Consider the following 288,358-nt stretch of genomic DNA (forward strand, 5'->3'; position numbering starts at 1 on the left):
CATACCATATGGTCTTTTTTATGCCAGCAAACACACTCTTCTTCCAGGGCTATTTATATCGGTCACACAAGTGCAAGCAATTACTGTACAATTAAACATGTGTATACAAGGCAAATATTTAAAACTTGATAATGTATATGAATATACATAATAATGTGCACATCATTATTGTATAATAAACTCAAGTTGAGCCAAAAATAAGTGATAAAATACAAGCCATATATAAACTCCAAGCAGACTAAAACAGTGCTCACCAAAGTCTGGACCTGGGTTATGATATGAAGTCCATGGCCAGCAAATAAGAAAAAAACATGATTCATATGGTACGCAAGCTCGGTTGAAACGCAAACCAGTGTGTGTATGTACGAGCTGTGCATGCATGAGATACAGTCTCTTCTCACAATGTTTGTCACAGGTACATTATTGTTAAAAAAATACATGGAGGCTCCATGCTGCTTGAGACATAAGTAAAAATCGATTGCCAAACAATCCTAGAGGTTAACGGAGCTCGGCAAAGCAGTGATACCTTAATGCATGATCTGCCCATGACCGTATCAATAGTGCAGCTCACCTATTAACACAGATAAGAACCATGCAGAATTCTCCACATCGGCTCAAAAAACTTGGTCCTCGATTCCGTCAAACCTTGAAGTTAAGCAGGAAAATAAAGCAGTGCTCGTCTGTAGAGGTTGTATTTGGTCAAATCATTCATTCTCACTCCGAGATGGTTCAGATAGATGATAATGCCTCTGCTTGAATCAGGCGATTCATATGTCCCGTACCTCATTGACAAGTTCATATAGCAAATCTGGCACGTGGTAAAGGTAATGAAAGTTGTCCGTATCTTGGTGATACACTGTTCTTCTGTCTCCACAGAAAGCTTGAATGCTCTCTGGTTCATCTAGAATATTTTTTTAGGTAAATATATACATTAAGGCTATGTTTTCACATCGTATAGCACTGTCCGTTGTATAGCAACAGATGGTGTTATACAGCCAGCCACCGGGCGGCTTTCGGCACATTCCTGCAGCTGATACTACTGCATCGGCTGCAGGAACATTATTTTTACAATTGACTTGTGTGCCCGCAAATCAATTAACCATTGACTACAATGTAAAGTACGACTACTAGCCATACCTAACATTGTTTGAACAGCTATTGTTTCCAGACGCTGTTCGGCAAACAGCGTTCAGAAATAATAGGCATGTTCATTATTTTAACGCCTGTTCTAAAGAACAGGCATTAAAATAACAATGTCTGCACACAGCGAGTGGCATTGCATTGATTTCAATGCAATGTCACCCCTGCAGAAAAAAACGGACACTGATTTCATTACAATCATTTTCTGTGTGTTCTAAATAAAGAAAATACAAACAAAGTACAAAGTACATAGATTATAGGTATGTTCTATATCAGCATACGTGGCATTCAAAGCTTCTGGCTTCAGGATAGCCCTCAAGGTGACTCATTTACAGTATTTGAGTAATATTTTATATTCCACATTTAAACCTTTTGTTTGAGTGTTTAGTTGGAATATCCATTCTAGTACTCTCCTTTTGAGGAGCATGTTTGTCTCTCCACCGCTAGGTAGTGATATCAATCGGTTAACTAACATAAATGTCAATTCTCTTTTGCTATGTCCTGCTTCAGTAAAATGTTTCCATGCGGGAAGATCTGATCAATTCTTCTGTATCATGTACATCACAATGTGGATTAAGGCGTGTTTTTGAGTCATGTGTAGTTTTACCCAATCCAATGTGCAAGTCAAATGTTTCCCAATGTCATATGTCTTGGGTAAATTGACTTCCGTTGTCCATATGTCTGACAGGATCCCTGCTCTGGGATCACGAGACATATAACAGCAAATAACAGCAAATATTTGACATTAAATGGCGGCCATCCACTCAATTACAACATTATGTGAACAGAGCCTTTCTGTGTTTTTAATCCACTCCTGGTTTTGGTTGCAATATGAGGACCACAATACTGACTGAAATATACGTAGTGTGAACCCAGCCTTAAAGTGGACGATCAGGCGACAAGCAAGCAATGTTTTGTAGATCTGCACTATTTTAAAACAGTTTTTGAAGAGGAATTGTGAGCTAAGCAATTGTCTGCATGCACTTAAAAAGTTTGACATCTGAAGGCTAAAGAAAATAAAACAGATAGACAAAGGAGGTTTTATTGTAATCACATTATGTTGTTCAAAACCTCACACCAATATTCTGTGCTCCTTCTCCTTGACCTATCTTCTGCCTTCGACACAGTTGACCATTCTCTCCTCTTACAAATTCTTTCATCCCTTGGCATCACTTGCTCAGCCCTCTGCTGGATCTCCTCTTACCTCTCCAACCACACTTTTAGTGTTTCGCACTCCCACACCACCTCCTCTCCTCGTCCCCAGGGCCGTTTCTGCCATGAGGCGGAATGAGTATTCCGCCTCAGGCGGCAGATTCTGCGCCCCTGCAGGGGGCGGCAGACAGCAGCCCTGCAGCTGCTCACCTGTCCTGCCGCAGCCGTCCCGTCCCGCCACCAACGCTTACTGCTGTCCCGCGCCGTCAGTCAGCAGCTGTCATCGCCCTCCAGCGAGTCGTGAGTGCCCGGGGTCAGCGGGGGCCGCGATGCCCCCGCTGACCCCAGGCACTCACGACTCGCTGGAGGGCGATGACAGCTGCTGACTGACGGCAGTGGAGCGCAGAAAGGAACATCGGTGAGCGGTGGGACGGGACGGGACGGCTGCGGCAGGAGAGGTGAGCGGCTGCAGGGTCGGAAGACAGCGGTAAGCGGGACGGGACGGCTGCTGCAGGACAGGTGAGGGGCTGCAGGGCCGGCCCGGGGGGGGGGGAGGGGTGCAGGGTTTGCAGGCGCGGGTGATTCGGTTGCGGTGGCGGCGGGGGGGGGGCTTAGTGAGGGGGCGGCCGCCTGAGGTTTGCCTCAGGCGGCAGAAACCCCAGAATCGTCCCTGCTCGTCCCCTTACTGTTGGTGTTCCCCGAGGCTCTGTACTTGGGCCTCTTGACTTCTACATCTATACTTCTGGCCTGGGACATATCATAGAATCCTATGGCTTCAGGTACCACCTCTACGCTGATGACAGTCAGATCTACCTCTCTGGTCCGGATGTCACCTCTTTGCTATCTAGGATTCCAGAGTGTCTATCGGCCATATCTTCCTCCTTCTGCTCCTGCTTTCTAAAACTCAACATGGAAAAAACAGAACTTATCATCTTTCCTCCATCTCGCTCCACCCCGCCCATCTAATCTGTCAATCACTATCAATGGCTGCTCTCTGTCCCCTGTTCCTCAAGTCCGCTGCCTCGGGTCACCTTTGACTCTGGCCTGTCCTTTATACCTCAAATTCAATCCCTGACCACCTCCTGCCGCATTCACCTAAAAAACCTTTCCAGAATCCGCTCTTTTCTCACCCCTGACTCTACCAAACTGCTGGTAAATGCTCTCATTATCTCCCGCTTGGACTACTGTAATATCCTCCTCTCTGGCCTTCCATCTAACTCCCTTAATCCCCTCCAGTCTATGCTAAACTCTGCTGCCCGACTAATCAACCTTTCCCCTCGCTTTGCCTCTGCCTCTCGACTCTGCCAATCCCTCCACTGGCTCCCCATTGCCCAACGTATTTACTTTAAACTGTTGACCATGACGTACAAGCAGGGCCGGGACAAGGAGTTTTGGTGCCCTAGGCAGAGAAGACAAATGCCCCCCCCCCAGAATAGACTGTACGCTATGCGGGGACAGCCAGGAGGCTATACTGTATGTGGGGGTCATGTATACTGTACCCCCTGACTGTAACAGGACCATGTACACTGTACCCCCTGACTGTAACAGGAGCATGTATACTGTACCCCTTACTGTAACAGGACCGTGTATACTGTACCCCCTGACTGTAACAGGACCATGTATACTGTACCCCCTGACTGTAACACACCATGCCACCTGAATGTAGTAGTGTCACACATGGCATCCTGAGAATTTAGGTGTCACACACCAGGCCCCTCGGGTATAATGATGGTGCACATTGTGCTATAGGTATAACAGGAATATACAGCGTTACAGACTTCAGGAACAGAGAAAATGATGCAGGACAGGAGCCTCCCCTATACCATACCATGACCGCACAGTCACAGCGCCATATACACATCATATACTGATCCTCCCACATACACCTCCCCTATACCATAACAGCACAGTCAAAGCGCCATATACACATCATATACTGATCCTGCCACATACACCTCCCCTATACCATGACAGCACAGTCACAGCGCCATATACACATCATATACTGATCCTGCCACATACACCTCCCCTATACCATGACAGCACAGTCACAGCGCCATATACACATCATATACTGATCCTGCCACATACACCTCCCCTATACCATGACCGCACAGTCACAGCTCCATATACACATCATATACTGATCCTGCCACATACACCTCCCCTATACCATGACAGCACAGTCACAGCGCCATATACACATCATATACTGATCCTGCCACATACACCTCCCCTATACCATGACAGCACAGTTACAGCGCCATATACACATCATATACTGATCCTGCCACATACACCTCCCCTATACCATGACAGCACAGCGCCATATACACATCATATACTGATCCCGCCACATACACCTCCCCTATACCATGACAGCACAGTTACAGCGCCATATACACATCATATACTGATCCCGCCACATACACCTCCCCTATACCATGACAGCACAGTCACAGCGCCATATACACATCATATACTGATCCCGCCACATACACCTCCCCTATACCATGATAGCACAGTCACAGCGCCATATACACATCATATACTGATCCTGCCACATACACCTCCCCTATACCATGACAGCACAGCGCCATATACACATCATATACTGATCCTGCCACATACACCTCCCCTATACCATGACAGCACAGCGCCATATACACATCATATACTGATCCTACCACATACACCTCCCCTATACCATGACAGCACAGTCACAGCGCCATATACACATCATATACTGATCCTGCCACATACACCTCCCCTATACCATGACAGCACAGTCACAGCGCCATATACACATCATATACTGATCCTGCCACATACACCTCCCCTATACCATGACAGCACAGTCACAGCGCCATATACACATCATATACTGATCCTACCACATACACCTCCCCTATACCATGACAGCACAGTCACAGCACCATATACACATCATATACTGATCCTGCCACATACACCTCCCCTATACCATGACAGCACAGTCACAGCGCCATATACACATCATATACTGATCCTACCACATACACCTCCCCTATACCATGACAGCACAGTCACAGCGCCATATACACATCATATACTGATCCTGCCACATACACCTCCCCTATACCATGACAGCACAGCGCCATATACACATCATATACTGATCCTGCCACATACACCTCCCCTATACCATGACAGCACAGTCACAGCGCCATATACACATCATATACTGATCCTACCACATACACCTCCCCTATACCATGACAGCACAGTCACAGCACCATATACACATCATATACTGATCCTGCCACATACACCTCCCCTATACCATGACAGCACAGTCACAGCGCCATATACACATCATATACTGATCCTACCACATACACCTCCCCTATACCATGACAGCACAGTCACAGCGCCATATACACATCATATACTGATCCTGCCACATACACCTCCCCTATACCATGACAGCACAGTCACAGCGCCATATACACATCATATACTGATCCTGCCACATACACCTCCCCTATACCATGACAGTACAGCGCCATATACACATCATATACTGATCCTGCCACATACACCTCCCCTATACCATGACCGCACAGTCACAGCGCCATATACACATCATATACTGATCCTACCACATACACCTCCCCTATACCATGACCGCACAGTCACAGCGCCATATACACATCATATACTGATCCTACCACATACACCTCCCCTATACCATGACAGCACAGCGCCATATACACATCATATACTGATCCTGCCACATACACCTCCCCTATACCATGACAGCACAGCGCCATATACACATCATATACTGATCCTGCCACATACACCTCCCCTATACCATGACAGCACAGTCACAGCGCCATATACACATCATATACTGATCCTGCCACATACACCTCCCCTATACCATGACAGCACAGTCACAGCGCCATATACACATCATATACTGATCCTACCACATACACCTCCCCTATACCATGACAGCACAGTCACAGCGCCATATACACATCATATACTGATCCTGCCTGACCCAGTACAAGGACCCAATACAATAAGGATATAAAGCACCAGTGTCAGGAGAATTAGCCTGTACATAATAAACACATGTGTTCACCAACCTGTGGGTCCCAAGCTATGGCAGGACTACAACTCATATCATGCTGTGACTGTTGTAGTTTTGGAGCAGCTGGTTACCCTCAGGTTGGGGAACAATATGGGAAGTGCTGTGTATAGAGGAGCAGTGCAGGGATATGGGGCAGTGTTATATGGGGCAGCCCTGTGACCTAGGTGACCTCCCTCTCCCAGCACTCCCAGCCTCCCTACACCTACAGGATGATGAGAGTCAGTCAGTGAACTCCCCAGACAGCAGCCCCAGCAGTCGGCACGGCCTCCAGCAGTCAGATAGTGAGGAGGTCACATGGTGAGGAGGGGGCGGAGCCTCTAGTCCGAGTGAAAGGTCCTAGCAGGTCCTTGCAGGCCATCTTCAGGGCAGAGCAATGATCCTGCTCGGGGTGAGGGGATATTCACACTGCCTGCCCAGGAGGGGAGAGAGTGGGAGGACATGAGGATGCTGAAGGTGAGCAGGGAGGGGTAGCACTCTGAGGCCACCAGGAGTACAGGAGCCTGTAGTAATTTTTTTTTTTTTGGAGATTGAAATTGCGGCCCCTGTAACTCACCACTAGATGGCGCCCTAGGCCATCGCCTACCCTGGCCTACCCTTTGTCCCGGCCCTGCGTACAAGGCCATTCACAACCTCCCCCATACTCTGGAACTCGCTACCCCGACACATCCGGCTCTCATGCACCATCAAGTCCTTCAAAAGTAACCTGAAAACCCATCTCTTCAAACTAGGCTACAACCTATAATTCTGCATTACACTTGACTGGCTGCACTTTTCCTCCTGTTTCTCTCCCCGTAACTTATAGATTGTAAGCCCTCGCGGGCAGGTTCCTCTTCCCCATATACCAGTCTGCCATTTGCCTTCATGTAATGTATTTTAATCTTGTGTTGTTTCTGCACGTTACCCCTATCTATTGTATAGCGCTCTGGAATTAAGGGCGCTCTATAAATAAATAATAATAATAATAATCAATGAGCAATTGATCAAATGGGAAATACAGAACTAAGACCCCCCAAAACAAATAGATTTTTTTTTGTTTTCAGAACTGGGGCAGACAGACAGGTAAGCAATGGTTTATGCTTTATTTATCTGCAGGTTGTGTATTTCACATTTTTAGCTTTGCTCTTTTATTTCATGATTTTTATGATCCTGCAAAACTGCTGTGCTTTTCATAAAGTGGTTAGATTTTGCTGCAAAGAAGGATATGCCGTAAATGATAGGTGCAGGTGGCGCCTCTGGGACCCACACATATCTTGAGACCAAGGCTCCATTGGCCCCCTGTGGACTAGTTGTGACAACCTAATGTAGCCCTCTGCCAGAACACCCCTACATAGCACAGTATAGGCTTAAAGGGGCATATGTCACCCATCGACATATGATTTTTATTATTATTATTATGATTATTATTATTATTATTATTATTATTATATTATGTAAAAAAGAAATTATCCATTTTTTTTATGTATTTTTGCCATATATAGCAATTTAGTGGGATGCCTCTTTGTTTCATCATGCAGACACTTACCCTTTCTATACATACCAAAACCACTCTTATGGCATATCCAGGAGCAGCGGAGCCTTAACAGTGAAGCAAATGGTCAGTTGGGAGATGAGGACACTTCTCTGAGACAAGTTTAAGCTATAAGATCCAAGTTGTGTTATTTCATTCCATGCTATCTATATTTATAAAGACCGGTGTGAAGGAGGAAACCAGAGACAGGGGGCTAAATTTAGGTGCTGTAAGTTCACCAGGACCAGGAGGTTGTGACGGTAAGAGGGGGGTGGGGTGGTGGGGGGGAAGTTGATGCTAATACATATCTTAGGGATGTTTTTTGAATATCTTGGTGCTTTACAGTAGGTAGCAGTAATTCACGAAACCCATTTCTTTATAGTGGGAAAAACAGGAATTTATTCATGTATAAAAACTGGCTCAACAAATGATAGGAGCAAAGGAGGTGAAATATAATTTGGCAGTACATTCTGTCTGCCTGTGTCAGGAACATCTGAAAACACATGGGTATGTATGAGCAGTTAACTGCCTAATTACTGAAGGAGTCATGGACGCACTACACATCAGGCCAGGTTTAGGGGGAGTCATACACTCCATATGGTGGCTGAAACATCACAGTCATCATTTATCTTGTTGAGGCTGATAGCGTTGGGGGAGGCTAGACGTTTGGCCCTAGGGTCATTTTGGGGGGATTTGCATTGAGATAAATGTTCCTCAGCAACTTGTTACAGAACACAAGATTCATCTTGTTTGTTACTTTTTTTATTACATTGGAATTTCTCCAAGATCTGTTACATGTAGCTAGTGTGTTCCCTTGCACAGTAATCCCCAAACTCCCACATTTGTTTTAGTACAATAAATAGAATTTATTATAAGGTACCACAGCTGTTTAAGATTAAAGACCTGCTTGGTGCTTAGAACATATCTATACAGCTTCATAAGTACTCTCCGCCGCTTGGAGATCAGCTATAACCTATTTGAAACCTCTGGATGCTGATTTATTTATGGCTGTAGAGGATGTCTATGAATTATTATTCAATTATGATCTACGTCTTAAATATTCAGGCTCCTGCCACTGTGCATATTATACAAATTATATCAATGTACTCTGCAAAATGACTTATTTCTATGCATTAGCAGGGAGTACGAGCTATGGAGCTTTAAATAAGCTATTTCAAGCCGTGTCTCCCCTGCGTCCTACCTGGAAGGATGTGTATATTTATAAGGTTAGGAAAGACCGTATAACATATGGCATGTTGTGTGTGTGTGGTAGGAGACGGAGCTTCCCAGTTACTATGACAGGTGTGCAGCATTTAATGCAAAACGTGGCATCTTATTATGGAATTAGCCCTGTAATCACTTTAAAAGCATAAGAGGCTCACAACAGTAGTATCTGTGATTTTTATGCATTTTTCATTCTATGCCGTGTTATGTAATACAACTCTACACTTCTATGACATAACCAATTAACAAATGGATCCTTCTCTAGAATAAAAAAGCAGATGAGGCTGGTATGCAAAAGCATACTGGGTCCCTGCATAATAGTAGCGTTTTTGGGGGAGGAAAAACCGCAGATGCCCCCCAATTCTTTTTTTTTTTTTTTTTTTTTTATTTATAGCAAGAAATTGTAAATTTAAAAAAAATACATAATCTTCCTGCTTGATCTGTTGTTGTTTTTATTTATTTATTTTTAATGGCACTTGTTTTCCAGAGAAGACAAGCTAATTTTCTTTGGTATGATTTTGGGATATTTACAACTTTTTTTTTTTATTTTTTATTTTGTTTTGGTAGGTAGGATGAGCAAAAAATATGGGGTTCAGTGTGGGATTTAGTTTTATAGTAGAAGTTGTTATGGTGGTGGTGATACCAATTATTAATTTTTATTTGCTTTTATACTTTTTGGCATTTTGTAGTGGGGAAAGGTGTTTTCAGTTTGTTTTTTAAAAATTTTTTTATATACTTTAATGGATAACTAAACTTTTTATTTTTTACCCACTAGGGACTTGACCATGTGGATACTTGATTGTTTATATACTGTGATACACTATGATAATTCTGCCTCTGGCTTATGCAGGATGTGCATATATATATTGCAATTCTCTGCCTTTTTACCTGTCTCATCTACTTCCAAACACACAGAGAGAAACACTCCCATTACTTATATCCTCGTCATCCTCTTCTGCCTCTGATTCAGATAATGACAATCTGGAAGCCTCATTTAATAGACTAAGAGGACTCATCTGACTCAGAATATAAAAAAAACAAAACAATTCTGTTTTCTTCCAATGATATTAATTAACCGTTACAAACCATGCAAGCGACTATGAATACTGAGGATGTTAAAGTACAAAGAAGTTTTCACGATGAACTGTTTAGTGGTTTTTAACAGAGGAAAAGGCACAAAAACACAAAAACATTCTTAAATTAAAAGTAGATGGGAAACGCCAAAAAGTGTTTTTGTTTCCAAAACTCTCAGACAAAGGCTATCATAAGAGAAAGAGTATGAACAGATCTGGGTAACTTGTCCCAAAGTAGATGAACCCTTGGTAGGCCATACCTGCATTATTAAAGCTTTACTTGTCGTTAGCAAGATCTTTTAAAGTGAAGCTGCCAGCAGCAGGCAGTGTGATGTAGGTAATTCCCATTTCCCATTCCCATTTTATACATGTTTGTGATATATGTGTCTAAGTAATATGCCTCTATATGTGAAACTTTGCTTGCTGTCAGTGCAGTAGGAAAATTATGTATTAGGAGTCATTGGGGCGTTACCCAGCAGCTGCCTGATGATGGATGGCCCTCCCTGCTGTGACATCACCGTGCTTGCCTCCTATTAAAAAGGGAGGGCTGTCAATCGTGCTTGTAGTATGAGAGAGATGACTGCAAAGAGATGACTCTGTGACCCTGGCCAGCTGCTGGGTAATGCCCCAATGACTATAAGTACATCTGTGGCGACCTCCTGTGGTGGAGTGGCGGAGGTATGGCCGCTCACTTGCCAGATGGTAGAGTGTGACGCCAGTTCTATGGTGGTTGGCCGAGATATAGCCGGGCCCAATGATGCTGTGTCGTGACGCCAGTGCTGGTTGGGCACACAGGTATGATGGCACACCTGCTTTTAGTTTAGAGGGCCGGTTATACCTTGTTCCTCTGTAGTCAGTGACCTGCCGGGCTCTTGCGGGGTCCCTTTGGTTGTAGTCATGGTGGTTTTGAGTTGGTCTTTGCCTGGACTTTTTACCCATTTCCTTTGTTCTGCCATTGTCTGACTTATTTAATACATGAGCTTTGATCTTTCCATTAACTGTTACTATACTAATACATTTTGAGTAAAATTTTTGCTGCCAACTTTACAGATCATTGGAGTGCTAGTTCAGGTAGAGACTTGAGTGTAAAACAAAGGCTGAGAACATGTCAGGATGGTATAGGGCAGTACGCAACAAAGCAACGTGTGTGGGGCCAAACAGAGGATTTCTTGGAGGATAATCTGTGTGTTCGCTTGTGTACAGTGAAGCTTACAAAAGATGCTTCATATTCTGCCTATACATATAGGATGTGAAATAGCGAGAGTCAGACCCCCACTAATTGTATAGATATATTTTAAAACCTGAATAATCTTTTGTATTGCTGATAAAAATTGAAAGCTGTACCAGCAACAAATGCTGTACTAACAATGGACATTCCGCGTGAACGGCTGTAGTTTATCGCTACTTATATCTGGAATTAATGATCATGAAGCAACAGCCATTCACGTGGAACATCCATTGTTTGTACAGCATGTAAACATAGCCTTAAAGGGAACAAAGCAGCACAATTGTGCTGATATGGTTACCTGCAGCACAGTATAGACCTGCTGTGCAGCTCATGGAGCATACCAACAGAGGCTGCAGCAGTAACTTTATAAAGGGGGAAAAGAAGTTTTGTTATGCCGCATGAGACAGGGAGATGGGCAGTAACTAGTCATCTGGGTGGGGAACCCACCCATGACTAGTCACGGCTCTCTGCCTGTCAACGCACAGTGAGGGGATGATTGGCAGGTAAAGAGGCAAAAACTATATTTGAGAAATACGTAAGATCACTTAACATAATCTTAGGTGGATCCAAATTGGAAGTTCACTAATGTGTCTCTCAGGGCAGTTTCTAGGTCATTTTGGCAACAGGGCGAATATTGATAAAAGCACCCCCCCCCCATCAATTCAGCCCTGGGGAGAGAAGGGGGATTACTGGGGTTACTAGGAGGAAGCATTGTAAGTATTACGGTATAGAGGTGGTGTAGCACCCCTACCACATTATCCCACCTGACCCCCCTACACACACTATCCCACCTAATCCCCCTACACACACTATCCCACCTGACGCCCCCTTCAAACACCATGCCACCTGAACCCCCCCCCCCCGCCCTTCAAACACTATCCCACCTGGCCCCTCTACACACAGTATCCCACCTAACCCCTCACACACTATCCCACCTGACCCCCCTACACACACTATCCTGCAGTCCTATGTAACACCACAGATAACACTGTGATATCTCTGAGTACAGAAAATGTAGTAGATGTCACCTGCAGTCCTATGTAACACCACAGATAACACAGTAATATCTCTGAGTACAGATAATGTAGTAGTCACCTGCAGTCCTATGTAACACCACATATAACACAGTGATATTTCTGAGTACAGATAATGTAGTAGATGTCACCTGCAGTCCTATGTACCACCACAGTTAACACAGTGATATCTAGATAATGTAGTAAATGTTATAGAGACAGTATATAGATACAGGGGCACAGTATATAAGCAAAGGGACACAGTATATGAGCACAGGGGCACAGTATACAGAGACAGGAGCACAGTATAGGGGACACCCTACATTACCCACATAGTAAGACTCATACCTCCCAACTGCCCCGGATTCCGCGGGACAGTCCCGTTTTCGGGGTGCTGTCCCGTGGTCCCGGAACGCCCCCCCTTGTCCCGCATTATATGTGGCCCCAGCGGAAAAAACAATAAACCAGTAACTCACCTTTCCGCCGGTCCCAGCAGCTCCTCTTCCGGCAGAGCGCGCACTCCCGTCATCCTCCGGGGCGGGCAGCTGCGTATACAGACACTGACTGTACCGGAAGTGACCTGCAGCCTCTGTCATGACTCACTTCCGGCACAGTCAGTATCTGTATACCCCGCTGCCCGCCCCGGAGGATGACGGGAGTGCGCGCTCTGCCGGGAGAGGAGCTGCTGGGACCGGCGGACAGGTGAGTTACTGGTTTATTGTTTTTTTAGCTGGGGCCACACTATATGCGGGCATTGGCTTCTCTGTGGGGCATATATGGGGGAATGGCTACTCTGTGGGGCATATATGGGGCATTGGCTACTATGTGGGGCATATATGGGGCATTGGCTACTATGAGGGGCATTGGCTACTATGTGGGGCACTATATGGGGGATTGGCTACTATGAGGGGCATTGGCTACTATGTGGGGCACTATATGGGGCATTGGCTACTATGTGGGGCACTATATGGGGGATTGGCTACTATGAGGGGCATTGGCTACTATGTAGGGCATATTTGGGGGCATTGGCTACTATGTGGGTCACTATATGGGGGCATTGGCTACTATGTGGGGCACTCTATGTGGGCATTGGCTACTATGTGGGCCACTATATGGGGGGATTGGCTGCTATGTGGGGCACTATATGGGGATTGACTACTATGTGGGGCACTATATGGGGATTGGCTACTATGTGGGGCACTATATGGGGGGATTGGCTACTATGTGGGGTACTATATGGGGATTGGCTACTATGTGGGGCACTATATGGGGATTGGCTACTATGTGGGGCACTATATGGGGATTGGCTACTATGTGGGGCACTATATGGGGGATTGGCTACTATGTGGGGTACTATATGGGGATTGGCTACTATGTGGGGCACTATATGGGGGGATTGGCTACTATGTGGGGCACTGTATGGGGGGATTGGCTACTATGTGGGGTACTATATGGGGATTGGCTACTATGTGGGGCACTATATGGGGGGGATTGGCTACTATGTGGGGTACTATATGGGGATTGGCTACTATGTGGGGCACTATATGGGGATTGGCTACTATGTGGGGCACTATATGGGGGGATTGGCTACTATGTGGGGTACTATATGGGGATTGGCTACTATGTGGGGCACTATATGGGGATTGGCTACTATGTGGGGCACTATATGGGGATTGGCTACTATGTGGGGCACTATATGGGGGGATTGGCTACTATGTGGGGTACTATATGGGGATTGGCTACTATGTGGGGCACTATATGGGGATTGGCTACTATGTGGGGCACTATATGGGGGGATTGGCTACTATGTGGGGTACTATATGGGGATTGGCTACTATGTGGGGCACTATATGGGGATTGGCTACTATGTGGGGCACTGTATGGGGGGATTGGCTACTATGTGGGGTACTATATGGGGATTGGCTACTATGTGGGGCACAGTGGCGTAGCCACCGTGGTCGCGGGGGTCGCCGCCGCGACCGGGCCCGCCACAAGGGGGGCCCGCGGGGCCCCCCGATCAATCACTCTTGTGACCGCAAGCATTGTTTTGCTTGCGGTCACAAGAGTCTGCCTCCGTCTTTCCCACGGCTGCTCCGCGGCTGCCGGGGGTGTCGCGTCTTACCCCCGGCAGCGCGCGCATCCCAGAACTCCCTGCGCGCCTTGGGCCCTGACTTCCGGTTTCCGGCGCGCAGGGAGTTCTGGGATGCGCGCGCTGCCGGGGATAAGACGCGACACCCCCGGCAGCCGCGCAGTAGCCGGGGACAGATCGAAGGAGTGAGGATCAACGTGGGAGCGCGATGTCAGGTGAGTTAAGTTTTGTTTTTTTATCAGTCTGTACGGGTGGGGGGAAAGGAGGGGGGCATCTATGAGGGTGGGGGGGAAAGGAGGGGGGCATCTATGAGGGTGGGGGGGAAAGGAGGGGGGCATCTATGAGGGTGGGGGGAAAGAGGGGGCCATCTATGAGGGTGGGGGGAAAGAGGGGGCCATCTATGAGGGTGGGGGGAAAGGAGGGGGACATCTATGAGGGTGGGGGGGAAGGAGGGGGGCATCTATGAGGGTGGGGGGGGAGGCCGGGGGCATCTATGAGGGTGGGGGGGGGAGGAGGGGGGCATCTATGAGGGTGGGGGGGAGGAGGGGGCCATCTATAAGGGAGGGGGGGGAAGGGGACCATCTATAAGGGAGGGGGGGGAAGGGGACCATCTATAAGGGAGGGGGGGGGAAGGGGACCATCTATAAGGGAGGGGGGGGGAGGGGACCATCTATAAGGGAGGGGGGGGGAGGGGACCATCTATAAGGGAGGGGGGGGAAGGGGGCCATCTATAAGGGAGGGTGGGGGGAGAGGGGACCATCAATAAGGGAGGGTGGGGGGAGAGGGGACCATCCATAAGGGAGGGTGGGGGGAGAGGGGACCATCCATAAGGGAGGGTGGGGGGAGAGGGGACCATCTATAAGGGAGGGTGAGGAGAGAGGGGGCCATCTATAAGGGAGGGGGTAGAGGGGGCCATCTATAAGGGAGGGGGTAGAGGGGGCCATCTATTTGGGGGGGGGCAACATAGGGGGAGAGGGAATACACAGAGGGGGGCATATATTAGGAGATCACATAGAGTCAGGCTACCCACTAAATGAGGGTGTAAAGGGGACAGTACGGATGTGCAGTGTGTAGAGAGATGGAGATGGTGTCAGAGTGTGGAGCCTAATATGTCTGTCTGGCAGATTCTGTGGATTCGTGGCTCGGAGAAGTTCTCATAACGACCCAGGACGGATGGAGAAGAAGATGAAAAGGAAAGAACTCCGATCAGAAAAGACGTCCCCCTGTGAGTCACCTGATATTTCTGCACTGTAATGTATATGGTGTATAGAGCCTGTTTAGAGCTGGGGCCACCTCTATATGACTGGATGAGGTGATTTAGTGTACTGGATTTGGTCAGTAACAATATGGTGGTGATGGTAGTGGTTGTGGTGTGGCGGTAATGTTTCCTCCCTATATACTGGTATTACTGGTAATATTGGTCTCAGTATACAGGATTTGGTCGGTAACAGTATGGCGGTAATAGGTAATATCTGTCTTGGTGTGTGTGTGTGTGTGTATATATATATATATATATATATATATATATATATATATATATACAGTGGTACCTTGGTTTAAGAGTAACTTCGTTTAAGAGCGTTTTGGTTTAAGAGCTCACAGTTTTTCAAAATTGTGACTTGGTTTAAGAGCATTGCTTTGGTTTAAGAACTTCCTGTATTGGGTGGGAGCGCGAGTGGAGAAGGGGCATGGCCTGCATAGCGGGGTCTACAGCACTGTACTCTAAACACCTTCCAAATCATAGCAGATCCCCTTCAGGCTGGGGCTTACATCAGTGGACAGGACTGTGGGGGGGGGGGGGGTAATCTCTCCATAGCTGTAACCCCTCTCTCCCCGGACAGAGAGTGCTGCATGTATGTGCCCACATCTGCCCTGCTCATTCCTTCATGCTCCCTGCAGTCTCTGTCAGCCCTTGTGTTTCCCATCCTCTCCATTACTGTACAGTACAGAATAATAAATATATTTGGGGTGTGGAACCAATTGTCTGCATTTACATGATTTCTTATAGGAAAATTTGCTTTGGTTTAAGAGTGGATTTGGATTACAAGCACGGTCCTGGAACGAATTATGCTCATAATCCAAGGCACCACTGTGTATATATATATATATATATATATATATATATATATATATATATATATATATATATACACACACACACACAACAATAGCATCACTTGGTCGTGAAAGGAGGGGGGGGGGCCCAAGTTGGCCTCTCGCACCAGGGCCCAGGAGACATTAGCTACGCCCCTGGTGGGGCACTATATCGGGGGATTGGCTACTATGTGGGGTACTATATGGGGATTGGCTACTATGTGGGGCACTATATGGGGATTGGCTACTATGTGGGGCACTATATGGGGGGATTGGCTACTATGTGGGGTACTATATGGGGATTGGCTACTATGTGGGGCACTATATGGGGGCATTGGCTACTATGTGGGGCACTCTATGTGGGCATTGGCTACTATGTGGGCCACTATATGGGGGGATTGGCTACTATGTGGGGTACTATATGGGGATTGGCTACTATGTGGGGCACTATATGGGGGCATAGGCTACTATGTGGGGCATATATGGGGGGATTGGCTACTACGTGGGGCACTATATGGGGGCATTGGCTACTATGTGGGGCACTATATGGGAATTGGCTACTATGTGGGGCATTATATGGGGGCATAGGCTACTATGTGGGGCACTATAATGGGGGATTGGATACTATATAGGGCATTTTTGGGAGGATTGGATACTGTATAGGTCACTATTCAGTCAGCAGCATGTGTTGACTGTAGGGGAGTGGCTATGGAGGGTTGCTATGGGGGCGTGGCTATGGGGAAAGCGGCGCACATGTCCCTCTTTGCTTTTTGCAAAAGTTGGGAGGTATGGTACGAGTCCCCCTGCATTGCCTCAACACAAAACAAACCAATATACTCCACCTAATCCTGGCACCAGTCTTCCTCTCTTCTCTCCTCTCCAGCCTGTCAGCTGCCGCACGGATCCTCCAGCAGGCCCGATGACGTCATCACTGGCCTTCTGCAGGATCTGTCTGAGAGAGAGATGCTAGTGAGATCCGCGCAGGGGGAGAGGGGGCTGGCGCTGGCAGCTTGCAGGAGTTTAGTGAAGTCTGTAGGGGAGGGGAGGCGGAGGGGGCGCCATTACATCGTCAGGGCAGGAGCTGGGCGGTGTCGGGTGCCGCCGAGTGCCCCCTTAGCTGTCGGCGCCCCATGCGGTGGCCCGGCCCGCCCGGTCCTTTAATTTTTAAAATGTTGCAATTTGCCTGTAATGTTTTCCACAGATTTGCTGGAAACCCTTTGAACGTCCGAACATCTCCTAGTCTTAGAACATTTATATTTATCATACCACCAGTGTATAGGCACTCACCAGGGATGACAAGCGCTAAACCATAGTAGGACATATTCTTTTAATAGGTTCTATTGAGCTGAGGGTAGGATTCTGTTTTTTCTTTTTTTTTCTTCCAGCATTAAGCAGGAGTGGGGCATCACATAGGATGGGACCACTTTCATTCTAAAATGGAAAACTGTCTTCCTTGCATAAAATATAAAATGTTATATTTTGAAGTATCAGGTTTCCCTTCATTCATAAGGATGGCTACAGGAACAGCCCTAGCCCAATGCATCATGTTTTTGAGCATCAACAAAATGTAGGTTTTTCTTTTAGGCTGGCATCTTTGAAGCATTTATCTTTACTTCAGAATATACATTTACTTAACCCTTGAGTCCCTTTGGTGGCATGTTTTACATTGTTCCAACCTACATATGAGGCTTGTGTATGTTTGCTCAGCCTTGGATACTCGTAAGGCTCCCAGAAACTGTTCATATCTTCTCCTGTTCCTTCCAGAGAGGTTTGGAAGTCAGTAGTAAAAGCTGCCACCAAGGACAGATGATTTTTACACACTATGCTCTCCAGTACACAGCTGCACAGTACAGCTGCAGTGAAGATCACATTCCTCACACCTGCTAAACAGGAGTTATTGCGGAATACAGGTTTTATTCATGGCAGATAGCCTATTTCTCAGTACAGTGCAGTCACAGGACGTCTGCATGCTGTTGATGGATTCTGCAGGAGGAGCTTGGGGAGTGCCTCCAAAAATATATTCAAGAAATGCGGAAATTGCGATCACTTGACATAATCTTTAGAGTATATCCGAATTGGAAGTTCTATGAAACTAAAGAAATACAATACTGTAATTGTAGACAATGAAAAACAGGGTTACTATAATTGTACAATTTTCTTTTTGGTATGTCACAGGGATATGTCAAAAGTTTTGATCAGCCAGGGTCTCAGTGCTGAGACCCTCACCAATGTATAGATATAGGTGAGAAAAATGCACAACAGCAGAGCAGTTCACTCCCTGTCTCAGCACTCATTACAGGAGACAGGCATTCTAAGGGTCCTATTCCACGGGCCGATGGGGGCCCAATCAACGATCTAAACGAGCGCTCGTTTACTTGGCCTATTCCACGGCCCGACAATCATTAGCGAGGGCTGCAGGGACATTGTTACCAATGTCCTTGCAGCCCTTGTTTCATACACTACCTGTCCAGGCACAGATCTTCTCCTTCTCCTGGTCCCACGCGGCAGCATCAGCTTCGGAGCGGCCTGACTGAATGGACAGAACACTCAGCCAATCACTGGCCACGGCGGTCCTGGCCAGTGATTGGCTGAGTGCTCTGTCAGCTCAGACAGGCCGCTCTGAAGCTGCGGCGTGGGACCGGGAGAAGGAGAAGATCTGCACCTGGAAGATCTGCAATCGTCGGTTGCCCGCCGCACCTGCTATTCCACGCAGCGAGTGGTGACTGATGATTTTAGGTTTGAACCTAAATGAACGATCAGCCGATGACACGATCATCGGCTGATTGTTCTCTCTATTCCATGGAGCGATAATTGGCCGAATCGGGCTGATTCGGCAGATTATCGCTCAATGGAATAGGCCCCTAAGTCAGGTGTTCTAAGTCAGGGAGTAAAATGCTCTGTCGCTGTGCCCTTATGGTAATTTTTTACAAATCGGTGGGGTCTCAGCGCTGAGGCTGTGACCAATCAAACTTTTGATCTATGACATAGTAACACTTGAATAAATGTGGATGCATAGTACTGTATATTATATAGTTACATTGTCCCAGAACCCATGTACCACTGCTGGTTCTGTGTATGTGTAAGTTGGCACTGAAGGTAGACATGTTATTGAGTATTCTGGTAGTTATTTATCCTCCGTTATTTTCTCCTATTGTGAAACACAACTGAAGAGAACTGTAACTAGAGGTTTATGGTGTACATGCACATGTCTTTCCTGCCTGCCACCAGCTGAGAGCGGCCTTGCTGTCCAATCCCTGTAAAGGTCTCGCCACCAATCACAAACCTCTAGAAAATCTAGAAAAAAGAGTTGGAAAAAGTAGAGGTGGAGTGGGTCATGTGCTTACATTAGGATTATTTCTTGCCTAGACCATTATAGTGTGTGGAGGAGATTGGTGTATCCTGTTCCTGTTAGTCCTTTAAGTGTTCCTGCCTGCTAGCCATGTCAACCTAGCATACCACCGGTGAGGCTACAAAAGGGACTGCCTCCTGTTCATGCTGAGGGGCTATCCTGATCTCTCCAAGCCCTGCAACTTGACCAGGAGTTTCATCTAATGGCCCTATTACACCAACAGATCTGACAACAGATTATCTGCCAAAGATTTAAAGCCAAACCCAGGAACAGACTATAATCAGAGAACAGGTCATAAAGGAAAGACTGGATTTCTCCTCTTTTAAAATCCACTCCTGGGTTTGGCTTCAAATCATTGGCAGATAATCTGTCATCAGATCTGTTGGTGTAATAGGGCCTTAAGTCAGTGGATTGGGAAAGAGCAGTTACGCCGATTTACCTGCTGCAACTTGCAAAGACCTAATGGGGAACCCAAACAGCTGACTCACCCTTAACTGGGGCCTGTACTACTGTACTGTCACTCTGTGCCCTCAATTAGCAAGAGATGGATCTTCATACCTATGCCAGAATCCGCAGCAGGTCATAGGTACGGATTCTGTAGTGTGCATGCAAGGTGAGGATGTGGAAATTTCATGTCACAAGTCTGAGCACAGCAATAAGACACAAGATAATTATACTCCATCAGCAAGGTCTCTTCCAGGCAAAGATTTCAAAGCAGACAGGCGTTTCAAGAGAGGCTGTTCAAGATTTTTTTGAAGAAGTACAGAAAACTGCAACACTGAGGATTGTAGAAGCAGTGGTTGTCTAAGGAGACACATCAAAGACACATCTGCTTATTTCCCTTCAAAAGTGGAAGATGTTTAGCAGTGCCATCTGCTCAGAACTGGCAGAAGCCAGTGGGACCCAGGAACACCCATTTAGTGTTCATACAAAAGCCATACCTTTGACATGGAAGGCCAAGTGACTGAATTATGCACAGAAATATAGCAGGTGGGTTGCAGAAAACTGTCAATAGGTTCTCTGGACTGATATGTGAAAATGTCTGCAGGCAACAATAAAGTATGGTTGAAGTAAAATGCAAGTTTGGGGCTGAATTTTAAGCAAATTGAGTTGGGGATTAAAGTTTCACTGTTGTTTGTAAAAACTTTTCACATGTCATAGAAACATGTCCGGATCTGAGTGTTCAGACCCGTACCGATTGGGAGAACGGGCAATAAGTGTGGTCCTCTCTCAGGATAACTGATATCACATGACAGGGAGCCAGGAGAGGTCCACGCTTAGCGATCATTCTCCTGATCGGTATGGGTTTGAACACTCAGACGCAGACCAATCAAAACTTTTGGCATGTCTCTGTGACATGTCAAAATATTTTACAAGCGACAATGACACATTTGGGCCATATTACATGCCACGATTAAGAAGAGGAAGCAAGCGCCAACCTTTCAGATGAGCACTCACTTCCTCCTCTCTATTACATGCACAGACAGTGAGCCGGAGGATTAAAGGCGCAAGGAAGTTGCAGGAGGGCCTGCCTTGACTATCTAGATCATCTGGGCTGCCCATTGTAGTCAGCAGCGGTCATTATTGTGATTTGTCAGCCTGTTGAAAGACCACTATCAGCCGACATCATGCATGGCGTAAATTTTATCCTGCAGCAGGACAACAGCTTCTGAAACACAGTTATTGTCATTAAAGTGTCACATTTAAAACACCTCCTAAACTAAAGTGATCAGTAAATAGATTAAAATATGTTCACTCTGAGGCTATGTTCACACAACGTAAATTTGCTATTTATCCCAGCCATTGTTGCCAATTTACAACAACGGCCATGATTAATAGAACATTTACGTTGCTCTGCAGTCAATGGAATCCTGGTATAGTATACACTCCGGCCGGGATTCCTAGCGAACCGCAGGGAAAACTGACATGTCAGTTTTTTGTGGCCAGTATTCATTGAACAGCGGCCGCACAGCACTGACAGTTCACACAATGGAAAGCGCGGCTCCGGCGGCACTTTACACTGTGTGCTATGGTGAGTTGGGATGCGGGTGCACCCAAATGCGCCCACATCCCGATTCAACAGAAATTAAGTTCATCCAGCCGGTACTGCAGTACCGTCCAGGATGATCTTCACAGACACTGGCCGTTCTGAGACATCACATAACGGACAGTGCTTTACAGCGTGTGAACCCGGCCTGAATCTGCAAATTTTTTTTATCTACGTCCTTGCATTTCCTTGCTATAAGCCCTTTAGATGTAGAAGTCCAAGTAGTCCTCTCCATTATATTTAGGTGCGAAGAAGCCCTCTAAGGACATTAAATGACACTGTGTGGGAAACACCAATGTATGGTGACTAACTACATGGGATGTCTCCCAGGACTGATCAAACACACGTCAGGCTTCCTGGGGAGCCTGCGATTGCCGTAAGAACCTTGTTTATTTTCCGGTTTCATAAATGAATACTTTCTCTTGAATTGTCTTGGTGCTATTGAAGGATATAATGTATTTCACAGGGGATTTTCTTGAAACAGCCATTAAGTAACCTGGTTTCCTTCGTAATATCACTGTAGATTTCATATTAGGCCAGCCTTGTCCAGCCGAGCAGCCTCTTCCTGTGTTTTGATGTGGTCTGTTGTTTCACTCCAGAGGCTCATTGCATGATTTCCTTTGCTTCCCAAATAAACAACATAAACACAATGGATTATTTAACGTTACCTTAAAGAATAAAGCCTTGTCCTGTATTACATGATTATTTTCTCACGTCTATCCTAGAGAAGAAGAATAATCTTACACAACATTACTCAGTATAATTTACGGGGGGTACCTGACTTATATTTAAAGGGGTATTCTAACCCAAAGCATTTATCAAATATCCATTGGATTGCTGAACAATGCTGGATCACTGGTCAGCGATTGTTGCAACGGTAAAAATTCTATGGGTTTTACCATTTTGAATGATCATTTTGATGATACACAACTGCTGTGTTTTCTAGTCCTGTAGACTCTTAAAGGGAATCTGTCAGCTGCAATTCACATTCCAAACTGTTGACACTGTTAGCTGATTGGTCATAGAGACACCTGGTACTTTTCATACGTCTGTCTGTGATTCCAGAACTTATAAAAATACTTATATAGCAAAGAGCTGAAGAGACTTTCCTGAGCTCTTGAAGTGCAGCAAGCTGTAACAACTCCCTACTCCCCACTCCTGTATCGGGGCTCAGCTTCCAGGTGTCATTCAAATGTTTGTGTGTGGGGGGCGGGGGAGTCGAGACATTCCAGCTTGCAGCTATTCACAAGCTTGTAAAAGCCTTTTTGACTCCAGAGAATAAAAACATTTTTACATCCTGGAAGCACAGACTGATATATGAAAGGTATCTCCTTGACCTAACAGATATCTAACAGTGTCAGCAGTTTGAAATGCAAGTTACAACTGACAGATTCCCTTTAACCCTTTGAGGACCAGGCCCAAAGTGACCCAGTAGACCGCTCAGATTTTGATCTTAGTATTTTCGTTTTTTCCTCCTCCCCTTCTAAGAGCTCCAGCACTTTCAGTTTTCTGAAAGGCTTATTTGTTACAGGAATAGTTGTACTTTGTAATGACGCCTTTCATTTTACCATAACATTATATGACGGAATTCCAAAATTATTATTTATGAAAATATAAATAGGTGAAATTGTAAAAAAGAATGCAATATGGAAACGTTTGGTCGGTTCCTGTGTCTACGTAATGCACTATACGGTAAAAGCAACATGATACTATTATTCTATAGGTCAGTCCAACACAACCATATGCAGGTTACACAGATTCTCTAATGTTATATATATTTTTTTTTTTATGAAATCCTCTTTTTTTGGCAATTAGCTATTAATAAAATGGGCCTATTGTGACGCTTATAACAGTTTTATTTTTTCACCTATGGGGCTGTATTGGGTGTCATTTTTTCTGCCATGATCTCTAGTTTTTATTAATACCATATGTGTAAAGATCAGACGTTTTGATCACTTTTTATTATTTTTTTTTATATATAATGTAACATCAAATCGGTAATCCGCGCACTTTTTTCCTCTTTTCGTGTACGCCGTTCTCAATTCGCAATGACACTTGTTATATTTTAATTGATCGGACAATTACGCACGCTACGGTATATTATATGTTTATTTTTATATGTTTTATTTATATAATGGGAAAGGGGGGTGATTTAAACTTTTATTGGGGGAGCGGTTTTGGGGTAGTGTATTTGTGTTTTTAACTTTTTTTTTTTTACACACATTTGAAGTCCCTTTGGGGGACTTGTACATACACTAGTGTGATTATTCACACTGATCACTGCTATGCCATCTTTATTGTAGTAGTCCAAGGCTGCAATCACCTAAAAAAATGCTTTCTAAGGGTATGTGCACACTGAGGAAAAGGCGAGGAATTCAGCTTGAAATTCAGCTTGAAATTCAGCTTGAAATTCCTCCCGTAAAATATGTACAGAGCAAAGTCCCATTGTGTTCAATGGGTTTTCTTCTCTGTTGTTCACACTGCAGAATTTCCGAGCAGAATATTCTGTTGTAGATCTGCTAGAGGAATCCTATAGAAGTCAATGGGGGGCTTAAATTCTGCTTGAATTCTGCCTGAAAACTTTCTGCTTCAATTCCTCGAGAATTGCTCAGTGTGCACATACCCTAATGCTGCTTTGAAGTTTCATAGAGACATGGCTTGGAATTTCAGTGTACTTTAGTGTTCTGGTCACGCCTCTATGACACTTCAAAAACACTTAAAAAATTGTAATAATTTACATCAGTTTGTAGCCTCTGTAGATGGGGAAAAAAAAGTTTTAGGGGTCAGAATCTGGTTTTTTTATGATGAATGTAAAGTGAAACCAAATACTGAGCTTGTTTAGACCTTACAATGGTCTCATCTGCAAATAAACCCACATAGAACCCCTGACAAGATTTGTATTGGTACAGTGGTACCTTGGTTTAAGAGTAACTTGGATTTCCAAAATTGTGACTTGGTTTAAGAGCATTGCTTTGGTTTAAGAGCTCCCTATGTGGAGGTAGTCGGGGGAGGGAGCATGGTCTGCATAACAGGGTCTACAGCACTGTACTCTGACCCAGAAAGTCTCCTTCAGCTTACAAATCATAACAGATCCAATTCAGGCTGGGACTTGCATCAGGGGACAGGACTGTGGAGGTTATCGCTTCATAGCTGTAACCACTCTCTCCTTGGACAGAGAGTTCTGCTATACTGTGCTCACCCTATACGCTGCTCATTCCTTCCTACAGTCTCTGTCAGTCCTTGTGTTTCCCATCCTCTCCATTCCTGCTGTAATGTGCCTGCAGTCACACTAAGCTATACACACTGCTGCTATAATGTGCCTGCACTTACACTCAGCCATTCACATTGCTGTATAGAAAAGTTTCTGTCACTGTCCTCCTGCACAACTCTGTGATTCTCCCTTTGTGATTGGCCCATGCTGAACACACACCCTTCCCCCATGCTGTCATGTGACTACACAGACCTCTGACAGCAGCCCTGCTTCTCTATTCTAGCCTGCTGTACTACCCTACTGCATTATGGGTATCTGCAGCTCTATCCTGTATCTACAAAATGCTGCTGTGTTATCAGGGTTATGCACTTACTATACATTATACTCCACATTCTGACTGCTGTACTGTACAGTAACTTATAATATCACATATTCAGCTGGTTTTGAATGTTTGTTTCATTTGTTATTCAGAATAAAAGAAATACTTTTTTTTATGTGTCTGCATTTTAATGATTTCTTATGGGAAAATTTGCTTTGGTTTAAAAGTGATTTGGAATGAATTATGCTCATTATTCAAGGCACCACTGTACCTTATATAAACTGAAGGCCATGTTCAAGTTATGATGTCATAAATTACAAAAGAATAAAAGAGTAAAAACTATTGTCTTATCATCCTTCTGCTAATAAGTGTAAAACTTTTGTAGTATGTAGTCACAACTACAAAGGTTGCTAAATTTCCAAACCATGAGTTATGTAGAAGCTACTGGTCCATAACAGTGAAGGAATCCCAAGTACCCTACCTATACACAGCACATATTAAAACTAGACACCCTGCTGCATTCAAAACCTGGGTCCTATATTTTCTTTAACATTTCATTTTTCTGCAATTTGGGTCCAAAAACCACAAGATTGATAGTTCTGTAACATATACTTGTCGGCAATAGAAATGCCTTCATTGCCTTCATTTATGGCACTTACTCAGCAATGGAAAATTCAGTATTTGTTTCAATGCAGAAATTGTAGCAAGGCACAGATATGTTGGTAGCCTGTTAAAATCTGGTGCTGACATATTTGTACACGGACACCATTTACTTCTAAGGACCACGTCAGAGTTAAAACTTGCATAAGTGCGAGAAATGATCACAAGCTGACTACATTTGGGTCATAGAAGTAAATGGGGCTTGTGCTGGTCCGTGCATAGATAAATCACAGAGCTTGACAGGGTGCCAACCTATCGGAGAGTACAAACATTAGCAGACAGAGATTTTCTGTCAAGGGGGCTTGCCTGAAGCTTATCTCTGCATTTAAGCCCCTCCTCTGAGTGATGTCACTCAGGGGCACTTAAACTTAGGCACAGGTCATATGTAGGAAGCAGATCAAGAACATACACCTTTGCTATGGCAAAACCACATTATTGCTCAGGCACAGGTGAGCTAATGGAGCAGCCTTAAATAGGTAGTTCCAGGCAGGGAAAGGTACAGGACACATTAGAGATGTGAGAACTGGCCCTTTAAAGGGGAACTAACAGCAGGTTACAGCAGGATGAAGATTACGCCAACTAACAGTGCGGGACCATCACCGAGGAGAAAGGTAAGACACATACCTTCCTCCTCAGCATCCCGAGTGCTATAGGGGGCTACCAGCAGGTTAGATTGCCTAACCTGCTGATAGTTTCCCTTTAAGTTGAAGCCAGAGCCCATTTGTAGCCTCCCTGGGGAAGACCAGGAGCTACAGTTGCAGATACAGTAAAGGAGCAGCAGTTAGACTGAAGGAGGGATCATGGATCAGACATTAGGGAGGTGGAGCAGACACTGTGACAAGCTATGTGCTAACCACTGGTCTTCCACCTTGGGACAACTGATTTTTGGAACCCTGTTTGTTCATGATAAAGTTGAATTGGTTGCACTCTCTATTTTTCCCTTCCTCTGTTGTAATTTTTATTTTACCTTTTAAGAAGCAATAGCACTACAAACACTACATATATGTATGTCTGTTGCCTGTAACAACTCTGCTTGTAGACAATATAGACTACACTTTTCTTTCAGTGCATCTGTTTTATCACATAGAACTTTTTTTTTATTTGGAACATTGGAACTGTTTGTCCGGACTTGGCTGTTATATTATTCCTTAGTATACAGGAATGGGGCCTGGTTCAATGCACAATTTATTTCTTTTACATTTGTTTTCCCTTTAGTACTCTCCATTATTTGGCTAGGCAAAATCTATTCAAAACGGCACCAAAGCTGAGGTCACATATAGCACGGAAAATACATTGTGGAATAAAGCTGGAAATTCACAGTGCATTTGAAATAATATTCATAGAATCTGTAATGGAAAAAAATCAGTTCTGCCTCCAGATTGCGGCATTTACCACTTTTTTAACTTATATTATTTTGGGTTGAAATATTCGGACACATTTGTTGTGGTGAAAGTTGCACATGTTCATAGTTAGTATGGATGGCAATGCCCTGTGATGTGATCAATGTGTCTATTGCAATCAGCTGTGAGATGATGGGGGTGCGGGTGGTTGGTTGGGGGGTTGATGGTTCCTAATACTGGAAATTATAAATGTTTTTTGATTGTATGGTATTTTATTATGGTAGGCATACAACTGTATATTATAGCAATGCGAGTTGTGCTCATGTTATCACTATGACAAATGTATGTCACCATAAAATCTACTGCCCATAGTGTTCTCTTCTGTGTTATAGTGTGTCAACTGATTAATGTTCTACCAGTCTGTTCACTTAAAAAACAAATTCTACAAGAAATGTCTTTGGTTGAAATAATACAAAGCGGTGGATATAACATGCTGGGAATTACATAAGATGTGGGAGATATAAAAGACACAATAGGGGGCATAGTGAATATAACAAAGCCAATGTAAATGGCATAAGACACCGCAGGGGAGAGCTGACTTCTAAAACAATACACAGTATGGATATGTTACTAGACAACACATAATGTACAAGGGAAGAAGACATGTAGTGCTCACACGAACAAAATAAAATTCGGATGAAGTGACCTTGAATGACAACCTTTAGACTAAAACAAGCGGGCAGTACTCTGCTTGACTATTCAGTCTAAGGCTATACACCTAGGGAGGCTTCCACAAGGTTGGACGGACTTGGCTTCCAGAGACCCAGGTTGCAGTGTAGGCCACAAACTATCACAGGGGCCCCAGGGGGTATTAGAGTGACCATCTAGTTGGGTCAGTATCAGGAGGGCTTGTCAGGGCAAAAACAACAGGGAAGAGAAAAACCAGTAACAGTCCACAGATGAAGTTATGAGGAGGTCTTGTAATTGCAAAATCGGCACAAAGGTGGTTAATAGGTATAAAGTCCAATAAAGACAGGAGGTCACATTAATACAGAATCAGCAGACAAAAAGGGTTATTGGGTACACAGTGTAACAAGATCAGGAGCCAGATGATCCCAATCAAAAAAGAATGTAGTCAGTAGGTGACAACCCGAAGATATCAAAATCACAGACCTCTGCCAAAGGCAAAAGCCTGGTTTAAACAGCTTGCACTATACCAGCATTGGACACTGAGACCGAGCTCCAATTGGCTTATTGTCCTAATTTGTGGACCAACCAACCAGTGAAAACGCTTGGATGCTGTCCCCCAGCACCATATGGTGGATCAGAATGGTGGGTGGTGTGAAGGAGCAGGAGGATCAATGCTGACGCCACGATGGGTAAATATATTACAAAATTATTTTATCCCTGTTGTGTGCATCTTTGCTTCTGTCATTAAAATACAATCTTCATGCCCATTGCCGAGCTATTCACAGAGCTGCAGCTACGTGGTACACAGGCACCCTGTGTATTGTCATTAAGAAAATATTGTACTATATACTAGTTACCTATTCTTTCCATTAACAGAAGAAAAAATTCAAGAGGGCACTCACGGTTGTCACACTAACACCACCAGAGTAAAGACAGAACGGTGAATGCCCTCTTGAATTTTTCTTTGGCTATTGGATTGTCATTTTTTGTCTCTTTTTTTTTCTAGCCTTTATATAACTAGAAGTGACTTTATTGGTGTCTAAATGATCTATGTGAAACAAAAAGACCAAGGACACCTTTGCACTCATGGTGCCGAGGACTGAAGTGCAGTCACACATTCAGGTTTTTATTTACAATTATTGAATACAAAGCCAGGGACAGATCATAAATGAATATCATAAACAGATCATAATGAAATTTCTTTTTTTATATCTGTTCCTAGATTTATATTTAATAATTGCAATTAAAGTCCGGCCATTATTAAAATCGGGCAGCAGGCAGGGGGAATGTAATAATCATATGAACTTACCTCTTCCGATGCCCGTGGTGAGCAGCAGGACCAGCCTCGGGACCCCCACTGGAAGGAATCACGACTCAGGGGGAAAATGCCTGTCCCAGCTGATGGTTTGGCCACTCAGCCAATCAGTGACTGGAGCTCCGTCCAGCCCCAGTCACTGACTGGCTGAGCGGCCAGTCATCAGCTGAGTCATGACGTGTGCAGCACTGGAGATCCTGGAACCCAACAGGGGGCCTGGAGCTGGGAGTTAATACTTTTTGTATGTATTGAGACCGTCTTTTTCAGTGCTGGTCTTAAAAATGTCCTGGCAGCCCAGATGCTCGCTGGATGAGCAACGCCTCTTCATGAATCCTGTGGACATCGGAACCCCTCTGTGCGCATAAAGTGAAATCTACGCCAACTCAGAGAAATATTGGCAAAACAAGTGTTTGCAAATATATGTATTTGCATCTGGGCTCTCTGTGCCATAAAATGGCATCTGCATCACTTCTTAACCCCTTCACGACTAAGGACGTAACTGCACGTCCTCGATCTGGTAGGGGAGCTCTGAACCACCGTGATCCCGGGTGCTATTAATAGCCCAGGACAGCACAGTGGGCGCAGTTCGATCACCGTGCCTGCTAATAAACCATTTAGATGCGAATGACAGCTGCATCTAAATGGTTATTTCTCCCCCATCCCTGGTGTCTAGTGGGCAGATCGCAACCCCCCCCCCCCGCAATGCGATCATAGAGGGGCAATCCATTTAACTTACCCGGCTGGGCCTCAGCATCGGAATGATGCTAATCCCGGCTTGGTATTCTGCTGATATGGTCTGCAGCAGACCAGATCAATAGAGCACCGATCTAATGGATCATTGCTCTATTATATACACAGCATTGATCTCAATGGGAGACTTCAAATTACTGTGTAAAAAACGAAAAAACGAAAAAAAACGAAAGCATAGAAATGAAAATTTGCACACTCCTGAAGGGTTTAAATGCCCCCTAAGTGTTCAAACTGTGACTGATCAGGAGAATGAGCAGAGAGACAACAGCACTACCGTTCTTCCCTCTCCACACTCTGTCTCTGTGTGAATGAGATTGCCATGTCGGTCATGTGACACTTCTCTCGACTCTGAGTGCAGACTAGTGCTCGTAATCCTTGTTAATATGTAAGGACCTGCTGATGGAGAACACTTGGAGTCCTCCAAGGCTGGGTCTATAAATAAAAGGGTATAAAAGGGTTTTCCCCACCAGTTCTGAAAATGGGGGTCAACTGTCCCACAAATTAATAGAATGCATTCTGCCAAACACTGTTAAACTCTCTGCCCTACCCTTCCCTCCTTTCACAATGTCACAGATCTAAGAAGGAGAAGTAAGTCACAGTATTATGTTAGTTAAAGCGCTCAATGCAGTGAAATCTTAGGTGCATTGCCCCCTGGGAAACATAAATGTGCAAAAAAAGAGCCTCATTTAAAAGTGTCGAAACATAGGACTAGCCAGATATCCCTCCGGGAAGGACCCAGCCAAGGGGTGGCTCCTGTAGGGAAACCACCAAAGCCAACATATTACGTGGCCCTATAAGTCAATGTAATGACAAGGGAAAACCAAGGCCAGGTAACCATCCACAGACAGCTGTTTCGGGTGTTGCTGCATTGAGGGCTTTAACTATCAGCCAGCACTGTTATCTTTGGCTAGCTCCCTGAGATCAGTGATCTGTTTCTTTTATGGCTTTACTAGGCATTGCTCCCACCTAGCCAGAATCCTGCTCCACACTGATGAAGGGCAACATGGTTTAATTTTTGATATATTTGATCACCACAAAACCTGATTCTAAATGATTTATTTGATAGATTATTATCTGTAACAGTTGTCACAGTCTTATGTAAAATTGGCCTTTGATATCTTTCCCACTTCTCTTATGGTTATGACATATAGCAATATTTCCTGGTCTGATTTTGGAATGTGTCTGCACAGGCGACTAAACAAACTATATAACTTATGTCACAGTCTTTACACACCCTCATGCTGGCATGGAGATCAGCATAAACACACAATATATCAAACATCCATAAATGAAATCCATGTGAAAAACAAACAAACAGAAAACAATAGAAAAGCTTTGTTTACAGTTAAAAGAAGACATTGCTCGCAATAAAAGCCAAAAGTATTTTTTCTGTGTATAATGTAATGTGACACCAATCTAAATAGGTTACATCAAGCAAATGTTTTTATACAGCACTTTTTAGTTGCCATATTTAAAGATATTTATGAGAATTTACAAAAATTAGGTAAGAGAAGCCAATTTATGGACATATTGGCCGAGATTTATCAAATTGTATAAAATATCCACTGGCATAAACTGCCCACAGCAACCAATCACAGCTCCTCTTTCATGTTACCAGAGCTGAAAGCTGAGCTGTGATTGGTTGCTATGGGCAGTTTACAACAGTGGATATTTTACACTTTTTGATAAATCTTCTGCACTGACTATCTGGTTACTGAAATTTATCAAACCTTGCCTTTTCCCAACAGGCTGCCTGGAAAACATCGATACAGCCTGAGGCTATGTTCACACTGCGTATGATTCCGGCCGTAGTGCGAACCGCGAATATACGCACGTAGTTTTGAGGTTGATGCGTTCGCTTGAAAGTATACGATATGCGGCCGTACAATGCACACTACGTATGAGCTTACGGCCAGATCGTATGCGGCGCCGTGAAACACGACCATTGTTTGAGGACGTAAATGTTGAAACTCACGGCCGTGGATTTCCATGCGCTCCCGTACAAAGTACTTATTTCTGCCAAATTGAACTTGATTTTTCGATCCAAAAGGTTCTGTGTGGTTTACGGAGCTAGGCGAAGATTTCCAAGTAAATGACCTGCCTCAGAACGCTTCGAAACAAGCTAGGGAAGCATAACTGTACTACGGGCGTATGTTCGCGGTTCGTACGCATCAGGCCGCATGTCTATTTTTCCCACACCCGTAGTTTAAGCCGCACATGTACGGCGGCGTACGAAATGCGTCCGGACTCGTACGCAGTGTGAACATAGCCATAGGCTGTATCCATGATTTTTAGGACTCCTTAAGGATATATACAACTTCTTTAGCCACCGATAATCAAATAGTGAGCATTCGGGCTTGGATGATCTGAGTTTAAATCACACTCATCTCTAGTATGGTTACATATTGCCTAGGTTAACATTTGAGACCAGGAATGAATGTACCATAGGGAGACCATGTACCTGCTATAGTGCTGTTAGAGAGAGGAAACATGGTAAATGGAAAAAATTCAAATGTGCTATGAACAATATATACCTTATGGAAATAAAAATGTTAGAAATGGGAGAAAACCTTAATGTGGTTAAGAAAAACTGTTTAAACTACTGAAACTTAAGGTGGTGGAGAGAAATTAAAATTTAAAAGGCAAAAAATAAATTGTGTAAAAGACCAATTAAGACCATGTTCACACACTGCCTTTTTTTTTTAAATAAAAGTAACAGCCGTTGTTTTCAGTCTTAAATGGCTGTTGCATTGAATAAAGGCCGTTGTTCGCAGGAGCTGGCCAATTCATTAATTTGCGACTGCTAGTTAGCAAACAGCGGCCTTTATTTGACATTGTTCATACGTAAATTTTTATTTTCACTGTCCCTTCAGCATCTTTTAAATTTAATTTAAGGGACCTTTTAAAATTAGCCACACCCAAAAGGGCCATCATCAACCTGAACTAGAATAATGGACTAATGGCCGACATTGTAATGACAGCCGCCAAAGTAAGTTAAATGGCTGTTATTTGATACTCAAAACAATGGGCATTATTTTGAGTATTAACCCCCTGGCATGAAGTATCTGGTACATCGTGGCGCGCTAGGGGGTCAGAGGGGGTCACACCAGGACCCTGCTGAGAACCTCACCGCTATCAGCTGCTTTCAGCAGCCAGGGAGCGCCTCTCTTAGCCAGTGCAGTCCGATTTCTGCTTCAGCTAATTAAGCATTTAATTACAGCTGTTAAACTTGACAGCTGCATTTAAATGCATTAAAGAGCATGTCCCTGTTGTCAAGTGGGGGGGGGGATCTCCCTCCCACGATGTGATTGCAGAGGGGAGATCCCTTCATCTTACCTGGGCCTCAGCGTCGCACTGAAGGTGATCCCGCCTCTGCAATGCATAGCTATGGGCTGCAGCAGCACAGAACAATACAGCACTGATCTCATTGATCAGTTCTATATAAATATATAGATATAACATTGATTCCTTTGATCAATGCTGTGTTTATAGTTCTCCAGGCAGACTTCAAGTTACTGTAAAAAATATATATATTTTTAATTAATAAAAAAAATCCCTTCCTCTAATAAATATTCAAATCACCCCACTTTTCCTATTTTATAATGGAACAGGAGGGAAAGACCAATCTACTAAATGTCTTCTTCTCTACTATATTTAGAAAATCCAATGACATATGACGTGAGTAGGGATACTCAGTGGGGATAAATTCTCCATTAAATGTTACTTGCTTAAAGGGAACCAATCAGCACCTGTGCTTACTGGGCTGCCAGAATGGTTGCACAGACCTCTCAGCCGGGTCTTCTATGGTTTCGGGGGTTCCGGGCTCTGTAGACTTCATGCCAGGTAAAATGCTTTTTAATCCTGCACAGAAGCAGGGGGAATGCCATGAATTAGTCATCTGGGCAGTGACTGATCACGGCTCTCTGTCCTGTTAGTGCGCTCTGCAGAGTGATTGACAGGCAAGGACAGACTAGGTCACGGCTCTCCCCCCACTATGAGTGAAGGATTACAGCCCACATAAAGCCTATGGAGACCGGAACACCCGACACCATAGGAGACCCACTTGAGAGGTCTGTGCAGCTGTGCTGCTGCACTCTGGGTGCCTGGAAAGGCTGGATTCAGTCCTGGGAAACGTCTCCCAGTTTCCCAGAACTGGATCTAGCTTTTTCAGGCAACTGGAGAGGAGTGGCACATAATTCAAAGCCAGCAGGCTGACAAGCCGACAGTCGAGCCTCGTGCTTTGCTAGAGGCTCATGCACACTGAGCAATAGACAAGGAATTGAAGAGGAAAGAAATGACATGTCATTTCTTGGAGCAGAGAGCGGTGGCAACAGAGGAGCGAGCGCCCACTCATTCACTCAAAGCAGGACACTGATCACTGCGGGATTCGTGGAGGAGAGCTCCGCCGTGGAATCTACCGTTCCTGCTCAGTGTGAACCGGGCCATAGTGTGGACTAATTGACAGAAGTCATGGTCAGTCATCTGAATTGAAACAATGTATGCAATTATAAAAATCCTTCAAGGTGGAAAAAAATGTTGGTCCAGAGCGCATGGCAGGAAACCTACGCCAGCTAAGAGCTGGATTAGGTTTCCCACGTATCTTTAATACAAAACAATAATGAATCTTGAGTCCACGCCCACCGTTCCGCCCCCTCCCCGCCCCCCTGGCGTACCGGGCGGAAAGTACCCATTTGCGAATATTTTATTTGCAAAATGCCCATTTGCTAGTAAAAATAGTCGCAAATGGGCACTTTCCGCAAAAAAAAAAAGAAATTTGCCACTTGATACATTTCCCCCTATGTGTATACACTCCAGGTGGGATTCCATTTATTTACATAGAACGTATCTATTGCATTAATCACGGCCGTTGTTGCTAATTGCATCAACGGCCATGATTTATGTAAAAGATACGTTGTGTGAATATGGCTTTAGACCGTACCCCTTTTTTGGTGAAGCCACACCCATGTTGTGCTAAGCCATGTGCCCTTGTTGAGCTTTGCATACATCTTCATTTATCTATATTTTTTGCTTTATTAAGAAATCTGACTAATAACATTGTCAAAATGTTGGTGCACATTCTTTTATGTATCCCACCCCACCCCCAATTATTCTGTCCAGATTTCTGCACATGCCTCTGTCCTGAGCTTTTGGCTAAATATCACATTAACTTAGCAGAAGGATCTGGTTACTTGGTTGCCATATAAGTCTATAAAGAGGAAAGGGGAAAAGCAGTTAGGGAAGAGCTCATAATGATATGACTGCTGCCTGTGAGACAGACCCTGCACCTCTAATAATATAACTGCAGCCTGTGAGACAGACCATGTAGCACTAATAATGTGACTGCAGCCTGTGAGACAGACTCTGCACCTCTATTAATATGACTGCAGCCAGTGTCGGACTGGGGTACCTGGGGCCCACCAGAGGAAATGATCCTTGGGGCCCACCAATATACAACTAGCGAGACATGACATGCTGACCTGCTCCTTTCCTGGATTCATCTGTATCTGTGACAAATCCCTTGCAAATAACATTTTCAGTCGAACTAAAACTCTCAGAACCCCCTACATTTATACAGCTCTCAGGGTATGCTGGGAGTTGTAGTTGGACAACACTTTAATAAACCACTGTGTGCAGAGTTCTCTGGTGGCTGCAATCTGTGGGTGACAACCATCAGCCCTGAAGGTCCAGCAATACATCTGTCTACAGCGCCAGCTGTTATCAGAGGATTGTACTACTGTACTACAACTCCCAGCATATCCTGAGGGCTGCAGACTCTCAACTTGGGCCTTGCCCGAGCAGTGTATGTGTGTGTATATAATATATATATATATATATATATATATATATATACATACAGTGGTGCCTTGGATTACGAGCATAATTCGTTCCGGCACCGCACTTGTAATCCAAATCCGCTCTTAAACCAAAGCAAATTTTCCCATAAGAAATCATAGAAATGCAGACAATTGGTTCCACACCACAAAAATAATGATTTATTATTCTGAATAACATGTAAAACAGATAAAACAAACATTTAGAAACAGCAGAATATGTGATATTATAAGTTACTGTACAGTAATGGAGAGGATGGGAAACACAAGGGCTGTCAGAGACTGCAGGGAGCATGAAGGAATGAGCAGGGAAGATGTGGGCACATACATGCAGGTCTCTCTGTCCGGGGAGAGAGGGGTTACAGCTATGAGGAGATTATCTCCTTAGTCCTGTCCCCTGATGCAAGCCCCAGCATGAAGTGGATCTGCTATGATTTGTAAGGTGAGGGAGACTTCCTGAGTCAGAGTACAGTGCTGTAGACCCCGCTATACAGACCCTGCCCCCCCCCTCTGCTCGTGCTCCCACCCAGTACAGGGAGCTCTTAAACCAAAGCAATGCTCTTAAACCAAGTCACAATTTTGAAAAACTTCTTAAACCAAAACACTCTTAAACCAAGGTACCACTGTATATATATATATATATATAATATACATACACCAAGACCGACCTTACTGACCAAATCCTGTATACTGACCAATATTGCCAATTATACCAGAATACAAGGGGGAAATATTACCGCCACAACCACTGCCATCACCACCATATTGTTACTGACCAAATCCAGTATACTAAGACCAATAAAACACAGTAACGGATCAGAAGTAATAAGTATAACCACCACATACTGACTAAAGTCACTGCTGCTACTGAAGAAAATCCACTGTACACATATCACTATCCCATACAGTCATATAGAGGCTGACCCAGCTCTACACAGGATCTGTACTCCATATACATTACAGTGCAGTTATATCAGGTGACTCACAGGGGACGTCTTCTCTGATCAGTTGTTTCCGAGCTTCTCCGAGCCACAAATCCACAGAATCTGCCAGAGAAACATATTAGGCTCCTCACTCTGGCACCATCCTCATCTCTCTACAAACTTCACATCTGTATTGGCCCCTTTACACCCTCATTTAGTAGGTAGGCTGACTCTATTTAATCCCCCTTATAGTATATGCCCCCCCCCCTTATATCCTCTTTATAGATACCCCCCTGGATTAATCCCCCACAGATGGCCCCCCGTATTATGCCCCTTATAGATGTCCCCCTGTATTTTTCCTTATAGATTCTCCCCCCCCCCGTGTTATCCCCCTTATGGATGGGTTTCCCCCGGTGTTATCCCCCTTAAAGATGGTCCCGCCCGTGTTATCCCCTTTATAGATTGTACCCCCCCCCCATGTTATCCCCCTTATGGATGGTTTCCCCCTGTGTTATCCCCCTTATAGATGGTTTCCCCCTAAGTTATCCCCCTTATAGATGTTCCCCCCCACCTGTGTTATCCTCCTTATAGATGGTACACCCCCCCGTGTTATCCTCCTTATAGATGGTTCCCCCCCTTTATCCCCCTCATACATGGTCCCTGCCCCTTATAGATGCCCCCCTGTGTTATCCCCCTCATAGATGGTCCTTGCCCCTTATAGATGCCCCCCTGTGTTATCCCCCTCATAGATGGCCCCTGCCCCTCAAAGATGCCCCCCTCTGTATTACCCCCCTCATAGATGGTCCCTGCCCCTTATAGATGCCCCCCCCCATGTTATCCCCCTCATAGATGGTCCTTGTCCCTTATAGATGCCCCCCCCCCCATATTATCCCCCTCATGGATGGCCCCTGCCCCTTATTGATGCCCCCCCCGTGCTATCCCCCTCATAGATGGTCCCTGCCCCTTATAGATGTCCTCCCCCTGTGTTATCCCCCTTATAGATGGTACACCCCCCCCCCCCCCCATGCAAAACAGATAAAAAAAAAAAAAAAAAAACACCACACAACTCACCTTACAACACACTCCCCCGTCGGCTGTCTTCTCCCCCGGGCCCAGTGTGCGCCAGGGCTGGTACTTCCGGTACTTACATGCTCCCTGTGCCGGAAGTCTCCGGCATCGGCGCACACTGAGCTCAGTGATGCGTGCGCCGGCCGGGACACAGAAAGCCGAGGAGCGGCCAGGGGCCAGGGTACCTCTTGTGACCGCAAGCAAAATACTGCTTGCGGTCACAAGAGGATGGGAGCAGTGTGGCGGAGGCTCAGTTTCGCCACGGGGGGCGGGGGAAAGGGAGGTTTGCTGTCACCTGACTGGAAAAGTGAGGGCCCAGTCAGGTGACAGCATTTCTAGAGGGGCAGCACTGTCACTGTCGGGGGCCCTGCCGCCCGACAGTGACAGTGTGTTAACTGTGTGGGGAGCTGGGAGCTCAGTCAGTATATGTATATTTCAGTCAGTATTGCAACCAAAACCAGGAGTGGATTAAAAACACAGAAAGGATCTGTTCACACAATGTTGAAATTGAGTGGATGGCCGCCATATAACAGTAAATAACGGCCATTATTTCAATATAACAGCCGTTGTTCTAAAATAACAGCAAATATTTGCCATTAAATGGCGGCCATCCACTCAATTACAACATTGTGTGAACAGAGCCTTCCTGTGTTTTTAATCCACTCCTGGTTTTGGTTGCAATATGAGGACCACAATAATGACTGAAATATACATATACTGACTGAAATATACGTAGTGTGAACGCAGCCTGAGGCTATGTTCACACTGCGCATATGTCCGGCCGCATATTTTTGTGGCCGGACATATACGCGTTAAACTCCGGCCGGAGATTTACGCTACTTGCGGCCGGCTACGTACGGACCGCAAACTTACGCCCGTAGTCTTACGCTTCCCGAGCGCCCTACGTAGCGATCTGACAGCGGTCTTTTACTTGGAAAGCTTCGCCTAGCCCCGGACACCCCACAGAACCTTTTGGATCAGCACAAAAAGCTGCAAAAATGAAGAAATCACCACTACGTACGGGACCGCATGTAACGCTACGGGCGTAAGTTACGGCATTTTCGTCCGCAAACAATGGTCTGGTTCATTTTTTACGGCGCCGCGTACGATCCGGGCGTAAGTTCGTATGTAGTGTGAACTGTGCAGCCATACATCGTATACTTTCCATTGTACGCAAACTACGTAAGTCTCCGGCCGCTTATTCACGGAACCCGCTACGGCCGGAAACTTACGTAGTGTGAACATAGGCTTACAGTGTATGGCACCAGGGGGCCTATAGGACCACCACTGGCCTCAAAAGAAAGGGCTGCTGGAAAGGAAGTGATTTGGGAAACTTGCATAATGTGTTCACGCCTTATAATGTAGTCTTTTTTTTTTATTACTTAGATTTATATTTGTAGGGACAACTATTTTTAGTCAAAGCAAATAAAGTTATCCCCAAGACAAGTTCTTTTTTTATTCTTCATTATTGGTTATATTATAAATATATCTATTTTTATAGCACTAACAGATTCCGCAGCGCAGTGATATAAGTAGAAAGAATCACTATGTGGCCAGCTTTGTCAAAATACTTCAGAATACAGTGCCTTCTCATTATCACATCTAGGCTATGTTCCCACTATGGGATTTTATTAGTAAAATGCGGACGTCAATTGATAAAAACGGCCACAAATAATGTTCCTGATTAGGGATGGTCCAAACCTGCTGAGGCTGTATGCCAGTTTTCCAGGCGGTCTTCCCGCTTTATCCACCCTCTCCACGGAGGTTTAAGACAGCGGGAATCATCGCCGAGAGTCCGGGTTCGTACGAACCCGAACCTCGGGAGGTTCAGACCATCCCTATTCCTGATCATTATTTAAACATAGTTATCAATTCGTCCTTATCAATAGACGTCCACATTTTGTCATTACATGACAACCCCTTCCCATAGTGGGAACATATTCTAAATATTTTTCTGTGTTATTCGATCCTTATGGCTTTGTACAGGCCTGTGTTCACGTAATAGGATTGAGGCAATTTCCGTTGGCTCACGGGCATACACAGAAGTCAAGTGAAGTCAAGTGAAACCTGGACTGCGCCCCACTGAGAGCTCTAACAAATGTAACATTTTTTAATTAAGTTAATGTTCTCTATAATTTCATAATATAACTTTATAAGGTTGAATCTCCAGTTTTTAGACATAAGAGAGCTCTTTCAATACAGATGCTCAGTGCAGGCGTTGTGCCAGAATCTCTCCGCTGTAAAGTGTGCAACAGATTCAGCAACAGAGTGTACACCTTGTTAAGAAATTTTGCATAGACAACATATCCTAGGACACACCTACAATTTTTATCCAACACTATCTATAATAGAAAGTCTATAAACCTGTTGCTCTTATCACAATACCTATTATACAGGCCGATGAGGAGGAGGAAGCAAGCGCCAACCTGTCAGATCAGCGTTCGCTTCCTCCTCGTTCCCTGTTTACTGTTGCTGCTATTACATGCACAAATGCAGGGCCGTATTTACCACTAGGCACCCGTGGTCCAGTGCCTAGGGCAGAACCTTGCAGGGGGAACTTTTTTTTTTGTTTTTATTTTTTTTTGTCTCCCAGTCAGACTTGCCAATAAATCTGGTGACTTTTTGAGGGGGGTCAGTGGGGAGGTATGATCAGGTCTAGTATGGCTTTGACGCGGCTATTACCTACCAATCCTGTGGTGAGAATTCCTTCAAACAATATGCAGACAGCTCTAATCATTCATGCAATGTGAAAATTTATGTTTTAAGAGGTTAAAGACCAAGGCAGTCATGTGATTGATGGACACATTGAGCCGTGACTCTCTGTACTGGCTTGAGTTCCTGTTTAGTCTCTTTTTTTCAGCCAGTACAAGACAAAAAATCTGCCTTCAGGAGACTGGACCTGGATTTCTGGTAAGTTCAGCTTTGTTTTACAGCATGCTAACAACAACAAAATAATGAATGTATATTGCAACCTTGCTTTATTTCCCATCTACTGTTGATTTTGAAATTTATAACCACTGTGACAGTTTAAGGTACCCTGCAGGAGGGGGTATTATGCATATATATACAGAACTGTACATTTGTCAAAGGAAAAATCTTGTGGAGATTCAATGATATCTAAATTTGATACCTACCATTCTAAATATAAAAAAGGATTGTGCTGATAATTTCCTAAATTATAATTATTAATTACAGGTAGGGCACTGTTATTTTACTACAGAGCTTCATACCAACAGTCAGACTATTAATGGTAATAGTCTGACTGTCTAAACCACAAGAGGGAGCTTACTGCATACTATTAGAGATGAGCGAACCTGGAGCATGCTCGAGTCGATCTGAACCCGAACTTTCGGCATTTGATTAGCGGTGGCTGCTGAACTTGGATAAAGCCCTAAGGTTATGTGAAAAATATGGATATAGTCATAGGCTGTATCCATGTTTTCCAGACAACCTTAGAGCTTTATCCAAGTTCAGCAACCTCCACTAATCAAATGTCGATCGTTCGGGTTCGGATGGACTCGAACCCGAACCTGGTTCGCTCATCTCTACATACTATTCATACTGAGTGATAGAGATGAGCGAACGATCGGCATTTGATTAGTGGGGGCTGCTGAACTTGGATAAAGCTCTAAGGTTGTCTGGAAAACATGGATACAGCCAATGACTTTATCCATGTTTTCCACATAGCCCTAGGGCTTTATCCAAGTTCAGCAGCCACCTCTAATCAAATGCCAAAAGTTCAGGTTCGGATCGACTCGAGCATGCTCGAGGTTCGCTCATCTCTACTCAGTGATAAGATAGTATGCAGTTAGCTCCAAAGCTCCCTCTAGTGGCAGCCGATTATAGTTCTATATAAAACAAACAAAAAACACAAACACAAAACTCAGAAGATTGTGAGACTTTATAAAGAAATTGTTCAGTGCAGAATGTTTGATCTAAAAGTCTTGGGAAAAGGCAGATAAAGTTCTTTAAAAACGTATTCCTGAGACTCAAAATTTTACATTTCTAAGTTTTCCAAAATGCTAAATCCCCATAAAATCTCAATCTTCCTGCCACCCCCTCCCCTGCATTTCTGTATGTTCAATATAGTGTTGTGATGTAACAAATATGCAGGGACTTAAATTCTTTTCATGCAAATATGTTGCCTAGCAACAGCAGAGTACAGTGAAACAGTAAACTCGATAAATTGCTCACGTGTATTAGTTTTATGGACATATTAGTTGTAAAATTTTATGAGGTCTCTCGTTATTTTTAACAAATTGCCGTTCTCATATTTCACTGCCTTGGGCAGGAATTTATCCCATGTCTTTATAAAGGGGAGTGGTGCAGTGTTCTCCTTGAGCACATTTTCAGTACAAGAATTCGACACTAATCAAATTACAGAGATATACATTACCTGTCAGTGATTTAATCTTCACATGGAGCACGTCAAAGTAACTTCTACAGATTAATGTGAAAGTAATAATGATGTATAAAAAAGGCATTTCCATGAGGGAGAGACGGAAAAAAGTATATCCACCTACTATAGGAATGTGGTAGATTAGGCAGAATACTAAGAAGAGGGCCAGTGCAATAGCATAACATGACACAATGTCCCATACTACTGGGACGGTAGGATTAATGAACACCCATCTATATTATAATGGTGATCACATATGGGCATTATGTGTAAAGTTTAAGTTCAGCAGGTATTCACACCTAGGCAGATGCCAGTCCCCAGGGTCGGTGGAAGCAATGGTGATGGTGATGCTTGTTAAATTATTGCTATCACTGCGTCATGCAATAGTCTAAAATCCATAAACCTTTATTAGATATACGTTAAAAATCCAGAAAAAAAAATTCACAAAATATGTAGATAAGGAGTGTGTGATCACTCAATCACCTATCAGATGTAATCAGACCAATCTTACATTAAAGTTTAGGCAAAAAATCTAAACAATTCACCCCCCAGTGGAAGTAAAGCCCCTATTCCACGGGTCATCATAGAGGAGCAAACGAGCGTTGTCAGCGCTCGTTTGCTCCCCGTTCCCCGCTCGCTGCCGCCGCTATTCAGTGCGGCTGCAGCGAGCGGGTGAGTGCGGGAGGGGGCGGCGGGGAGCTGCGGGGGGGCTGCCCGGGTGATCGCTGATCGTCCGGGCAGCCCATAGGATTTAGCAGCGTCTGCTGCCGACGCTCCTATTCAACGGAGCGACGGCAGCAGATCGCTGCTATATCAGTCGCTTGTTTTTCAACATGTTGAAAAACATGCGACTGCAACGATCAGCCGACATGAACGATGTCGGATGATCGTTGCACTCTATTCCACGGGACGATTATCGTCCGTAGTGGCCGATATCCGCCGAATACGGACGATAATCGTTCCGTGGAATAGGGCCTTTACTCGAGCTGCTAGTTACAATGAACGAATATTCGTCCAGCAATAATAGCTCATTAGATGACAGTTAGTATTACAGTCACCAGAGTTCCAACGCGTTTCACCCCAACTGGGCTCATCTGGAGACCAACAATGCAAATACCCAACATAGCAACTAAATAGTAACAGCAAAATATATTAATTGCCAAAAAGCTTGCTTATTGCCCAATCATTGGTATGTCATAGCAAGTATCAGCGGTACGATTACCAACATGGCAAAGGTAAGGGATGCCTGGGCTCATGCGAGCCACTCACGTGATCCCGTGTCCATAACAAGGAGTTGCCAAGGTTACCATTATTCAATTTTTCAGTGATAGCCTTGTTAAATTATTGGCATGATTTGCACCTTAAGATTTAGAAACTTTTCTGCCAGACCTGACAAATAAGGTGTGGTAAAAGAGACATGGCTGAAATGCACCAAAATGTTAGCACATAATTTTGGTTTGAAGTAAGCCATCTAATATGGTAGATGATCTAAACTTAGACTACACAGTCTTCAGACATGCCAGACTTTTCAATCAGCCTGAAACATTTGAAGACTGTGCTTCATGGTTAGTGACTAAAAATAAGATAGTTTTAGTGAATCTGGGTCACTGTTTAAGTAAAACATAAGGACAACCGAGACTTGGTCTCTTAAGGGCCACAATGTACTTGGGGCTTAAAGTGTAGATCTTTTATTAGTTTTGTCGTTTTTTTTTTAGCAACTGTTTACCAGCTGGGGACATGACACAGATGTGCCGGGACCTCCCCAGAAGACCACCTGCCTTTGAGAAGATGTTTTTTCTGATGGGGTTTCCTCCCCATTACAGAGAGGAAGGGAACCCCTTTGAAAAGACTATGTATTGTAGCTACACACACTATAAATTACTTGGTGCAGATCCACAGTGTGTTGCATTACTAGATCAGAGCATGCCAAAAGAGACTTGCAAAGAAGCTGCTAGCTTTGTGCTAAAGCATTAGAGCAGAGAAAGCACCAACAAGAAATGGAGGAAGGAAGGAGGTAGGAAACTAAGATGAGATGGAACCAATGGAGAGCTATGATGTGGGACTAAGAATTAAAGGGGAGCAATGCAGAGAACTAGGAATAAGAGATTCAATGTTGGGGGACTAAGAAAGAGAAGGGGAGCTATGCTAGAGACTAGGAATAAAAGGGGCCCTATGCAAGAGACCAGGAATAAAATGGGAAATCATGCTGGGGACTAGGCATGAGAGCCATGCAAGGGACCAAGAATGTAACACATTAAAAGACAAAATTATGATTACTTTAATAATTTTTCAGGAATGATGATAGGCAGCCATGCTGGGTCCAGGTAGGTGAGGAGATACGGCACTATGTGGTCGACCACTCGTTTCTGTGATTACAAAAAATTAAATTTTTCAGCAATACCACTCAGTAGAATGTGGAAGATATTGGAGGGAAGACCAACAGTCTAAAGAGTCACTGTCATGAAAAATTACTTAAACTCACTAAGATTAGGATATAGGATATAGCCAGGGAGAGGGTTATTTTCCATGACAGGTACCCTTTAAGAGACCATTTTCTGTGGAAACTTATGATATACAGGGTATATAACTATATGTATATTTCACTGCTTTCCTACTGTAAGTAACAAAGACATGGAAGGAGAGCACATAAATATCCATTTCCTGAATATTATAACCAGTATTACAGCTTTAACAATACATGTCCAGGTAATAACCCTATTACAAATGACACAGTTCACCGGAGCCACCTACTTTATTGAGAACTCCCCAGAGGGCAAATATGTCATGTGACGTATCATCTGTTAGCAACTCATTTAAAGTACATTATAATTATTGTAGGGCTATCTGTTGCAGTTGTCTTTACCTATGTAACTTTAATTGCATGTGGAAATGTCTTTTCACCAAGTTTAATGTCTATTTTAAGTAATTATGTGTCTGAGAAGATGTCTACAAATTACATTTATGCCTTTACCTGTCAGGCTATATTGTGATGTACACACATACTAGTGTTGTATGTTTGCGTTTCCAGCTACTTAAAGGGAACCTGTCACCCCCCGTGCCAGGGTGACAGGCTCCTGACCCTCCGTTAGAGCCCCCTATACTCACCTAATCCCACCGGGTCCCGCTTCTGGAGATGGTCGGGTCACGGAGATCTCAGCCGCTGCAGCCAGGCACATGCTCCTCAGATGAGTCCAACGCTCATAGAGAATGACGGAGCGCTGGACTCTCCTGTCAGGTGGCTCTAATGGGGGGTCAGGAGCCTGTCACCCTGTCACCAGGGGTGACAGGTCCTCTTTAATGTCTTATATCAGGGGTTTCAAACTCAAATACACAGTGGGCCAAAATAAAAAAATTGGACAAAGTCGCCGGCCAACCTTGATAATTATTGAAGCGTGCGTTGTTCCTGGCACTGTCAGTGGTGTGCATCTCCTAGTGCTGTGCACTATGATAAAAGACATGACATGATAAATTGCTATGACATGTTTAAACCCCCAACCATATCATAGCCAATACCCCAAAAATTGGCCCACATATTAGCCAGCCCTCCCCAATAGTCTCATATAGTAGCCAGACTTTCCCAATAGTCTCATATAGTAGCCAGCCCTCCCCAATAGTCTCATAGAGTAGCCAGCCCTTCCCTATAGTCTCATATAGTAGCCAGCCCTCCCCATAGTCTATTATATAATGGCCAGCCCTCCCCCATAGTCTTATATAGTAGCCAGCTCTCCCCATAGTCTCTTATATAGTAGCCATGGTGGACCAGATGTAATTAAAACTCTAAATAGCCTGGCGGGCCAAAAATAATGGCTCCATGGGCCAGATTTGGCCCACGGGCCAGAGTTTGACATAACTGTCTTATATCATTATTTGCTGAATATCAAACATCCTACCTTTGTTATGGATTTACATACTATGAGCATTTCTAATAAGGTGTAAGGTTGCTCTTGTACTGTGCAGATTTGTTGCAGTTTTTGCAGCAGCTTTGAAGTTAACCCAGGTATGCAGTTGAAATCAGCAGGTTCACCTGGGGAGGAGGGACAGAGGGGTGGTGCAAAGTTAGGGCACATATACTTTAATTTGGCATGGGCTGCAAGTTTAAAAGTTGTTTTTAGGACAATAACTGCATTACCTGCCAAACAGACCCCAGGACAGATCTTGGATTAAAAGCGGCAATCTGAAGGTACAAGTGGTTTGGGGGGTCAGATTGTGACCACAACTCTTCTTTGACTCTTGACTGCAGTAGGAGACCCCAGATTGTGCATAATCCACACCACAGAGAAATTACCAAAATGCAACAAGCTCACTAGGGGACTGCCAACTACAGCACACTGTCAACACTTCGGGTAGGGCCCAGGTGCTTACATGCAAAAATTATTTCTGCTACAAAAAGTGTGCTATCCTCTTAAAATAAGAGATACACTATATTAGGTCTAGTGCCTGAGGGGACAGTGTATAAAAGGATTAACTATGGTGTTCTTTAAAGTCAATACTTGAACTATTATTTTTTTACAGATAAGAACATGCTATTTAATTTGTCACAGACATCTTGCCTGAGCAGTTAGAGATATAGTTTAGTACAAGATCCATAGACAGACCCAAAACAGTTGAATTGTAATGTTTTCTTGGCATGCTCTATGACCTGTGCAGCAGTTATTCTACATGGACAGGTAGATGGAGCTGTGAGCTACAGCTATTGTAAACGGTGACTTATCTACACATTTCAACAGATAACCCCTTAAATGATATGTAAATTATAAAAATGGAATCAGAATGTCTGAAATACCCAGATTCATTCAGCAGGTTATTTATGGTTGTCTGAGGAATGTCCTGCCACACTGAATGCCCTTTGCAATTATGTCCCACATGTGCTCATACAAAGAGAAGTCCGGAGATACCTGCAGTCATAGTAGCACATTTAGTCCATGAAGGCTGCTCACAGTAGCACAAGCAACATCCTATGGCCTAGCATTGTGTTCAAGAATGGCTCTTGGGACACTAAAGAGAAATTATAGTACCACTGGTCTGGGGTCTGGCTACTGTACATGCCACCTCACACAAAAAGTCTGGGAGTAAGACCTATGTGACACTTACTTGTTAAGGTCTCTCTGTGGCATTGCCCACGTGGTCTCTAAAGTAATCTCTGGCTATTATTTTGTGTAAAAAAAACTCAGGACTCATTTCTAAAAAGGATAAACCTCCATTGAAGTCTTGCTCTGCATCATGCTTCTGAGAGCAGTGGGATTAGGTTAATGGACACCTGTAGTTAGACGCCTGGCTTGCAGCCCAGTTTTGTGCAGGCACCCTCTAATGGCTTGTTTAGACAATCTATGATACCCTAGCCTTGGTATGTGATGACCAATTTCACTTGCACAGAATGGAAATGGGGCTTTATTTAATGGGGTTATCCAGCTTTAGAAAAACATGCACACCTTTTTCCAGAGACAAGACGACTAAGTTTGGGTGTTATTTGACAACTCAGTTCTATGGAAGTGAATGGAGCTTAAAGTGTCACTGTCGCTATAACTTTCAAAATCAACAGTAGATGTGATATAAAGCAAGTTTGCAATTTACATTCATTATTATATTTTATTTTTTGTTGTTATCATGGAAAACACAGCACTTTCTGCTTTCTGACTCTTTTACTAAAAAAACACAGGAAACGGTCAGAAAACAGGAAGTCCTGTGTATACCGGGCGATCTGAGCGCTCACAGAGAGAAGGCAGTCATGTGATTGATGGACACATTGAGCCGTGATTATCTGTACTGGCCGGAATTCTGTGTTTAGTCTGTTTTTTTTCAATCAGAAAATCTGCCTTCAGGAGACTGGACCTGGATTTCTGGTAAGTTTAGCTTTGTTTTACAGTATGATTATTATGTTGAGTATTTTGTTGAGTAACAACAAAAAAAATAATGAATGTATATTGAAAACTTGCTTTATTTCACATCTACTGTTGATTTAGATTTTGAAAGTTATAACCACAGTGACACTTTAATTACAAACCACCCCTGAACTAGAAACAAAAGTCATATTGTCTCTGAAAGAAAATGACCATGTTTTTTTAATACTCGATAACTCCTTTAAGATTGTTAATCTTGTCCCTTGTCCCCATGTCCCTAAAAGTGTCTTCCACTTACATATCACTTTCTCACCTTGCCATTTTGCCACTGTTGGGAGTCCCTCAAGGCTCTCTCCTTTGGCCCCTACTCTTGGTAATATTCTGATGGTGCATTCCCTTTAAATCTTTGGGATGTACTGCTCTCGCAAACCTCATTAACCTGATGGAGGCCAAAAAAGTGCCATTTTACAGACCTCTGTACTATTGCACAGAGCAGAATTTAATATAAAAGTTAGAGATGAGCACAACTCGAATCCGATCGTTCGCATTTGAATACCAGTGGCTGAAAAAGTTAGATGCAGCCCTACAGAGTCCTGAAAAAACAACATGGATACAGACCAGGGATGCATCAAATGTCTTCAGCCACTGGTAATCAAATGCCAAACGATTGGATTCGATTGGATTGCGCCTTATCAATACACAGCTTAGATTGAGAAATCTGTTACTTTTCTTCATCATCCTCTGTGTAATATGGTAGAAAGATAAATAAAACAACAGAACATCACAGGTTAACACGATTTTATTGTATTGTTCTTTGTTATAAATATTACTGCTAAGGTTCAGTAAATTATCATTTCTCATCTTTTACAGTGTATATAGAAAATATTTTACAAATATCTAAAATTAAAGCAAAATGAAAAAAAAAAAAAATAATAATATTGTAAAGTCATTATGAACCTTCAGGCCCACATGTTTCAATACAAGTGAATCCAATTCTATAAAGAATTAGAACAAGATAATTTCTTTTATATAAAATTATTAATCCTTTGGGATGAACTCTTTATTCCACATTTGGTTTCTATTTGGACAATTAAAATAAAAATAAAAAACTGAACAAAGCAGCAAATTCTTCTTGTTTCTTAATAATCAAGGTGTAAAGTACTGCATGTTGGAGGGGCTGGGGTGGGGTAACCAGGGAACACACACAAGGGTCTGTGGTAATGACATTGCAATAGTGAAAGATAAAAATCAGAAAACCCCAAAATAAGTGAAGGTTTCATACATCATTTCATACTAAAAGCAAAGGCAGACCAGTGCCCGGCACATGCACATTACTGGCATCTACAAGAGGTATATTTAAGGCATGGTGTCGAAATCAGACAACACTTCACATCACTGAAAAACTTAGTATAAAAACACAATCTTGAGAAATAAGATTGTTAGAAAGATAAATGGCACTTTTTAAATTATTATTATAGCCAAATTGGGCATTTTGGTTGAAAATCTATCAAGCAGCACTTAGTATACCAAACAGGATAGTGGGAAGGCACTCATTTTCACAGGAGGATATACCAAGTCTACATTTGCAACACTGAAGCGGATTTCCAGTTATCTAAGATGTGCTTCAGGCTGGGTTCACACTATGTATATTTGAGGCTGTATTTGTGAGGCTGTATAGCAACCAAAACCAGGAGTGGATTGAAAACACAGAAAGGCTCTGTTCACATAATGTTGTAATTGAGTGGATGGCCATCATTTAATGGCAAATATTTGCTGTTATTTTAAAACAACGGCTGTGGTATTGAAATAATGGCCGTTATTTACTGTTATATGGCGGCCATCCACTCAATTTCAACATTGTGTGAACAGATCCTTTCTGTGTTTTCAATCCACTCCTGGTTTTGGTTGCTATGAGGACCTGACATGAGGACCAAATACAGCCTCAAATATACATAGTTTGAACCCAGCTTCAAGGTGCAACGTTAGGGGCACTGACAATAAAACGTGATATGTCATAGAGACATAACAAGTTTCTATTGGTCAGGGTCTGAGTGTTCAGACTAAGACTGATCAAGAGAATGAGCTGGGAAACGCCAGCAGTTGGGACGTTCTCTCCTGACTATGTGTCATGTCAAAACAGCTGCAAAATGAAAGTCTATGGCGGAAAAGAACTACAACACCTATATTGAATAAAGATTCACTGGATAATGAGTATGGACTCATTGACAATTTTCTCAAACTTTGTATCTGGCCCCACAAATATATACTCACTAGCCATGAACCTTTGCTATGTTCTTTATGATGGTGTACTTCCTGTTTTCATTTCGACACACAGGAAAGGCCTGCCTACTAGCTGAGACACGTTTACTGCCTGTCGCATTGAAAGAAAGTATTGCTCATCTGGGGCCAGGCACCATCGGGATGGACAAAGGGTTCCGGACAGGTGAGTATAACTTTTTTTTTTTAATCTTTATATCAGCCTAAGCCAATACACAAACCTTTTGAAGGGTTCTACAACCCCTGTAATAAAACAGAAACATAAGAGGAATGTGCATGTCCTCCAACTATGGTAGGATTACCTGTTTTCAGTTCACATAACTCTATAGAGAGATTGAAGATCCAATATCACTCTAGGGGACTAAGCTGTAATACCACACACAGCCCATTAACAATAGTGGAGTGGTTTCAGAGAAATAGAAGACCCCTTTTAACATTAGTGCTTAAGTCACCTGTAGGGCAGATAGCTCTTAGTATATCCTACTGTAATCTATTTGTCTTAACCAGTGCATGCATTCGAGAGATCTGTAGGCCTTACTCAGGAATCTCACACTGGTCTATGCATACAAAGACATGCCGTATTCATTTGTGGAAACTTTTTAGAACCGGGGAGCAGGATATAACAACATCTCCAATGGTGTTAGCCTTATTGTACAATAATGCTGGAAATGTGCGTTATAATATGAGTGTATTACGTTCCTGGACATTTAAATGGACCTACCAAGCAAACAGCTGTAGGACCCTAATATCACAGGGTACTGATGAGTCTTGTTCATGGTTGCACATGATGGATTTCACAGTGAGTACTGCAGACCAAGTAACAATATATAAAATGCACGGATGCCTTGCAGCAAGAAGACATGCACTACAAAATATTGTCAGCATTATGAAACTGGATTACACATTTTACACAAATCAAATAAAAAATGTCCACAGCTTCACACAAGTCCATTAAATAGTAAAGCTAATGTGCGTTCACGTCTCCTTGGTTGATACTCTAGCAATTCTCCTAACTCTTCTAAGGCCAGGTTTCCACCTACAAATGATTGTCATTGCTTCTTAGATATGAGCAGCTTCTATATATTGCAGGAAAAGCACTACTTATTTACATTACCACACAATGAAAAGAGAAAGCTCCTTTCCCATCTCTGCAGGAGGCCTGGGATAAGGGGCTGATCCCCTCGCCATGCAAAACTCCAGGTTGGTTGATTATAACATGTGCTTGCAGTTTGATACTGATGTACTGCAACTTCCAGCAAGTTCTTCTGTTTGGAGAAGCATATATTTCATCTGTAAATGTTACTAACCAGTAAACAACCGAATTAATCCGAATTAAACAGTATTATTACCAGTTACATATATTCTTAGTCAGCTTTGAACAATCTACTTGACAAGTTTTAATTGCATAGTTGACATTTTAGACCCAGTTCACACATTGCAGCTTTTATGTAGTTTGTTCATGTATTTTTCCAAACTGGTTCAGGGAATAGTGAAGATTTAAGGGAGGAATCTTTCATTCAGTCCTATTACTAGAAAATACATGATAAAACTAGTGGTGAACTAGGCCTTATATGTCACACCTTCACTTAACAACGTTACGCTGGCTTCACATAACAGCTGTATTTAGCATTTTCGCCTTCCTATTACAGCTGCAACTTGGTGGACGGTCTACAGGAAGGCTCAGGGATTTCTTTACCTATAGAAAGACAATATAATCTACAGTGCTGTCCAGAGATTGTCACATTCACATCAGTCCCTCTCCGCAGTGGGGCTCACAACCTAATTTCCCTATCTCAGGCACATACACCGGGATCTTTTTTCATTAGAAGCCAGTTAACCTTTCAGTATGTTTCCAGAGTGTGGAAGGAAACCCACACCACATGGGAAGAACATACAAACTCTATGCAGAATTTAACCCAGAAAACCACTAATGTAAGGCAACAATACTAACCACTGAGCCACTGTGCTGCAATGATGATGGTACAATGCAGCCATGTAAAACTGTGCTCTTTAAGGCCCGGTTCACATAGTGCAATTTCACATGCTTTTTATGTAAGCCAAAACAGAGACTGGATCCATGACACTTTTCTCAGTTTAGGATCCAATCCTTGTATTGGCTAAAATATACTTAAACCAAAGATGTTTACTGTGTGAACAAGACTCAAGTTTCATCTTTCACCAATGAACCTGGGTGCAAAGTCTGAATTAAACCCTAGCAAACGGTTTACAACAACCTGCCCCAAACTGGTTAAGTTCATGTCCTAAAAGCCAGATGATGCTTCTGAGGCACTCAGGTTTCTTATAAGCTTCATGGCATGTTCAACAATTTTCAGCATGCAAGCAATCTAGGGGTATTCCCATCTAGGAATGATGGCTTCCTGGCCGCTTAAGGCCCTATTCCACGGAACAATTATCGTCCGTATTCGGCCGATATTGGCCGCTACGGACTATAATCGTCCTGTGGAATAGAGTGCAACGATCAGCCGGCATCGTTCATGTCGGCTGATCGTTGCAGTCGCTTGTTTTTCAACATGTTGAAAAACAAGCGACTGATACAGCAACGATCTGCTGCCGTCGCTCCGTTGAATAGGAGCATCGGCAGCAGACGCTGCTGTATCCTATGGGCTGCCCGGACGATCAGCGATCACCCGGGCGATCAGCGATCACCCGGGCGATCAGCGATCACCCGGGCAGCCCCCCCCCCTGCCCCTCCCGCACTCACCCACTCGCTGCTGCCGCGATGAATAGCGGCGGCAGCGAGCGGGGAACGAGGAGCAAACGAGTGCTTATTTTTCTAACTCCCATGAGTTGCACAAATGGTTTAGGACCACAAGCCATGCTGTTGTTTTAACTCCCGGAGGAAAGTAAATAGCATAGCTCGCGATAGTATGCAGTTTAAGGCTTCCTTACCACCTCTGGCAGCAAACAAGCAAGTTGAATAGCCCAGATGGGAATATCCCTTTAAGATAAGTCCCCACATGGCAGATTCTCCACTGTAAGACTGAGGATCGCTTACTGAGCCCCGGTAATTGTGCGGCCAGGGCTGCATGAACAACGCTAGAGATGTTACAGTCCGTTCCTGTAATCAGCCGTCAACCGTGCATCTTCTCTTACATGGAGAGATGTGTGGCCGGCGGTAGATTATTTATAACATGTTGAAAGACAACAAACAGCCAATGAGCGAGCAGATGATTTCTCCTTGTAAAAGGGCCTTAAAGGGGTACTCCAGCAAAAATGTTTTTCTTATAAATCAACTGGTTTCAGAAAGTGCTAGAGATTTGTAATTTACCTCTATTTAAAGGGGTTATCCAGAGCTACAAAAACATGGCCACTTTTGCCTCCAGGTTGGGTGGGGTTTGAAACTAACCCCCACCATTGAAGTAAATGGAGCTTAATTGCAAACCACACCTGAACTGGAGAAAAAAGTGGGGCAAAATTGGTCAGGTTTTTGTAGCGCTGGATAACCCCTTTAAAAATCTCCAGTATTCCAGTACTTATCAGCTGTTGTATGTCCTGCAGGAAGTGGTGCATTTTTCCCAGGACAATGCTCTCTGCTGCCACCTCTGTCCCTGTGAAGAACTGTTAAGAGCAGTAGCATATCCCCAAAGAAAACCTCTCCTGCTCTCCAGACTGGAAAGAGTACACCACTTCCTGCAGTACATACAGCAGCTGATTTTTTACCACTGCAGATGTTTTAATAGCAGTAAATTACAAATCTCTGGCACTTTCTTGGACCAGTTGATTTGAAAGAAAACTTTTTTTTCACTGGAGTTCCCCTTTAAATCTATGTCATATCCACAACAAAATCTGCATGTTACACCTGCATGTTTTCCCACAAATGCACCACAGACGTGAGATCAGTGGGTGGAATCTGTAAAGCAGTAACATACAGTTTTACCTTTCTAACTGCAGATTAGTTTTGCACCTAAGCACATTGCTTCCACACAGCCATTACTGTCACTCCTCTGAACACATAAGGTACACTTCATCCTAAAAGGCCACAACCCCAGTAAACTGCAGAGCTATTAGGTACATATGCTTACATCGTATTAAACATACATCTTTCATTGAGTAATAGAAGACTGGAGCTGCAGACAGCTGAAAACCTCAGAGATGGTCCATAGTATAACCAATAGAGGAGCTAGGAACCTACAGAAGACATACACTCACACTTTTTTCTCGCATACCTTAGTAGTACAATATTGTTGGATATTGTGCAAAGAAATAGAAGTAGACAAAACCTCTCTCATCATATAACCAACCAGAATGTCATAGAATAACTCAATGCTACAGGGTGTGTGCAGATGAGTAAATGAGCAATACAATGAAATCATTCAATTTCCTAAAGTAATTGCTTACTGCTCATACCACAGGACTGGTGATCTAGAGAAGGAACAGAACTTAACTGGTAATCTCAGGGCGGCGTAGATGGGTAAACCACCCTCCATAGGCACAAGGTAGGGGAGATACATCACAGACTGCATACAGTGGCCATAGTATTTGTCTATCTACATGTTCTCTCTGACATCTATTTTACTCCTTGCTTCATCATGACACATACTATATTGTTTCATAGTCTTACACCTTGAGATCACCGTCTCCTTAAGATTGTTGGTTAATACCCTCCAACCTGACTTCCTAGGACAAAATCCTTGCTCTATGGAATAATCCTGGAATGTGTAGATCCACTGCATCTCACAATGATATACCATGTCATTACTTATAAATTCTTTTTGGCAATTAAAGAACATGGACAATGGCCAATACCACCTCTCATAATGTGGAATAAGCGCTTTTTGCATTGGTAATTTATGTCCACGACAACCGATTTTGAAAACCCTGCATACAAATGGGCCATAAACTACAGTCATGCTACAGCAGTCAACGGCTCTTTCATACAGGACATACTCTGATTTACACTCCTGGATCCTGCAAACCTACAGTTTTTGTCACTGTGAAGCACTGTCCAATCCATACCACTTACTATCAGCATTATTTATAACATCAACCTTGGGTAGAACTAGTTTACACTGTATTGCTTTTAAGGCTCAAGCAGACTGGTTACTGATAAATTAGGGCTTGCTATTGGATATTCATTGTGGACAAACCAAACCAGGTACTATAAAAAAGATAAGCTACAGCAGAAAAAGAAATCCCAACCATTTCACACTATCACAAAGACAGAAGGGCATAGCGCCTTTTCTAGTTGGGGAGAAGTGCAGCCACTAACCTCCCCCAGGTTCATAAAATCTTAGAAAAGTTAGACAGGACAAGTCTAAGCTATGCATTGTCTACTCTTGGGATCGAAAGAAGTTGCATAGGTAACCCCATTGTTATGTTCATCCTGAACTTTAGTTATAACAGGAACCTCATTGTTGTGTGTAAGTCTATATGGTATGCAGTAATTTGGACATAAAAAAGAAAACCTTATGCAAATGTGTGAGATCGGTCAAATACATTTTTTTACTTTTTCGAGAAATAGAATGTTTTTTTGCTGTATTTGCCTATATGTTTAATGTAAAACCTATGCAGTGTATTCAGCCTTGATATCGCCATAAAAACCTGTTCCTTCTTTAGATGAGGCCAATTAACAAAGACGCACATTGCAAATTTTAACTCAGCACTTAAAGTGGTGACACTTGTGACTTAGTTATTTGTCACCTCAAAAGTGTCTTGTCAATGATGAGCAAGCAATGCAAAATTTATAAGACAACTCAACATTCATCCAGATGAAGTGAGGACACAAACCACATAATACGATCAGATCTCTTTCACACATAGGAACGTTGAAGTAGTTGAGGAATAAACATGGAACATATACCTTCATAAAAGGGTCACCTCCGCTAATCCTGTAGCCAGTAATTGGCACAGCCAGGATCCCTCTCTCATGTAAGTGTTTTGTACAAGCATAAAATCACATCTCTAATAAGCCTTGTACAAAATCAACAATATGGCTCCCTAACAAGATGAGGCCAAGACTTGTCCAGGATGAAATGCAACTCAGAACAATGCTGTAAATCAGCATCACAACATATCTTGAAACTTTTTCACTAAAATGTTTCTACGCAGAGTTGCCATGTGGTGGGCATTGTGCCCTGGTGGTGTCAAATCCTTAGAATCTGTCTAAACACGAGCATCAGTCACAGGGTTTCCAGGAAGTAGTTCTCCGTTCACCACGCCATCTTGTGTCTTCTCCTTCCCTGCCTCAGCCTTCTTCAGGTCTCTCTCATGAATCAGTGGAACAGACAGGAGAATTAGAGCTCCAATGAGAGGGGGTATGCCAGCAAGATAAAATGCCAGGTCATAGTTTCCAAAACTGTCTCGGAGAAGTCCTATAGCATGAGAGAAGATACGTTTCAGGTAACTTTATATAAAATAACTTATTTTCTATGCATTTCATTTTTATTTATAGATTTATCCAAGTGCATATAAAAAGGCATGACTTGATACAATGCAGCAGTACACTACACTTAAACTATAACTGTAATTTTTAATATGATATGTCATAGAAGCATGGCAAAAGTTTTGGCCAGGTATTTCATTAGGCAAATAACATTTAAAATGACTGGTTCGGTTGATTTATCTAGTGTATGGCAGCTTAACAATGTAACAAGCTTCCCTACAAACCTGCGAGAGGAGGTCCGGCTGTCATTGGAATGGACATTAGCCCCAGGACGTATCCAATAGCTTGTGAAGCCTGCATTGGACCCACCAACTCAAAAGCAATAGGGCTCATCATACTAATAAGAAAGCCATCACACAAGCCAAGGAACAGGCATACAACAATGACGCTTTCAAAGACCTGGCACTGTGGCAGCATCATGCTCAAAATACCCAATAGCAGGAAGGAGGCCACCTGAAAAATAAGAAGAAGCAGCACTGAAGAATGAAACCTTAAAGACCAAAACAGTGTCATCATCAAATAAATACCTGTTATCAATATATAGAATAGAGAGCTGTTCATTTACAGGGAATGGGTTGCTGGAAAAGCCATATTACATAAAGTGAGGTATGCAGCTAACAAGCATCAGTGGCCAAGCACAATACTGAGTGGAGAATTGCACTGGCAGAATGGGGTGTTAGCTGCTGGAATTATGAGCAGTGAAAAAGTGGGAGATTAAACACTAATCCTAATGGGTCTTTACTAAAGTGCAGATGTTTCCCTCTTTTATCCCACAGGAAAACAACTGCAAAATTCCTGATGGGACGAAACGTGTCAAGAAAAAACCACTGATACGCAGCAGTTCCATGACAGGCAAAACTACAGGTTACAGGCAACAGATTTCTACATGTACAGTATGCAATGAATGTGCAGTACTCCAATATGGTCTCGGTTATTCTCACCTTTAACTACCTGGTCTTCTTTTTCCATCATATTCAAGCCACATTTACCTTATAGATGGATTCCCAAACTAAAGTTTCTCCATCCCTTACTGACACCTATTGCATATGACCACTCATTGGCTCCAGTTCTTTCTTTAGGCCTGTTTCACATGTAACGGATCTGCATTGGATTTCCCGCTGCGAAATCAGCTGCGGAACCCTTGCCTGTCATTTTCAATCAGATTACATACTCACAAGTAAGTATATAAGTGCATGCGCAGCCTAGTAAAGCCGTTGGTGCGGCCGACGTCAGTATGCAGTTCTTTTCAACACGCCCAGAGGGGCGTGATTACAGCGTTGGAGCCGGCCCAGGACCGTGACTACTTGAACAATCCACCCACCCACCGTGACTACTTGGCTGGTAATTTACATACAGCCCAGGAGATAATTAAACTAACTTTGTGGTCTATATGTACATGGTCTTCAGGGTACAGGGGGATGTTTGGGAAGCGTGCTGGGTGATGTACCTGGGTGAAGCATGTTTTTTTAGCTTTATGGACGTTTTTAGCATGATTGGTTCCCTTTGAAAGGAGGCTGGTGCTTGGCATCATTGTTTCTCTTCTGTTAACCATGGTTATCTCTAAAGCAGGCATGTCCAAACTTTTTTCGAAGAGTGCCAAATTTGTTGAAGTGAACATGTGCGAGGGCCGACCATTTTACATGCTATATGCTTTATAACACAGGCAGATAATAGCAAGCTGGATACCTGGGGGGCCGTAAAAGTTCGGAACGCGGGCCCCAAATGGCCCTCCAGACGGACTTTGGACATGCCTGCTCTAAAGAAACACGTGCAGTCAGCATTGCACTGCACAAAAATGGCCTAACAAGGAAGAGTATCGCAGCAAGAAAGATTGCACCTCAGTCAACAATCTATCGCATCATCAAGAACTTCAAGGAGAGAGGATCCATTGTTGCCAAAAAGGCTCCAGGGCACCCAAGAAAGACCAGCAAGCGCCAGGACAGTCTCTTAAAAGTGTTTCAGCTGCGGGATCAGGCTACCAGCAGTGCAGATCTTGCTCAGGAATGGCAGCAGGCAGGTGTGAGTGCATCTGCACGCACTGTGAGGCGGAGACCCTTGGAGTAAGGCCTGGTCTTAAGAAAGGCAGCTAAGAAGCCACTTCTCTCCAGAAAAAACATCAGGGACAGACTGATATTCTGCAAAAGGTACAGGAAGTGGACTGCTGAGGACTTGGGTAAAGTCATTTTCTCTGGTGAATCCACTTGAAAACAGCTTATTTGGAGAGGACGAGGTGAGCGCTATCACCAGTCTTGTCTCATGCCAACTGTAAAGCATCCTGAAACCATTCATGTGTGGCCAAGGGAATCGGCTCTCTCACAGCCTTGCCTAAAAACACAGCCATGAATAAAGAATGCTACCAGAATGTCCTCCAAAAGCAACTTCTCCCAACCGTCCAAGAGCAGTTTGGCGATCAACAATGCCTTTTCCAGCATGATGGAGCACCTTGCCATAAAGCAAAAGGCTCAGAGATTTTGGGTTCATGGTTTGGAAACTCCCCAGATCTTAATCCCATTGAGAACTTGTGGTCAATCATCAAGAGACGGGTGGACAAACAAAAACCAACAAATTCTGACAAAATGCAAGCATTGATTGTGCAAGAATGGACAGCTATCAGTCAGGATTTGGTCCAGAAGTTTTTCCCCTTAAGAGATGCTATGTGCTATGCTTTATTACATTACTTGGGGGTATTGGTGGACAGTAAACTCAACTTAAGTGACCAGTGCCAGGCAGCAGCTGCCAAGGCCTAGTAAAATTGTGGGATGCATGAAAAGAGGAATGGCTGCTCTTGACAAAAACATAGTTTTGCCCCTGTATATAGGAAGGACTGGCTGAACTGGAGTGGGTGCAGAAAGGTAACCAATAATTAAGGGAATTGGTGGAATACAGTACTAAAATGAGTTATAAAGCTTGGAGTTGTTTGGAAAAAAACATGTGTTAGGGGCAATCTGACTGCAATATACGGGCATAAGGGTTAATTAATTGAACAAATATAAGAGGGGCCTGGATGTCTGTCTTGAAGTATATATTAATCCAAGGACTAATGAAGGAATTTTTCCTAGTATAAGTATCAGTCTCTTTTTTTTGGTGTCTGTTTTTTTTTTTCATTTACCCCGATCAACACAACACAGTAGGGTCACAGGTTGAAGTTGATGGGACGGATGCTTTTTCAACCATGTAACTTCGTAGACTTGCAAGGACCTTATTACATAGGACGATTATCATGCGAAAAATTGTTATATAGTTCGAATTCAACCAATAATTGTTCATATGAATGCAGGCAATGATTGAAAAATCGCTTGTGTATCGTTGATCACATCTTTTGAGCTGAAACTTCATTGAAATCATTGTTAATTGTTCTCTATAATTCTACATTTATTTGCTGTAATTCCAAATTTGTTCGCAAATCGTTCAGTGTAATTTCCCATTGTTCAATCATTTGCTGGCATTTGCTGTTTTGTGTAACATGGTGAACGATTTCACGTAGCTCTAATTTGCAATAGTTTATTGTCAAATCGTTAAAAATTTGCTTTGTCTAATAGGAGCCCAAGTCTATAAAAACACTTTATACCATAAAGTTTGATAAATCTCCTCCCATGGTCTCTGAGAAGTTACAGCTACACAGTTAATAAGGTTGCAAGAAAAGAGTCCATCAAGTTCAACCTCAAACCCTACGTTGATTTAGAGGAAGGCGAAAAGCCCTCAAGAGGCTGATGACAATTGTCCCATCACAGGAAGAAAAAATTCCTTCCCGACTCCAATATGGCAATCAGAATAATCCCTGGATCAATGTCCTATGACATGTAATCTAATGTCCATAACTTGTAATAATATATTTTTAAGAAAAGCATCCAAGCCTCCATTGAACTTATTTAATCAATCAGCCATGACAACATCATGTGGCAAAGGGTTCCATAGTCTCATCGGTCTTACAGTCAGGGCTGTATTTACCATTATGTGGTCCTGTGCCTAGAAAAGCAGTGTGAGGCTGGGTTCACACTACGTATATTACAGTCAGTATTGTGGTCCTCATATTTCAACCAAAACCAGGAGTGGATTAAAAACACAGAAAGGATCTGTTCACACAATGTTGAAATTGAGTGGATGGCCGCCATATAACAGTAAATAACGACCATTATTTCAATATAACAGCCGTTGTTTTAAAATAGCAAATATTTGCCATTAAATGGCGACCATCCACTCAATTTCAACATTGTGTGAACAGATCCTTTCTGTGTTTTTAATCCACTCCTGGTTTTGGTTGCAATATGAGGACCACAATAATGACTGAAATATACGAAGTGTGAACCCAGCCTTAAGAAGGGCAACACTTCCATGAGTAACAAATAAATAAAATAAAAATTGACAAATACTTTTGATGTTGCCGCTGCAACCATGGTGTTGCCTGGATTAAAAAAAAAAACTATTTCTCTTTCGTGGAATTCACATGGGTCAGAAGTGAAGCGCAATTTGCCTGCAGATTTATAGCTGCTCATAAAGTTGTGAATTTGTTATTTATAGTGCTTGAAAAAGCACTATATTGTAATCCGTATTATTCTTCTTCCGATTCTTCTTCTTCCAGCTATTTTTCTGCGATTAACCTTTCAAGCACAAGAAGAAAAAAAAAAAAAAAAGCAAAAAATAAAATTGGCCCGACCATTAAGGGGTTAATACAGCCTGAACCGCTTTGCGCACAGACTCCGCTCAAACTGCGTTTTGAAGTTCTCGGCAGCGTGAGGTGTGCTATCTATTTTGGGTTTCGATCGGATTTGTCGTTTTTAGGAAATTTACCTTTAAAGACCCCTAATTTCCCATAGAAAATAATGGCCCATTGGAAATAATGGCCACACTGCAAACACTAACAGCCAATCACAGCACATATGCAAATAGCTGAAATATAGCAGCCAATAGGAACTCTAAGGTCTTGTCAGGCAATGTATCACAACATTCACACAGTCACATGTCCACTATTGGCCAATAGAAGATGTAGAAAATGGAAGATTGTCATGGTAACCGAGCAATGATCTTTACCATTATAAGTAGCAGAGTTCAGTCAGTAAAGTAGCAGAGCTGAGGGGACGGTACCCAAGTCGATCTTAAAGGGGCATTACATAAGTCGCTCTTAAAGGGACGGTACCCAAGTCGCTCTTAAAGGGACGGTACCCAAGTCGCTCTTAAAGGGACGGTACCCAAGTCACCCTTAAAGGTGCCTTACATAAGGCGCTCTTAAAGGGACGGTACCCAAGTCACTCTTAAAGGGATGGTACCCAAGTCACTCTTAAAGGGGCCTTACATAAGTCGCTTTTAAAGGGACGGTACCCAAGTCACTCTTAAAGGGTCAGTACTTAAGCTGGTCTTAAAGGGACGGTACCCAAGTCTGGTCTTCAAAGGATGGTACCCAAGTCTCTTTTAAAGGGACAGTATATAGATCATTCAAAGCGCTGTCACCAAAGTCACTCCTTAAGGGACTGTACCAAATGCAAATATTGAAATTCTACTTTATAAGTAGACCTAATACTGACCCCAGTGGTACCCCACTAGTAACTGTTACACAATCCATCAATATCAGTATCAGTGTGTTCCATCAATAACTACCCTCTGTTTCCAAACACTCAGCCAGTTACTTCACCCTAGTCCCAGACACTTTATTTTATGACCCAACCTTTTATAGTATGTCAGTGTGCACAAACACCTGGCTAACAGTGACAAAAATATACTGACTTTTAGCTTTAAGTTTAGAAAACACACACATGCTGGGAGTGCAGAATGCCGCCATCATAGGCAAGCTGGTGCCATGGTCCGCTTCCCGTGTACTGCGCCGTGCTATCCAAGGGTCCCGGGCCGGAGCTGAAGCACAGGAGGTGGGCCGGCCCGCCCCAGTGGGAGGTCCCCTCTATGACGCGGCTCCATTAGAATCAGTGGAGCCGCGTCATACAGGTGCGGGGGATTCCGCCCACTGCCGTTTTATCCCTGGGTCAGATTACAGATTCCCTAGGTCAGATTACAGAGGATGTAACTGATGGTACATGCTCTTTAAAATCAAATCCCATATGGCTTGCAACGGAGGTTAGAAGGGCTATAAATGACAAAAAAGGGCATTCAAAAAATACAAAATCAGAGGGGTCAGCTGTAGACTTTAGACATAACAATGAGCAGTAAAAATTCACAATCAAAGGCAGGTGGCCACAGATAGTAAAAGAAACCCCCCAAAACTCTTTAAGGGTGCCTTCACACCTACCAGATCCGCAGCGGATTTTCATGCTGCGAGTTTGCAGCAAAATCAGCTGGTGATCCTGTACTGTGAAGCTCAATGGGTCCCATACACGCAGCAGATCCGCCGCCTGCATGGGACCCGGCCCCTTTAACCCCTGCGCCGCCGTCAGCCGCCCGCAGCTTACAGCCCCGGCCCTCTTAAACCCCCGCACCACCCAATCGCCGCCAGTGCTGCTCACACATGTAATGTACTGAACTGGCTTACTATAGATATGGTCCAAGACAAATTAAATTAAACTGAATGTAACCAAAGCTGATGGATTATACACCAGAACTTTTAGAGAACTCAGTTTTGTAATTTTTCTACCCTTGTATGAAATATTCAGTGATTCTTTGACGACTGGTTTTGTGCCGAGGGACTGGCGTAAGGCCGATCTTCAAAAAGGGCTCTAGGACTTCCCTAGGTAACTATAGACCCGTAAGCTTAAAAGGAGAAGTTCGGCCCAAAGTATTTTTTAAAATGTTATTTCTTATGGAAAGTTAGATTTCTAATTTACATTAATTATGGGAAATGCACATATAGGGCTATTTTTCCCTTAATTTAGTAGATCATGGAGACTTTAAATTCTATCAAATACCGTGACGTCACGAATCAGGGTGCAATTCCTATGGAGTGTCCAGCAGGGGGCGCTGTATATGTAGCAGCCTATGGACTGTATTGAAGTCTATGGGAGGTGTAATGTGCAATGTAATGTAATGTAAACTACACATTTTGCATACAAAACAGGAGGGGGACTGCACCACTGTGGGTCCTTCCTAAGGCATACCAAAACTAAATTCAACTTCAAGCAGTGGTGGATTATAATGTGGGCGGTTTGGGCGGCCGCCCGGGGCCCGAGGCTCCGGGGGGGGGGGCATGCCACGCCGCCCACATTATAATACACTCTTGTGACAGCAAGCATTGTTTCGCTTGCGGTCACAAGAGTCTCCGGCTGATGCGCGGCTGCCGGGGGTGTCCCGTCCTCTCCCCGGCAGCGCGCGAATCACACAGCTCCTAGTGCCGCCTGGGGCCCTGACTTCCGGTACTGGGAGCGCACGTACCGGAAGTCAGGGCCCAGGCGGCACTAGGAGCTGTGTGATGTGCGCGCTGCCGGGGAGAGGACGGGACACCACCGGCAGTCGTGCTCAGCCGGAGACTGCAGAAGGAGAGAGAATCGACGGGGGAACGCAGGGTAGGTGAGTTGTATTTTGTTATTTTTGTGTTATTTACTGACTGGGGGGGACCATCTATAAAGGGGGGAAAGAGGGGGACCATCTATAAAGGGAGGGGGGAGAGGGGGACCATCTATAAAGGGGGGAAAGAGGGGGACCATCTATAAAGGGAGGGGGGAGAGGGGGACCATCTATAAAGGGGGGAAAGAGGGGGATCATCTATAAAGGGGGGAAAGAGGGGGACCATCTATAAAGGGAGGGGGGAAAGAGGGGGACCATCCTAAAGGGGGGAAAGAGGGGGACCATCTATAAAGGGGGGAAAGAGGGGGACCATCTATAAAGGGGGGAAAGAGGGGGACCATCTATAAAGGGGGGAAAGAGGGGGATCATCTATAAGGGAGGGGGGAGAGGGGGACCATCTATAAGGGGGGAAAGAGGGGGACCATCTATACAGGGGGGAAAGAGGGGGACCATCTATAAGGGAGGGGGGAGAGGGGGACCATCTATAAAGGGGGTAAAGAGGGGGACCATCTATAAAGGGGGGAAAGAGGGGGATCATCTATAAAGGGGGAAAGAGGGGGACCATCTATAAAGGGAGGGGGGAGAGGGGGATCATCTATAAGGCGGGCAGAGGGGGATCATCTATAAGGGGGGGCAGAGGGGGATCATCTATAAAGGAAGGGGGTAGAGGGGGATCATCTATAAAGGGAGGGGGGAGAGGGGGACCATCTATAAGGGAGGGGGGAGAGGGGGACCATCTATAAGGGAGGGGGGAGAGGGGGACCATCTATAAGGGAGGGGGGGAGAGGGGGACCATCTATAAGGGGGGGGGGAGAGGGGGACCATCTATAAGGGGGGCAGAGGGGGACCATCAATAAGGGAGGGGGGAGAGGGGGACCATCTATAAGGGAGGGGGGAGAGGGGGACCATCTATAAGGGGGGAAAGAGGGGGACCATCTATAAGGGAGTGGGGAACCATCTATAAGAGGGGGCAGAGTGGGACCATCAATAAGGGAGGGGGGAGAGGGGGACCATCTATAAAGGGGGGAAAGAGGGGGACCATCTATAAGGGAGGGGGGAGAGGGGGACCATCTAAAAGGGGGGAAAGAGGAAGACCATCTATAAGGGAGGGGAAGAGGGGGACCATCTATAAAGGGGGAAAGAGGGGGACCATCTATAAAGGGGGAAAGAGGGGGGCCATTTATAAAGGGGGAAAGAGGGGACCATCTATAGAGGGGGAAAGAGGGGGACCATCTATAGAGGGGGAAAGAGGGGGACCATCTATAGAGGGGGAAAGAAGGGGACCATGTATAAAGGGAGAAAGAGGGGGACCATCTATAGAGGGGGAAAGAGGGGGACCATCTATAAAGGGGGAAAGAGGGGGACCATCTATAGAGGGGGAAAGAAGGGGACCATCTATAAAGGGGGAAAGAGGGGGACCATCTATAGAGGGGGAAAGAAGGGGACCATGTATAAAGGGGGAAAGAGGGGGACCATCTATAAGGGGGGAAAGAGGGGGAAAATCTATAGAGGGGGAAAGAGGGAGACCATCTATAAAGGGGGACCATCTCCTATAGGATTAGCACCCTCCTCTCCTGACATCCTCTGTGCTGCTGGGCGCTGCGACCTCCCCTATAAGACCAGCACCCTCCTCTCCTGACATCCTCTGTGCTGCTCGGACCTCTTCTATAGATCAGCACCCTCCTCTCCTGACATCCTCTGTGCTGCTGTGACCTCTCCTATAAGATCAGCATCCTCCTCTCCTGACATCCTCTGTGCTGCTGTGACCTTGGGGCAACATCAGGGGACCAGGTGAGGTGGCAATATGTTTATTGGGGGCAGTGGAGGTGGGGTGGGCAATGCTTACTGGGGGTAGCAGCAAGGGACCAAACATTATGTTTATTGGGGCCAGCAGGGAGGGGAGGCAGGCAGTGTTTATTGGGGACAGTGTGTGTGTGTGTGTGTGTGGGAGGGGGGGGGGGGGCGCAGTAGCAGATTATAATGTGGGCGAATTGACTGGGGGGGGGGGCAGGTTGGGTGGACAGCCCGGGGCCCAGGGTACATTTAATCCGCCACTGACTACAAGAGACAGCAAAGCAGTATGCCAAACTAAGGAAGGATCACACCAGAAAAATACAGTAAAAATACAAATATCTTTATTAAGCGCACATGATTGGTATCAAAAAATGACAATCAAAAGGATATAGGATATACGTCCCTGGGTAAAGATACGGATAGCAATCCACACCGGGACCTGTCACCATAGATGGAAGTGCTGCCTTCCATCTATGGTGCCAGGTCCTGGTGTGGATTGCTATCCGTATCTTTACCCAGGGACGTATATCCTATATCCTTTTGATTAGCCTCCTGATGAACTCCCTGAGATATAATTGCTGGGGAGGGAAACGCATAGAGGTGTAAGACGGGCTATGGATGAGGTCACAGCTTATCACAGCTAATGTAGCCCTATTAGGATTTTTTAATGGCCTTGTGTTTTGGGACAGGGACAGATTAGGGAGAGCCTAGTCTATATTGAGGGTTGACTAGGGCATCTTCCCATCTATCAAGGTTCTTTTAATTTTTGAGGTACAGTAATCAATGTGACTCACTGTGGGATTTTTTGTTTCCCAGACCATCTTTAAGTTTGGGGTCGGCTGACCTTGAAAACTTCAGAACCGGAAGTCATACTGTCCCTATCCTTACTCTGCATTATCAAAAATCTGTGGTCATTGAGTGTAATGTGGCAGAGTTTCTTAATCTATGTTTGTTGTGTATGTCCATGAATTTTAATATAAGTAGTAAAAGTTATGTTTTAGACTGATACACACCATGAACTTTTTGCAGTTAATGTTTTGGACTTATAAGTGGTGAGATCCGACCGTTACTCTTTTGCTGTGATTTTATGAAGAGTTGAGTAGAAGCCTGGATAGTGGGTTTGCTCTGAATATAGTGTACCTAGATTTTGCAAAAGCGTTTTATCAGTCCCTCTGATGGGTAAGTCACGGTCTATGGGTTTGGAAAGTTTAGTTCTAACTGGCTTAATAATCGTACCCAGAGAGTGGTGGTCAATGATTCCTACTCTGAATGGTCCCCGGTCATAAGTGGTGTACCCCAAGGGTCAGTACTGGGCCCCCTTCTGTTTAACTTGTTTATTAATGATATTGAGGATGGAATTAACAGCAATGTTTCTATCTTTGCAGGTGACACCAAGCTTTGTAGTACAGTACAGTCTATGAAAGATGTTACAAGCCGACTCACTGAGTGTTTAGGCATGCACTTGGCAAACAAAGTTCAATCTGGATAAATGTAAAGTTATGCACCTGGGTACTAATAACCCACAGGCATCATATGTCCTAGGGGGAGTTACTTTGGGAGAGTCGCTGATGGAGAAGGATCTGGGTGTACTTGTAGATAATAGACTACAGAATGGCACACAATGTCAGTCAGCTGCTTCTAAGGCCAGCAGGATATTGTCATTGTCCATACAGGCATGGCCTCTCGGGACAGGGATATAATATTACCGCTTTATAAAGCTTTGGTGCAGCCTCATCTGAAGTATGCTGTTCAGTTCTGGCACCGATTCACAGAAAGGATGTCCTAAAGCTGGAGAGGGTACAAATACGGCAACTAAACTAATAAGGGGAATGGAGCATCCATCCATGGAGCATACTTAGTTATGAGGTTAGATTAAAAGAATTAAATGGGTTTAGTCTCGAGAAGAGACGTATAAGGGGAGATATGATTAATTTATTTAAATATATAAATGGCCCCTACTAGAAATATGGGGAAAAGATGTTCCAGGTAAACCCCCTCAAAAGACAAGGGGGCACTGCCTCCGCCTGGAGAAAAAAGGTTCAATCAAAGGAGGTGACAAGCCTTCTATACCATAAGAACAGTTAATATGTGAAACCGTCTACCCCAGGATCTGGTCACAACAAAAACAATGAAGGGCTTCAAAACAGGCTTAGACAAGTTCTTAAAACAAAACAACATTAATGCATATGTATAGAACCTACCCATCATTCATCCCCTTTCCCTACATCCCATCCCCTACTTGGTTGAACTTAATGGACATGTGTCTTTTTCAACTGTACTAACTATATATGTAACTATGTCGCAGAGTTTTAAATGCCTTTAAAAATCTCAGATACACAACATCCACGGCCTCACAAAGCCTCCCTAAAATCTTAATAATGCTGGGGCATTATACTTATCTATACCTGTTTCTGAGGCAAGGGGTTGGAGCAGCTTCTGCCTGTTTAGCCAATTACTGGCTAACACAGGACAACGCTGCAGTCAGTGGTAGGCTGAACTGACAGGTGTTGCGAAACTACAACTTTACCACGAATGATGAATAGGCTGCTAAAAGCTACAAGACGACTGCTACGTAGAAGTTGTTATAAGGCAGCTTTTCTCGCCTTCATATAGTTCAGACCTCCATGAATACTGCAAGTCCCAGGGGGAGTACTCCTCGTGTTACTCCCAATTTATGCCAAGCTCCACCGACTAGACGAATAAAGCATAAAGTTAAAAAAAAAAAATCTGCCTAGTGCAGAAATCTTTTTTGTGGGCTTTTTTTGATCACAGCTTTTATTTCTCATATTGTTCTGCTAAATTAAAATTAGACAGGTAAGTAATGCGTTATGCTTCTGCAGAAGTTTCATTTTTTTTTAACCTCTACCTGGAGTTCCCCTTTAACCCCTAGACGACTTTGGACTTACCGGTACGCCATGGGTCACTGTCCCCAGGCAACCCTGGGCGTACCAGTAGGTCCTTTCCTATGAAGCGCACGCTTCATAGAAGGTGAGGGACGGCTGCAGTGAAGAACTTATGAAATTTTAAAAACGCAAAAAGGTAAGGCGGGCGTGGAAACATAATAAACAAAGTATACTTACCTATCCTTGTGCCCCGTAGCGCCACTCCCAGGTCCAGCTGACTGACGCTGACCTCCTGCAGCTCTTCTAGCTGCAACATTACGTACCTGTACTTTTGTGGGACCATGCTTTTAAGTAACATTCATTTGGTGTTAACAGAGGTACTTAAATATTATATTCTTTTTGTTTGTTTTTGTTTAATAGAAATGAGGTCAAATTCATTCTGGGCCAAACAGGTAAAGGTATTGGAAAGCAGGGTAATGGTTTAACTCAGAATGGTGAATGTGCCAAATAAAGAGAAACCTGTTGAGGCCTAGAGAACCCCAATAAACAGTAGGGAGAATAAATATAACATTGTAGGTAAAAACATGTAAAGAATTTTATGTAAACTCATATTAGAAGTATTTGTATATATAGGTTACACTTACATAGTGAGCAGGTGTAAAAGTATGTATGATGCTGTACTCATACTGTCCGTACATCACACGGCACACAGCCCTAATTTATAATACTGAGTGTTCGCTTCTCAACATGAAATACACTTTTAATGAATATTTGGTTATTTCTGGGAAATTGAAAACCAATAAAATATTCTCCTGTCTGTACCCACATGTCATGATTTAAAAGTCTTGTTATATAGGGTCTGGGCTCTAGACCCATTACACGTCAGCGGTATAAAATTTCCTGTAACCTATACAGCCTCTTATAAAACCTCAGACTTTGGCTGGCTAAGAAACTTGCTAAACGTAGCACTTCATTTCCAGAATCCAGCAGGGACCTTCTATAAGTTGTAACCCTGGATAAAGAAATGAATGTTACCCTATAAATTACAATGCAGCAGCTGCACCACATAAAAGTGAAATATTCACAATCTGCCTTGGTTAACAAAAACCGAGGATAAAGAGGCCTAACCACTCCAAGGTTATTTATCAACATTTTCTGTGAGAAAAACAGGGCGCCACTGGTAAAATGTGCATGGGAAGGTAAAATAACATTGTGTTGACTGATAACCTGAAAGCGCAAATGAATGAACTTGCTGTCAATGCATTTTCCCATGGTTGGAGATGTGAAGAAAACTACGTAGGCTGCTCCAAAAAGTCAAGGGAATTTACAGGCTTCCACATCCCCATAACTGAGTAATGTTATAAGCAATGATGTGTGAATATAGCCCTTCAGGCCTTCCCTTCATGTTGTGATTTTTGTTCTCTGGCTACTTCATAATTTTTATCATCCAAGCCAATCATCACCAAAGATCTGCTTCTGTCTCTCCAAATATGTGCACGATTGCTGCCAAGCAAAGAAGAAAAGGTGGATGTCCTTTGGCAGATAATCTGTTGTCAGATCTGTTGGTGGAATAGGGCCTTTAGTCTCTGGAGCAATTAATGAAATAGCATCTCTTCTATAGGATTGGAGCAGATGGGCAAGCCTTGACTCCCCATGTGCACCAGTGATCCTTTAGCACCCATAACCTTGTCACTGACAATACTCAGCCGATAGGTCCTAACTAGAGATGAGCGAATTTACAGTATTAATGATGCAAAGTGTTTTGTTAACTCGGCAGTCGGCTGCCTTTGAACTCTGTGCCACTCCACTTCAGGGGCCTGGGAAAGCTGGATCCATTGCTGGGAAACTTCTTCCAGTTTCCCAGGACTGGATCCAGCTTTTCCAGTCACCCGGAGTGGAGCAGCATGGAGCCAAGGCGGTAGGCTGATAAGCCGATTGCCAAGCTAAGCAAGCACTTTGCATCACTTCCTGGATAACATGGTGCTGTCACAACCCGACTCCCAAAGCTGTGCTGGCTGTGGCTGCTGGAGAGGATGATGGCAGAGGGATGCTCAGTGTCCCTCCAGTGCCCTTTGTCCCTCAGTGTCCCCCTGCCATCATCCTCTCCAGCAGCCACAGCCCGCACAGCTCTGGGAGTCAGGTTGTGACATCACCATTTTATCCAGGAAGGTAAAGCCTTGTTGCAGTAGTAAGTGCAGGGAAAAAAGCACTTTGTGTGCATTTCCTGTAAGAAGTGTATATTGGTGATTTGTATAACTTTTTTTTTTTTTTTTGGGGGGGGGGGGGGGGGCAATAATTTAGTATGCATGTTTTGGTAATTCCACTTTAAAGCGACTCTGTACTCACAATCTGACCCCCAAACCTTCGGATAGCTGCTTTTAAACCAAGATCTGTCCTGGGGTCCGTTTGGCAGGTGATGCAGTTATTGGCATAAAAAATTACTTTTAAAATTGCAGCTCCAAGCCCTACGGGCGTATCTGTGCCCTAACGTTGCACCACCCCTCCGTCCCTCCTCCCCGCCCTCCTCATGATTAGGAATGCTCCAGGCAGATTGCCTCCTATTCCCCACCTGTGCTACCACAGCACATGGGCTGGATCATTAAGACACCTGTGCCATGTTCAAACAGGAGTAAATGTTCCAGTGGCATTCCTAATGATGAGGAGGGCGGGGAGGAGGAGGGACGGAGGGGTGGTGCAAAGTTAGGGCACAGATACGCCCGTAGGGCACAGGGCTGCAATTTTAAAATAAATTTTTTATGACAATAACTGCATCACCTGCCAAACGGACCGCAGGACAGATCTTGGATTAAAAGCAGCTATCCGAAGGTACAAGTGGTTTGGGGATCAGATTGTGGGTACAGAGTCGCTTTAAGTAGTGAACTAAGGCTGCATATGCTACTGAATGAGTAGGAGCTATTATACTGTTTCCATGATACTGAGGACATCATAACAACCAGGTTATCAGCAGACTATATCAGTCACTGCAGCATAAGGTGCTTCTCATCATCATTTTGATTCTGAGGAAACTCATAGGCAGCAGCTAGAACAAACATACAAGCACAGCTAACCCTACAGTAAATAGTCAATTTTCCAAATACGGATGCATGTAGCATAAAAACAAACTATACTTTTCTGTGTCATAAAAAAGTACAGAGACAAAGTAAATGTTGGCACACAGCTTGCGAAGGAACAAATGTTCAAGGGCAACCACTGACATGAAATGTCAGGATGACTCAGTATCCTGATCTGCACCAGAATCCAAAAAAAAGAAAGAAAAAAACCCACAGTTGCTAAGGTTACTGTTTTGTAAAGAAAGTGCGGAGCTGCTGGACACTTTTGCACTAGTGTATGAGTCTACAAATGATATCACCCTCTGATGTAGGTTATTATGACACTAAACAAAGAAAAGTATGTAGTACAGAAGACACATTAGAGAATAGTCATTTATTGCAGAAAATGAAGATAAATCTTTAGAAAACTTAGGGACCTATTCCACTGGACGATTATCGTTCACATAATCGTTAACGATTACCGATCTCAAACAACCGCTATTGCGAAAGACCTGAAAACGTTCACTCATTTCCATGGAACGATAATCGTTACTTATGATCGTATTTGCGATCGTTTTTTCTTCGCTATTTCTTCGCTATTGCGTTCGTATCTACTGCTAAGGGCGTCTTATTCAATGCGAACGATTTGCAAACCTTTTGCTAACGAGCAACAATAAAAATAGGTCCAGGTCTTATAAAGCGATCAATGATTTCTCGGTCGTTAATCGTTAACTGCATTTCAACCGAATGATTATCGTTTAGATTGAACGATTTAACGATAATCTGAACGATAATCGTCCGGTGGAATAGGGCCCTTACTGAACCTGATTCAATGGAAACTGTCATCACTTTCATGCTGCCTGAAGTCATGGGGGGTCCCTGGAAGCTGATAAACAGCTAATGAATTGGGTATAGAAGAAATCTATCAATCAAGGCTGACACAGTGGAGAGAAGTTATCGGGTTCAGGCAGCATAAAAGTGATCACAGTTTAGAAGTACTCCAATAGTTTTTTTTTTCTCGAATCCACTGTTTTAAAGGGAACCATTCACTCCCTGGCCCCAGGCAGAAACTGACATACAGTGACATAAAGGTCAATATACTTACCACATCGCTCCCGGTCCCGTCCCGAATCCCGTTGTTGACACGGAGAAATCGGCGATTCTTCTTCTCGCGCCCATTATGGTAATGAGCGCCGCCGGGTCCGAAGTCCAGCCTTCTCCCCGCCTCCGACACTTGATTGACGCCGGGTCCTCTTCCTCCTCGTCTTCTTTCTTCTCGCCGGATCCCGCGCAGGCGCAGTGACAGTCGTTTTCGGTGCATGCGCAGTTCACAATTGAAGCCGCTCCGCAGCTTCACTGTTTACTGCGCGTGCGCCGATTGCCTCGAACACGTATCCTGTTTACCGCGCAGGCGCAGAGAGGTGATGAGACCATCGCAACGGCGCCTGCGCGGGAATTCGTCAGAAGACTGAAGACGTCAATCAAGTTCCAGGAGGCGTGGATGGGCGGCGACGAGAAGAGGACCTCATGAATAAGTTGGACTCGTCCGTCGTTTCCTATGGACGTTGGACTCATCTCAGCTCATTACCATAATGGGCGGGAGAAGAAGAATCGGCGATTTCTCCGTGTCAACAACGGGATCCGGGACGGGACCGGGAGCGATGTGGTAAGTATATTGACCTTTATGTCACTGTATGTCAGTTTCTGCCGGGGGCCACGGGGTGAATGGTTCCCTTTAAGCCCATCAAGACGCCGTTTACACTGTTCACCGTGCGGGAACAATAATGTTATATTTTAACCCCTTAAGGACAGAGCCTGAAATGGCCTTAATGACAGAGACAAATTTTATGAATATGACCAGTGTCACTTTAGTCATTAATAACTTCGGGATGCTTTTACCTATCCGGCTGATTCTGAGATTGTTTTCTCGTGACATATTGTTCTTTACATTTCTGGAAAATTGGAGTCGATACTCATGATGAATCTTTATGAAAACCCCCCCAAATAAAGTGAAAAAATGTGAAAAAATGCATTTTTCCAACTTTGAAACTTTTTTGCTTATACAGAAAGTGGTTATACCACATAAATTATATATTAAATAGCATTAGCAACATGTCTGCTTTATGTTGGCAGCATTTATTAAACGATCTTTCATTTTTTTAGACAATAGGAAGCGTAAAACATTAGCAGCAAATTTCCAAATTTTCAGTAAAATTTCAAAATCAGATATTTTTAGGGACCTGTTCAGGTATAAAGTGTATTTGAGGGGCCTGTATGTTAGAAAGCCCCACAAAGCACCCCATTTCAGAAACTGCACCCCCCACACTCTGCAAAAGCATATCCAGAAAGTTTTTAACCCTTTAGGGGAGTCACAGAAATAAAAGCTAAGTGTGTAAGAAATTTGAAAATTTAAATTTTCTGTGCAGAGATTTTATTGTAATCCAATATTTTTCATAATTATAAACCCATTACCAGAGAAATGCACCCCAATATTGATTGCTCCGTTTCTGCAGTTTATAGAAATACCCCATATGTGGCCCTATTGCGCTATTTGACGCAACCACAAGCCTCAGATATAAAGGAGCGCCTAGTGAATTTCAACGCCTCCGTTATATTTGGTCATTTTTGACCGTACCACTTCAGGTTGGCAGAGGCTCTGGGGTGCCAAAACCTAAAAAACACCCCTAAGGGGACACCATTTAGAAAACTACACCCCTCAAGGAATGTAACAAGGGGTGCGGTGAGCATCTGGACCCTACAGGTGCTTCACAGATTTTCTGAACAATATGGCGTGAAAAAAGAAAAATTTATTTTTTACACTAAAACGTTGTTCTAGCCTTCAATTTTTCATTTACTTAAAGGTATAAGAGGATAAGAGGGATAACTGTGTAGCGCAGTTTCTCCCGAGTATGGAAATACCCCACATGTGGCGATAAAGCACCAAGGGGGCGCAGGACGGGCCTCCAAAGGGAAGAAGCGCCAATTGGCTTTTGGAAGCTGAATTTCACTGGAAAGGATTTCAAGGGCCATGTCGCATTTACAGAGCGCTTGTGCTGCCAAGACACTGGAAACCCCCCACAAGTGACCCCTTTCTGGAAACTACACCCCTCAAGAAATCTAACAAGGGGTTCAGTGAGCATATGGACCCCACTGGTGACGGGCACAAATGTGGAACAATGTGACGTGAAAGGGAATATTTTCATTTTTTCACTTTCATGGCACAAATGTGCCCGTCATCAAGGGGTCAATATCCTCACTGCACCCCTTGTTAGATTCCTTGAGGGGTGTAGTTTCCAGAATGGGGTCACTTGTCGGGGGTTTCCAGTGTTTTGGCAGCACGAGGGCTCTTTAAATGCGACTCGGACAGCAACGACCGCCATTTTTACCGGGTCATCGATGACCCGGAAAGGTTTCGATCGCCGCTATTGGTTGATCTGAATTGATCAGCCAATAGCGGCGATCGTAAGCACGGGGGTGTTAACCACCCCCGGTGCCGAGAAGCTAAGATGGCCTGCTATGATTTATAGCAGGCCATCTTCCCCGATCGCTGTGTGCGAACACACAGCGATCAGGGAAACATCGGGCCTAAATTTACGCCCTGATGCGTTAAGTACCAGGGCGTGAGGGCGTAAATTTACGCACGATGTCGTTAAGGGGTTAATAGATTGGACAATTCCACATGCTACGATATGTAATATGTTTATTTATTTATTTTTTTTATAATGGGCAAGGGGGTATTTTAAACTTTTATTGGGAGGGGGTTTATAAGGGGTTTTTTAATACTTTTAAAAACTTTATTACTTTTTTTTTTTTTTTTACCGCTTTTAACACTGTAAAATATGCAATCATTAGACTGCATATACTGATCTATGCTATACCATAGCATATCGGTGATCTATGTATAGAGCCTGCCTGAAAGCAGACTCTATACATATATTGCAGATCCGACAGGACGGAGGTAAGGAGCTTACCCCCGCCTGTCGGCACATGCGATCAGGGCCCCTGCAGAACGGCTGCGGGGGTCTTGATCACTCAGTGACAGATGCTTGATCTGTCACGGAGCACCTTAAACGCCGTGATTGCTCATGATGCAAGCATTTAAGGGGTTAATGAGACTCCACTGCTGGACCGCTCTCGCTCTTATCAATAACCTTGTCAGTTACAGGAACGTATATATACATTCCTAGTGCACGGGGTATGTGCAGTAGGAAAGTATATATACCTGTTACTGACAGGAAGGGGTTAATAAAGTTATTATTAAAATAAATTTATAGGGTTTTCTTAAATTTACATATTCACTTAAGTGGCAGCAGTAAGGGGTGGCATGGGCCTCTCTGCTGCCACCAACGCTTGTGTCCGGCACTGCAAGGCTGTCTAAGCTCTGCATTCCTGATCCCCTGCTCTGATCTAGTGCTGCCACACAGCACTATACAAGGCAGGATCCAATTCCCTCTGTGTGCTGTATATCAGTGATTATTCTTACCGCGCTTTCTGCTAGTGGTTATAGCTAAGCGAGTGGTGATGCCTACACCGCTTGCTGTAGAGAGGCTGCAGCTCACAGTAATCGTGTCGACCAGCCTCTCCACCGGGTACTGTATATAGATATACAGTACATGGGAGGAACATGGTCCGGCTCTGTATTACGCTGTGTGGAAGTGCTTGACCAGATGAAGGGCTTGGACAGCCCTACAGTTCCTAACAGAAAGGTAGGTAGCAGCAGAGGGGCAACATGGGCCATGTTGCCCCTTACTGCTGCCACTCAATGAAAGTTGGATGGTTGCTATATATATATATATATATATATATATATATATATATATATATATATATATATATATATATATACACATACACACACACACTTTTATTTATTTTAATAATAACTTTGTTAAAGCAATGTATTTGGGAGTAATGAGTCCTGGAAGTACTGCTTGAATGGGGCCGTGCTGCAGCAACCTGACTAGGTGACCAGAAAGACGGCTGCTTAGAGAGAAACAATAAAGGGGATGCAGGGCCAACTCCACAGATCATAAAAAGATGGTATTTTGTTGCATTGTGTCTTTTATAAGATAGGAATACCCCTTTGAAAAAATGAATTCCTAGTAACCTGGCAGCTAAAAATATAACAAACTATGGTACTGCTATGCATGTAGTATTATTTTGCATATTATAAAGAAGCCCCACAAATAAAATTCATTAATTTAACCTATAAACTTTATTACCTGCAAGTAAATCTTCTTTAAACCAGGAATACAGTCACCAATTTTGCCAGAGGCAAGTCGCCCAACGCCAGATGTTGCTCCAATACACACCAAGAGTATCCATTCCTGAGAGTTATGCTCAAATTTCTGCTCCACAAACTTTATCTAAGAGAACATAAAAACAGTAATGAAAAAGTTTTCCATGGCGCAGGGGGTCATAGTGAAGTTTTTGTATCATTTATAATAAGAAGTGTAATAAGGAGTAGGCCATCAATGTGGGAGTGGTGGATGTCCTACCCCTGGCTTTACATATAGAGATGCTCCAAAGAGCGCTCTCCTGCTCCTATCAGCAATAATGTCAATGGTTCTTAGTCCTATATAAAGAAAAACTGCACAGTGAGAGGGCAACCTCCTGCCATTTATACCTATGGGCTAGGCAGATAGAGGAAGAGTAAATGGTATTATTTTACTCTCTGTGGGAAAAAAAAATTACGTTTTTGTCCAGAGAATTTTTTTTAACATTAGTCTATGTACACACACATTTTATGGGCTGCAATATCTCAAAACCAACCAAAAACAGCTTTTTTTAGCCACGTACTCCAATGATTTAACCCCTTCAGAGCCGGGCTAATTTTAGCTTTTGTGCTTTCATTTTTCCCTCCTCGTGTTTAAAAGGCCATAGCACTTGACTGACATATTATCTGTGTTCCTCAAGTCAATACAATTACAATGATAGGCAACTTGTACAACTTTTATTTTCTTTAAAGGCTTTTAAAAAATGTAAACTTTTTAAAAAAACTAAATGTTCCTTAAAACTGCTCTATTACCATCCTGATAACGCTTTTATTTTTTAGGCCATGATCTGTACTTTCTATCGGATTTCTGGATTTCATGTAACAAAAAAAAATCAGCAATTTTTGCGCTTATGCTATTTACCGTGCCGTTTACCGTCCCGTCCCCTGGGGGACTTCAAATACAAGTACACTGATCTATCATATAGATCAGTGTAGTATAGATCCTTTAGATCAGTGCTGTATTACTCTGGTCTGCTGCAGACAAGATCTAACGATTACCGAGCCGGGATCAGCATCTTTCTGACGCTGAGGCCCGGCTGGGTAAGTTGAACTAAAATGAGCTATTTAAATGCAGTTCCTATATAGTTTTATTTTAGATCAACAGATATTATGGGCCTAAAATGTGCAATTTTATTTAAGCCTAAAGACAATCCTCAATAACTTCTTCCCATACTCTAATGTACATCATAAGGCAGTATTACTATTAGAGCAACACATTAAGGCTACTTATTGCTATACATATATTTTCACCATTTATAGTATTCACATACCAGGTGTATATATGGAACAAAATATCCCAAAACCGTTGTAGCAATACCACAAGCCCAAATCCTGTAGGTCTTTTTCTTGAATACTTGCATGCTGAAATACTTCCGTGTATGCGCCAGACACTGCTGGGTCTTACTTCTTCCTGCCAAATGTGCTTTCTCTTTAACATCTACTTGGGTTGGCAAAAGTGGCTTGAAGGTCAGAGAGAGGAAAATCTGAATGAACATAAAAACACTGAGCACTTGAAATGTATGTGCCAATCCGATTTTTTTCCCCATGATCTTCAACAAGAAAGGAAAGCATATCGTGAACACACAACTGCCTCCAGCCACAATACCATTTACAAGACCAAGGCGCTTCTTGAAGTAGTGACCAAGTATGACCAATGAAGGCTGGAAAGCAAAAGAGGAGCCACAACCAAAGAGGATCCCGTAAGTAAAATACCGGACACCTAGAGACCTGTATTGAAAAAGAAAATATATTAGAAATGAGGATTTATTTGGCCTTCAGGTTTGTAGCGTTATTTGGCATTGAATCCTAAGGAGGAGGCCAAATGCCCCTCTGTCACATAAAAGAACACCGGTATTATAAATAGCACGTAACAAGTTGGAGTAGATTTTAGATTTTTCACATGTCAATTATTTGAGCGGAGATCCACAGTAAGTGGAGGCGCCCTATATGTAACCGAGTGGAATCCACGGCAGGGATTACGCTTGGAATTTCCACCAGTTTTCCACAGTGTTAACGGGCTGTTACAATTAAGGGTCCTTTTTTTAAGCTAAAGCCAGGAGCAGACTATAAACAGAGAAAATGTCATAAGGAAAGACTGAGAGGATGAGAGGAGGTGGAGTCGGAAAATGGCTGGACAGTGGCTGGACAGGAAAGCCAGGGATCACAGCAGTAGTGTACTAGGTAAGTATGCACTGCTGTGTGATCTGGAAACTGACAGTATGGATATAACTATATCTGTGCTGTCAGTTTCCATGGCTTCAAGAACGATACAAGAATTATTAGAGCAGCCCGGACACTCGATTTGTTGTGCTGTGTAAAGATACTGCAGATGTGCACTGCTCTCACTGATTGGCGCTTCTGTAGTCGCCCGCAGCTGAAAAATCTGTTCATGTCAAAATACCTTTAGGCCTCATTTACACATCCGTGTTTTTTATCCGTAATTAAGGATCCGCAATTAGGAACAAACTATGGTTCCACTGATTACTATAGGGCCTGTTCACACTTTTGTAGTTTCACAGATCCTTAATTTGTCCATGATCTATATGGCACAAAATACTGACCAGCCCTAGCAGGGCCATAATTGCAATATGGCTTTACCTATAGAAGTATATGGTAGAAGTTTCTGTAACGTCCCCAATATTACAGATCCATCTCCCCCTTTTCTTTTTCTTTTTTTTAACAATCAATGTCACTTTTTGTAGATCCGCAAAATTATGGACGAATATGAGCACATTGTGGACATAATTTTTCAGATCACGGGCAGACCGATTATACAGGCCACAAATAATGGCAGACATGAGCATGAGACCTAACCCGTCCCTCCCTAAAGTATATGGGCACTTTAATTCTAATGTACTCCAAAACCCCAGACTAAAATTAATTTGATTTTTTTCTTTATTTTCTCTTGTTTAGACTTTGGTGCAGCTAAAAAAAATGACAGATGCAATATGGGAAGAGGGCAAGCTGGCAGTATAATGCTCTGTGCAAGTTTCTACTAGGAAACCTTGGGTTGAGGAATTCCTCTGCATGTAACACCTACTCAAATACTGTTTCAAACCAAGAGCACACCATAATGGCAGTGGTATACGGCAGTAATAGTGGCCGCTTTCAGCAAGATAATGCCTGTGCCATACTTAAAAAATTGTTGAAGAACAAGTTGTAGTACATGACAAAAAAAGCTCAAGGTGTTGAAATGGCCTCCAAATTTACCAGATGTCAAGTCCATCTATGGAGAAACTGACAACATGCAGGGCTTAAAGGGTCTGCTGCCAGATTTCAGGACACCTTCACATTTATGTTTTGACAAGAAACATATGGCTGCATGCTGAGCTATCTTTCACAAAAATTTCAGAATTTGCGAGGAAGGCTCGGTTAGTCTAAAGCTGATAATGGTAAGGTTTTGCTGAAGCTATATCTATAATGGCTTATAAATAGATTTTATGCACCAAAATAACAATGAAAAGAACTATTGTAAATGTCTGTCATCCAGAAATTAGACAGCGTATGATCTATGGAACTGCATACCAATGCAACATCTTATGTAACTGCATAACAATCTCAATTTCACAATCATTAACCACTGGCAGTCCTCATGAACTATATGTGTGGGTGAGTAATACAGGATACATGATATATCCCTTTAGAATAAAGGTCTACAAAGATCACAGAGCGAGTCTCTTGCTTAAAACAAAGAGGAATAACAATTGAAGAAGTTGTGCGCTTCAGCACAATCTGGTCGTCTAAAGAGCTGGGAGCCCAGGTGCTTGGTGCTAAACAAAGAGTGTGCAACATAAAGGATAATCTTACTTGGTGAATGAACTTGTCAATAATCCAATGAAAGCCAATGCAGCTCCTCCTGATGAGGTCTTTCGACATCCCAGTCTATCTGTGAAGATGCTTACAACTGGGGAGCAGAAGAAAATCATTCCCATGGCAAGAGACCCGACCCAAGCTGTAAGGAAACAGAACACGTGTTAGACTGCAATAAACACAAGGCTAGTCCTCATCCACATAATCACCTTTTGCTATATAGATACTGATGACATCAGATCACTGGGAGGTATAAAATTGTGAGGGTAAAAACATTCAGTGGTAATAGTGATGCAGAGCAAAGTAGTACATAGAAGATAAAGCAAGGACTAAATAGGACTATGCCAGAGTAGAGGGTTGTTGAGCTTGGAACATACAGTTACAGAATTTTGAGACCAAATCAGATGTCAACCTCTCGTTGCTCCAGAAGGTGGTGTAATAAAGTACCAATTCAGTGATCAGAATAAACTGGCCACTGACTATTGATAATTGAGATGCAAAGCTCCTAAAGTTCATTATTACATCTGCACTTGGTTCCATATGTTTAGGGGTTTCCTATATGATGAATAATGAGGTTTACCTGTCCTCTTTTATCATCAGATACACTGACCTGTATTCTCTAACTGTCCATCTAGGAAATACATCCCTTCACTTAGGGCCCTATTCCACAGGACGATTATCGATCCAAGCGACCGCTATTGCCAAAGATCCGAAATCGTTCACCCATTTACATGGAACCATAATCGTTAATTAAGATCGTTCTTACGGTCATCTTGTTGTCGCTATTGTGTTCATCACTACTGCGAACGACCGAACGATATCTTAATTAATGCGAACGATTTGCAAACGAGCAACGATAAAAATAGGTCCAGGTCTTATTAAATGATCAACGATTTCTCGTTCGGTCGTTAATCGTTAACTGCTATTCAAACAAACGATTATCGTTTAGATTCAAACGATTTAACGTTAATCTGAACGATACTCGTCCCGTGGAATAGGGCCCTTACACAGATCTATTCCAATTTACAGTTATGCAGAACATGAATTTCTGGCTATAAATCCTGCAATAATGAAAGACTTGAAAAGTAATGTGGTCGGGATCACTATGACACATACAAACCTCTAGAAGGGATAACTAAAAGTGTAAACATTTATTGTTTGTAGACTTCATTCATGGCTACAGAAATCAAAGCATTCCCCTAGCTCACTTGTGAGCCGTTGCTAATTGTTTGAGCGTCTCTGCTTTGCATCAGGACACACGTGAAAGAATGATGTCAAGTTCAGGGCTTACTTCATGGAAAACATTCAAAGAAATCAGTTAAAAAAAATAAAATAATTTGAGTTATGTGAATAAAGTCTTAAGGTCTATAGAACATAAGAGCTATGTTTTAAAAAATTTTTATAAAAAAAAGACCCAGCGATTTTGTCTACCCTGTTACAGGATAACCTGACCTGATACCGAAACGGAACAAAATGTAAGGAGGCAAAGTGCTTATGTGTTTTCTCCTGATCTTTAGGATGCCTCTAACACAGCACAAAGCAAATAGGTGTACGCTTCCCCATAACTAGTGACACTGACAGATGGTACGTCTTACATTTCCTTAGGCAGCATTCACACAGTGTTTTGTAGCATTTTCACTAAGTTTTCTTTGTTCATTTCCTGCAATAGGGATGCCCAATATATATGGAGGAAAAGTCAATAGATTTTATTGAAAACAAATCAAAACAAGACGAAAGGTTGTGGTCATCAAGCATTGAAAATATTAATGAAATAAAACAAATCAGAATCATGTACAAGGCATGGCCGAGCTGACATACGCATCAGAGAATGCAGACAAAACAAAGAACACTGCATTCATGGTGCTAATTTGCTGTACTTCATTTCCATTTCCATTGTTCTTAGGACCAGTATGTTACGGTCAGTCTTTGCCATGCGAACTGAGCAAGAAGGGAGTATGTTTAGCTCTTCCTCTGTCTTTATGTAGCAGTAGAGGATACTCAGCACTAAGACCACTGTCGATCAAAACTTTTGACATCTCTACTACATGCCAAAAAGTTTTTGAAGTGACAGTGCCAGAGTTTAACACATGCTTGGCTTCTCATTGATTTCTAAGTATCCTACTGAAGTCAATGGATCCCGCAGAAGTCTATGGATGTGGCCAAGCATGTGCAGTAACAAGCAAAGCAAACTTGGAGACGCGTCTCTGAGCCCGTGAAGCTCAGAGAGAAACCAGTAGTGGCCAGCCACGGGGACATTGCCATCTGGGACCTAGAGTAGGACATAACCCTAGGACTAGCTCTAGTCCTATGGCTATGGTTTTTATGAGTCTATAATTCAGCATCAAAAGCAGTCACATTTATTGGAATTGTTACACATTTCCAATTGAGACTTCTGTGTACATCTGTTCTGCCAGAAGTAACTCATTTGTATATTTTTCCAGAATTTGCTATTTTAAAACATGATTCCTATGTTTCACTACATTTGGCAACTAAAAGCAAACAAATTGTGAAGGAATGATGAAGTATACATACCACCGGCAGCTTACACTGGGCCTTTTCAACATATCGCTAGAAACTGCACGGCAAGTGGACACAGAACATTTGTTTGGCAATTTCATCTATTTACTCTATATTTTCTATCATTTCCACTTGGCATCTCTATTAGCATACATATTTTATACATAACTAGCTATATTACCAGTGATGCCCAGTTTAAAATAAATACATGGGTGTGCAAGAAAGGGCTTGTCTTACGGTGTGTTTACACACACAGATATCTGACATTTTTGAAGCCAAAGCCAGGAATGGATTTGGAAAGAGGAGAAATCTCGGTCTTTCCTTTATGACCTGTTCTCTGTTTATAGTCTGTTCCTGGCTTTGGCTTCAAAGATCTGTCAGATAAAGCTCTCTGTGTAAATGCACCATTATAAATGTACATAGGCTTGGTTTCACTGGTGACCAGCTGCATCTGACCATATAGTAAAGAAGTACTCCTTGCCTATATATACTGCTAACTCACCCTGGTATGAATGTGGTGAAAGTGGTTTGTGTGGTGAAAGTGGTTTGTCATGTTCACAATAGGTTAATATTATTCTGTAACCAAGTGCAGGAAGCTGCCCTAATATGAACCCTGTTTCAAAAATAAAGTGCAGGATGCAAGTAACTCAACCTGCAAGTTTCACCTGTATTGGGTCTGCTACAAATCCATCTGCAAGTAGGGAACAAGCAAACATCCATGTGCCCAAATAGAAGAGAATGGTTTTAGGCACAAGTGGTTGTTGGCACAGCTTACTTACAAACAATACTAACATCCAGCGTAATTGATTTCAAACACCATGGTAGCACAGAGTGCCAGGATATAAATACATTTAATTGTGCTAAAAAGTTTTAACGAGAGCGCAGAACAAAAAAATCCCTTGGTACAAATCCTGTTTCCTAAAAGGGCTCTTGTCTAATCCAAGCCAATAAAACCAGCCATTGTCCTGCACTTGACCCACTTGCACCCACTGGCAGAAGGACCTCACATTCAACAACCGGCAGGGTATAAATTATGACCAATAGCTACCATTCTGTGCCCTACATTTTCGAAACCCAATTCATTAACTATAAGGGAAACAGCTCAAAAAGGCAGCAAACTAGCCTGACACATTGTAGTAAGAGTTTGAGAACAATGGCAGATCCAATATGATACACAGCCAAGTGTTTGTGCAATGGTTTTCTCAAGGAATGACAAACCTGAATGGACAATGCAGAAACGGTTGTTGTCATAATGTTAATAATTTGAAAATGTGCAGTTCCTTTAACTTTGTCATACGGCTTTTCTTAGCTGTGAACTGCTTTTCTGTGGACTCCTACTTTCATTCATGGTGCTCCATCATTAGTCATGGGCCTCATTCTTTATAAAGTACTCCAGATAATCCAGGTAGTCCAGATAATTGGGGAGCGGAAGGTAAGCCTTCTGTTACCCGATGCTCAATTTCTGAGATTTCACATTTCAGAAGTATCCAAGATGTGGAGGGGTGTAAGTTGTAAACATTGCATGCATTATTTCGATGCATGCGATGACACTGTGCAGCCATTGGTGATTACAATCGAGACCCGCCCTTCCATGTCTCAGAAGAAGGGGGGGGGGGCATTATAACCATTGTCTGCTCCCTGGAAAACCTCTTTAGCATAAACCATTCTCATCTTACAATTAGGTTTCCAAACTCGTACAGATAAATCCATATGTGAGTATTCATTTCATTAGATCCTGGGAAACAAACTATCTATTCTTCACCTTCTGGATGACCGCAATGGAAACAACAAAAATGTCTAATATCCATATTCTTTGTGCTATACAGAATGGCAAAACACACACTGCTTCTTTATACGTAATTAAATTTCAGTACTTTTTCCCCCATCTAAAATCCAGAAAATATGGTATCAGTACTTCTAAGACTTAAGCAAGTAAAAACCTACAGGGAGTGTTATATATAAGAGTTAATGAAGCCTACATGTGGTACCTAAATGACATCACCAGCATAAAATCTACAGAAACTGAAAGATTTAGAACTTTGTTGGGAGAATGTAATTAGACTGACAGAGTGGACGGAAGAAATTTATGGATCTATGGATTACCTAAACAAGATCATGTGATGGGGAGCCATTATGCATGGCGTGAGGGACAGAAATGAATAATTAAACTGGGCATGTGAACTTAAGCTTGGAAGTGAACAGAAAGCTCTGATGAATGAGCATTGCGAGGTTGAGTCAAGGTCATTTTCTGTCCCTAGACTTTCTTTTTTTTTTCCCTTCACAACTACGTCCCTTGACTGACCTTACTTTGATTCCTTGAGGAAGTATAACATTCAGAACATATACTTGATGAACATCATATTAATTCGATTATGAACTGAAAGCAAAGAAATATTTGCAGAATGAATACCACATTTTCATGTGATCCCATAATAAATGTAGACAACAAATAAACAGATGAGGCAAGACCGGAATACAAAATGTAAGTAAAATCACAAGTTGACCTTTACACATAGTGCATTCTTATCCGTAAAAGAATCCACAAGTATTCCGATCACGAACGGAAAAAGTGAACTTTATGAAAAGAAGACAGATTGTGGTTTGATGTGGCATATTGTCTTTAAGACATACTTTCCTTTAATGGAATAAGCTTTCTACGGCCAGTTCTTGGGAGCGAGGAATATGTAGCAATGTGAAAGTGGCCAAAAGGATTAAAAAAGGCAATCTCTTCCAAGACAGCTTATGTGCCTACGTAGACTGCTCTCATGGTCTCACCCAAAGGTTCACAACACATAAGTACAGTCTCAGAATCCTTCAGTCCACACTCCTCCTTATCTTGGGCTTTGCTCACTTTGCCAAGCTGCATTTCATGCTTTTCATTTTTCACATTAAACGTTAAAAATAAAGATCAAACTCCAAAAGTCATTAAAAAAAAAAAAAGATAAAAAAATCTTAGGAACAGATGATTTAGTATTACAAACCAATTACATTATTTATTCAATGTGTTACAAATTTCTAGAAGTCATCCTTGTGTGGAATACATGTTCTACTTGAGTTCTGGCCACAATATATTTGGATTAGCAGGATGTTGGAAATAAACACCTCAACTGTCTACTGCACTTGGCATACAAAGGAAGACTTGAGGGTCAATAGACGAATACATAATGTCAAACGACTTTCCTTGGATTTGTCTTAGAAGGGAGGGATACACACATCTTAAATCTGGGTTATCGCTTCCAGTTCAGCGATAATATTATGTTGTAGGAAGCAGCACCTGCTGCCAGCACTGTAAGAATGCATTATATTGTAATAATTTTTGTACTGACAGAGCATATATTTGGGCAGTAAACGTATGCCCTAATTTAGCTGGCATCATATCCAGGTTTCTTAGGACAGGACTCATTTCCAGGAATGATCATAGAATGTCTACTTAGCTTATGTTGCTTCTTGCCTAGACCAGTTCTACCTACAATAAACTGAACCTGTCTGCACTCCTGCTCCTCCTCATATACAAAGCAGGCATGAAGTCCATTTAAAGAGCATCAAGCTGAAATGATGGCCCCCTATCTAACAGACAAAAATAGTTGTGACTTCTGTCTATGCAAAACCTCCAGTTCTTGCAATGTTGGTACTATGGCTCCAGTATTTAGTCTCCACCAGTTTAGGGCATCATCTTTTCGCAATGTTTTCACAAAATTATATGATACAAGACTTCCACTAAAAGGGATTTCTATGTTATACCAGGCATCTAGCAATGTCCCGACCCCCTCATTGCTTTTAGCAGAAACCATGACTGAGAACAGTCTGTCCCAAGGCTATTCACAAGGTCATTGCTTATAAAATATAAACAGGCTCCTTTATGAATTCATGTACTCACATCCCCTTGGCCTAATACTGGTCATAGTTTTGCTTACCAGCCCATCTGCAAACATGTGCCAAATAACAGTGCATGAGCTTGTCTTAGTGCCCTGTTAGTGGGCAGAATAGTAGAATCTATAGAGACAGGCAGCATTTACATCAGTATCCACCCAGAGAAATACCTAATAGTGACCATAATACTGACATATGAAGCGGCCTATATTAGTCAAAGCCCAGTTACTTCATATTGGGATGTTAAAATGATTAAGAAAACATTCACTTTCTTGGTCTCCAATGACGCATAAAAGTCACTTCCTATTACGGGAGACTTACATGTAGCATTTTTTTCTGTGTGGATTTGCCCAAAGCACATCTGCCACAAAATCTGTACGTTCTTTGGTTGGAAAGAATAATAGGAACACCCCTAAATTTACATAGTCAAGTTGAACTCTTCCTGACACACTGGCCATTACCAGTATTAGCCCCTTTTTTTCTGTGATTGAAAGTGAAAGCTTGATGCGTGGGACAGAAGAGTATTTGTCGAAGGCAAAAAATCCCACAAAACTACGGCCCCTCAGATTAATTGTGTTAAAAGTCAGGTGTGCACAGCGCAAGGATATTTTTTGGCTACAATTTGACAAAGGTTTTTAGAACAGCACAAGTAATAGTGATCTAAGCTACATGAATGAGAAAAAAAGATAGACACATATCCCTGTGTGTCCCTGCAATGCCGTATCCCCTTCCCACTCACATGGCGAACTGGGAACAATTTTTTTTTTTTAAAAGCGCAATTTTTTTAGCAAAAAGGGTCCTTAGGGACATTTTGCTAGTTTGTGCTAGAGGCAAACCTTGATGCATCTGCCAATTTTTTTGTAGTTCATACCTCTATTCACTTTTTACCTTCATCACAATTAACCTGAGATTTTCTATTCCTTTAATATACTGTAGCAAAGGAATGAGATGCATAAGGGATATTATAGAGGTATTCTGGCAGATATACGTATGATTAGCGGAGCCATTTCTGATACCAGCATAAAATGTGCTTTACAGCAGCAGCAGGAACCATAAGAATCTGGATATCTATGGAAGAGCACTTGTTAGTGTGACTTGTGCAGTACGGTACAGGGAGGGGAGCGGGGACCATAACCTCATCAATGGGGAATGCTGTGATATCTGCCCCCAGCATTATTATAGACGTAATCCTGTTTGTGATAATATGAATACTGAGAAGTCTAATATTAGGCTCCAAGATTGCAAGATTTCATGATTTGTTTTTTAAAATATAAGAAATTCAGCAAATATTTTTAAAAAATATGAACAAAAATAATGATTTTAACAATAGGTCCTTTTCTGTTGTTCTGTTCCTTATTTTACAAAACACACACAATATTATAAACCTGCACTCCTCAAAAGATATTACACCACTTTTAGTCATAGCTGTAAGTGAACATGAAATATTAAAACAATACTAAGGCTTCATTGACATCTCTTCAACCCAGTTATCTAAAAAGCTCAAACATGACAAGCTTTCACATTTCTACTAAACCACAAGTAAAAACAATGAGGCTTCTGGCAGTTTTCATAAATCCAAGCAAAAAACACATATCAGAATTTCATGGTTACATAACTTGTTGATTCAACACATCAATAGAAGGCTTAATGCCGCTGCAGACCTTCAAATCCTTGTATTTACCTAAAACTGTAAGGCAAACTATCTACAGCTACAGAAATCTAACTGGTATCCACAGGCATCACTGGAAAAGACTCTCCCGAGACTGGCGCCACTCTGACTAATACAGTGTGCCAAACTTCCAAGAATGCTAGAATGTGCCCAACTTTATGAGGCTGGGTTCACACCCCTGTTTATCTTCTCCACCTGCTTTCTGATCTGTTCTGCGATCCACTCAGCGATCCCTACTGGCAAAAAAGAAGCACAAGGAGGGTTCATGAATAAGCTCGACTTACTAGAAAGAAGTTTCAATGCACCAGAATGTGTAAAACGAGACCACTGATGATCAGATGATATGGTCCTTATGGCTCATTAGTTCATCTGGTCCTTCTTTTGCAAGTTCTAGACTAGATCTCACCTGTGATGGTGGTTTTTGATGGCACAAACAGGGACAGCAGATAGCCTAATTTAGATCAAGAGGGTATAGGACTGCCTCTGTATGTAGTATATACAGTCATGGCCAAAAGTTTTGAGAATTATACAAATATTAATTTTTACAAAGTCTACTGCGTCAGTCTTTAAAATGGCAATTTGCATTTACTCCAGAATGTTATAAAGAGTGATCGGCTTAACAGCATTTACTTGCAAAGTCAATATTTGCCTAGAAAATGAACTTTATCCTCCAAAACACATTTCAACATTATTGCAGCCCTGCCATAAAAGGACCAGCTAACATTGTTTCAGTGATTTCTCCATTAATACAGGTGTGGGTGTTGATGAGGAAAGGACTGGAGATCAATCTGTCATGATTTAGTAAGAATGACACCACTGGACACTTTAAAAGGAGGCTGGTGCTTGGCATCATTGTTTCTCTTCTGTTAACCATAGTTATCTCTAAAGAAACACGTGCAGTCATCATTGCACTGCACAAAAATGGCCTAACAGGGAAGAGTATCGCAGCTAGAAAGAGTGCACCCCAGTAAACAATCTATCTCATCATCAAGAACTTCAAGGAGAGAGGTTCCATTATTGCCAAAAAGGCTCCAGGGCGCCCAAGAAAGACCAGCAAGCACCAGGATAGTCTCTTAAAAGTGTTTAAGCTGCGGGATCGGGCTACCAGCAGTGCAGAGCTTGCTCAGGAATGGCAGCAGGCAGGTGTGAGTGCATCTGCACACACTGTGAGGCGGAGACTCTTGGAGCAAGGTCTGGTAGCAAAGGGCAGCAAAGAAGAAACTTCTCTCCAGAAAAACTATCAGGGACAGACTGATATTCTGCAAAAGGTACAGGGAGTGGACTGCTGAGGACTGGGGTAAAGTCATTTTCTCTGATGAATCCCCTTTCCGATTGTTTGGGACATCTGTAAAACAGCTTATTCGGAGAAGACTAGGTGAGCGCCACCACCAGTCTTGTCTCATGCCAACTGTAAAGCATCCTGAAACCATTCATGCGTGGGGTTGCTTCTCAGCCAAGGGAATCGTCTCTCTCACAGTCTTGCCTAAAAACACAGCCATGAATAAAGAACGGTACCAGAATGTCCTCCAAGAGCAACTTCTCCCAACCGTCCAAGAGCAGTTTGGCGATCAACAATGCCTTTTCCACCATGATGGAGCACCTTGCCATAAAGCAAAGGTGATAACTAAATGGCTCAGGGAACAAAACAGAGATTTTGGGTCCATGGCCTGGAAACTCCCCAGATCTTAATCTCATTGAGAACTTGTTGACAACCAAAAACCAACAAATTCTGACAAAATGCAAGCATTGATTGTGCAAGAATGGACTGCTATCCGTCAGGATTTGGTCCAGAAGTTGATTGCGAGCATGCCAGGGAGCACTGCAGAGGTCCTGAAGAAGAAGGGTCAACACTGCAAATATTGACTTGCTGCATTAACTCATTCTAACTGTCAATATAAGCTTGTGTTACTCATATTATGATTGCAATTATATTTCTGTATGTGATAAAAACATCTGACACACATAAAACCAGAGGACAGCAGATCATGTGAAAATATAATATTGTGTAATTCTTAAAACTTTTGGCCATGACTGTACTATGCAGATAGCTTTCCTGGTTTAACAACTGTAAAAAAAAACTTCAAGCCATAACATGTCATAAAAAAGAAGATTATTTTCAGAAGACAATGAATCTACAGCAGAACTCTAAAGCATGTCCAAGGATTTCTGCCATAAATTTGCAGAATATATGCTACAGGTTTGACTATGGTTAATCCGCATTAAATAGGGTTATCTAATGCGGATGTGGATTCTATGTTGAATGACAAGACATCTCTTTGTTTCCTGCAACACAACAATAACTTTTTGTTGCCGTTATATATTGTCTATTATATTATATGTTTAGCTCATTACCATGTGTTCCATGAAATGCAAACCCTTTTGTTTTGGGTATGGTAAGTTTCCTATCTAGTTTTATAGTCTACTGTATATGCAAAGATGGTGCTACAGGTTTACATAGAGAACGCAAAATAAACATTGATGATGAGGTAAGCCATAGAAAATAAAAGAGGGAAACTGCCCCTAACAATTCTTTATTCGTAAATGGTTACAAGCCTTTAAAAATGGATGATCTATCCTCAGAGCACGCCATGATTATTATATTGGTTGAGGTCCGTCTCCCTTCACTCCCACCAAAACAATTGTTTGAAGAGGCTGGGCCACTTTAACATGTACTGTAGCCTTTTCAATGTTCCCATTTGCTGTAGGCCAATTTGTACCTTTATATGCCACATCATTCATAGTGGTGGTTCAAGGTACTGCATTGTTGTCCCATCTACTTCAATGTGAGAATCCTGTAATATCTTGCCCCGCTGCATAACAGTATGGCAATTGCATAAACAAACTGGCCTTCAGCTCCATGTAAACACTGAATAGACTGTAAAACTTTAGCAGGAACTGTAGCCTCTTCAAACAGCTGATCAGGGGATGCCCACTGATCTAATATTTATGGTTTATCTTAAGGGCAGCAATTCTTTATGGCTGGTTACCCCCTTTAAATAGATGTTGCACTTGAGTGCCTTTATGGCCATGTTTATTAACCAACACGTTCCCCAGTACTTATGCATGGTCTCCCTTTTCTCTTGCAGACTGTGTTTTGTGTATAAAAGCCTTGATTAGAAAATTTAAACAAAGTTTTGCATCTTTTGGCAGGGCTTTCAGCAATCCAATATTCCAGGCGGATCCTCTCACTTATTTATCAATACCTTTAGGTTCCGATATTGTGGGGTTAGAGTGTAAACGTTGCTCACGTTGCGAGAGTTAAACATTGCACATCACTTGAGCTACAAAAAGATAGGGTCTGACAAGAAGCACCATGGGAAGCTGCTTTGCGTGCAGACCTGTGTCCAAGATTCATGTCGTGAGAAAGGGAAAAAAAAGGATTCTGGCATAGAAAAATGCACATTTGGGCAGTCAGATTTGTGTCATTGTTACTGCTGCTGGGACAGAACAATTATTCCCACACAAAGCACATTACCCCATGAAAGGCTTCTCTCCCCAGTTGCTAATTACCAGGCTCCATTCTTACATATGTTTTGGCTGATGTTCTCCCGCCGCTCCCTCCTTCGAAAAAAGTTTTTGCTGCCAATAGTAGTTGTGAGTACGGTTTCTATTATGGTGCTAGCAGAGACCGCCATCTACTTCCCAGTACAAACTAATTAGCTGACGGGGAAGGAAAGCGTCAGCAAAGCAACAGAATAAAGATTGTTCCAATTACAGAAAGCTCCTTAAATGTATTTGCAAAAGAACATTTGTGTAGAACCTTAGTCTCAGTAAATGTTGTTCTTATTACAACACAAAAGACCGAAAGAGAATCTGGAAACAGCACTTATAATATTACATTAAATAGCAGACACCAAAAATGTGGGCAGATAATAAAGAGACGAACGCAGAACTGCACCTGCTTTCTTTGTCTACTGGTGTAGCTACATATTATATGATGTCAGAAGGCCAATGTGGAGCACTTCATCTGCCATGCTTATATCTTAAATCGGTATAGTATGGTCACAGTACTATTTGTATCAGTAATGGCCACCTAATATACATGGGTGGAGGGCTCCTGGACTGCATCAAAGGGACGCACAAAATCGGGCAATGCAAGGAGTAGGTACAAAGACTTGCCCTATTTTAGGCCGTGTTCACATTGGGTAAAACACCAGCCGTTCTGCGACCCAGCCAGTGTTACTGAAGATCATCCCGGCCGATACTGCAGTACCGGCCGGATGACCTTCATTTGTGGTGAATTCGGATGCGGGTGCACCTGCATCCCAATTCACAGCTGCGCACAATGGAGCATGCGGCCGGAGCAGCACGCTCCATTGTGTGGGGATTCCATTCATTCAAATGCAACGTATGTTTTGTATAAGTCACGGCCTTTGTTGCAAATTGCAACAACGGCCGTGATTTATGTAAAACATAGGTTGTGTAAACATAGCCTTAGACAAGATGGTTCACACACTTTCTGTGTCACTTTCTCATATAACTGAGACGCTCAATGTGAATCTCATAGCTTTATATTGCAGTGACTTCTGGACCACACAGTACGCACCGTGTAAATCATCTGGTCACTTTGGGGGCAGCTAGGGCTACAACCGGTGTTGTATCAGGAAACAGGGTCACATGGGTAGCAAGGCAGGCACTTACCCCCACCATTCTAAAAACTAGGATCATTGCTCCGCCGATGCTTTTTAGCATCTGTTCTTTTATTTGGCAAAACACAAGAGCAGACAAGAAAAGAGGATATCCATAAGATAGAGAATAACAGAGGAATTCTTCTGTTCTTTAGAGTTAGAAAAAGCACTGAGAGAACGGGGGCGCTCACATCTCATCATTACACTGGGGAAGGCAGCTGCACTGTGTGAATGACTTCCCAGGGGGCCACACACCAGGCACACAAAATGTGACTCATGGAGTTGGGCAAGAAATGAGGGGAAAATATCAGTGTTGTGAGTAAGCAGAGTATGGCAGAAATTTCACTCCTGAGAAGGTGTACATGAAATAAATTCTCTATGGGCAAGTATGATACGTGGCATAGAACATTTTATATAACAAATCATCCCAACGAAAGGGACAAAAGCACCAGTCCTAAACAACTGGATCGGGTAAGTGCGTTAAGAACCACCATTGAAAGCTGAGAAGTTGTTACCATGAAGATTGATGTTCTTTTGCATGAACCTAAATCTCAAAGAAACGCATGCATATTACATCAGATTAGCCAATTGATCATAGCCTGTTGTCTTAAGTAAAAACATACATGTGCCCCTAAGACACCAAACCTCGTGGATATTACAGCACAATGAAATTGGTCTAGGATAGTTACAAAAGTAATAAGGAGCAAGAATTTTACATTTACATCCAAAGACTAAATTAAAGTTATATATTAGGAAATAAAACAGCAGTACCCTCAGATGAACCTAAAAACCTTATTAAGACACCACAATGTGAGAACCTTACACGCTAGAACAAAGCCTTCAGTATCCTATCCACTCTACAGCCTTGATGCTCCCACCATAGACAGGTTAAGAGCCCCGGCACATCCCAGACTTGTATTCACACATCCAGAAAACAAAGGCAGACTGCTGGTAACAATACATTCCCTGTGATGTATGATTCACAGTCATGTCTCACATATTGTGTAGATTAACTGTACCATGACTAATTCTTTTTTTTTTTTTAAGAAATAATAAGTTCATTGGCACCATGAGGCTTTAGGATCCTCATGAAAGAGTAACAATACCGGACTTACATCTGTACAAAGTCAGGTACTTGGTTGCTTTATAATAAGTTTATACTACAATAAAATTAAAATTGATGTCTTGTACGTGCAAAATGAAGGTTACAGTGGTTTCTGCAAATGATGTTAATTCATTGGAAAAGAAAAAACTTTCAAATATACTTTGTGTATCAATTCAGTTATTTCTGGAAGCTGGTTCTAGGCATGCTCTGTGACCTGTACAGGGAACGAGAGGAAGGGGCTGTGACCTATAGTCAGTGCTGGATCCTGAGTTATCTGCCGCCAGATTTATAACAGATGTTCATTTACCATACTTCTATCATTTCAACTAAGAAATGTTCCCTACAGAACTGGGCATATCAGCCTAATGTGAGATTCATTGGTCAGTGGGAAAACTGCAGGATATTTTTTTATATGCACAGGGTGACATGGAAATTATAATAAATAAAATCACCAAAAATGGAAAAATGTATGTTTAACATGAAAATTTTATTTACTCAATAGGATTTTCTTTGTATTGTAGCCTGAGGAAGGTTTTCTGGGGGCGGCAAGGGATCAATAGATTCTGCAAAGGTAGACAGAATATTGTTTCAAGAAGTTTTTACAAGTGTTCAAAGAACAAAAAAAAAAAAAAAAATTATAAATATATATTATATATATATATATATATAAATATATATAACCTCACCAATAAAATATACAAAACTTGATCGATTGCCCCATAGATGTTATAAGCTGCTCATTGTATCAAACTCAACGGTTTCTTTCTTTATAGCAGCTGTGCAAAAACACAGCCCGGATTTCCATCTTACATCCCACAAGAATCCACCCACATGTGCTGAAGAAAAATTACCATACTCTCAGGCGCAGCAGGACAACTGTATTATCAGTGACCTCGCTGCAAAGAAAACAAGTCGGAATGCCAAGACAAACAGCTTTGGGGCAGATGGTGCTATATGGAGAACAGAGAGGTTGGAACTACTGGAAGCATGTCTAGAGGATCAGCTTATACAGGTGACTCAAAACTCAGGCAGAACCATACGACAGTTAAGTCATACAATACCAGAACACAGAGTTCTACATTCACAACGTGGTAAAGCTAGTTTCTTGGTTAATATTGTGGTTTTACCATCTGTCTCTTCAATAGCAGTATAGTAAAGTAATAGGTATCTCCAAGATACAAGTGGGGGAGGGAGGTGATGACAGGTGCATCCTGGCAACAGCCTGTTTCGTACATAGAAGTATTTCTTCTGACCATTCTCTATGCAGCCACTGAAAAAAGCCGAGTGCTGTTCTCTCCGGCGGCTCCATAGAGAATAGAGCTGTGGGTCACACGCCAACCAATGGCTCCATTCATAATAAAAAATTCAGAGGCCAATCTAGAGAGCCCCTTTAAGCTTTACATTATATTACATAACTACCAAGTGGAAAATGGCATGGTGGAATACATTCACTATGAAAATGAAGCTCTCAGCTTTTCAAAAAGAAGATTCTTTATTACTCTTCTTATTCTTAAGAATTTGTTGAAAAAAGCATTGCTCAATTGTGCCACCACCCCTCCTTTTGGCTGGTTTCACAAAGCCATACTTTAGCAAATTTATTATCAACATACATCCATGCTCCCCTTGATTTAGCTAAACTGAACATAAATAATCATAGGGACCTGTGGTGATCTAAGTCCAATGCAGTCTAATCACAGACATATGGGAATAATAAATGTAATATGGAAGATAGATAAATATTTGAATCATGGTTGTGCAAAACATAAGCCTTAGAAACGGATGCTGTAACTGAGAGGGTCCTTTTAAAGGGTACCTGTTCAACTCTAAGGGTGCGTGCACACTACGGAATTCCCGCATATAACCTGCGGCATATTCAGTCGCTCGTACCCGCATGCGGCGGCGCGTATCTCCGCCCGTGCCATAGACACTATTCTATGCACGGGCGGATTCTGCATTCCGCCAAAAGAATTGACATGTCATTTCTTTCAGCGGAATGCGGAAACCGCCCGTGCATAGAATAGTGTCTATGGCACGGGCAGAAATGCGCACCGCCGCGTGCAGGTACGAGCGACGGAATACGCCGCGAGTCATATGCGGGATTTCCATAGTGTGCACGCACCCTAACTGCTGTGCTTATAACTCTGTTCTCCTCTGCAAAAGCCAGCAGTATATGGAATTGCCATTAAGCCCTATAGAGTTGCATTGCAACACACTAGCAATGCAAGTCTATGGAACGTCTGGTAATTTCATACACCACTCATTTTAAAAGCTGAAAACAGACGAGAGGATTCAACACTTGGGCACCTGGATGAAATAAGATGTACCATTAAAATTTGTACCTTTAGTTTTGTTTAGCTTCGATTTATTTCTTTAGATTATTAATGATACAGAATGTTCATATCAATGATAAATTTAGAAAACAGTTGTGCTATATAATTACAATATAGTATTATTATGTAACTACTAAATAATTTAACTAGGCAGACCTTACAAATATTGGTTGGGTTTATGCTAATCACATCATGTTTATGGGCTAGTCTGTATAGGTTCCACTATATCTGAGTCTGCTGGGAGTTGTAGTTTTTTGACAGCTGGACAGCAGCATTTTAGAGATCACTGTGAGAGCATATTATTAGCATGTCACCCTGCAGTTACCATGCATTTTTTCATCCAGCAGTATACACACATAGATATATACATAACTAATTATATATATATATATATTATATCACCAAAAACTCCTGTTAATAATGCAAGTATAAAATAAAAAAATACTACTACTAACCTAACCTTCAAAACCTCACATAAAAACCAAGTAAAACCTTTTCTTCTCCATATACAAAATATTCTTAATTTATATATTACTTAACTTCTTAAACTGTTTTGAATTTTCAGGAATCTATATCAACAATTCATGGAATAAAATTTAAAAAGGAAAGCAAGAAAAACAGAAATGAAGGTTTGGGAAAATTCCAGTTATTCAGAGGATGACAGTAAACCAGTGTTTCATGATCTGCTTGTGCATTTCTGACAAAATACTATCCTCGTAGATGTCTCATAAATCAGCCAGGTCACATACAGTTCATCCAGCCAAAAATAATTCTGAAACATCCCTAAACAGTAGCAACATTCTCATATGTGTGCTGGTAAAATATATTAAGGGTGTTCCAAACTTATCAAGAAATCAAGTTGTGCCCTATCCAAGAACAACTTCACATTATCCAACAGACTAGTAAATCAAATACTATAAAAAGAATTAAACACTTGGGATATCAATGTTAAATGTTCAAGGTAGATGAGCCCATTCTACTATTATGAATATTTAATAGCATCCAGTGCTTGTCTGGGAATCAATGGTGACAGAGTTTGCCCTGGACACCCTGGTGCTCAGCTTTATGCTTCAAATATAATATTTGCCAGAAAAATTGGCTGTTGCAGAGGACGTGCAAACCAATGCCAAACTTGACCATCCACAACAGGGGTGTCAAGCTCAAATACTCAGTGGGCCAAAATTAAAAAATTGGACAAAGACGTGGGCCAAACCTTGATAATTATTGAAGTGCAAATGCGGCGGTCCTGGCACTGTCAGAGTAACGTGGGGTGTTCCTGACACTGTCAGTGGTGTAAGTCTCCCGGCGCTGTGCACTTGTTAGGACTTCGACCGTGCAATCGGCTCAGCGTCCATAGCAGCCAGACAGCTTATGTTTTTTTCTAACTCTGCTCTGCTATTCCTTGTAGCAATGGTAAGGGTTTCACTCCCTGGCCGATCAGCATAGGTGTTGTGTGTTTGCTGATTGTTGATTGACAGCTGGCACACCAGTCAACTGTTGATGTCTGGGCTGGACCTGGAGCCTCAGCCCCAATCACGACTTTTGGCTTGTACCTTGACTAGTCTTTGGATCTTGACTTTGTACTTATATTGACCGGCTGTTACCAACTAGAATATCTGACTATTCCCTTTTTGTGTGTAAGTCTTGTCTCTGTTTTGTGTTTCCACTCGGATCAGGTTAGGGAACGCCGCCAAGAAGTTGTCCGCTGCCATTTAGGGCTGTCGAGGCAAGTAGGCAGGGACAGCTGAGGTGGGTGTCAGTTCTAGGGCTGCACCTGTCTGTTGTCATCCCAGACCCCCCTACCTGACAGCACTATGATAAATGACATGATAAATTGCTATGATATGATTAAACCCAAACCCATGTAATAGCCAACCCCCCCAATATTGCCCCATGTTGTAGCCAACCCAACCAAATTGCCCCACATATTAGCCAGCCCTCACAATAGTCTCTTTTATATTTGTCAGCCCTCTCCTGTAGTCTCATATAGTAGCCATCCATCCCCCCATAGTGTCTTATATAGTAGCCCACCCTCCCCAATAGTCTCATATAGTAGCCAGCCCTCCCTAGTAGTCTCGTACAGTCCTCCCCATTGTCTCTTATATAGTAGCCAGCCCTCCCCATTGTCTCTTATATAGTAGCCAGCCCTCCCCCATAGTCTCTTATATAGAAGCCAGCCCTCCCCCATAGTCTCTTATGTAGTAGTCAGCCCTTCCCATAGTCTCATATAGTAGCCAGCCCTTCCCATAGTCTCATATAGTAGCCAGCCCTTCCCATAGTCTCATATAGTAGCCATCCCTCCCCTATAGTCTCTTATATAGTAGCCATAGTGGGCCACATGTAATTTAAACACTGAATTGCCTGGTGGGCCAAAAATAATGGCACCACAGGCCAGATTTTGACATGACTGATCTACAACAACCTCCTGATGTCAACAAGTAGGCCTGGCCTTAAAGGCATGCAGGCAAATAGGACACATCTGCCTCAAGCCATTCATCAAATAGGATGCTGTTATAATAATGGCCGGCTGTAAAGGTTTCCAGTCTGCCAGCAGTCTTAAGTCCCTATTACACAAAGCGAAAATTGGCCAAAACAACGATCAGCTGATGACAACAAATATCGGCTTATTGTTGATTTAGGTTTGGAATTAAAATCGATTCCCCAAACACCTTACCTCTCCCCACTCCTGATCTTCTCTCCTGTGCTTCACAGCCTCCCAGTCTCGGCAGCAGGAGCATCTAAGCGACCTGCCAGCTGACAGGCTGCGGCCGCGCTCAGGCGCTGCTGCAGAGTCCAGGAGAGAAGACCGGGAGCGGGGTGAGGTAAGGTGTTTGGGCAAGGGCTGCATGGACATCGCTAACAATGACCATGCAGCCCTTACTGCTCGATTATTGCGCAGTCTAATAGGTGAAGTAAACGAATGTCGATCTAGTAGATCGGCACTCATTTACTTAAATGATCGGACTGTAGTCAGACCATGTAATAGTACCCTTAAGTATAAAACTGCCTAACACTGTGTAACCTAACATTTTATGCATACTTTTAAAGATAAAACTTTCTGATGTTGCTATCGAACCTCCTACTATTTTCTACTGATTGCGGAATCTGTGTGCGCTACACAAATAAATAAAAAAAATACTGATCCTTTCTACTGAGAAGACAACTTGACATGTGTGACTGTCTTTAAAGTGAAATGCTGAGACCGCATGAGAGAAGTATGTGTGGCTGGATCACTGCTTTATTTCATATATAGGGATGATGTAAGTAGATTGGTGAATACACATACTTTATAATGTTGTCATACTGCAGGTGCTGAAGAGTACTTTCATGATGACGTTATAGACACCTTCAATGGCATATATAATAATTGTGCCTTATTGTTACTTATTATATGCAGAAACATTGCTGCTTTATGTAATGTATGGAATGCAAATTAAAGTTTGGACCTGTGAAGAAGCTGATGCCCTATTGCATTTTTGGATGGACTCCATAAGGCTTCTGAGAACTGACTAACCTTGGCTATCTATTGCATTCCTCTCCTATGCCAAAAAGGGAGAGGTTCTTTACTATTTTCTTAGTTTTACATACAAATGTAAAGTTCTAAAATGTTGTGTTTTATATTTTTACTGTAGATTGTAAATTTTATCTAGGTGACAATATCTACACATTTAAACTATTTTGTTTCCTTTTGATTTTACCTTTGCTCACTAATATAGCTCGATCAGCCAAGAAACAAAACATAAAACAAACAAAAAAACATACCTTACAAATGAATCCACTGCCTTTTCATCTTAAAGGGGTATTTCACTCAACTTTTAATATGTTGCTGCCCATGGTAAGAATAACAATTCTTTCAATACTTTTTATACTTATCAATACTTATTATCTTTTCAGTCTCCTTCCCCCAGTCCTCAGCTGCTGCTTTCTGCTGAAGACATAAAAATCTCTGTGTGAGCTTTTCTTTCTGTCTCCTCCTCATCCCCCCTGCCTTCTGAGACAGCTGATGTAAACAAGTCCCTAACTGGTAACACTGTAGCTTCTTTGTAATGCTGGGAGGATTAATCACAGTGAGTTCATTAGCAACTTGACCACAGATTAACACTTTCAGCATTACAAAAAAGCTAAAATAATGCAGATAAAGCCAGTTAGGGACTTGTTTACATCATCTGTCTCAGAAGGGAGGGGGAGGAGGGGGAAACAGAGAAAAAGGCTTACACACACGCCGTGTGAATAAGGCCTAAAAGATGCACGCGGGTGTAGATTTCTGCCATAATTTACTCAATGGTAAATCAAGTGCAGAAGGAGGCCACGATAACAATAGTGTTGCAAAGCCTATGTTTTCCCATATCTGCTCCACCATAGGATTAACCTGAGAAATTCTCCTACTCAGAGTATATTGAGAAACTGAAGATAAATAACAATCCCAGTATATTGGTCTATTTACCAAATAACGTCCAGCATACTTTAAAGGAATCGAATGCACTTATGACTAGATGAGGGTTCCATATCAGAGCCGAGAGTAAAAGACTAAAGAGTTGGCCTTCCACTATACTGTGTAGGAGTACAGCCAACTCTTTACTCCCCTCCTCTTGACTCAGGGATTATGTGTTTAACATGTTTATGGTCACCATACCCCTATAAAGAAGTACCTCAGGAATATTCATTGTGTTATTTTAGCTATGCGAATACCTTTTGTTTTTTAGAATGTGAAAGGCAGCTGTAAATACTATGAAGCGCTAAACCTTACAAAACCACATACAGTGGGAGACAACACAATATCCAAAGATATTCCTGTGGGTTATGAAATGAGGTGTAAATGAATAAAAATCTATAAACCAGACCCATAGAAAAAGGACAATTTAAAGAAGGGGATGTTTTGGATTTAAATGTGTGGTTTTTGGCTTAATTTTTTTCAAGCAATATCTGGATAGATTCTGGAAAGAAAAAGTCTGATTAATATCCCAGTAAGTGTAAGGGAAAATGGGGTCTACATACTGCCTAGCCTCTTTGCCCCTTCTCTGCCTTTATCTTAGTATCAATGAAGAGGTTATAATAGGTGGCATAAGTACCATGGTTCACTTACATTTTGGGCCCCATTACATGTCTATGAACAAGTCTATTTTTCAGCTGAACAATGTGCCAAGTCCAGCACCGTATCCATAAAAACTCCAAATTTATTCAATACATCTTAAAATCATGTCCATTACAAAAAAGGCATGTACAGATAATAAACCGATCAAACATAGAGGATGGAAAAGACATAAACAACAGACAATAGTTTTCCAGCTGCTCTAGCTCTTAGCTGTGTAACTATATAAAACAAAGTCTTCATGTGTCCTCCTTTACTCGGATAAGGGTTGCAGTTGATAGAACAGCCAATCTTTCCTGTCTATTTGTGCCAAGCAGATGGTATACACTGTAAAGATATCTGCTGCACCATCACAAATCCCTCACAATAACCCGCCGTACTAAAAAGACTACTGAACATTCCTGTCAAGTCAGCACTTAATCAGATTAGACCATACTGTACGCCGCACAAATGATTAACTACAAAGGCCAGCTAAAAGAAGGAGAGTAAACTACAAATGAGACGAATAGACAACCCCCCCCGTCCTAATCATGTGATTCACTTCTGTCCTTATTCACTTTGACCAGCTGTATTATGGCTATGACCACCGTGTCATTTTCAGCTTGACTAGACACTTCACAAACATGTCCTTCGACCTTATCTAGTTGCCCATCTATTTAAATGATAAGAGAGTCAGAAAGGGTCGCCGGTCAATGCTAACCATAAATTAAACATATTCACCAGCTCCATGCAATGCTAAATACAACCAGATTAACAGTGACAGAGCTGAGCATTGCAGACGACAGTGACCAACAATGTTCATATTCATAAAAGCATTCCCAGTGGGATTCCTCTTTATAGCAAAGTTCTGACCGACTCATCCATTAAAAAAGTATATGGTATAATGCAAGAGTATACATACATACACATACATACATACATATATATATATATAATTTTTTTTTAAAGGAGAATTACTCACACTTACACAGCTGAATAATGAAGTGTGATCCTCCGCTGTCATCCTAGGTACAGGTCAGCATCTATAAACTCTTTGGCCTTCAAATTATTTTTAGTGGTAAGATAACCCTCCACCATTCAGCTTTTATTATTATATTTGCACAGGGGTCATAAAGAATAAAATAATATTTCCTAATACACGTTTATGAGCAGAGACTTCCTTTATAAGTTTTGGATGCTATTAGTAAACAAATAAGTTTCCAAAAAATTGGGACTAAGAAAACCGTGATCATGAAACAGATGCAGTGGGCTCGGACGGGACTGGTGCCGGGGAGGGGGACAGGCACCAGTCCTGTCCGAGCGCCGCGCGGGTGTGTGCGGGGGGCGCTCTGACAGGGGGGGAAAAGAAATACAAAAATACCGCAGATACCGTCCTGGCTAAGTTGTGGTCGGTTAACCAACGCCAGTGACGGTATCGGTATTTTTGCGGTATACCGCCCAGCCCTAGATTGTGTAGAGACAGACCTAATTAGGACAGGGAGTACTAAGGCTCAGCCATTTTTTTTCCTACAGAGGAATAACAGAGGAATTGTACAATGCAGAGTCAAAGAACAGATAAGGCAGCTTTGTTGTGTAATGTCAGGAGAGCCCATAGAGCCTTATTAAGTATCCTGAAAACATTAAAATTTTTTAAGAGTTATGTATCTCTCCTTGTTGGACAGTTAAGTTGGTATATTATGGTGGAATCCGCTCTACTGATGTATCTGATGTAAATAAATTTATTCCCTCCTGGATTTGAATGGATAATTTAAGCAAATGTTATATTTGTTTTTGTAAATGGAAGTAAAAGAAATAAAGGAATTAAAAAAAAAAAAAAAAGGATCCAGAAAAGTGCATTTTCTTTTTTCAACAGTGCTGTCATATTTTATATTATTTCTCTTAAACCAATGAGAAAATTTCAGCACAAGTCATTTTAAAACTCACATCCCGCATCAAGTGTAATAGATATTAAAACAGATAATCAGTTATCTCCAAATCCAGAAACTTTCATCACAGTCCAGTAACAAGTTTAAGGATGTGATGTTTTGCATCTTCCAGCACGTGCATGGAACTCATACGCTCTTTGTAATGTAATGCTTGCACTCTGTGTTTCTTAGCCTTAGCAACTTAGTCACAAGAACGTGATCCCAGCACTGAAAGTTAACTGGAGATGAATTGTATCTGGAAATCCCCAGTAATTCCTTACATATGTGATATAGTATATAATGGCGCTAGTTCAGCCTTGTCTCTATAGTAATTCATCATGCTTACTGGTTCTGGATCTGCCTATTCCCTAAGCAATATAAATAGTAAAATAAAATGAATATTAAAATCTATCTGATAATGATGTAAAGAAATTATTGAATGTATAGTATTCATCGAAATGCAGTATAAGACCTTTGATATAAAGTCTATAAAATCATAAAGAAAGCTTTGTAGCAGTTCTGTTCTAAGGGTCCCAAAAACTGAAATCAGTGACATTACAGAGTACAGGACTCTGCAATTCCAGGGGGCACCATAGAGAATGAGTAGAGCTGCAGGTCACATGCTGATGGGGACAGATATGGAGATCACCAAGGGGCATGGAGGTCGGACCCTCCATGATCTCTTACTTGTCACCTGTCCTGTGGATAGGGACAGGTTTTAATTGGAAAAACCCCTTTAGGGTATAAACCCACACACCGTATATGCAGCAGATATGCAACAAATACGCAGCAGATTTGTTGGTACAGATTTGATGCTGTGTTCAGTTATTTAGATCTAATCTGCTGCGATTTTGCTGCGAGTTTGCTGCGTATCGCAGCAGTAAATACGCTGCATATACGGTGTGTGGGTTTATACCCTTACTCTCAGTCCATGCTGCTATTTTATCAGTTCACATTAATGTGTCCCCCGTTTGGGAATTTACACATATATGGTAATTTTATAGTATTGCACCAATAATTTGAATATTGACAACATGAGTAGACATAAGGGATGCCCCCCATTCTCCCTTAATAGCCACAATATTGCCCGGATTACTGTATTGGGGGAGAACAGGGGGCGTGGTTTCCAAACCAAACGCATACATGTTAACACACCTTAGGTGGCTGAATACTCACCTATCCTTACAATGAGTCAGTGCAACAACATCAAATAAAAAACTGTGCACTTAATTTTTGGCAACTCCCATTTATTATTAAAGTGAATTAAATTATCTTCCATTCATGGGCTGGCACCAACATCCCTGTTTTCAGGATCTAATTGATATGCCATGAGTAAGGGTCCTTTCACACGTAGAGATAAATCGCTTAAGCACTGATTTAGTGAACGACAAGTGATTAATTGTTCTATTATACAATAGGCATTTAGGCGAGAAGATAAATCACTATGAAAAAGTTGTTAATGTGTTCGTAACTGCGTTTGTATCTATATACTGCCCACAGCAACCAATCACAGCTCAGCTTTCAGTTCTGGTGAAAAGAAAGCTGAGCTGTGATTGGTTGCTGTGAGCAGTTTACACCAGTCTATATTTTACACCCTTTGATAAATTTGGGCCTATATAATGAATGCTTACACTGAAAGACTTGAAAACTATTAACAATGATCAACAAATTTTTGTTCGTCATTTGATTGTTGCCATGTTTACATTAGAAGATTATCCCTTAAATTTGAACAATTAAAGCGTAACTGTCATTGTTTTTTATTATTGCAGAAATCAGTAGTATAAGCGATTTTAAGAAACTCTAATAGGTTTTATTAGCCAAAAAAGCCTCTTTCTGTACTCAAATAGCAATCTCCCAGCCTCCCCCCCTGACTTCTTATCTGTGCATTATAAGGCAAACACGTCTTCCTTACAGAGAAGCCAGTGAAGACGGGTTCTGCTGTCTCCATTATCTCCTATGAATGGAGGAGGGTCCGAGGAAGATGAGTGAGCAGGAAGAGGTGACATTAAGGTCAGCTGTTTGCAGACTGGGCACCTAAAATGCTGGATTCAGGGGTCAGAAAGGTCAGTGCTTATCTATGAACTTGCTGAGAGAAGATTACAGGGTGTTGTGCTGTGCAGGACTCCTCCGTGCTCACTCACTCCTCTCAGCCCCTCCCCTCTCCATAGCCACATAATGAACACAGAAATCCTGTTTCTTCTGATGTGAGGGGGTAGCTAGGAAAACAGCTTTTTCAGTACAGAAGAAAACTCTTTTGGTAAATAAAACCTATTACAGAGTTTCTTAAAATCGCTTGTACTAAAGATATTTATTGTTTTCAGAAAAATGACCCTGAAATGACAGTTACACTTCAACAATTTTGTGCCCGAGTAAAAGGCACTTAAGATTCATATATTTTTTCAACCACTAAAATAAAGTTGTATTAAAAAAAATATATATCAAAACATTCAAACTGCTGCTTTCATATGAAGATTGTCTTCTTTGCTGTTCTGCTTTGGTAGATTTCTTGTGATTTCAGGAACAGTCCTTGGTGTGTGGAGTCCAGTACTGACGGAAGGAAATACAAGCATCATTTAACAAACACAAATCTTTCTCCCAATTGGATACCAAAATGAAGCATTTCAAGGGAATATCATTTCACAGAAACATCTCCCACAAACAACTGGATGATTCACAATCCAACTCGTGACTTAGACGGAGTCATTGTGTAAAAATCTCCAGATATGCTAAAACATTTTTGTAAACTAACAAGAGGGTCAATATAAATAGTGCTATGATATTACTATTCATACATCAGACAGATATACTGGACGGATAACATTCTGAAAATAAGCTTTGATTTATTTTTGTTCAGTTTCTTTTCATTTGTGAGAATTTTTCTCCTATATAATAATTCTGGCATTACTAGATATTTTTGTTGTTGTTGAACATTAACCTTATTACCCTTATACATGGGCTAAAAGGAGGAATGTACAAAAACAAACATTTTCTAATTTAACCTATATAAGTTTATGCCATCAAAAAACTACTGCCGCCACAAATACCTAAGATAATATAGATAGCCCATTCACTCACAGGAAATATCAAGCTTTTTATCTTTCTATTTTTCTGCCTGGAGCATGAACTATATTTTATTTATTATTCTAGTGTCTGATTCTACTCAATTTTTTCAGTGATATAAAGGATTTGTTTTGCCTTTAACATAGGCATATTTACCTTCCCAAAGAAATGTGCAATCTATACATTTCCTGCTGACTTCAGGAAACAGAAGAACACAGAAAGCTTCAGATAAAGCTCTCTGCGGGGGCAGGAAACGGGGTGCTGTACCCCATCGATTCGCACCTCAACACATTCTAGCTGGCGTTCCTGCTGTGAAGAAAAAATATTAGATTTTTCTTCTGTCTTAGAATGACGCTTTGAACTTCAACCCAAAAAAAAAATGGCCGGAAAATATACATTGAGGTCCAAACACAACAGTCAAACGAAACGTCCACAGGAACGCAGAGTTGTTGCTGTGCGTGTTATAAAATGGATTTAGGGTTCACTCTGCTCATATGGAAGTAATTCTTATTTTATGAACATCTTGCTTTCTTGTATAAGGAAACACACCATAAATCAGGATTTCCATTAATGGGATACATTTTTACCAAGAACCGCTGACATTAAAACAAGAGGCTCGAGCAGGGAAAATTTCTGGGTCATGGCCTCTCCCCACGGATCCTGGGGCATATAAAGATCCTGTCCTTTATAGCTCATTAAACTGTTCTCTTAACCGGAACAGTGTAATGCTGTGATAATTCTGTCATACAACTTGTTGTTGTTGTCGTCGTAAACTTCAAACAAAAAATAATTGGTTGGGAGATATAGAGAAAGAGAGAATTTCATCTGGACATCTAAAGAAAACTAAGACTCTAAAAAGACAAATTTGGTCAGCTCTCCCAGAACACTATTCACACTAGGCAGGAGCACATTGCTATGGCTGAAGTTGCAAACACACAAAAACACAGAAAAATGCAACATCTCACCGCAATAGCAAGATGCAGACCCAATACAGATATGAAAATCACTAAAAGCATCCTCCCAACAGCTAAATAAAAATCTCCATAAAAATAATGTGGCTCTTAGTTACCATTTGCAAATAGTGAAAGAGAAACTCTGGACATATGAAAGGGTGGCTGTACATGGAATGTTATATAGGATGATAAAGATCATATCAATCAGGTCATTTCATTGTTATTAGCAGCTACTGTTTATTTAGAAACTGTTTATTTAGAAGCCAACTCTAATTCGAAATTTATGTTGCTTTTACAGTAATGGCTACCATGGCAAACAAGCTCTGTGAGCGAATAAAACATACTTGTGTCATCAGGAGATGGTGTACTGTTGGAATTGTTTGAAGTTATGTCTAACATATGATTTTTGGGTCCTGTTTTTATTTTCTATATCTGTTAATAATCCTAATAGCATCCTGGCTTCTCTTTTTGCATAGGTAACAGAGCATGGCTAAAAAAAACCTCACCTAAACAAGCCAATAGGATCACTTCCAGTCTACTGTGGCTGATTTTGCTGAAAACCATATCTCTAGATGAGGTTCAAAAAGCTTGAACAGTATGGCTATCCCTTTAATAAAAGTATTAAAAAATAAAAAAGAAATGTACAAATCAATGCATATAAACAGATGAAAAAAGTAAAGATAGAGTCGTGCACCTCCCTTTCTGGCTCTAAACTAGACATAAACCAGTTAAAAGACAGTTAATAGATCCAGCATTTCAATTAATCTTAAAATCTTTGGCTTTGCTCCCAAATAATACATCACACATTACAGAGGAGCTAACTCTGATGCATTTCAAGCACTACACATCCTTAAAGAGTGTCATTAAAAATTCTTTTTGACATATCAGGCATGTCAGAAGTTATCTATTGCAGCAGGTCTCACTGCTGGGATCCGCTAAGATCAGGAGATATAGCCGGGGAGTCGATCACATGGTCGCCTCTGCAAAGCTCCATAATGACATTGATGTTATTCTTAATGACAGGTACTCTTTAATCATGGCTAATGTTAGCAGAGAAAGATGGAGGAGTATAAAAACATAAATCAACCAATCCAAGCCAGAGACATTGGTCACATGACCTGGACTAGCTGTTACAAAGACAAAGCAGTTGGCCTCATCTGTCCTCATCTGCAGGCCTCATGCACATGCCCGGTACATTATTTAGATTTCTTATCATGAAATTCAGATAAATTTCCAGACCAATAGGCTTCTATTAGACACGGACACCCTTCAGTATTTTTATACAATTATAGAACCTGTCCGATTTTTGTCTGGAATTCTGGCACGGATAACCCTGTATAAGTCTATTGGAGGATATGGGATTCCAGACAGCTCCAGAGGTACATCCGGTAACTCTCCGGAATTCCGGATGCGCTACTAGCCAACCCAGGCCAGCATTAGCACCTGGGCAAGTACCGCCAGGTGTTGTGTTTGGCCCTTTAAACTGTATGCCCTCCTAATTAGGAGCACATAAAGTTAAATGTGGCACTGTGCTTGACAGGGCGAGGAGCCATCAATTACTATTCTGCCCAGAGGTGGTATTCTATTTCTGGCCACACGAGGCAGCTCTCTCCACCAGCACTGCAGTGCAAGAGTGATGTCATCATCACAGACCAGGAATGGAGGGGGAGAAGCCAGAGAAGAGCATTGCTGCAGCCGCTGAGGTAGGATTGTTAAATCTGCCCCAAAAGTATCAATTTTTGCTGTTCATTTACCGTTTTATTACCAGATATGTATTTAATTTCTTACTTTAGTTACCTATCTGATAGAATGTTTAGGACACATTAGACCTTTTGTTTTGTGTTACTATGATAATTTTTTAACACTAAAGGGAAAAATAGTGAAAAAAGATTGACTATATATATTTATATACACACACGGGGCACAGAGAAATTCTTGATAACACTTTAAGCAGCCAGCATGATCTTTGTCTCGCTGTAATGAGAGAGATGGTGCTGTCTTCCTGGGGGATCACTGGGACAGACAGACCACTGTGACCGATTCCTAAGGTCCTCCCTGCTGCTGTATACTACAGGGAGATCACAGGGTTCAGTGGCACATTCAACACCCGTGTGCTTTAATTCAGCAGCTGTATAAAAATGACAATGATAGATAGTTGTTAAACAGTACACAAGTGGTTAAAAAACTTTGGCAACTGCTATACCTTCTTACTAATATATAGACACCCTTATGTTTTAGTTGGAAATCTTCTATAACTAGTTCCATTTGCACTCCCCAGGGGATGGAAAGGTGAATGTGTGTCTACTTGTTATTTAGTACCATAAGCAGCTGTCAGGTGTTGTTCTAAAGCTGGGAATCCCATTTATAAAAAAAAAAAAAAAAAAAAAAAGAAAAAAAAAAAGGAGGAAGATACGTGTAAAAACTCCTAAGAACCATTTCATATACCCTGGCAGCTGCATAACCACACCGGTGGCAGAGAGTAGAGCTCTCCTGATCCATCTTCAGTCATATTTCAGCTCCAGGTGTGTCAGTGTCTGTGAAAAACTGGATCACAGAAAATCAGATCAGGGCACGGACATGGATGTCTCTAAGATAAACACTGTATAATATGAGTTAGGAAATTACTAAAGTTAGTAAGCGCAGTAAAAATGGGTATTTACCCTGACCATACAATACTTTACCATAGTCTAATCTCATCTGGCATCACTTTACTTACTGTATTGTGACTTCCTTAAAGGGGTTGTCTGAGATTATAACATTGATGGCATATCCACAGAATAGATCAAAGTCTAACAGGCAAGGTGCCAACACCAAGCAATCCCGCCGATTAGCTGTGTGGGGGAGCCATTGTAGCAGTACCCATACACCTCACAATAAATGGTGTCATTTGGGGGTTGGCCTCTGCATTAGATTAAAATATATATTTTTGTTTGTTCTGTATTTGGCTACCTTACTCTCTGCTACTATTATGAAAATCCAACTTACACACTGATACAGTAAAGTAAAATGTTCCCCCCCAGCTGACCATGGAGACATGGATGCAAAATATGACTGTACACATTTGCCATTACCCTGTTTATACGTTTATTTCCAGACTGCTGAAACCTGCCCACATGACCTTTATCTTAACCACACTAATGTTTACAGTGAACTTTTTGCTATTTAATTAGGAATAGTCAGGAAAAATATGAAAATCTCGTTTGACAATATTTCACAAGACCCTAGCATAGGCCAACATTAGAAATCTTGCAGATCTGCCAATATTTGTGCTCACCTGTCAATCTTTGTTATTGCTGGGGCCTCACTGACGACACATACTACCGGGCAGTGCCAATTACTGCTATGCAGCATCCATAATATATCTCCCAATAACAGCACTGACCCTCAACGCACTCCTACTTATACCACCACACGGTGCAAATAATACCCCTCGCAGTGATAACCAATACTGCAGTGCAGGAATTAATACTTCTCCACCAGCAACACACAAACACCACACTGCAGCAGTCCTGCAGCAGCACCTCTTCTCATAGCAGCACTGACCTATCAACTCTTCCAGTTGCATCACTGACCCCCTCTCAATGCCTCTTCTAATAGCAGCACTGACCCCCTAGCTCATCTTCTAATAGTGGTACCAACCACCATAGTGCCTTCTGCAGTGGCAGCACTGACCAGCTCAGTATCTCTTCTAACAAAGGCACCAACCATTTAAGCAACTCTCACAGTGGCAGCAATAGCTCCTCTTGCAGTACTGACCCCTCTGAACCTTTTCCAATAGCAGCACTAACCCCCTCAGCCCCTCTTGTAGCACTGACCCCTCCACACCTCTTCTAATAGCACCACTTACACCTGTCTGCTCCTCTTCTAATAGACATTACACCCCTCCGCACCTTTTCTAATAGCAGCCATTACCCCCCTCCGCACCTCTTCTAAAACTTCTAATAGCAGCACTTACACCCCTAAGCATCTCTTCTAATAGCAGCACTTACCCTCTCCCCTTCTCACCTGCCCTTCTCTGTTCTCCCAGACATCACTTTCTCATCTAGATCTGCTGTAGAGGAGACAAGCTTTACTTTTAACAGTGCCATTTTGGGATTCAAGTACCCTATGGATTAACTTGTATTAACCCTTTTAGGGGGGGGGGGGGGTAATGGAATGTTGTTATAACTTTCAAAATCTAAATCAACAGGGGATATGATATAAAGCAAGTTTGTACATTCAATCTACATTAAATTTTTTGTTTTGTTATTATGCTTTAAAACAAACCTATACTTACCTGTATCCAGGTCCATTCACTTAAGTAATCTTTATCGCCTTATGTTTGTTAAACAAAATAGACTAAACACATGGGGGGGTGAGGGAGTTATCATCTGCGTAAACCGGGTAAACCCTGCCCCCTTTACCCCAGCGCACACCTCTTAGTGAAGCTGGCTTGGCACTCAAACTTGTGACTTGGATCGTGATTTACGTCTGCGAGCAGGTGTAAATCATGATAAATGTGGCGCGGAAGGAGCCACACCTCCTCCCCACGCCCACCCAGCCCTCCCATCAGGTGAGAGGGGAACACCACAGGTGTACACCAGGGAGAAGGGGCAAATCTGCACCTTCTCCCTGGGATATGCCCCTGCCGTAACTTTCATAAATGTCTCCTATGATGTCAGTACAGAGTGTCACGGCTCAATGGGCCCATCAATCACATGACCGCCTACTCTGTGAGCGTGCAGATGACCTAAGAAACACTGGAATTCCTGTGTTTAGACTCAAAGAAAGAAAGACAAAACACAGGAAGTGACGTGTTTTCCATGAAAAATAATATGAATTGCAAATATGCTTTATATCACATCTACTGTTAATTCAGATTTTGAAAGTTATAAAGAGTGACACTTTTTTAAAAAAGTTGCCACATTCCATCTCTTCATTGAGAGATAGCAGTGGGCTTGTCTTTTGAGGAAAATGTTTAGTTTTTAATGCTGTATAAATGAGCTTATAATTTTATAGGTTGGATCATTACAATTGTGGTGAAACCAAGCCCATTTTTATGGTTTGTGTAAGAATTAATTTTGTATGGGGAATAAACGTAATTTAAAAACAAAAGCCTTTCCCCCCCCCCTTCCGAGGCATGGGGAGGGGGCAAGACTAAGTTGCAGTCATCATGACAGAGTAACCCTACAATATTGGAGATATGTTGGCACTATTTGACATTATGTGTTGTAACTAGTGTACTTTTAGTATTATTTCTTACTAGTGCACTTTCACCAGTAATCTCCTGACCTCTGATACAATATACAGCTCTACTTGTCTGATATTTGACCCCAGAAACCCCCTGATCATTAAAAGAAACACGAAACAGGGTCCCCCTCCACTATCTTCCCTACATAGCAATGCCCTAGTCCAGGCACTGTGCAGCGATACTAGTAAGAGGTGTTCTTTATTGTAGCAAATCACTAGGTGTCCCAATAGTCACACTATAGCATATCCGAGTTTACTTCTCCCATTGTGACTATGCTGTAGATTAACTATATTACTAAATGAACATACTGTGTTAATAAAGTAATAATCAGTTAAATGAAAATGTCATTGGGGCAGAAAAAAAATAACTCTGTAGCATGCTGCATATGGTAAAAATTAGTTCTCTGAAGCAGTACGGCATTCAAAGTGTGCTGCCAAACTTTTTCATTAGCATGCTATTACAGCAATGAGGAATAAATATTTAATGTTGCGGATGCAAGTGTCCCTTTAGATGCTCTGATTTGGCCTTATATAACCCCATAACATACACCCTCCCTGACAGCTGAACATACAACCACATCACCACTATACTTACACAGGCTTCCAGACATAAATAACTTCAAGGCATCAGGAAAATATAAGTAGTAAGGAGATGTACGAAGTGTACTCTAGCTTTTTATATAACAGTCTATATGGTAGAAGGCTGCTCTTTGCATATCACACTTGTATGGACCATGCTATAGAATTTCTTATACTATTAAGACTCAAGATAATACGTGTAGACAATGGTGATGCCAGAAGTAGAAAGCAATGACTGTGGTATGCTCACAGAGGCAATGCTGAAGGTAGGTACAGCAATGATGCACTCCATCACCCACCACCTGTCTATGAATAAAGGTTGTACAGACTGCCCCCACTTACACAAAATGCAATGTAAGGTTATTTGGAGACTTTGCAATCTGAGAGACACACAGCCCTTACCTTATTGGGCTATATAGAAAACTAAAGCTGTAACTGTAATACAGACTAAATGGAAGACCACGGGTTGGGGAAGCAGATGTCATTTTAGACACACACTGCTAAGCAAATGTTTTAGGCAAATGTGGAAAACATCCTGAATAAAGACACGCATTACACGTAGTGATTATCATTTAAAGATGTTCTATAACAATCGATTGCTAGTGAAAACTACAGACTTTATAGCGAACGATTCTGAGGTTATTACATTCAACAATTACTGCTATGAACAATCATTTTTTTTACATTGTTATATGGTCGCTAATAGTTCCTCAGAACAACCCACACAACATATTTTATCTGAGAACAACTTATTACACGAACAGATATGCGAACAATTGGCGAACTACCAATGATAATTTTTCAACAAAATGGACAAAAATGAACAATTTTTTGTTTGTTGTTTGATCGTTAGGCATTATTACACAGGCAGATAATCGCTCATTTTCGATCTTTATAGCGAATTTCGCTCCATGTAATCGGGCCTTAAAGCGACTCTGTACCCACAATCTGACCCCCCCAAACCACTTGTAACTTCGGATAGCTGCTTTTAATCCAAGATCTGTCCTGGGGTCCATTCGGCAGGGGATGCAGTTATTGTCCTAAAAACAACTTTTAATCTTGCAGCGCTTACATTTGTATATGCATTAGGCTGGCACCACCTCTCCGTCCTTCCTCCCCACCCTCCTCGTCATTAGGAATGATCCAGGAACATTTACTGCTGTTTGAGCTTTGCACAGGTGTATTAATGATCCAGCCCATGTTCATTATGCACACAGGTGGGGAATAGGAAGCAATCTGCCTGGAGCATTCCTAATGATGAGGAGGGCGGGGAGGAAGGACAGAGAGGGTGTGTCAGCCTAATGCATATACAAATGTAAGCCCCGGCCGTTAGACACAGCGCTACAGGATTAAAAGTTGTTTTTATGACAATAACTGTATCACCTGCTTAACGGACCCCAGGACAGATCTTAGATTAAAAGCAGCTATCCGAAGGTACAACTGGTTTTGGGGGGGGGGGGGGGTCAGATTGTGGGTACAGAGTCGCTTTAAGAATTCTTTTACAAGGAACACATCAGATTTTTATTCTGTAGTAGGACAACTACCTCACACATACAGCCAAGGTATAAAAGGGGTTTTCCAGGCTGAAATGATTAATAAATGACAACTGATCGCTAATCGGTGAGGTGCCAACACCTGACACCCCCATTGATCAGCCATATAGCACCCTATAATATGCAGTGAATAGGGCTGGAAGCCATGTGCCATTCAATATATAGTGGTGGTGCTGTACCCATTCAATTCAGTGAGAGCTGAGCTGCAGTAATGTGGTGCCAATCATTGCCAGTAATGTGGCACTTTGCCAATCATTGATTGATGGCCTATCCTGAGAATAGGCCAAAGAAGAACAAGGACAGATAACAAGGACTGAGTGATAATATGGCCTCCACAGTACACAGAGATCATCATCATGCAGTCTGTCTGGGATAACAAGAAGAGACAGAAGGATTCTATCACCGACTGTGTGATAGAACTGATACTATTCTGAACACGATCGCTGGTCACACCAAATATTGATGTGATTTAGATTTTTCTTCTGTTCATTTACATTTTGTTAAACTGGTCACATTTCTATATTTGAAAGAGTTAAAGAATTTAACAAAAAATTATTATTGTACGTATACTCACCGCAGCTGATCGGTGTCCTGCGGTGCGGCTTCATTCTGGTCCCGCGGCACTGTTCAAATCCAGCACATGCTCACGTCAGCCTCTGCTGTGACTCTTCTCTGTCCTGTGATTGTACGCTGGAACTCACACGCTTCAATGCATTCTCTATGGAAGTGCTTGACTCCCGGTATCCAATCACAGGACACAGAAGAGTCGACACCGATCAGCTGCACTCAGTATACATTAGGGGGGGGGGGGGGGGGGGGGTCAGGGGGGGGCAATAATGATTTTTTGCGAACTGCTTTCTTTACTGTATGACACAAAAATATAAGTGAATTGCATAAATAGCAAATCCCTAATGTTATTATGGGAACTGTTCCACGTAGCTGCGGGTGGCTTCTGATAACCAGCAGGAAATGTCAAATTCCCTTTGCTTGTCCTCTAAATTCTGCAGTCATGATTTTCAAACAAACTGAATATTAGGTTTCCCCATCTAAAGTCTGGTTGCTTTAATCTAGGCCTGAACATATATCCTGTTTCAAACCTCTGTACACAAATACAGGGATAAATATTTAGGAAAAACAAGTTCTCTACAAGGCAACATAATGATATAAAACTGTGCATCAACTCCACCGAATCTGGCACAAAGCAGCACTGCATGGCTCATAAGGTGCCACATACCAGCACCCATCCATCCCATCAAACACCACAATGTAGCCGAAATCTCAGGACATGTTATATGAAATACATCAAAAGCTGACAGGTAGTTCTACATACAAATGGGATCATCCCTGGGATAGCTGGAAAACAAAAAGCAGAACACCCTATAAAGCAGCAGACGTGAGCCCTCAAGGCAAGAGGATTAACTACTTCACTGCTGCAACATGCATACAGACATCTAAGACAGGCCCTTCAGTATGCTATATTTTAGGTAGAGGGAGTTTATTGAAAGGGTTACGTTTCAGAGAAAAATCTAAATAAATTTTGAAATTCAATGCAGGGAAAAAAAGGTAGAGTTCTGTTGTGGATATGTGTGGGATTTCAACTCTCTGGGGGTTTTGATTCCTGTATTGTTATGAGCAATGTTATAACTGACAGGAAATTCTTTATTAAACTAAACGGCAAGAGAGTACAGAGAGTCCTGAACAGAGTAAAGAACACGGAGCAGGGAGATGGAGACACAAAGATTAACTAGAAAAAAAAGATTCGGCCCCTCAATGATTCAGCAGAGAGGATGGGAATTTGTTCTATACAGCACAGATCTGGCCTAAAGCAAATAAATAACCAGCAGCAGCTTAGTGCCAGTTCGGCCCTATTCTTATTAAGGGCAGAGTCTGCTTTATAATCACTCCTTTACTTCTTCATCCTCTTGTTCTGTGCACAATGATACAAGGTATACTGTAAAAATAGCATGAAGGTAAATATAATATGGTATATCTTACTTCTTGGTAGTATACTAAAATCACCATTTCCTTAACCCCTTAAGGACAGAGCCTGAAATGGCCTTAATGACAGAGACAAATTTTATGAATATGACCAGTGTCACTTTATTCATTAATAACTTCGGGATGCTTTTACCTATCCGGCTGATTCTGAGATTGTTTTCTCGTGACATATTGTACTTTACATTTCTGGTAAATTGGAGTCGATAATCATAACAAATCTTTATGAAAAAAACCCAAATAATGTGAAAAAATGTGAAAAACTGCATTTTTCCAACTTTGAAACTTTTTTGCGTATACAGAAAGTGGTTATACCACATAAATTATATATTAAATAGCATTAGCAACATGTCTACTTTATGTTGGCGGCATTTATTAAACGATCTTTAATTTTTTTTAGACAATAGGAAGCTTAAAACATTAGCAGCAAATTTCCAAATTTTCAGTAAAATTTCAAAATCAGATATTTTTAGGGACCTGTTCAGGTTTAAAGTGTATTTGAGGGGCCTGTATGTTAGAAAGCCCCACAAAGCACCCCATTTCAGAAACTGCACCCCCCACACTCTGCAAAAGCATATCCAGAAAGTGTTTTAACCCTTTAGGGGAGTCACAGAAATAAAAGCTAAGTGTGTAAGAAATTTGAAAATTTTAATTTTCTGTGCAGAGATTTTATTGTAATCCAATATTTTTCATAATTATAAACCTATTACCAGAGAAATGCACCCCAATAATTATTGCCCCGTTTCTGCAGTTTATAGAAATACCCCATATGTGGCCCTATTGCGCTATTTGACGCAACCACAAGCCTCAGATACAAAGGAGCACCTAGTGAATTTCAACGCCTCCGTTATATTTGGTCATTTCTGACTGTACCACTTCAGGTTGGCAGAGGCTCTGGGGTGCCAAAACCTAAAAAACACCCCTAAAGGGACACCATTTAGAAAACTACACCCCTTTAAGGAATGTAACAAGGGGTGCGGTGAGCATTTGGACCCCACAGGTGCTTCACAGATTTTCCGAACAATATGGCGTGAAAAAAGAAAAATGTATTTTTTACACTAAAACGTTGTTCTAGCCTTCAATTTTTCATTTTCTTAAAGGGATAAGAGGAAAAAAAAGACACAAAATGTGTAGCGCAGTTTCTCCCGAGTACGGAAATACCCCACATGTGGCGATAAAGTGCCAAGGGGGCGCAGGACGAGCCTCCAAAGGGAAGGAGCGCCAATTGGCTTTTGGAAGCTGAATTTCACTGGAAAGGATTTCAAGGGCCATGTCGCATTTACAGAGCCCTCGTGCTGCCAAGACACTGGAAACCCCCCACAAGTGACCCCATTCTGGAAACTACACCCCTCAAGGAATCTAACAAGGGGTTCAGTGAGCATATGGACCCCACTGGTGACGGGCACAAATGTGGAACAATGTGACGTAAAAGTAAAAAATTTCATTTTTTCACTTTCATGGCACAAATGTGCCCATCATCAAGGGGTCCATATCCTCACTGCACCCCTTGTTAGATTCCTTGAGGGGTGCAGTTTCCAGAATGGGGTCACTTGTGGGGGGTTTCCAGTGTTTTGGCAGCACGAGGGCTCTGTAAATGCGACATGGCGTTCATCATCCATTCTAGCCAAATCCAACCTCCAAAATCCAAATGGCGCTCCTTCCCTTTGGAGGCTTGCCCTGCGCCCACATGGCGCTTTATGTCCACATGTGGGGTATTTACGGACTCGGGGGAAATTGCTCTACACATATTGTGTGTTTTTTTCTCTTTTAACCCCTTGTGAAAATGATAAATTCAAGGCTAAACCAACATTATAGTGTAAAAAATGTAATATTTCATTTTCACGCCACATTGTTCCACATTTGTGCCTGTCACCAGTGGGGTCCATATGCTCACTACACCCCTTGTTACATTCCTTGAGGGGTGTAGTTTCCATAATGGGGTCACTTGTGGGGGGGTTCAACTGTCTTGGCAACACAGAGGCCTTTTGAATGCAACATGGCCCCTTAAAATCCATTCCATCCAAATCCAGCCTTCAAAAACGAAATGGCGCTCCTTCCCTTTGGAGGCTTACCCTGCACCCGAATGGCGCTTTATGTACACAAGTGGGGTATTTCCGTACTCAGGGGAAATTGCTCTACACATTTAGTGTTTTTTTTTATCTTTTAGCCCCTTGTGAAAATGAAAAAATCATGACAAGATTAATGATTTAGAGTAAAAATTTTACAAAAATTACACTAAATGTTGGTCTAGCCTTGATTTTTTCCATTTCCACAAGGGGTTAAAAAAGAAAATTAACACAAAACGTGTAGGGTAGTTTCCCCTGATTACGAAAATACCCCATATGTGGGCATAATGTGCCATATGGGCACAGGGCAAGCCACCAAAGGGATAGAGCGCCATTTAGAGGCTGGAATGGAGGATGGAGGCCATGTCGCAATTACAAAGCTCCTGTGCTGCCAGGTCAGTAGATACCCCCGCAAGTGACCCCATTATGGAAACTACACCCCATAAGGAATCTAACAAGGGGTGCAGTGAGCATATGGACCCCACTGGTGACAGGCACTTACGTAGAACATGTGCCGAGAAAATAAAAAATACCATTTTTTTCATTTTCACGTCCCAAATGTGGCCGTCACCAGGAGGCCATATCCCCGCTGCCCCCCTTGTTAGATTCCTTATGGGGTGTAGTTTCCAGAATGGGGTCACTTGTGGGGGGTTTCTACTGTCCTGGCCGCACAGAGGCTTTGTAATTGCATCATGGCATCCTCTAATGGGAATGGCGGCCATACCTATTTAGCTGGGAAAAAGGGACAATTCTAATTTATTTGGGGGTTTTAGGCCAACTATTGGTTTATAAGGTTGGAAATGACAGGTGTCCATCAAATTCAACCTGTGTTGATCCAGAGGAAGGCAAAAAACCCTCGTGAGGCAGACGACAGTAGCCTCATCACAGGGGAAAAATTCCTTCCCGACTCCATAATGGCGATCAGAATAATCCCCGGACCAACGTGACCCCTGAAATAGGAATAAGGGACAGAATTTAGATAATGTAGAACCCCAATGACGTGTGGCGCGCCTTGGAGCGATCCAGTATGCAGAGGCCGGGGGGATCAGGACAGGCGTCACACTGGAAATGGCGTCCTTCCTGATCCCCCTGTTACACCACACTCTGCACTTCTTCTGGGGTCTCCCGTTCTCCAGTGTGGGGGACGTCACCTGGAGAATGTTGTCCTGGTGCGATACGGGGTCCTTCATATCCAGAAGCGCTGGGTCCGCTCCATGGCTGCTAAATATTAGGGCGCTATTACTACTTCTGATATGTTCGGATCGTGCCGCAAGCTACAGTAGCTCGGGCAGCGAGGGACCGGAAGAGGGGGTGCTGGTATAAATGTTATCCCCGTACAGGTGGTGACCTTTATCCAGCAGTGGGAAGATCAGTTCCCGGACGATCTTCCCACTTGTTCCGAGGATGGGAGGGGAGGGGGTATCTGGGGGCTGGATTCGGGTGTCCCTTCCTTCATACACTCTAAGGGTACGTGCACACTGCGGAATGGCGAAGGATAACCCTTTGTGCATTCCGCAGTTGGCACCCACCGGCGGACTGATGCAGGCGCGTGTCTCCACACGTGTCATAGACTCCATTCTATGCACAGGCGGATTCCGCTCTCCGTCCAACGTGTTCATTCTTTGGATGGACGACGGAATCCGCCCGTGCATAACATGGAGTCTATGACACGGGTGGAGACGCGCGCCTCCATCAGTCCGCCGGCGGGTGCCAGCTGCGGAATGCACAAAGGGTTATCCTTCGCCATTCCGCAGTGTGCACGTACCCTAAATCTCTAAGTGTACCCTGAGGTACTCTCACAGAGTTTGTAGAATTTTACACCATACCGTGATCTCTTATTGGGACGGTACTGGCGGAAAAGACGTGTCTGGGGGGCAGCGTACGCTACGCTACCCCCAGACACGTCACTGGATGATGAGGATGAATGGAGGAAAGAACGATCCCCCCCATTCATCCTCACTGGCTGTTTCGGTGTCGGAGGCAATAATAACGTATCCCTCTGACACCGAAAACACCCTGGGGGCCATCTTTATATGGGGACTAGTATATGGGGTATGTAGTGGTGTAGTGTCAAACTTTATTCAATGTAGTGTGGTGTAATGTAGTGTTTTTTACGTGTTTTTTTTACAGTAAGTATAAAAAAAACCTACGCCAACAAAGGAGTTGCTGATAAATGCCGCACTTATGTGCGGCACTTATAAGCAGACCGTGGCAGTAGAATATAGAAAAAAAAACACCCTACGCCAAAAAGGAGGAGTTGCTGATTAGCAGCGCACTTTCGTGCGATGCTGATCAACACTCAGCGGCGATAGGGTGCGGAAAATAGAAAAAAAAAATTTGGGAAAAAAAAAAAAAAAAAATGTTATATTCTGAATATCCCTGTAGCTGCTGATAAGTGTATTACACATATCAGCCGCTAGGGGGCAGCAGAGCGCAAAATCCGGAAAATGACGAGGCTGGAGCCGAAAATAGCCGAAAGACGACGACGAGGACCGCCGGAAAGACCCGAAGACCGAACGGAATGACGGAGGACGCCGCGAACCCGGAAGCCGCCGATCAGGAGCCCGGGACAGGTGAGTAATGTACAAATACCTGCTCTGGACCCCTCCGCTACCTAGCTGAGGGGTCCAGGGCAGGTATTTACTATTTTGTGGGACTCTGATCGCCGTGCCACCGGCCCGATCGCCGTGAACGGCCGGCCGGCCGTTCACGGCGATCGGGCCGGTGGCACGGCGATCAACATTACTTTTTACAGTAATGGCGGTCGGTGCCGTCCTCGGACAGCACCGACCGCCATTTTTTTCCGGGTCATCGGGTCACCGATGACCCGGAAAGGTTCCGATCGCCGCTATTGGCTGATCTGAATTGATCAGCCTATAGCAGCGATCGTAAGCACGGGGGGTGTTAACCACCCCCCGTGCCGAGAAGCTATGATGGCCTGCTATGATTTATAGCAGGCCATCTTCCCCGACCGCTGTGTGTGAACACGCAGCGATCGGGGAAACATCGGGCATAAATTTACGCCCTGATGCGCTAAGTACCAGGGCGCCAGGGCGTAAGTTTACGCCCGATGTCGTTAAGGGGTTAAAGGGGTACTCTGTAGAAGTAAAATGTTTTTAAATCAACTTGAGTCAGAAAGTTTCACAGATTTGTAAATTACTTCTATAGAACAAAAATACTGTATGTTCTGCAGTGGTGTCAGTCTGACACAGTGCTCTCTGCTGCCACCTCTGTATGTCAGGAATTGTCAGAGCAGGGGAAGTTTTCTATGGGAATTTGCTGCTGCACTGGAAAGTTCCTGTCTCGGACAGAGATGGCAGCAGAGAGCACTGTGTCAGACTGGAAAGAATACACCACTTCCTGCAGGACATAGAGCAGCTGATAATACTGATTAGAAGCCATTTACAAGTTTGTATAACCTTATGGCCCCAGCTGATTTGAAAACATTTTTTGTCTGTGGAGTACCACTTGTGGAAACTGTTGTGGAAACTGTTGTGGCCTGGTAGCGGTTGTCTCTGTGACACTGAAGGAATTAAATTTTTTTGTGTTTTTTTTGCTAAAATGAAGAAGCGGACAGATTACACGAAGAAAAAAACACTTTAAAATTTCTTACAGGTTTCACATCCTACACAGTTTTCCTGTGCCACCATAACCATTGTTGTATCTGTCCAAGGTTCTAATCTCTACTGCATTTTCTGTAGACAGGATACATGCAGAGAATTCATCTGTAAACATTCAATAGGTCACACATGGATAATACTGATTCCAGTAAAGGGCACAGCTACATTGTAATAAGGGTGTGGTTGGCCAGCATTGTGCCAGATAGTATGCTGGGATTATAGGATCTAATGTTACTATTCCAGTAACTTAGTATCCAAATCCTGCAAGACAATGAGTATACCCATGAAATGACTGATTTTTTTGCAGTGTCTACCAATTTCTTCAGTGGTCTGTAGATAGGTTAGGGTCACATGGCTGGTTTGGGAACAGAAAAATTTAATTGACATAAAGGCAGGTACAGTATTTTACACGACAGGCACTATCAGCACCCAAAGGTTCCTGACTTATAATGGACTCCAATGGATTCCATTGTGATGTCCATTGTTTTATCACAAAAAAAGAATACAACCCAATATCTTTGTTTGGAGAAGCTCCAGTTCATCTGTATGAAGGCTGGTTTTACACTACACTAGCAGTGTCTGTGGGATGTATACATTGGTGGGGATTCTCCGACTCATACAGTATAACTATGATGGATTTCACTATGTGTCCGTGGATTCATTTAATGCATACACCTAAACCTATCCACGTGATTACATCGAAAATCTACTGCTTGATGCAATGTGACCACACAACATCTTTTTTGGACAAAAACATCAAATAATGGACATTATTTTGAAATATCGGACCTCATTTGAGCTCAAAATTATTTAAAAAAAAAAAAGAAAAAAAAAAAGACGTGTAGTAATGGTCCAAACGTGCTCTAATGGAGCGATTTATCTGACAGATTTTTGAAGCCAAAGCCAGGAATGGATTTTAAATAGTCTGTTTCTGCCTTTGGCTTCAAACATCTGTCAGATAATTCGTCAGATATTTGTGTGTGTAAAGGGACCCTCACACAATGCAGTTCACACACAGCATTTTATGTGCGTTTAATTAGCGTTCATTTGCCCTATTTTGCCGCAAAATAGCTCTAATTACCGCTAATTAAATGCTGTGTGAACATAGCCTTAGAAACAGAAGCTAATTTTACTGATTTTGAGTGCACTCCTGATGTTAAAACAAACAAAAAAAAATAATGTAGAAGTAACATCTGTTCTTTATATTATGATCCACACCTGGTAATGGGTTCACATCCACTGTAAGGACTGCACTGTGGTAAGAGCACCCTATGGCCTGGGCTGCACTCTCAGTTTCTGTGCGTCACTGATTGGATATACCACAAAATATAGCTTTATACTGTAGCTATAGCTTAATAGTTAAAGCGTACCGGTCAGTTCACATGCCTGTAATGGACAGCAGGAGGAGCTGTAATATAATGGTGCCCAATATAAACCCATTTACTAGTGCATTTACAGGGTAATTTATCAACCTGTCTAATGCTAAGAATGTCCTTTTTTGCCCATAGCAACCAATCAGAGCTCAGCTTTGATTTTACCTGAGCTGTGATTGGTTGCTCTGGGCAAAACATTCTTACCATAAGACAGCATGATAACTCTCCTCTATGTTCTTTGCTAAACCTATATTAATACACAACCTAGCAATAGGACAGGATAATATACCAGATAATATAAGATATTAAATGTCAATGGAAATTGGCCGGGTTACTTCACTCAAGCTTATATTGTTATAAGTCAACAGTCTAGTAAAGTCAGCCACAGAATGTTAAAGGATAAAAGATTAGAAAAACATGACTGCTTTCTGTTTAAAGGGCTATCCAGGATTCTTCGTAAAACAGCACCACTCTTGTCATTTGTTTGTTCGTGGTATTGCAGCTCAGATCCACTGAAGTGTATGGAACTGAAGTGTAATACCAATCACAACCTAAGGACAAGTGTGGTGTTGTTTTTGGAAGGAGACAGCTATGCTTTTTTTTAATACTGGATAACCCCTTTAAATATAGCACCACTCCTCTTAACATGCAGCAAGTAGTACTGCAGCTTAGCTCTATTTGCTTGAATGAAGCCAAGCTGAATTATCACGCACAGCCCATGGACAACAATAGTGTCGTTTTTTCAGGGAAAATGCCATGTTTGCCAATTCTGGACAACCCATTTAGCATTATTTTTATGCATAAGGCATATATTATGATATCTTCTCCTCTACTCCATTTATTTAGGATGCTGTTTTTGCACCAGATATCTCTCTTTTTCTACGCACTCCGAATAACACAGTGAATGCTGCGAAATTAGGAGCTGCAGTGAGGTGGAGGCTGCCAAGTTCAGTTACCCTCATGTCTCGCAGACAGTGCTAGGCAACATGCATGAATGACCCAGTTACCAAACTGTGCTGATCCTAGAGTCCCCGTCAACTATTGCTCCTTTATTTCTGTTCAATCTCTTGAATGTCTTTGAGGAGCTGGGAAGAATCACTGCCCTCTCCACTGCAGAGCTGGTTGTCTCCAAGCTGTAAAATCCTTATATCCTTATATCATAGGGGTGAGGACAATTGTCTTGTCAACTATCTAATCATAAAGTTAGTGCACACTAACCTGACTGTATCATGTAGTCATGAACATTATCACAAAACACATTAAGTGAATGAGCAGGTTGGGAGCAATTAGTGAGTTGCAAACCATCTGTAAAGTTAAAAGTCCACTGTGTGATTTTTGCGAGTGTCTGGTGTCTGTAGTGTCCCAGAAGTGAAGGTATGAGTACTCTTGTACAGAGGGAAGAGCTGGAGTAAGACAGCGGCCAGCAGGGGGAGCTCCTGTGTACATTGGAGGAGGGTTTTCTCTTTGCTTCTCATCTCATGTGATCATTGTATATACTGCATAGCAGCCTTCTTTAGAGGAGCAGAATTAAGAAGTACAGTGTAGAAGAGCTGTGTGCGCAGTTAGTAGTGTCCTACTGTATCTCCACCTTATTAATATTACACTAGTACTATACAGTACTAACTTTCTAACTAAATATGGAGCACCTAGCAAAAAGGTGTCACTTGTGCACAGTACAACTTCAGATTCATCTGAACGGTGGATTACACTGTGAAAACATGAGACTTCTGGGTCAGCCACTCATACATCCATGTTTCTAGTTAATAACACAATCAGGTTAGTATAGACTAAGCTCATGCTAGATTCCCTTTAAAGCGAATGTACCACTAGAACCTTGCTTTTTTGTTTTTTACATGAATGGACTGGCGCTAGTGCAAGGATGCTGATGTCGCCATCCTTTTTTTCAACTGTTGCCCCATTTCAGCACGCGGTGCCGCTCTATTACCAAGCACTGGCCGGGGATGAAGCACTGGAGTCGAGCCCACCGGCCGCCAGTGTGATTGATTCTAATGAAGCTGCATCACAGAGAGGAGGGGGTTTCGTCACACTGGGGTCCAGCAGGCCCGCCTCCAGTGCTTCATGCCTGGTAATAGACTGGCGCAATGTATGGAAAATGAGCATCGGTTAAAAAAAGAGGACTGTGGCACCGGCATGCCTGAGCCGGTCCATTTATGTAAAAAACTAAAAAGCAACGTACTATGGTAATCCTGCTTTAAATAAGTTTATCTTTTCCAAAACACAAGGGTGAGCACAGTTTTAAATGTTATCTTATTTAAGATGGATCTAGAATAGAAATATAGTTGTATATATTCATATTTTTTATCAGTCAACTAGTAACAATATTTTTCAGCAGAAATGTATTCTATTATCGCCATGTGGGTGGGGAACATGTGTCCAGTCGGGCGCTTACCTCTGCCATACATACAAGCAGTTATACACTTAAATTCCACTGGACATGCACAACCCTTCCTCAGTATAATACTGACTATATGTCCACTTAATCAATTAAGCATACATATAAGCAGGCCCGAATTTGTGAAAAACTTTGGGAATCCAATGAGTTCTATTTCTAGAAACCCCAAAGAACCGTCTGATCTGTTTCCTAGATAACAATACTGCAGTTAAACCCTTTTATTATCTTTTGCTAGAGTAGTCCATAAACTTAGACATATCAGAATAGACATATAAAATAACAATGCCGAGCCTGCGAAACAAAGGGATGTCTTAAGCATGTGAGATACTTATAGAACCAAAGGCTTTTTTTTCACAATAAATGTTTCCGAACATAAAAGAAAGTAAGTAAAACAGGATACAAGTATGCAACTTCAGTATAAAAAATAATTCTTCCGCCAGCATATCTGTGCAGCAATCTAATACAGTATTATTAGGATCCTTTGATGTGATGAGGATGAGGATGAGGGAGGAGTAGAGAAGCTGTAAGTTGGAAGCAAAGGATGGGTTTCCAGATGTAGACATTGTAATGTGGATCGCCACAGGATGTTATGCGCTGTGTTTTTCTATTGCAAAATACAGAGTGCAGGAGCTGCAAAGCTGAAAGCTATTGTAAAAAGTAGCAAAACACTTTACTAAAGATGTAGGCACCCAATGGCTGTGGCAGCAACTTGACCATATTGCTTGATGCTGTGTCTCTCACAACCGACTGGAACTTTCATTAGGAGACCGTGTCTGCGCTCACACACTGTGTTTTTGTTGTGGCTGGAAAAGTACTGCAATAATACCATGTGTGAACCTGGCCTTAGAATCTAGGGTGCTATACACGTCCTTTGTCAGTAATTCTCAAATAAGATACTCCGGCACTATGGCAGTAACAAGCAGGAAACCTCACAGCATTACACTTACTGGTAACTAGGCTAGAAGAGCGGGCAGAGTGCTTATGAACAGGATTACTTGGTGCTTACTAGTTTATCCTTTTATGATGCACCTGATGCTCTAAGCTGACCACAGATACTGAGTAAATGCACGATAGATGGATTAAATCTGGATGAATATTTCTGCAGATCTGGTGCAGATTTTACCTTTTGCGTTGATTTCAATGGTAACAGAAATTGAAAAGCTGCAGATTTTAAACATCTGTGCTCCAAATAACCTGCATAGATAGGGTGCGCTCAGGTAGTTCAGCAGATTTTCCATTCAGCGATATGTTGTAATTCTCTTTGGAGTAATAAGTAGTGCTCAGTAGCTGTACCTACAGTTCACAGCCCAGTTATTGGCCTGATCAATGCATCGGCAGAACAGTCCAGCTTAACAGCACATAAGACACCAATGCAGGCGGGGACCACATGGTTATAAATAATAGCTAGGATAAAGCTATAAATGCTAGCTCTATTCATTGGATCTCACTTTCCTCTCACTGCTGCTATAGCATCGTAAATCTCCCTCAGAGGGTTTTTTTATGTAGAGATTAATGGAGCTGTAAATGCAGTCCCTATACATACTGTACACAATGACATGAAGCGGAAGGGAACTACGTCTGTGCTTGTATACAATTATGGTATGTCACACTGCTTAGTGTCATCCAGCAGCGAATAATAGCCGCAATCACTAAATGACTGATGACGCTTGGAGAGTTCATCTCAGGACTAGCAGCGTTGATGGAGTCATCTCGAGTACATCAGCTTCAGAAGAGTGTGAAGGAGATGAATGATCACTTTACAGTTATAGAGGTGTGGGCCTGCTGCGTGCTGAGGTATCACCAGGTGAAACATTCCTTACACCCACACTAACAAAGCAAAAAGATTGCTTTCTTTTTTGTTATATTTTATAGATCATTGTTTCTCTTTATCATTGCATCTTACAGTGCTTAAAAATAACGCTTCATTTTCAGAGCTCAGTACAATACATGTGAATAGGGCTTAGAAAGAAATCAGCCGTGAACATGCCACAGACTATGACATGATAGTAATTGTGTGGCAGCACCATGGCAAGACTGTATACACTGTATATACACCAATTATCTGCCATTGTTTATTTGCAGTGCCAAAAATGCACAAAATTTACATCCGTTTTGCAACCTTGGTTTCTAAAAGCTACTTTCCTTTCTCTGTTACTCTGTGAACCCCTCTTCATAGACTTGTATGGGCAACCTGTAATATGATCCCTCAGTGAGTAAGGCCCTATTCACACATCTGTTATTCTGTCCATAACTACGGACAGGAGTCAAAGAGGAAGAGGCTGGGACTTACTGGTGAAATCAGCATTAGGGTACATTTGCATATAGTGTATAAACTGCAGATTTAATACAGTATGTGTGACTGTACCCTCAGAGGATAATTGCGCAGTGAACATTATAAACTGTTGAGGTCCATTATCAGGTTTATACCTCCTCTATCCCTATGACAATACTTCCTGCCTGTGCTGTGTCACTGTTCAACCTTACTATACAAAACACTGGATCCATACAAAATTACCTTTAACTTCACTTAAACCGATCAATGCTAAAGAGGGTTAGTCATTGTTCTATGGCCCATTCATTTTGGCCACTGACTAGGATCCAAGCTCATGGACCCATACCTCTTAGGACATGCCAGAAAACCAAGCTGGAATTCTGTTTAAAAACAAGGCTCAGCCAAATGACATGTCAGGAGAAAGTTCTAAAATGTAAAATGAATAAAGTAGTGGATGGAAAATGGGAGCAGGAAGATCCCCCAGGATGCATCCACCATAACTTTAAGCCAGACTCAGACTCCCTCAATAAAGAAGTAAATTCATAAATATATTATATATATATATATATACATAGATACATATACTGCCTATACAGTGTACATATGTATATACACACTAGGAATTATTCATCTATATATTCACAGACCCAAGATAAATAAAGCCTATAGCAGGCATAACTTTTTAGATGTAATAATGTAGTTCCGCTGCATCAGGAACCATGACAGCCCCCATTTACATCAGCTGTGCTATTCTTTGGAACAGTGAATGGTTTTTTAACTAAATCCTAATAATCTGTATATCTGACGTGAAATAAATCCTATGGCTGGCTTAGTAGATAACAGGGTGAAATTCTTTTCAGTTGAGCAATGCTCCTGTACAGATAGGAAATATAAGGCTAAATGCATAGGACATCAGAATCTCTTTCAAGGAGAAAGAAAAAAAACTCCCACATGCAACTGAAAACAGACTTAGGGTGTTATTCCACGGGCCGATGGGGGCCCGATAATAACTGTAGACGAGCGCAGACCTAGCAGTTTACTGGGTCTAATTATCGTTTAACAAGGCCTGCAAGGACATACCGACATGTCCTTGCAGCGCTTGTTTAAACTTTATACATTACTAGAGATGAGCGAACCGGGTTCGGGTTCAAGTCGATCCAAACCCGAACGTTGAAAGCTCTAAGGTTGTCTGGAAAACATGGATACAGCCAATGACTATATCCATGATTTCCACATAGCCTTAGGGCTTTATCCAAGTTCAGCAGCCACCGCTAATCAAATGCCGAAAGTTCGGGTCGGATCGACTCAAGCATGCTCGAGGTTCGCTCATCTCTATACATTACCTATCCAGGCTGCAGGGCTCCTCTTGCGGTATTCTTCCCCCTGGGTCCCATGCGCTCCAGCTTCAGAGCGGCCGTCCCGGCCAGTGATGGGCTGAGCAACCTGTCAGCTGAGACAGGCCGCACTGAAGTTGGAGCGCACGGGACCCGGGTAGAAGACCGCAAGAGGAGCCCTGCAGCTTGGATAGGTAATGTTAATTGTCAGCCGCGCATCACTATTACACGTAGCAATGCGTGGTCGGAGCCCGACAATTATAGGTATAAACCTATATCAACGGTCGGGCCGATTATCGCTCCATGGAAAAGGCCCCTTAGGCTGGGTTTACACAAAGTACATTTTAGTCATTATTTTGGTCCTTATATTGCAACCAAAACCAGGAGTGGATTGAAAACACAGAAAGGCTCTGCTCACACAATGGTGAAATTGAGTGGATGGCCGCCATTTAATGGCAAATATTTGCTGTTATTTAAAAACAACGGCTGTTGTATTGAAATAATGGCAGTTATTTACCGTTATATGGCGGCCATCCACTCAATTTCACCATTGTGTGAACAGAGCCATGCTGGGTTTTCAATCCACTCCTGGTTGAGGTTGCAAAATACTGACTGAAATACACAGTGTGTGATCCCAGCCTAATGCTGTTCACACAGTATTTTTGCTCAGTATTTTTCAACCAAGACCAGGAGTGTACTGAAAACACAGAATGTTCACATACTTTTGACATTTACTAGATGGGCGTTATTTTAAAACAATGGCAGTTGTTCTAAAATAACGGTAAATATTTTCCATTAAAGGACAGCCATCCGCTAAATTTCAACAGTGTGAAATTTCCCAGCCTTTCTGTGCTTTCAATCCACTTGTGGTTTTAGCTGCAAATACTGACCAAAATACTGAGCAAAAATAATGTATGGGAACATATCCTTAAAAGGGATTTGTTATTATAGTGCTTGAAAAAGCACTATATTGTAATCCGTATTCTTCTTCTTCCAGCCATTTTTCTGCAAATAATACAGCCTGAACTGCTTTGCGCACAGACTCGCACTGTTCAAAATGCGTTTTTGAAGCCCTCGGCGGTGACAGGTGTGCTATCTATTTTTCGTTTCCATCAAATTTCTCAGATTTTAAAGAAATTTTAGTTTAAAGACCCCTAATTTCCCATAGGAAATAATGGCCTATTGAAAATAATGGCCACACTGAAAACGCTAACAGCCAATCACCGCACATATGTAAATAGCTGAAATATAGCAGCCAATAGAAATTCTAAGGTTTTGTCAGTCACTGCCTCACAACATCCACACAGTCACATGTCCACTATTGGCCAATAGAAGATGGAAGGTCGATTTTGTCTCACTGACATGAGTAAGATTGTAATGGTAACCGAGCAATGATCTTTACCATTATAAGTAGCAAGTTCAGTCAGTAAAGTAGCAGAGCTGAGGGTCGCCTAAAAGGACATTACTCAAGTCGCTCTTAAAGGGACGGTACCAAAGTTGCTCTTAAAGGGACAGTACCCAGGTCTCTCAAGGGCACAGTACCCAAGTCGCTCTTAAAGGGACAGTACTCAAGTCACTCGTAAAGGGACGGTATTAAGGGTTAAAGTCTCTCTTAAAAGGTAGGGTATCAAGGGTTAAAGTTTCTCTTAAAGGGAGGGTATCAAGGGTTAAAGTTTCTCTTAAAGGGAGGGTATCAAGAGTTAAAGTTTCTCTTAATAGGAAGTCACTGTTAAAGGGGCGCTTTTTTCAAGCACTATGGGGGAGATTTATCAAACTGGTGTAAAGTAGAATTGTCTTAGTTGCCCCTAGCAACCCGATTCCATCTTTCATATTTCAAAGAATCTGTGAGGAATGAAAGGTGGAATCTGATTGGTTGCCAGGGGCAACTAAGACAATTCTACTTTACACCAGTTTGATAAATCTCCCACTATGTATTTCCCTGGAAATGCAAATCTAGTTAAAAATTATTAACCCCCTACCTTAAAGATTTAAACATTTAAAATTTTAAAGTTTCTCCCGGGTATCTGGGGCATGTAGGTGTTCTACCTCTGCATCAAACCAATGTGACTGCAGATACCAATGGTTGCCATTACAACTGGGAGCCTAACTAAAGCCTTTACACCTCCTATAGCTATTTGCCCATTACTGTACACCTCTATACGGAGTATACTTAAGCATTACACTGTATAAGCGATTGGTTCCATAGTTCCTCACCAGTGTTTGTATACATTAGTGATAATGTATTGTCCCGCGAGACAGTTGATCACTGCCTACAAACAGTGATATGTCAACCTTAAAGAAGACCTGTCACCCCCCGTGCCGGGGTGACAGGCTCCCAACCCCTAGCTAGATCCCCTTATACAGACCTTATCCGGCAGAGTCCCGCTCCCAGAGCCCGTCCCGGAATGGAGATATCCCGGTCAGAAGCCGGTGCACACGCTGTGGAGATAGGTCCGGCGTCCATAGAGAATGAATGGAGCCGGACTCCTCTCTGCAGCACGCGCACGTCTCCATTGATTCTCTATGGACGCCGGACCTGAGTCCGGTTCCATTCATTCTCTATGGACGCCGGACCTATCTCCACAGCGCGCGCCGGCTTCTGACCGGGATATCTCCGTCCCGGGACCGGGACTCAGCCAGATGAGGTCTGTATAAGGGGATCTAGCTGGGGGTCGGGAGCCTGTCACCCCAACACGGGGGGTGACAGGTCCTCTTTAATGGCGTCACCAACAAGCCTCATAAGCCTTGAATAAGCAGCTGTTGGTTTTGAGTGTTCATGATAAATGTTCCATGGTGCCCAATGACAGCTCAGTTTTTGGCTCTGGTGAAATGAAAGCTGAGCTGTGATTGGTTGCTATGGGCTGTTTAAACCAGTTTATATTTTACACAGTTTGAATCTGGATCAGGTATATTCCCTGCAATGTGCTGTCCACTGCCTGTTGTCTGGGACAACTTGTCTCCAGTCACAGCCTGAGCAAGAGAGAAGAAGGGCAGTAGGGGTGGGGCCCACCTTGTGCCCTGTTCAGGAGAGGGAAGCGGAAAAAGTCTAGAATGTGCAGTCTGTGAGACGCCAATCTGTCCATACAAGGTAAAGGCTCATAAGGCTGTAAGGCCTACTGTAACACTATACTTGCTTTGCTGCTGCCTTTTGTTTTCTCCTCTGCCACATGCACATCCAGTAAATTGGTAACCCCTTCTCCCCCACCTTACATTTATGATAGTGTACTGTATAAGTAATCAGCCCAGAAAAACTCAGCCAATTCATTGCTTGCTGTAATGCTGCTGTTCTTTTTCCCCTTTCCACTCACATAGCACCTTGTAAATCTAGTGCATCAGTAACCATTCTCCTCCACATGTCAACTATAGTACTTGTACAGTATAAATCAACAGACCAGCGCATAAGCCTGTTCAATGCACTTTCACCAGCACTATGTCAAGGAATGGGGGCAGAGGACTATGTAAGGTGTTGTGCTGTGATTGGCTGAAGATGTTAGGGAATGGAAGAACCCATGTGTCTACTAATAGCAAATAGCTCAGCCTTGGTCCTGCCCCCTAAAATGCAGTGAATGAGAAATAGCTGTGCACTATGGAACGTACTCTCAGAGGCTCAATATCAGTAGAGAGAGTACTAACATCACCTTGTCACCATCCCTTCAAAAGACACAGAGCAATTCCTTCCGCCTGGAGAAAAAGGTTTAAAGGGAACCAATCACCCAGAAAATCAATGTAAAGACAAGGATATGTGCTGATAGATCACCCAGCACACTTCCCAAATATGCCCCTGTAACCTCTGTGCCCCCCTCAATTAGACAGTAATCTTACTTTGTTCAGGTCACGCGCTGTATGTAAATTTTTGCTAAGTAGTCCTGGTGGGCGTATGTAGTCCTGGTGGGCGTATGTAGTCACGGTCCGGGGGCGTATCTAGTCACGGTCCTGGGGAGTATCTAGTCACGGTCCGGGGCTGTAATCACGCCCAGAGGGGCGTGATTCGGAGGCTTGCGGTCCAGTGACGTCATCCGGCGGCTTGCGTTCCGCGTCGCGGCCGCGCCGACGTGTTCGGGAACCCGCGCATGCGCAGTACGGCGGGAGACGACGCTGACGTACTGCGCATGCGCAGGTTCCCGAACACGTCAGCGCGGCCGCGACGCGGAACGCAAGCCGCCGGATGACGTCACTGGACCGCAAGCCTCCGAATCACGCCCCTCCGGGCGTGATTACAGCCCCAGACCGTGACTACATACGCCCCCGGACCGTGACTAGATACGCCCCCGGACCGTGACTGCATACGCCCACCAGGACTACATACGCCCACCAGGACTACTTAGCAAAAATTTACATACAGCGCGTGACCTGAACAAAGTAAGATTACTGTCTAATTGAGGGGGGCACAGAGGTTACAGGGGCATATTTGGGAAGTGTGCTGGGTGATCTATCAGCACATATCCTTGTCTTTACATTGATTTTCTGGGTGATTGGTTCCCTTTAAATTTCCAAAGGCAACAAATCTTTATGGTAACTCTATGGAACAGGTGGAGAAAAAAATGTGAAGGGCTTAAAAAAAAGGCTTTAATACATTTTTAGGGCAAATTAACATTAATGTAGGGCTGGGCGATATTGGCCTAAATCAATATCGCGGTTTATCATTCATGTAGCCGCGGTAACGATAAATTGAACGATAATTATGACACGCCCCTTTTAAAAGCCACACCCCTTTTGAAAACCACATTTTTCGATGGTGATACAAACGTGCATTTATTCCATACAACAATGTGCAGCAAACTTCAAAAGTAATATACAACGTTTTGGCGTCTCCTACGCCATTTTCAAGTGCCACTTGAAAATGGCGTAGGAGACGCCAAAACGTTGTATATTACTTTTGAAGTTTGCTGCACATTGTTATATGGAATAAATCCACGTTTGTATCACCATCAGTGCTGCAGAGTATTTTTTACTAGCTGACTTGATCCAAGATCTGGGATTCGACTGCTGGCAGCCACAGTTCATTTAGTGTGCGGCCTATATGGTTTGCTTTATCTATCTATCTATCTATCTATCTATCGACAGATGGGAGATAGATAGATAGATAGATAAATAGATAGATAGATAGATAGATAGATAGAAGATAGATAGGAGATAGATAGGAGATAGATAGGAGATAGATAGGAGATAGATAGGAGATAGATAGGAGATAGATAGGAGATAGATAGGAGATAGATAGGAGATAAATAGATACTGTAGATAGATAGGAGATAGATAGATAGATAGGAGATAGATAGGAGATAGATAGATAGATAGATAGATAGATAGATAGATAGATAGATAGATAGATAGATAGGAGATAGATAGATACTGTAGATAGATAGGAGATAGATAGATACTGTAGATAGATAGGAGATAGATAGATAGATAGGAGATAGATAGGAGATAGATAGATAGATAGATAGGAGATAGATAGATAGATAGGAGATAGATAGATAGATAGGAGATAGATAGGAGATAGATAGATAGATAGATAGATAGATAGATAGGAGATAGATAGATAGGAGATAGATAGGAGATAGATAGATAGATAGGAGATAGATAGATAGGAGATAGATAGATAGATACAAAAAAAAGTCTATTAGTGCAGCACTCCTTTTTATAAGTATAGTTCGATGCCTTCCAGCGTGCACCCTTGCGACCACAGGTGCTAAAGTATACAAACAGAAAAAGCTGTGGCACTCGAAATTCAGTGAAAAAATAATAAGGGTTTTTTATTCGCCCAAAACCGCGGTTTTGGGCGAATAAAAAACACTTATTATTTTTTCACTGAATTTCGAGTGCCACAGCTTTTTCTATTTAGATAGATAGATAGATCTATCTCTCTCTCTCTCTCTCTCTCTCTATCTATCTATCTCCTATTATCTCTCTCTCTCTCTCTCTCTCTCTCTGTCTCTCTCTCTCTCATCTACCCCCAGTCACTCTGTCACAAGCTGTTCTGCCATGGCCCCCCTCTCCCTCACATACAGTTGGTGTCAGGTATGGGTCGGCACCTCCTTGCTCCACCAGCCACCGCTGTCTGTCTCTCCCGCACAGCCCCTGTCCCTCAGTGTTGGTGTAGCTCCGAGCACATATATCTGCTGGCAGTGTCGGGGGAAGAGGGTCACACATGACTGCTTCCAGGACTGAGAAAAGATAACGGGCGCCGGGGATTCCTGTGCGGGACAGAGTGCGGTGCCCTGTGTAGCGAGGAGGTGCCGACCCATACCTGACCCCCTGCAGCCACTGTATGTGCGGGAGAGGGGGGGTAGGGCTCACCGTGCAGCTTCCAGAGAAGCTAGGAGAAGTGAGCCGCCCGGCAGCAGCAGCGCTGAGCACACAGCACGCCTGTGCGCAGCCTGTCAGTTCTCCAGCCTTTCTCTTCAGCCCCCGCAGCAGGATCTTCTATCCCTTGCCTTGCACCAGTATATGTGCGTCCTGGCTGGGATCGGAATAGTTTTACACAGGCCAGTCAGGGTAGGAGCAGGGACACGTGGGAGATTAACTGAGGGGAGCAGTAGATGCGGCCGCCGGGTGAGGGGAGGAAAAATACCGCAGATACCGTCCTGGCAGAGTTGAGGTCGGTTAACCGACACCAGTGACGGTATCGGTATTTTTACGGTATATCGCCCAGCCCTACATTAATGTATATGTAGAAATATAGAATTCTTCTCCGAGGTTACCCTTACCCTTGCCTTTCATTCACATGTTCTCCGCTTTCTTGGTTGAACCTGATGGACATATGTTTTTTTTTTCAACCGTACTATGTAACTAGGTAAGTACAGTATATTATTTTATATTTTTAAATAACCTGGAAACCCCTTAAAAAGAAGTATACACCAGAGAATAGCACAGTGAAGGAAATAAAAGAGTGAATTATGCTTATGTACATAGAGCATGTTGGGCATATGCAGCACAGGGCTAAGCAAGATCTGCAACAGAAGATTTCTCTAAGACAGGGGTAGGGAACCTTGGCTCTCCAGCTGTTGATGGGAGTTGTAGTTTTGCAACAGCTGAAGAGAGAGGGTTCCCTGCCCCTGCTCTAAGAGCTTCACATTTGACAATGATCTCCCACTGATTTCACAAGAATGGAGCCAATTGGTTGGAAGATTGCTACAGATGGATGGTCTCTGTAATGCCGACAGGATCCAGCTACTCAGACCAAATGGCTGGATCTCATCCAATCTGGCCACTTATTTATGTGGTCAAACTGTACTTTAGACCAGGATCAAAACACATGCACCAATTGCTTGTACAAGAAAACTAGTTTCTCATTCAAAACCTTGGGTTACTATAAAAAATTTGCTCATTAGTTTAAAATGAAACGTAATGTATCTATTATGATAAACTAATATTATAACTACAAAATAAATGAGATGGGAAAACATTAAATGCAGAAGGCATGGTGTGATTGTTCCGAGAGGGAACAAAGAGATCATTTGTCAGTGGTCTACAGAGGGGCCTTACGTTTCCTTCCCTCACACTTTCAGCATGTACTGGCTCACCAGTGCAATATTACTAAATTATGGGTAAATTATGGGTTCTATTAGAAGGGGCTTTCTTTTCTAGAACTGCTTTGTTCTCAGCTGTACCTGTCCAGGAACATACTGTTCTGATACATGATCCTAGACTGGAAATCTACATGAAGTCCAATTTCAGAGTTTCAACCTTCTATACACAAGAAACAATTGTGCTATAGATCTTAACCAGACTATGAATAAAAATAAGTGAAATAAGTCAGTGCTGCTCTTTTTCCAATTCCTATATGGAACTAAACTACAAATCTTTACAGCAAAGCATGAATTGAAACCTAACAAAAAAAAAGGTCCTCAGATTTCACAAAGTAACAGCGCCAGGCTAGTGAGATCTGGGCCAAGGAGGGAGATATCACTGCTTATACATATATGAACATGTAGAGGGATGGTGCACTAACTGGCTGGGGAACATCCCAAACAAGCTCATTAACATATTTCATTTAAATAAAAATACCAAAAGAAATGGCACCACGTAGGAAAGTGATAAGAGCAGTGCTGAATTCCTACTAGTCTTACTGTACAGGTACATATTAGCAAGAATGGTTTTGTTAGATTACCGTTCCGTGTTCTGTCTTGATGTCTCTGCCACTAGAGATTAATTTCTCCTTACAACAGTCAGTAAACAGCAGATTGCTGAGAAGTGAGACACCAAAACAGCTAAGACTTTGGAGCTGTTGTACACTTGCCTACCCCCCTCTCCAGTCCTCCTGACAGTTTCCCAGTTCTTCCATTTTCCACTTCCTGCCACTGAAGCCAGGACTATTAGTGATAACACTTTATGATATGATAACACTACCTCTTTACCTCTAATACCTCTTTAAGATCGCCTATACTATCAATTGGGAGTTTTTTTTTTTTTTTTTTAAACACAGTGACTATGTAAACTCCTTTTTCCTAATATAAAAATAATTACCTTAGAGAAAAAAAAATTGAAGGTGTTATTGTGCAATAAAAAAAATGTCTTATTTAGCGATTTACACATGGTTTAAGAGATGCTGGATTGACATAAGGTGATAAACAATGATGTCAGCCATTACTTGTTAGCCACCTGATCACAGACCCTTAGAACTGTGAATAATTATGGCCTGCGAGGCAGTCATATATCCCCTTGGCTACTCTGTCTTATAAAGCTTCTGGTGTAACACGGTAGTTGTGGCATTGATATGTAAACCTGGAATATCTGGATGGGCAGTGTTTAGCCTGTGCACTTGAATGATGTTGAGTGGCAATATCAGACATAGCTCATAGACCATGGGTCTTCAAACTGCGGCCCTCAAGCTGTCGCAAAACCACAATTCCCATCATGTCTGGGCAGCCAAAGATTTGGATTTAGCTTTCCAGGCATGATTGAAAATGTGGTATTGGAACAGGTGGAGGGCCGCAGTTTTGAGACCCATGCCATAGACAGATGTAGCACAGTTTCTGGAGTAGAAAGCCATTTTACTAATAGACAACCCCATTAGAGGATATTCACTTACTTTTATTTACATTTACAGTTCAGGGACAATATTCACATCATCTTTAGCAACAAAGAGCAATCTCTGAGAACTATGTATGCATCTCTCAGAGCTGACCATGCATAATCCTTTTCTCTGGGGCTGGCTGAAGACGTACTGACATCTAAATACTGTACATGGCTGACGTCTATTTTCCTTTTGCAGACTAGAACACGTACTACAACTTCTAGGAACAATAGGAATCTGTATTATGCACTTTGTAGATGTAAATTATCCACCAGAGGAGCTAAAAATGCATTTCTGTCTAGTCTAACTTCTGGGCATAGGAGCCAAATGTCATAGCTTCTTCTAAAAATGCAACCAAACAAGATAAAACACGTATAACTATCACACTTGTTATCATGCATTTTTTCTCAGATTCAGATATGCATGAACTATTTCAAGAATTCTCAAGACCAATGTAGATAGTTACAGAAATATAAGCACATAGCTCACTGAGGGAAAAACATCAATGAATTGTTAGGTATTAGGTCTTATTCATTTTCCTATTTCAGCCTCCTCTGAGTTGTAATCCTAGGCTATCCCTTTGGGGATTCCTTTTAAATGCATGTAATGTAAATATAGCCTAAAATAATATTTGTAAGTTGCTTTTTTTCTTTTTAACAAATTTTCAAACTTACCTATAAGAGCGTTTTATATATTACTGTAATATGTATATAAGAGCCCATTCAGTGAAATGCGTCAGAGGGTTCGCCTGATGGCTGATCTGCTGCTGCTATCATCTCCTGAGCGATCACTGGGAGGTTTGTACCTCAAATGTAAAAAAAGACAACTACAGTTTTGTAGCTTTACGACTACTTACAGCACCTGTCTGAGAATTTAGATACTAGACAGAGTACATAGCTAACTAGGTAGAAACCCTGCCTAGCTAAAAAGTAAATAAACACTCATTTAACTACCATGATTTAAAGTGACCATAGCTGTTGGACACCTCACAATCTCCCCATACATATGAATACTGGGCACATCTGAACAGTTAGGCGTTCTCAATGGAGACAGGAGTGGTAAGAGCTGACAGATCTGGTGACCAAAAAGGCTAAGTATTCTGGGTGGGAGGGTTTTTTTCACTATGGATGGGGAGGGGGCGGATAAAGGCAATGACTTCCACTTACCTCCCTTGTTCCAGCACAGGGTCCCGCATCATGCTGCTCTGGTCACTTCCTGGTCTATAACGCAGTTTGAGACGTGATGTTTCAAGCCCACTCTGCCATTTAGCTGCTGTCGCAGGGTCCCTTCTCTGTTGCTGAATGACTGAGCAGACTTGAAAATCATAGACCAGAACGTCTCAAGCCGGGTCCTAGACCAGAAGGAAACCATGGACCTGAGCAGCGCGATGCGGGACCCAGCACTGCAACCGGGGAGGTAAGTGGACGTTGTTGCTTTCATTCAAACCCTCGTCAGCCATAGTGAAAAAAAGCCCCCCCCCCCCGTCTGGAGTACCCCTTTATACCCAACATGCCTAGTCCGTCTCTCCCCCAACATGATCTGTTGGGGAGGGGGGGGGGGGGGGAGTGAGATGGCCAGCATACAATTCAGGCAGTTGACTAGTCTGCCAAAGTCAGAAGGTTTAGCCAACTTTTAACTTATGTGTATGGTGACCAAACAAATAATACAATAATATTTAAATTACGGTAAGTATCTAAACTGTTACCTTTAATGGGTTCGCCTACAGAAAAACTAAAAGCTCTCTCTCTCTCTATTACCAACAATGCAGAATACTGTAGGCTTGCAAAGAGTAAAAAAAAAAAAAAAAAAAAAAAAAAGGGATTTTCACAAAGCTTCATGCATTCAGAATTCTGCATAATAAAAGGAGCACAACCATAGTCTGTGATACCAGTCATGTCCATTACTCAGTTTTCTCCTTTGTTCACACTTGGCGGTGATGGTGCTCCACAAACTGGGCTTATATTACTTTTAATAAAACTATATTTGGAAACATTCCTAGAACGGCTTCTCTTGAAAATTACATCACAGTAATTCACATAAACAAGGAACCAGAGTTCTTACACGCAGTGTTTCTGGCTTGCACATTTGGTCACGTATGTCAAAATGTTAAAAGTAAGTCTGTCTGTCTTCTTATCTGGCAGACCTTCTTAGAAAACAACTATAATTGTGCTCCATTTTATAAGACACTAATGTAAGTAGACACAGATAAATACGTTGTGTAATCCAGGCTAACTAGCTATTTCCCCACCACACCTTTTCTATCAACAACATACAAAGACTCTGAGCTATTGTATAAATATGGAGGAAGTCTTAGGAGTTTATAGGACATATTTACTAGATTAATCCGCCCTATGTTTGCAGTACATTGAGAGAAAATGGTAGCCTGTATTCTGCTGATTATTCTTGCAGGGTAAGCCCATGATCACATGATGAGGATTCTGGCACAGATCCTAGACCTATGTTCCACATTAATGAAAGTGTGGAAAATAGAAATTGGTGTACACTGCCCATAACAACCAATCACAGCTCAGCTTCCATTAATTATGTGAACTTATGGAAAAGGGGACCACCCGGAGAGCTAGAATTGGTATTGTCAAATATGTGAAAGGCTGACGCTGGTTTGGGGATACCGCGGTACTTTAGAGGAAGGGTTAGTGTCTAATGGTAAAACAGTTGGGCAAAGGTTGCGTTTTTTTTTCTTTGTTTCTTTTGTTTGTGTTGTCTATCTTTACTTTGATATCTGTTTTCCCCCGTTATGCTTGTCTATTCCTCAGTCATTTAACCATACAAAAGCTTCGAGTATGTGATTACATGGGGAAGTTTATTATGAGGGAGATGGAAGGAGAAAACAGAAAAAGAATGCATACTTAGAGAAGTAATAGTTGGCCCATAAAGACGTCTGATTGGGTGGTTCATGATATATATCACTAATTCATTGTCAACTGTTGGCATGTTTCTAATCCTGTTCCAGACTTCCTTACACCTGCGCCTATGGGTAGATGGACGAAAGACCTGAGGAAGTAAAGGAGTCCATGTGATAATTGTGGATATGCAAGTACTCACAAGGCCACTCAAGTGGACAAACCCAGATGGTGAGTGATGGTAACGGATTGTTTGTGGTTTTCCTAGGACCGCTAAAGGGAAGAGAGCGTATTATATATATATATATATATATATATATATATATATTCCCCCCACCCCCTTCATCTTGTTCTTCCTCCTTTCCTCCCTTTTCTAATTATGGGGGTTAGAGGTAGCTATACCTTAAGTCTTTTCTCTTGAGAGCGTGGCTTTCCCAGATTAGGGTCAGCCTGGACTTAAAAGTATGTATTATATTACAAGTTTTTACCCTTCTTGCACTCTTTTTGAAACTTGATGGTGACCCTTGTTTTGTAACTTTTCTTTTAAAATGGGCAAGAGAAAAAAAAAAAAAAAAAAAGGACAAGAGTAGCACTGTTTCTAGAAAAAAAAACATGTTTTTCTATTCCTGGATAACCCCTTTAAGCTAGATATGTATGAATGTCATCCATTTGATTGACGATTGATTTAGTGGAGCATGAGCCATGAATTTGTCAAGTTCTTTCATCCATTCTGACAATCTGTTACAAAACTATAACAGAATGTTGGGAATATCTGGACAGAGCTGCAGCTGTAAATAATAAAGGGCTGTGCATCAGGTGGCAGATGTTTGTCAGACGTATAGCTCCAACATTACCTTTAAAATCTCATGAAGTTCAATTAAGAAACAAATGTGTCTGCTTATTCTTTTAGATACAGGAAATGTACAGAACTTCTAGAGTTAATATATTTGTTGTAGTAACTGTTCTTTGTAGCTACCGTGCCTGTTAAACCGGATTACCACCGACTGTCGCATTCCATGGTGGGACAGGCTCTTTTTGTACTGCTCACATTATTTACAATCTTTCATCCTACTACTGTTGTACCTAACTTAACGGAGGCCATATAAAGTGCTCACAATAGTAAAATAATATTCATATCATAAGTACACCAGTGTGTCCATTTTTCTAGAAGCTCGGTGGTATTGCTCAGTTGGGGGCCAGACCTTGGGCGTCCATTGTTTATGCACAGCTTGGGAAATGAATGTCTTTAAACTGAAACACACGGATTAGCAGCTGGCATTAGCTCAAGAACGTTATGGCTGTGCTAACCCCTCCTTTTGGAGGGAAGCAGACAGATATATAGTCTGGAGTTGTGTTATGTTATGCAATGAGTCAAAGCCATATCATAACAAACAAGTAGCAAACTGAAGTCCTCAAGCTCTAATATGAGAATGTTTCCGGCCTGTACCCAATCACTTTAGCTGTCCTTGTGTAACCCCTTTACATGCTTGATTTCCTACACAGGAATTAATATTTTCTACTTACAGCGTCTGCATAGGATATCTTTCAGTGAGATTTGCTTAAAGGCAGAGAGAGGGAGACAGTGAGAGCAGAACAGCAGAACATGCATGATAATGACACGCTAGAGCCAAACATAATGCAAACCGATGAGTGGAAGACAGGTCCATACAGAACCAGAATCAGCACAAGATTAAAAAAAAAAAAAAGTAAGTGGAAGGGATGAGGCCACCACAACATGGCAGATTTACTATAATTTGTCAGAATTTGCCATAAAGTGAACCTAGAATCTACATAAACTAAAAATGCACCAAATATAGCTTTCAATTCTATGCTTGCCTACATCGGTGTGACACTACTAGCACACAGAGATATGTGGCCAAAGTAATCATATAATTCCAGTCTAGTTCTGTATGCAGTTCTGTAGCGGTATGCAATGTAATACAAGATCTGTACATTAATGTAAGAAAGTCACTTCTAAGCCTAATAAACTGCCACTATTCCTATTGCTGCTTAGAGAATAGATGCAGCCAAACACAATTGAATAGAAAGTCTCAGCTCTCATATGCATTGGCAATAATACTGTCACACACATGTGGTAGCAGTGGATCCACTTGTGACCAAAAATCAGCAATTTTATGCTTTAGCGGGTTTCTGCACTCAAACCATTTACCGTACAAAATTAGGAGTGTGATAATAGTTTGGGTGATTCAGCACACTGTAATAGTAAATATTTTTATTTACATATTAGAAAAAGGGGGCAATTTTAACTTTTATTAGGGGATGGAATTTTTTAACTAATTTTTTTTGTTTGCAGTAATTTGTAGTCCCCCTAGGGAACATTTATGAGCAATCCACTGATTGCTCATAGGGATCAATGCAATACATATGCACTGCGTTCATTTATGTATCTGGTGCTAGATTACTAAGGGCTGCCAAAGCACCTAATAATTAAGCGTCGAACCGGACATCGAGCATCAAGCCAAATGTCGCTGAGACCCAGGCAGTAAGTATGAGGAATTAGACAACCGGAGATGCCTTTTAACTGTATTTAAATGTCACTGCCAGTTTTGACAGAGGCATCTAAATGGTTAATTATCTGACGCAGCCCGATTGGCCACACCAGCTAATTAATTTTAATGCCACAAACAGCCACTGGAAGCAGCATGGTACTGAGTGATCTCTTTGTACCCCCCTAGAGGCACCATGACATACCATGTACATCTTGGGTCACTAATGGGTTAAACGCTGCTGACAGTAAAATCATCCATGGGCATTGGCAGAGTGTAAGAGCCATTTCAGATCCGAGAAGAGAATGGGGCTCGTCAGAGCTAGCTATATCTTGGACATAAGCTTAAAAAAAACATTTTGGCATTTGACACCACTAGATTTGCATGTGCCAGAAGATCTAGAATGTCAATACTACAGCTGGCAGAAAACACTGATCTCCGTATCAATTTCCTGAATGTATCAAGGCCAGGGTTTCCTAAAAGCACACCGAATATTAGATACATATTCTTAGCTGGGAAAATACCAACTGTAAGCGCTTGGAAAGAGCTGAATTCAATTGGGAACTGTGAAAATAAAACAGTATAGGATAAAGGCCAACAAAATAATCTTAAGTATCATACAGGATTCTTTAAAGCAACTAAAAAAGACCTGGATTCAATGGATACACTTGTTAAAAGGAAATAACACCCACGTAGGTAATAGCAGAACAAGTAATGGTAGCAATGAGAGTAGTACAGTACTCCTTCTCCTACCTCCCCCCCCCCCCTGCTTTTCACCTGACCAATTTGGCCATTTTTCTTTTCCGGTACAATTTGTATAGGGTTATATAATGTTAATCTTCATAGGTATTTTTAACAATTACATACATGACTATCTAAGACTGACATGTTGAACATCATCTAAGCATGGAATGGAATGCTTGTGGCCTAAGCATCACTTACTACAGTACTATAGGTAATTTTATATGTTACACAGTAATCACTGAAACAATAGACTGCTATGTAATAGTAAGATGAATATTAATATTCAGATACTAATGTAGAAGTGTTGTTTCATGAGGTTTTTCTAATGTACTTAAAGAGTAAATGATGGCATGTGAATAATGGCCTAATAAAACCAAAGAGATGGGTAGGAAATTACAGGGGGAATACAGACACAGGCTAAGGATATGTTCACACACCATTCTTTTTTGGCTATTTGCCAACTGTCTGGCTATGTTCACACATAGTATTTTGGCCAGTGTTTCCGTCAGTATTTGTAGCCTAAATCAGTAGTGGAACCAACAGAGAAAAACCATAACGGAAAGATTTGCAGTTTCTTTGTTTCGAACCCACTCCTGGTTTCAGTTGAAAAAATACTGACCAAAATGTTGAGTGAGATACTATGCGTCAACAAAGCCTGAATATGCCAATGGGCAATAGCTACCCCTTCTCACCAGTTAGTGGCAAAGGGAGGGGGGGGGGGGGTAATGAATAACTATAATTCTCCTTTTATCCTGACCATAATGCTCAATGTGTGGCACATTTTACATTTCAGGTAGAGACCTTTTTTGACAAAAAAAAATAAATAAAAAAATATATAATATAATATATTATTATAATAATAATATTATAGGTACAAGAAACTATCCAGATCAATAAAGGGTTAAACAAGATGTGACATCTGTGTGCTGTCTGTATGATACATTTCCCTCAATGTTATAATTCTAGGAGACGTATCATAGTCGTATCTAGGCCCAGCGCTCATCTGTTCCTAACATCCACAGTTCTGTGCATTAGCAGCCAGTGAAGCATACTTTCCTCTCTATCTAGCTGATAACCTTTGAGTTCTCAGTGACTTGGCATACAGTCATGCTCTCTCATACACAGCCACTGCTGCTGGTTACAATTATGCTCAGTCATTCATAGAGTGTGCCGTCCCAGAACTGGCAGTGCCTCCAAGAGATGGAGAGAGGGCTTACAATTACTGTATGGTTAATACTTTACTATAGCTTATTGAATAGAAAACTAATGATTTATTTACTTACATCTGTGTACTGTGGATTTTTGGATAAAGGTTTTGGCTAAATTGTTACCGTAGTACTAGGAAGAACACGAGTTACAAAACCACAGGGATTTAAGAATCAGAATGCATAAAGGGCCTATAAATGAACATTAATGTCCACTGTTCAATAATTTCATATGACATACTACTTATGATAGCAAGCATCAACCCACATTGTCAAGAGAGGTTTCATTCCCTTTCCTAATCTCAAACAGGACACACAGCGTTCTTGTCTTGCTCCCCATTCCTGTGAAAATTTCAGAATGGTTAGTTATCAAGGGTTGTTGTGAATGAGGATTCCTCTTCTGATTGAGAGTGAAATGGATGGAATCAAACTCATGCTGCGTTTACACGGAACGATTATCGTGCGAATTTGCACGATAACGATCAAATTCGAACAATAATCGTACGTGTAAACGCTGCGAACGATCAAACGACGAGCGAGAAATTGTTAATTTTGAACCTTCAACAACTTCTCAAATCGTCGTTGATCGTTCGCAAAAAATTTGCAGATCGTTCCGTGTGAACAGTCGTTCGCCGATTTAACCATGTGTGAGATAGGCTTAAGCGATCGCAAAACAAATTTTCCGTACGATATATCGTACAGTCTAAACGCTGATAGTTATGAACAAAAAAAATTACTCCGACATCGTTAATTGTACGATCGGGCGAATTATCGTTTCGTGTAAACGTAGCATAAGCCTGGAGCTTCACACCCCTGTCAACTCATGTCAGCTGTCATGTAATATCGTTTTAATTGACCTGGTACCACTTAGGATTAGACAGACTAAAATCTGAATTGCCTGGTCCTTGCAGAAAACAGTTCATCACTATAGATGTTTGCCAGTAAAATAAGTAACTATAAGTTTGCCAGTAAAATCTGCTAACAACAATGTTATGTGTTAAGTGATACTGTCACCCCCTTTCTGTATGAGGACTTCTCTACACAGCTGTAAACCTATATTCTGCAGTTTTCATACAGTTTTCAAAAATGCTCTTTCATCATTTGTGGATTGTGCCACCTGGACGGGGCTTCACGGCTTCAGCGCCACTTAGCCCCGCCCACCTTGGCTCCGTAGGTTCTGCGCCTCCATGACGTCATCACCAACTAGGCCCGCCACTCAGAGGCCATTGAAATGGGCCAACCTTGAGGGGTGGAGGATAGACCTTTAGGCCAGCCCATTCCGATGACAACCGGGGGGCGGGCCCTAAACAACGCTGTAATGGAGGGACAGGGCCTACAGAGCAGTGAAGCCCCACCCAGGTGGCACACAATAAAAAGCATTTTTCACTGGACCAAGCACCAAGAAATCTATTATACAGTAAGGTATAAAAACGACAACATTTAGGCTGTACAGCTGTATAGAGAAGACCTCATACAGAAATGGGGTGACAGTATCACTTTAAAGGGTTTGTCAGTTACTGGTAAGATTTTCTGAATTAAATCCTGCTTGTTGAGGTGGGTTACCAGTGGGTACAGATGAACCAATACACACCAGTACCAGTGGGCACAAGGATGAAATGACGACCAGAAAATTTTGAGCACCATTGAAAAAGCAGCACAATCAGGCAGGCACAATTAGGAGTATCTTTTTTATTTTATTTTATTTTAGCCAGCTGGAGCCTTTTTTTTTTACTGCCATGGCCAATTTAACTCCCTCATGCAAACTTTTTAAAGATTTCCTCCTTCTCTATAGCCCCTGTGAGATGTTCTCCAAGTATTCTATCCCCCCATATGAGATGTTGCATAACACCTTTCTATCTCCTTGCTGCTCTAACACTAATGCTAAATAGTAACTCCATTAAGAAACAAATAATTAGTATTAACAATAATAATAAAAAAAAAAACATCAATGCAAAGGTGTCCACAACCACAATACCTCCTTTAACAGTCTACCATCACCGAAGAACACATAAAATCATGAACACAATACATTTTATCTATATTGTAGGAACCGTTTTTTTTAAAAGACACGTAACAAAAAGAAAAGAAAGACTATTTACACAAACGTTCCATTTAACAAGTTACCTTTTAACCTTATCAATCTGAAGTTAACATCATCTGGCACACAATATGTAGTAAACCCATTGGACCCCTAAAATAAGGAAAAGGCTAAACAGACAAAGGTCATTTCATACATCGTCTTAACCCCTTAAGGACAGAGCCAATTTCGATTTTTGCATTTTCGTTTTTTCCTCCTTGTGCTTAAAAGGCCATAGCACTTGCATTTTTCCACCTAGAAACCCACATGAGCCCTTATTTTTTGCGTCACTAATTGTACTTTGCAATGACAGGCTGAATTTTTGCATAAAGTACACTGTGAATCCAGTAAAAAAATAAATGTATGGTGAAATTGAAAAAAAAAAACGCATTTTGTTTATTTGGGGGAAATGTGTTTTTACGCTATTCGCCCTGGGGTAAAACTGACTTGTTATATATGTTCCTCAAGTCGTTACGATTAAAACGATATGTAACATGTATAACTTATATTGTATCTGATGGCCTGTAAAAAATTCAAACCATTGTCAACAAATATACGTCACTTAAAACCGCTCCGTTCCCAGGCTTATAGCGCTTTTATCCTTTGGTCTATGGGGCTGTGTGAGGTGTCATTTTTTGCGCAATGATGTGTTCTTTCTAACGGTACCTTGATTGCGCATATACGACTTTTTGATCGCTTTTTATTACAATTTGTCTGGATTTGATGCGACCAAAAATGCGCAATTTTGCACTTTGGGATTTTTTTGCGCTGACGCCATTTACCGTGCGAGATCAGGAATGTGATTAATTAATAGTTCGGGCGATTACGCACGTGGCGATAGCAAATATGTTTATTTATTTACTTTTATTTATAACCTGGGAAAAGGGGGGTGATTCTGACTTTTATTAGGGGAGGGGGCTTTTTACTATTACCAACATTTTTTTTTTTTTACTTTTACACTTATACTAGAAGCCCCCCTAGGGGACTTCTAGTATAAGTGCTTTGATCTCTCATAGAGATCTCTGCAGCATAGATATGCTGCAGAGATCCATGAGATAGGCACTCGTTTACTTCCGGCTGCTGCAGCCGGAAGTAAACGAGTGCCGAGCCGGGGACGGCACCATCTTGGAGCGGTCCCCGGCCGGCTTCAGAAACGGAGATCGCTCCTCTGGGATAACATCGCGGAGGAGCGATCTCCTCCACTAGACACCAGGGAAGTGCTGCGTCCGGTAATCGGATGCAGCTGTCATGTTTGACAGCTGCATCTGATTACTGTAATAGCAAGCACGGCGATCGGACCGTGCCCGCTAATACCGGCGGTTCTGAACGTCCTTAACGGCATCAGGGTGTAAATATACGCCCTGTCGTTAAGGGGTTAATATAGTAGATTTTTACATAAAGCGAACCTATCACCTGGAAATTAAGCACCAAAGTGCTGACAATAGTGCTTAAGAAAGGCTTTCACATATTACCTTCCTTTAGCTGTCTGTGACTGCAAGGAGCTAAAAATATTGTTTTAGGCCATGTTCACACCATGTAAAAACAACGGCCGGATTTAACTCCTTAACGACGCGTTATGCGTCCGTTAAGGGGGATCAGAGAGGCGTGTGCCCTCTCTGCAGCCCGCGGTCACCGGTTGCTATGTGCAGCTGGGGACCATGGGTATTAGCCGCCGCGGCCGGCTAATTAACTATTCAAATGCAGATGTCAGAGCTAACAGCTGCATTTGAATAGTGTATGTGCCCCCTGTCCCTGGTGTCTAGTGGGGGATCTGCCCCCCCGCGATGCGATCGCGGAGGGGAGATCCGTTGTAATGAGTCGGCCGGGGCTCAGCATTCCATGTATGTGGTCTGCTGCAGACCATTATAATAGAGCACCGACCTGATGGATCATTGCTCTATTATATACACAGCATTGATCTAAATGGAGATCAGTGCTGTGTATGTAGAAGTCCCCCAGGGGGCTTCTAATTACTGTATGTGAAAAAAATAAATAAAGTGTTTTTATTAATTAAAAAAAACCCCTCCCCTAATAAAAGTTTGAATCACCCCCCTTTTCCCATTTTTTAAAAAAGAAAATAAACATATTTGGTATCGCCGCGTCCGTAATCGCCCGAACTATTAAATGATTACATTCCTGATCTCGCATGGTAAACAGCGCATTGCGCATTTTTGTTAACATTAAATTAAAAAAAATGTATTAAACAGCAATCAAAAAGTCGCATATAAGCAAACAAGGTACCGAAAGAAAGAATAGATCGCGGCGCAAAAACTGACACCTCACACAGCCCCATAGACCAAACAATAAAAGCGCTATGAGGATGGGAATAGAGCGATTTTAAACACATTTAGTTTTCTTTAAAATGTTTAAATGTTTTTTTTTTTTTTAATTTAAAGTTTTTTTTATTTTCAAAGACAAGAAGAGAAAGTATACAATACAAATGGGAACTCGGGACGGCAAGTCCCTCTGGGGGGAAAGGGGTAAATACAAGGAATGATGTAAATGCACAGAATGCAATCGTAATCGTGAACTGTAACAAAGAACAGTAGGAATGTCAACATCCGTAACATGACTAGAAAAAACGGGATCAGTATTCCGGTCGATCACAGCATAAGTCATTACAAAAACAATGTACTATCATATGCAAGCTGTACTGCAGAGATAGGAGAGACAGAAGCAAGAAGACGACAAACAAAACACACCGGACAGGAGTGTTTACATTTTTTTAAAAGCCATCAAATAATATAAAAGTTATACAAGTTACATATGGTTGTAATACTGACTTACTGTACTGACTTGAGGAACATAGATAACATTTCAGTTTTATCATAGGGCGAACGGCGTAAATACGAAACCCCTCAAAATAAAAGGAATTGCACCTTTTTTCAAATTTCACTGCACATATAATTTTTTTCAGTTTTTTCAGCATATTTTATAGAAAAATTAAGTCTGTATTTGCAAAGTATAATTGGTGTCGCAAAAAAATTAGGGCTCATGTGGGTCTGTAGGGGGAAATATGCAAGTACAGTGGCCTTTTAAACATGAGGAGAAAAAATCGAAAGCACAAAAATGGAAACTGGCTCCGTCCTAAAGGGTTAAAAAATGGCTGTTATGAAATACATCCTTTGTCTTTACATAGTGTGAACATAACACTTGCAGGTAAGTGGCAAAGAGGCGTGGCCCTGGCAGATCAGATTATTGTTATAATAAAAATGAAATGTTATGTAAAGTAGTAGTATATGGCACAATGGGTGCTTAGTAGTACAGAAGTATAAGTGCTTGTACTACACCAAGAGACAGAAGAATGTGGATACCCAGGCTAATAAATAAATCCATTTAAGGCTATACAGGGCTCAAAGATACGGTGCAAAATTTAAATTTACAAAACGGACAAATGTGACGATTTCCAGAGTAAGGGTACTATTACACGGAACGCTAATCGGCCCTATCTGGATGACTATCAATCCGTGTAATAGACAACGATTAGCCGATGATCGTTGTCATCAGCTGATCATTGATATAGGTTTGAACCGGTAATTGTCGGTCGCCGGCCGCGCATCGCTACGCTACGCTTAGCCAATCACACCCCGGGACTGCTGCGGCCTGTGATTGGCTTAGCGGGCTGTCAGCTGAGACAGTGGGACTCGGAGAAGCAGAGCCCTGGAGCGTGGATAGGTAAAGTATACAGTTTAAGCAAGGGCTGCAAGGACATCGGTAACGATGTCCATGCAGCCCTTGTTAAACGATTATCGGCCATGTAATAGGCCCAGTAAACGAGCACCGATTTAGCAGATTGGCGCTCTTTACTGTTACTATAGGGCCCATATCGGCCTGTCTAATAGTACCCTAAGATAAATGATTATATTAAATACAGGAACGCAGACTTCAATCTGGACCATTTAATGTCTTATTTATCTTCTTTTTTTTTTTGTGGTCCAGGCTCTTGTCCTGTACTATCTGCAAACCCGCTGTTTATTGAGGTTATCTGCATGCCTAATTTGTGGGATAAATATTATTTACTAAACAACTACCTTAGCAAAGAATGTACAAAAAGATATCAGCACCAGTCCTAAAGCTTTGGGTTAGGCTACGAAATAAAAATAATAATAAAAAAATTAATAATAATAAAAAATAAAACTAAAGAATTCACTTTGGAATTTAGCCTTTGAAAAGGAGACATTTTTTGCCCTGACACCTTTCCTCCATTGTGCCATACATCATTTCCAGGTCACGGAAAAGTTAGCGGTGTCTTAGGGGACATTCTGCTAAGAAGATACTTGAACAAAAAGGTTTTTTGTGCAGCATCTCCTCCAACATATTGTAGAAAATTATGTATTAGCAGCAAAAAGGCGGGGGCAAAGAAGTTATAATCAAACTTCTCTTCACTCTCATATGCAAAGTAACAGAAGACAAGCCAAATGAAATGGATCTTTAATACCCTCAGTTTCATACATACTCTTCAGGGTCTCCGGAGCAGAAATAAATCACATTTCTGCATGTTTTTTTTCTTGCAGAATAAAATTCCCATGATACTGTGTAGGATTTCATTTCTAAGACTTCAGGACTCCTTTTAATATCCACATTATTTATTGCCTTTCGAATGAATACGGCTATTAATTTCACAAGGAAAAAAAGAAACGTAATTTTACCCTAGGAAGACCACACAGAATTCATTGTGCGATATGAACCCCATTAACTGTTTAAGGGTCCGGAAAAAAGCTGGAAAACCCACTTATTATAAGGGGCGCTTTGTCCTTGTCCTCATGGTCATTTAACAGGGTCTTCCGCCTGCAAGGTTCTTGGTAAGCACGTTGGCTTAATATAATAAAACTTTAAAAATCTTTTGATAAAAATTTGCAAGTTTGCCCCAAGTATGTTACATAAATCGGTAGTTATGTAAAATAGGTTGTCATTAAATGTCAAGTCTATGCATGGAATCATTCTTATCTTTAATGCACCAGCCATTGTGTCATATGGACACTCGTATACTCCGATTGCACAGTAAGCAGAACATGCTTATAAGGGTACATCACCTTTGGGGACAAGAGGATATGGAGCAAAATGTAGGATTTAGGGATATGCCCTATACTTTGAGAAATCTGGTCGACACACTACAAGGTCAGAAAAAATATCCACACAAAATCTGTACAAATCTTTGTGTGGTGCAAATTTTAAATTTGTCAATTTATGCTGTGAATGCCGCAAATAGATTATAGATTTTCCAAAGGTTAAATGCTAAATCTGCAACTGTGGATTTTATACACATTGGGGGAAATAAGTAAAAAATGTCACTCATAAAAACTGATAAAAAATTAGTTGAAATCTTTTCATTAGTGCAGTGCTTCTCAATTCCATTCCTCAGGCCTCACCAACAGGTCATGTTTTGAGGATTTCCTTAGTATTTCACAGGTGATAAAATTATACAGGTATTATCAGGTATTATCACAGGTGATCTTTGTATAGGAAATCCACAAAACATGACCTGTTGGTGAGGCTTGAGGACTGGAATTGAGAGGGACTCCCTAGTGGAAAACTCATGTACAGTGAAATTGTATAGTATTTAACTCTTAGAGGACAGAGCAAAATTAAATTTTTGCGTTTTCGCGTTTTTCTCCCTGTGCTTAAAAGGCTATAGCAGTTGCATTTTTTCACCTAGAAACCCACATGAGCCCTCATTTTTTGCGCCACTAATTGTTCTTTGCAATGACAGGCTGAATTTTTTCATAAAGTACACTGCAAAACCAGAAAAAAATTAAATGTGTGGTGAAATTGAAAAAAAAAACACACATTTTTATTTGGGGGGGTGTTCTTACAGTGTTCGCCCTGGGGTAAAACTGTCCTTTTATATATGTTCCTCAAGTTGAAACAATTACAACCATATGTAACTTGTATAACTTTTATTTTATTTGATGGCTTTTAAAAAATTCTAACCATTTTTAGAAAATATATGTTCCTTAAAATCGCTCTATTACCATGCTTATAGCGCTTTTATCCTTTGATCTATGGGACTGTCTGAGGTGCCATTTTTTGCGCCATGATCTGTACTTTCAATCGGTACCTTGATTGCGCATATGCGACTTTTTGATCACTTTTTATTACAATTTTTCTGGTTCTGATGCAACAAAAAATGCGCAGGCTATAATGTGCTGCAAGGCTTTTGTTTTATCTAAAAATTCACTATTCTCAATGCGGGTGGAGCGTTGGTATTTTAGTAAGAACAAAATATAGCTCCTCATCTGTTTCACTTACATCACTTGTTATTCTTTTCCTTCTCTTTCTTCTTTTTGAAAGTTAAAATGAATTCAATATCCAATTCCTGCTGTGACGGGGGCACATCTCAATGCAGCAATGAGTCAAGATACCAAAGTGCTGCCATCATAGGCAGATGTTACATGTCCATACTGCAAATAAACATTTTCCTACAAGTGTATTCCCCACAGATTAAGTGTGTTATACACAAATGTAGTCAGACAAGACCTATATTATGAAGGACTGGTCTATTTGCAGTTGTGTGCTTATTTTCAGATATTTTTCATAAAACTTTGCAACTAATGTTATGTGTTTTCTTTTATGTCAGAATACATTTGCACTTATCGGGAATCATTGGTTCTGGTAAAAAAGTACTAACAGTAGATGAAATTATAAGTCTTTTCTCCAATACATATCAGAAAATCTGATTTCTGGTGATGTCGCAATTGGTTTATACTGAAGGCCATACTTAAAAGAGATACACTACCAACCGCAAGAGAAGGGACATAGGGTCCTATTCCACAGGCCGATGGGGGCCTGATCAATAATGTAAACAAGCGCCGTTGTGGTAGATCGGCGCTCATTTACTGGGCCTATTAATCCCAATAATCGTTTAGCAAGGACTGCAGTGACATCGTTACCGATGTCCTTAAAGCCCTTGTTTAAACACCATACATTACATAAGCATGTTGCAGGACCGGGAGGAAGAAGGAGCGCAGGAGAAGCCCTGCTTGTGAAATTGTCGGTCGCCTGCCGCACATCGCTATTTCATGCAGCAATGCCCGATGATTTTAGGTTAGAACCTAAATAAACGATCAGCCGAAGACACAATCGGCTGATCGTTGTCTCTATTCCACGGAGCGATAATCAGCCGAATAGGGACGATTCAGACAATTATCGCTCTGTGGTATAGGACCCATAGTCTATCCCTTCAGATGTACAGAATGGTACTGCCAGAGCGATTTAGCAAACAAGTTGGGCTCTCTGCGACTTTCCCCAGTCAGCCGACCAGTGAGCAGATACTCTAATGTAAATGTTTTTGTAGATTGTGGTGATTGATTGTTACTGCATTCTATGCCATGTGAGGGGGCAGCCCCTACCTTTGCAAGGATAGGTTGGGGGAGTGAAGTTGGTTCCTAACATCTCCCTGACAAGCGCAGACCAGATAGTGGTCACGGACTGGACTTGGAGCTTGTTTTACTAAATGTGTTACCATGGACTTAAACACCTTCTTCTTCCTTTCTTGTTTATGATGTATGCTGTTTGTATGTTGGATGTTGTTGAGGTCCATGTGTGTATAATATTTCTGAAAGGCTCTACAAAAAATATATTAAGAAGAAAAATCTGATTTCCCTCTGTATTTCAGGGGAATAGGTTTTACTATCATTTTAGGAGGGAAAAAAAAAAATACAAGATTCTACTTTCCTATGAGATACTAAAGGCCCTATTCCACCAACAGATCTGACGACAGATTATCTGCCAAAGATTTAAAGCCAAAACCAGGAGTGGATTTGAAAAGAGGAGAAATCCAGTCTTTCCTTTATGACCTGTTCTCAGATTATAGTCTGTTCCTGGGTTTGGCTTCAAATCTTTGGCAGATAATCTGTCGTCAGATCTGTTGGTGGAATAGGGCCTTAACTATGAGGGTGAGCTAATTCTGTAAGGAATCAACTGCTAGACAACTACACAGCTGCTTGTAATGGGTTACACTACTGGTTGAAGAAACAGCTGCTTGTAAAATTTTAAATCTGTGTCTCTCCTATTTACAGCCAGCCCATAGCAGGCACAGCACACTAAGGAGGCAAACCAAACAGAGAGGAGAATTACCTGCTATGGCACTTCTAGCTGTTCCTACTACCCCTGCTGCTCTATAAGACTCCAATGTCTTGCATATCTGCTCATATATCATTCAGCATGAAGTAAGAGGGCAGCACGGCTCTCCTCTGTGTTTAGTCTCCTCCAGGTTAGAAGCAGATGGTTTGTCAGAGCCATCAAGATAATTGGGGGAGATTAACTTTTCCAGCTTTGTCTGAAAAAAAAAACCCTAAATTAAAACTGTTTATTTTTATTATTTTGCTAAATAAATGTACTTAATTATTCACTTGTTTTAATGTTACTGGGTGGCATGAATATATGATCTTTGATCGTATACACTACAATGCTTCTGTAATGTACTGTATATGACTGCCAGTCATAGGGGCCTCACAGGATTTTGTGCACAGAAGACAATACAGAGCAACTTACCCTATAATTGCTGTGTGGAGGAGCCTCATCCTTTTGTCTAACCACTAGGATGACTTGCTAAGCATTTAGTGTCACATCATGTTGCTGTATAATACATCTGCAACATGTAAACCATGACACCAGCACAATTTGTTCCTCTGCCCACACCATCACTGCCCACAAAAGTACAGCAGCCTACAGGAATGCATAGCTTCCACATTGAACTATAACAAAGCAAGGTGCAAAGGGTTTCAAAGTTTAATACATTTTACTTCAGACTATACAATTGAACAAGATTCAACATTGCGGATACAAACTAACTACCTTATATTCAGGCTGCCTACTGACAAAAGAAATACATAATTGGTATGGTACTGTTTGAGACATTAATATTTTTTAACCTTCCCCCCAGGTGTCTGCATTGTCTGCCACTCTTGGTTACAACCCACTAAGGTGGCTGGCCAGGCAGGCTCAGATCAACTGCAATCTCCAGGAAGTACTGGCAGTTAGTCTCCCTTTAGCCTGCAGGAATGGGGGATTGTGGGAAAGTGTGTGCATTGTTGCATGCCAACAGCAGCCTCAGGGCCCTACTACACGGGAAGATTATTGTGCAAAAATTGGTTAAAATGTTCGAATTTAAACGATAATCATTCTGTGTAATTGCAGGCAACGACCGAAAAATCGTTCGTATGTTGTTGATTTAAATCTGAACCTAAAATTATCGTTAATCGTTCGCTCATGTTCCGCGTTTTTTCACCAATCGTTCAGTGTAATAGCACATTGCCCATTGTTTCTCTGGGATCAGAAGGAATAAACAATCATAGTAACGATCGCAATAACGATCATAGTAATGATCGTAACCAATGATTATTGTTCTGTGTAATATGGTGAACGATTTCAGGTTAACGATAAACAATCTCATTTGCGATTGTTTATCGTTAGACGTTAAAAATCGCTCAGTGTAATAGGACCCTAACAGTTTTGAGAAAACCAGGCACTAATTAGATCCATGGGGGGGACCTGTACAGGTGGTATTTTTGTTACTTTGCAAAAAAATTTACACCTATATATGTGGTAACAATCTGACTGCACCAACTTTGCTTCATAGCACAAGCCCTTTAACATTTTTTACATTCACATGTATTTGTAGAGCCCCCCAGAGCTCTTTTATACGGTCATTGGGAATCTTGGAAAAATGGATCATCTTCATAGCAACCAGGTGCCCTTCCCTTTTTCCCCAGACTTGAAGAATTAAGTTATGTCATAATAACATGCCCTAAGTGGTTAAACAGGAAACCCAGTTTCATTCTACAGTTTTGAAGAGATTTACAACATTCCATGTAAGATTATGCTGGTTGCTCTTCATGGGCCACTTCATAATAACGAAATAGTGAAAAGTGACTAAGTAAAAAATCAAAATTAAAAGTAAAAATTGCTCCAATATACACATGGCTCTGTATAGTTTATATTAATAGATCCTTTCACTAATGCAGTGTACTGAAAATAACAGATCAGAGGAGGCTACAAATACACAAACACAATTCTCTTTATTGTACACAATCTTTCCTAGGACACTAGATTTGTACTCATTTCCTGTTTGCCAAAGTTGAACATGAGCCCAACATATGCCTTGAGGCCCAGATGAGCAAAAGTAAGCCTTTAAAAAAAATAATTTAAAAGAATAAATGAATTTAAAAAAAAAAAAAAAAACGCTGAAACCGGTTAGCATAGCATACAAACTTAAAGGGGAACTCAGGCATTTTTTTTCTTTCAAAACAACTGGTTTCAGAAAGTTAAAATATATTTGTAATTTACTTCTATGTAAAAATCTCATGTCTTCCAGTACTTATCAGCTGTTGTATGTCTTAAAGGAAGTGGTGGATTCTTTTCAGTCTGACACAGTGCTCTCTGCTGCCACCTCTGTCCGTGACAGGAACTGCCCAATTCTGGAGAGGTTTTCTATAGGAATTTGTTACTGCTCTGGACAGTTCCTGTCGTGGACAGAAGTGGCAGCAGAAAACATTGTGTCACACTGGAGAGAATACAGCACTTCCTGCAGGACATAGAATCTGATAAGTACTAGAAGACTTGAAATACTTCTAAAGACTTTTAAATAGACGTAAATTACAAATCTGTAAAACTTTTTGAAACCAGTTGATTAAAAAAAAAAAAAAAAAAAAAAGAAGATTATAGTTATATATTGGTCACATGGCCACCATGCTAGGTAGGTGACCTGTTAAAAAGATCCAATACATGTTGCAAAATTACCATGTATTCACAAACTGGATCACACCTACTAAGAAATCTATCATATGTCATACTCCGATTCACCATTCACAAAACAGGGTATGTCTTGCCAAGTCTCCGATCCACAATTTTGTCTGCATTGTGCTGTGCCATTAAAGTATTTACCTTTCCTCTCCAGCTGTTTGTGGATTACAAAGGATCTTACTAGTGAGTGGCCTCCACAAACTGAAGATTTCCAACAAGGATAAATACAGTAGTAAAATGTTCTGTCTGTTAAACGCTATCCTCTCCGTTCATTACAGTAGTAAAATGTTCTGTCTGTTAAACGCTATCCTTCTCCGGTCATTTTTTTGTGAAATTTTGAAAATTAACATCAGTATTGTTCTTTCAATAAATAATGTGCAACATATATTGTGAACATCTGGCATTCTGCAGCACGTGTAACAAAAAGTTTGTACTTTTCTAAGAGAATAAGACAAGCTGCAAAGACAGGATGAGCCACAACCTAACTGTGCCAAATAAAAAATGAACATGAACACCACAGCCCCTTGAAACCACATGGTCGGCATAGTACCAGAAGTCAAACCTCCACCAATCTGATATTGATAGCCTATCCTAAGTATTCCAGTACCAAAATAAAACCCTTTAGTTAACACTGACACAAGGGGTGGAAAGTATATTAAGCAGCAAGTGAATGGTCAGTTCTCGAAGTTGGTGTGTTGGAAGCAGGAAAATTGGCAAGTGTCATGGTGCGTTTACACAGGCAGATTTATCTGACAGATTTTGGAAGCCAAAGCCAGGAATGGATTTGAAAATAGGAGAAAGCTCAGTCTTTCCTTTATGACCCGTTCCCTGTTTATGGTCTGTTTCTGGCTTTGTAAACGCACCATAAGGATCTCTGACATGGTCCACACTGATGGCTAGACAACCAGTCACAGCAGGTGTGATCACAGTAGGAAGTTCAAGTTTAGTGGGTTTAGGATATGGAGTGGTTAGCACCAATCAAAAGTGGTCCGAGGGAAGGCAACCGATAACTGATGGTAGTGAGGAAACAAGGATCACTGGTTGTAAGGCCCTGTTCACACAGAGCAAGAGCGGCGGAATTCCGCGTGCACAATTGTCTGCAGCGGAATGCCCCCAGCCTTCGTGTCATAATGACGCTATATGGGAGGCTCCCGCTGAACACGTTCATTCTTTATCGCCGAGAGATACAGCATGTGAGCCTCCCATAGAGTGTCATTATGACACGAAGGCTGGCAGCATTCCGCGGCAGACAATTCCGCCACTCTTGCTCTGTGTGAACGGGGCCTAAGCAAAGGATAGCCAGTCTTGTTCAATTGCTTATAGAAACCAATGAAACATAAATTACTGAAAAATGTGATCATCAAAAGTTGGAAGAACATAAAATGCATCACAGCTCGCTTGTATGGCCACAGATGGGTCATAGGGGCATAGGGACACAAGAAAAACAAGACTGTTCCATGGAGACCCAACTTACAGGACTTAAAAAAAAAATGAGCTGCTAACGTCATGGTGCAAGATACACATGCAAGTTGAGGGCCAATTCATTCTAATGTCTTCAATATAGTCATCAGATTTTTTTTTTTTTTTTACTGCAGCATTTACTATGCAGGATAAACAACATTAATTTTATAGAATGGGTTGTTATGCATATGCAAATATCATCCATTGACTTTTCTTATTGCTTTATTTTTATGTTTTGGTTTTTTTTTGTATTTTTTTTTATATAATCCACTTCCCTAGGCACAATATAAAAAAAGGATTGCTCCATTAGGACAACTCCTGCTTTGTTTCCATGTCCCGTAAAGACATTATACAGGAGGCCTTGTGTGGGACTTTCCCCTAGTATCCAGGACTAGCACAACATATCTGAATGACCACCACATTAGAGATCTTGGTTACCTGTGCATACATCAGCTATAACAATTGTCAGATTCACGGTAAGCAGCTGGGTATTTAGAAAAGAAGGATCTGTCAGATGGGATAACCTCTAATATTGATGGGTGATCTGTAACACTGCCCTGTTCTTGGGATCAATAGGAATTACAGAGGCCATGATTTGGACTATAAAAGCAGTAATATTTAGGCCAGGCCTATAATGAAGAAAAGCAGGAAGCATAAAGGAGGTTTACATAAATTTCTATAATAATAAGCAGCATTATCTTCCTGCAACCTGTCTGCAGTCAACTGAATGAACGGTCGTGCAAAATGTGACTGTATAATTATTAACATAATATTTGCTCATTAAATTAGACCTGTAACAGGTCTTTTCTGTATACTGTCCAGTTCTGAGCTTCAAAATACATTGATGGCTTTTATATTAAATGAACACTTTGATGTTGAAGCAAGAGGATGCTGTTGAGCGATCTGGTGCCAAGGTCAGCTAAAAGGGCCAGGAAGGAGGCAATATAAACTAAATAATTACAATGGCTTCATCTAGGGAAGAAAACAGCATGGTAAGTACATCTATCAGCTTAAAGCACAAACTACTTATTATGGTCTGCCATTATTCTTATGGAAAAACAAGATTAAAACACGTGTCAAACTTGTCATTGTAAGAGAAGTGACGACTAATAAGAAATTTTTGTTAGTAATAAAGAACCGTAACTTGAATACAGTAGTAGCTTCAAAAATGAGACACGTTGTCATAGTATCGCCCTTGGTAAACTTGTAAAATTGTTATGTATGAATAATATAATTTTATAGTTTATACATGATGTTTTGTCTGCACACCACAAGTATATATCAGTCAAAAATATATTCCTACATGCACTGCAGGAGCTCGAAGCATGGCTGTAGGCTTTCTTTAAAACAAACATAGTCTACCCGCAACTATGCTTTATATGCTTTAAGCCGGCATATGTTTTATTTTTGTACACAAAAGTGTTGTGTACCATGCAAATAAGACATAGGCAGATGTAAAACAGTCCAAAAGTATATTCTTTTTGGTTGTTATCTGCCACATGCCACATGTAGAGTACTGACAAATGTAAGGTGTAGTGCAAACTATATAGAATATTCAGTGGCTTTGTGTAGAATTGTTTTATATTTCTTGAACTCATTCACAGTACTTACAACTCTATTTGATGCCATTGTATAGTCACCTTTATAACACACAAACCCATAACAGTACAGTTGAGCTTCTGCACAGCGCTGCACTTTACTGTACACTATGTGATATAAACGCATAGCTGAGCTCGCCTCAAAGAGTGAAGACTGGATGCTGTCAGAAGCCGGGGTCCTCACAGTGAATGATGGGCAGCTGCAATTGTGCTACCAAATCCATGTAGTGGTGAGTTCAATGGGGTTACATACCCACTGCAGAATTTTCATTCCGCTGCAAGTATGTAACCCGGCCCCTTTAACCCCCTGCAGCCCGCGGCCGGAGCATGCGTTACCTGCTTGGCGCCGCGGCTGCGTGGGAGGCTCCCGCCTCCCATTGGTCCCCATTAGCCAATCAGTGCACGGGCAGCACTAGGAGTAAATAAACAAAAGTGCAAAAATTTAAAATGGCTTTCACCTCAAAGCCAAAAAAAAAAAAGCTGTCATGAAGAGGTTAAAATTTTATTTAGTAGGAGTTGCGGCGAGACCATTCTTGATTTGTTCTTTCTGTACAATCAATCTAGTGAACATCTAGTTCCTGGAGAGTTAGTCTTTTATCTGAAAAACCCTAAACATTTATTTTATGAAGGACAAACTAAAAGAAAAACACTGAGGAATCGGCGCAGAATTGGAAATTCTGCCCATAAAATATGAACTTTTGTATTTTAAATTGTGTATCATGGGCTTTCTCCATGGCGGAATTTCTGCCGGGAAAACTCTGTTGCGAATCCTCCCCCTCAAGAACTGACATGTCAATTCTTTGGGCGGATTCCTCTAGAGGAATCCTGTAGAAGTCAATGGGGCTTGAATTCAGCTTGCATTCTGCTCCTATTCTGCAAGAGCTTAATAGATAACAGATAACTATCCTCTTTAATTCCTCGCCTATTCCTCAGTGTGAACATACCCTAAGGGTACAAACATGTACAGTATCCGCAGCAGATTTCTTGCTGCAAATTCCTAGCAAAATCTACAGCGGATACTTGCCCATTCACTTCAGTGGGATGACAAACGCAGCCAGACGGATTGCCTTAGGGCTGCGAGTATGTCAAAGTCAGCGCCCTTAACCCCTGTAGCCAGGTACATACCTTACCGGGTCCCAGCTCCAGCTTGCAACGGGGGCACCCCTCGTCTCCTAGCAGGGCAGTGCACTGATTGGCTGAGCGCCGGGAGGCACTGTGAGCCACCAAAGCAAGCCGGAGAGGGGACCCAGTAAAGAATGTACCCGGGCCGCGGGGGTTAAGGGTGCTGACTTTGACATACTTGCAGTGGGATGACAATCCTGCTGCGAGTAAGTCATTTCATTAAAGTTAATGGGCAAGTAACCGCAGCGGATTTCACAGCGAGAAATCCACTGCGGACACTGTACGTGTGTTTGCACCCTAACTTTAGGGTACAAGTCCCTGGCAGGCTTTATCTGCAACTTTGTAATGCCAGAAGGATTAATCACAGTGAATTTAGATGAACCCTCCCAGCATTACAAAGAAGCTACAAAGCTGCAGATACAGCCAGGGACTTGAAAGTGTGAAAAAGGAGAAAAGATCACAATTTTTTTGTGTCTCCAGTAGAAAGCAGCAGCATCTCAGGACTGGGGGAAGGAGAATGAAAACATAAGTATGAAATGAAGTGTTAGTTTAACCATGGGCATCAACATTTAAAAAGTTATGTTTTAAGTGACTGTACCACCAGGCCCAGGCTAAAGCACTGGACGCGGGCCGACCCACCCTTAGTGGGAGGAAACCCCCGCCCCTCTATGATAGGGTTCCATTGATTGTAATGGAGTCACGACATGGAGGGGCTGGGGTTTCTTCCCACTAAGGGTGGGTCGGCCCGCCTCCAGTGCTTCAGCCTGGGCCTGGTGGTACAGTCACTTTAAACTGAATACCCCTTTAGGCTATGTCAATCATTTTTCAACCAATACCAGGTGTGGTACTGATAGGGCATAGTTATAATAGAAAGATTTGCACAGTTCCTGTGTTTTCAACCCACTACTGGTTTATGCTGAAAAATGACTGATTAAAAGACTGATGAAAATACTGTATGTGAACATAGCTTTAAACATATAATATACTAATGGATGCTTTGAGCTGTTCACCCTGTGGGTTAAATAGGGGAAAAAATGTAATTATACAAGAAATCTGTGAAATCTGGCATATTTTGGGCAGCAGCCCAAAGTTAATCTACAATAAGCCGCTTTTCAATCAAATGTATCTTGTTAGTGGCTGCTATAATACTTGGAAGAAAAAAAACATTACAACAGATGCCTATGGTGGGAGCAGATAACAAGCATAAAATGTATATTACTACTATCCATTGCAGGTAGAATGCTTTCATGTTCACCTGCCTATGGATGAGAGAAGGGGCAGGGCAGGGGATATCTGCAGAAGGCTAGTTACAGACTACTGGTTACATGTAGGCTATATACACACACCAAACATCAAAGCTGGGGCTATATACACACACCAAAAATCATGAGCTGTGATTAGTTGCTAAGGGCAAATTACATCCCTCAAACAGTCTGCAGCGAGAATGGAGAGGCCATAGGACATAACTTGTATGCCACTGTGGAACTCACAGCATGATATCAACTGCGAATGTGGCACATCTGCACACCATCGAATTAAGCGTGGAATTTCAACTGGAGTACGCGCTGCGGACTCCGCTTGAAGTTCCACCTATCTCAATGACTCAATGTTATTTTTCAAGTGCAATCCACGATCCACCCAGCACGTTTTTCGCTTGAAATTCCGTCCTTAATTTTGAGCGTGAACATACCCTTAAAGCGACTCTGTACACACAATCTGCCCCCCAAACCGCTTGTACCTTCAGATAGCTGCTTTTAATCCAACATCTGTCCTGGGCCAAACGGCCGTGGCCTAAAGTGTGTGTGCATTAGGCTGGCACAACCTCTCTGTCCCTCCTCCCCGCCCTCTTCATCATTAAGAATGCTCCAGGTAGATTTTCTCCTATTCATCAGCTGTGTGAGGACGGCACATGAGCTGGATTGTTAAGACACCTGTGCAATGTTCACTGCAGTGGAACAGGAAAAACAGTGCCAGTGACACTATGATGAAGAGGGTGGGGAGGAGGGACAGAAGGGTGGTGCAAGGTTAGGGCACAGATAATTTAAGCCACGGCCGTTTGACACGGGGCTGCAAGTTTAAAAGTAGTTTTTTTTAGAAAAATAACTGCATCACCTGCCGAACGGACACCAGGACAGATCTTGGATTAAAAGCAGATTTCCAAAGGAACAAGTGGTTTGGGGGGGGGGGGGGACAGATTGTGGGTACAGAGTCGCTTTAAGGAGTTAAAATTGTATTAATCAACTTATTAAAACTCATGTAGAAGGTTAGTCCAGACCAGAGCCTATGATGCTGCAGAGCTTTTATGAAGCATGAGTGCACCAGTAGTAGAAGAGCATATTGGGGGGACAGTTATCAAGACTGGTATACGCCAGTCTTAAACAAAGCCCTGCCCCCATTTACATGGCCAGACTTACTATGAGGCTAAGGGCATGGCTTCAAAAGGCATGATGCACATTTTAGTGTTGAATGGATTATCATAAAGGGGTAATACTAAATGGTTAATCTGATCAAAAATAAACAATTATATAAACAGTCAATATACAGTTGAACAAATATTAAAGGCTTCAGCAAACTCCACAAAGTGAACAAAAACAGCCTCCAGTTAGAATTTTTAATTCCTGGGCTCTCTAGGAACGCTAACTGAAGATTCAAGCTTCTAAACTACAATTAACCCCTTAAAGACATTGTGTCATGAAGCACATTTGGTAAAATCAGATGCATTACACATGCATTTTTTAGTGAAGTAACTCACTTTACTGTTTTTCTCTCCCATGGATTTTAAGCACCCCCAAATTTCTCTTTTACTGTGACCCTGCTGTTACCATGCAACAGTGCACACTCTTTCCCACAATTCCCTTTGCTTACAGGCTCATTAGGGACAAACTGCTAGTGCTTCCTGATGACCTTAATGGGTTGTAACCAAGGGGAACATGATATCAAAACATTATAGGCTAAAGGTTAAAATAAGAAAGTATAGAAAACACCTGTTATCGATTACTACCATCCAAATAATGAACAAACACAATATGTCGCACAATGTACAATCAACAGCTGTTTTGCCGCGAACGGCCGTTGTTTAAAACTACCTACGGTCGGAATTAATGATCATTAATTCCGGCTGTTCATGGTGGAATGGCTGCTGTTTGTACAATATGTGAACATATCCCAAATATGACCACCTGCTTTTTGCATAAAACTGATTTTTTTTTTCCCACCTGTTATACAGGTCAATGCTTGGAGAGGACAGAGCAAGCTCTTTTTCCATCTCCTTGTTCTAAAAATCCATTTAATATAGATGGCCCCCAGATCGGGGACGTATCAGATATTAAACTGATAAGAACAGATACTACACTTGATCTTAGCCAAAAGGCCGAGAAGCGATTTGGTATTTTGTGTGTGTGTGAACATAGCCTAAGGGAACATTCACATGTACAGGATGTGCAGCAGATTTGAGGCTGTGTTAAATCATTTAGTTACATTGATTAGTTTTGGTGATTGGCTGCAGTGTGTTCAAGGAAACAAAGGCAGCATGAGGACTGGAGATGGGTCTATGGACTCCATAAGGACAAACCAGGTGACTATAGAATATTCTGTTAATATTTTATCACGCTACCAGTCTGTAAACCTGATCGCCCTTTAACCCTAACCCTAAATTTTTACCGGAGGAGCATTTGCAGAGAGTGAACCCGAATTAAAGAAACTGACATGTCTTTTTTTTCTTTTTTAAATGATGGTGACACTTTAAAGTGACAGTTATGATCTTTAGAAAACATCCAGAAATATAATTGGCAATCACTTAAAGGAGAAGTCCGGCGAAAATTATTTTTTTATATGTTATTACTGATGGAAAGTTATACAATTTTCTAATGTACATTAATTATGGGAAATGCTCCTATACTGCTATTTCCCTTAATTTAGTGTACCAGGAAGTGTTAGAATTCTCTCAGAAGCAGTGACGTCACGACGAAAGGTGTAATTCCCATGGAGTGTCCAGCAGGGGCGCACTATATATAGAAGTCAATGAGTACCATTGACTTCTATATATAGTGCGCCCCTGCTGGACACTCCATTGGAATTACAATGGATGTGTATGTAATGTAATATACAGTGTTTTTGATTGAATACATTTATGAAATACTTTGGGGAGCAAGTGTCCTTGCTCCCCAAAGTATTCCATAAATGTAAGCAATCAGTACATCACAGTAAGCCCGCCGCCCGCCGCTACCGAACGCCCGCCGCTGCCGCCACTGCCGCCGCTGTGGACTACTCTCAACTACTACTCTCCCCACCTGCTCATAGCATGTGCAGGTGATGGGAGAGTAGTAGCCGGGTTATATGGCTGAGATCGCCGCCGCGATGCCGCGCAGGGGAGCCGCTCATCACTGCAGCCATCCTCCCCCTCCGCTCCCCCCTCCTGCTGCTTCCTTACGCTATGTGATAGCTGACTTCCTGCCGGGCCGCCGCTCTCCGTTCACACGTGCCGGCGGCCAGGCAGGAAGTCAGCTGTCACATAGAGTAAGGAAGCAGGAGGAGGGGGGAGCGGAGGGGGATGATGGCTGCAGTGATGAGCGGCTCCCCTGCGCGGCATCGCGGCGGCGATCTCAGCCATATAACCCGGCTACTACTCTCCCATCACCTGCACATGCTATGAGCAGGTGGGGAGAGTAGTAGTTGAGAGTAGTCCACAGCGGCGGCAGTGGCGGGCGTTCGGTAGCGGCGGGCTTACTGTGATGTACTGATTGCTTACATTTATGGAATACTTTGGGGAGCAAGGACACTTGCTCCCCAAAGTATTTCATAAATGTATTCAATCAAAAACACTGTATATTACATTACATACACATCCATTGTAATTCCAATGGAGTGTCCAGCAGGGGCGCACTATATATAGAAGTCAATGGTACTCATTGACTTCTATATATAGTGCGCCCCCTGCTGGACACTCCATAGGAATTACACCTTTCGTCGTGACGTCACTGCTTCTGAGAGAATTCTAACACTTCCTGGTACACTAAATTAAGGGAAATAGCAGTATAGGAGCATTTCCCATAATTAATGTACATTAGAAAATTGTATAACTTTCCATCAGTAATAACATATAAAAAAAAATTTTTCGCCGGACTTCTCCTTTAATAAAAAAATAATCTTTGTTTATATAGTTCAACATGAAAGAAAAAAAGTGATTGCACTGCATGGTTCTCCACTAGATGGCACTATCTCAGGCTGGGTCCGGTATGTGGTGGTGCTCAATCCGAAATAAACATGCTGTATGAACAATCAATAAAGGATAGAAGGAGGCACTCACCAGCAGTGTGTCTAGACCATCCGGCTTTTATTGCTGTGCGCAGGGGGAGCGGGGGAGACAAGGTGGGTAAACCCACCTTGTCTCCCCCGCTCCCCCTGCGCACAGCAATAAAAGCCGGATGGTCTGAACACACTGCTGGTGAGTGCCTCCTTCTATCATTTATTGTTTATATAGTGCTAACATTTTCCACAGCACTTTACAATACTCAGGGTACATATACATACAAATTGTATGCTAACCTTTGAACCTCACTTTATGACTAAAGGGAATGTGTCACTTGCACATTGCTCCAATAGTGCCCTCCATGCCTCATCTGTTAAATCACATTCTGTCCATGTCTGCAGGGAAAACAAAATTTGGTGGGTGCTCATGATGTATGCAAAGTGCATTTATCCAGTCATGGAAGAGGGAATGTGGCTGCTTGCGGTCATCTTCCTCACCTTCTTTCCCAGCCAGGCTTGAGTGTCATCCCTAAGCGCACGGCCAACTTTTACACTGTTTAGGAGCCCCCCGACATCATAATTATTCATGATGCTGGTAGCTCCCAGGTCCAGTTTGCAGAACAACGTCCGTGTACGGACGGATTTTTATGAATGTGTGAATAATCTCTTATTCCTGTTAGGGCTCATTCACACAGAGCAAAAGCAGCTGAATTTCTGCGCTGAATCAGCACTGAAATTTCAGCCGTTAAAATAGGTGCAGAGCTAATTTCCATTGTGTTGAATAGAAATTCTGCTCTGCAGTTCACACAGTGGAATTTCCGCACTGAACTAATCCGCTTTCCGCCAGAAGAATGAACATGTTCATTCTTCCGCGAGCTGAACACTTTCCTAGCTAAATACGCAGGGATTCTGCTTGCATTCTGCTTATATTCTGCTCGGAATTCAGCGTCAGTTGATTTCAGGCGGAAATATTTCCTCGCGTAATCCGCCCCTTTTGCTCTGTGTAAACGTAGCCTTATGGAGAATAAACTAGAGACTGGCAGAGGAAGTAAAAAAGGCATTACAGCCCTTAGCACTTCACGGGTTTGGGAACAACCCTTAGACACTTTGCATAGGAGAGAAAAAATGAAATTCTCTAAGTTCTGAAAGCACAGCAATATATATGAAAGATACCATGTGCCTTCTCATCCTAACAGCTATTTGCAGCCGTTTGAAACCTGAATTAAAGCTCACAGATTCCCTTTAAATCAGATATACATTTTTGTGCTCAGTGGGATTTTTGCAGTTTATCAGGAATATACAAGTATGGGGGTGTAATGATTTTAACTTTTTTATTTGTTTAGGTCAAAAGTGTGATTATTGTCTACTAACTATGTTCAGGTATTTTACAGAGGGTAGCAGCAAGCCACACTTTCAGGTCTGAAATTGACCCAAACTTTGTTACTCACACAGACTATTGAAGTCTAGGGGACTTGCGCTCATCGGTACTCAGATATATTAGCTTTCTATTTTGACAGGATACCAATGAATACATGCCTCGGAAAGAACAGTCATCATATTGTGAACCAAAAACCCAACCCGAGAGGCACTAGTATATACACATCATAGACTTTGATGTCAAGAATAGCCATATTTATCTTAAACAAGTATAAAGTATATTTTTTTGTATTCATATTAGTTTTTGAATAGGATGACAAAAAAAAAAGGTGGCACAAAGTACATTTACATATACAATTTATTAATCAAAAAGAGTCAAATTACATTTACATATTGTAAACATTCTACTAAAGAAGAGGAGGTAGACAAAAAAAAAATGGTTAAAGATATTGTCCAGTAAAAACCTAACATTTGTCTACTGCCTTCTCTTGGCATAAAACAAACAAGTGATACTAATGCCCCCCTGCCCCGCCATGTGATCTTCACTGACCTCCTGCTTCCCTTACAGCTCTGCGATTGGCTGTGTAAGGAACAGGATTGTCAGCAGAAAATGGCAGAATGGGAACACAGCAGGGACCGGAAGATAGCATGGCAGGGGCAAAGGAGGTGGTGGTGCTGGCATAAATATGGCTTGGTTATGGTTTTATGCAAGGGGAGGCAGTAGACAAAGTTTACGTTTTCCCTAGACAACCTCTTTAATAAGAAGACATATATAATTCCTGTTATTGCTGGATCGATTTTTGGCTCGAACTGCATCGGAATTTTTATACAAAGATAGATAGATAGACAGACAGATAGATAGAGACAAGTTTGTGACACCACCTGAAGGAACATCAGAAGATTAGTTATTTGGCTTTATCTTAAATCTGTAGAAAAATAAAAGTCTCTGATTCATTCACTAGTCATTTCCTGTACGTGCTGTATTTTCAGAACACACTGAGGCAAAGGAATAGCATCATTTGTGCACTCAAGAAAGGCAACACTTCCCATTCAATGATAAGTCAAGTGACTTGGCTGGAAAAGTACATTTGTCACACCATTCGCTTGGCATTGCCCTTACAAGTGATCCCCTTATAACAGAAGAGAACAATCTTCAATTGTATGCACCACTTTGATTTAATGTTGATTTCCTAGAAAACTGCTGGGCACAAAGCAGGTAACATATCTTTAATTAAATTGCTGAATCAAATTGAAGGTTTCTGTATCAATGTTTTCGGAGAAAAATGAGTACATTCTAAAAAGCTTTAAACTGTATCATGTGTTACAAATAATTAAAACTATTTGTTAATCCTTACATAATTAAAAATAATCCCCTTGAAACATGTATTCTAGTAATCCCTACTTGGCCTTGAATCATAGCCTGTTCAAGTGCGGGCCTGCATTTCTATTCCATCACAACTTAAAGTGAAGCTCCCCTCTGCAGAGCTACGCAAGATTATTCACAGATCCTTTCAGCTGTTTAGAACATTATGACAGGAAAAAAGTAGGTGACAAATTAGGGCTGGTCTTAGACAGAGCTTAAAAAAAAACAAAAAACTTCAGTTTCACTCCACCCCAAACGTCTTTTAAATTCATTTCTGACTTTGGTTCAAACAACAGAACAAAAAAAAAAAACTGCCTCAAAAACTGCAATGTGTTCCCAACAAACGACACATGACAACAACCTAAGGGGCCTTTCACAGAGCCTTTTATCAGGCAATAAGCTTTGCTAGAAATGCTCATTTAATCAGCTTATTTTAAAAAAAGTCAGCGATCAGCCGAGGAGCACGGAAAACACCTGATCCTCTGTTAATTGCGCCTTTTGAGCGTTCCTATAAATCTTTGCTTACTGGACGCACATCTCCCTGTGTAGACAATTGCAAAGTACTTATACAGGGATCGCTTGTGCAGCCCAGACGCTCATTTGGTTGTGCTACACAAAGGCAATACAGTGAGCGCTGATCTAATTGGTGCTCGTTTGCAGTTACTGGTAATTGCATGGGGGTTTGGTTTGGACTAGATGCAGTATAAGCAATACAGGAATGCCACCTTAGGGTCCTATTTCTCAGACCAATAATCTGCTGAATCAGGCCAATTCAGCAGATCAGTGTAATAAAGCCAATGATCAGCCGATTCAGCAGTAGTAGCGGCGGTAGCGCGCGGGGAGGGAGGAGCAAACAAGCACTGACAGTCGCCCTGTGTAAAAGGGGCTTTAGGCAGTTGTCACATGTAGACTATAACTTCAACAAACCAGAACCAGTAGATGGAAAAATTGGACTGCATTGCACAAATAAGTCGTACTCAAAATGATATATTAACAAATTCGGAGGACAAACGGATTAAAACCATTTGAAACCTAGTGAAACCTAATCTATCTATATATACACAATAGACTAGCTGTCACTATAACTGAAACATACAAAATATAGTAAAATGTAAAGAAAGTAAACAACTATAGGAATGCAAAAAAGTGTCCCCAAATATGTACAATTATAAAGCAACAATATCAAAAGCCCAATCTGTGTATACTATATAGTCTAAAACGAATCACATTATTAAGTCAGCCTAATAATCAGTGCACTTTACTTTAGATGTAGTATGGTGCTATCAGTAATAAGCTATTTATTATGTGTAATCTAAACCAGCGTTTCCCAATTCTAGTCCCCATGTACCTGCAAGAGGTCACACAAGTCAGACTTGACTAGGACATGAATATTTCAAAGAATCTGTGGCAGAAAGCCATAAGCAGACTTTGATGTCTGTTGCAGATGTGCAAGTGGATCTGCAAGCAAATCCACTAACCTCTACTTTTCTGTGCAGAAAAATGTAAAAATGTTCTTGGGTAAAAAAAAAAAAAAAAAAAAAAAAAAATTCACTAGTTTTCCTACCAGCAAAGCCTGCTGTGTAGCAAGTTAGGTTAACCTTGAATCTGCCAGAGAATCACAGCTAAAGTCTATCCTGAATCAGTTCTGGGTTGGATGTGTAATCATAGCACTGTGTGGCATTTCGGGAGGTTTTAAAGGAGAAGCCCGACCAAAATTTTTATTAAAGCATTGTATTGCCCCCAAAAGTTATACGAATCACCAATATACACTTATTATGGGAAATGGACATAAAGTGCTTTTTTCCCTGCACTTACTACTGCATCAAGGCTTCATTTCCTGGATAACATGGTGATGTCACGAACCGACTCCTAGAGCTGTGTGGCTGTGCCTGCTGGAGAGGATGATGGCAGAGGGATGCTCAGTGTCCCTCCAGTGCCCAGTATCCCTCAGTGTCCCCCTGTCATCATCCTCTCCAGCAGACACAGCCACACAGCTCTGGGAGTCGGGTCATGACATCACCATGTTATCTAGGAAGTAAAGCCTTGATGCAATAGTAAGTGCAGGGGAAAAAGCACTTCATAAGCATTTCCCGTAATAAGTGTATTTTGAGGATTTGTATAACTTTTGGGGGACAATACAATACTTTAATAAAAATTTTCAACGGACTTCTCCTTTAACCAAGAACGGCCTCCAGTTTCTATTCCAAGAGGGAGAATCGTCTAGCCAGAAGAGAGTAGCTGTACAAGGCCTCTCCTGCCAACTGGACTCTAAGGGGCCATTTATATATAGGGGGCCACCATATATAGTCCATGCACGGACTGTATACTGTGGACCACACCTTAGAACTCCAGGCATCATTATACCAAAGCTCCAAAACTCTTCAGATCTTTGGGCCACTTTTATGACATGCTGTGTCAGAACAGTAGTGCGAAGATTTAAATTGTTTCCAGAAAAAGTTAATGGCCCCTTAGTGGGCCGGTCAGTGGTGCATGGCTTACAAGTCACTATCTTTTAATCTTAGGCTCTGCAATGAAGTATCAAAATGTACTGTGAGTAATGTCTTCTAATTATATTCACTACAGTGATCCATGCTGTGAAAAACCAGTAAAAAATCAGTAGAGTGTACCTTAGTGGACTGTATACGTATCCCCTAGTAATATCAAAAGTGCTTAATATCATATTCAAATACTATGGCCCAGATTTATCAAAGTATGTAAAATAAACCCTGTTGTAAAAGGCCCATAACAGCCAATTACAGCTCCCCTTACCAGAGGTAAAAGCTGAGCTGTGATTGGTTGCTGGGGACAGTTTACACAAGGGTCTATTCTACACCCTTTGTTGAATCTGGGCCTGTAACACAGCACACAGTGTTGTAAGTTTGTGTTGTCTGCATGTGCACAGAGGATCGTCAGTAAAGTTTATTCCCGTTCCCATGTAAGCTACGTGTGTGTGAATTTTACATAAAGTTCTCCTGTACAGATTCCCCCAAAGAAAACCACAAATATATGGCAGAATCAAAGTAAGTAAAATTTGGGTCCAAATTATTTAACTCATCTTTAAATGTAATAACTATGTAATAACAGTGACGCATGTTTAACTAGATGCTTTATCTTGGACAATATTTTCCTTTTATGACTAGCATGTGAAACGCCAGTCATGTAAGCTTATCAGAGCTTCTATATTGCTCTCCACAACATACTGTAAATGACCTAACAGGTTCACTTTAACTTTGTTCAATCCATCTCATATTTCTGTGTAACACTGCCCCTGCACACAAGCCTTCATCCATCAGCACACTGCATCACAGTAACATAGCTGAGAAGTGAAAGCGAAACAGAAAGAGTGTCCAGCAGCTCATAGTGACTGCAGAGAAAACTCCAAGAAATCTTGGTCAATGAAGGTATGAGAAGTTTAAGGTTGCCTTTAGAGCTGATATTTCATCTGATCACACTTTCATAACTTTCTTTTCACCAGGTTTCTCCAGAGCAGAGGTTTTCTGTGGGAATCCCCATAGAAAAGCTCTCCTGCTCTGGACAGTTCCTGTCTTGACCAGAGATGTCAGCAGAGAGCACTGTATCAGACTGAAAATAAAATAAAATTTTCTGCAGGACATACAGAAGCTTATGTATAGAAGAGATTTTTGAGATTTTTTAACAGAAGTAAATTACAAATCTTTATAAACTTTTTGACACCAGTTGATTTGAAAGAAAAAGATTTTCACTGGACAACCCCTTTAAGACCAGTGTATGAGATGCCAATCTTGATAACTCCCCCCCATTGACTTTAGTGGGCCAAACATGGTCTAGTTTAACTGTGACAATATTTTGTTAGTTTTACAAAAGGTATCCACTGTCTGTGCAAGGCTCGAAAAAACTGCTGCTCTGCAAGACGTAGTCATCTTACTATAAGCAGTCTGTACATGGTTAAGGGTCCTTCAGGTCTTAACACAAACTAGCACCAAACAGCGAGATAGGCGCTTGTTAGCAGTGTCTTTACACGGCACAATAAACTAAGTGGCTGAGTCACACAAACAATCCTTGTAGAAAAGTGTGGGCTCAGATGAAATCTTCTTAAATTGTACTTTATATTCCGTTATGGCATAATCCTGACTTTATGCATTTATTGCATTTATGCATTATATTTGCAAAAATCTCCATTTTAGTAACATTTATTAATTAACATTATTAATTTATTTTGTACTTGCTTTATTAGTATATAGAGCTTGGGAGACGAGTGAAAGCTAGCTCTAGCATTATTTTCAACTTTTAAATGGACTTCACCACAGATGGTGAGGCCCAGGCACCCTCTGGATCAGTCTGGTGAGGCCCATGCATTGCCTTGGTCTGTTGGGCGAGTCTCCAATAGAAAAAGTTTGAGAAGCACTGGACTAGACAATGCCCATATAGTACACCAAATGTGGAGTTGGAGAACTACTTGTGTGAGGCATTAGCTCTGATAAGGAGAGTGTATGGGGTCACAATGCCTGCTGAGCCATTGATATGCCTTTTGTGCTTTGTTTCTTCTGATGATGAACCTTGGAAGTTGAGCATGTACTTGTTTGTTTTAAAAAACTGTTTTTAATTAAAAAGATCTGACTGTAAAAAGAACAGGGCGGGAAACCTCTGCAGTCACTTACTGGCTAAGAGGAGAGTTTCTGCTGGGCAGTGAGAGGTGGGAGAAAAGAGACCAGAAACCGACAGTGAGCGATGGCACTGCGCTTTGGGGGCACGAGGAAGGGTAAATATTCCTTGGTTATGTTCCCATTATCCTGTGCCCTCTGCGATTTGCCTGACATTGTCTATTAAAGGACAACTTCGGCGCTGATAAAAAAAAAAAATGAAAATGAAATGAAGCTCCAGTTGGTGTCTTCATTTTTTCTTTACTTCCTGGTTTGGGGTTTCCCATGATGCACTTTGTCTCCTGTGATATCTAACTGACTCTGTAGAACTGTTAGATAACTTACAGTTGTTCAGCCAGAGCTGAGCAACCTGAGTCATCTAAAAAAAGAGAGGCTCGCCTAACAGGGCTTAGACCCGCCTCCCTCTTGATAATGTCATTGTCACAAAATGTCTGTCACAGAAAATCCTGGGGTCAACAGTCATTAGGTAAGAATGAGTTTACCTCATAATTAGCATCCCTAAAAAAAATAAAAAAAAAAATTAAAAACAGGTAAGAACTCATTAACCTATTAAAAAAATATGTAAACTAGAAACAAAAGGGTAAAAACAGACTGCAAAACCTATCTAGAATAAACAGACTCAATCCTACCAAAAGGATATAGGGAGAAAGGTGACATTCAGACATTCTTGTTTACCTTGGACAACACTCTGATCATTGAGGAGATCAAGCTGCAGGTCACATGTACTCAGGGCCGTTTTAATACATTGGTGGGCCCAGTGCACAGCCCTCAAGAGTGGGCCCCCCCTTCCCTTTCGGCACATTGTATAATGTACTGAATTTGCCCCCACACTGTATCAAGAGCCCCAATACATACAGTAGTTACCTTATAACACTATTTCCACCATACAGTGATTACATATTACATAAAAACTGCACTGAACAAAACAGGAAGATATCACCAATGATACCATTACATAATACCGCCACATCATGACCCCTAACACTACAACCCTATAACAGAGTGCAGTTACATCCAGTGACTCACCGGAGGCGTCTTCTCCGATCAGAGTCTGTCACCTTTTCTTTTTCTCTCCATCCAGCCTGGGCCACCTTGAAGTCTTCTCCTGGCTGTGAATCTTCTCTCCAGAATCTGCCAGACAAATATTTTAGGCTCCAACACATACAGTAGTTAGGTCCCTTGTACCCCTATACAGTAGTTACACCCCTCTGTACCCCTACATAGTTACACCCCTCTGTGCCTCCATAGTTTTAAGGTGTCCCTGTTATATATAGCCCCTCATGTGCTCCTCCAGTTATATACAGCCCTCCTGTGCGCTCCCCCATTAGTATATAGCCCCCCTGTGCACTCTCCCCAGTAGTATATAGCCCCCCCTGTGCTCTCCCACAATAGTATATAGCCCCCCTGTGCTCTCCCACAATAGTATGTAGCCCCCCTGTGCTCTCCCCCAATAGTATATAGCCCCCCTGTGCTCTCCAATAGTATATAGACCCCTATGCTCTCCCACAATAGTATATAGCCCCCCTGTGCTCTCCCCCAATAGTATATAGCCCCCCTGTGCTCTCCATAATATATAGCCCCCCTGTGCTCTCCCCCATAGTATATAGACCCCTGTGCTCTCCCACAATAGTATATAGCCCCCCTGTGCTCTCCCACAATAGTATATAGCCCCCCTGTGCTCTCCACCAATAGTATATAGCCCCCTGTGCTCTCCCACAATAGTATATAGCCCCCCTGTGCGCTCCATAATATATAGCCCCCCTGTGCTCTCCCCCATAGTATATAGACCCCTGTGCTCCTCAATAGTATATAGCTCCCTGTGCTCCCCAATAGTATATAGCTCCCCTGTGCTCCCCAATAGTATATAGCCCCCTGTGCTCCCCAATAGTATATAGCTCCCCTGTGCTCCCCCATAGTATATAGCCCCTGTGCTCCCCCATAGTATATAGCCCCCTGTGCTCCCCCATAGTATATAGCTCCCCTGTGCTCCCCCATAGTATATAGCTCCCCCATAGTATATAGCTCCCCTGTGCTCCCCCATAGTATATAGCTCCCCTGTGCTCCCCCATAGTATATAGCCCCCTGTGCTCCCCCATAGTATATAGCCCCCTGTCCTCCCCCATAGTATATAGCCCCCTGTGCTCCCCCATAGTATATAGCCCCCTGTGCTCCCCCATAGTATGTAGCTCCCCTGTGCTCCCTCATAGTATGTAGCTCCCCTGTGCTCCCCAGTAGTATATAGCCCCCTGTCCTCCCCCATAGTATATAGCCCCCTGTCCTCCCCCATAGTATATAGCCCCCTGTGCCCCCCATAGTATATAGAACCCTGTGCCCCCCCCATAGTATATAGCTCCCCTGTGCTCCCCCATAGTATATAGCCCCCCCTCCCATATAACATTGAAAAAAACAAACACTGTTACTCACCTAGGTCCACGCGTTCCTCTTCTCTTCCCTCCTGTGGCCGCACTTCCTGCAGTCACAAGAGGCTGCACTCCCCTCACCCTCGCGCCGACGCTCCAGTGACGTCGGGCGCTAGAGGGAGAGTGCGGCCTCTTGTGACCGCAGGAAGTGCGGCCACAAGAGTGACTGACAGGGAGGGAGCCAATGGCTCTCTCTCTGTCAGTGTCGCTGCTGCTGCAGCGCTGAAGCGCCGCAGCAGCAGCGGGCGGGGGCAGCGGCGAACGCCGGGGGGGCCCTGCAGGGGGCGCCATGGAGGGGTAAGTAGATTACCCATCCATGGCGCTCCCCCCTGACAGGCTGGTGGCCGCAGCCCTGTGCGACCGCACTGGTCGCACATAGCAACGGCCGGCCTGCTCGGGGGGGCCCCTTTAACCAGTGGGCCCGGTGCACGTGCACCATGTGCCCTCTGGTTAAAGCGGCCCTGCATGTACTGTCTTAACACTCTCGTCATCAAAAACAGCAACAACATAATAAAGCTCTTTCTGGCAGAGAGTGTTAGAAAGGCTTATTCCAAGAGAGTTTGGAATGTACAGTGAAAATAGGCCTGCAGCAAACCTAGCATGCTTCTTCTCAATAGCCAGCTCCCAACAATCTGCCTCTACTCCCCCCCCCCCCATCAAGTCCTTTCAAAGGCCACAGAGGAAGTATGATGGCAGGGAGGTGTTCCTCACAAAGTCAAACCATCTGTCTGGTGAATGTCTGCAGAAAGTGGCTGTGAACAGAGCAGACCCTACTCACTGTGAGAGGCAGGTGATATGGGCTGGGGGCCGCACACAGCACACACTCATCAGGAAGTGTGCAACAGGCCACACAGTTCTTTTTTTTTTTTTTTTTTTCAAACTCTAGCACAAAACTCACTGTGTGAATATTACTTGTGGTATTGTTTGATGTTAGAGATCTAGAAACATACAATGCACAGGTAGTGTACATCTACAGCTGGTGAAATGGGTTACAGAAGATTGTCTGCTCCAAAATTACTGGAAAAAGAAATGTGTTAATGTATAATAAATAACTTTTCATAAATGCAGGTTTTCACAAATGTGCCCTCTCATCTATGTGGAGGTACATATGCACTTTTGATTAATTATTGCTAATATTTACTTTCAATTCTTCTCCTTTTGTGACAGCTTCAAAACACACACTATGCAACTTATGCATTATGCATGTGTACATGAGTCATTGACGTGTACCTGTTCACAGTGCACAAGTAGCCACACAAGATGCTGCTCATACAGGTGTCAATGACAACCAGAGCTTTCAGATATGTATGTATGCATGCAATGGGATTGTCATCAATGTTCATTACAGTAGCTGTATTTAGTTCACATATGTCAGAGGCTCTATTCTAGAGTCCACTAGGGGACTACATGGAAACGGAGCTGGGCGGTTCAGTGCATGATGGACACCCAACAGATCCCATTGACTGTAATACCTTCCTGCTTCAAGGCATACCAGTATGTCCTAGCAGCAATGTAGTTAGTGTTCCAAGGTACACTGGTTCGTCCCGGCAATAAGGTGAGCTCAAAAGAGGAGACCATTTGACCGGCCATGGGAGTCATCTGTCAAACACAGCTGGGCTTCTGCTGTGCAAGTCTCAGCAGGTTAACCATATAGATGCCACAGTTAGTATCGACTATGGAACAGGGCTAATAGGGGACCCTACTTGAAACCCATCGCCAACCCTGTTTAAAAACAATCTCCTACTAGGTTTACGCTCCTTCAAATGAGGGCAGCATAAACAAGTGACTAGAAAAACTGAGTAGATTGATGTATTACTTACATCATTGTGTTCAGCCGTTTTCCTGATATGCAGGAGAATGGACTTTGTGCTGCGTTTGTCCCCCTCTCACCCCCCTCCATTATATCCCATTAATTGACTATGCACCAGTGTCACTTGGCTTGGAAGAGAAAGAGAGTAAATGGCATTGGAATAGAGAGTTATAAAAAAAAAGAAAAAACTGAAGGTGTGAACACTCATGTAAATCAGAGATGTGACCAGGTTGAATACACTTCTTAATTAGATTTATTCTCCTAATATGGGGTTACCTACTAAACATCTGGATAATCCTGACTATATCTGAATTAAAATGAAGAAATTATCTTTTTCCTGATGTGTTCATTTTAGGTAAAAACTTGATAGGGGAATACAATTCTAAATATAGTTCTGCATTGTGACATCCATTTGCTACACCTGGAAATGAAGCATTGGACAGCAGAGTGTTACCATTCCCTTGTCAGAGGGGTGTGTCCTTACATAGTCTGATATTAGCAACACTGATTGGATACTGTCAGACAGTGCAGGGACACACCACTCACTGGTAACACCCGGTTGTCAGTCAGCTTTCAAATTTCAAAGAAAAATAACAGAGGAACAGCACAAGAGTTCTAAGTGAAAATGCCTTAAAGGGGAATTGCGGTGCTACCCATTTATTCACTAAATAACACACATTACAAAGTTATACAACTTTGTAATGTGTTTTATTTAAGTGAATGGCCCCCTTCCCTGTGTTCCCCCACCCCCGGAAGTGTGGTGCATTATACTCACCGAATTACTGTCGACCCCTGCCGCCATCTTGGGACAATGATGTAATCTTCAGGAGGCCGGCCAGCCGAAGCGCTCCAGCTGTCCCTCATTCCGGCATGAGGGAGGGCTGGAGCGCTTCGGCCGGCTGGTCCGTAGAAGCGCCGTAAAGGTGTGAAACAGCCTGTCACCTTACCTCCGTGGCGTCTGCTAGCGCAACGTCTGCACCCTGTCCGAATACACCTGGTTTTATGTTGAAAATTGTAATGTATATTATTTAGTGAATAAATGTGTAGCACCATACTACCCTTTAAAATACTTTGGGGGGGAATACAACAGACATGTAAGAGATTGTAACATAGTAACCTAGTTAATAAGGTTGAAAGAAGACAAGAGTCCATCAGGTTTAACCTAAAGAAATTCTACTGTGTTGATTCAGCGGGAGGCAAAAACCTCTATGAACCTTTCCTAAAACAGACATATGTGGTAACAAAGACTCAATACAACCTGTGGCTGGTGTCCGAATTCCCAGCATCACAGGAGGCTGTCCCACCTCTTGGAAGGATTCTGTTACTTATAGGAAACTATGTGATGTTTTGTAGGTGTCTGTTCAGTAGAAGCAACGTATAGGAACCTTTTTTGAGAAGGTGTTTCTTGCGGTTTGTTTTAATGGATAAGACCTACTGTAGTGTTGTATGACTGAAATAGGTTTTGAGCTTAAATAGGCTTCACTCCAAAGTGACAAGCATTTGTTAATGGTGTTAGTGTCTTTATAAGGCAAAATATAAAAATAAAACAGATAGGCACCAAGGAAAAGGACCAAAAACATATCAAGAGCAACACATTTATAAGGCTGGGTTCACACTACGTATATTTCAGTCAGTATTGTGGTCCTCATATTGCAACCAAAACCAGGAGTGGATTGAAAACACAGAAAGGATCTGTTCACACAATGTTGAAATTGAGTGGATGGCCGCCATTTAATGGCAAACATTTGCTGTTATTTTAAAACAACGGCTGTTATATTGAAATAATTGCAGTTATTTACTGTTATATGGCGGCCATCCACTCTATTTTAACATTGTGTGAACAGAGCCTTTCTGTGTTTTTAATCCACTCCTGGTTTTGGTTGCAATATCAGGACCACAATACTGACTGAAATATACGTAGTGTGAACCCAGCCTAAATGTGTTGCTCTTGATATGTTTTTGGTCCTTTTCCTTGGTGCCTATCAAGAGCAACACATTTAAAGGGGCTGTCCACAGCATAGGCTCTCAATAGCTGATCGTTGTGTGTGGTGCTGACACCCATCTTCCCTGCTAATCAGCTGTTTGGTGGCTATGCTACAGTAAAAATAGTCAGAAGCAGTTGGCTCTGTTCACTATGTAGTGGTGACATTAGTGTACTGCAGCCTCAGATCCTTTTAGCCTCAATGAGAGCTGAGGCTGAAGTGCACAGTCTCTCACAACTATATAGCTACTAAACAAGGCTAGGTTTTTGTTTGTTTTTTAGCATTGTTTTGCAATAAAACTTTGGTTGTCAAATTTGAATGTGTATAAAAATAATGGACTATTACCTCAGACACTGGTTTACCAAGCTATATTAACTAGTATAATACTGCCTTTATATACAAGAATATAACCCCTTCACCCCCAATAAACAGAATTATAAAAACTATAACTCTGCCTATTCCAGACAACCACTACAATACTGCCCCCTACTATATTTGTTCCAGAAAGAATATTAAAATGTGCCACACTAAACACTCTTTCAAATAAGTAGAAAATCCATTTCGATATAAGACATATTTATGAAGTCAACTAGATATTTTTTGGGCGAGTAAAAGTCCAGTATTATAAGCAAAGACAAAAGTGGTGTAAACCCTTATTTACAATTGGGACAATTTTTTGGACACGTCCAACATGAGCCAAATGTCATAATAAAAAACATGCACCAGAATCATAGATCCATGCATAACCTTGGACCAGGGGTGGGGAACCTCCAGCCCCCCGAGATCCCCCAATGCAGCCTGTGCACCTGTGTGCAGCGCGCACATCCATACCAGGGCACCATTGGGGGAGGTTAACTACAGCTACCGGAGCACCACTGGGGCATCATCGGGGGTTAACTAAAATAGCTTTTATAGGCTTTTATTTATTTATTTTTTTGTGTGTGTGTGTGTGCGCGTTTTTGTTTCTTTTTCAATTATTATTTATTTTATTTATTTATTTTGTGTCCTCCAATTGACCGGGAAGGAAGGGGGATGGTGGGTGAGAATAACATGGACTTTCGCATGTAAAGACAAGATTAGCAAAAGGAGATATATATAATAATATTGTGGTGGATGTAACCTGAGGGCTATTCCATGTCCACACCACCCTAGTAACAAAAGGGAGAATAGATGAGGAGGGTTCCTCGCGCCCTGTTCGCTTAGCTGGACACAGACCTTGGCTTAAGAACTCCTGATACTTGGGAGTAAGACAAAAGACTATTCTTTCGTAGATATGAAAAGAGTGGAGGAGGTAAAGGTTTGAAGAGTAGGGCTGGGTGTCTGAGGTTGGGCGGCCAAACGGGGCACGAGGTAGATGATGAGTAATAGGTATAGTAATGCTATGATTTGGGTGGTACGGTGGGATCAGAAGTTGTAAAATGATTAATATGTAGTTGTGGAGGTGGACTGGGGATAACTCGACGGAAATGGAAGTGGTGTATCGGACAATGATACGTAGGTATTTGGAAATATAATATATAAATGTTTATAGTCTCAAGAAGAGAGAGAGAGAGATGTTGTTCTTAAAGGTGTTTTCTACTATGAATATATTGTGGGGGCAATGGTTGCCCGCGTATTGTTTTTAAAAGATATTGGAAAATGAATAAGAAAAAAAAAATAAAACAACAACACAATTTTTAGGTAGGCTTCTTGACCATAAGCCTAGACTCAGTTGCCTGTGAGAACCAAATAAGAGTTCCCCTTGGTGGAGGGGCCAGCGTTGGGGAGAGAGAAACACAGACACGCAAGTTGGTGTATTATGGAGTCTCTTTCAGAGTAGTTCTGGAAAGCTTAGTTTATTTATAAGAAAACTTTCCAAGGGCGGGATGGACAACCCAGAGGTTGACTTTAGACTGCCCATGGACCGCCCTTACAGACTAGAGTCCGATCACACTTCATTAGTATAATTAACTTATTTTAGGAAAAATATTTCATTGCAAAATATTTCATACATTACATGGTGTCTAGCTAGACAGGTGAATAATCAAACCCATGACAATTTCTGGAATGTTTTGCATTGTTTGCATGGATTAACCCTTAAATATATAAACTGTATGTGCCTTATCACCTGTGCATCCCAAAGCGCTCACAAATACATCTAATTCACTATATCATAGGTATCGGCCGAGTGCAGTAGATACCTCTACTGTTCTGGGGCTTGTAATTTATTTTTTGGGGTGCATTTCGCAGCGAATCCCTGCCCTGTACACCTATGAACATCCCGCTGTATGTCAGCAACCTGCCCGTTAACCCCTTGCCGCCTGAGCGTATAATTCTCCTGCTCCCCGCTCCGGCTTGCTTCGGGGCTCCTGGCGTCTTGACGTCCCGCTCAGCCAATCAATGCGTTGTGGCGGGGCAGCGCACTGATTGGACGAGCGGGACGTGTCGGGAACCCCCGAAGCAAGCTGGAGCAGGGAGCAGGTGTTGTATATGCTCCAGCAGTGTTTGGGGGGGGGGGGGGGGGAGGGGCGGGCTGCTGACATAGCAAGTTTGTCTGCCGATAAGTGTGCAGGGCAGGGATCAGCAGTGGATCTCGCTGCAAATTCGTAGTGAGAAATCCGCTGCGGATCCATTACGTGTGAACGCACCCTTAGGATGTATATACAGACTCTATTATGTGGCTTTTCTCATAGAATTGAAGCCCAAATTGCAAGTTCAAGTTCCTGTTTCTATACTCTGGGCAGTATGACATGGAGTACTTCCTCTTCAAGAACCATCAACTAAAATCCTCTCTCTAGACACAAATATCTTAAAATACATTTCTTTTAAAATAACCTTTTGGAAAAACTACAAAATACAAAATGGTGAATATAATTTAGTAGCAAAATCTGTGTACACAAAAGGTAAAATATCTTTTATCACAACTCTGCTTCCACACAGAAGAGGTATCGGGTGCTGACAATTCAAACTACCCCACTGCCACAGTATAACATTAAGTGCGACGGCTATGTAGTGTATGGCCCTCAACAGGGAAAATGTTCCCCATCCCTGCCTTAGACAGACAGCATAGAAAATTACAAAATGCAAAGATAGAACATTATAGGTAATTTTTTCCTAGTGTGTTCAGGGAAGTAGCAGGGGATACGCATTTCCCAAACCTTCCGCTTGCGAGGACATCAGCCCCAATAACAGAATTTGAGAACACAGTTCTGTAATATAAGCTAAAATCTGTTTTTTTGCAGACCCAGCAGATCCTTGCTTTTTGGTGCATGTAAGAGTGATGCCGATTCAGCTACTGATAATTCAAGAATAGCCACTGGAAATGTATACAGTAAGAGTATACAGCATGTCTTACTGGTGTGGGGGAGATGCAACAAAGGCTTCTCTAAGAGATATGCATAGGGTACAGTGCAGTTGTAGAAAAACATCAGTAATAGGACAACATAATATGACTACAACATTCTAGTAAGCCATTTTGGATGGTATAGGAAGTCCTAGTGGGTTATATATGCCCCCAAATACACAAAGAAGTGTACAATAGATAGTCACAAGTAACCCCACATCTACCAGGAGCTAGTTACACATTACCCTTTAAAGGGGTAGTCCACCAAAAAGTTTTTTCTTTCATATCAACTGCTACCATGAAGTGCCAGAGATTTGTAATTTACTTCTATTAAAAAATCTCAAGCCTTCCAGTACTTATTAGCTGCTGTATGCCCAACCGGAAGTTGTATTATTTCCAGTCTGGAGAGCAGGAGAGGTTTTCTATGGGGATTTGCTCCTGCTTTGGACAGTTCCTGACATGGACAGAAGAGGCAACAGAGAGCACGGGGTCAGACAGGAAAGAAAACACCACTTCCTGCTGGATACACAGCAGCTAATAAGTACTGGAAGACTTAAGATTTTTTAATAGAAGTGAATTACAAATCTCTGGCACTTTATGGCACCAGTTGATTTGAAAGAAATTTTTTTTTGGTGGACTACCCCTTTAAACAACAAAAACATAATACAGAGTTAATCCAACTTTACTACCATCACAAATACCACTGAAGTCTGGCTGTAGGAACTGGTGCCTTTTTAACCATGAGAGAACTTGTGGGTTTAGATACTTTAAACACAAGCAGAATTGTGCAACAGGATCAGCTCCTGGAAAAGTATAGGCCGGTCCCATAACAGGCAGTCCCACAGCCACCAGGGAATGCATTTACAGACTATATACAGTTCCTTTCCCATCTTCTTGCAAAGCGCTCTTAATCCAAGTTACTCTTATACCAAATATACGAAATTCTTCATAATATCTTCCTGGGAATTGAACTAGCTCCTAAAGTATATGGTAGTACAATTTCCCCCTCATCTAGAGAGAATATGACTTTACAGCCCTACACATCTTCACTTACTTTGCACCATTCAGTAAAAACCAACCAAGAAAAACTGAGTAGGGTTATGTAAAACTATTTGCCATCACAAAAAATGACCGGATCTCACTATCTGTCCGTATATTCCAGGTGGTAACACCTACTACCACATGCATGAAGCCATGTAGTTATGGACAGTGCCAGAAGTAATATATGCTGGGAGATCTGGGTTGAATAGGGCGGGAATGCTGTGACTACTGGGGGTAAAGAGAGAGGAAGGCAGGGACAATTAGGGCCCTATTCCACGGGCTAATCAATAATGTAAACGAGCGTCGATCTGCTAGATGGGCGTTCGTTTACTGGGCCTATTACACAGCCTGATGATCGTTACGGAGGGCTGCAGGGCATCGTTATTAGTGCCTTGCTGGATGGTTTGTACCTTTTTCAGGTTCTATTTAAGACAATTACTGTATGTTAGCCACAAATTTCAGAACCATCGCCATTCCCATTGTGAAAAGTTCCCATCAGCTACTACGAGGATCAATTTATGAAATGAAAACCATATTTACTCCTAAGTATGAAGACTGCACTTCACATTGCTCTACTGCAAAGAGAGAAAAAAAAATACCTATCTGAATAATAAGTCTGGATAAAGAATAAGCCATCATATATAACAATCCATTCATTTTTTACTAAAACATCAAGTTCTGCTATAAGCAAGTTAATATATGTATAGGTGGATTAATCACCAAATGTCTGTGGAGATTACGAGTATAGTCACTGGTCCCTAAAATATGAATAGGAACAAGCAGCTCAAGTTTCAGTTAATACTATAGCATGACGGGGGCAAGCCTGCCCCTCGTACAGCCAATGCTTAGCTAATGGAAGTCCACCATCTGTCTGTAGGATGGCAGATGGTATCACCTCACATCAATAAATAGATTTCTGCTTAATGTGTTCACAGCATAGGACACTGAGCAGGTTACCTATCTGATTGAAACAATGCCTCGCTCAGTAAGATGCATGTGTGTAATCCCAGATTACTGAGAGGGTTGCAGGTATGTATGCGCCATGCCTTTGTATTAGGAGATTGTAACATGCAGTTGTTTGTTACATTAGTGAATGTAAAAAGTTTTTTTTATTTTATGAAGAAATTTTATTTGATTTTTAAAAAAATTTTATGGAAAAAGGATAAAACAGCGCTGGCTGCTCTTTTGCAAATATATACCTCCTATGCATACTCCATGCAATATCTATGTAAGAATATGCTGTCCATGCATGTTTACCATACCTCCATATACATGAATTTATTGTTTGTTTTTTACTAGAGATGAGCGAACCTGGAGCATGCTCGAGTCAATTCGAACCCGAACTTTCGGCATTTGATTAGCGGTGGCTGCTGAACTTGAATAAAGCCCTAAGGCTATGTGGAAAACATGGATATAGTCATTGGCTGTATCCATGTTTTCCAGACAACCTTAGAGCTTTATCCAAGTTCAGCAGCCCCAGCTAATCAAATACCGAACGTTCGGGTTCTGATCAACTTGAACCCGATTCGCTATTTTTTACACATCAGATGTTATATGTACAGAGGTATCTTCCCTGAGGAGGATTGCACCAGTTGAGGAATAGCTTTGAGTATATTGGCACCAGACTGAGTAGCACTGGCAGATCTTAGGGCTCCATGCAATGGAAGCTGTGGCAACATAAAGCCTCATCATAACTATAATGCACCTTAGAAGAAACACTAAAACTAGAAAAAAAATATACAGTACAATGCTGCCCATATTATGTTCTAGGACATGGAAATGCTACATTTCTGCTGATTGGGCCAATTTACAGCAGGTGACTATGGGTGGGGCTTAATAACAGGGCGGGGCCAAAACATCTTTTTAGTTACATTTGCCAACCATGTGCAAACACCTGCTACAGCTCTTTATTCTTTCTGAAACTGGGGCTTGGCATAATATTGAGACATGTATCAACTAATTACACCTGCTATTCATGCCAAAGCAATGGCAAACACACACAACTGGCTAAACATGTCTTGTAGGCTTTTCTTCACTATATCCATTCACACTTTTGTGGCATGCCATGTAATATCTCCAGTGGGGCTGCAATAAAAACACCACAAATATCACTATTAATTAACGACTCCCATTGCCCACCCATAGTTGTATCAAGCATATCATCAACAGGAAACAGTATTGCTCTTCCATAGCTGCAATTGATATTAATATGTTTACATCATTTATTTTGCAATTTCCAACTCCACCGAGAGATTCTCCTACAACCAGGGGATGTTATGCAAAAGCACATAAGCCTCTGCAACAACCTGTAGCTGGCTACAATGCATGTGGTTATATACCTGTATTTACTATTCTCCACATCCAGGGAATAACATTTCCTTGGAGGATTACATCTCCTTCTAGTGAATTCTATTTCCACATTATTACAGGGTCAGTGAGTTATGAGCTCAACTTAGCAGATATACACAGTTAGCCTCTGGAACATTAACCTGTGTGCATACAGGAGTATAAGAAAACCTCTGAAATATTACATAAAGTGGTAAAAGTATACATATATCTGCGCATAGGAAGGCTTCAAGCGTTTAAAACAAATGTATCTTACTCGTACGCGGTCTTGATGTGATCTATCAGTAGCATTTTACAGGGTGAGAGCTCTCCAGGTATCTATAAATAAAGTTTATTGACAGCAGCACTGTATGCACTCATGCTGTGTGGGGGGGCAACACCGCTTCTTCAGGTCCAGCACATCTATACACTGCTACAGTGCCTTACTTCAACTTTCAAAGACTGAATTATTGTATAATTGACTTTTCATATGAATTTTTTTAAAATGTTCCTCAATATAGTTTTTGTTCTATCAATCTAAGACCTTTATTTATTAAAACCAGAAAAACACTTTCTAGCATACATTTAGTGAAGGATGAAGCATTTCCTTCATATATCAGTAATAAAGCACTGGACCTATTAGATGAGGGGGGGGGGGGGTCGGAGGAAAATTGTCGGTCACTCTTTGGCAGTTTGTTTCTAAAGAAGTCCATTGTGTGTGGGGAGATCTGTGCTGTTCTCTTCCTGGATGCTGGGTGATTGTGTATAAGCAACAGTGTAATATGAAAATACCCTGTGTAATATAAAGAAGGAGGAGAAGCCATAAAAAATCACTGTCGTGATTTCTTTTTGCAGAAATCAATAGTCCAGGCGATTTTAAGAAACGTTGTAATTGGGTTTATTAGGCAAATATGCCATTATCTGCATTTAAAAAGACTTTTCCCAGGTCCCCTCTCCTCTCTGTCATCCACTGCAAAAAAATCAGGAAATTGTGACTTGTTGCACAACCCTGTCTGTCCTAGAGAGAGGGGAGGGGGGAGGAGGAAAGAGGGAGTTAGCCGGCAGCAGAGAGCAGAGAACAAAGGATTACACAAACATGGAGCTAGGTGAAGCTGTATTCAGAGCTCAGAGAGGTCAGTGCTCACTGTCCGAGGAGATAGAGGGTGATGTTGCTGTAGATTAACTCTTTGTTGTCCTGTTTTGGTGTTTTATTTCCCTCTCTCCATAGGAGAACAGTGAAGACAGGGGGAGAGCTTGTAACTGCTTTTTCATGATAAAAAAATCATTTTTTGGCTAATAAACCCAATTACAAAGTTTCTTAAAATCGCCTGTACTATTGATTTCTGCAAAAAAATAAAAAAATTCACGACAGTGACTCTTTATGGCTTCTCCTCCTTCTCTATATTACACATGATATCTTCATATTACACTGTTGCTTTTACACAATCATCCAGCATCCAGGAAGAGAACAGCACAGATCTCCCCACACACAATGGACTTCTTTAGAAACAAACTGCCAAAGCGTGACCGACAATTTTCCTCCGACCCCCCCCCCCCCCCCCTAATCTAATAGGACCAGTGCTTTATTACTGATATATGAAGGAAATGCTTCACCCTTCACTAAATGTATGTTAGAAAGTGTTTTCCTGGTTTTAATAAATAAATGATTGATAGAGCAAAAACTATTTTGTAGCAGTAACCTCTGTCCTCAGTGTGGTGTTTTCTCTATGGGAGAAGATTGTGTATTTTTCTTCAGTGCACTATGGCTGCAGCAGGCTGTATGTGTTTACGTGTGTACGTGTGTGCGCTATGGCTGCAGCAGGTTGTGTGTGTGTGTGTGTGTGCGCGTGCTATGGCTGCAGCTTGCTGCATGTGTTTATGTATGTGCTATGGCTGCAGATGGCTGCATGTATGTGTCTGAGAGAGGCAGAAATAAAAGGGGTATTCTGGGCAACAGTGAAAAATCCAGGGGGGACAGGGGGTGGTGGATTCATAATAAATAAGTCCTTTTACCCATCCCCGTGCCCCCACAGTGCATAGTCATGACTCATGGTCCATCACCGGACTCTCGATCATGTCCCCCTTACAGCCCCACTCAGCCAATCAGTGAGTGTGGTGGGACACAACTGCAGTCACTGACTGGCTGAGCAGTTAGTTCCTGTGGGGCCACAATGAATGATGCTGAAAGAGAGCTGATAAATCTGGGCTTACGTCTGACCCCTCTATATCACAGGTATCTGGCATTGTCAGTAGTTTTTCTGTGTTTATGGTGAATATTTAGTTAGAAACACAGAAGATTGTCAGCAGAAAGAGACCACCCCGTCCATCTAGTCTACTTCTGAGTTCTTCAGGACATTGTATTTGGAGACTAGCTGCATCCACTGCACACACAGGTGGATCTGCTTTATATCTTTGCCTTATTTACTCAGAGGTCGCCCCAGGATCTTGTAGGACATTAGGAAGAAGCTGCTGAGCCTGTTCTACTTTACACCAGTGTTAAAAATAAGTCCCCTGGTGTCTGATTGTCCCTTAAAGGGGTGTGCAGCGCTAAGAAATTATTCACAAAATAACACACATTACAAAGTTATACAACTTTGTAATGTATGTGAATCGCCCCCTTCCCGTGTACCCCAACCCCCGCCTGTGGACCCGGAAGTGTAGTGCATTATACATACATGATCCGTGTCGACCCCCGTCCGCCATCTTCTGACAGTGATGTAATCTTCGGGAGGCCGGCCGACCCGCTCCTGCCGTCCCCCCTCTGCCGCGTCATAACTGTGCTCAGCCGCGATTGGCTGAGCACAGTTATGCTCAGCCAATCGCGGCTGAGCACAGTGATGATGCGGCAGTGGGAGGCCGGCATGAGAGACGTCAGGAGCGGGTCGGCCGACCTCCCGAAGATTACATCACTGTCAGAAGATGGCGGACGGCGGTCGACATGGATCAGGTATATATAATGCACTACACTTCCGGGTCCACAGGCGGGGTTCGGGGAACACTGGAAGAGGGCCATTCACATACATAACATACATTACAAAGTTGTATATTGTAATGGGTGTTATTTTGTGAATAATTTCTTAGCGCCGCACTACCCCTTTAAAGAAGGAGCAGGATTTGGAGTCTGTCCCTGATAAAATTCAGGAGTCTGAGTTGGAGCTGCAGCTTACCAACTCCACAGCCCTGGTGGGACCTCAACAAAACATTCAGTGACAGAATTATTGTAGGACCTCAACTCTAGACATATACACTGCTCCTACTGTCAAGTCACATTATTATGATCATACTTTCGCTGTCTGCAGCGCATAGCTCATAAAGGACCTCACATGTTGCGTCCTGGCTTGGTGGGTACATAAGGTGTGAGACGTGTGTCATAGGTTAAAGGGATGATTTATCTGAGTTGCAAAAAGGGGATGAATATGGCTTTCCAGCCAAGGCTAGTAACTCTGAAAGACAATTGGCATCATTGCAAAAAAGGGGAATACCAGACATGTCTCTGAAAAAACAGTGAGTCCTAATGTGTTTGAAGCTCCAAAGCAGACGGATGGTCACAGCACCTCTGCTAATAAAGTAATCTGCAGAAAAAAATTCAGTTTTCATGACAGTATTGGAATTGGACCTCCACTAATTGGCAAGTGGTTGCATTCTCTGATGAGTCACATTTTCTGCTTTACTGAACATATAAATGTTGACTATAGATGAGATAAACATCAGAGAACTACCCTACAACTATTGCTGGAAGAACACAAGTGTTATACTCTAGGGCCACTCATCTGTGGAGGGCGCTGTATACCAACTTGGATATAAATCCATCCTTGCAGATCATGTACACCCATACGTGCTCACTGTCTGTCCTGATCTCCCAGCAAGACAATACGACATGTCTGTTTAGCTGGAAATGTCCAAAATTGGTTGAAAGAGCATGACCAAGACTTCTGAGTACTACCCTGACTCCCTATATTCTAAACTTTAACCCAATTGAGCATCTGTGGTATAACCTCGATCATTGTGTTCACTTTATGGATCCTCGCTTACATCGTTCTTAGGGTACATTTACACAGAAAGATTATCTGCCAAAGATCTGAAGCCAAAGCCAGGAACAGACTATAAATAGATCAGGTCATAAAAAAAGACTGAGATTTCTCCTCTTTTCAAATCCATTCCTGGCTTTGGCTTTAAATCTTTGGCAGATAATCTTTCTGTGTAAATGGAGCCTTACTCTCCATCATTTGTCGGATGCTCTGCAGTAAACATGACTCCAGATACCTGTGAACAGGACCTAACAGAGTCACTACCAGCCCATCTAGCTGCTATCCATGCTACACCCAGTGGGTACTCTGGATATTGGCTGGTGCTCAAAACAATGTGACAGGACTGTATACACGTGTAAGGGGAAACTATCGGCACGTTAGAAGCATCTAGCCTGCTGATATGTTCCTGTAGGAAATGAATGGCTGAGGATGAAAGTACGTTTTTTACCTTCATCCTCGGTGCTGTTTTCATGTACTTTGTAGTTTTATCCATATGTTAATAAGGTGGTTTGGTGCACTGGATGCAGGACTTCCACCTCAGCCAGCCCCCTCATCTAATGAATATTTATCTGGAGCTGTTTGAAACAGCTCTCTGATATGCAAGACCCATTTATATACAAGATATTGGGATGGTCCTGTCACTCATTCAGCATAGTGTAGATTCTGAACATGTCTATAAACTATGGAGAATAAGAAAGACAGGGGAAGGGAGAGAATAATAATCTGAGAGTTTACTAAATCAATAAAAAAAAAATCCTCATTTTTTCAGGTTTATTGTCTCTATTATCAGCAGAGGGTTTTTCCATCAGAAATGACGTGTAGTAAGCATGTCAAGATCTGTTTTGGATGCTAAGTGCAGATTTAAAGAAGTTGTCCAATATCGTAAAAGGGTCTTTAAGGGTATGTTCACGTGGGCACAAAATTCCATAAAAACATGTTTTCCATCTTACATTGACTTCAGTAGGGATTGTTCAAGAAGAATAATTTGGGTTTCAAAAATGGAGGTGAAGAAATGAAATGGTATCACCTTGAGAGCAGTTCCATTTAGTTCCATTAAAATCAATGGAAGATTTAAGAAAAACTAATGAAAAACTGCCTTAAAAGAAGCAGTTTTTGCTGATCTTAAGAAGCTTCCTTTAACCCTATGAACATATTCTGCTCATCACCCGCTAACTGCTGGGGGTAAACAGGGGCTAATTCTACATCTAACATGTTCAGACTTTTCTGTGGTTTTGCCATGTGTGCATCTACTCTTAGGAAGCAGAGATGGACATAAGGGGGGAGATTTATGAAAGGGTGTAAATATACACCTGGTGTTAACTGCCCACAGCAACCAATCACAGCTCAGCTTTCAGCTCTGGTAAAATAAAAGAGGAGCTGTGATTGGTTGTTGTGGGCAGTTTACACCAGGTGTATATTTACACCCTTTCATAAATCTCCCCCTCGGTGTCATTGCTGGACAATTAATAGTATAAAGTTCACTTAGTGAGAGGTCTAACCGGCTCCTGGGATCTACCCTATCCTGCCAGTCCCTAAAAGAGTATCAGCCTCTGTATGGGTGAGGCTCTAGTCTGCCGCAGGCGCTTCACACCGGTATACAGAGGTGCCATAAAATGGTGTGGTGGCACAGTCCTTACATAAGCGCTTATTCCATTTTATGTGTGCGTGCGTTCTCGTTGCATGGGGTGCCATACCCCTGTGTGTGTTCTCGTTGCATGGGGTGTCATACCCTGTGTGTGTTCTCATTGCATGGGGTGTCATACCCTGTGTGTGTTCTCATTGCATGGGGTGCTACACCTTGTGTGTGTTCTCATTGCATGGGGTGCTACACCTTGTGTGTGTTCTCATTGCATGGGGTGCTACACCTTGTGTATGTTCTTATTGCATGGGGTGCTACACCTTGTGTGTGTTCTCATTGCATGGGGTGCTAAACCTTGTGTGTGTTCTCATTGCATGGGGTGCCATACCCTGTGTGTGTTCTCATTGCATGGGGTGCTACACCTTGTGTGTGTTCTCATTGCATGGGGTGCCATACCCTGTGTGTGTTCTCATTGCATGGGGTGCTACACCTTGCGTGTGTTCTCATTGCATGGGGTGCCATACCCTGTGTGTGTTCTCATTGCATGGGGTGCTACACCTTGCGTGTGTTCTCATTGCATGGGGTGCCATACCCTGTGTGTGTTCTCATTGAATGGGGTGCTACACCTTGTGTGTGTTCTCATTGAATGGGGTGCTACACCTTGTGTGTGTCCTCATTGCATGGGGTGCTATACCTTGTGTGTGTTCTCATTGCATGGGGTGCCATACCCTGTGTGTGTCCTCATTGCATGGTGTGTCATACCCTGTGTGTGTTCTCATTGCATGGGGTGTCATACCCTGTGCATGTCCTCATTGCATGGGGTGCCATACCCTGTGTGTGTTCTCATTGCATGGGGTGCTACACCTTGTGTGTGTCCTCATTGCATGGGGTGCTACACCTTGTGTGTGTCCTCATTGCATGGGGTGCTACACCTTGTGTGTGTCCTCATTGCATGGGGTGCTACACCTTGTGTGTGTCCTCATTGCATGGGGTGCTACACCTTGTGTGTGTCCTCATTGCATGGGGTGCTACACCTTGTGTGTGTCCTCATTGCATGGGGTGCTACACCTTGTGTGTGTCCTCATTGCATGGGGTGCTACACCTTGTGTGTGTCCTCATTGCATGGGGTGCTACACCTTGTGTGTGTCCTCATTGCATGGGGTGCTACACCTTGTGTGTGTCCTCATTGCATGGGGTGCTACACCTTGTGTGTGTCCTCATTGCATGGGGTGCTACACCTTGTGTGTGTCCTCATTGCATGGGGTGCTACACCTTGTGTGTGTCCTCATTGCATGGGGTGCTACACCTTGTGTGTGTCCTCATTGCATGGGGTGCTACACCTTGTGTGTGTCCTCATTGCATGGGGTGCTACACCTTGTGTGTGTCCTCATTGCATGGGGTGTCATACCCTGTGTGTGTTCTCATTGCATGGGGTGCCATACCCTGTGTGTGTTCTCATTGCATGGGGTGCCATACCCTGTGTGTGTCCTCATTGCATGGGGTGCCATACCCTATGTGTGTTCTCATTGCATGGGGTGTCATACCCTATGTGTGTTCTCATTGCATGGGGTGCCATACCCTGTGTGGGGGCTCTTGTACCTATTTTCCATTTATAACTCAATGAGACCCATGTGGTAACAAGTCCTTCCCATATGCCACTTACAGTTGCCCCGGCACCTGTCTGGCTCTTGTGGCTGGAACTACAACTCCCAACATGCCCTGCCTACTGCCTCATTACTTTTGTCAGTATAAATGGGATGGCTTGTTTAGGAGCAGCTTCTTCCATGGTTGCTCTGTGCCCACACCCTGGCAAGTCCTATGAAGTTGCTTCTGGTTGCCTGTTGCATCCGCTGTTATCTACAATACTCCCAATGCTGAGACTTGTAGTGCCCCTGTGAGTGGTGAGTGCCAGCTCCTGTGATAGCCATATGCCATGTTTAGTGTACACAGAAGATGTGCAGCACCTCTCACCTGGGCACCGGAGCCCGCACTGACACTACACGTGGAGAAGGAGGCGGCGGCTGTCACACACGAGTGTGAGGGAAGTTGTGAGAAGAGTACAGGACGGGTGTACGGGGAGGAGGATGGGAGCAGTAGTCCCGGTTACCTGTCCTGAAGTCCATGCCCTGCTTCTCGCTGCCTTCCATCTCCTCCTGCAGAATCACGTACAGGATCCCGAATGAGTTCTGGATGCCGAAGATGGAGCCGCTGCACCAGGTGGCCGCCAGCGCCACCACCCAGCCGAAGCCTCCCTCCGGGACCCGGCTACGCACTTCTTTCTCCTGGTCTCCACGTGAGGGCCCCTCAGCGGGCACCGGTGCCCCTTCCGGGGTTCCCCCGAGCAGGCTGTCCCGCATCCCCTGCTCTTCCCCCGGTGGCAGGTTCTCGTCCTCCTCCGTCTCTTCTTCCATCGTCTGGCTCTCCTCCTCCTCCCCAGTGCTCCCTCCCAGCTTCCCTCCCATGCCTCCGCCCCTCGCCTCCCTCCATGCCCCGTCTACCTGCTCAGCCGCCGCCGCCGCCACTGTGCGGCACCCGGCTCTGCTGGAGTTTCTCACCTCACCCTCACTATATTATACCATACAGTCATACAGTATACATGTGGCCTGCCCGAACCTATACCCCACATTATACCAGGGCCGTTTCTAGGTAACTTTGACTACAGAGCGAATCCTGCTAAAAGTAACCCCCCCCCCCCCTCAAAAAAAAAAACCTCACAGAGTGAACTCACAGGTGACGTCTTCTTTGAGGCATCACTTTCCCCTTTCCTCTCCATCTGGCCCAGGCCTCCATGATGATTTCTTCCAGCTACAATTCATCTCCTCAGAGCCTGCTAGACAAACATCTTAGGCTCCGCACTTTTACAACAACTTCCACTTTTTTGTGTCATGTGCAGTAAAGTCAGCACCTATGTAAGTTGCCCCCTGTATGTAGGATCCCCTGCTGTGCCCCCATATAGTAATAATCTCCTTGTGCTCCCCCATAGTAATAATCCCCCTGTGCTCCCCCCATAGTAATAATCCTTCCTGTGCTCCCCCCATAGTAACCCCCCCCCCCATGGTTTGTTCACATATAGTAATAATCCCATCTGTGCAGTCCCCATAGTAATAAGCCCCCATGTGCTCCCCCACCCATAGTAATAAGCCCCCCCATGCTTTGACCACGCGCACACACACACACACACACAAAAACATTATACTCACTTAGTTACAGCATGCGGAGCGGAGCTGCATTCGGGCGGGCGCCAGTTTTGCCCTGTGATGGGGCACAGAGGCAGGTGATGGGGTGAGCGGGCAGGCAGCCAGGGGTGCGCGCAGCTTAGTGAAGCCACCAGCGCCCCCTAGCTGTCGGCGCCCCATGCGGTCACCCGGCCCTCCCGCCTCTAGAGACGGCCCTGCATTATACCCTACAGTATATATGTACCCTAACATGTACCTCATACTATACCCTACACTATACATGTACCTCCCCTTATACCATACACAGTATATATGTACCCTAACATGTATCTCATACTATTACTATACCCAACAGTATATATGTGCCCTAACATGTACCTCATACTATACCCTACACTATACATGTACCTCCCCTTATACCATACACAGTATATATGTACCCTAACATGTACCTCATACTATACCCAACAGTATATATGTGCCCTAACATGTACCTCATACTATACCCTACACCAGGGGTCCCCAAACTATGGCCCGCGGGCCACATGCGGCCCCCTGAAGCTTTTTATCCGGCCCCCGCTGCACTTCTGGAAGGGGCACCTCTTTCATTGGTGGTCAGTGAGAGGAGTGAATTAATACCGCTCCAGCGCCGACAGCAGGTATCCTCCCACAGGTCGAGTGCAAGTGACAGTTACGTTGCTCATGCATGTCCCGCTGCGTGACGTCACTTTTCTTGGCCTGGCGTAGCGGGACGCGCGTGAGCTCGGCTTGCCTCACTGTCATCCTGACAGAGCTGCCTCCTCCAAGCAGGACAGATAGCACCCGGTGTGGTGAGTATTCCTGCAGGGGGGCCCGGAGTGCTGGTTGAGGGGGTGAAGGTGAAGTAAGGGGGGGGGGCTGATAGAGCGTGGGAAAGGGGAGTGAGGGGGGAGTTGAGAGTGGGAAGGGGGGGTGAGGGGATGAAGGGAGAGTGAGGGGAGGCTGGTTGAGGGGGGAGTGAGGGGTTGAGTGGGGGCTGAGGGAGGGGTGCAAAGAAACAGGTATGCTTTTACTTTTGGGGGGCGGGGGGCATTTTGCATTGGGATTTGATTATAGTCCGGCCCTTTGACGGTCTGAGGAAAAGTGAACTGGCCCCCTGTGTGAAAAGTGTGGGGACACTTGCCCTACACTATACAAGTACCCTAACCTGTACATCACATTATACCCTACAGTATATATGTACCCTAACATGTACCTCATACTATACCCTACACTATACAAGTACCCTACCCGAACCTGTACCGCATACTATACCCTACACCACAGGGGCGTAGCTAATGACTCCTGGGCCCTGGTGCGAGAGGTTAACTTGGGCCCCCCCCCCCCTTCCTCGACCAAGTGATGCTATTGGTATATGTGTATATTATATATATATATATATATATATATATATATATATATATATATACACCAAGACAGATATTACGAATAACGATCTTAAGATAGGAAGAGAAAATATTATCACCACACATATTACCGCCATATTGTTACTGACCAAATCCTGTATACTAAGACCAATAAAACATAGTACCAGATAGCAAGTAACAAATAATTCCACCACATACTGACTAACACCACCACTGCTACTGACTAACACCACCACATACTGACTAACACCACCACATACTGACTAACACCTCCGCTGCTAGTGACTAACACCACCACATACTGACTAACACCAACGCTGCTACTAACACCACCACCTACTAACACCACCGCTGCTACTGAATAACATCCACTGTACACGTATCACCGTATCCAGTCATATAGAAGTGGACGCAGCTCCACACAGGCTCTAGACACCATATACATTACAGTGCAGTTACATCAGGTGACTCACAGGGGACGTCTTCTCTGATCGGAGTTCTTCCCTCTTCATCTTCTTCTCCATCTGCTCTCGGCCATTATGAGAACTTCTCCGAGCCACGAATCCACAGAATCTGCCAGACAGACATATTAGACTCCTCACTCTGACACCATCGTAATCTCTCTACAAACTGCACATTTGTATTGGCCTCATTTAGTGGGTAACCCTGACACTATGTGACCTCCTTATAGTGTATGCCCTATATGTAGCCTCCTTATAGATGGTCCCCACTCTGTGTATCCCCCCTTATAGTATATGCCTCCTACTATGTAGCCTCCTTATAGATGCCCCCTCTGTGTATCCCCCCTTATAGTATATGCCTCCTACTATGTAACCTCCTTATAGATGCCCCCTCTGTATATCCCCTCTTATAGAAAGCCCCCTCTCCCCCTATGTTGCCCCCCTTATAGATGCCCCCCCTTATAGATGGCCCCTTCCCCCCCTTATATATTGCCCCCTTATAGATAGCCCACTCTCCCACCCTCCTATAGATGGCCCCTTCCCCCCCTTATAGATGGCCCCCTCTGCTATAGATGGCCCCTTCCCCCCCTTATAGATGGCCCACTCTCCCCTCTCCTTATATAGATGGTCCCCTCTCCCCCCCCCCTTATAGATGGTCCTCTCCCCCCCCCTTATAGATGGTCCCCCTCCCTTATAGATGGTCCCCCTCTCCCCCCCTTATAGATGGCCCCCCTCTTCCCCCCTTATAGATGATCCCCCTCTTTCCCCCCTTATATATGATCCCCCTCTTCCCCCCCTTATAGATGGTTCCCTCTCCCCCCCCCTTATAGATGGTCCCCCTCCCTTATAGATGGTCCCCCTCTCCCCCCCCTTATAGATGGTTCCCTCTCCCCCCCTTATAGATAGTCCCCCTCTTCCCCCCCTTATAGATGGTCCCCTCCCCCCCTATAGATGGTCCCACTCTTCCCCCCCTTATAGATGGTCTCCTCCCCCCCCCCTCCCTCTAGAAGGTCCCCCTCTCTCCCCCCTCCTTTATAAATGGCCCCTTCCCTCCTATAGATAGCCCCCTCTTTCCTTTATTAAAACAAATAAAAATAAAAAAAAAAAAACACACACAACTCACCTAACAACGCGCTCCCCCGGCGATCCTCTTCTTCTTCAGCCTCCGTCTGCCCCGGATCATGCGCTGCTGCCGGGGGTGTCGCGTCCTATCCCCGGCAGCGCGCGCATCATAGAGTTCCCTGTGCTGGGACCTCCAGCACAGGGAGCGTCTCTAATGTGCGCTCCCTGTGCCGGAGCAGTGAACTCTATGATGCGCGCGCTGCCGGGGATAGGACGCAACACCCCCGGCAGCAGCGCATGATCCGGGGCAGACGGAGGCGGCCTCTTGTGACCGCAAGCAACACAATGCTTGCCGTCACAAGAGTGATTGATGAGGGGGGGCCTCAGGGGCCCAGCGGGCCCCCCCTTGTGGCGGGCCGGGTCGCAGCGGCGACTGCTGCGACCCTGGTAGTTACGCCACTGCTACACCACTGCTTCTCAATTTCAGTCCTCAGGCCTCACCAACAGGTCATGTTTTGAGAATCTCCTTAGTATTGCACAGGTGATATCATTATACTCAGTGCATCAGGTATTCTCACAGGTGATCTTTGTATGGGATATCCTCAAAACATGACCTGTTAATGAGGCCTGAAGTCTGGAATTGAGAAGCACTGCCCTACACTATACATGTTCTCTACCCTAACCTGTACCTCACACTATACCCTACACTATACATGTTCTCTACCCTAACCTGTACCTCACACTATACACCATACATGTACTCTACCCTAACATGTTCCTCACTCTATACACTATACATGTACGTGATGTACCCTACCTGAACCTGTACCGCATACTATACCCTACACTATACATGTACTCTACCCTAACCTGTACCACATACTATACCCTACACTATACATGTACTCTGCCCTAACCTGTACCGCATACTATACCCTACACTATACATGTACTCTGCCCTAACCTGTACCACATACTATACCCTACACTATACATGTACTCTGCCCTAACCTGTACCACATACATGTACTCTGCCCTAACCTGTACCTCACAATATACCCTACACCAGTGCTTCTCAGTTCCAGTCCTCAGGCCTCACCAACAGGTCATGTTTTGAGGATATCCCATACAAAGATCACCTGTGATAATTCCTGATGCACTGATTATAATTATATCACCTGTGAAATACTAAGGAAATCCTCAAAACATGACCTGTTGGTGAGCCCTGAGGACTGGAATTGTGAAGCACTGCCCTACACTATACATGTACTCTACCCTAACCTGTACCTCACACTATACCCTACACTATACATGTACTCTACCCTAACCTGTACTGCATACTATACCCTACACTATACATGTACCCTACCGGGAACCTGTACCGCATACTAAACCCTACACTATACATGTACTCTACTCTAACTTGTACCGCATACTATACCCTACACTATACATGTACTCTAGCCTAACCTGTACTGCATACTATACCCTACACTATACATGTACTCTACTCTAACTTGTACCTCATACTATACCCTACACTATACATGTACTCTACCCTAACCTGTACTGCATACTATACCCTACACTATACATGTACCCTACCCGAACCTGTACCTCATACTATACCCTACACTATACTATACATGTACCCTTCCCAAACCTGTACCTCACATTATACCCTACAGTATATATGTACCCTGACTTATATTGCATGCTATACATGTACTCTAACCTGTACCTCACATTATACCCTACAGTATATACAGTGTCGGACTGGGGTACCTTGGGCCCACCAGGGAATTTAATACTAGGGGCCCACCCTACATATAGCAAATATGACCAGCGCCAAACCTTTCACATTGCTATAGTGACTTTGCACAGAGCTGTGTATGTCACCAGTAATGCTAGCTCACTGCTAGTAACTTCAGTCACTCCACATAAGTTTCTTGAAAGGAGAAGTCCCGTTAAACTGATAAATCTCAGGCAGGCAGGGGTGTGTGGGAACATAATAACGAAAGTATACTTTCAATTTTCATTTTTCATTTACCGCCAAATACCGCCTGGAAAATGGGGATACAGCCTATTACCTAGAATGTATCCGTTTTCCAGGCAGTACTCGGGCTGTCTCCACCTTCCCCACGGAACGGGAAGGCGGCGGGAGTCAAATGCCGATGGTTCGGGTTTGTACGAACCTGAACATCTGCCCTGTTCGATCCTCTCTAGTAGCTCATCCCCATAGAAAACCTCTCCTGCTCTGGACAGTTCACGTCATGAACAGAGGTAGCAGCAGAAAGCACTGTGTCAGACTGGAGAGAATACACCACTTCATGCAGGACATACAGTAGCTGATAAGTACTGGATTTTTAAATAAAAGTGAAATACAAATCTTTATAACTTTCGGACACCAGCTGATTTGAAAGAAAAAAATTCGCCAGAGTACCCATTTAATTTACTATAAATCTAAACCAAGAATAAGACTGTTGCACATTTTCTTGCTGTTTGGTGTTTTTTCAGGCACTTTTTTTTCCCATTTTAGTGTAAATTACTGTTTTTTGTTTTTGTTTTTGTTTTTTTCAGTACAAGTCATGTGATTCTTTATCATGTGATTCCAGGTTTGCTGTCGAAGAACTGGGGAAAAAAACAATAATTTCCAAATAGACATGACAATAGTCCCCCCTATAGAAGTCTGGCAAAATACTGTACCAAACACATAGGGGGAGATTTATCAAAGGGTGTAAAATTTAGACTGGTGCAAACTGCCCCCAGCAACCAATCACAGCTCAGCTTTAGGCAGTGCTGGAAGGAAAGAGGAGTTGTGATTGGCTGCTGTGGGCAGTTTGCACCAGTCTAAATTTTACACCCTTTGATAAATCTCCCCCATAGCCTGCTATGGTTTCACAAAAAAAAAAAAAAACATAGCAGAAAAATGTCCTATGTGTATTGCGTTTAGCTTCTCCCCATCAGCTAACATCTGGTCTCTGCGTTTTTGAACCCCAAAAAATGCTATATGCCATATTTCTGAAAAAAAGCCTAGACTGGGTCCAGCCGTATACTACATGAGAACATACCCCTCTCCCAAAATTATTCACAGGATAAGGGAAAACAAGACCTATAAAAAATTAATGGAGCACTGTCCCTACTGTTTATTTGAGGGGGACACGTTCCCCACATTCTGGTGACCACTGGGACCCCAACCAATCAGCTTAATATCCCCTATCCTGTGGATTTTGCAGGGGGAGGGGGCAGCTACCTAGCCCACACCTGGATGTATAGTTGTGGGGGCGCAATAATTTGCCTTGCCCCTCATGCTGTCCACACATAAGAGCCACTAGGTTGTGTATATATGATGTATTTGTACAGTTGTGTCCATGTTGCTATGATTGGTGTGACCCTGGTGTTCCTTCAAATTAGGGATATGCACATACATGCAGTTCTACTATCTGCTGCTCCATCCTACTTGCTCTCATTGTGCAGCTTTATGACTCTGCTATATGTGATGGATCCCCAACTGCCAAGCAAAATAAATTAAACCAAAGAACGCAAAATAAAGACACAACACATTGTAATCAGATGTCAAAGGTGCCCAATTTTATTTAAAATTACATTACACTGAAAATGGCAGACCCCCGACTCACAAAGAGTCACTCTCCAGCACTCAGGCGAGGAAAAACCCCCTGTGGGGGAAACCTCGAGGGAGCCATGGCTGGAGAGTTGCCCCTCCCCTGGGCTTAGAGGGTAAAACCATATTATAAATATAATAAACTGGATGTGAGAGAGATCTGGCTGCAATATCTGTCACCTTATCGATGGCGGCTGTATCCTTTCTCCTTCACAGATCCAGGTCCACTTCTCAAGAAGGTGGAGACTTGATAAAGGAGTAGTCTAAAGCAGACCACCCCTTTTCCCCTACTAGAACCTCCAAATTACATCAAGAGTAGGGGGCAGTAAAGTATACAAGCTCAAGGTCCTCTGGCGCATCCAAGATGGCACTGATCAGGGTGCGGTGCATTGCTTTATGGAGCTTTCTTTATGACATAAGCGCTTGTCATCACAGTGCACGGTTGCCATGGTTACTGAAGGTAAACACAATGTGAAGCTTTAATCCATTAATGACTGGTGATGCGCTTTACTGCAGAGGTCACTAAACACACTTGTGACCAAGCAAAGAGCTTATGATTAGGCCACACTAAGAACACTAAATAATATAGTTTCATGTGGCCCATAGCAACCAATCACTGCTCAGCTTTCATTTCTCAAATTACTCTGGTAAAATAAAGGCTGAACTGTGATTGGTTGCCATACACAATTTAGACAGTCTAACTTGCCCATAGCAACCAATCAAATATCAGCTTTAATTTTATAAGAGCTTGTTAAGATATGAAAGGTGAGCTGTGATTGGTTGCTAGGGGCAAATTAGACCGTGTTTTGTCTCTGGCAGATTGATAAAGCTGCTCCATTGCTGTAAAGCTTATGGTGATGATGATGATGATGATGACTGAAAACACATGACATCCCCATAATGCTTTGCAGTCAGTCCTTCCTTCATACCTCCCAACTTCACAGATATTTCTATACACTACAGTTCCCAGCATTTCCGGTCAGTTTAGAATCCACTGGTATACGGTTATACATGGCGGATTTGTTTACATGAAGGAGACTGCTGACAATCTGATGTAATTGTATGTGGAAAGGGCGGCCAAAGAGTATTATACATCAAGCTGCTGAAATGAATAGAGAAGGAGGGAATCCCTACCTGGAAATCCTCCAGAGTAAAGACAGTATGGGTGCCATGTAAAAGTATATTATCCAGGCTTTTATAGGAAATCGGTCATGACCTGATTAGTTAATCAACGGAGAAACTGCATTGACTGTACAAAAGGGGTGATCAAGCTGTTTAAGGGTGCGTTCACACGTACAGGATCTGTAGCAGATCTGCAGCATATTTGATGGTGCAGATTTGATGCGGTGTTCAATTATTTAGATCAAATCTGCTGCGGATCTGCAGCAGTAAATCCGCTGCGATATGGTGTGTGTGAAGCTACCCTAAAAGTAAAATAGTCCACAGTATTAAAGGGGTACTGCAGAAAAAAAATTATTTCAAATAAACTGGTGACAGAAATTTGTAATTTACTTCTATCAATAAAATCTCCAGTCTCCAGTCTTACAGATATCACGGTGTCAGACTGAAAAGAATACACCACTTCCTGCAGGACATACAGCAGCTGATAAGTACTGGAAAGCTTGAGGGTTTTTAGTAGAAGTAAATTAAGAATCTATATAACTTTCTGACACCAGTTGATTTAAAACAATTTTTTTTTAGCTTGATATCCCCTATCCTATGGATTTTAGGGGAATCACCAGCTGGCCAGTGTCAGACTGGGGTACCTTGGGCCCACCTGGGAATTTGATTCTTGGGGCCCACCCTGCTTACACCAGATATAACAAGCACCAAACCTTTCACATTACTATAGTGACTTTGCACAGCGCTGTGCATGTGACCAGCAATGCTAGCTCACTACTAGTAACTCTTCAGTCACTCTATGTAAACAGCATAACATGGCACTTAAGTTTCTTGAAAGAAGAAGTCCCATGAAACTAACAAATCTCAGGTAGGCTGGGAGGTGCAGGAACATAATAAAGAAAATATACTTACCCATCCCTATACCCCGAAGCTCTTCCTTAATGATATCCAGTAGTCACCAGCCTCCTACAGCTCCTTCAGCTGCAACATCACATACTTGGCTGATGGATCACCTGCTCAGCCAATCACTGACTGAGGATGGACACCGCTGCAGTCACTGACTGGCTGAGCAGGCAATCCATCAGCCAAGTATGTGACATTGAGCTGGGGCCATGACATACACGGGACCCTGTCAAAAATGACTGAAAATGACTTCCAGCAGCTGAGGGAGAGAGCGATCCAGGGGCACGGGGACTGGTGAGTATAGTTTCTTTATTATCTTCCCTCACTCCACTGCCTGCCTGTCATTTGTTACGAGACTTCTGTCAGCTGTAATTCGTGTTCCAAATGCTGTTAGGTCAAGAAGAGTTAGACTAGGAGGCCCATCTCCTGCCAGGGGCCCACCAAGGGGTAGGGCCCACCGGGGGATTCCCCTGTTCCCCTGTGGGCCAGTCCGAGCCTGAGTATATATGTACCCTGACTTGTATTGCATACTTTACATGTACCCTAACCTGTACCTCACATTATACCCTACAGTACCGTCACTTGTACCTCTTACTATACCCTACACTATACATGTACCCTACCCTAACTGATACCTCATACTATATCCTACACACTATACATGTACTCTACCTTAACCTGTACCTCATACTATACCCTAAACCAGTGTTTCTCAAACATTTCAAGACAAGTACCCCCATGCGACGAAATGCTCCACCTGAGTACCCCCAAGGATGTGATTCATTATAAAATTGCCTAAGGGTAGCTTCACACATACCGGATCCGCAGCAGATTTCACAGTGCGAGTTTGCAATGGGGTTACATACCCGCAGCAGAATTTTCATTCCGCTGTGAGTACGTAACCTGGCCCCTTTAACCCCCCGCAGCCCGGAGCATACATTACCTGCTTGGCGCCACGGCTGCATGTGAGGCTCCCGGCTCCTGTTGGTCCCCATCAGCCAATTAGTGCACGGACAGCTGATGGTGACCGACGGAAGCAAGTAGCCTCACGCGCAGCCACGGCGTCGAGCAGGTAACGTATGCTCTGGGCTGCAGGTTGTGGGGGGTTAAAGGGGCCGGGTTACATAACCCCATTGAACTTCACACTACATGGATTTGCTGCGGATTTCGCTGCAAATTTGCTAAATCTAGTATGTGTGAAGCTACACTTAGGGTAGATTCACATGTACGTTTCGCAGTGAAATCCGCTGCAATATTCGGTACTGTTATGGCCTATGGCTCTGCATTCTCGCAGCAGATTTTTATTCCCCTGCGATTGTGTTCCCTGCCCACACTCCCACCTGCTTCTAAGTCTTACATGTCACTGACGGCCGTCAGTGAGCTTCAAGACTGAGAAGCAGGGAGAGTGGGCTAGTATGATATGCCCCCTGAGCCAGATATGTCCCCAGCAGCCAAATACATTATTTGCAGCCACATATAACCCTTTCTGCCAGGTATGCCTCATACAGCCAGGTATGTCCCATGGAGCCAGATGTGCCCCTAGACACTTATGCCCCCAGCCAGATGTGCCTCTTGCAGCCAGATATGCCATCTGTAACTTGGTATGCAAAGTCTGCAGTCAGATATGTTTCTGTATGCCCCTTGTAGCCGGATATGTCTCTTCCAGACGGATTTGTCCCCTGAAGCTGGATATGCCTCTTACTGCCAGATCTGTCCCATGGAGCTGGATATGTCCCCTGCAGACAGATAACTCCCACATCATAGCCAGATACCTTCCCCATGTAGTCAAGATACCTCCTTCTAGAGCCAGATACCTCCCCCGATGTAACAGATACCTTCCCCATGTAGGCAGATATCTCCCCTTTTAGTTAACAAGGTAGTGAACCACAAAGGATCAACAGGACCGTAGAGACCCCGTAGGTGGGAGAGCGCAGGTAGGTATCCAAGACGGCGGTACCGTGGTATACAAAGGCTGTCACATCAGCATAACTCCGTAGAGCATTTATTAAAACAAGCAACGCGTTTCGGCCCGTATGATAAATCACAGGCCTTTTTCAAGCATAAAAACAGGGTAACACTAGTGTTCTTATATAGGTAAAAGTGCACGACAAGGGCAAATTCCGGGTCAATGACCCCGGGAGTCAATACGGGGACCAAGTAAACCAGATACAGTAAACATAGGACCATTGCACACAAACAGTAAAGTGCTTCACAGAGTAAATAGATAAATAAATAAATAAATGAATAAATACATGGATCTAGAAAGCGCTAAAGAAAATAGTCTAATTAGAGTCATATCCGGAGATCCCGCTGGATCCTAGTCCCGGCTCAGGAATGGATCTATCCTTGTAAATAAAAGAGTTATTCACTGGGTCCGGGTGATATTCCCAAGTACGATGATCGGTGTTATGCAAAACAATTTAATGACATAAACATATTTTTTCAAGTAAGGTTCTACAAACGTCATAATTGTCATTACAATGCATGTAAAACTACAGGTGGCAAAATCAAAATGTGCCGATTAGTTACTTACGGCCCGATTCCAGCAGGACTCCCATCATGGGCAAAGTGTCTGTGGAGGAGAGGAGTGGAATGGTAATGGGCTGGATGGTCAGTCCGAAAAATTGGAAAAATTTCAAAGTGTCCCCAAGTGCAGTTGCAAAAACCATCAAGCACTACGAAGAAACTGGCTCACATGAGGACCGCCCCAGGAAAGGAAGACCAAGTGTCACCTCTGCTGAGGAGGAGAAGTTCATCCGAGTCACCAGCCTCAGAAATCGCTGGTTAACAGCAGCTCAGATTAGAGACCAGGTCAATGCCACACAGAGTTCTAGCAGCAGACACATCTCTACAACAACTAGTAAGAGAAGACTCTGTGCAGCAGGCCTTCATGGTAAAATAGCTGCTAGGAAACCACTGCTAAGGACAGGCATCAAACAGAAGAGACTTGTTTGGGCTAAAGAACACAAGGAAGGAATGGACATTAGACCAGTGGAAATCTGTGCTTTGGTCTGATGAGTCCAAATTTGAGATCTTTGGTTCCAACCACTGTGTCTTTGTGCGACGCGAAAAGGTGAACGTATGGACTCTACATGCCTGGTTGCTACTGTGAAGCATGGAGGAGGAGGTGTGATGGTGTGGGGGTGCTTTGCTGGTAACACTGTTGAGGATTTATTCAAAATTGAAGGCATACTGAACCACCATGGCTACCACAGTATCTTGCAGCAGCATGCTATTACATGCGGTTTGCGTTTAGTTGAACCATCATTTATTTTTCAACAGGACAATGACCCCAAACACACCTCCAGGCTGTGTAAGGGCTATTTGACCAAGAAGGAGAGTGATGAGGTGCTACTAGATGGTTTTGGGTGAGCTGGACCACAGAGTTAAGGCAAAAGGGCCAACAAGTGCTAAGCATCTCTGGGACCTCCTTCAAGACTGTTGGAAGATCATTTCAGGTGACTACCGCTTGAAGTTCATCAAGAGAATGCCAAGAGAGCAAAGCAATAATCAAAGCAAAAGGCGGCTACTTTGAAGAACCTAGAATATAAGACATATTTTCAGTTGTTTCACACTTTTTTGTTAAGTATATAATTCCACATGTGTTATTTCATATTGTTGATGCCTTTAGTGTGAATCTACAATATTCATAGTCATGAAAATACAGAAAAATCTTTGAATGAGAAGGTGTGTCCAAACTTTTGGTCTGTACTGTATATATATTGCTATGCCCTTCAGAATGTATAGGGGGTTGGCAAGAAGTATTCAGACTGTGAGGTTATATGTATTCTATACATTCATTAAGACCATCCGGGGTGAGTGTCACTAATAACGATGGAATTATTATACGTGAGGCTGACAAGGAAGGGAGTATTATCATACAAAATAGAAATGACTAGCCGAAGCAATGAGGATCCTAAACGATGCGAATTACTATGAAGTTTTAAATACTAATCAGCAACCTATATACATTAAAGAATACAATGAATTAATAAACAAAAATTTTGATAAGGGGATACTAAATAAAAAGGAAAAAAACTTCTTAACGATACAAGAACCTAAGATCCCATTTTTCTACCATCTTCCAAAAATCCATAAGGATCTGACAAACCCACCTGGAAGACCAATCATCTCTGGCATTGGTAGTCTTACCTCCAACTTGTCTAACTATATAGACCTTTGCCTCCAGAACATAGTTGTATCACTTCCCTCGTATCTGAAAGACTCCAGCTCACTCATCATGGACCTACTAACAATTTCGTGGGACGACGATTATTTTTTTCTGACCCTTGTATTCAAATATTTCTCACGAAAGGGGTCTGCAAGCAATAAAAAGTCTTTATAAAGCTTGATAAAGCTTTGATAAATTAGGCCACGCCTCCTCCCCACTTTGCCCATACCCCCTGCCCACCTTTCTGGCAAGTGGTGTTGAGTCTGTGCCTTTTTTCCTGGTGTACGCCAGGGGCAAAAACTTAATAAATCTTCCCCATTGCTAACTTAAGGACCTTTTACATGGGCCTACTATCAGCCAGGTGTGTTACAGATATGCTACCGATAATAGGCCCATGTAAAAGTGATAGCCATCAGGGTTCAAAATTTATTGGTATCGGAGTCACATCTTCCTGTTTAAACAGCGGATGCACATCCAATAGGGATGAAGGGAAACTGACAGCACAGATATGCACATATTCATGCTGTAAGTTTGCAGATCATAAGCAGTGCACACTTACCTTCTACGCTGCTTATGATCTGGCATTCGGCTGCTGCTGCTGTGTCTTCAGGCTTCCGCTTTCTCCAGAATGATTGACAGCCGGGACAGGGCCTGAAGATACAGGACAGAGAAACGGAATGCTGGATCACATGCAGTTCAGAAAGTAATTGGACACTGCTTGTAATCTGGTAACTAACAGCACGGCTATATACATACCCGTGCTGTGAGTTTCCATAGCTGCTCAAATGATGCTGCTTGATTGTGACTGCCCAGGGCTGACAACTCTTTAAATGTAAAAGAACCCTTACTCCTGTTCCAGCACGTGGAAGAGTCCCCCGTGGAAGTGCTCTGGTGAAGTCACCATACTCTATGCACGGGACCCTGTAGCCAATGACTGGCCTCAGCCATCATGTGCAAGAAAAAAAACACTTTCCTTATAGTGCCTTGAGAAGCAAAAAATCCCTTGAGAAACTTTATTCTGTGGGTGCAATTACAGCAGTACTAAATAAAAGAATATTGGCCCATACAGAAAGAACAGATTCTCACAGTTACTGAACATTAGATGCCCTGAACAGCCCATTGTACCTCAACCCAGAGATGTTCTATAGGATTAAGGTGAATAATTTGTGTAAACTAGTGAATGTAGCAGCATCCTGGACATACCAACTTGATATCTAAAATATATTATATGGACAAACATGACTACATCAACCCCTAGACGACCTATGCTGTATGGGTACGGTACGAGCGCCTGTCACCAGATGACCCATGCTGTACCTGTATGCCATTATTTGTATGCCATGAACATGTTCATTCTTTAGCGCGTACAGAGCAGGAGCGCGCGCCTCTCATAGACTCCCATTATGAGCGGGAGGCTAACGGCATTCCGCGGCGGACAATTCCGTCGCGGAATTCCGCTAGCTTTGCTCAGTGGGAACGGGGCCTTACTGTGATCCCCTTTGCTGCTGTTTAGTTATCATTATCATATGGTTAGAGGGTTTAATGTGGATTAATGTACAATTAAAACGCATGAAGGCTGAAGAAGGCTCTATGAGATAACTCTGAGCTGAAATGTGTTGTTCTTTATTAAATAAATTTTTCTGTTACGCATGTTTATGTCGTATTCACATTTAGCGGCATCTGTGCTGTCAGGAATGTGCAGTAGCCTGGTGTGAACTGGGCCTGTTTTTGCTTTTTGTGTGACACGCTCGCTTGCTTTTCAGCCTCTTGGCAATGCAGGAGTTACACTGTTCACTGCTAGCCTTGATCGCTGCAGCTGAGCAGTGTTTTGTGATTGACAGATGCCTCTGCCTGTCCGGAACCTTGAGGATCAGAGCGCCGGTCAAATGGGGATTCGGACCGGGCACTTGATCCTCATAAATGAAAGCAGAGCCAGTCTTTCCCTGCTGGCTATTACGGTTCATTCCTTGATCCCAGCTCCCCCTGTCTATTCCTGCGATTCCCGTACCTAATTCCTCTGCTCGATTTACCTGTTACCTGACCTCCCACCTGACCTTTGACTATCCGTTTGCTCTCCGACTTTGTACCGCATTGCCCATTTGGTTCTGACTTGGCTCCCTGACTCCCCTTTATTGTGTTCATATGTCTTGTTCTGGGAACAGGGAACGTCTTTGTTGTCTTCTACGGTTGTCTAGGGCCGATTGAGGCAAATAGATAGGGACAGTGGGTGGGTTCAGTATCATGGCCCACTGTCTTGTCTGTACCTCCCTGTCCTAACACGTGCGTTTTATTTTATATTTTTGTCTGGTTGTGCTTTTATCTTATGAGGAAGTCCTCTTTTATTTGCCTGGTCCAGGTTGATGTCCCTGCTTAAATATATGAAATGAAAATCCCTTATACAAAGCACCACAGCCACTGGGGGAACTGGAGATTCTCAAAAACTTATTCTTCTACCAATCTTAACCTTATTACTTTCAGAACTGGATATAACAGAATCCTAAATAAACGTGTCTGAACTGATGATAATGTATATTTACATATAAACACACTAAAACCAATGTCCAATATTCTAACATAAGTAGCAATACCTATAGCAAAAAAACGAATTCCTTTTTTTTAGGTTTCTACAGCACTAAGCTACTGATTGTCCACCCTTAGGCTATGTTCACATTACGTGAACACCCGGCCGTTCCGTGACCCAGGCCGGGTCACGGAACGGCCGGTCTCAGCCCTGATCATCCCGGCCAGTACCTAAGTACCGGCCGGGTGATCTTTCCGGCCGCGGAGCTCTGATGTGGGCGCATCAGTGCGCACCCGCATCAGAGCTTCCCATAGCGCACAGTGAGCGCAATTTGGCATTTGCCTTACTTGCTAGATGGGCAGTCCGGCCCTGGGCATAGGTCAGGATTCAAAGAGAATTAGCAGGATCACAGAAAGGCGCTTTTGCCTGCACAAATGCAGTGATGCTCAGGCAAAGGGAGGAGCAGGTGGAGCTAACTTAAATAGGTGCAGGAGGTTCATGGTTGGCAGATGGCAAGTTGCCTCTATTAATCCAGAGAATGTGTCCATATATGCACCCTAGTCTACAGAGGTGTCACTGGGACCAGAAGGAGGAAGAAGATGCTGGAAGACACAAGAAGCAACAAAGACAGTATTACAGTTTTGCAATTGAAGACTATTTTCAGAGCTGTGCAGGTAGGGACTTTCGAGCTTTCTAGGGAAGATGAGAGAATAAACAAAGAGCTTACTTAGTCCATAATGTAAGAAAATGTCATTTTTATTTAAAGAGTTAAAAATAGGAGGATGACAAGGAACAAAATGGACATATTATTTAAGAGATCAAGAATTACAGTTATAATGTTTTGAACACATACTCTTTGTTTACTTTTTTTCATACGTCAGTAGTGTATTCATAGCTAATGTCATGTTAAAGATAAATTAACTTTCTTCACTTATCACATGCCTCTTTTTCCCTAAAGCAAAGTATGGCACCAGACCACTCAGAAACTCTGCACAAAAAAGAAAAAGTCAACTGTTTGTGGTAAAGTGGGTGGAGTCTATGGGAGTGGGTGTGGTCATCAACTTTATGACAAATATATTTGTTCTAAGGTCATAAAATGGCACACATTTTGTGATGATGAACGGTTGATTGTTTACAGAGCTTGCTGAGGCACTCATCCAAGTCCAAGTGGACAATGATTAGGGCCCTGAGATGCAGTGGTCCTGAGTATGAAAGCCAGGTACTGACTTCAGAAGCTGAGCTCTAGATTAGAAATAAAAGATTCATGAGGGATAAATGTAAAGAATACATAACAGAGGCAAAGTTTTACTTTTTACCTAGACGCATGTCATCACTGTACCTGATAAACCTGATAAAACAACTTGTTCATTATATGTGACAATTGCAGTAAACATATGTTCACAGATTGAAAAAGATAAATGTAAACTGAATCTGCCAAACCACATAACCACATGGGGCTAACCAATGATCACACCTGTGACATACGTGTGCCATGTTTCACTCGACGGCTTAATTTAGGAGCTGAAAATACCATACAGACATACAGTTTGGTGACACACCACTATTACTAAATATACCCTTTGGTTATTTGGTGTCTCCTCACAGCTTAGCATTTTATTGCACAATCCTATTTATATTCTGGCACTGCTACTGCTAAAGCATTGCACCCACTCGCTTGCAGTAATATACCCAGAATTGCTGGTGCACAGACTTCTAGCTAAGCAGGCATATGTACAAAGACTGAAGATACACTGCATTAGCAGTGAATGTTCCCGTCTTTGCATTTGTTCTACGGTAAACACTGACCCTTCCCATCCGTTCTTGAACATAACTTGTGGGCAGGACAATTGTGTGCTTTGTGTTTACTCTTTGCTCTTCCTAGAACTGCAGTACAGCAATTACACGTAGAGCACAATATTCATGCATATTCTGTTGAACTAGTAAAGCAAGACTACAATGTATACTGCATTAAAGTGAAAATAAAGGCATATATCCTAGTATGTACAAGCCTTATGTAGCTTTATCATGATGTTGAAGACACTCAATGGCTCATTGTATAGACTGTGCATAGGTTTCTGTGAATTAAATACATAAAGCAGAGGGACTGTGTCTGCACATCTAGCACATGCAGCCCAGACCCAGACAGCACACGTGGGAGACAGGGAGGTGCTGTGAGTGCATCAGCAGGGAGACAGCAATGTAAAAGACTGGCACAGTCTGTACAGCCTGCACACATTTTACAATAACAAGATTTCATTATGTCGTACGTACAACTGAAATATCCATCGATTCAGGGAATATTTAGATTTTACTCCTACAATTCCTCATTATTGGTTAATATTGCATAGAGGTATTCTGAAATAGGTAATTTGTACCAGATGGCACATAGAACATAGTGTTATAATACATTGTATTGTGGGTCTATTCTGTCACCCAGAATAACCCTGGTCAAGCACATTCACATAGGAATATTAGTCATACCTAACTGCATTGTTGTTAAAAAGCGTGTTCGTTTGTGTGGATATATAGGAAAAATAAACACATTATTACTCATCCATCTGTTCTTTGTCTCACACATTTACTTGACTGGGTCTACTGTGAGAAGTGATACATTGCAGTTTAGTTGTTTTTAAATACATGACATTTTTTTTTTTTTTTTTTTTTTTCTGTTTGCATCAGTTCCTGCTTACAGCAACATTTTATTGCCACAAACACAACCACTAAATCTAATATCAAGGATTTCAGTTGACCTATCAGCATATGTATGGACGGTGAGAGAAAACATTCAAGTACTGCTCCATTATTTAAAGCGACTCTGTACCCACAATCTGACCCCTCCAAACCACTTGTACTTTCGGATATCTGCTTTTAATCCAAGATCTGTCCTGGGGTCCGTTCGGGAGGTGATGCAGTTATTTGCCTAAAAAACAACTTTTAAAATTGCAGCCCATGCCAAACGGAGTATCTGTGCCCTAACTTTGCACCACCCCTCTGACCCTCCTCCCCATCCTCTTCATCATTAGGAATGCTCCAGGCAGATTGCCTCCTATTCCCCACCTGTGTCAGCCCGGCACATGGGCTGGATCGTTAAGCACCTGCAGTGTTCAGCATGGAGAAAATGTTCCAGTGGCATTCCTAATGATGAAGAGGGTGGGGAGGAGGGACGGAGGGGTGGGTACAGAGTCGCTTTAAGCACCATACAGGTTCCTTGTTCTGTTAAAGCGACTTTGTACCCACAATCTGACCTCCACAAACTGCTTGTACATCAGATAGCTGCTTTTAATCCAAGATCTGTCCTGGGGTCTGTTCATTAAGTGATGCAGTTATTGGCATAAAAAAAACAATTTTTAAACTTGCAGCCCTGTGTCAAATTGGCGTGGCCTAAAGTACTCATGCCCTAGGATTGCGACACCCCTCCGTCCCTCCTCTCCGCCCTCTTCACCATTAGGAATGCGCCTAGAATATTTTCTCCTATTCATCACCTGTGTGAACACTGCACATGAGCTGGATCGTTAAAGCACCTGTGCAGTGTTCAGGTAAGGAATAGGAAAAATCCAGCCTAGGAGCATTCCTAATGATGAGGAGGGCGGGGAAGAGGGACGGAGGAGGCGGTGCAAGCCTTGGGCACAGACACTCTAGGCCACACCAATTTGACACAGGGCTGCAAGAGTTGTTTTTTAGGACAATAACTGCATCACCTGCCGAACGGACCACGGGACAGATCTTGGATTAAAAGCAGCTATCCAAAGGTACAAGCGGTTTGGGAGGGTCAGATTGTGGGTACAGAGGCGCTTTAAAGGGGTACTCCAGCGGGGGGGGGGCACTTTTTCGCTGGGACCGGGGACGAGGTGGCTGAGGGAAAAGACGTCCACTCACCTCACTGCTCAGCCAGTCAGTGAAGGAGGCAGGATCCGTTTCAAGTCCGCTTAGATCCCGCCTCTGTCACTGACTGGCTGAGCGGACCCGAGATGTCCGTTACCGGTGGCCGCAGTTATACTGGTAATAACGGCGGCCACCGGTAACAGACATTGCCAGCGCTGCTGAATGCTTTCATCTCTTCTCACCGTGAATCCATGGTGAGAGGAGATGAAAATATGTCCCCTCCCACCACAGAATTAACCCTTGTGACCTGGTCACTTACCCTCCCCTCCCTGGGCGGCCATCTGATCCAAGGTGGCCGCCGCCATCACTGTGAACAGACTCTGATGAAAGCTCCATTCTCTCCACCACCGGAGGTGGCGGAGAGCATGGGGCAATGGTCGGGGCAACCCGGTGTGGTCCCAGTACAAGCGATCAGCGGTATATATTATATACCACTGATAACTTGTTCCAAATGGTGCCAACACTTTTTTACCCCTGTCACCAAAGTCAAGTGCCCCGGATTACCTGTAACCACCCCAGATTACCCGTCACCATCCCAGATTGCCAGTCACCTCCCCAGATTGCCTGTAACCCCCCCAGATTGCCTGTCACTACCCCAGATTGCCTGTTACGACCCCAGATTGCCTGTAACCACCCCAGATTGCCTGTAACCACTCCAGATTGCCCGTTATCTCCCCAGATTGCCTGTAACCACTACAGATTGCCTGTAACCACTACAGATTGCCCATAACCACCCCAGATTGGCAAAGACTGCCTGTAGCTACCCCAAATTGCCTGTGACCACCCCAGATAGCCAGTAAACACCCCCAGATTGCCCGTAACCACCCCATATAGCCACTAAACACCCCCAGATTGCCCATAACCACCCCAGATTGCACGTAACCACCCCAGATTGTCACAGACTGTCCGTAGCTACCCCAAACCACGCAACCACCCCAGATTGCCCGTCACCTGTTCAGATTGCCCATCAGCTCCCCAGATTGCTCGTCACCTCCCCGGATTGCCCGTCACCTCCCCGGATTGCCCGTCACCTCCCCAGATTGCCCGTCACCTCCCCAGATTGCCCATCGCCACCCCAGATTTCCAGTTGCCACCCCAGATAGCCAGTGAACACCACCAGATTGCCCATCACCACCCCATAATAGCCAGTGAACACCACCAGATTGCCCGTCACCACCCCAGATAGCCAGTGAACACCACCAGATTGCCCGTCACCACCCCAGATAGCCAGTGAACACCACCAGATTGTCCGTCACCACCCCAGATAGCCAGTAAACACCCCCAGATTGCCCGTAACCACCCCATATAGCCAGTAAACACCCCCAGATTGCCCATAACCACCCCAGATTGCCCGTAACCACCCCAGATTGCATGTAACCACCCCAGATTGGCACAGACTGCTCGTAACCACCCCAGATTGTCCATTACCACACCAGATTGCCTGTCGCCACCTCAGATAGCCAGTAAACACCCCGAGATTTTCCATTACCACCCCAGATAGCCAGTAAACACCCACTTATTGCCTGTAATTAAAATGACACTGCTTCTCTTCTGAGCCCAGCTGTGTGCCCAGCTGTGTGAATTCTTTGAGGGGTTTACTTTCCTAAATGGGGAGACTTTTGGGGGGCTTCTATTCTGTAGACACTACTGTAGGCTCTGCAAACGCACCTGGCGCTCAAAAACTTCTTCAAAAAAATCATACACTGAAAATGCTAATTGGCGCTCCCTTCCTTCTGAGGCCTGCTGTGTGCCCATATAGTGGTTTATGCCCACGGATGGGGTACCGTTCTACTTAGGAGAACCTGCGTTACATATATTGGGGTAAGTTTTCTCCCCTGTTCCTCATGAAATTGAGAAATTTCAAACTAAACAAACATATTATTGGAAAAATACTATTTTTTAATTTTTAGTCTTCTTTTGAATACTTTCCTCTAATACCTGTGGGGTCAAAATGGTCACCACACCCCATGATGAACTCTTTGAGGGATGTACTTTCCAAAATGGGGTGACTTTTGGGAGGGTTCTATTCTGCAGACATTACAGGGGCACTGCAAACGCACCTGGTGCTCAGAAACTTCTTTAGCAAAAACTGCATTGAAAAAGCTAATTGGCGCTCCTTTCCTTCTGAGCCCGGCTGTGTGCCCAAACAGTGGTTTATGCCCACATATGGGGTACCGTTGTACTAAGAAGAACCTGCGTTGCAAATTTTGGGGCACTTTTTATCTCTTATTTCTCGTGAAATCTAGAAATTTCAAACTAAACAAACATATTATTGGAAAAAATTCTATTTTTTTTATTTTTGCTGTCTTCTTTTGAATACTTTCCTATTATACCTGTGGGGTCAAAATGCTCACCACACCACAAGATGAATTCTTTGAGGGGTGTACTTTGTAAAATGGGGTGACTTTTGGGGGGGTTCTATTTTGCTGACACTACAGGGGCACTGCAAACGCACCTGGCGCTCAGAAACCTCTTCAGCAAAATCTGAACTGGAAATGCTAATAGGTACTCCTTCCGTTCTGAGCCCTCCTGTGTGCCCATACAGTGGTTTATGCCCACATATGGGGTACCGTTGTACTCAGGAGAACCTGCGTTACAAAATTTGCAGTGCATTTTCTCTCATGTTTATTATTAAAATGAGATAATTTAATCTTAACAAATATATTATTGGAAAATTTCTATTTTCCATTTTTTTACGTCCTAATTGTGAATACTTTCCTCAAGCCCCTGTAGGGTCAAAATGCTCATTATACCCCTAGATTAATTCTTTAAGGTGTGTAGTTTCCAAAATGGGGTCACTTATGGGAGTTTCCAGTATAAAAGCCTTCTAAATCAACTTAAAAAAATAACTGATCCCTAAAAAAAATCAGTTTTGGAAATTTCATGAAAATTTAATAATTTGCTGATACATTTCTAAGCCCCGTAACACCCTAAAAAGTGAAATATGTTTACGAAACGAAGCCAGAATAAAGAGGACATTTTGATAATGTGACTTTCTATTTTTAGAAGCAAAGAATTTCAAAGTTCATTTTTCAAATTTTTCATATTTTGATGTTTTTCACAAAAAGACAGTGACCAAATTTTTCACTAACATAAAGTACCATATGTGATGAAAAAATAACCTCAGAATCGCTAGCATACGTTAAAGCATCACTGAGCTATAAGCGCATAAAGTGAGACAGGTCAGATTTTGAAAATGAGCCTGGTCATTAAGGCCCAAATAGGCATGGTCCCTAAGGGGTTAAGGAGCTGACTGTTGAGCCACCATGTTACCTCCAGCCCACCCATACAACATACTGCCTGTTTCCATTATTGATATATGACAAGTGACTGATAGTGGTACTAGACAAGTTAGAACAACTTTCCATCCTTTAGGGTAGCTTTACACACAACGCATCCACTGCAGATACTTGCCCATTCACTTCAATGGGCTGACATTATAATCCCGCTGCGAATATGTCAAACACAGTGCCATTAATCACCGCGGCCTGGGAGCATACATTACCTGCTCCACGCTCTGGCTTGCTCCGGGGGCTCCCGGCGGTAAGCCAATCAGTGCGCTGCCCCACCACAGCGAACTGATTGGCTGACCGCTGGGAGCCCCCGAGGCAAGCAGGAGTGTGGAGCAGGTAATGTATGCTCCTGGGCTGTGGAGGTTAATGGCCCTGAGTTTGACATACTTGTAACAGGATTATATAAACCACATTTTGTCTTTTTTTGGCCAGATCCTACTTGACTAACTTTTTTTCTTTTATTTCAGCCAGATTCACATCATGTTTTAGAGTTATATCACAGGTTACATTGGGGGACTGTCACATTAGAACAGTGTAGTCCTACTCTAACCACAAGCACTGTGCTTACCTTCTTGTATAGTGCTAGGGGCACCTCTGCCATCAGACTAGTTGAGTTACACAAAGTGTGTAACTCCAGAGCTCCTGCTGTTTTTGGCCACCTGATCACCTCTGGCAGCCTTAAGCACGCCAGTAAGGATCTGTAAACCATTTTTGGGATGACTGTGTTTCTTCCCCACTTTTGCATAAGCGCAAATGGTAACTTTATTCCTGCACTCCCTACCAGGATTGGGAAGTAAAAGAAGGTGGGGGGGACCTCACTACTAAGAAGACCTTTTGACTACTGGGGTCACTATTTACAGTGGAAACCTGGCAACTGGAGAGCCTGCCTACAGGGGGACCTAATGACAGGGGTTACTTCTTACAGGGAGAAACTGGCTCTTAGGGATGCTAGTCATTGGAGGTGTTGCTGGATACTGGAGATATTTCCTGCAGGGTTAGGGGGACTGGGTACTAGAGAAAATTATATTTAGGAACACCTGGCATTATAACCATTTGGGGCATTATATGTGGGGAAAGGTAAGGAGGTAGCTGGAAAAATTTGAAGCATAGGATATTTATTTGGCAGGTTTTGCAGAGATGAGCTGTGCCTGGGATGAATGAAACAGACGGGGTAAATAAGCAACTTTTATTAGGGAAGATGCCCCTATGAGTCACTGGATATAACTGTATTCTAATCTCTTATAAGGTCTATGAACTCTATGGCAGTAAAGATAGTAGTCATGGTATGGTGGTATTATTTAGGCATTATGTATTATATCTTTGGTAATATTTTTCTGTGTATGGGGTGTTTTAATCAGTATAACTATGGTGGTACTATTGCATCACTGTGAGTGCTTAGGTGAAGGCTGCCCCCTCTTCATTGTTTATGTAGGGTTTTAATCCACATTATTTTTTGCAGCGCCTGTGCTTAGATATTGCAGCTTTTTCAGTCTGGGGCACAGTCTTGAGTTCCCTTTCAAAACAAGAGATGACTTTGGTTTTCTATCAATTTACAACAAAAGCAGATTACTTTGTAGTTTTTGAGTACACCAACAACTTTTGCAGTGTTGGTGTACAAAACAAAAATACTCTTATAGAATTCAGCTGAAAATTGAAAAGATCCCCTTATTTTCAAAACAAAACCAAGCAGCAGCAGCCGGACTCTATCAGGATGGTAAGCCATTTATTTTGGCCATTGCCAGCCTAATTATACCAGCTTGCTGCCACCCAGTCCTGAACCATCATTTTCTGATGCTCTGGGCCTCATGGTATCTGGCTTTTTCCAGGTGGTGGTGGGTACTGGTGTAATAAGTGGGGTAGGCCCTGGCTTAGTAATAGACACCAACCTTTTCTTCTGAAGTAGTTCAGCCTTTTCCTTCTACCTGTAAAGTAAAATTTTAAAAAAGTAGCTCCATTAGCCAATAGCAGTAAACAGAGGCCCTAGCATTTAGTGTTGTGTTGGTATTAGGGGCTCTCAGCACAGCAGAAGCCCTGGAAAAGGGGTGGGTTAGGGCCTTTGCTGAGACCCCCTAATAGTGACAGTAAATGCTAAACGCTACAGCCCTCCCTTCCCTCTTCTCCCTGCTCCAGATGAACCCAACAATGAAACCCCTCCCCCCTGATGCCCATCCACCCATTTTCACCTTAACCCTCAGTGCCTTTTTTGTTAAATCTTCAAATAAGATGGTTTGGTGTACTGGGGCAGGGATACCACCCTCAGTGCTCCACTCCTCCCTACCTGCCAAGGAAACATTGTGAGGAATACTCAGGGTAGTAATAAAGGGGCTGTAGAGGCTGCAGTCGCATATGAGCTCTAGTGACTGTCCACTCCCAGTGTCTTCTTTGCCAAGAAAAGGCACTTCAAGTGCTAAAAATGGAATGTGATAGTTGATGGGCCCTGTTACAGATTTTGCATTCGACTCCAGGAGCTTCAGGTTGTGCCCTTGAGCATATTGGATGTTTACATTAAAAGTCCTGCAAAACTTTTACACCCATCTGGTTTATTTTAAAGTCTGAGTTTAAAGAACATTTTTGTAAAAGAGATAGCAATGAAAATAATATGTACAAAAGTAAGATAGGAGAAGGGTAAGGGGAAATAGATGGTCTAAAATAAGGAACCGATTAAAAAAGAAAAAGGTGTTATTAGCTGCTATCATCTCTTTCACAGGATATGACTTCAGTAGTGTTTACAATGCAAACATTTGTTCATCCACATACATTCCTAGTGCCTATAAGCTTTATGTGTGGCAGCATATGATGCTTCTCTATATAAAAGTATTCTAATGTAAACCATCTGATTAGCTTCCTCTACCTCCAGGGATAACAGTGACTGTGCCACTATGATATTAAGGTGAGGGCAAAGTGTAGCTCAGTTGAGGTAGAGTAGCATGGCTCTCTATTTCTCACTACACATATGAGGAACCTAATGTCTGTGAAAAGTGATAATGTTTCTTGGCTGATGGACAGCAACAAGGCGTGTCATTATCTGTCATCTTTTTTTGTGATCAATGCCTTAGGATCTACTTATATTATTCTTTTTTATAACAGTGGATCACTCACCAGGATATGGAGAAGAAGGATACAATGTTTGGATTCCTTTTTCATTTATCAGCCAAAAGCTATACATAAATCATACATTTATAAATCGAAACAGGCTTAATAGCAAAGATAGCCTCTTTACTAGATGGCTTTTCATCTGGTTTAAATGCATTTTGCATGCAAAGCAAATTAAATCCACATGAAAACAGAACATATAGTTTCTACAGAACTAAACTGCATCATGTTAGCAGTTTTGCAAGCAGTGAAGGTAATGTACAAACCGCAACACTGTGAATTAATTTGTTCTTCAGCAAATACTTATGCTTATGTCATCCAATACATCTACTGTCCATCCATAAAGCCAACATCTGGGGAAGTGTCCTGTGCAGATACCTGTTGGAAAAATGTGAATGATGAAAACTAGTGGCTTAGCTATAAAGGGTGGTGCAGAGGCCACAACTGTCCAGGATGCCCAAGGGGCCAAAAATAATTAGAATATTGAAGACATATGTATCAACTAATGAATAAAAAGACCCCTTTTTGTTGAATTGACGGGCACCGGAAGTACAATGTACAATACTGATGTATGTAATGTTTTAGAGATGCTTTTCTAAACTCCTGATCTTCTACAAGCTGCAACATCTCCTCGCTCCCCTGCCACCCTGCTTGGAGCTCAGCTTGAAGCTGATTGTCAGTCAAGCTGGTTCAGGTATGGCAGGGGTAGTTAGGAGGCTATCCTGCTTGCTGCAGATCAGGAGCTTGGGAAAGTCTTTTTGATACTTTGTGCAGGAGAATAAAGTGTTTTTCTACATTCTGGAAGCACAGACAGGTGTATGAAAGGTACCATGTGTCTCATTGACCTAACAGTGTCAGCAGTTTGGAACGTAATTTGCAGTGGACTGATTAGCTTTAATGTAACACATTCATAGAAAAAAGGCTGTATATTTTGCTTGCTTTACAGCTGTATTTTCCTTTCATTTTATTGTGTGTGAACCTAGCCTTATTTCAATCTATTGCTCTGGTGCTAAGATATAAACTTTAGAAGTTTTATGCAAATTAGGAGATAAAGCCCATGGGGCATTGCTCAGGGCTGCAAAAGCCAATGAAAATTTACCATATCAAGTTAACCAGAGTGGAAATTTACTTGAGGAATAGGGGCATTCTCAGCTCTGAAGCGACAGATTAAATGAAGAGTTATCTCTCCTGATTAAGGATATAAAAAAAACCCTATTGAACTTCTGCTTTAACATAAAACTGCATTTAAGCAATAGATCATTTTCTGATGACACATATTCCCTTTAAACAGTCTATAGCTGATAGCTCCATGGATGTTAATGCTTTGCATACCTTGGTCACATGTATTTTTGCTTGTGCTATGTAGACTGTATAGGTCACCATTAGTCTGATTGTATTTTATGGTATAAAGACAGTAAAACATTAATTGACTAAGCTTTGTGTTTACAAAGATCACTATTACAAAGATCACTATAGCCAAGTAAACTGATCTAAAAAGATATTCACAAAAAAGAAAATCTTGCAACATCTTGTTTCTCAATAAGCGGTAATGTGATTTTACAAAATATAGGCTATCCATGGCTGGAGAAGCATATAAAGACGGATGAAAGATAAACAAGATGGAAAGATTGGCATCCCTTCTGTATTTTGTACCCACTGCTAGTTTTGGCTTTTAAATACTGATGCTAAATACTGACCAAAGTGCTGCTGCTTCAAAGTGATCTTTGGCTGCTCTTCTCATGAGGACATATAGGTTATATATACATAGTACTTTACATCCTAGGACAAAACCTAGCAGAGGGGACCTTTGGGAATCAGAGGAAAGGATGGATTAACTTTATCTTCTCCTCCTAAAACTTTGTTAGAATGAGTGCATTGTTATCCAGAATAAGCAGATCAACCCAAACTTAATGGGGGCTTGAACTTCCCGTACATCCGGGCATACAACATTGCGACTCTTCTGCACATCGCCATGGACTGGCTCTCTCATACCAATCACTTCACTGACACGAAGAGAGATCAACAATTTCTCCCTCGCCTTTCCCTGACCAACTTCTTACACCAGCCCTTCCATTCTATCCCGGAGCCTTGTAGGCTCAACCCCTTACTAATGGCCACTTGGAGGGCATTGCGTAGGATGAGACTACTTAAGGGACTGCACCCTCGCTACTCACCATTTCTCTCTCTTACTCACAACCCTGACTTTCAGAACGGCTCCCCCCACAGAGATTTTTTTCACTGGCAGAGAGAAGGGCTTAGTTCTGTATCACAATTTCTGAAGCCAGATTCCCAGGCCATCCTCTCCTTCCCTGAGCTTAGAGAGAAGTTCCCACATTTAGATATTCACATCTTTCCATATCTACAGGCCCGCAGCTACATATCTAAAGTTACTGCGGAAATACACACACTAGACTGGTCCCCGTATGTTAAAAAAGCCCTGATACACCCCCCCACCATGCGAGGCCACACCTCCTTCTACTACAAATTCATTCACTCTCCAATGGACTTGGGAAACTCCTCGGCCCCACTGAACAAATGGTCACAGGACATACCAGGTTTGTCCACTCCTACTCTCCTTCGTACCCACGCGAGAGCCCTTAAATATTTACCCCCCAGCCGTTATCTGGAGATGCAACTGCAGCTGCTCCATAGATCATATATAACCCCGCTTAGAGGATGCAAAATGGGTATCTACCAATCGAGTGCTTGTTTCAGATGTTGGGAGGAGGGAGCAGATATCATTGCTTGTGGGGATGTCCGGTGATTCGCTCCTTCTGGGAGAGAATCAGGTCGTTCTCTACCACCCACCTGGTCAACTATATTCCATTGAACCCACTCTGGGCCATATTCGGTTACATAGACGCAGACGACTTTCCCTGCTCGGTGGGTGGCAGAAAACTTTTATACATGCTCTCTGCAGCGGGCAAGAAAACCATACTCCACACATGGTGTCACGAGTGGCTGGGGAAGATAAGACACAAGACAGTGGGCCCTAACTCTGACCCCACCCACTGTCACCTGCCTACTTGCCTCAGTCGACCCTAGGCGGTCGCGGACAACCACGAAGACAATCCCTATGCTGTATACGTGCAGAACATAAAACGCAGACAGACAGACAAACAAAAAGCGGAGAGTCAACTAGCCGAGTCAGAAACCAAACGAGCAACGCAGTACAAAATCAGAACCGAGCGGAGAGTCAGGGGACAGGCAAAAGGTCAGAATCCAGGCAAGACAAAATGGAAAAGGATAGGACAGAATACAAGGGACTGGGGAGCTGGGATCAGAAACAACTAATAGCCAGCGATAACCTGCTGGCTACACTGAAACTTTATACTGGACCAGGAGCCCGGACCAAAGGCTGATTGGTCCGGCCTCCTGAGTCCAGCCTCACTGCAGCTGGTGCACTGCAGGCTGAGCGGCCGGGCGACCTGTCACTCAGCCTGAGTGTAAAACACATCAGCTGCGTGCCGGCCGGCCAGCTGACGGTCACGTGACCCCACGGCGTCCCCGGTTGCTAGGGACGCCGTCGGGTCTCCGTGACGTCACTCGGCTCCGGCGGGCGGAACAGCGGCGCGCTCCCGAGCCGACAGCCGGAGCCGAGCTGGAAGGAGACGCCGCTGGAGCCGGACAAGGTAAGTTCCTTACACATGGATTCACACAACGGCTCCGCCGTTTAAATTGTTCTTGAAGAAACTCTCCTTCATTATGAAAATGGATTGGGTGGAGGCCTCGCAAAAAAAGGAGACTCATGTGGAAAGATTCTTTGATTGTTGGGAAAGTTCCATAGCAATATTACCATTACAGATTAGACGTTCCATTAAGGAGTGTTTTTGCGTGACCAGCTGGTATCTGAAACGTCTGGTGGTGGAGGACCCGCCCATTGACCTGGGGTGAGCCGGAGTATCCCATACACATGGATGGGGAGCTAGCCCCCTACTTCGTGTAAGAGCTTCACTGATTTGTTTTTGTGCGTTATTTGTTTTTCTTGGGGAGGGAGGGGGGGGGGTGGTGGGGGGGGGGGGCACAGTTGGTTTTCCTTGTCATTTCCTTGCTCGTTTATATTTCTATCATTCAATGGCAAGCTATGTTCTTGTTGCCCTTCTCGGTTTGTGTCATGGTATGCCTGAAGTTTCATGCTTGCACTTATCAACAACACACAACGAGTATATGTTTCTGTTATGTTGTTATATGTGAAAATTTAATAAACACATTTAAATACAGAATAAGCAGATCTGTATCTCAATAAAAGGTACAATCTCTATATCACAAAGCTTCAGGTCAAATAAAAATTGACAGGAGGGCAATTAAATTTCAGGTTTGCTTTAAACTTATCAACAACCACATTGTTTTCTTGCTAAAACATGATTAAACATTAATATATTCTTTTTTGCGTTATAAAAAATTTAGCTTTTTTTTTTTTTAGCCAAACTATGGGTATAAAGAAGAGTAGGCATAATATTCATGGTTTAATATGTTTTATTAAAGGTTTTCATAAAACACTAAATACAAACACAACAATGCAATACGGGAACAAGCAGAGAAGGGTTAGGCCCCGTGCACACAAAATTTTTTAGACAAGGGGCTGGGCAACACCGACAGAAGGGCAATTTTAGGGATCAGTGTAACCGCCACCCCAGTAACTGCATGATAAAGCTCTTAAACCCCTTTCCACAAGGAAGCAATAGTTGGGCAAGCCCCACACATTGAGCATGAACCCCACCGCAGGCATAATATTTAATGGTTCCCATGGCGTGGTTGTTGTGGTGTGATAACATTTGGTTGCGGACTTGGGTAGATGTTACAGTGCAGTAAGCAGAAAATTTTACACAAATGCAGCTCATAAAATTTTCCAGAAAACCAAGTGGATTGAAACTGCAGTCATGGTTTTTACATGTGATTAAAGTCATGTTCTGACAAATCTAGGAACAGCTGAAAGAATGCAACATCAACATGCATGCAGGATTTTGTCATGGATTTCACAATACAGTATTGGTGTAACACCTCTACTGGTGTAGAGAAATGAGACTATATGTAAAGGAACTAATGTGAATGATGATCCTCTCTGAACAGCGCTATAGAATTTGTCACAACTATATATACATACAGAGTCCAGCATTTCTTATTACTAATGGCTTTAACCTTATTGCAGGTCACACTGCTTTTTTAAGGGGCACTTATTCCCTGCTTTCACATTCCATTAAAAGAGGCCAACATCCCTTTAAAAGGTTTTACATGACCCATTCTAACACTTTATTTAGTAAATTATTTAAAGTTCTTCCAACTTTTTTTTAACACCTCTGTTGCTTTACTAAGAAAGCCATAGACCAGTGTTATTTTATTGCACAAGAGAAGACTGGAAAACACACACATTGCATCAAATATACATGCTGCTGCCTAACATGAAATAATACAACAGGGTTTAATGCTGAGAACACTACAGACATATTTCTTTCTAAGAACCACTCCAGCTCTCCGAGAATCCCACCTGATACAAATCAGAAATGGGGCTCTTGGCTGCTTCAGCTGCTGTGGGAGTTTATAAAACTGTTTGATACCCTGACACTCTGCGTTATTAATCCATGAAATTGCGATCATATCCTTTTCGCTTTCACACCTCCAAAACGATCCAACATAAATATTGACCTGACCTTTGCTGGAATCCCGGTCTGTGTGAGTCCCCGTGCAACTAATGGATAATCGTGGTCTTTGTATCCTCACTAGCAAAAGTGAAAACATATCACACCAAGCCGACATGTGTAAAAGCATTCTGCTAACAATTAGGGAGGAAATCAAGAATCAGCCAAATATATTTGAAGTAACTACAAACTTAAGGATGAGTAGATTGCCTCTATGTTTAACTGTTTATTGAATCATTCTGTATTTATAATGGATTCTTTTAGAGATTTCACATAATAATAAATTGAAATACATAGTAACTAAAGGGTTTGGAAACTAATTTTCAGAAAACATATTACTAAATTTTTAAATTAGAGGGTGATCCCCATTAATTGTTTTGGAAGACCTAGAATGTGCACGAAGTACATGAAATTTCAATATATACAATGTATTGCTAAACCCTGGTGGTACTGCTCTTCCCTCTTGGTTTTCAGCCGTCTATCTACCTTTGCATGCCGGAAGGTTACACTGTACATTTTTGTAGCTCAGACTCCTTCTTATGCAGCTCCATCTTCCTTGTTTTTTTCTGTATCTGTTATTTCCCTCTATGTATAGAGTGCAGTTGAAGCAATAACTCCTGCCTTATCTATGGAGACCAGGAATGTAATGATACAGGATATTATCCCAGAAAAATGACACAGTATTTCCGCCAGTCTTTTGATCAGTCTTTTTTCAACCAAAACCAGAAGTGGATTGAAAACACAAAAGCCATACAAATCTTTCCATTATAATTCTGCCCTGTCAGTTCCACTCCTGGGTTTGGTTAAAAAAGGAGTGACCAAAAGACTGATGGAAAGACTATGTGTAAACATAGCCTATGACTTAAAAATTATATCTATTTAAATACCTTGAGGGAAAAAAAGCGTTATAGCTTTCAAATCCACATGTACTAAAAAAATTGTTTATTTGGTCAAGAAAAGGGGTAATGGATCTAGTAAATGGTAAATTATGTAAGTAAATACAACCCCGATTCCAATAAAATTGAGAATGGAATGTTAAATGCAATTAAATAAATCACAATGCAATAATTTGCAAATCTCATAGACCCATTCTTTTATTCACAACAGAACATAGAACACATCAGATATTAAAAGTAACACATTGTTATAAAGAAAAGTACCTCATTTAGAACCTAATGGAAGCAATGCACCTCCAAAAGGTTGAAACAGTGATATGTCTACCATTGTGAAACATTACCTTTTCTTTTAACAGCACTCTAAATATTTGGGAAGTGAGAAGATCAATTGCTGTAGTTTTGGAAGAAGAAAGTTGTCCCATTTTTGTCTTATGTAGAGTTATAGCTACTTAATAGGTCTTTGTTTACTTTACTGGAATCATAATGCGCCAAATGTTTTCTATTGGTGAAAGGTCTAGACTGCAGGTGGCCAATTTAGCACCCAGACTCTTCTGTGGATCCATGCTATTATAATGTATGCAGTATGCCATTTGCAATTGTCTTACTGAAATATGCAAGGCCAACAATTAAAGGGAAACTATCAGCAGGTTAGAAGTATCTACCTATAGGGAATGTGGCACTGAGGCTCAAGGCAAGCTTCCTACCTTCATTCTCTGCACCATTTCCGTAATATTAGCAGTTTATCTTCTATTGTTTTACTGGGGGTGGGATGTTGTATGGATGGGAGCATATAATGTTCTAAAAATATCTTTGTACTGACCATTGATAGTGCCTTTCCTGATGTGTAAGCTGCCCTATACTATTAACCCCTTCAAGACAGAGCCAATTGATGCACGGATGTCCTGGTCAAATTAATGCAATGTTCCTCCCTGCTTTTTAAGAGGCATAGCACTTTTATTTTTCCATCTACAGGGCTGGTTGAGGTGTAATTTTTTGCACCATGATCTCTAGTTTTTAATAATATCATATTAGTGTGACGGAAAAATTTTGATTGCTTTTTATTAATTTTTTTCTGATTTATAATTTGACTCGGGCGGCGGTAGTCAGGCTCCTCTCCCTGGCCTCCTCTCATCCTTCCTCTTCCTCCGTAGACAGAGCAGCAGCATCGGTGGTGAAAGCTGCGAATGATCTGATGCTGGGGCCGGTGCCATCTGATGCTGCTGCCATGTACACCCCTGGGCAGCACCTGCCTCTCCATGGTAGGGGGCATTCCAAGAGTCGCGGCGGGGTGGGGGACGATTGAGCTGCAGGGGGGTGCATGGCGGTGGTTGAACTACAGGGGGGGGGCGTTGAGCTGGGGGGGCATTAAGCTGCAAAGGGGGCAACGTCAGGAGGCCACAGGTGAGGGTGGGAGGGAGTTGGGAGACACTGATCAGCAGCAGCAGCTGTCAGTGTCTTTCCTCGCTTCAATGGGCAGGCTTAGAAGCCAGCCCATTGAAGAAACGGAGGACACATGATCCCGACACAGAGGGTGGGGGCCAGGAGCAGGGAACAGTGTCGGGTTGGACTGAGATTTGATGATTTTACGAATTTGATGGGAGTGAATGTACCTAGATAACAGCAAAACTGTGCAGAATCCATAATAACTTGATATTGGAAAGATGGAAAGCTATGGGTGGGCAACATATTAATACAAGAATTTTTTTGGGGGGGAATACCCCTTAAACCCCTAGATGACCCTGGGTGTACCTGTACATCCTGGGTCCCCTAGGGGTCTTTAGAGTCGAGCCGCGCAGTCCCGGGTGTAGCTTGTAGCCCGGGACCGTGCCCGCTAATTAAGTATTCAGATGCAGCTGTCAAAGTTGACAGCTGCATCTGAATACTACTTGCAGCCGTTCATTGGTGGTATAGTGGGGGGACTGCCCCCCCACCAGCAGAGGAAGGAGCGATCCCTGTGTCCGGAACCGGCCGGGGTCTGCGCCGTAATGGTGCTGATCCCGGCTCGGCACTCGATTGCTTTCGGCTGCAGCAGCCGTAAGCAATACAGTGCCGATCTCATTGATCTATGCAGTATAACTATACTGCATAGATCTCAATGGGAGATTAGTGTGTATATACTACAAGGGGGCTTCTAGTATAAGTGTAAAAAAAAGTGCAAAATTGCGCATTTTTGCGCATCAAATCCAGAAAAATTGTAATAAAAAGCAAACAAAAAGTCGCATGTGCACAAGCAAGGTACCGATAGAAAGTACACATCATGGGGCAAAAAATGACATCTCACACAGCCCCATAGACCAAAGGATAAAAGCGCTATAAGCATGGTAATAGAGCGATTTTAAGGAACATATATTTGTTAACAATGGTTTGAATTTTTTAAAAGTCATCAGATAAAATAAAAGTTATACATGTTACATATCGTTTTAATTGTAACAACTTGAGGAACACATATAACAAGTCAGTTTTACCCCATGATGAATGGCGTAAGAACTTAAACCCTTCAAATTAAAAAAAGGCATTTTTTTTTTCCAATTTTACCACACATTTATTTTTTTTCTGCTTTTGCAGTGTACTTCATGAAAAAATTCAGCCTGTCATTGCAAAGTACAATTAGTGGTGCAAAAAATAAGGGCTTATGTGGGTTTCTTGGTAAAAAAAGGAGGAAAAAACGATAACGCAAAAATTGAAATTCGCCTTGAGATATTCACCTTGCAATGGGAACTAGTGAAGACTCACCCCCAGGACCAAATGTATGCCTGGCATTGCCCTCCAAGTATGAGGGTGACCTGACGATTTTCATTTTTTTTTTGTCTCTGTGTGTAGTGTGCCAGCACATTTGTGCCACTAACTTTTTATTGCATATGGGTAAAGTAACTCCTTCCAGCTTCTCACCATGGGATATGATCAGAGGTGTTCTGTGTTTTCCGCACTAGATGTCACTACTGTGTTTTTCTATGCCTCGTTTTATTCACAGCGGAAAAAAACACTGGGTTAAAACTGTTTATGTCACATGTTTGTTTCCCTCCTGTTACAGGTGCGGGTCTGTTTTCCCTCTTTTTCTATCCTATCCTCACGCTCCTTTCTTTTGTACTACACAGCTCCCCCAGTCACAGGCTAGCTAAAAGAACCCTACAAATAGGAGCTAGTTCCTGATGGGTGGGTCTTCTAGCTTCAGTCACTAGAGAGAGAAACACAGAGACAGTTTCTGCTGCAGTAAAGTCAGGGCTTGACATTGGCCAGGACCCTTGTAAGGGACCAAGAGATTTAAGCTTTTATGCTTATGCAGGTAACCACCTCTAGCATGCACTGTTAGAACCCTCAGGAGGAAAGGACATCTTCTGAGGATCACCTTGTCCAAGCCAGTGATCCTTTCAGCCCAGTATAGGGCAGTGACCCGTATCCAGTTAGGCACTGACCCCAGTCAAACAAAGCTGCAACTAACCTTCGTACACACGGCCCTTCTGAAAGTTTTGGGAAGTCTGCTTCACCAGGAACCCTGGGCTTTGTACTACCCTTATAGAACAGGTATCCTGACACTGTAGGGCATTAGGGGGTCAGAAAACGTGAATCTGCCAGCCCTAACCACTTCCACCTGTACTGCCCTCAGAGGCCAGGAAACTCTCATACTTAGGTCCGGTAGGAGAGGCCTCCCTAGGTGTTTGTGCTTCCTCTCCACTTTTGTCCTTCTCAATGACCGTTTCCACTCCATATGGCCGGCGATTCCAGTCCTCTGCCTTCCTGGATTTCGGCTCTGCAGGCAGCTTCATCACTGCATCCTTGGTGAAGGAGTGGCAACTATCGGTGGTTTGACTTGCCAAACCACTGACCATTTTCTCACCAGCCAGTCCCTGAGTGAAGTTGTCTAGTTCCAAATCGAACCAGTAATCTTACAGATCCTTTCAATACAGTATAGGGCAGTGACCCGTATCCAGTTAGGCACTGACCCCAGTAGAACAAAGCTGCAACTAACCTTCGTATTTTACTGCGGAACACATGGCTCTTCTGAAAATTTTTGGGAAGTCTGCTTCACCAGGGACCCGGGGCTTTGTACTACTCTTATAGAACAGGTATCCTTACACTGTAGGGCGTTAGGTGGTCAGAAAACGTGAATATGAGTATCTTCTCTTCTTCTTTTCACTACCCTATCTTGGCAGAGTACAAGGCTACTTTGGACAGGGCCCTCAAGACACTGGTACAACTACACCCACCTATCAGCCACAACACCGCTAAAGCTACCCCAGCCAACAACACTCCATAATGCACTCACTGTACCGCAAGTGCACCATGCACCATGGCCATTGAGCTAATGGCCCACCAATTCCCCATGGAGCGTTCCAAGGTAGCATTTGTAATCAGCCTCCTTGAGGGGAAGGCCTTGGCATGGGCAACACCGCTGTCGGATCCGGATGATCTGGTCACCGCTAATCTACAGGCCTTCCTATGCTTGTTCAAAAGGAGCCAGCTGGAGCATCCTCTGCAGAGACTGCCGAATCACACGTTATTAGTATAATAACCCTATTTTAGGAAAAACATTACATACAGCAAATTATTTTATACATCGCATAGTGTCTATCTAGATGAATAATCAAACCTATGACAATTTGTTTACTAGGTTCCTGCAATGTTTTGCATTGTTTGCATGGTTTAACCCTTAAATATATAACAATGTGTATGTGCTGTATGTGACTTATTACCTGTGCACCCTTAAGCACTCACCGATATATCCAATTTACCTTATTATAGGTATCGGCAGAGTGTAGTAGATACCCCTACTGTTTTGGGGCTTGTAATTTCTTTCTTATCGGATGTATGTACAGACTCTGTTGTGTGGCTTTTCTTTTACAAGTGAACTCTTAAAGGGGTTTTATGATAGTAATATAGACAATGGTATTATCTATATCCTGTATACTGTATCTGTTCTCACAATTCTGCTTCCACATGGGGAGCGGAATCTGTGTCTCTACTGTGCCAGCCCTAACCACTTCCACCTGTACTGCCCTCAGAGGCCAGGAAACTCCCATACCTAGGTCCGGTAGGAGAGGCCTCCCTAGGTGTTTGTGCTTCCTCTCCACTTTTGTCCTTCCCAATGACAGTTTTCACTCCATATGGCCGGCGATTCCAGTCCTCTGCCTTCCTGGATTCCGGCTCTGCAGGCAGCTTCATCACTGCATCCTTGGTGAAGGAGTGGCAACTATCGGTGGTCTGACTTGCCAAACCACTAACCATTTCCTCACCAGCCAGTCCCTAAGTGACGTTGTCTAGTTCCAAATCGAACCACTAATATTACAAATGGGTGCCCTGCAAATTGCCCTCTATTTATTACCACACTTCTCTTCTGCAATCCTTTTGAGCCTTCCCTGGCTGCAGTGCCATGCCCGTAGCCTGGACTGGAGGACAGGAAAGATTTTGCATTGGGGACCAAATTGTTTTGACCGCTGTCTGCACGCCCCTCACAGCCTGTCAACTTCACCTTATTCTGACTTCTCCAAGCTATTGCCTGGCCTCCCGACCCAGTACAAGGACTTTGCAGATGTGTTCTCAAAAAAAAAGGTTGACGCCTTACCACCTCATCAGCCATACGACTGTCCCATTGACCTTCTTTCTGCCGCTATGGCTTTTCATGGTAGAGTATATTGTCTCTCCATTCCAGAAACAGAAGCCATGTCAGCTTACATCAAGGAGAACCTGCAGAAGTGCTTTATCCATAAGTCCTCCTCTCCAGCTATTGCCGTGTTCTTCCTTGTTCATAAGGAAGATGGCTCACTCCATTTTTGTATTGACTACCAGGGTCTCAACAAGGTTATGGTGAAGAACCGGTACCCCCTGCTCCTTATCTAAGAGTTATTAGATCGTCTTCATGGAGTCTGGATCTTCACGTAACTAGATTTCAGGGAAGCTTAGAACCTGATCTATATTTGCAAAGGCGACAAATGGAAGACCGCCTACAACACCAGGGATGGACAATTAGAGTATCTTGTGATGCCCTTTGGCTTATGCAATGCCTCAGCAGTCTTACAAGAATTTGTGAATACAAAATAATAAAAAAATAAATAAATTAAAATCTAGAGTAACATCCGTGCTTCCTTCTTTAATTATACTTATTCATGATTTCATCCGATTCAAAGTTTGCTCTCCATATTTTTATTTTTTTTATTGTTTGGGTATTTCGGAGACAGAAGAACTGGGAGTTCACACCGGGAGGATCACAGCGAGCTGTGCATAATTATCTTTGAGCGTGTTGCATTTAGGAGTGGGGAAATCCTCACCACTCACCAAGTGTAAGTTTACCATTTCTAAGGACTAGTTTACACAGAAGACGTTGCCACTCCTAAAGTTTTTTCTTTCTTTTCTATTTTTGGGCATTTGTTAATGACATCTTTCAGGATCTCTTTTAGATCTGTGTCATCATCTACCTGGATGACATTTTGATTTACTCCCCAGATCTGCAGACCCATGTGGGTCAGATGGGTCAAGTTCTGCGGTTGAGAGCCAATCGCCTGTAACCTTCCCTTTCTAGGGAACATTGTTTCCAACCATGGTCTCCAGATGGATCCTGCGAACCTGTCAGCGGTCTTTTAGTGGCCTTCTAAAAAAGAAGATAAAAGATCACATAAGAATCAACAATTTTATGGATCCAAACCAGCATGGCTTTACTGTGGGCTGATCATGTCAGACTAATCTTATTGATTTGTTTGATTATGTCACAAAAGTGCTGGATGAAGGTGGCGCTGTGGATATCGTCTATCTGGACTTCAGCAAGTGTATATTCCCAGCAGAGATTAGTTACAAGTGGTGTGCCACAAGGGTAAGTGGTCCAGACTTATACTTTCAGTGGTGTATTGTCCCTGGCTACAGTTCTGTCATGATTGGCAAACAATTGCTGCTTTTTTATCTCGATTTGGCACAAATCAGGGCATCATGACATTATCTATCCTGTACCATGAACACCACGCTAATGCTGCTATAGGTACAGTGGGGTGAGGGGCCCAGGCTTGGCGAACAGCAAAAGGCCTATGGTGAAGTCAACCTGACACTGATCTCTAGGCAGACTAGGCAGACTTAAACCTAGAAAAGCACATTATAAGGAGAAAGAGAAGAATGGGTTGCACTCACCGAAGGAGTCTTCATAGGCTTCATTTCTTCATATCAAACAATAAAAAACTGGACATGTAAACATAGACAAAGCAGAAAGTACAAGTGGTGTGCCACAAGGGTAAGTGGTCCAAACATTGTATATGGAAGTTCAATGTTTCCAAATGTAAAATAATGCACTTGGGGAGGAGGAATCTTCTATTTGAGTATCACATCTGCAGTACTGTGTTGGAAAAGACTTCAGAAGAGAAGGATTTAGGGGTAGTGATTTATGAAAGCCTTAAAATGAGCCACTAGTGCAACCAGGCAGTGGGGAAAGCAAATCGTATGCTGGGATGTATAGCTATAGGTATAACAAGTAGGAAGAGGGAGATTGTGATCCCACTCTATAGAGCTGTGTTGAGACCACATCTGGAATACTGTGTTCAGTTCTGGAGACCTCACCTAAAAAAGGACATTGATAAAATAGAACGGGTCCAAAGACGACTACAAAAATGGTGGAGGGTGGGAGGCATAAACCATATCAGGAAAGACTTAAGGATTTGAATCTGTAGTCTGGAGGAAAGAAGGGAAATGGGGGACATAATTGAAACCTTTAAAAATGTAAAGGACTAAATAAGGTTCAGTTGGGGAGTTTTTTTTTAGTTAAAAACTGAGCTTAAGAACAAGAGGACACAGTGAGAGGTTATTTGGGGGAAAGATCAGAAGCAACGTGCGAAAATATTATTTTACTGAAAGAGTAGTAGATACTTGGAACAAACTTCCAGCAGATGTGATTGATTAAAATAAATCTATCCTAAGATAATAAGAATGGAAATACTAAAAGGGCAGACTAGATGGACCTAGTGGTCTTTTTCTGCCGACAATCTTCTATATTTCTATGTTTTCCACCCTGGAAATTGTGGCCCTCACAAAAAACTGGCTGATCCCAAGCGATGGCCACTTAAAGCTGAGCAAGCCTTTTCTAGGTTGAAACCAATGACCAAAAAGTAAAACAGGCGGCACTATAGGTAGATACAGGCAGTATATACAAAACACAATGTCTACTGACTGCTGTAAAAGTGGACTCAACAAGTGGGTTGTGCCTCAGTAGAAGCACGGCTACGCGCGAAACAGTCTGTCACCGCCTTTTATTGTCTAGCGTCTGCTTTGTCTATGTTTGCATGTCCAGTTTTTTATTGTTTGATATGAAGAAATGAAGCCTATGAAGCCTCCTTCGGTGAGTGCAACCCATTCTTCTCTTTCTCCTTGGAATGTGCTTTTCTAGGTTTAAGTCTGCCTAGTCTGTCTAGAGATCAGGGGTGGGTTGACTTTACCATAGGTCTCGTGCTGTTCGCCAAGCCTGGGCCCCTCACCCCACTGTAACTATAGCAGCATTAGCGTGGTGTTTATGGTACAGGATAGATAATGTCATGATGCCATCATATGTGCCAAATCAAGATAAAAAAGCAGCAATTGTTTGCCAATCATGGCAGAACTGTAGCTAGGGACAATACACCACTGAAAGTATAAGTCTGTTTGGGCAGCCATGGACCCCAGGCTACCGCCCGAAAAGGACCTATTATAGCCGCTACTGCTGAAGCTTCTTTTCCAAGACTTTTTCCCTCACCTAGCGGAGCTACCCCATTGGGGATTGGCAGCTTTTAACCATCAAACTGGCTTTGGAGGCATGGTGACATCTCCTAGAAGGGGCAAATCATCCAATCACCATCTACACGGATCACAAGAACCTCCTTTATCTTTAAATGTCCCACCAGGCAAGAAGGATGGTCCCTCTTCTTTTCTAGATTTAACTTTGTCATCCACTTCCGTACGACAGAGAAGATTGTGAAAGCCGTTGCCCTCTCACGGGCTTCAGAAGTCCTAGGAAATAAGGTGCTCATCACCATATAATACCATCTGAGCGTTTGATAATCCCTCCTGGCAAGACCTACTGTATGTGCATCTAGCACTCATAAGAATTTTAAGATGAGGGTCATTCCTCATTCATTGCTGGTCATCCTGGAGTCCATAAGACTAAACAATTGATCTCTCGAGACTACTGGTGGCCAAGCCTTTCCAGAGACATCAAGGACTTTGTGGCCTCTTGCTCCATCTGTGTCCAAAACAAGTCCTCCTGCCTGAGGCCAGCCTTCTTCAGCCGCTACCCATTCCAGATAATCCTTGGGCACATATTGCCATGGACCTCATTACAGACCTCCCTCCTTCTGCAGGAAACACTGTCATCTGTATGGTTACTGACGGGCTTTCGAAGATGTTGCACTTTGTGCTTCTTCCTGATTTACCCCCTGCTTCTCCTCTGGCCAGCCTTTTCCTTCAACATGTTCTCCGATTGCATGGCCTGCCCTAACAAATTGTCTCTGGAAGTTTTGTTCCAGGTGAAGATGGAATTTTCCTCGGCCTATCACCCTGAGACTAATGGGCAAGTCGAATCAATTAGGTCCTGGGAAATTATCTTCATCATTTTGTTTCATTGCCGCAAGACAAATGGTCTAGTCTGCTTCCTTGGGCAGAGTTCTCCTATAACCATCTGGACTCCACTGGCATGTCTGAATTCTTCATCATCTATGGGCAACATACTTGTCCTCTGTTACCTCTGCTAACATCCTCCAAGGAACCTGCTGTGAATGAGATTTTGCCTCCATTTGGGAACAGACATCCCACAAGTCGGATGATGTCCCAGGCAAACAAGAGGTGGAGAACTGCCATAACCTTTGCAGTAGGCGACAAAGTATGTTTGTTCGCTAGGTATGTGCATCTGAAGATTCCAAGTTACAATTTGGGCCCATGGTTTTTGAGACCATTCTCGGTGCTGAAGCATATCAATTCGGTCACCTACAAGCTCTGTCTGCCTCTCATTCCAAGCACCTTCCATGTCTCGCTTCTAAAACTAGTGGTCCTTATCCATTTCTCAAGGAAGCCCACCTCTCCTCCTCCACCAAGTCTCATCTGACGTCTACGCTGTCAAGGACATTCTGGCCATGAAGGCGGCTTGATTGTGAGCTTATCAAGAACATCCCACAGGCAGAAAGGGGGGGAGGGCCAAAGGGGGGGGGTACTGTCACGGCCGCAGTGACAACCCGTGCTCTGGGCTGCCAGCGCTGCCATACCCACTTCTTTTACGCTGCTCTCTGCTGGTGGGCGCTGGACCTCACTTGCAGGGGCCTGTCGCTGCCCTCTCTTCCGCTCTGCAGGGCAGTTCACCAACTCAGCGCTTCTGATCTCTCCTGTGCCACCAGCATGCATGACCCCGCCCCCTGGGGTGCCTACCTGTCACCAGCTGCATCTCACCGGCCTCCTCTAGCTAGCCAAGTCAGGGGTAGAGGTGGGCACTGGAGAAGACCACCAGCCCCTCAGTTTTCAATCCCTGGTGCGGCTTTCACTAGTTCCGCGGATCCACAACTCCAGTCAGTGCATAAGGTAGAATTGGCTCAGTTGCCCCTAGCAACCAATCAGATCCCACCTTTCATTTTCCAAAGAAGCTATGAGGAAAGAAAAGTGGAATCTGATTGATTGCTAGGGGCAACTGAGCCATTTCTACTTTATACCAGTTTGATAAATCCCCTCCAATGTCACTAGTGCAGGTCTACATGAATATAGCCAATATACACCAATGTAAGTAACATGCAGGAAGCAAACACTGCATCTGAATGATTTTCCATACAAATCACTTTATATCAGGGGTGTCTTACTGAGGCCCTCCAGCAGTTGCAAAACTACAAATCCTATCATGCCTGGACAGCCAAAGCTAAGGGTTCTATTCCACGGGCAGAGCAGGGCCCGATCAACAATGTAAACGAGCGCCGATCTGCTAGATCGTTTACTGGGCCTATTCCATGGCCCGATGATGGTTGAGCGAGGGCTGCAGGGACATCGTTACCGATGTCCTTGCAGCCCTTGCAGCATACATTACCTGTCAGGTCTTCTCCTCCGCTCTGTCTTTCTCCCCAGGTCCCGCACGCTCTAGCTTCAGAATGGCCTGTCAGCTGACAGGCCACTCAGCCAATCACAGGCTGCGGCAGTCCTGGCCTGTGATTGGTTGAGTGCTCCGTCAGCTGACAGGCCACTCTGCAGCTAGAGCGCGCAGGACCCGGGGAGGAAGACAGAGCGGAGGAGAAGAACTGACAGGTAATGTATTGTGCTTCTCAAATCGTCGGTCGCCCGCCGCGCACCGCTATTCCACCGTAGCGATGCGCGGTGGGGGAATGATGATTTTAGGTCTGGCCCTAAATGAACGATCAGCCGATGACACGATCATCGGCTGATCGTTCTCTCTATTCCACCAAGCGATAATCGGCCGCATCGGGCCGAACGGGGCTGATTCGGCCGATTATCGTTCCTATGGAATAGGGACCTAAAGTTAAAGCTTTGGCAGTCAAAGCATGATGGGAAATGTAGGATTCTAATAATAATTATGATAATAATCTTTTAGAATCCAAAACCACATGCCTTGCCCCACAATGGAGGCCACAACCCCCACCCACTGGGCAGACCTGAGGACTTCAATTCCATGAAATGATGAGTATAGTAAGAGATAAAAACCTAAAACTACAAAATGATATGATAAAATGTGCAAAAAATGCGGTAGCAGAATCCTGGAGGTCCCAGGGGTCCATTATCCCGTGGTTGAGAGGGGACCAGATGGCTTTGCCAAAGGTTAAAGGGGGTACAAAGCATTTGGCCAAATAGTGCTATTATAGGACTTAAAATTCAAAAGACACATTAGTAACAACAAACTCTTTTTGATAAAAATGATCCCCCCATGTTTACACAGCAAACATAATATTGTGAAAGTATTTGTGCTAAATAGTTTGAGCCCACACAGTTAACCTTGAACATGCTCTAAACTTTGATCTCATTATAGGTTCACATTTCACCATTAGTCCAGCACATGTTATGTTAAACGTAGTCTATAGAATTCACATATCACACAATCTGCAGGTAGTGACTGGTACTTTGATTACTCTGAGTGCTCTAGTGCCAACTATATTTGTCTATGTAAAACGATATTTGCAGAAAATGTTTGGATAGAGATCTGCTGCTTCTCAATGTAAGTCTAAACATGTCATGTGTACTGGGCTATAATGTAAGTATAGTCAGCTCGGCAGCTATGCAGCACAAAGAACAAGTAGGGTATATTCCCATTTTATGCATTTTTGGACCCTCTAATCATTTCCTCATTTTAGATTCCCTATTTTCTATACACTTAAATTGAAAAATGGTGTCTATGTGGATATGCCCTAAATGCTTAAGATAGAAATACCCTTTTAACATAACCTTTTATACTCTACCATCCAATGTGGTAGGTGGGATGGATGGGTTCTCTAGATGTACAATATAGTTTATATGAAGTACTGATAGCTTGTTGTATGCCTATGTCTGTGCTGTAAATACATTTCTGTAATTTGTTTTATTAGTTTGGTAGCCCAGAGCTATAAGATACTATACATATTATGCCACCTCACACCATAATTCCGGGAGTAGAACCAGTGTTACATCTTGTCCTGAAAGTCTATTAATGGCATCACCCATGTGGTCACCAGACCAATCTCTGGCTATTAATGAGTCTGAGACATGAAAAAAATGTACTGAAGAGGAATAGATCTTCATTCCAGCCTACATTACACAGACATACAGTTCACAGACTGTTGCTGTGACCCAGGGTTGCTAGTGTTGAGGTAGAAGGTAGTAGGTAGAAGGAAAGTGCTGCTTGTGATTAGACAAGGCTATCTAGGGGCCTTGCCTTATAGTACAGTACTCTGCTGGGATGGTGTAACTTGTGTAGAAGTAGTAAATGCAAAAAACAAAGTTTCAGCAGCATAAGAAAAAAAGAATGAGGGTGCAAGTCTCACCAAACCGGACCCAGGTTCGTATATAATATCCAAGAAGATGTAGGAGACCGCACTTCCAAAAAGAATATCCACTTTATTCACACCAATGCATCGTTTCGGCTCTATGTGTGTAGCCTTTCTCAAGCAGTGATACAAAACACTCCAATGTCAGAGTATATATGCATGTGTACATAATCGCAAGTTATCAATCAATCAAGTGAAAAATACATAAACAATGTGAATAATATGTGATCGGTAATAGCAAAATGGTGCATCAACACAGACCACGGACCACGATAGGACGGACCACATGACATGGGGATGTCACATGATCGGCGCGATCCCGGGCACATGCGCCGGGCAGTCACCCAAGCCAGCAGCGGCGCACGCATGCCTAGTAAGATCCAGAGGAAAAAGCCACCATATTGGAAAAGGGAAAACTGCCCTTACAACATAGGTCATACAAAGTATGGGTCAAAATATTATGCTAATAAAGAGTATGGCAAAAGGCTTAAACGGACTGTGAGCGATTGGATAACTAGGATAATTCATATGGGTATTACTATGGGTATTACTAATAGGGAATGAATGGTGCGGAATGACCAGTACCAAAATGGAGCACAGGGTAAAGTGTCACACAGACCAGGGGGAGCAGCAGGTCAACAAAGGGCAAAAAGATGACTCACAACACCATACGGTCCTGTGGACACCAATGTCCTAAGAACCCACCCCATAAACCACACTAGTGCAGAAGAAATGGGGTAGGTAAAATGACCACATCCACTCCCTAGCAGTAGCATGACTGTATTTACACAGCTTAGACACAAACCCCATCCATGTATCCGTACCTCGGGTCATGCATCCTGTGGCTTCAAGGGGCTATACATCCTGTGGATACAGGGGGCCAAAGTAAATTAAATGGGCCATAAATGTATAAAAATGAGTTTTAATATAGTGACCCATACAAAATGACAGAAACCGAAAAAGCTAGTGCATGAATGCAAAAATATTGGTGACTGCCCGGCACATGCGCCCGGGATCGCGCCGATCATGTGACATCCCCATGTCATGTGGTCCATCCTATCGTGGTCCGGACACAGAGCCGAGTCGGACGTCATCAGCGGCCGACGCTAGCGTTCCCGGTGCGGTCCTCTCCATGTGAATTCCCTGCTTTGGCGCTTTGTATGTATGTATCCTTGTTTTTATTTGTTATCACAGCTGTGAATGTCACCTCATTATGTTTGTATTTTTTTTTTTGCACTGTACTTATGTTGATCACAACTTAGGACCATGAGAGTTTGGTGTCCAACTAGTTCTTTATAAAAACCTGTGTTGATGCACCATTTTGCTATTACCGATCACATATTATTCACATTGTTTATGTATTTTTCACTTGATTGATTGATTACTTGCGATTATGTACACATGCATATATACTCTGACATTGGAGTGTTTTGTATCACTGCTTGAGAAAGGCTACACACATAGAGCCGAAACGATGCATTGGTGTGAATAAAGTGGATATTCTTTTTGGAAGTGCGGTCTCCTACATCTTCTTGTGTAGAAGTAGTGTAACTTGGTGTAGAAGAAGAATTTCGTACTTATTGTTAAGACTGAAAGATGTGATATAGATCGTCTTTTGCCAAACAAGTCCAGCAAGTGTCAAGTTTGGTAGCACAAGTCCCAGGGTTGCAAAACTGGGTGAAGCTAACCCCTCAAGGTTTCAAAGGAGTACTTCAGCTTGTGCATTTTGCTCCACTGCTAATCAGTCATTAGTAGGTAGATTGTCCTGACGGTTTAAAATATACCGGACACAGGCAAGGTGTACCCAGGTGACAGTTACCCCACCTTTGGGCTTAGGACTGAATAGCTTTTCTCCCACAAACTTTCACAGAACTGTGCCCCCTCTCTCCAACTCCAACTGAGTAGAACCCTCCCACGTGGAACTAGGCAACCTTTATAGGTGTGATGGAACTAACCTCCTATTGGTGTGCAAGTGCAATAAGGGATGAAGTGTGAGTGTTTGATATGATAAGAAGTGTGAGGCACCTGAACCAGTGTATGAAGAACAGAAAACAGCAAGAACACATAAGTCAGACCTTCAGCTTGCACAGTAAACCAGGGAGAGAGACACCAAGTGATAATAGTGCTGAAAGGCACTACATTTTTACAGGTGGAGTAAAGCTTAGTGGCACACCTGTACTGGGACAATACACTGCTATGGTTAGGAAGCAGTCCTAGGTGGGTCTGGCTGTGTGATGTACAGCTGAAGTGCAGCAGGTGCCAGACACCAAAGCAAGACTCTTTTCTGTACTTTTTGCCCAGGCCTGTGATAGTATTATCAGTATTACTGTCTAGGCTCCCCAACACATGCAAGGAGATAAATCAGTCTTTCCAATGTGCTTTTCCTACTTCTTTATTCCACTACTGGGTTTGGTTAGAAAAACTATATTAAAAACTGTACCAAAACCTACCATAATTACTGTCGGAGACTCTGTTATGTTCTGGGGAAGCTTTACTGCATCTGGCACAGGGTACAATGAAATCTCAAGACTATCAAGAGATTCTAGAAAGAAATGTGCTGCCCAGTGTCAGAAAGCTTGGTCTCAGCCGCAGGTCATGGGTTTTGCAACAGGATAATGACACAAAACACAGCTAAAACAACCAAGAATGGCTAAAAGGAAAACAGTGAACTATTCTAAAGTGGTCTTAAATTAGCCCTGACCTAAATACTACTCAGCATATTTGGAAGGAGCTGAAACATGCCGTCTGGAAAGGCACCCTTCAAGGCACTCTTGAGGAGTGGGCGAAAATACCTGTCGAGAGGTGCAGGAGTCTCATTGATAGTTACAGCAATCATTTGATTGCAGTGATTGCCTCAAAAGGTTGTGCAACAAAATATTTTTTAATTCTGTTGAAGCATGGTTAAAAGCAATGTCTGACTTTCATTTATTCTTTTTTATAGAATTTTTATTTATTACTACTTTTGTCAGATTCAAGTTATTTCTGTGCCCATTGTGGGTTTTTCTTTCATTAAATAAGAGGTACCAAAAATTTTGTCAACGTGTGTATATCCTGTAATCCTTTCCGCACTAGGATCACAATCTAAACTTATTCATATGTTATGTAACTGTATGTACTGTTTGTATCAAATGTTCATGGTTTTGCATATTTCTTCTTGCTGACGTTGAATCGGAAACTTAGTTAGAAAATCTGTTTTGCTGATGTGTTGCTCACACAGCGCACAGCTTGTCTCCATTTCAGTTATAAGGATTCTTCACCTTGTTTTTCCTTTTATTTATCTTCAAAGGATATCGTTCATTTAGAAGTATAAATAAGATTACTAGATGGCAAAAACTAGACTACTATCATACTGTGCATTAGCTATGTTGGTCTAGCTAGTATGTTAGGTACTACAACATTATACTGTAGGTCTTCCTTGGTTGAACTATTGAGACTATAAAATACGTGGGCGACCTCTGCTGTTCAGTAACAGAAATATAACTTTTTTTTTATCTAGCAAATATTATAAAAAACTGCAAGTAAAACAATGCTATGCATATTGAAGTTTGTGAATCCATGAAAGAAGTATTTCAAGAACATCAAAGAGACACCCATGGGATCACCCATCCAGATTTCTCAAGCTGCTTCAAAGCTCACATAATCTGATGCTTCCCACAGCAACCATTGCACCACAAATTTAATATCTTAACAAGCTCTGGTAAGCTGTGATTGGTTGCTATGGAACAGACAGCATGAGTTTCAGGCAGCTTGATAAATCTGGGCCACTATATCAGTGTCCAAATAACTAGAAAATAGTGACAATAAATTAATCACATTGATCTATGTAAGCAATGACCAGGGCCGCTTCTGCCATGAGGTAGAATGAGCATTCTGCCTCAGGAGGCAGATTCTCTGCTCCACTAGAGGGCGGAACAGTCCCTTACTGTCATTTTAGCTAAAATAACACCAGCCGCCTTTCAGCCCTTACAACTCCAGGAAGCCCTGTGTGTACCACCAGGAGCACAGGGCACAACCTCTCCCCTCACACAAACATTCTCCCCTGTGGGCTGCATAAAGTTTTGATAGAGAAACAGTGAGTCTCTATAGTTGACTGACTGGGGTTCTGCAAGTGGCAAGATGTCCAGTTATCTTACCACTTGCATTCTGTCTTCTGCAGGCACAGCACCAGGCACCCCTGCCTCCTCAGGCCCCTCTGCCTTCTCAGACTCCCTCTCCCTAGCTCAGTGACCATCAGCCCTGTCCCTGTGCGGCCTCTAGCTGCAGGAATAGTATGGTGGCAGAGGTCTGACTGATTATTACTGCTGCACAGTCACTTGGGGCGGCTGTCCGAGGGATAGCAAGGGAAGAATTGGTCTCCTAGCTGCTGTCTGTCTATGTCGGAGCAGAGAGGAAGGGGGAGGGAGGCCCAGCACCACAGCAGAGCCCACACACAGCAGGTGTGACTGGAAGCTGTGTGTGCCCTGTCCTCTCCCATACAGCTTTATGTCCTGCATGTCTGAGGAACTCCAGACCCCTCCATTGCTGACCTGGGGTGTAACATCTAAAAGAAAGGAGACAGACAGGAGGTTAGTGTGTGAGTGTGTATATATAGAGTGTGTGTAAATAATAATAATAATAATAATAATAATAATGCTTTTATTTGAATAATAATAATAATAATAATAATAATAATAATAATAATGCTTTTATTTGTATAATAATAATAATAATAATAATAATAATAATAATAATAATAATAATAATGCTTTTATTTGTATAGCGCACACAGATTCCACAGCACTTCACATAGTTTTGCCAATTATTGCTTCCTGTCCCCAATAGGGCTCAAAATCTAAATTCTGTATGTGGGAGGAAACTGGAGCACCCGGAGGAAACCCACGCAAACACGGAGAGAACATACAAACTCTTTGCAGATGTTGCCCTTGGTGGGATTTGAGCAAACACTGAGAGAACATACAAACTCTTTGCAGATGTTGCCCTTGGTGGGATTTGAACCCAGGACCCCAGCGCTGCCAGTCTACAGTGTGCGTGTGCGTGTGTGTGCGTGTGTGTGTGGGGGGGTTTGTGTGTGTGATCTTAGTAGCTGAGACCAGTCTATACCCAGGGTTGCCTGCTGCTATCTGTCCCCAGTGACTGGCATTCTGTTTTGTTTTTTTTATTAGCGCCCCCACAGCACGCCTGTACACACATTCACCTTGCTGAGGAAGCAATAGAAAATCCGTAAATGTCATAGTTATAGCCGCACACTGTAATAATACCATAAGAATATTATACACTACTTACATTATTTTTGCAGTGTACTGTAAAAAGATGTCAAAAAAATACTTTTCCCTATTTTTCAAATAAATTTTTTTTAAACAAAAATATATATAACTATGAGTGTATGTTCACACTATGGAATACATTTTGGAAATTTCAAGACGGTGCGGCAGACTCCACTTGAAGTTCCACCTGTCCCATTGACTTAATGATGTTCTCAAGCTCATTTCTTTGGACGGACGGCAAAATGAGCTTAAAAAGATCATTAACTCAATGGGACAGACGGAACTTCAAGCAGAGTCCACCAACACGGCCTCCACCTAAAATTTTAGTGTGAATATATACTGAGACTATAGAAACTATATATAACTATAGAAATATCTGAAATAAAAAAAAAAAAGAAAAACAACATTACTTTTCCTGCATGGTGAACGCCATAAAATATATTCGTGCAATATATTCACTGTTTTTATATTTGTGCTGTATAATACTGCTAGTATACATCAATATATGTAGAATCAGCCCTGGCAATGGTTGCTTATAATAAGCCTCTAGGAGGTGCTAAAAAAATGTTAAGAGAAAAAGTTTTTGAAAACATAAAAAAATCCACCACCTATTAAAAATGAAAATCAGTATTCATCAATGAAAATGTAAAAGAAAAACATTGAGAATTGGCACCAAACTATTAATATTCTGGTGCTGTACCTCTTCGTTCTGGCTGCCGGCTGCTTGCTCTCCTGGGCTCCTCCTCCTGTCTGCCGGCTCCCCCTTCCTTAGGAGATGGGGGCACATGTGATGGCTCTACTTAAATTCAAGCTTCATATCAGCCTATAAATTGCTGCCCTTCCCTGTCCTACTTGTTGGAGCCCCTGAATGCTTCCGGTAGCGTGTGGTCCCTGCTGCTGGTGATTCCTGCTGCCCGTGGTTCCAGCCTGTGATTTCTGCTGCCTGTGGTTCCAGCCGTGAGTCCTGCTGTGTTCCTGCTACCTGTGGTTTCAGCCGTGTGTCCCGTTGGGTCCCAGCTTACCTGCCTACATGTCTCCAGCTGCACCTTGCCTGCCACTGCTAGCAAGCTAAGCCAGGAGTAGAGACCTGGGGGTCACCTGCCGCAGCAAATCCATCCCACCTTGTGGTGGGCAGTGGTGAAGAGCAGCGGCCCCTTAAACTCTGCTCCCTGGTACAGCTTACGCCAAGGTTATGAGTCTTAGATGGTGAGGAGAAAGAAAACATGCACCACAAATAAAAATTTGTGGGGTTTAAAAGGGGTTTATATTTCAATGCCTTCAAAAATGGTTAAAAAAACCATAAAAATGTACTTGTAAAACAACTCATATGTGGCATACACAGATCCAATAGAAAACCGCTGTCTAGCACTACCACCAATTTTCTCTAATTTTCCATTTTTCTGTCTATATTATAAAATAATCCTGAAATCTTGCAGTTTTCATTCTCAATGTTAGGGCTAAAACTAAGATGAGACTTCCAGTTTTGTCTGTGGTGATGGGTGCTGTAAAGTGATCTGTACAGCATTGCAGCGACATATGCCACCAGTAGATAGATAGCATCAATACAAGACAATAGCAGCTCCCTGTGAAATTACCTCTTTACAGGTCACAGAGCACCCTCAATTATGTTTTACATTCATGTCGAGGGGACAGAGCGTTTTAATTGTCTATATCCAAGAGTTTTGCAGGAAAGCATGTCACTAAATGTCACTAAATCTTTTTTTAGTAAAATAACGGCCGTTATTTTTAGACTTTAATGAGTTCCATTGAAGTCTATGGAAACAACGGCTGTTAGTTCACACAATGCATAAAATAATGTCCTCTGTTCGCAGCAACTGTCAAATTAATGTTCAGGACATTTGTTGGTGGTGGTTATTTAGCGAACAATGGCCACTATTTTAGGCTGTTTACACACAGATTTTTATTTTCTTGCCCATCTTTTCAACAAAATTCAATGGTCCATCGAAAATAGCCACACCCAATCCCACAACCTAAACTTAAACAATGAACCAACAGGCTTCATTGCAGCAACAGGCACCAAAGTATGTTGGTATTATTGATCTTAGTATACTGGATTTGGTCAGTAACAATATGGTGGTAAGTGCAGTGGTCATAGTATGGTGATATTTTCTGCTTCTATACTGGTGTTTTTGGTTTAATTGGTTATGGTATACTAAATTTGGTCAAGTAAGTGTGGTCAATAAAGGGTGGGCCCCAATAATGCTCTTCTCTGGTGGAGTGTTAAAGGGGTATACCCCCCCAAAATTATTTTTGCATTAATACGTTGCCCACCCATAGCTTTCCATCTTTCCAATATAAAGTTATTATGGATTCTGCACAGTTTTGCTGTTATCTAGAGGCATTCGCCCCCATAGAATCATCAAATCAAAATCCAACCCGTCTCCACACCCTGATCCTGGCCCCCCACCCTCCGGGACAGGATCACGTGTCCTCCCTGACTTCTATGGGCTGGGTTAGCGCTTCTAACTCAGTCCACTGAAGTGAAGGAGGACAGTGAGACAGTGACAGCTGCTGCTGATCACTGTCTTTCTCTCTGAAAGCAGCCCCCCCAGTGTGTACTGCCCCTCGGTTGCCATCCGCCATTCCCCCACCTCACCTGTTTGCAGCCCCCCCCCAAACTCAGTTGATGGAACTCAGCTAACCCCCCTCCGCCCCTCTGGAACTCAGCTAAGGGCCGCGCCACCCGTACCATACCCCCCGGTGCCTCAGCTGATGGCTGACCACGGCAAATCCAGCTACAATATCATCGGCTCTGCTACAACATCATCGGCTCTGCTGCATTATCAGCTCTGCTGCATCATCAGCTCTGCTGCATCATCATCGGCTCTGCAGAATCATCATCATCATCGGCTCTGCTGCAACATCAAGAGCTCTGCTGCAACATCATCGGCTCTGCTGCAACATCATCGGCTCTGCTGCATCATCATCATCGGCTCTGCTACAACATCATCGGCTCTGCTACAACATCATCGGTTCTGCTGCATTATCAGCTCTGCTACAACATCATCATCGGCTCTGCTGCATCATCATCATCGGCTCTGGTACAACATCATTGGCTCTGTTACAACATCATCAGTTCTGCTACAACATCATCAGCTCTGCTGCATCATCATCATCATCATCAGCTCTGCTACAACATCATCATCGGCTCTGCTACAACATCATCAGCTCTGCTACAACATATTTGGCTCTGCTACAACATAATCGGCTCTGCTACAACATCATGAGCTCTGCTACAACATTATGGGCTCTACTACAACATCAGCTCATCAGGGAGAAGCAATGCATAATGGGAAATGTAGTTTCCCTGTCAGTGCCTTGTAACTCAGGAACGACGGCAGCTAAAGAGACAGGAGATGGCTCAGAATACTCAAGGAGACTCTGGGAGTGAGGGGCATTTTTTTTTTTTTTTAAGCTCTTAGGGGGAATACACCTTTAAAATTACTTTTTTTATTTAAAGTAAAGCTTTTTCATTATTAAAAAATTCTAATCCCACAATAAGGTTCAAATCACTCCCCTTTCCCATTTTATAAATATAAATAAATAAACAAGAAAATTTAAATATTTGGTATCGTCATGTGCTTAATAGCCCGAACTATTAAACTATTAGATCCCTGATCTTGTACGATGACATACAGTAGGTGCAAGAAAAATGTCAAAGTGCAAAATTGCTGATTTTTGGCCACATCAAATCAAGAAAAATTGTAATAAAAAGTGATCAAAACATTGTATATACGCAAGCCAGCTACCAATAGAAACTAGAACAATTTTAAGAACATTGTTTTCTTTTAAATAAGGTTTTTCTTTTTTTAAAGCAGTCAGATAAAACAAAAGTTATATAAGTTGTCTATCATTGTAATCATACTGACTTGAGGAACATAGATAACATGTCAATTTTACCATAAGGCAAATAGCATCAATTTTACTGAAAAAATAAAGTGACGTGGCATAGCTACAGTTGTGCTTAGAGGGGTTATCCAGCGCTACAAAAACATGGCCACTTTTCCCCCTTCCGTTGTCTCCAGTTCAGGTGCGGTTTGCAATTAAGCTCCATTTACTTCAATGGAACTGAGTTTCAAAACCCCACCCAAACTGGAGACAACAGTAGGGGGAAAGTGGCCATGTTTTTGTAGTGCTGGATAACCCCTTTAAGCACAACTGTAGCTGGCAGAATTTTTTTCAGAGAATATGAATAATAATAACACAATTTTTTTTCCCCACTCATAGTTAGTGGCTGGGGAAAGAACTTTATTGTCAAACTACAGTGTTTTCTTTTTTAAACTAATGACATCCAAAAACATCCAAATGTCCCCGTTTAAAAGTTTACAAACCCAAGTTATTGATACCATATATTGCCCACTCTACCATCAATGACAGCTTGAAGTCTTTTGTGGTTGTTGTGGATGAGGTTTTTTTTTCTCAGATGGTAAAGCTGCCCATTCTTCTTGGCAAAAAGCCTCCAGTTCCTGTAAATTCCTGGTCTGCATGAACTGTGTGCTTGAGATTTCCCCAGAATGGCTCAATGATATTGAGGTAAGGAGACTGGGATGGCCACTCCAGAACCTTCACTTTTTTCTACTGTAGCCAGTGACAGGTGAATCATGACAACCAAAAACATCCAAATAACCCTGATCAAAAGTTCACATACCCTGGTGACTTTGGCCCAATAACATTCGGGCACAATTTCGGCCACAACTGCCTGGAAAATTGTTTGGGATGAAAAGAAAAACCAAAAAATATCATCAGCTGAAATACAGGACTCTCTGAAAACTAGATGTGTGGCTGTTTCAAGGTGCACAGTAAGGAGGCACCTAAAGAAAAATGAGCTGCATGGTCTAGTCGCTAGAAAAACGCCATTACTGTGCAAATGCAGTAAACCAAACAGCACAGAGACAAGCCTCAAAATTTCTGGAATAAGGTCATTTGGAGAGATGAGAACGAAATTAGGTGTCAACAAGACCTATGATGAAAGAAACACCATTCCTACTATAAAGCACGGAGGTGGATTGCTGATGTTTCAGAGATGTGTGGGCTAGAAACGCACAGAAAACTTGGTCAAAGTTTAAGGAAAGATAAATGAAGCACGTTATCAGCAAATACTAAAGGCAAATATGCAGCTCGGAAGCTGCGCATGCGACATACTTGGACATTGCAGCAAGACAGTGATCCAAGGCCAAGTCGACCTGTCATTGGCTACAGCAGAACAAAATGAAGGTTCTGGAGTTGCCATCTCAGTCTCCTGACCTCAGTATCATGAGCCACTCTGGGGAGACCTCAAGCATGCAGTTCATGCAACACAGCCCTGGAATTTACAGGGACTGGAGGCTTTTTGCCAAGAAGAATGGGCAGCGTTGCCATCTGAGAAAATAAAGAGCCTCATCCACAACTACCACAAAATACTTCAAGTTGTCATTGATGTTAGAGGGGGCAATGTCCAGTATTAAGAACTGGGGTATGTAAACTTTTAATCAGGGTCATTTGGATGTTTTTAGTTGTCATTATGATTTAAAAAGAGAAAACACAGTAGTTTGACAATAAATGGCTTCACCCAACCACTAACCATGAGTGGGAAAAAAGTTTATTCTCTGAAAAAAGGACAAGAAAGCAAAAATTCTGCTGGGGGTTAAAGAGAACCAATCACCTAAAATTTACTATCCCTATTATCAAAGATTCTCTCTCCCTAAGTCTATCTATGAAGATACAGACTGCCTTTGCAGTCTGTATCTTATTCTTTACCTAATTTCTCTTCCTCTGTGCAGTAATGCTGGGCGCCGCCATCTTGATGACGTCACGCTGGAACGCACCGCTGGAACGCACGTGACGTCATCAAGATGGCGGCGGCCGGCATTAATGCACCGGAACAAAGGAGCAGGTAAAGTATAAGATACAGATTGCAAATGCAGTCTGTATCTTTATGAAGTCTATTTATGAAGATACAGACTACATTTGCAGTCTGTATCTTATACTTTACCTGCTCCTTTGTTCCGGTGCAGTAATGCCGGCCGCCGCCATCTTGATGACGTCACGTGCGTTCCAGCGGTGCGTTCCAGAGTGACGTCATCAAGATGGCGGCGCCCGGCATTACTGCACCGGAACAAAGGAGCAGGTAAAGTATAAGATACAGACTGCAAATGCAGTCTGTATCTTCATAAATAGACTTCGGAAAGATACAGACTGCCTTTACAGTCTGTATCTTATACTTTACCTGATCCTCTGGTCCGCTACAGCAAGGTCGGCGCCGCCATCTTGATTACGCTACTTGCGTTCCACCGCTGGAATGCAAGTGACGTATTCAAGATGGCGGCGCGCGGCCTTCCTGCACCGAACAAGAGGATCAGGTAAAGTATAAGATACAGACTGCAAAGGCAGTCTGTATCTTAATAAATAGACAAAATGAAGATACAGACTGCCTTTGCAGTCTGTATCTTATACTTTACCTGATCCTCTGGACCGCTACAGCAAGGCCGGCGCCGCCATCTTGATTTAGTCTTTTGCGTTCCAGCGGTGGAACGCAAGTGACGTCATCAAGATGGCGGTGCCCGGCCTTGCCGCTTTGCATGACGGGAGCTTCCTGTTTCGCGCCGGCTCTTTTGAAAAGAGCCGGCGCGAGATAGGAAAGTAAAAAGTAAATATTTTAAAAACACAGCCAAAAAAGTAATCAATTATATTTACAAATATTAATAAAATAAGTAAATACATCTAATTAGGGAAAAAAATTTTTTTGATTTTCATCGATGATTGGTTCTCTTTAAGTAAACTTTTGAGCACAACTGTATTGTGTTTGATAGCCTGACTCCTTATAATTAGGTTTGGTCTGTTTAACTCAAGTATATGGATGCTGAAGCAAATGTAAATCTATGGGTATAAGTGGTATATAGTGGCGTGTTGGAATGTTTTCTTTTGGCAACATCTCAATGTACCCATAGGGTAGAGCCAAAATGTGACGTGAACAGCCTAGTGACATATTCTGTATTTATACATTTGTATGTTAACACCTGGCACATCTATTACGTGCAGTTAAAGTACTCTATATTATATTGCTGCTGGGATTTTGTAATACTTGAGCAATTATAAATGAGGCTATGCTGCCCTCAAGTGGTCTTTTATACACACAAAAGAAATAGCTCCATGCATAGATATGCAAAATCTAAAAGTATATAAAATACATAACTGTGGAAAGATATGGTTGTGCAAATCCAAGGAATAGTGAGACTTTGTTTCAGGTGACAAATTTGTACTAGGCGAATATACCCTAAACATAAAAGAATAAATATGTTATTTTTATATATCAGTCTGTTCAGTTCCCATTCTTTTCCATGAGGTAATAAAGCATAGCAGAATACAGAAGCAGTGGGATGGCTGGGCACAGTGGTGTTTTTTTGCAGAATACTGTAAATATAATCACTGAAACTAAGCTTTAACCCATTAAGGACAGAGCAAATTTCGATTTTTGCGTTTTTGGTTTTTCCTCCTTGTGCATAAAAGGCCATAGCACTTGCATTTTTCCACCTAGAGACCCACATGAGCCCTTATTTTTTGCGTCACTAATGGTACTTTGCAATGACAGGCTGAATTTTTGCATAAAGTACACTACGAAACCAGAAAAAAATTCAAAGTGTGGTGAAATTGAAAAAAAAAACGCATTTTGTTTATTTGGGGGAAATGTGTTTTTACGCCATTCGCCCTGGGGTAAAACTGACTTGTTATATATGTTCCTCAAGTCGTTACGATTAAAACGATATGTAACATGTATAACTTATATTGTATCTGATGGCCTGTAAAAAATTTAAACCATTGTCAACAAATATACGACACTTAAAACCGCTCCATTCCCAGGCTTATAGTGCTTTTATCCTTTGGTCTATGGGGCTGTGTCAGGTGTCATTTTTTGCGCCATGATGTGTTCTTTCTATCGGTACCTTGATTGCGCATATACGACTTTTTGATCGCTTTTTATTACAATTTTTCTGGATTTGATGCGACCAAAAATGCGCAATTTTGCACTTTGGGATTTTTTTGCGCTGACGCCATTTACCGTGCGAGATCAGGAATGTGATTAATTAATAGTTCGGGCGATTAAGCACGCGGCGATAGCAAACATGTTTATTTATTTATTTATTTACTTTTATTTATAACCTGGGAAAAGGGGGGTGATTCAGACTTTTATTAGGGGAGGGGGATTTTTACTAATAATGACATTTTTTTTTACTTTTACACTTATACTAGAAGCCCCCCTAGGGGACTTCTAGTATAAGTGCTTTGATCTCTCATTGAGATCTCTGCAGCATAGATATGCTGCAGAGATCCATGAGATAGGCACTCGTTTACTTCCGGCTGCTGCAGCCGGAAGTAAACGAGTGCCGAGTCGGGGACGGCGCCATCTTGGAGCGGTCCCCGGCTGGCTTCATTTACGGAGATCGCTCCTCCCACTTTCGACCCCCCGACCCCCCGAAGTTAAAGAATATATACATTACCTATTACGATCGTCACGGTCCTCTTCTCCCGGGCGGCATCTGGTGACGACGACGTCAGAGTCGGGGGGCGGTCCGGGTCTTCTTCCTCCTCGGCAGGGGCGTAACTACCACTATAGCAGCCATAGCGGCTGCTATGGGGCCCGCCGCATCAGGGGGCCCCATGGCCTGCTCCTGCAATACACTGGGCCCCCTGAGCCGTCATCATTTGCAGCACCGGGTGGCCCTGCTGGTCTCTTGGGTTTTGCAAATGTCCCTTTAACTGCAAGCACTCCTGACCTGAGCTAGCAGTTATGTAGTTATGACTTCACTTGACCATTTAGTGGTCAGTCGGGGGAGGGGGGCCCAATCAAAAGTTTGCTATGGGGCCCAGCCATTTCTAGTTACGCCCCTGCTTCTCGGCGTCAGAGACATTGCTGGACGGCGGTGACGGTGAGGCGGACGGCGGGCGAATGGAGTGGCGATCGTCAGCGGAGGGATGGTGAGTATGGTGTCTGTGTGTGTCTGTGTTTTTTTTTGGGGGGGGGTCCCGCGGGAATTGTCCTTTAATGCCTACTGCACATTGTATTATTGATCTGTATTCAGAGCCGGACTGGGACTTAAAATCAGCCCTGGTACTCAAACCTTAGCAGCCCACATATTACATATCTTCCTTGATATATTACCAGCGGAAGTGTCACCTCCTGCCCCCGCCCCTTCCTGCTCTGACTGAATGACATACATGGCGGTGCTGTGACACTTCAGCTGGTAATGAAAATAATTATTATAAATGAAGTCATGAAGTGCTATTACATCCAGTGACTCACATGAGGTCTTCTGTCAGCAGTTGATTCCCAAATCAGATCCCCCCATAACAATGTGACTGATCTGTAGGACCCAGTAATAATGCTGAAGTAATGTCAAATAATAATACCCCCTTCCTCAGTAGCAATGCCCCATGTACTCAGTAATAATGCCACCTGTAGCCAGATATAGTACTTTCTGTAGTGTTAAACAATGCCCCCTGTAGCCATTAATAATGTCCCTTCCAACCAGATATGCCCCCTGTGGCTAGAGGCAATGCTTCTTGTAGACAAAACATGCCATATTCATCCAAAATATGCACCTGTGGTCAGATTCAATGGCATCTGTAGAAAGGTATGTCTACTGTAGTAAGTTATGCCCCCTGCAGCCAGTTATGCCCCTTATAGCCAGGTATGTAGCCTGCACCCAGATATGCCCCTTGTAGCCAGGTATGTACCCTGCAGCCAGATATGCCCCTTATAGTCAGGTATGTCCACCATAGTCAGATATGCCACCTGCAGCCTTGTATGCCCATTATAGCAAAATATGCCCCTTATAGCAAGATATACATCCTGGAGCCAAATATGCCAATTGTAGCCAGGTATCCCCCCAGCAAACAGATATGCCCTTTGTAGCCAGGTATGCCCTGCTGCAGACCTTTTCCCCCTTCTGATCAGGTATACCCCCTATACACTTATGGCCAGCTATACCTCCCAGATAGATAGGATAGATAGATAGATTAGATAGATAGATATGAGATAGATAGATGAGATAGATAGGAGAGATAGATAGATAGATAGATAGATAGATAGATAGATAGATAGATAGATAGATAGATAGATAGATAGATAGATATGCAGTGGCCCAGAACAGGCTATCTGTTCACTAGTTTGTATCTACCTCTTTATTATAAATAGTCTTGTTCTGGAAAGGCTGTGGTCCACTGCAACTGTGTGTTGTGTAAGCCCCTGCAGTATTCAGGTTTTGTCATTACACCCTTGTCTCATGTATATTTCTCTTTATATGCCTAATGGTGATAATGCAAAGGCTGGTGATCACGTGACCGTGCCCTGTTGCCATGGTACCCCCAATAGCCGTCGAGCTTTGGCTGGGGAATACCATGTGACTTCCTGCTGTACCTCAGTCTATTCCCTACCACAGAGGGGATAGGTTGTGTGTGTGACTCCTCTTCACCTTCAGAAGAGGAGCCTCGGTGTGCTCTGCTGCTACAGTCCACTGGCTGTGTTCCTGTCTCAAGTCTCAAGATCCTCATCTGGGTGCCGTTCTTCAGTCATTCCTCCCATCATACCATGTGACTTCCTGCTGTACCTCAGTCGGTGTGCTCTGCTGCTACAGTCCACTGGCTGTGTTCCTGTCTCAAGTCTCAAGATCCTCATCTGGGTGCCGTTCTTCAGTCATTCCTCCCATCATACCATGTGACTTCCTGCTGTACCTCAGTCTATTCCCTACCACAGAGGGGATAGGTTGTGTGTGTGACTCCTCTTCACCTTCAAAAGAGGAGCCTCGGTGTGCTCTGCTTCTACAGTCCACTGGCTGTGTTCCTGTCTCAAGTCTCAAGATCCTCATCTGGGTGCCGCTCTTCAGTCATTCCTCTCATCATCTTCTCTAATCATCAACAGCAAGTATTCATCTCAGTTCCATTCCACCCAGCATCTCTTCCTCAGTACTGCTACCCTTATCATCCGGCACGCTCACCTACAGCCTATTGCAGCATCACCCATTACTCTGCTTTACTTAAGATTGCCTTATTCCCGGTTGCATCCGGAGAGACTGTTGCTATTAGTTACCACCGTTACAATAAATATACAACTACCGTTGTTACTGAACCCTGGCATTGGTGTATTAATCGGTGCCCCGACTAGGAACAACGAAGAATCGCATGCCCAGCCTCCGCATGGTCAGGAACCCGGTTCTCAGCTGTGTTGCCCTTGTGCCAAAACCGTGATAATCCTCTGCTCAGCAGCTGCCCCGGTTCCTGACAGTAGATACACCTATTAGCGGAATGGCCCCTAGGGGCTCGGGCATTGCATTTGGCGTCACGAACAGGATACAGATCACGTTGTGTGCCCCCAAGAGTGTGCCGCAGCCCCGAAAAGACTTTGCCTGCACCCCGCCGTGGTCCTGGAAAGGGTTAACTGGTGTGTTGGTGGATTTCCCGTGCGCGCTACTCAAGCCCCGCCTCCCGGCCCTGCTGTGTCGCAGCCTCCGTTGCTGGGGGGAGGAAGATTGTGGCTGCACAACCGGAAGTCCCCGAGATCTTCTTCCGCCTTCACCGAGGCCCGGCTATTTGCACCACTGTGCCCACCGGATTCACTGCCCCTCATCACCGCAGCCCACCGGCCCGCTGCGCTCCCGGTCTCCAAGTTCCACCTGCCGCTCCAACGCCTCCGCAGCCATCCACGTCTTAAAGGCACAGTACCTCCGCTACTACCATGTCCACAGCTCACAGTGATGACTCTGATGGTGTGGGCAGTCCGCCCACATCGTCTGCTAATTCCCTCGCTCCTGCAGCGAGGCCCCCTGCTGCTGTCCCTGCACCCATAGTTACTGTCGCAGTACCATTCTTTATTGGGCCTTCCAACCTCCCCAGCTATAAAGGGGAACCCCACACTCTAGCTGTTTTCAGAGAAAAGATTTCACATACTCTCGAACTTGTCTCACTCTCTCCCACTCAACAGGTGCAGCTGCTGCTGGGGCAACTTGAAGGCCCCGCCGCTGAAGAGGTACGGTCATGGCCGGCGACTGAAAAATCTGACGTCCAGCAGATCCTGGCCCACCTGAGCAGAGAATTTGAGGTGCAGTCACCCACAGAGGTCCGCCTCAAGTTCTACGATCGAAGCCAGAAGCCAGGTGAGACTTTAAGAGACTATGCACTGGCACTCCAATCTGCCTATAGGGCCCTAAGACAAGTCAATACAATAGACCCCTCAGCCGCCGAAGGCATAATTACTGATCGCTTTATAGAGGGAGTGGACTCCAGGCTCATCCAGAGTCAACTACGCATGCTAGCCACTCAAAATCCTACCATGTCCTTCCTGGACTTCAAGACCCTGGCCCTACGGGTGGTTGGATTTGACACTCCCTGTGCTGGCTGTATTGCGAGCCCGCACCTCCAGTCTCACCTGTGGCTACACCTGTTCCCGCTATTCAAGCCTCACAACAGCCTACATTTGCTAGCTCTCCAGTTACCCCTGACCTCCTTACCCAAGTGGTTGACTCCCTCTGCCAAGCTATAAGGGGACTGCAAGGGCCCTCCTCCACATCCCTGTCCCAGGACTCTCGCCCTGAGTACCCGAGTCCTGATTGGCCTCCCCCCAAAGACTCAGGACCCCTGAACGGCCTTACTGTGGCTTTTGTAGGCGACATGGACACTACCGCTTCCAGTGCTTTCAGTTAAACGGGATTCCCCTGGGTCCAGGAGGTCAAACCCCAGGCCCGCAGGAATCACAGTGGTTCTCCAGGATCCTCTCGCAATGCCCGCATGTGACTCTCTGGATAGACAATGTCCCCCTTGAAGCCCTTGTAGACACAGGTTCCCAAGTGACTACCATACCCAGACACATTTTCGAGGAACATTGGGACCTGAGGGCGTTAGGCCCGGTTGAAGAGTACCGTTTAAAATTAATTGCTAGCAATGGCCGACCTATCTCACAACTAGGCTACTGGGAGCCTACCATATGTATTGGTAACCGGGAGTTACCTCGTCAAGGTGTAATTGTTAATGAAGCTCAGGGGGATAGTGGTACTACTGTTCTAGGCATGAATGTTATTCGCCATTTATTTGCTGAACTATTAGATGCTCTGCATGCTTCCTTGTCTCATGCCTCTCCCCAATACAGGCAAGCCATCCAAAAAAACATCAAAGCGCTCACTGCTCAGCAGAAGTTTGTCAACCATCGGGGAGAGACCTGCCGTGTCCGCACTAGGGACGCTCGCCCGATTATCATCCCGGCTAACAGCGAGGTCCTCATCTGGTGCAGGGTTCGCCCAGGCCTCGACAATGCCGATTATGAAGCTCTCCTGGAATCCACAGAGATCGAAGGGCAACCCCTTGTGAGAGCTGCTAGGAGTCTCGTGATTGTCTCCAATGGTCAAGTCCCAGTACGCCTGTTAAATCTCGGGGGCTCCTCAGCTGACCTGTATAAGTTTACCACTGTAGCCATGCTACATCAGTTTGACATCAAGGACGTTGTCTGCGAGGAGACCATTGCCTATCAGAGATCCATCCGGACTACCCAGAAAGACTCTAACAGGGCCCCTATCCCCTGGTGGGACGAACTTCACATTGGCGATGCTAACACTCCTGTCGAGTACCTTAACGGCATTCTCAAAGTCGCCAATCGGCACCAAGAGGCCTTCAGCAAGCACTCTCTTGACTTTGGAAAGACTAGTCTAGTCCAGCACTGAATTAACACCGGGGATCATCCGCCTGTCAAGGAGAAGCACCGGCCAATTCCTCCTACCAGCTATCAGCAGGTCAAGAAGCTGCTCCAAGAAATGAAGGACACCACCGTCATTCAGGAGAGCCAGAGTCCGTGGGCCGCCCCTATTGTCCTCGTAAAGAAAAAGGACGGCAACATCAGGTTCTGCGTAGATTAATGGAAACTGAACACCATCACCAACAAGGACGCCTATCCCTTGCCCCGAATTGAAGAGTCTATCGCTGCCCTGGGATCAGCCGCCTATTTCTCCACACTAGATCTTACCAGTGGGTATTGGCAGGTACCCATGGCCCCCGAGGACCGGGAGAAGACAGCTTTCACCACTTCCATGGGGCTTTTTGAGTTCACAGTATGTCTTTCGGCTTATGCAACGCCCCTGGAACCCCCAAAAGACGGTGACTGGGAGGATGTGGAAATGCTTCCCTTCTATCAAAGATTTGGCACCCAGAGTGTCTTAACCGTGGCTAGGCCAGAGGAATCTCCCCCTCAACCAGGAGCCCATCAAGATCTGGCCCGGTGGCAAACTGTCAAAGAGGAGTCCAGAGTCCTGGGGGAGATCTATGACTACCTCTCCACTGGTCGGGTTCCTACGCGTTTAAAAAGGCCCTATTCTGATGTTGAACTGAGGCGACTCTGGAGGCAGCGGTAGAGGCTCTTCCTACACAAGGGGCTTTTATCCTGAGGAATTCGCTAGACCCCGTCTCCGGAAAACGGTGCCGCCAGATCCTAATTCCCCGATGAGACGCTAAGATGGTGCTAGATGCCTACCATGACCGGTCCAGTCATTTTGGGGTCCATAAGACGGAGACGACTATCCGGCAGCGTTTCTATTGGATCGGGATGAGGGCGGATATCGAAAACTGGTGTGCCGAGTGCCCTGCCTGCAACATCTCTAAGGCTGGGGGACGAGAAGCCCGAGCTCCCTTGCACCCCATTTTGTCCCACAGGCCGAACCAACTCGTCGCCCTGGAACACGTGAAGTTGGCCCTGATGAGGTGTGGGTACACCTATGCTCTAACGATGGTCGATCACTACTCCAAGTGGGTAGTCGTGGTACCCGTCCGAGACTTGACTGCGAGGACCACAGCCATCACGTTCTACAAGGAGTATGTGAAACACTATGGCTGTCCTGAGTCCCTGCTCACAGACCGAGGCCCGGCTTTCAAATCTCAACTCTTCCACGAGCTATGTGCTTACCACGAGTGCAAGAAGCTTCGTACTACGGCCTATCACCCTCAAGGGAATTGCCTTTGTGAAAAGGTCAACCAGGTCTTCATTAATATGTTAAGGACGGCTTCAGTGACGAAAAGGGTGGAATGGCCTCATCTGTTGGACGAGCTGGTAGAGATCTATAACAATACCACCCATTGTTCCACCAGCTACTCTCAGTTCTACCTGATGTTTGGGCGCCAAGACCAACTACCTCAGGACCGCGTTCTCGGGGTCCAAGCTCCTGACACTTTCAACCCCCTGCCTGACACCGACTGGGTTCAGGAGCATCAGAGGAGAATTCAAGATGCCCGGGAAATTGTTGATAGGAAAATGGGAGAAGCTCACCAGCGCCAAAAGGACGCCTACAATCAACGAACGCCACACCACTACAAGTGGGGGATAAAGTTTGGCTAAAAAGATATCATCGCTCTCACAAACTCAAAAGCCTTTGGGAACCTGAGCCCTATGTCATCTCTTCGATCCCTTATCCAGAGACTGATGTATATGAGGTCAAAAAGCCAGGTCTAGCTCCGCAAACGGTGCACTGGAATAGGATAAAGCGTTGCACTAAGGAGGATCTGAAAGGCCTTAAAGCATTGTCCCCAGGACCTGTTCAGACGCCCCTGGCCGCCCCAGCAGCTCCATCTAGTCATCTTTCTCTGGAAGACATGTTCCAATCTGAGCCGTTCCTCATACCCATAGGCTACCAAGGGGTCCCCGTGAACATCCCAGTAGCTCCTCCCCCTACAGCTCCTCCTCCTACAGCTCCTCCTCCTACAGCTTCTCCTCCTGTGACTCTCCCATCTGTAGTTCCTCCTCTGCCTTCTGCCACGGAGGATCACCAACCTGCACCAGAGCAAGCTGCTGATGAAAGTGTCATTACGCAGAGACGGTCTGAGCGCTCAACTCGATGGACCCCACCAGTTCGCTATAGAGAACAGAACCCTTGACTGTTCATGTAACTGTTTCGTTTTAGGTTTGAAAAAGTTCTCTGCAACGTTTAAGGTTCGCACCTGGTCCTCCTGACCAAGCTTCCTTGTTCCTCACCCAGCTATGTGCTGATGGACACTCAACTTGTTACATTGTTCTCTAGTGCCTGTCCCAGAGCCTTTTACATGGACGATGGTTTTAATTGCGTAAAGAGACTCTACCAAAACAGAGACACTTACCCAGTTCTTCCTAAAGCACTTTCATGATTATGTGATTGTCAGAAGTTTATTATTGCACTTCAGTAGTCAAAGGTTATTTCCGTAACAGAGTCATATCTATATGTTTTCTTCCTCTGAGTAAGCAGAAAAATCATTTAGTCTCAGAGTAAAGTGTGTCTTTTGAAAAAGTATATCTTCTCATAGAGTATATTCTCGTATCAAAGTCAGATATTTTTCCTCCTCCTCTGAGTAAGAAGTCAGTATACAGTATATGTATAGCCTCAGAGCAAGTCTATTTTCTGAAGAGTATATTTTCCAAAGAGTATTTCCAAAAGAGTATTGTATTTTCTTCATATATTGTATTATTGTATTTTCAACTGGAAAGGTTATGGGAACCAGTTTGCCTCCAGAAGTCACAGTATTATTTGAGCCAGTTCTCCTCAGGACCTCACAGTATTTGTGGTCTTCTGTGTTTTTCCCTTCCTTGTGTCTCCATTGTTTGTTTATCCCTGTCCTATCCCAACACAGTAGTTGTTGCACATAGCCACCCTTCATATTTACACTTGTCCATACATATTGCACCTTGGATACCTTTTCGTGTGTTTGGCCTATGGAGTACTTGTGTCGTGTGATTGAGTGGTATGTCTTGAGGCCTCAACTGTATGTTTGCTTTTATTATTTTTGTTTTTTCTCTTCTAGGTGTCCAAGACACTTCACACCAACACCCAAGGCAGTACAAAGGGCCTTCACGTTTCTCTTTTCAGTAAGGTAACTCATTGTCATTGGAAACCTACTGTCTAGACTGACTGGAATTGAGGATCGCCCGCCAGCAGTTAAGTAGTCCTGACTTCCATGTCAGATGGTCCACGCGCTAACTACCTGTAACCAGAGTACGTTAGGCACCCCTAGGTGAAGTCCTGCCACTAGGGTTTTTCTCTCTTCATAGTTTCTCTTGTCACCTGTGCCTTGAGCGTGGGAAACACACACCTACACATTCACTCACACTCCCATTCATTCCTTTTGTTTAATTGTCCAGTCCATTCATGTTTTGATATCAAGATGCCACCATTTCTATTCGCCGAGGTCGGCTCATTCTTAGTGGGGAGGTATGCAGTGGCCCAGAACTAGGTTCACTAGTTTGTATCTACCTCTTTATTATAACTAGTCTTGTTCTGGGAAGGCTGTGGTCCACTGCAAATATGTGTTGTGTAAGCCCCTGCAGTATTCAGGTTTTGTCATTACACCCATGTCTCATGTATATTTCACTGTATATGCCTAATGGGGATATTGCAAAGGCTGGTGATCACGTGACCGTGAGGGACACTCACTATAGGAGACTCTCCAACCTCCTCCCAGGCTTCACCACCATGGAGGAGGAAGAGAGACTGCCCATCCTGCTGGGGGAAGAAGAGACCACAGCGACCATAGCGGCACAATACATCACTGCCTGCCATAGACTGAGAGAAGTGTGATAGGTCATGGACTCCGATACACCGACCCTGAATGTATCCCCTTCCCCCTCATCATGATACGCCATGAACCCTTGTACACCAACCCCAGGTAAATACCATTTCCTCTGCACGGCACGTCTGCTACGCAGAAAATAATTTTAAAGGGGCAGAGAGGCCCCTAAGTGAGGTGGGGGCACGTGGGGTGGGGGCTGTCTGGGGATTTTGCAGACGATAGAGCAGCTAAGTGAATAGCGCGACTGGCCATGCTGTTCACAACAGCTGCAGAGAGCCGCCAGTGTAAGTATCCAGTGGAATCAGCGGCCCAGAGACTGGCAATTCTGGCGGCCCAGCGGGCATTTTTTCCGGTCCGCCAGATTACCAATCCGGGCATGTCTGTATTATGTGGTTGTACTTACTGCTTGAGCAGTTGCTTGGTACTTCAAGTTCCAGAATGCATTGCTTTCTCTTAGCTGTTTATCACAGTACTCCACTCTGCCCATTCCACGCCCAAATGTGGCTGAACATCAAGGCTGTGTTCACACATTGCATTTTCATTGTTTTACTGAATTATTTAATTGGAGTACTTTGTAATTTCATTGTGGTCCCACCCACACAGCACACTGTATTCTCTACCTGTAACACCACACAGCACGCTGTATTCTCTACCTGTAACACCACACAGCACGCTGTATTCTTTACCTGTAACACCAAGCAGCACACTGTATTCTCTACCTGTAACACCAAACAGCACGCTGTATTCTCTACCTGTAACACCACACAGCACGCTGTATTCTCTACCTGTAACACCACACAGCACGCTGTATTCTCTACCTGTAACACCACACAGCACGCTGTATTCTCTACCTGTAACACCACACAGCACGCTGTATTCTCTACCCGTAACACCACACAGCACACTGTATTCTCTACCTGTAACACCGCACAGCACACAGTTACTACCTGTAACACCACACAGCACGCTGTATTCTCTACCTGTAACACCACACAGCACGCTGTATTCTCTACCTGTAACACCACACAGCACGCTGTATTCTCTACCTGTAACACCACACAGCACACTGTATTCTCTACCTGTAACACCACACAGCACGCTGTATTCTCTACCTGTAACACTACACAGCACACTGTATTCTCTACCTGTAACACCACACAGCAATGTATTCTCTACCTGTAACACTACACAGCACACTGTATTCTCTACCTGTAACACCACACAGCAATGTATTCTCTACCTGTAACACCACACAGCACACTGTATTCTCTACCTGTAACACCACACAGCATGCTGTATTCTCTACCTGTAACACCACACAGCATGCTGTATTCTCTACCTGTAACACTGCACAGCACACTGTATTCTCTATCTGTAACACCACACAGTGTGCTGTATTCTCTACCTGTAACACCACACAACACACTGTATTCTCTACCTGTAACATCACATAGCACGCGGTATTCTCTACCTGTAACACCACACAGCACTGTATTCTCTACCTGTAACACCACACAGCATGCTGTATTCTCTACCTGTAACATCCAATAGCAGGCTGTATTCTCTACCTGTAACACTACACAGCACACTGTATTCTCTACCTGTAACACCACACAGCAATGTATTCTCTACCTGTAACACCACACAGCACGCTATATTCTCTACCTGTAACACCACACAGCACGCTGTATTCTCTACCTGTAACACTGCACAGCACACTGTATTCTCTACCTGTAACACAACACAGCACACTATATTCTCTACCTGTAACACGACACAGCACGCTGTATTCTCTACCTGTAACACCACACAGCACACTATATTCTCTACCTGTGACACCACACAGCACACTATATTCTCTACCTGTAACACTACACAGCACACTGTATTCTCTACCTGTAACACCACACAGCAATGTATTCTCTACCTGTAACACCACACAGCACACTGTATTCTCTACCTGTAACACCACACAGCACACTGTATTCTCTACCTGTAACACCACACAGCACGCTGTATTCTCTACCTGTAACACTGCACAGCACACTGTATTCTCTACCTGTAACACCACACAGCACACTATATTCTCTACCTGTAACACCACACAGCATGCTGTATTCTCTACCTGTAACATCATATAGCAGGCTGTATTCTCTACCTTTAACACTACACTGTATTCTCTACCTGTAACACCACACAGCTTGCTGTATTCTCTACCTGTAACACCACACAGCACTGTATTCTCTACCTGTAACACCACACAGCATGCTGTATTCTCTACCTGTAACATCCAATAGCAGGCTGTATTCTCTACCTGTAACACTACACAGCACACTGTATTCTCTACCTGTAACACCACACAGCAATGTATTCTCTACCTGTAACACCACACAGCACGCTATATTCTCTACCTGTAACACCACACAGCACGCTGTATTCTCTACCTGTAACACTGCACAGCACACTGTATTCTCTACCTGTAACACAACACAGCACACTATATTCTCTACCTGTAACACGACACAGCACGCTGTATTCTCTACCTGTAACACCACACAGCACACTATATTCTCTACCTGTAACACCACACAGCACACTATATTCTCTACCTGTAACACTACACAGCACACTGTATTCTCTACCTGTAACACCACACAGCAATGTATTCTCTACCTGTAACACCACACAGCACACTGTATTCTCTACCTGTAACACCACACAGCACACTGTATTCTCTACCTGTAACACCACACAGCACGCTGTATTCTCTACCTGTAACACTGCACAGCACACTGTATTCTCTACCTGTAACACCACACAGCACACTATATTCTCTACCTGTAACACCACACAGCACGCTGTATTCTCTACCTGTAACACCACACAGCACGCTGTATTCTCTACCTGTAACACCACACAGCAATGTATTCTCTACCTGTAACACCACACAGCACACTATATTCTCTACCTGTAACACCACACAGCATGCTGTATTCTCTACCTGTAACATCATATAGCAGGCTGTATTCTCTACCTTTAACACTACACTGTATTCTCTACCTGTAACACCACACAGCTTGCTGTATTCTCTACCTGAAACACCGCACAGCACACTGTATTCTCTACCTATAACACCACACAGCGCACTGTATTCTCTACCTGTAACACCACACAGCACACTGTATTCTCTACCTGTAACACCACACAGCACACTCTATTCTCTACCTGTAACTCCACACAGCACGCTGTATTCTCTACCTGTAACACCACACAGCATGCTGTATTCTCTACCTGTAACACCACACAGTGCTGTATTCTCTACCTGTAACACCACACAGCACACTGTATTCTCTTCCTGTAACACCACACAGCATGCTGTATTCTCTAGCTGTAATTCTTAAATTGAAATAAATTAAAGAAAGAACAAAAACATCACTCATCACATGAATAAGGGTGCAGGAATGGCACCAGAAATGTGCTGGCTTTAATTCGGGGGTTATCTGTGCATGCTGTCTTCTTGGTGTTTTTATGAGCAAGGAATAAAATTGCTTGATCTATTGATATTTTTGTTCTTTCTGTTGACACACATATTAAAGTAAGGATCCATGCGGAAAGTTATCTGAGTGGTAAACTGGACCTTTTTCATTATAATAAATTAAAGAACTTTTTTAATTTAATTAATTTGTTTCCTTCTCATCTCCACACACATATTATGATCAAGGATCTTTTGTTCTTGAAGTTGAGCACCACAATAAGGCGCTCTGATGTTATCTTACACTGGGCATTGGTAGTGCCGGCTCTGATCCTCTGGGCCATTTAGCATTATTTAATTTAATTACTGCATCAATTCATTGCAGTACTGCATCAGAAAAGCCACTGAAGTGAATACTATTAGTCATAACATTATAGTAAAAGTTATATATCTTGGGGTGAATATAGTTTTCTCATACTGTAGTACCAGGGGCGTAACTAGAAATGGCTGGGCCCCATAGCAAACTTTTAATTGGGGCCCCCCCCCCTCAACCGACCACTACGCCGTCAACACACCCAGCTCTACACAGGGTCTGTACTACATATAAATTACAGTGCAAATATATTTAGTGACTCACAGGGGACGTCTTCTCTGATCGGAGTTCTTCCCTTTTCATCTTCTTCTCCATCGGCCCTGGGCCATTATGAGAACTTCTCCGAGCCACGAATCCACAGAATCTGCCAGACAGACATATTAGGCTCCTCACACTGACACCATCCTCATCTCTATACACACTGCACATCTGTTTTGGCCCCTTTAAGCCCTCTTTCAGTGGGTAGCCCTGGCTCCTTATAGATAGTCCCTTGTTCAGTCATCCACATAGATGGCCCTGTGTGCATCTACTATAGTAGAGAGCCCCTCTGTGTTTATAGTAGATGACAACCTCTGTGCATCCCCTATACCAGGGGTAGGGAACCTCGGCTCTCCAGCTGTTGCAAAACTACAACTCCCATCATGTGTAGACAGTCAAAGCTAAAGCTGTAGTTTTTAAACAGCTGGAGAGCCAAGGGTCCCTATCCCTGCCCTGTAGTATATGGCCCCCTCTATGTAGTCCCCTTATAGATGACCCCTCTGTGTAGTCCACTAAAGTAGATACCCCCCCCCCCTTGCGCATGCCCTATTATATACATCCCGCAGTGTAGTTACCCTTATAGATGCCTCCTCTGTGACGTCCTCCTTATAGATTGCCCCCTGTGTTGTTCCCCTTACAAATGGCCCCCAGTGTTGTCCCTCCCCATTTATATAGCCCCCAGTGTTTTCCCTCCCCATTTATATAGCCCCAAGTGTTGTCCCTCCCCCATATATATATAGCCCCAAGTGTTGTGCCTCCCCATATATATATAGCCCCCAGTGTTGTGCCTCCCCCATATATGCAGCCCCCAGTGTTGAGCCTCCCCCATATAGTCCCCAGTGTTGTCCCTCCCCCATATATATAACCCCCAGTGCTGTGCCTCCCCCATATATATTGCCCCCAGTGCTGTGCCTCCCCTATATATATAGCCCCCAGTGCTGTGCCTCCCCCATATATATAGCCCCCAGTGCTGTGCCTCCCCCATATATATAGCCCCCAGTGCTGTGCCTCCCCCATATATATACAGCCCCCAGTATTGTGCATCCCCCATATATATAGCCCGCAGTGCTGTGCCTCCCCATATATACAGCCCCCAGTGCTGTGCCTCTCCCATATATATATATACATACAGCCCCTAGTGCTGTGCATCGCATATATATATATATATATATATATATATAGCCCCTAGTGCTGTGCATCCCATATATATATATATATATATATATATATATATATATATATATATATATATATATGGGATGCACAGTACTAGGGGCTATATATATATATATATATATATATATATATATATATATATATATATATGGGATGCTCAGTACTAGGGGCTATATATATATATATATATATGGGATGCACAGCACTAGGGGCTATATATATATATATATAGGATGCACACCACTAGGGGCTGTATATATATATATTTATATATATATATATATATATATATATATATATATATATATATATATATATATGGGATGCACAGCACTAGGGGCTGTATATATATATATATGTATAGGGGATGCACAGCACTAGGGGCTGTAAATCCCCTAGTGCTGTGCATCCCCCCCATACATATACAGCCCCCAGTGTTCCCCTCTGATAAAAATAAAAAAAAACTCACAACTCACCTAACCACACGATCCCCCGTCGGTCGCAGGTCTCTTCTTCTATCTTCCTCTGCACCCGACAGATCAGCAGCTTCCAGGCGAAGTTCCGGGCAGCGACATCACTGAGGTCAGTGTGCGCCGCGGCGGCTGGGACTTCCGGTACAGGGTGCGCGTCACTTCCTGTACCGGAAGTCCCAGCCGCCGCGACGCACACTGACCTCATGCAAGAGAGTCCAACAGCATCCACGGTTCAATTTCCAAACCTTTATTGGTGTCCAAGTCACATAAATACGACGTTTCGACCTCTGCTGAGGTCTTTGTCAAGTATACAGAACCCTGGTGACATCTGACTTAAAATATACAGTAATGTGTGCCCCTCCACCAATGAGGAACATGAGAAGGAGTGGCCTGTCTGGTGCCGATATAGCTAAAACCTGGTGGAATAGTCCAGGGCTGTACATGTATGCAACAAAAGTACAATGATAATGATACAATGGTAGACAGTTTTACCTCTAGGTAGAAGCCTTGGTGTCCAAGCATAGTCCCAGTATAAGTTCCAGACCGGAGTTTCCCATGCGTCTGTTGCGGTGGCTGAGTCGGGACGGACCACGGCCGCCCGCAGTGACGTCAGGCGGGAATGCCGCCGCCACGAGGAGAAACCCGGAAGTGACGTATTGGTTGTCTGAAGGAGCCGGGAGGAGCGAACCGTTGCCCTGGAAACCAGTGACGCCGGAGTAACGCGCACCGCCCGTGGCTGTCAGCGCGTGCTCAGGCTGCAAGCAGGTGCATGTGAGAGATGCAACATCATAGGGGACACAGATTATGTAGCTGTGAGAACGTCTCCCAGGCATCGGGGCATCCCTGGTGTATAAAATGTGAGCGGGGCAATACTGGTGCATAAATCTGAGCGGAGCGGGCAAAAACAAAATCCCTATGTATCCTATTGCATGGACATATCACCCGGGTCAGGCATAAACCGGTGGTCCTAGGGTAACACATCCCTGTGTATCAGGGGTGTCTATGACGGTTCGTCGGGCCGTCCCAGTGTCTAACATCCGAGTCATGGGGGGGTTTTTTTGGGTGGAGGAATGAGAAACGGAGCGGAGGGCTGTCCGTCTCGAGCCAGACCCATTGCGTGGGTCACAGGGTGCACCCAAGGTCCCGGTGTCCGGTGACCGGGGATCCCCGCTGTCCACCGTGAGACACCCCGACACCAGGGCTGGTGCCGGGGCGGATCCACTACAGGGACGTGCACCCATTCCCGACAGTGACTGTCGGGTGACGGATGCCCTGCGGGGACCACCCAAAGCCAGCAGGACCCCACGAAACCGGGCCCCCGCTAGGTGGAATCCAACCCCCCAGTTATGACAGACAGACGGGACGCTCAACGTGTAATGCAAGAACATTTATTGGAGATAAGATGCAAGTGATGGGGACTGGATATGTGGTAGCCCAAAGGGGGTAGAGCCTGGGGCTTGGGACCAGAGAGGGGAGCAGAGAGCCAGGAGTTTGGCAACGGCATCATCCACGGTACGGGGGACACTGGACCAAAGCAACATGATTATGTTCGCTGTACTCCACGGCTCCTGTGAGGACCGAAAGACAGAGGATATGTATTAATGTCAATGGCTATTATGGCATCCAATCTTGTTGCTATCATGGTCACAACCTGTCTACAATTTAGTTGAGGCACCAGCAGGCCAACTCGTCGATAATGTTAAAATACAGTTAAAATATACGGGTCAAGTATTAACATTACGATACACGGACAATACGAACCCGCAAGTGATGAGATGACACAACATCCTTAATACCATTTCATGTCTAGGTTCAGCCCTCTGGGGTGTAGTGTACCTAGCTTGTAGATCCACTGAGATTCCCTACGTTTGAGGAGAAGTTGCCGGTCACCTCCCCTTCTGGGGGGTGGTATGTGATCGATGATTCTATATTTGAGTTGACTGATGGAATGTTGTGCTTTATGGAAGTGTCTCGGAATGGGAAGGTCAGTCATGGCTTTGCGGATTGTGCTTTTGTGTTTGCTGATGCGTGCTTTGGCCTCCATGGTTGTCTCACCCACGTATCCAAGGCCACAGGGGCAAGTGATCAGGTATACAACAAATTTCGTTGTGCAGGTGAAACGTTGTCTGATTGTATAGCGTTGTCCGGTATGTGGATGGGGGAAAGTGTCTCCCTTAATCATATTATTGCAGGCAGCACAATTTAGACATGGGAAATTTCCCATCCTGGGTGGTTGTAGATATGTTTGGGCCAGTTTACTGGGAGGTGCTAATTCTGTTTTCACTAGCATGTCCCTGAGGTTTCTGCCCCTTCTATAGGCCATAATGGGGGGGTCCCGGAATTCAGGGATTTCAGGGCATCCATCCTTAAGTACCCCCCACCTCCTTCTCAGGATCCCGGCCACCCGAAGGCTCATAGTGTTGTAGGTGGATACACAAGGGATTCTCTTGTTGTCCTTTGGGGGTTTCTGTCGTAATGCAGTGTTCCTGTCAACGTCAGTTATATTCACCCTGTGTGTCTGTAGAAGGGTGTTGGGGTAACCTCTATTGATGAATTTTTGGCACATTTCGTCTAGGCGTCTGTCTGCTAACGCGGGTTCGCTGACTATTCTTTTTACCCTCAACAGCTGGCTTTTGGGGAGCGACGTGATGGTATTACGGGGGTGAAAACTGTTGAACAGTAATAGGTTGTTTCTATCAGTCGGTTTGGTATACAGGTCAGTTCGTAGCTTGTTTTGATCTTTGTAGACTCTCGTGTCCAGGAATTGTATGTCAGTCTGTGAGTATGTCAAGGTGAATCTGAGTTTAGGGTGGATGTTGTTTAGTGATGTCTGAAAGTCTAGTAGATCCTGTGTGTTGCCTGTCCAAACAATGAAAATGTCGTCTATGTACCTGATCCATTTTGATATGTGTGGCCAATGAGGGGAGGTGTATATGTGTTCCTCTTCCAGGACCGCCATGTAGACATTAGCGTACGTAGGCGCCACATTTGACCCCATAGCGGTCCCTTGTCGCTGTTTGTAAAATTGGCCCTGAAATTCAAAAAAGTTGTGTTCCAGGATGTATTTGAGGAGGCATAGGATGAATTCTGAACATGAGGAGGATATGTCGGAGTTGGCGAGGACTTTGGCCACTGCTCTCAGGCCCAAAACGTGTTCAATTGAAGTGTAAAGGGAAACTACATCGAATGAGGCCAGAATGGTATCGGCCCCTACTGTAGTGTCAGAGATTTTGTGCAGAAAGTCTGTAGTATCTTGTATGTAGGAGGGGGCAGAGATGGCAAAACTCCTGAGAATTTTATCCAAGAAAATGGCTGCATTATTGAATAGAGAGCCCCGGCCCAACACAATGGGTCGTCCTGGGGGTCGTGTGAGGTCCTTGTGAATTTTGGGCAATGTGTACAGCACTGGTGTGATGGGGAAAGGAGGTAACAGGAACTGATGTAGTTTCTCATCAATGATGTTGCTATCCAATGCAATCTTTACTAATGTGCCTAAGTCATTCATGAAAACACTGGTTGGATTCCGTGCAAGAGGTTCATAGACCGTTTGGTCAGCAAGTTGCGACAATATTTCTGATACGTATACATTTTTGTCCATAATAACCAGTGCTCCCCCTTTGTCTGCGGGTTTCAATACAATGTCCTCGTTCTCCATCAGGGGTTTTAATAATGTCTTTTCCCGTAAGGTGAGATTATGTGTGACCCGGCCCTGGTGTTCAGTGTCACGTAATCTGGTGATGTCTTCCAGGACCAATCTCACATATGCCTCCACACAGTTGTTTGTCGGGGGAGGTGAGAACTGGCTTTTGGGTCTAAGACCAAGTTCCTTGGAAGAGAGTTCGGTGTGTGAACTGTCCGGGGGAGCCCTCGGGGTGGGACAAGTGTGGAAGAAGGCCTTGAGTCGTAATTGTCTAAAAAAGGACTGTAGTTCTGACTCAAGGGTGTACCAATCCACATTGTTAACTGGGCAGAACGATAGTCCTTTTGACAAAACCGCCATAGTCTCAGTGTCTATAGGAAAAGAGGATATATTTACCACCAGTGAGTTGTCCTGTTGGGTCAGTTCCTCCTGGAGGTTGATTTCATCCCGGTTCTTCCGGTGGCGGTGGTGTTTCTTCCCCCCGCGCCTCCTCCTCTTGTGCCAGTACTCCGTGTGGGCGGACCTTGCTCTAAAAAAGGAACCTGTGATCCCTCTGCTTGGGTTGTTGTTGTTTCCTGTGGGTTGGTCCCCTCGTCTGATGTATCCGACTCTGCCGTCGAGAACCCAAATCGATGTTGTCCGGTCTGTCTCTTTCTTCTGTTGTAAGAGGTCCTTGGTCTAGGGAACCTGTTGCGTCCGCGGTTCGACTCCCCTTGTGGGTTAGGGTTCTCTTGTTGCTATCATGGTCACAACCTGTCTACAATTTAGTTGAGGCACCAGCAGGCCAACTCGTCGATAATGTTAAAATACAGTTAAAATATACGGGTCAAGTATTAACATTACGATACACGGACAATACGAACCCGCAAGTGATGAGATGACACAACATCCTTAATACCATTTCATGTCTAGGTTCAGCCCTCTGGGGTGTAGTGTACCTAGCTTGTAGATCCACTGAGATTCCCTACGTTTGAGGAGAAGTTGCCGGTCACCTCCCCTTCTGGGGGGTGGTATGTGATCGATGATTCTATATTTGAGTTGACTGATGGAATGTTGTGCTTCATGGAAGTGTCTCGGAATGGGAAGGTCAGTCATGGCTTTGCGGATTGTGCTTTTGTGTTTGCTGATGCGTGCTTTGGCCTCCATGGTTGTCTCACCTACGTATCCAAGGCCACAGGGGCAAGTGATCAGGTATACAACAAATTTCGTTGTGCAGGTGAAACGTTGTCTGATTGTATAGCGTTGTCCGGTATGTGGATGGGGGAAAGTGTCTCCCTTAATCATATTATTGCAGGCAGCACAATTTAGACATGGGAAATTTCCCATCCTGGGTGGTTGTAGATATGTTTGGGCCAGTTTACTGGGAGGTGCTAATTCTGTTTTCACTAGCATGTCCCTGAGGTTTCTGCCCCTTCTATAGGCCATAATGGGGGGGTCCCGGAATTCAGGGATTTCAGGGCATCTATCCTTAAGTACCCCCCACCTCCTTCTCAGGATCCCGGCCACCCGAAGGCTCATAGTGTTGTAGGTGGATACACAAGGGATTCTCTTGTTGTCCTTTGGGGGTTTCTGTCGTAATGCAGTGTTCCTGTCAACGTCAGTTATATTCACCCTGTGTGTCTGTAGAAGGGTGTTGGGGTAACCTCTATTGATGAATTTTTGGCACATTTCGTCTAGGCGTCTGTCTGCTAACGCGGGTTCGCTGACTATTCTTTTTACCCTCAACAGCTGGCTTTTGGGGAGCGACGTGATGGTATTACGGGGGTGAAAACTGTTGAACAGTAATAGGTTGTTTCTATCAGTCGGTTTGGTATACAGGTCAGTTCGTAGCTTGTTTTGATCTTTGTAGACTCTCGTGTCCAGGAATTGTATGTCAGTCTGTGAGTATGTCAAGGTGAATCTGAGTTTAGGGTGGATGTTGTTTAGTGATGTCTGAAAGTCTAGTAGATCCTGTGTGTTGCCTGTCCAAACAATGAAAATGTCGTCTATGTACCTGATCCATTTTGATATGTGTGGCCAATGAGGGGAGGTGTATATGTGTTCCTCTTCCAGGACCGCCATGTAGACATTAGCGTACGTAGGCGCCACATTTGACCCCATAGCGGTCCCTTGTCGCTGTTTGTAAAATTGGCCCTGAAATTCAAAAAAGTTGTGTTCCAGGATGTATTTGAGGAGGCATAGGATGAATTCTGAACATGAGGAGGATATGTCGGAGTTGGCGAGGACTTTGGCCACTGCTCTCAGGCCCAAAACGTGTTCAATTGAAGTGTAAAGGGAAACTACATCGAATGAGGCCAGAATGGTATCGGCCCCTACTGTAGTGTCAGAGATTTTGTGCAGAAAGTCTGTAGTATCTTGTATGTAGGAGGGGGCAGAGATGGCAAAACTCCTGAGAATTTTATCCAAGAAAATGGCTGCATTATTGAATAGAGAGCCCCGGCCCGACACAATGGGTCGTCCTGGGGGTCGTGTGAGGTCCTTGTGAATTTTGGGCAATGTGTACAGCACTGGTGTGATGGGGAAAGGAGGTAACAGGAACTGATGTAGTTTCTCATCAATGATGTTGCTATCCAATGCAATCTTTACTAATGTGCCTAAGTCATTCATGAAAACACTGGTTGGATTCCGTGCAAGAGGTTCATAGACCGTTTGGTCAGCAAGTTGCGACAATATTTCTGATACGTATACATTTTTGTCCATAATAACCAGTGCTCCCCCTTTGTCTGCGGGTTTCAATACAATGTCCTCGTTCTCCATCAGGGGTTTTAATAATGTCTTTTCCCGTAAGGTGAGATTATGTGTGACCCGGCCCTGGTGTTCAGTGTCACGTAATCTGGTGATGTCTTCCAGGACCAATCTCACATATGCCTCCACACAGTTGTTTGTCGGGGGAGGTGAGAACTGGCTTTTGGGTCTAAGACCAAGTTCCTTGGAAGAGAGTTCGGTGTGTGAACTGTCCGGGGGAGCCCTCGGGGTGGGACAAGTGTGGAAGAAGGCCTTGAGTCGTAATTGTCTAAAAAAGGACTGTAGTTCTGACTCAAGGGTGTACCAATCCACATTGTTAACTGGGCAGAACGATAGTCCTTTTGACAAAACCGCCATAGTCTCAGTGTCTATAGGAAAAGAGGATATATTTACCACCAGTGAGTTGTCCTGTTGGGTCAGTTCCTCCTGGAGGTTGATTTCGTCCCGGTTCTTCCGGTGGCGGTGGTGTTTCTTCCCCCCTCGCCTCCTCCTCTTGTGCCAGTACTCCGTGTGGGCGGACCTTGCTCTAAAAAAGGAACCTGTGATCCCTCTGCTTGGGTTGTTGTTGTTTCCTGTGGGTTGGTCCCCTCGTCTGATGTATCCGACTCTGCCGTCGAGAACCCAAATCGATGTTGTCCGGTCTGTCTCTTTCTTCTGTTGTAAGAGGTCCTTGGTCTAGGGAACCTGTTGCGTCCGCGGTTCGACTCCCCTTGTGGGTTAGGGTTCTGCCACCCGTAGATGTGTCCTGTCGTATAATCGTCCAAGTCTCTGTGCCACTTGGACCTTTTCACGGCTTCGATCTCAGCTTTGAACTTCTCTATGCTGTTGTCTATTTTAGTTTTGAAATCAGTCCATTCAGACGCATTCCTTAACGTCGTCAACTCAGTTTGTAAACGTTCAATGTTCACCCGGCTTTTCTCAACTTCAGGTTCCAGGAACTCTAGGTTCAGTAGTATCAAATCGAAGCAGTACTTGTTGGTGATGGCTTCAAAGCGTGCCTTAAACAGCTGATTGTTGGGAAACAGGGTGGGGCGAAGATGTGGGCGGAGTCCTCTCGGTATCCGTTTTGCTCTGTAATACTCAATTAATGTTGAGTAGTGTAAGTCCAATGACGTTAGTTTCCTTCGTTCGCTCTCCCACTTGCGTTTGGTAACATCTGCTGCTGGGGCACTCAGAAATCTGCCATCCGTCACAGCCCTGTCAACGATCCTGCGCACATCGTCATCCGTGTATGTAAAAAGACTTGGTACATTGTAGGTCCCAGTAGGTGGCAATCCGGTATTGTTGCCCACGGTAGGGGGTGCACGCTGGCTGGGGTTCGACATCAATGCAGTACAATATGTGAAGGTCCTGCAGCACCAATCGTCCCTTTCGATGCCTTTAATAATACTTAGCTGAATGCACGCTGGATCACCCACGTACCCCCAGTGGGTATAGTCAGATCATGCAAGAGAGTCCAACAGCATCCACGGTTCAATTTCCAAACCTTTATTGGTGTCCAAGTCACATAAATACGACGTTTCGACCTCTGCTGAGGTCTTTGTCAAGTATACAGAACCCTGGTGACATCTGACTTAAAATATACAGTAATGTGTGCCCCTCCACCAATGAGGAACATGAGAAGGAGTGGCCTGTCTGGTGCCGATATAGCTAAAACCTGGTGGAATAGTCCAGGGCTGTACATGTATGCAACAAAAGTACAATGATAATGATACAATGGTAGACAGTTTTACCTCTAGGTAGAAGCCTTGGTGTCCAAGCATAGTCCCAGTATAAGTTCCAGACCGGAGTTTCCCATGCGTCTGTTGCGGTGGCTGAGCCGGGACGGACCACGGCCGCCCGCAGTGACGTCAGGCGGGAATGCCGCCGCCACGAGGAGAAACCCGGAAGTGACGTATTGGTTGTCTGAAGGAGCCGGGAGGAGCGAACCGTTGCCCTGGAAACCAGTGACGCCGGAGTAACGCGCACCGCCCGTGGCTGTCAGCGCGTGCTCAGGCTGCAAGCAGGTGCATGTGAGAGATGCAACATCATAGGGGACACAGATTATGTAGCTGTGAGAACGTCTCCCAGGCATCGGGGCATCCCTGGTGTATAAAATGTGAGCGGGGCAATACTGGTGCATAAATCTGAGCGGAGCGGGCAAAAACAAAATCCCTATGTATCCTATTGCATGGACATATCACCCGGGTCAGGCATAAACCGGTGGTCCTAGGGTAACACATCCCTGTGTATCAGGGGTGTCTATGACGGTTCGTCGGGCCGTCCCAGTGTCTAACATCCGAGTCATGGGGGGGTTTTTTTGGGTGGAGGAATGAGAAACGGAGCGGAGGGCTGTCCGTCTCGAGCCAGACCCATTGCGTGGGTCACAGGGTGCACCCAAGGTCCCGGTGTCCGGTGACCGGGGATCCCCGCTGTCCACCGTGAGACACCCCGACACCAGGGCTGGTGCCGGGGCGGATCCACTACAGGGACGTGCACCCATTCCCGACAGTGACTGTCGGGTGACGGATGCCCTGCGGGGACCACCCAAAGCCAGCAGGACCCCACGAAACCGGGCCCCCGCTAGGTGGAATCCAACCCCCCAGTTATGACAGACAGACGGGACGCTCAACGTGTAATGCAAGAACATTTATTGGAGATAAGATGCAAGTGATGGGGACTGGATATGTGGTAGCCCAAAGGGGGTAGAGCCTGGGGCTTGGGACCAGAGAGGGGAGCAGAGAGCCAGGAGTTTGGCAACGGCATCATCCACGGTACGGGGGACACTGGACCAAAGCAACATGATTATGTTCGCTGTACTCCACGGCTCCTGTGAGGACCGAAAGACAGAGGATATGTATTAATGTCAATGGCTATTATGGCATCCAATCTTGTTGCTATCATGGTCACAACCTGTCTACAATTTAGTTGAGGCACCAGCAGGCCAACTCGTCGATAATGTTAAAATACAGTTAAAATATACGGGTCAAGTATTAACATTACGATACACGGACAATACGAACCCGCAAGTGATGAGATGACACAACATCCTTAATACCATTTCATGTCTAGGTTCAGCCCTCTGGGGTGTAGTGTACCTAGCTTGTAGATCCACTGAGATTCCCTACGTTTGAGGAGAAGTTGCCGGTCACCTCCTTATGGATGCCATAATAGCCATTGACATTAATACATATCCTCTGTCTTTCGGTCCTCACAGGAGCCGTGGAGTACAGCGAACATAATCATGTTGCTTTGGTCCAGTGTCCCCCGTACCGTGGATGATGCCGTTGCCAAACTCCTGGCTCTCTGCTCCCCTCTCTGGTCCCAAGCCCCAGGCTCTACCCCCTTTGGGCTACCACATATCCAGTCCCCATCACTTGCATCTTATCTCCAATAAATGTTCTTGCATTACACGTTGAGCGTCCCGTCTGTCTGTCATAACTGGGGGGTTGGATTCCACCTAGCGGGGGCCCGGTTTCGTGGGGTCCTGCTGGCTTTGGGTGGTCCCCGCAGGGCATCCGTCACCCGACAGTCACTGTCGGGAATGGGTGCACGTCCCTGTAGTGGATCCGCCCCGGCACCAGCCCTGGTGTCGGGGTGTCTCACGGTGGACAGCGGGGATCCCCGGTCACCGGACACCGGGACCTTGGGTGCACCCTGTGACCCACGCAATGGGTCTGGCTCGAGACGGACAGCCCTCCGCTCCGTTTCTCATTCCTCCACCCAAAAAAACCCCCCCATGACTCGGATGTTAGACCCTGGGACGGCCCGACGAACCGTCATAGACACCCCTGATACACAGGGATGTGTTACCCTAGGACCACCGGTTTATGCCTGACCCGGGTGATATGTCCATGCAATAGGATACATAGGGATTTTGTTTTTGCCCGCTCCGCTCAGATTTATGCACCAGTATTGCCCCGCGAACCATTTTATACACCAGGGATGCCCCGATGCCTGGGAGACGTTCTCACAGCTACATAATCTGTGTCCCCTATGATGTTGCATCTCTCACATGCACCTGCTTGCAGCCTGAGCACGCGCTGACAGCCACGGGCGGTGCGCGTTACTCCGGCGTCACTGGTTTCCAGGGCAACGGTTCGCTCCTCCCGGCTCCTTCAGACAACCAATACGTCACTTCCGGGTTTCTCCTCGTGGCGGCGGCATTCCCGCCTGACGTCACTGCGGGCGGCCGTGGTCCGTCCCGGCTCAGCCACCGCAACAGACGCATGGGAAACTCCGGTCTGGAACTTATACTGGGACTATGCTTGGACACCAAGGCTTCTACCTAGAGGTAAAACTGTCTACCATTGTATCATTATCATTGTACTTTTGTTGCATACATGTACAGCCCTGGACTATTCCACCAGGTTTTAGCTATATCGGCACCAGACAGGCCACTCCTTCTCATGTTCCTCATTGGTGGAGGGGCACACATTACTGTATATTTTAAGTCAGATGTCACCAGGGTTCTGTATACTTGACAAAGACCTCAGCAGAGGTCGAAACGTCGTATTTATGTGACTTGGACACCAATAAAGGTTTGGAAATTGAACCGTGGATGCTGTTGGACTCTCTTGCATGATCTGACTATACCCACTGGGGGTACGTGGGTGATCCAGCGTGCATTCAGCTAAGTATTATTAAAGGCATCGAAAGGGACGATTGGTGCTGCAGGACCTTCACATATTGTACTGCACACTGACCTCAGTGATGTCGCTGCCCGGGACTTCGCCTGGAAGCTGCTGATCTGTCGGGGGCGGGGGCAACACTCTTGTGATCGCAAGCAAATGCTGCTTGCGGTCACAAGAGTGATTAACAGGGCGGGAAGCCTATGGCTTCTCGCGCTGTCAATCAGAACACTGAACACCCGGGAGGCCCGCTCGGCCACCGGGTGTTGTAGGCAGTAAGCTCCGGGGGCCCAGGCCACGGGCCCCCCGATGCTAGGGGCCCCGTAGCAGCCGCTACGGCTGCTACGGCGGTAGTTCCGCCCCTGTGTAGTACCCTTTTAGGAAGTCATCCCTCATCCTTTTTGTCTTTATTGTCAGCTATCCAAGCTTACTAATTCTATTCACCTAGAAACTCCTTAAACAACATATGCAGTGTTTGTGATTTCAGTCTGTAGGTTTGGGGCATGTCCTGAATAAAGTTCCTTTTTGCAACTTCTCAGAATCGTCCTGAGGCCCTTTCTCAAGTAATGTGTTCTTATGGTTTTGTAAATTTGTGCACTCCTGCACACACTGGATTATAGTGGCTTTCAGTGTTTGGACATTTGCTATGACTAACACCGGGTTCACACTACATAAGACGTGTCACAGAAAGGCCGGTGTCAGTAAAGTTTCTAAGATTAAATTCTATTGTATTGGGCTCATCCGTGTGCGCCCGCATCCCAATTTACCATTGAACACAATGCTGGAGCTGCACTCTCCATTGTGTGACCTGTCAGACTTGTGCGGTCGCTATCCATTGAAAGTGTTTTTATAATTAATCACGGCCATTGTTGCAAATTGCAACAACAGCCGTGATTAATTTAAAAATATGTTGTGTGAACATAGCCTAAAAGTTATTGTGTAGTAATTCTATGGATTATGGATGTCATTCTGCAATAGCCAGGGCACTGTACTATATAAAATCTAACAACAAAACACAACAATCACTGACCTCCAATGGAGTACTCAATCAAGTGTCTTCGTTGATACATTGCCCCTGAAAACATTTAAATAAGCAAAAAAAGGGTCCGTGGAGCCTCAATTGCAAGTCTCAAAACACGAGACCAGATAGCCATCCTGGGAAGTAAACCCATTACCAAGGGGTGCCTCCCAGTGAGGATATCGCCAAACCACCCTATGTAGACCACTAAGTCCCACTCAGTTGGGACTATTGGGAAACAAATAAGAAAATACCAGGGTGGTCCTTTTTATGTCATATTGTAACTCAGTTGCGAGTATTACGACATGACAAGGGAATTACCTAAGCAAGGTATGGATGTCTGGCTACTCCTGTGTTTTGAGGCTCCCAACTAAGGCTCCACAGACCCTGTTTTTGCACATTCAAATTTTTCAGGGGTACAGTGTATCAGTAAAGACTCTTGATTGAGAACTCCATTGGATTTTTTTGCTGATCCCCCTAAAGTCAGTGATTGTTGTGATTTGTTGGTCTGCTATTCATTGCTCCACACTGATAAGGGGCAATACCCTGAAACAGCTGTCTGTGGATGGATACCTGGCTTAGGTAATTCTCTCTGGATCCGTTTTTCTATTGACTTTCATTATAAAAAAAAAAAAAAAACTACATACACAAAAACGTAGTCAATCTTATTTTTGTGTTCCTTAAAAAAACGGATCAATGTTTTTTTTGTTTTTTTTTTATGGAAGTCCATAGAAAAACAGATCAAAACGGATGCACACAAATGCATCCATTTTTTTGTTGTTGCAAAAAACGGATGAAAAAGATTGATTGCAAAAACGTAGTGTAAACCCAGCCTAAGGGCTCTACGGACCCTGTTATGCATATATAATACAGTCATGGCCAAATGTTTTGAGAATTATACAAATATTAATTTTACAAAGTCTACTGCTTCCGTTTTTAAAATGGCAATTTGCATATACTCCAGAATGTTATAAAGAGTGATCATCTTAACAGCATTTACTTGCAAAGTCAATATTTGCCTAGAAAATTAACTTTATCCCCCAAAACACATTTCCACATCACTGCAGCCCTGCCTTAAAAGGACCAGCTAACATCCTTTCAGTGATTGCTCCATTAACACAGGTGTGGGTGTTGATGAGGACAGGGCTGGAGATCGATCTGTCATGATTAAGTAAGAATGACACCACTGGACGCTTTAAAAGGAGGCTGGTGCTTGGCATCATTGTTTCTCTTCTGTTAACCATGGCTATCTCTAAAGAAACACATGCAGTTATCATTGCACTGCACAAAAATGGCCTAACAGGCAGGGGCGTAGCTAGGATTCATGGGGCCCCATAGCAAAAAACTGTATGGCTCCCCCCCTCCCCTACACACTAATATATATATTATATTAATAATATAAAAAAAAAATCTTGTGGCCAGAGGCAGAGTCCTATGGTTATATACATAGGTGCAGGAGCAGACTACTTTTGCTTAACCCTTTATTTACTGCAGTGTGTAAGTGACCCAGTGTTCTCTTACATGCTGCAACACAAAAAAGGGTTAATACAGAAGACAATTGGCTCTCTCCTTCCTACTCCTGCACTGATAACCCCTGACCTCTGCAGGAACTCAGAGATTAGAGGTCATAGGTTATCAGAGTAGTCAGGCAGAGAGCTAATTGTCTTCTGTATTAACCCTTTTTTTTGTTTTGCAGCATGTTAGAGAACACTGGGTCACTTACACACTGCAGTAAATAAGGGGTTAAGCAAAAGGACACAGGAGGCTCTTATCTTCCCTGGGCCCCCTCCCTCCACGGGTTCCATAGCAACCGCCTTCCTTGCCTCTATGGTAGCTACGCCACTGCTAACAGGGAAGAGTATCGCAGCTAGAAAGATTGCACCTCAGTCAACAATCTATCACATCATCAAGAACTTCAAGGAGAGAGGTTCCATTGTTGCCAAAAAGGCTCCAGGGCGCCCAAGAAAGACCAGCAAGCGCCAGGACGTCTCTTAAAAGTGTTTCAGCTGCGGGATGGGGCTACCAGAAGTGCAGAGCTTGCTCAGGAATGGCAGCAGGCAGGTGTGAGTGCATCTGCACGCACTGTGAGGCGGAGACTCTTGGAGCAAGGCCTGGTCTCAAGGAGGGCAGCAAAGAAGCCACTTCTCTCCAGAAGAAAACATCAGGGACAGAATGATATTCTGCAAAAGGTACTGGGAGTGGACTGCTGAGGACTGGGGTAAAGTCATTTTCTCTGATGAATCACCTTTCCGATTGTTTGGGACATCTGGAAAACAGCTTATTCGGAGAAGACGAGGTGAGCACTACCACCAGTCTTGTCTCATGCCAACTGTAAAGCATCCTAAAACCATTCATGTGTGGGGTTGCTTCTCAGCCAAGGGAATCGGCTCTCTCACAGTCTTGCCTAAAAACACAGCCATGAATAAAGAATGGTACCAAAATGTCCTCCAAGAGCAACTTCTTCCAACCGTCCAAGAGCAGTTTGGCAATCAACAATGCCTTTTCCAGCATGATGGAGCACCTTGCCATAAAGCAAAGGTAATAACTAAATGGCTCAGGGAACAAAACATAGAGCTTTTGGGTCCATGGCCTAGAAACTCCCCAGAACTTAATCCCATTGCGAACTAGTGGTCAATCATCAAGAGACGGGTGGACAAACAAAAGCCAACAAATTCTGAAAAAATGCAAGCATTGATTGTGCAAGAATGGACTGCTACCAGTCAGGATTTGGTCCAAAAGTTGATTGAGAGCATGCCAGGGAGAATTGCAGAGGTCCTGAAGAAGAAGGGTCAACACTGCAAATATTGACTTGCTGCATTAACTCATTCTATTTGTCAATATAAGCTTTTGTTACTCATAATATAATTGCAATTATATTTCTGTATGTGATAAAAAAACATCTGACAAACACACATAAAAACCAGAGGGCAGCAGATTATGTGAAAATATAATATTTGTGTCATTCTCAAAACTTTTGGCCATGACTGTATATACCTCAGCTATTGCATTACCTCTTTTTACTTTCTGTTAATCCTGTCAAGTCCCCTGCTTATTTTGTAATATTCCACATCAGGGCCGTTTCTAGGGACGGGCGAGCCAGGCCACCGCACAGAGCGCCCACAGCTAGGGGGCGCCCTGCGGCACCCGACAGTACCCGGCCCGCATCCCCTGCATGCCCAGATCTTGCCCAGGAATCTGGAGTCTAAGTTCCAGATCCCCTGGCCAGAGCAACCTTTAGCTGTGCGTATGCACGCAAAGCTAAAGGAAACAGCATCGGGCAGAGACACAGAGGCTTCCTATGCAGGCGGTCTCTGTATGACAGGTAGTTGCCTGCACCGGAAGCCAGAAGAGGACGGACTCACCCAGAAGAGGAGCTGGAGGCTGCAGAGTGACAGGTGAGTATCTGGTGGGGGGAATCCTGCACAGAGGGAGGCCCAGATATGTCCCGATAAGCCTGCGCCCCCCCGCAATAAGCTCCACCCTCGCGACAAGCCCCGCCCCCAGCACCAAAGTTTACAAGTCACCCAGCTTTCCCAGCATCCTGTATGTCAGTGTAATGGAGGTCACCCAGTTCTCCCAGCATTCTGTATGGCAGTGTAATGGAGGTCACCCAGCTTTTCCAGCATCCTGTATGGTAGTCTATAATAGAGGTTACACAGCTTTCAGCTTCCTGTATGTCAGTGTAATGGAGGTCACACAGCTTTCCCAGCATCCTGAATGGCAGTGTAATGGAGGTCACCCAGCTTTACCAGAATCCTGTATGGCAGTGTATAATGGAGGTCACCCAGCTTTCCCAGCATCCTGTATATCAGTGTAATGGAGGTCACACAGTTTTCCCAGCATCCTGTATGTCAGTATAATGGAGGTCACCCAGCTTTCCCAGCATCCTGTATGTCAGTATAATGGAGGTCACACAGCTCTCCCAGCATCCTGTATGTCAGTGTTAAATGGAGATCTCCCAGCTTTCTCAGCATCTTGTATGTCAGTGTAATGGAAGTCACCCAGCTTTCCCAGCATCCTGTATGTCAGTGTAATGGAGGTCACCCAGCTTTCCCAGCATCCTGTATGTCAGTGTAATGGAGGTCACCCAGCTTTCCCAGCATTCTGTATGTCAGTGTAATGCAGGTCACCCAGCTCTCTCAGCATCCTGTATGTCAGTATAATGGAGGTCACACAGCTCTCCCAGCATCCTGTGGGTCAGTATAATGGAGGTCACACAGCTTTCCCAGCATCCTGTATGTCAGTATAATGGAGGTC

The 288,358-nt window shown here is 43.3% G+C and overlaps 1 protein-coding gene and 1 non-coding gene across 2 annotated transcripts; both read right to left on the reverse strand.

Moving 5' to 3' along the window:
• Nucleotides 1-50,563: 50,563 nt before the first annotated feature.
• SLC16A2 (solute carrier family 16 member 2) lies at nucleotides 50,564-197,742 on the reverse strand. Its single transcript, XM_069986466.1, has 6 exons — nucleotides 197,430-197,742; nucleotides 81,293-81,437; nucleotides 78,757-79,213; nucleotides 77,433-77,576; nucleotides 57,305-57,533; nucleotides 50,564-57,009 (listed from the first exon to the last, which is right to left on the reverse strand). The coding sequence occupies exons 1-6, from the start codon at nucleotides 197,731-197,733 to the stop codon at nucleotides 56,801-56,803; spliced, it is 1,488 nt and encodes a 495-aa protein (XP_069842567.1). The 5' UTR covers nucleotides 197,734-197,742; the 3' UTR covers nucleotides 50,564-56,800.
• Nucleotides 167,388-167,570, reverse strand: LOC138766684 (U2 spliceosomal RNA). The gene has a single exon (XR_011358735.1). It is a non-coding gene; the product is annotated as a U2 spliceosomal RNA (small nuclear RNA).
• Nucleotides 197,743-288,358: the final 90,616 nt, after the last annotated feature.

This window comes from Dendropsophus ebraccatus, chromosome 10, assembly GCF_027789765.1.
Source record: "Dendropsophus ebraccatus isolate aDenEbr1 chromosome 10, aDenEbr1.pat, whole genome shotgun sequence".
NCBI lineage: Eukaryota > Metazoa > Chordata > Amphibia > Anura > Hylidae > Dendropsophus > Dendropsophus ebraccatus.

Bases quoted from the DNA above. Each gene is read 5' to 3' on its own strand.
- SLC16A2 (XM_069986466.1), bottom strand. From the start codon at position 197,733: ATGGAAGAAGAGACGGAGGAGGACGAGAACCTGCCACCGGGGGAAGAG. The intron at 81,438-197,429 runs GTAACCGGGACT...GTTTCCTTACAG, and splicing joins GGGCATGGACTTCAGGACAG to CTTGGGTCGGGTCTCTTGCC. The intron at 57,010-57,304 runs GTTTGTAGGGAA...CTCATGCTATAG, and splicing joins AGCCGGACCTCCTCTCGCAG to GACTTCTCCGAGACAGTTTT.